Here is a 276,332-nt window from a genome sequence, read left to right on the forward strand (position 1 = left end):
TTCTGTAAATATACATGTATTCTGGATACAAATATTTTATGACATATATTATGAATATTTCCTCCCATTCTCCCAGCCTGTGGCTTGACCTTTCATTTGCTTAATAGTGTCTTTGAAAGAGCAGAAGATTGTAATTTTGATGAGGAACAATTTATCATTTGTTCTTTTATTATTTCTTTTTTTTTGTACTCTAAGAAATCTTTGCCTATCCCAACATAATGAGGACTTTCTTTTAGTTTCTTTTCTATAATCTTTATAATTTTAATTGTTATATTTAGATCTGCATTCCAGTTCAATTTAATTTTTGTATTTATGAGTTAGAAATAAAAATTCATGTTTTTCCAAATGGACATCTAATTGTACCAATACTATTTATGGTAAAGACACTCTTCCCCATTGAATTGCGTTGTCACCTTTGTTGAAAAACAATGGGCCACCTATGTGTGGGTTTAATTTTTGACTTTCTATTTTTTTCTTTTAATGAGAAATACTATACACCTATCGTGTAAATCATTAAACTGTGTTCTATTTAAATTTTTTTTGGCTATTCTAGGTCTTTGCATCATTTCTATATAACTGCAAAACTAGTTTATCAATTTCTAGAAAAGAAAAGCCTTATGGGATTAAGATACATATTCCATTGAATCTACAGAACAATTTGAGCAGAATTGACATCTTAACAGTATTGAGTTTTTGAGTTCATGGACATGCATTAAAATTTTTTTTGAGTCTTCTTTATCTCTTCCCATCAATATCATTTCTAGCATAGAGATCCTGCACATACTTTGTTAAATTTGTTCTTAGGCATGTTCATGGATGCTATCATTAATGGTATTTTTAATTAAAATTTCCAGTTGTCAATTGAACATACGAAAAAATAAAATTGATCTTTGTATCTTGATCTTATATCCTGTAACCTTTTGTTTTTAATGCTTGCTTGTTTGTTTGTTTTTGAGAGAGAGAGAGAGAGAGAGAGAGAGAGAGAGCGAGCATGAGTGAGGGAGGGCGGTGAGAGAGGGAGACACAGAATTTGAAGCAGGCTCCAGGCTCTGAGCCGTCAGCATAAAGCCCGACACGGGGTTCAAACCCACAAACCATGAGATAATGACCTGAGCCCAAGTTGGACACTTAGCCAAGTGAGCCACCCAGGAGCCCCTATTCTGTAACCTTTTTAGTTACTTATACTTAGCAGCTTTTTGTTTTTATAGATTTGTCAACAATTTCTTCACACATGATTACACCTTTTACTCACAAAGACAATTTTGTGTCTTCATTTACAAACCATATTTCTTTTATTTCTTTTTCTTGCCTGATTGAAATGGCTAGGAACACCAGTACAATGTTGAATGGAAGTTGTGAGAGTGGGTATTTTTGCCTTTTTCTTGATCTAGGTTGAAGGCCTTCAATATTTCATCATTATGTATGATATTAGCTCTAGCTTTTTTGTAATTGCCCTTAATCAGGTCGAGGAGGTACTTTCAGAACTTTGAATATGTCATTGCATTATGTATTGGCTTACATTATTTCTGATAGAAGCCACCATATTTTCTTACCTTTGAATCTCTGAATGGGTCTCTATTTTCTTTGTTGCCTTTAAAATTTCTATCTTTACCATCAACTTTCAGTAAATTGATTATGATATGCAGCGCTCACCTTGCTAAACATGGCTTGGGCACAGCAGTTAAACTTTCATCATATTTATCTGTAATATGGGACTCTGCAGATCTTAAAGAATTTTGTAAGGATTAGTTGGGATGACGTATACATAAAAGTGTTCTAAAAACTTTATAATTTACTAAAATGGCTTTCTAATTCAAGAATGCTTTTAGTGAAAATTAAAATAATTTAAATTTGTGGTTTTAGAAACATAGTATTGTTAACAGAATAATGCTTTCTGTTACCTTGTATTAAGTTACAGTTTTATTTTCAAATGAATGGTATTGCAGACACTGATTCAGAATATCGAGGTGAAATGTCCAAAAGCAAACTATTCTTGACTTGTTTTCCAAATCACATTTTATGGTATTTGTGTGCATGTCTATCTATTCATTTTAGTCCAGAATTTCCTTGAGAATGCTCAAATCATTCATGAAAAAAAGCATCATTGTCTTATTTAGCATAAGTCTATATAACTGCCATAATTTTCTCTTCGATGTGTGCATGTGAAACATACACATGTATATGACACACAAATATGGCACTATTGTCAAAAAATACAATGCAATCTTTAAATGAAATGCATCATCTTGCTGATAAGCATTAAACAAACCGATCAGTCTGGCTAAAAGATTAACTTTGTAGATTTCATTATACTTTTAGAAACACTTTCATGTATGCGATCCTATCTATTCCTCAGAACATCTTCATGAACTGGTGGGTGTATGAGTCCTGATTCCACATGAAAACTCCATGCACAGTAATGAAGTCTTTAACATGAAATATTATTTGTCCTAAAAAGGCAATCTAGTGCTCGCTTCGGCAGCACATATACTAAAAAGGCAATCTATTTTTCCAAGATTATGCTTTATATACTTTTTTCATATTTTCAGTTTTTCATATCATTTGAGAATTTCAGATCACTTTGTGTTCCAGGATATATCAAACATTTCATTTGAGTTTTCTGAAAGTTGGCCCATGAAAATGGACTTACCACAATAATGTGATGGACTTACAGGATGCATACTTTGTTGAACTTAAATTCCATTTTTAAAATCTAGTGTTTGGTACCAGATGTGGAGAGTGAATCACCATCTTTTTTTATGAAGAGGGCAAGGTTTAATTAGCCTTTTTCAAAAGACTTATTATACATTTCACCTATAAACTGAGAGAAGAAAATTATGCGTTTTAAAGCAGGATGAAAGTTGAGGTGATACCCACAGCTGCTCTCGTCTCTGGCAAACCATTCTGAGAGGCTCCAGTTTCATTTGGTTCAGATGAAACACATGTTGCTCATTTATTGTACATGTGCTTCAACGTATTTTGACAAATCTGATCTAAAAATGTTACAGATGTTCCTCATTATTCTAATTTGCACTTAGTAACTACCTATAGAACTTGGCTATATACTGGCCGTTTCACAATCTAGGTAGGAGAAAATTTAGCTGTCACTGATATGTGTTTTAATTCAATTTTAGTTACAATTTTGTGATACAGTCAGATATACACATTTAACAGGTGTTCTGTTATACAGCTGTGAACTGTGTACAATTCACAACTGTATACAACTGTGAGTGAAGAGAAAGCTTTGTTTTAACAGGTTTCAAATAATTTCAGGTGGACATGAAATTATTCTGATCTTGTCTTTTAGAAATTTGCTATTCAAAAGGGGCGCTTGGGTGGCTCAGTCAGCTAAGCATCTGACTTCAGCTCAAGTCATGATCTCACAGTTTGTGGGTTCAAGACCAGCATCCGGCTCTGTGCTGATAGCTCAGAGCCTGGAACCTGTTTTGCGTTCTGTGTCTCCCTCTCTCTCTGCCCCTCTCCCATTCATGCTCTGTCTCTCTCAAAAATAAATTTAAAAAACATTAAAAAAAAGAAATCTGATGTTCAGTGTATGGTCTGAGATCAGGCAGCAATATTATAACTTGAATACTTACTAGAAGTGAAGAATCTCAGGTCCTACCCCAGAACTACTGAAATGGAATCTGCATTTTAACACAATCCCCAGGTGATTTATATATACATTAGAGTTTCATAAGCACTGTTTTAGAAGAGACCTAATGTTATAACTCTGTTATAACACACACACATATACATAGTGTGTATGTATGTACACACATACACATATGTTTTGTACACACACATATACATAGACCCATGGGTGAAACCTGAAACTCTTCACTGTACACATCTGTTGTATACAGATATTGTAAAAAGTGGGCTGGCCTGTAGATCAAACTTGTTTATTTTCTTATCATTCAATACATTAAAAAATAATCTCACCAGTACTTTCCACAGGCTGTCTTCCATGTATACAAAAACCCATATCATAAGTACTGGCTCACCACACATTTTCCTTTTTTTTTTTTTTACATTAATTATTTTGAGAGAAGGAGAGAGAGAGAGGGAACATACACAAGCGGGGGAAGGGCAGAGAGAGAGGGAGAGAGAGAATCCCAAGCAGGCTCTATGGCACTGTGAGTGCAGAGCCCTACATGAACCATGAGCTCATGACCTGGGCCAAACTCAAGAGTCCCATGCTTAACCAACTGAACCACCTAGCTTACCCCTCACCACATATTTTCAATGACTGACACATGAAGGAAACAGAAGAACTTGTACTTCAACTTAAATCTTTTAGAATTCTCATCATTTCTTACTGTTTTCTGTAACTTTCTGTAGGATAAACTTGGTTGGAACAGTAGTGAATTGTATTATTTACACTTCTTTGCCATGAAAAAAACAAGAAGCAGGACTGCTTGTAAGATTAAAGAATTTAATTTCTTGGGTAATGAATTTGATTTTAAAATTTCTTGCTATCTATAGATACTGTGGGAAGTGATTATACATTAATTATACTATATCACTATATTGTAGTTATATATAATTCATTATATTATTTAAGGTAATTATCAATTACATCTTAATATGTAATAAAAATAAAATTTTTATATATAAGGACCTCTGAAATCATGTTGCAAAGTAACTCAATTCTTTAAAATTCAATTTTATTGGCTATCATATTTCCTATATGTACATGCCAGCAGAAATAAGCATAATTTCCTATATGTATATGCCGGCAGAAATAAGGTATAATTCTTATCACAGAAGAAATAGAATAATTGATACTATTTTGTTTTATGATCCTTAATTGAAATCTATGACAAAATAATTTCATTATAGTTCAAAACTTTCTTAGCACATTGTCACTAACAGAAGAGAGGCTGTAATATGTTTTTAAAAATCTCTCATTTGCTACAACCTGGTTAATTTCTTTGTTTCCAGTTCCACCAAATACACTCCTCAATAATTTACTTTGGGAAATGAAATAAAGGCCATTTTATATAATCTATTCAGAAGTTTCTGTTGGCATCACAGCAGCACGTCGTTAGGTTACAAGCTTGCCATATATACATCATACATTTCTGCTGAAGAAACCTTTCAAAACTGTTAATATTAGGTTGAATAGATATCTAATGGACAAATATTCTGATATCTTTAACTATGTATTTAACTATACAACATAGTGGTACAGCTTGTCCTGAAAAATGTACGAACGTAGACAGTACAAATGTACTCTACAACTTGACATGAGCAATAGCACTGTTTAATTTTTCTTTTTGTTTTTTTCAAACTAAAGATCACAATGCAACTTAAATAGCCCTCACTGTCCCCAAAGAGCTACTGTGTGTTGCATAAAGGCTAAGTAATCCCTGCAGTGTCAGAGGGTTACCGTTCAGCTGTTCGAGATCATGAGATGATATCTCAGCACTCATAAAACAGAGATTCAAAACACAGGGGTGTACATGGAAGTACAGATCATTATGACAGTCCTGGAAGTCATCCACAAGAAACGTCAACACCCTGGAGGCCAAAATAACACTACTGAATCAACATTTACAACTTTTGTTCAAATTCGATCCAATATGCAGGGAAATTTTACATAGAAAGATCATAATGATAATTTTCCATTTGGCTTATTCCAAAAATGTGGAAGACTTCAAAAATCTCTGGGATATTTTTTCTTAAACATTTTACATGCATATTTATTCTGTACAAAACAAATAATTATCCTCAATTAGCTATTTCCTACAACTATTCATAAAATGTCAATCCATTTAGTAAGGCACAGTAACAGAAACATTGAGATTTCTTTAAGGTTGTACATTTCAATTCAGAAGAGCGAGGGGGAAATTTTGGCCCCTGGGATTTGAAAATATCTTCAGTTGTAATGTTTGGTCTGGATATTTACATGGTGGTTTCTTCCCATTCAAGCTCAACATCACCTATAACATAAAGTAACATGTCACAAGAGATATTTTAACTGAAGCTACCAGTTAAAAATATTTAAGTGCTTCATGGCAAAAATACGAAGAGAGGCTATTATCTTAACTTGGATTAGAGAGAAATAAAAAAAAATTGTTATGTGCATTAGCCAAGCTATTAAAACATTTTCAACATGTGTTTATTATGTAATTAATCTCCTGGTAAACTAGTAAATTGTACAATTTGCCTGGTTACCTTCCATGGCATCCAAAGAGTCCATCTTCTGAAGTGCTGAATAGTTAACAAAACAGATGGGCTGGTTACTTCCTTTACTTGATAAGAGATCCAGAATGCACTGGTATAAAAAGATATACTGTGCCTAGACACCAAAGAAAGAGTGGTTAAATACATGGATACGGAGGAGATTTTTCTTAGAAGGGGAGCTATACCATTACAGTGAAAAGTAATGCTGAATTTAATAAATGGTAAACAGCTAAGCTGGAAGAGCACAGAACTTACCATGTATATAAATGATTTTCTATCATTTCAAACATAAGGTTTTCTAAGTTCCTGTGGCTTCTTGTTTCTTTTTTTTTTTAATACTTATCATTAAACCCCATGCTAATATGTTTCTGCTTGCTGTGATTATTTTAAAAAGTAGCAAATTAGATTATTTAAATCTATTTATGAATTTCCTTTTTCCTCTTAGGTATAAATTAGTAATTTTTTCCTATAAATAGTTTTCTTTTTAGAATGATTAGCATGGTTGTTGGCATGCAGATGCTAAATTTGCTTTCACTATCTGTGAGTGAGCATATCTAAACACCATCAGCACATTTAAAATACATTTAACAATTCTGTTAATCACCTGACACTTGGCCTACTTAATGTCAAGTTTCTGGTCTTTATTTGTAACTATAAGGTAGTTGATCACTGAAATATCCTAACACCCACACTCTGGACAAGGACTCCTAACATTTCCTCTGAATGTTTAGGCTAAATTCAGTACTATCTAGCTTCTTGAAGTTTTTTTTCAATATAATTCAGTAACCTGTTAGCATTTCTGAGTTTGGACTTTCACAAAGATACTTAAGGTCAAGTCATAGAAAATCATCCTCACTTTTACATAGGAAACAACTGCTGTTAAAGGAATATAACAAAATATATATACATATATACACACAGACACACACACACACACACACACACACACACACACATAACTAATTTAATAGAATGTCCTCTATCTATCTATCTTCAGAGGTTATATTCATATCTATTGCTACTGTATATCAAAATCTTTTTGGAATTCCTCCACTGAAACTGTCTTCAGAAACTGTTGGTCATTATTATGAATATCTATTTCTTCATGAATTACAAAATGTTTCCAAACATCTCATCTCATCTCATCTCATCTCATCTCATCTCATCTCATCTCATCTCATCTCATCTCATCTCATCAGAATGTCAGTTCTGTGAGGGCAGGACTCTGTCACACTCATTGCTATATTCCCATTGCCTGTAATTGTGCCTGGCATGTAGCAGTTACGTAACAAATGTTTGTTGACTTAGTACCATTTAATTCTCATTCCTAGCCAACCTTTACCATTCAAGGAACAATTTCATGTGGACAACGTTCAGAAGTCATTAGGGATTAGGTTTTATAAGTGAGTGCACGATCAAGTTGCGTAATTCAGTTTTGGTAAGAAATAAAGTGTTGTTAGAAAGTAATAAAAATTCTGTTGAAATTACTAGTAAATTACTTCTCAAGGTAATTCTAAAAAAGTGTTTTCAAATATACGTCCCACGATGAATAACATTATTGGCAGAAATATACGGACACAATATAGCTTCTCCAAAAATTACAATCTTGGAATTTATGAGTTTTGGTATTTTTTATAAAATCGCATTTGAATTTGAAGTCACATTTGATATGTGAAGCTTCTGACTGTCCCGATCTCATTTTCTCCACTGGAAAGAATGATGTGTGTAAATTCTGCCAGCAGGGCAGGCTGAGCTCCATAGCCAGTACTATATTTTCCAAGATCCCTCTGTCATGGTGTGTTATTGCCAAAGAGGCAGTGATGAGTTCAATTCCAGCTTCTACCTTAGATAATCATGGTATCTTAAGAATTAAACTTTTCTGATGTTTGGCTTCCTCATGTGGAAGATCATAACACCTATGTTGTGATATTTAAAGGATTTAATATATATAAAGTACCTGGCAAAAAACTACATACGACAAATATATGAGTTTTTTTTTTTCTTTTACCCTAAGGCTTCACATCTGTTAATTTCCAGATCTGTTAATTTCCAATGAGCAGGGAAGGGACTCATCCAGATTAACCCTTATTGGAAGTACCGAAAGCATCTCAGCATGTTATCTTATTGCATACTATTCTCTCAGAAAGTTCTTGGGGCTGCTATGAACTATTTTTTGGTAGACAATGAAAGAACTCATAGCTCTCTCCTGGGTCTGGGCCATGCCCCTCTGGGGCCTTTTAGTGGCAAAATATTGCTGAGGTTCCCACCTCCTCACCCCTGCCCATGGCTACTGTAGCATGTGCCAAGACAGCATTCTTTATAGAAATTGGAACTACTCCCGAGTGCAACAGAAGAAAGTAAGAAACCACTCTTGGGCAAGGCAACAGTGGTTTGTAAGGACTGGAGTCAAGAACTGTGGTCATTTTCCTTTTTTATCACCACAGAAAAAAGACAGCAAAGAGCATAACTTTGGGAATGAAGTGAGGTGAAAGAGAGCTTTTGAGAACCAGCTTTTCAGCAAGTAGGGAATCCAGAAGAATTCTGTCAGATATTTACTGCATGCTGGGCATTTACTGCATGTTGGTGCTTTAGATACTTTCTCTTATTTGATACTGACAATAAACTTGTGAAAAGTAAAACATGACTATTTTACAAAAGAGAAATAACTAAAAGAGTTTAATTAAACAAAGTCACAGACCAGCAATTAATTAGCTGAACTGGAATCTTAACTCAATTTTCTGACCTCAAAACTCATGCTCTTTCTATTCCCTTGCCTACCCTGCAACATAGTACTCGGGCTGGTTAAACAAGCATAACATATGAAGCTTATAGCATATACTGAGCACTAAATTGTGTGAAATTATTAACCGGCATTCTTGAACATACACTTTACAAAGTCTGGTGCCACAAAACTTAGAGCAAGTCAAAATGTTTCCAATTTTTATTATCTGAGGATTGACTCTAGATTCTAAAAGGAAACAATATCCCAATCAGCCCCACCCTCTATAATATCCAAAAGAGTCAACCAATCTTGATCATTGCCAAGAACACTGAGTGCTTGTGCACATGTGTACATCCAGGAACATGGGAGGAAAATGTTAGCTTTCTATTTATTCTTATTGTTAACAAAAATAAGAAAGAATTTGGGTTTAAATAATGGTTAATAGTTGGATTTATATTGGACCCCTTATAATTGAGGACACCTAATTTGTGGGCTCACTGCAAAATGAAAATATGAGTTTCCTCCCTCAAAAAATATTAATGATTTTCAAGACAGTGACAGCAAACGCTGCATCAAGTGCCCTTTTGAGCATGAGCCCTGTGAGATTGTGCCTGTCACACCCAGGAAGTCAACCCTGGTCACAAGTTATATTCCGTTTCTGAAGTATCCTAAAGGAAGAGTGATACTTCACTCATTTGTTCCCTTTCAGCATAGAAGAGAATGTACATGGATTACATTACCTAATTTTACCTAACCATCACAAAACTGAAGTGGCTTAGAAAGATTCCTACAAAGAGACTGTGGATTGAAGGCAGTATTTATCATATAAGCCCAAATGAATGACAAGGAAACAGCAAGGCTGAAATTCTTTGTACCTCTAGAATAATCTTATGGTCATTCTAGTCAGTAAAAACAACAGTGTAATGAAATCTGATAAAAAGCTAGATCACTTGTTTAAAAATTATAAATAATTTAGAATATGTATCTAAAATCATGATTGAAATAGAATTACCTAGTGCTAAGTGTATATTTTATCTTTTGAAAATACTTAATGATAATATGAGAGCATCATAATTAGCAAGATTTCAAAATATTAGTTATTTGATCTTTATTACATGTTTTTTATTTCTCATTTTGTATGCTTTATAATTTACATAATTTTTCAATCTACATTTAAAAAATAAATATAGAATTATTGGAGTTGAATGTGCAAATATTTTTCCTGAAAGGGATGTGCAGTCCACAAAGTTTAGATGTCTCTGGTGCAGCCAGCATCTTCCTAAGAACATTAACGTTCCCCTACATGGCATTGTAAGTTCTGGGGTCAAAAAAGGTTCAAGGATTTCATAATCATGTAAGTTTGGAAAAAGATGCCCACAGGGGCTCTACATTTGTAATTGTAATGCAAAGTAGCATAGAGCCTTTAAGAAATTTTAAGATCAGTTTAACTTCTTTTCAAACTTATTAAAGCCAAGAACCTGTTTTCTCACACCTTTAACAACTAGGATGCTATTTGTGTTTTCTAGTAGGTATTGTGGAAAATATGGTTAAGGCAGGCCTGTATATTTACTGTGAAAAAATTTCCATTTGAAGAACATAAAAATACCAATTCATATATACAGACAGAAACATCTTACATGTTACCGATAGACAGACTTGGGCTTGAATTGTGGTTCTGAAACTAATTAATAGTATAACCTTATTATATCATTTAAATTCTTCAAAGGGAACATCTGCTTCCCTACTTATAAAGCAGAGCCAATAACTGCTAGTCTGTTGATTAGTTTTATTGGCACTTCTTTACAAATAAAGGATTAAATGAGATAATACACGTTAAGGATTTAGTATTATACTGTGTGACTTTTTTAATGAAGAAAAAAATATATTTTGTAAATATTTTTGCCTACAAACCAAAACAACAGAACAAAATACTCCAAGATAGTTAGTTGATAGTATGCTATGATGATCATTAGTACTATTATACAATAGGGGTAAATATGGACAAATGAAATACATAAAACCCCATAACAGTATTTTAAACTTTTCCCAAATATAATTTTTAGCATGTTTACAAAAGAATTGATTTGATTCATTTCCTGAGCTTCTCAAATTTGCCAAATGCTAAAGACAGATCAATTTTATTTTCTATATACTTATCAGTATAAACTGATTATTTTCATATCAGTATATATGATATGAATCAGTATATATATATACTGATATATATATATATATGTATATATATATATATATATATATATATATATATATATATCAGTCTAAACAAAATTATTTTCTATATACTTATGTACTTATCAGTATAAACAAGGTAGGAAGGATGACCAGTGAGTAACAGTGCACAGGGGTGACTATGCTGCATGAGCTGCCCTTCCCCAATCCCCTCCCCCCTAGGAAGTTTATAATACAGCAAAAGAGAGCAGAGCGGCTGCTATGCAAATAAGGTTTCAAGTCCATGCCCAACCAGACTGCTGCCACTAATATCCTCCCTGTAGAAATTATAGAGCACTGCACACGGTTTTAGACATCTTACCAGGTTCTGCACCATGCACATTCTTTCACTTCTCAGTTCAGCTACTAATCCATATATATCCACAAAATCATGATCATTTATATGTTGTGTTAAGTGGTCCAGAGCAATAAAAACTCCAGTTCTTCCAACTCCAGCACTGCAGGAAGAGTGAATATTGTTCAGCAAAAGATTGTTCATGTTGATAGTAAAGAAGAAAATGAACTATGATAATAATAAATCCTAAACAGTTCTTTTTCTTATTTGGAAGTAGATTTTCTTTGGAGTGTGTATGGATTTGTATTGTTACCAAGACTAGATAGACCAAGATGATTATCATTAGCACTCTCATCAAATGTTTGTTTTTTTTAAATATGAAATTTATTGTCAAATTGGTTTCCATACAACAGCCAGTGCTCATCCCAACAGGTGCCCTCCTCAATGCCCATCACCCACCCTCCCCTCCCTCCCACCCCCCATCAACCCTCAGTTTGTTCTCAGTTTTTAAGAGTCTCTTATGCTTTGGCTCTCTACCACTCTAACCTCTTTTTATTTTCCTTCCCCTCCTCCATGGGTTTCTGTTACGTTTCTCAGGATCCACATAAGAGTGAAAACATATGGTATCTGTCTTTCTCTGTATGGCTTATTTCACTTAGCATAACACTCTCCAGTTCCATCCATGTTGCTACAAAGGGCCAGATTTCATTCTTTCTCATTGTCAAGTAGTATTCCATTGTATATATAAACCACAACTTCTTTATCCATTCATCAATTGATGGACATTTAGGCTCTTTCCATAATTTGGCTATTGTTGAAAGTGCTGCTATAAACATTGGGGTACAAGTACCCCTATGCATCAGCACTCCTGTACCCCTTGGGTAAATTCCTAGCAGTGCTATTGCTGGGTCATAGGGTAGATCGATTTTTAATTTTCTGAGGAACCTCCACACTGTTTTCCAGAGTGGCTGCACCAGTTTGCATTCCCACCAACAGTGCAAGAGGGTTCCCATTTTGCCACATCCTTGCCAGCATCTATAGTCTCCTGATTTGTTCATTTTAGCCACTCTGACTGGCATGAGGTGATATCTCAGTGTGGTTTTGATTTGTATTTCCCTGATGAGGAGCGATGTTGAGCATGTTTTCATGGGCCTGTTGGCCATCTGGATGTTTTCTTTAGAGAAGTGTCTATTCATGTCTTCTGCCCATTTCTTCATTGGATTATTTGTTTTTTGGGTGTGGAGTTTGGTAAGTTCTTTATAGATTTTGGATACTAGTCCTTTGTCCAATATGTCATTTGCAAATATCTTTTCCCATTCTGTTGGTTGCCTTTTAGTTTGGTTGGTTGTTTCCTTTGCTGTGCAGAAGCTTTTTATCTTCATAAGGTCCCAGTAGTTCATTTTTGCTTTTAATTCCCTTGCCTTTGGGGATGTGTCAAGTAAGAAATTGCTGCAGTTGAGGTCAGAGAGGTCTTTTCCTGCTTTCTCCTCTAGGGTTTTGATGGTTTCCTGTCTCACATTCAGGTCCTTTATCCATTTTGAGTTTATTTTTATGAATAGTGTAAGAAAGTAGTCTAGTGTCATTCTTCTGCATGTTGCTGTCCAGCTCTCCCAGAACCACTTGTTAAAGAGACTTTTTTCCATTGGATATGCTTTCTTGCTTTGTCAAAGATTAGTTGGCCATACTTTTGTGGGTCCAATTCTGGAGTCTCTATTCTATTCCATTCGTCTATGTGTCTGTTTTTGTGCCAATACCATGCTGTCTTGATGATTACAGCTTTGTAGTAGAGGCTAAAGTCTGGGATTGTGATGCCTCCTGCTTTGGTTTTCTTCTTCAATATTACTTTGACTCTTTGGGGCCTTTTGTGGTTCCACACAAATTTTAGGATTGCTTGTTCTAGCTTCGAGAAGAATGCTGGTGCAATTTTGATTGGGATTGCATTGAATGTATAGATAGCTTTGGGTAGTATTGACATTTTAACAATATTTATTCTTCCAACCCATGAGCACGGAATGTTTTTCCATTTCTTTGTTACCTTCTTCAATTTCCTTCATAAGCTTTCTATAGTTTTCAGCATACAGATTTTTACATCTTTGGTTAGGTTTATTTATAGGTATTTTATGCTTCTTGGTGCAATTGTGAATGGGATCAGTTTCGTTTTTTGTCTTTCTGTCACTTCATTATTAGTGTATAAGAATGCAACTGAGTTCTGTACATTAATTTTGTATCCTGCAACTTTGCTGAATTCATGTATCAGTTCTAGCAGACTTTTGGTGAGTCTAACGGGTTTTCCATGTATAGTACCATGTAATCTGTAAGAAGTGAAAGCTTGACTTCATCTTTGTGAATTTTGATGCATTTGATTTCCTTTTGTTGTCTGATTGCTGATGCTAGAACTTCCAACACTATGTTAAACAACAGCAGTGAGAGTGGACATCCCTGTTGTGTTCCTGATCTCAGGGGGAAAGCTCTCAGTTTTTCCCCATTGAGGATGAGATTAGCTGTGGGCTTTTCATAAATGGCTTTTATGATGTTTAAGTATGTTCCTTCTATCCCAACTTTCTTGAGGGTTTTTCTTAAGAAAGGATGCTGAATTTTGTCAAATGCTTTTTCTGCATCAATTCAAGAATCATGTGGTTCTTATCTTTTCTTTTATTAATGTGATGTATCATGTTGATTGATTTGCGAATACTGAAACTAGCCCTTGCAGGTCAGGAATGAATCCCATTGATCATGGTGAATAATTCTTTTTACATGCTGTTGAATTCAGTTTGCTAGTATCTTGTTGAGAATTTTTGCATCCATATTCATCAGGGATATTGGCCTGTAGTTCTTTTTTTTTTTTTTTTTTGCTGGGTCTCTGTCCGGTTTGGGAATCAAAGTAATGTTGGCTTCATAGAATGAGTCTGGAAGTTTTCCTTCCCTTTCTATGTTTTGGAACAGCTTGAGAAGGATAGGTATTATCTCTTCTTTAAATGTCTGGTAGAATTCCCCAGGGAAGCCATCTGGTCCTGGACTCTTATTTGTTGGGAGATTTTTGATAACTGATTCAATTTCTTCTCTGGTTATGGGTCTGCTCATATTTTCTATTTCTTCCTGTTTGAATTTTGGAAGTGTGTGGGTGTTTAGGAATTTGTCCATTTCTTCCAGGTTGTCCAATTTGTTGGCATATAATTTTTCACAGTATTCCCTGATAATTGCATGCATTTCTGAGGGATTGGTTGTAATAATTCCATTTTCATTCATGATTTTATCTATTTGGGTCCTCTCCCTTTTCTTTTTGAGAAGGCTGGCTAGAGGTTTATCAATTTTGTTTATTTTTTAAAAAAACAAACTCTTGGTTTCATTGATCTGCTCGGCTGTTTTTTTAAAAATTCTTTATTGCTTATTTCTGCTCTGATCTTTATTATTTCTCTTCTTCTGCTGGGTTGGGGTGTCTTTGCTGTTCTGCTTCTAATTCCTTTAGGTGTGCTGTTAGATTTTGTATTTGGGATTTTTCTTGTTTCTTGAGATAGGCCTGAATTGCAATGTATTTTCCTCTCAGGACTGTCTTTGCTGCATCCCAAAGTGTTTGGATTGTTGTATTTTCATTTTCATTTGTTTCCATATATTTTTAAATTTCTTCTCTAATTGCCTGGTTGACCTATTCATTCTTTAGTAGGGTGTGCTCTAACCTCCATGCTTTTGGAGGTTTTCTAGACTTATTCCTGTAGTTGATTTCAAGTTTCATAGCATTGTGGTTTGAAAGTGTGCATGGTATGATCTCAATTCTTTTATACTTATTAAGGGCTCTTTTGTGACCCAGTATATGATCTATCTTGGACAATTTTACATGTGCACTTGAGAAAAAAGTATATTCTGTTGCTCTGGGATGCAGAGTTCTAAATATGTGTGTCAAGTCCATCTGATCCAATGTATCATTCAGGGCCCTTGTTTCTTTATTGATTCTGTGTCTAGATGATCTATCCAGTGTTGTAAGTGGAGTATTAAAGTCCCCTGCAATTTCCAAATTCTTATCAATAAGGTTGCCTATGTTTGTGATTGTTTAATATATTTGGGGGCTCCTGTATTCGGTGCCTAGACATATATAATTGTTAGCTCTTCCTGATGGATAGACCCTGTAATTATTATATAATGTCCTTCTTCATCTCTTGTTACAGCCTTTAATTTAAAGTCTAGTTTGTCTGATATAAGTATCGCTACTCCAGCTTTCTTTGACTTCCAGTGGCATGATAGATAGTTCTCCATCCCCTCACTTTCAATCTGAAGGTGTCCTCAGGTCTAAAATGAGTCTCTTGTAGACAGCAAATAGATGGGTCTTGTTTTTTTTAATCCATGCTGATACCCTATGTCTTTTGGTTGGAGCATTTAGTCCATTTACATTCAGTGTTATTATTGAAAGATATGGGTTTAGAGTCATTGTGATATCTGTAGGTTTCATGCTTGTAGTGATGTCTCTGGTACTTTGTGGTCCTTGTAACATTTCACTCATAGAGTCCTCCTTAGGATCTCTTGTAGGGCTGGCTTAGTGATGATGAATTCCTTCAGTTTTTGTTTGTTTGGAAAAACCTTTATCTCTCCTATTCTGAATGACACACTTTCTGGATAAAGGGTTCTTGGCTGCATATTTTTTCTGTTCATCACATTGAAGATTTCCTGCCATTCATTTCTGGCCTGCCCAGTTTCAGTAGATAGGTCTGCTACTACACTTTGTGTCTACCTTTGTATGTTAGGGCCTGTTTATCCCTAGCTGCTTTCAGAATTCTCTCTTTATCCTTGTATTTTGCCAGTTTCACTATGATATGTTGTACAGAAGATGGATTCAAGTTACATCTGAAGGGAGTTCTCTGTACCTCTTGGATTTCAATGCCTGTTTCCTTCCCCATATCAGGGAAGTTCTCAGCTATGATTTGTTCAAGTACACCTTCAGCCCCTTTCTCTCTCTCTTCCTCTTCTGGAATTCCTATAATACAGATATTGTTCCATTTGATTGCAATACTTAGTTCTCTAATTCTCCCCTCATACTCCTGGATTTTTTTCTCTCTTTTTCTCAGCTTCCTCTTTTTCCATAATTTTATCTTCTAATTCAGCTATTGTCTCCTCTGTCTCTTCAATCCATGCTATTTTTTTTAACCAGTTGAACTTTTCCTCTTCTTTCATAATATTTTAAGGGGTATATTCGGAGAAGTATACAGATGATTCGTTTGTTTCAAGTTTTTATTTAAATTGTAGTTAGTTAACATGTAGTGTAATAATGGTTATAGGAGTAGAATTTAGTGATTTAACACTTACATACAACACCCAGTGGTCCTCACAAGTGCCCTCCTTAATCCCCATCACCCATTTAGCCCATCTTCCACTCACCTGCCTTCCATCAACTTTCAGTTTGTTCTCTATAGTTAAGAGTCTCTTATGGTTTGCCTTTTTCTTTATTTTTCCTTCCCCTGTGTTCATCTGTTTTGTTCCTTAAGTTCCACATATGAATGAAATCATATGGTATCTGTCTTTCTCTGAATGACTTATTTCACTTAGCATAATATATTCTAGCTCCGTCCACATCATTGCAAATGGCAAGATTTCATTCCTTTTGATGGCTGAGTAATATTCCATTATATATACATACATATCAAGAAGTTTTTTTTAAAACTGTTGAACATTTTTAACACCAGAAACTTTGTATTGCACATATTTTTGGTTACGAATAGAAATGCTGAATATTAAAAATGCCAACTCTTAGCCCTATAGCATTTACTCTGCTTCTTACTGGCAGTCTCTCATCTGTTCTTTTCACTTTCTTTTCTTAGAATTTTTTTACTTCCTATAGATAATAAAATTGAAAAGCTGTTTCCTTTTAAGAAATTAGCTTAGGGTTGCCTGGGTGGCTCAGTCAGTTAAGCATTTGACTTCAGCTCAGGTCACGATCTTATGGTTTATGAGTTTGAGCCCCACATCAGGTTGTGTGCTGACAGCTCAGAGCCTGGAGCCTGCTTCAGATTCTGGGTCTCCCTCTCTCTCTATACCTCCCCGACTAGTGTTCTGTCTCTCTCTGTCTCTCAAAAATAAATAAATGTAAAAAAAAGTTTTTTTAATTAAAAAAAAGAAATTAGTTTCATACCCACGGACAAGTATGTGCTCCATAGAAATCATGAACTGATAAACTTGACAAGATTTATGCAGAAATTCCCATTAGAAGAAAAAGACTCATAGCTATTTGAATGGTTAACACAGGAAGTAAATATAAAAAAAGAAAAAAAGACACAGGGAAGGCCACCTAGTCTTATAAATGTTACTTTGAACAACATAAAATTGCCATTTTTGTAGGTAAGAAATAACTGAATCTTAGCAATTTCCCATGATTCAGCCATATATGAAATAATGAGCATTACAACATAAATCTAATTATGGTAACACATATATACACATGCCTGAACAGAGTAATTGGTAATTACATTATTCAATATATTTTGAATGTCAGACCCTGTCCAGGCATCTGGGGCGCAGCTATGAACAACAATCCAAAGTCCCTGCACTTGAGGAGCTTATTTTCTAGAGGACAGTGAAGGGCACTACACAAATACTGCCTAGAATGTGCCTGGCGGTAATAAGCGCTATGAAGAAAGAGAAATCAGGTTAAGGAGAAGCTGTCTCTGATTATGTAATATTTGGAAAGAAACTCGCAAAAGGGAGCACACAGTGTGAGAGGAGCACTGCGGCCGGAGGGTGTGTCTGGGGAGGTGTGCGTGGAGCATGTTCTGCATGTTGGAAGAAGAGCAAGGAGCCCAGGGCCGGGGGACTGCCGTGGAGAGGTGAGAGGGGAGAGGCATCAGAGTACTTGCTGCAGGGCCGCAGGTGGAGAGCGAGAGCAAGGGCAGAGTCAGGGATGACTCTGGGTTCTGGCACCATGGGGAGTGGACTTGCAGTTTACCAAGAGAGGACTGAGAAGGTGGAGTGAGGTTGGAAATTGAATCAAGTGTTCTGTTTTGGACACATCAAATTTTCAGTTTTGTGGTCATTCAGGTTGTCACATTAAATTGGCAGTTAAATGTACATCTAAGTTGAGGTGAGAAGCTGGGGTTAGAGATAAAAATTTAGTAGACAGTTTTAAATGATACCAAAGAGAATTATTAATTTGAGCATTCTTTTTTCTGATATTTCATCCATTTCTATTACAAAGGGGGAGACTCTCTCTCTCTTTCTCTCTCTCTCTCTCTCTCTGTCTGTCTTTCTATTGAAGTATAATTGACACACAATGTGACATTAGTTTCAGGTATACAACATAGTGATTTGGTTAAGTCTATAGATTATGCTATGTTCATCACAGTGTAGCTACTATCTGCTCTCTACTCTTTTTTTTTTAATTTTTTAATGTTTATTTTTGAAGGAGAGAGAGAGAGAGAGATATGAGGGGGGAGGTGCAGAGAGAAAGGGAGACACAAAATCCAAAGCAGGCTCTAGGCTTTGAGTTGTCAGCACAGAGCTCGACGTGGGGCTTGAACCTATGGACTGCGAGGTCATGACCTGAGCCAAAGTTGGACACTTAACCGCCTGAGCCCTATGCTCTCTACTCTTTTTGAGGCTATAAGGGATTAGGTACTTTTCTTTTCTAATGGATGTTAGTGTCAGTATATGTGCAAGACACAAAGAAGCTAAAGGCAGCTACTGTTCATTAAAAATTTTAATCATCAATGACCCAGCTTAACAGGAATAGTTGACTTTAGAAGCAAGCTGTTAATCTATTTATATCATACACTATTTTGATGAAAATGTTATGTTTAGGGAGGGGAAATGGAAATAAGACAGTAAAAATGAGGCTTTTAATCTTTGTTCTGTACGCTTTTTAAACCTAAATATTGTTTAGATATTTTGTAATGAGCAAGTATTTATGTATTACCTTTATAATTAAAAAAATGTAAAATATTCCTAGAAAATATATAATCATTTAAATCACATATTGAATTTTCTCCTCTAAATAAAAGTAAAAAACTTGGATGGATTAATATTTTCTTACATCTTTAACCAGACTGATTATAGCATACACCTGTTAGAAAAATTATCAGTTATTGGAAAAATTATAATTAATAATTTATTAATTATTAATGTGATTAAGTACTGTTACCTAATAATTTTATTGGAGTAATAGACATGTAACAAACAATTTACCATTTTAACCATATTTAAGTACACAACTCAGTTGCATGAAACACATTCACAACATTGTGCAACCATCACCACTATCCATTTCCAGAACTTTTTCATCATCCCAAGCAGATGTTCTCATGAAACAACTAACTAAACAACATACGCATTATAACTCCCCATCTCTCTCTCCCTCAAGTCCCTGGTAACCACAATTTTACTTTCTGTCTCTATGAATTTACCTATTCTAGGCGTCTCATGTAAATGGAATCATAAAATAGTGTATTATTATCCACTTTTTCTCTATTTACAAACCAATTGTTGAAGAGACACAAGTTGAGACTTGTTAGAAAGTCTTGTTCTATCATGTTAGAAAACACAAATTAAATCAATCTGTCCAGAAAAACTCTGAATGCTAAAAACCTTGAATTTTATTTCTAAGTATTAAATGCCAATGAAAATGAGGAGACAATTTTCAACTTGCAGTTATATTCTCTTAACCATGTTCAAAAAGCAGCCAAAGAAGGACATGAGAGTAGCTAAAGTTTGTCCAAATTTGTTATAATACTTGGGTTGGTCACCCAATTTAATCTTTATTTTAAAGTTCATTTTCTTTTATTCTTTACAACTCAAATCTAAAAATTCTTTTTACAAAAAATTAAATTATGATAGTAGACTAATGCCAATTGAAATAATAAAGGATCTGATGTTTATTTGTAAAATTCTTAAAATCCTACACACACACACACAAACACACACACACGACACCACACACACACACACACACACACACACACACACATACACACACATCAATGAGGGGCTACAATTAAAAAAAATTTAAAGACTTTCCTTTGAGAGGCATAATCCAGTCAAGACTTCAGGAAAGTTCCCTTATCAATGGTATCATGATAATTGGGTTTAAATGCCATTTCTAGTGTTTCATATAAGGTTCTGAAAATATCTTCCTTACCTGCAGTGAACAATCATAGGTGTTGTGTCATGTGCTCTGCTTGCTCGAACCAACTTTACAAAGTGAACCAGAGAGGCACTGTTTTCAGGGACTCCATGCTCAGGCCAAGCAGTAAAGTTGCACTGTCTCACAGTCATACAATCTCCATGCTAGGCAACATGACAGATTAAAGAAGCACGATACAATTATTAAAGTACCACAATGAAGGTTTAAGGCAGCTTATGTCTTAGCTTTTGAAGGTGATCTTTTAAAAATGACTATTTACCAAATGGAAGAAACTATGTTTTCATGATTTCCTGCAAGACAGGTCTTCTATTATTGCTACAATAAAGCAAATTGCCTTTCAGCATGAATGGCAACAATAAAAAAGCTTACAAACAGAGGATAATATAGAGTGTTTATATTCAAATGTAGTGTAACATTTCGTAGGACAAGAATTGTAGAGTTTAAAACAATTTTGTTCCGGGGCACCTGGGTGGTTTAATTGGTGAAGCATGGTTCAGTCGGTTAAGCATCCGACTTTGGCTCAGGTCATGATCTCACGGTTCGTGAGTTCAAGCCCCATGTCGGGTTCTGTGCTGACAGCTCAGAGCCTGGAGCCTGCTTCAGATTCTGTGTCTCCCTCTCTCTCTCTCGCTCTGAACCTTCCCCACTCACTCTCTGTCTCTGTCTCTCTCCCTCAAGAATAAACATTTACAAATTAAAAAAAAAAACAAAACAATTTTGTTCCAAAATGCAAACACATTCACCTATTATTCAAAACACAGGTAATGAGTGTCTGATAATGTTAGAAAGTATAAATTTCCTTAGATCGTTTTCTGTGTGTATAGGCATTTATACAAACTGGTAAGTGGGATCCCATACTATACCTTATGTGTTGGTTCTGGATTAAATAGAAAATCAAATTATTAAGATGAGGAAAGAGATTACTGATTAAGGAAATTCCTGTTTTAAGTCAAATATTATAGTTTCTTCATCAAATAAAAACCTAATAATCTAGTTATTTCCTTCTTTTTTTCCTTTGTCTACCTAACAATTTGGTGATAATTGGTTAATGTAAACTTTAACCATGAGATTTGGAATTAAACAAAGTGACACAGATATTGAGGTCAGTTACCAACTAAAAACTTTGGTTTAGAAAATACTAGGAAAGCACTGTTGAATGTAGAGGTATTGTTGCAAGGGGCAGTTCTGGGAATTAATTTTACTTCTAGACATTTAGAGACTCATATTTACTATTGTGTTCCCCGCCATTGCCTTTTTTTACCCTTTCAATTTTCAGATCCCTGATGGTCCAATCTATTTGAACATCCTCCATTAGCTTTGTAATCACTATATCTCCAAAGACAGTAACTGGTTTGTTGTCCTCTGGCCAATACTGATGGCATCTGATCTGTATACAGAGAAAATCACCAGTCATAAGAACCACTGTTATATTAGAATATATATCACAGTTATTGCTACTAAGTTAAAACTGCCTCATAGACAGATGTCTAAGTTATTGATGACTCACAGCATTAGCTGAAATTGTCACACATATATTAAGACAATTGTAAGATAACATCTTGTGAAAGATTTTTAAATAACTTACCCGTCCTTTTTCAAAACACTGTGTTAGCATTACTAATGTTTTTGCTCTGGTTTCCCACACCATTCTCCAAAAATCCCCAACTGTTCCTGGTAATGGACCTTGGGTGGCAATAAATTCATTTGGACATAGGTAGCCCTAAAAGGATATAATTACAACATTAAATATATATATATATATATATATATATATATGCAAGACATAAAAATATACTGGTTGTAAAATATATAATAGAATGTTGAATTCACCTACAAATTCACTATCTTGAATGAAGTACCATTAATATTTTGTTCAATTTCTTTACAGTATTAAAAGATGTACATTCTTCCATTGAAATAATATTTATGAGTTCCTACTGTGTGCTAGACACTGTTCTAGGAATTGGGGATTCAAGCCCTGGCAAAGACACTAAAATTCTTCTTCTCATTTATCTTATATTCTAGTTAGGGGGAGATAGACATTAAGTCTATTAATAAGTCCATTAAATAACCAAATTACACAGAATTTTTAAAGTGATAAGTGCTATGAAAGAGGGTTTTCAGAAAATATGGTGTTCAGAAAAGACTCATGGGTAATATCTTAGGGAAAATGTGAAGAAGGAAGGGAGTAAGCTCTGCAGGATTTGGGGGAAGGTATTCCAGGTACGAAGTCAAGTGTGACAGCATTAGAGGAATAATATGTCTAGAATTTAATAGCAAGTGGCTGGAATGGAGTAAATGAGGGAAGACAGTTATAGAAGATGACGTAAGAAAGAACAGGGGAGGGAGGATAAGGGTACTTTACATCCTAGTAGATAATTATAAGACTGGTTTTTACTCTGGATGATACAGAAACCTGATGAAAGGCTTTCAACATACGGTGTTCGAAGCATACACTCTATATGGTTTAGCAGTTTTACTCTGGTTTCTGTAAGAAGACCAGCCTATAGCGGTTAAAAAGTGAAAGGAGGGGGTACCTGGCTGGCTCATTAAACAAGTCTGATTCTTGATTTCGGCTCAGGTCATGATCTCAGTTTGTGGGATGGAGCTCCACATCAGGCTCTGCACTGACAGCATGGAGCCTACTTGGGATTCTCTCTCTCTTTCTCTCTGCCTTCCCCTGCTCGTGTGCTTGCTTACTCTCTTTCCAAATAAATACATACATACATACATACATACATACATACATACATACATACATATGTTTTTAAAAAGGTGAAAGAAGGAGAGTGGTTAGAAGGTTATTGCAACAATCCAACCACAGAGGTGATTTGGCTGGCAGCAATGGGGATGGTGAGAAGTGATAAGATATGGATATATTTTGAAGACAGAGTCAAGAGAATTTGCTGATGGAATGGATATCGGGTATAAGAATTTCAGAGGAAGATGGGGAAGACTTCTGGTTGTAGATTTGAAGGGAAAATTAGGAATTTATAATTGACATATTAAACCTGAAATCCTTGTTAGATATTCAAGTGGGAATATCATGAAGGCAATTGGGTATATGAGTCTGAAATTCAGGAAGACATCCAAACTGGATGCATAATTTGAAAGTAATCATTGCATAGGTCTCAGTTAAAACAGAATAATGGATGAAATCATGAGGAAATGCATTTGGAAAGAAATCATAAATTCAAGAATTGGGCTCTAGATAATTCCATTGTTTGGTGGTGGAGGAGATAACAGAGAACCAATGAGACTGAGAGGAAAGAGTCAAAGTTGTAGATGGAAAATCGAGAGAATGATGTCCTGGATACCCAATGAAGGAAGTGTTTCAAGGATGAGTAATGGTAATTATGGTAATTGAATAATGGTAATCGAATGGTAATCATTCGATTTATAAAATGTTTTTGCCAGTCATTTGCATTTCACTTTTTTTAGGGACTAAATGTCCTTTGGTACTATAGTATTCTATCAAAGTAGGGACAAATCTGTTTCTGATGTTATTACAGTTCATTTTCATCATGGGTTTAATATTTAATTTCTAATTATAGTAAAAATATATCCTTAAGTTAAAGTAATTTCAGGCATCTCAAGTTGACAAGAGAGATAATTGTGAGGTTTTGATGACTTTCTCATGTCCCATTGCATAGTGTTATTATTGTTAGCTCTCTTGAAAATATTTCTAAACTCATTTGTAAAGTTAGTGGCTGTTTATAGGGATGCAGTATCTTTTTTCCTCCCTACCTCTCTCCCACAGTCTATCCACTATCGAAATGTTCCAAGCTCTCTGTGAGTCCTAGCTTCAGGAGCACAATTCCCAAGAACAGCCAAGGGCAGAGGGATAAACACATATTAATCTAGTTACAGACCCTGGCCTGGAGTTTCCCAATCTTAAGGTATTTCCCTCAGACCACCTTCTGGTCTTCCCTTTTCCTTTCCCCAGACTTGGTGTGCTGCTTTTCCATCTGAAGAGTAGTTATTTTGCTTTCTTCCTTACCTCCCTGTACAGTTTTCCTCCCTTTTCCTCTAGCACTCAGAGAGAGAAATAAGAATCCAGTGTCCATTTGTAGATGGCTCCTGTCTTTTGCTTCTGGAAAAGTGTTCATGAACTTTCAGATGGAGGTACCATGGAACAAATTGGGGAGTGGGGGGAAATATCAGATGTATATTTCTGAGAAGTCTTCACTCTTTCTGAGGGAAGACTGCCTGACTTTGGGGATGGTGAAGTAAGGGACACTGATTTAATGAATTTTCTATTTCCATCTGTTCCTGGCATTTCAAGCAAAGATTTACCCGAAAGCTAAGAGCAACAATATACTGCCCACTCCAATTCTGAAATCTTCCTTAATGTAGGGTGCTTTCCATCAGAGCCTGCTTACCATGCAGCTCAGTAATGATTTTGAATATCATTACATGTGGGTCATAGTGACTTTGTTGTAAGATTTATTATATTACAACATCACTTGATTATAGCAGGATATATATATTCAGAATTCTTAGTTTATTGCTCACCCTGCATTATCATTTTCTTATGGCTGTTTCCTGACAACCTATAATATTTAGAAGGGACACTGGGGTTTCATGAATATTCCTTTGTTTATGAAATCTGTGTAGGTTTAGTTATACCTACTAAAACCATCAGTTTCCTTTGTAATCACATTCATGCCCTATACTGTTACCCTCTATCTGGTTGAACATTAGAGGATATGAGCTATTCTTTTGTACGTACTTATTGGGGAATAAAAATTATACAAATCAATACATCACTGAAATAATTATTTGCCTTTGTCCTGTTCTATAGTATCACAAAACACATGATCATTAGCACATTGATTAAAGTTAAATGCATATATGCATCATTCTGTAAATCAAAGTAAAACTTCAGCATGCTATAGAGTTTAGGCTACAATGAAAATTAATAATCACAAGATTTCACCAAAATCTTTAGAGAAGAATTACATTTTCAAGGGAATTAATAATTTCATAAGTGGCTAAAATATTCTTACTGCAACAGAAAATGTGTGTGGCTTTTCAAAATGGATTTAAAATTCTTGCAGAAAAATAGGCTTGATTTAAAGTTTTTGCATAAATATTCAAAAGATCCCTTAACTCCTCTGAACCCTCCCTCACTTCCCCTATTAATAAATCTTAAATTCTCCAATTATTTATTTCTTTCACAATAGGACCCAATATATGACTGTAATTATGGAGTTATAATTAATCAATATAGAACTCAGAATGAATTTTCCCCCCTTAACAGAGGTTTCAAGGCAGGACGGAGCATCACGTAAGCAGAGTTCCAGTGGGACCAAAGGCAATGGCAGGCCTGGGAGTGAAGACCTATGAACAAGAAAATAATAAAAGACTATGGGCAGCAAAAAACAAACAAACCCAGTTAATAAATGGGCAGAATATATGAATAGACACCTTTCCAAAGAAGACATCCGGATGGCTAACAGACAGATGAAAAGATGCTCAAAAATCACACATCATCAGGGAAATACACATCAAAACCACATTGAGATACCACCTCATACTGGTCAGAATGGCTAAACTTAACAACACAAGAAACAACAGATGTTGGCGAGGATGCAGAGAAAGGGGAAACCTCTTGCACTGTTGCTGGGAATGTATACTGGTGCGGCCACTCTGGAGAATAGTATGGAGTTTCCTCAAGAAACTAAAAATAGAACTACCCTACAATCCAGCAATTGCACCAGTAGGTATTTACCCAAAGGATACAAAAATACAGATTAGAAGGGGTAAACCATCTACATATGCATCCCAATGTTTATAGCAGCACTCTCAACAATAGCCAAATTGTGAAAAAAGCCTAAATGTCCATCAACTGATGAATGGATAAAGAAATTGTGGTTTATATACACAATGGAGTACTATGTGGCAATGAGAAAGAATGAAATATGCCCCTTTGTAGCAACGTAGATGGAACTGGAGAGTGTGATGCTAAGTGAAATAAGCCATACAGAGAAAGACAGATACCATATGGTTTCACTCTTATGTGGATCCTGAGAAACTTAACAGAAACCCATGGGGGAGGGGAAGGAAAAAAAAAGAGGTTAGAGTGGGAGAGAGCCAAAGCATAAGAGACTCTTAAAAACTGAGAACAAACTGAGGGTTGATGGGGGGTGGGAGGGAGGGGTGGGTAGGTGATGGGCATTGAAGAGGGCATCTTTTGGGATGAGCACTGGGTGTTGTATGGAAACCAATTTGACAATAAATTTCATATATTAAAAAAAAAAGATGTGGTATATACACACAATGGAATATGACTCAGCCATCAAAAAGAATGAGATCTTGCCATTTGCAACTATTGTAGATGGAGCTAGAGTGTATTATGCTAAGAGAAGTCAGTCAGAGGATGACAATTACCATTAATTTCACTCATATGTGGAATTTAGGAAACAAAACAGATGAACATATGGAAAGGGGGTAGAGAGAATAAAGGGAAATAAACCACAAGAAACTCTTCACAACAGAGAACAAACTGAGGTTTGATGGAGGGAGGTGGGTGGGAAATGGGCTAGATGGGTAATGGGTACTAAGGAGGGCACTTATGATGAGCACCGGGTGTTGTATATAAGTGATGAATCACTGAATTCTACTTCTGAAACCAATATTGCACTGTATGTTAACTAAAATATTAAAAATAATTAAAATTAAAATAAAAAAATAAAGTTAAAAATTAAAAGAAAAGAAAAACAGACTAGGGGCAGTAGAGGAAATCCTCAGGTGACTGTAGGGTCACCATGATAAGGATGGTTAACTTTGCTATATGTTAGAATTAAAGCCAGGGTGTGAAAATATAAGGGAGCATATCTTGTTTCTTAAAAAAAACAACTGTATATTGGAGCTGTTCAGAGATAGAATCATCTGCCTTAGGAGGAAGTAGGTGAATCAATGCTGAGAGAAGCTAATAGGATTTTTAAAGAGACAGTTCCAAGGTGAATGGTTGACTTAAATAAGAACAAGGGCAATTCCTAACTCTGAGATTCCTCAGAGTGGTTGTGTCAACCCAAGTGGAGGTCTTGGGTGCATTTAAAGTTTCCATATACCTATGATAGGGAAGAGCACTGAGAAGTCAAAGAGCCATGGAGAAGGAGAGGAAGCCCTAAAAACACATTGGTTTCATTCAATTTTCAATCCAATGCAGCAAGCTTTTATTATCTATGATGTGCCAGATAGTTCATTAGGCACGCCACAAAATTCATCCCATGTTGGTTCATTTATGTTCTTTTATATTTTTATATTATTTTTATGTTTATTTTTGAGAGAGAGAGAGAGAGAGAGACAGAGTGCAAGCAGGGGAGGGGCAGAGAGAGAGGGAGACATGGAATCCAAAGCAGTCTCTAGTCTCAGACATCAGCACAGAGCCCGACGTAGGGCTGGAACCCACGAACTGTGAGACCATGACCTGAGCTGAAGTTGGACGCTTAACTGACTGAGCCACCAGGTGCCCACCTTTTTTTTTAATGTTTATTTATTTTTGGGAGAGAGAGCATGAGAGAGCGAGCGGAGGAGGGGCAGAGAGAGGGAGAGAGAGAGAATCTCAAGCAGGCCTTGCACTGTCAGTGCAGAACCCAATACAGGGCTTGAACCCACGAACCATGAGATCATAACCTGAGCTGAAATCAACAGTCAGAAGCTTAACTGACTGAGCCACTCAGGTGCCCCTCATTTATGTTCTTTGAGCAGGTACAATGGAGTGCACATTCTCCAGGTAGCTGAGGATAAAAAGTAGAACATGACATCATAGTCCCATTGAAGGACTGAAAACCTAGATGGGAAGAAGACCATGCTATTTTTATATTATATGGACATAACTATCTATTTGACTGATTTTTTCTTTGTAAGAGAGATTGACAGACCTTTTTATGCACAAATAATATACTGACAAATATAAAATAGTGGAAAGGCCTGTGTCACTTACTAGTGACATGATTGTTGGTAAACTGCAATCTCTATTAGGAGCCTCCATTTCCCCATCTATAAAAGGGAGGTACCTAGTGTTGTTGTGAGGGACTGGCACATTAAAATCCATAGAGTTTATAATTAATTTCTTATTTAAAATAGTTGGAAGAGTAATATAATTGAAGTATTTACGTTTTATAAGAATATAAAACAAAAAAATGGTGACTTACAGAAACATAGCTGGCATTAATATAATCTGATCCTGGAATACTAGCATCAGCTATCAGCTTCACTCTGTTATTATTATCTAGAGGAAAATATGAGACATTAATGCTAATTCATTTTTAAAATTGCCACTACTTTCTTTCCTATAAAAATAATACAAAGAAATTCATGACATAACATCGAACATTACAGATAGCCATAAAATTAAAGAAGTTCCCTCTTATCTCATACTTCCACTGCCCAGAGACAATGACTATTAATATGTTCTTGTACATACTTCCAGAATCTTCTGTACATATTCATAAAAAATTAACCACAAATGGAATTATTGTGGTTAAAAACCACAAATTTTCTGCAATTTTTTTTCATTTACCTATGTATGTCTTTCCATATTATCATGGACAAAATGTCTAGCTCATTATTTTAAACATATGGTATTTCACTGATTGGATATATTAATTTAACTCTTATGATGATTTAAATTCATCTCATTTTGTTATTGCAAAATGCCAAATAAATATATTTAAACTATTTGCAGTGTATTTGTAGAATGCATTACCAGCAGTAGAATTCCTAAATCGTATTGTGCATTTCAAATTTTGAAAGATATTGCCAAACTGTTCTCTAATTATATAAGTTAATACTCCAAACAAAAGTGTTTGAACAATTCTGTTTCCTCTTATTTTCACTACCATAAGATATTATTAAACATTTTAATTTATGTATTTTGGTAGATACAAATTTATATCTCATAATATTTATTTCCTTAAATGTGAATGTAATTGATCTGAGGTTATTTGTTTGTGTATTGGCCATTTTAAATAACTTTTTTAACTGACTTTTCATATTATACTATTTTTCTCTTAAAAATATTTTATAATGAAAATATGCTTACATGTATTGAATGAAATTTTCTTCTTGTCATTTATTTTATTCTATCAATCAATGGAGCTGCTAGCTATCTTGCCATACATAAAATTTACATGTTTTTTATAATCAAATTTCTAATTATTTTTCCTCATGGAATTATGGCTTCTTGTGTCATTCATACAAAGGTGTCGGTCACATCAATGTTTTTATTTGTACAAATTCATTCATAATTTCTTCTAGAACTTTAATGGGTTTTTCTGCTTTTGTTTTAACTATTTCAATCTTTGATCCATTGGAATTTATTATTATTTTTTATGGAATGAGCTAAAATATATTTTTTATTGTTTGTTTCTTTGTTGCCATTTGGAACAACAGTCTCAATTTGTTAACATTCCATCATTCCCCCTTACTCAAAATACTACTGTTATTATACACTAGATTTCTCTATGCATTTAGGCCTATTTCTGGACTATTTATTCCTTTCTATTAATTTTTCTGCCTATTCTTTCTTTAATACCAAACTTTTAATGATTATTCTTTAGAATATTTTAAGATCTGGTAAAACTAGATGCCCCTAACCATTATTCTTTTCAAAAAAGGGGTTCAAAATTATTTTTTGTGAGGATATTTACCACGTTGGTATTACAGTCAGAATGTCCAGTGCTAATTTTAACTAGTCATGAAAATGATACAAAATACCATTACTACATCTTTATTTTGAAGTTGTTTTTTTTTTTTTTTTTTTTCCTAATCTCATGAGGAAGACACTTGGTAGTGGAGGAACAATTGGTAAATAGCTTTGGGTTTGAATTCCAAATGAATCATCTGTTATCTACCATATAAATGGACTTGGGTGAATTCCTTAACTTCTCTTCTCCTTCATTACCTAAACTATAATATATAGTTATAATATTTATTTTTAGAATTTTCTTGAGGAAAACTTACACGAAAGCTTCTGAAACTTATAAAGCTGAGTAGAACTTGATACATGCTCTCATGTTCTTAAAGCTTAAACACATGTTACTTGTTAAATGACTATGCTGCATCGTTAGAGTTAAAATGACCTGCCCTATAGGTTTAGAGATGGGGAATGTTTAAGCAAATTTATGCAAATGATTTATGCCTCAAAGACTTTGAATTTGGTGTGCTATAACTATTTTAATGACCTTGTGGCTAGTCCTGTAACTTAGGAAGGGATGCCATCAGGTTTCTATTCACTTGATATGCCTGCTTATAACTATCTGAGTCAACAGCAAGCTAAACTTTTCTTCGTGGTGTTGGAACATTTCTGAAGGTCATAGTGTCCTGTCAAACAGAGATTTGGAAATCTCTTTTGCAAGCATTTGCTGCTAATTCTAGTACCTTAAAGCCCTGTAAGCTAATATCTTCTATAATGCACTGTGATATTTGAAATCCCACTTCCTACATTACTCAGGGGAAACAATGTACTTCACTAAGCTGGCTCAAGCTAAAATTCAGAGTCTATTAAAATGAATTCATTCTCTATGGGAGAAAAAAACGTTTCTTCAGCTTAATGGCTTCTCTGCGAGCACAGCGGGAGAATATATTTAGTTTAAACATCTCATTTCCTTGTACTGTGTGTGTGTGGCAGGGGTACGCTTACCCATAGAGGTGGCTGTGAGTTTATAGCTCGCCTTCTAACCCAGGTTAGGGAACTGTGCTTGTTATGTCCAGACTATAGACCCTAAAGTCCTGTTACTAAAGCTTATTCACGAAGAAAGTTAGTGGCTTTTAAAAATAAGCAATCTATTATTGATTCAACAATCATAAGCACTAACATTGAGAGCATGTTCCAGTACTGTGCAGAGTGGGTTAAATAATTACTCCATTAATCCTCACAGTAAGCTCACGAGGTGGACACCACTGAATGGTACATATAGTCACTAAGGCTGTTAGTAGGTACACAGGATTGCAGCCTAGCAAGTTTCATTGGAGCCCACACATTCTTAGCAGTTTTACTATATGCAGGCAGTAGGTATTCATTGAATTAATTAATTATTCTAATAACATTTTTGAAGAATAGAGAAATCTACCTAATAAAATTATTTCTTATAGGACCTCCAATTCTCTAAGAGGATAGTTAAGAAAAAATTTTCCCCTACAAATCCATGAAAAGATATTGAATGTGGATGTAATACATTATTTGAAAAAGTGCCATAAATTTTTCTGGACTGAAATCAAGAAAGCAGAAAACAATTAGACATTGTCCATTTGCCTCTAGTAAAGGTGAAACATGCATGAAATTCTAATTATGATATTCCAAACATCCTTGATGTGTAATCCTACCATTAACAATTATTTTTTGTCTTAGCCTCAGATTTGAAGAAATGGGGCAATCATACTCCTCAAATCTTCTTGTTGTTTTAAGGTTTTTTATTTACTTCCATTGACCACTCTTATTCTCTTCCTGTCTTATAAGTAATAAAGCTATGTGGTCTGACTTTTATTATAGTGATAATGTGAATCCTGGTAATAATGCACTGGGATCTTAAAAGATTGAAATGTCACATTTAAAAAACATTTTGCTAACATCTCAAATTTCTACATATTTTCAATTAGGTACCCTTTGATCTTTGGAAATAAGTTAGCCATATTTGGTTTACTTATTTTATATATACTGATAGATTAAAAATCACTTCAGCCAAATATATGAATGTAAATAGATATGAAATATTCCATAATAACTGTCTTTCAATTAGATTATAGTATTCATTTTCACTGAAAAGCATTGAATAGGAATGGAGCAAACAAGTATGGAAGAAATATAGAGACAAATATAAAAATATGAGAAATTCCCTATCTCTTAAACTTATAATGCATCTGACCCAGGTTAACTCTCTGAAAGGGAAAACAAAAGGATCCACTGAGAAACACAGACATTTAGAGATGCAATACTAACATTCAGTCATTCCTACAATAGTGTCTGATTTGTCAACTTGCTCCTAAAGTCATTCACGTATTATTTGCTTTGTTCCAGAAAGGATTTTGTGTGATTAAGGCTATTTGCATTTTCATCCTATCCTAATTCTTGGGAATTAGCAGATTCCACTAGATGACTACTTCCTATATCACATTTCCCTAAATTTGTTTACTTCATGCCTCAGTTATCCTCCAGTTCTAGAATATCAGAATTTGGTCCATGTCTTCCTATCAACATCCTTTATTATTTTACACTCTGCGAGTGTATCCTTCTCCACGTCTGTGTCTTCCTAGACAGAAGAGTTCAATTTTTAAGTAAGGATTTTACCAATATAGAACATAGAAAAATATATATATTACTATTATATTATTATATATTATATTTGTATATTGTGTATCATTATAATACATAATATTATATATTATTATATATTAGAATATTTTAAAATTAGGAATATTTAAAAATTCTAGATTTTGAAACAATATTAACAATATTTCAGAACACCACAAATAGCACTTGTTTATTTCATAGTACGAAGTGAATTGTATCAGAATACAGACAGTAGGCACACGTGTTCAAAATATGTAATATCAAACATACAGCTATTATTAACAGAGGAATATAATTATTTTTCCTTTCACATCGCTGCTAATTCTTAAAACAACAATGCAGTTTCTTTCCTCATTGATTGAAAAATGAAGTATGGCTTACTATGGTGAGACACAACCCTGCCTCCTTTGTAAAACCAATCCTGGTAAGCATACGTTTACTCCGATCTTCGGTGAATAGTTTGCAATGCATTTTTTTATATTCCGTAAGAAAGCACTGCCCTGCTTTTAAGGGAAACTAATGCACAAAGTTACATGTTTCTCTTTTCATTTGAGAACTGGATCTGTAGGAAGATGTTAGAGAGGTTCCTTACTTGGGTTAAATTACAAAGCTAAGAAACTATTAGGTCTACAGTTTCTTGCACCTGCATAAGCGAACCTTGTGTGAACAAGCTGAAAATCATGTATGTTAACTTCAATAAATATTAACAAAGCAAAAGAGATACAGTTTGAAAATTACTGCTAATAAAATGCATTATTGTAATCTGATGAATATGTAATATAATAAATTTAAGAAGTAAAAATGCTAAGATGCATTTGGTACTCATTTTAAAACATTTTGCAGGTCAGAACCAGAGGCAGTAAGTGCACATACATGGTTTTATATTTGGAAAGCGGTTTTTTGCTCTGTTCCAAGGCAGATCAGCATCAGTTGAAGAAAGATCCTGAAGAAATTTTGGTAATTCCTGTGGAATGAAGTTATTTCACAGTTTAGATTTATTTCAGAGGAAAACAAGAAATTCTACTTAATAAAAGACTATTCTTCACTCTAAACCCTTTTACTTTTAAATTGAAAACACCTCTCATAACTGCAGAAACAAGATCAAATTAATAGTAATGAACTTATATAAATGTTTACTGAAAATATTCTGAAAAAAATTGGTCTCTTGGACTATTGGTCTTTCTGGGATAATTTCTTTGTATTTTGGGAAGCTCTAAGATGTGGCAACCATGTTAATAATAACCCTGCTCCATACTTCACTAATGGTTTCATCAGGTACACACTGAGTATTATTTAATATTTTAATGTCTACTTAGTAGGGGAAGGGAGTTCAGTGATTTATTTTTTGTTTTCTCTCCTCGGGCAGCGTGATTTCATGCCTATTAATTGGTACAACACTGGTCAGTTTAAGAACATGTCAAAGGTCAATTCCTGTTCTCAGTAGGCATTGTTAAATCGATACTGGAACGCAAAGGTGCGATTAAGAATTATCAGACACAGAGGAAGGGTCAAGGAGATCCATTATTGACATTTTGATAAAAGATCATGATATTATCCACTCATCATTAAAAAAGTTGGTGCCAGAAAACGTGTTCATTATTTTGTTGAGCTGGTGATTTATATTTACAAAGTTCACAGGTTTTCAGTTTAGAAATAAGTCTCAACTTGCCAAATTCCTTAAAAAGTATTAAAATTTGTGTTTTTACAATTTTTTCAACATCATTATAAATAATTTCTTTTAATTAGGTAATTCTCCCTTTCCCACTTATTTTTCCTCAAAAAGAAAATCCGGACAGTCTTTTGCATATGGATATGGGTTAGAGGAAAGAAACAGTGTAAGCATCTGAAATCTCGTGTGTTGGTACAAAAGTCTTAGGGAAAAAAAAATTAGCCAACTAGGGAATCCCAGAACAGCTTCCTTGTGTCAAGGTGTCAGGAGTATATGTCAGTATATTCGTAACAGACAATGAAATAGAGGCAGAAAAAAAGGTGAAATGGAAATCATCTGAAAAGTGGTACTTCTATTCTGTAATTTTTTCACATAGTAGTTTCCACTTATAGATTTAAATGACTGTGGCCTTGATAATTAATACCCAATTACCAGGTTGACTGTTTGGATAGTAATGTTATACTTGGCAGCCTTTTTCTTATCAGGGAACATAGGGCCTCCACCATCCTATTCAGCATTTTCTCTTACTGTTTGCTCTTTTCATTGGGATCCTAGTTGAGTTGGACTGTTTTGCATCCTTAACCCTTCCCCCTTTATCTATCTGTTGGTCTTCTGCTTGTCCTAAAGTTCATCTCAAAGGTCACCTTTTTGTAAAGCCTTTTCTGACTGCTATCCAAATAGAGTCAGTTCTCACTTTTCCCTGCATATTTCTATCATGATACAGTGTATTTTTGTATTTTTTGTGCATGTCTTATCACAGTATGAGCTTCTTTTATGGTAGAAGTCATCATCATAATAGCTAATACTCGTGTCAGCCACGATTCTTAGTGTTACACACATTCAATTATGTTAGCATTCACGACTTAGTTAAATAGTATTATTTTACAAATGAAGATATTGAGGAATAGAGAGTTTAAGTGATTTGCCCAAAGTCACTTGGCTATTGAGTATTGAGTTCATATATACATCAATATGCTAAATACAATGCCTATCATATAGTAGAAGCTTATAAATATTTAATGTATAAGTGAGTATGACCTGATTTATAAAGTTTATCAAATATGCATTTATTTATTAAAATATAATTTTGCTTTGAAAACTTAACACATCATTAGGGGCACCTGGGTGGCTCAGTCGGTTAAGCGTCCGACTTCAGCTCAGGTCACGATCTCACGGTCCGTGAGTTCGAGCCCCGCGTCGGGCTCTGGGCTGATGGCTCAGACCCTGGAGCCTGCTTCCGATTCTGTGTCTCCCTCTCTCTCTGCCCCTCCCCCGTTCATGCTCTGTCTCTCTCTGTCTCAAAAATAAACGTTAAAAAAAATTAAAAAAAAAAAGAAAACTTAACACATCATTAAGATAAAAACAATTTTAAAAAGTTCCTTACATATATAGATATATTTATAAAATGTATAAAGTTTGCCTATATATTTATATAAAAAAACAAGTTCTCAAAACCATGATCTCCAAAAAAGTTGAACTAGAAACTTTCTCAACATAATACATGTGAAAATGTTATTGCTAATAAAACTTTTCATCTACTCAGTCATGCATAATGTAATTATATTCGCTCTTATTCTAGTGAAATTACACTTTTGCTCCTGAAAAATTGAGAGTTCTCGCTGTGTAAATGCTAAGAAAAGTTTTATGGTACCATCGATTTTGTTAAGTCCAGACCAATATTACTTAAGAAGCATAACCAAAGAGCTGTAGGAAATACCATTAATCTTCTCACATTTTGTTATTATTCCCTGAGAGGCTGAAATATTATAATCCTGAATTATTCAAGCCAATTGCTTAATTCTTTGTTTCATAAGTTCACACACTAAAAATTTCATGCAAAAAAAAAAAAAGAAAGTTTTTGGTGACATTTAGAGATCCGTTTTACTTATATAATACAAAATAACCAGCTAAGTTTGGAAAGATGCACACAAGTTTTAAAAAAAGCTTATTTATAGTTCTGATATACACCTTATGCATTATAATTTAAATTTTATAGGTATATAGAATGTTGAAAGCAATAAAATTAATCTTAACTTCTGAATAGTGTCAAAGTGGAATGTTCTTAACTTCACATATTTTCCATAATGTGATATAGTATTTATTTCATAGTAACTTAATAATAGGCCTCATAAAACGCAGGTATTTTTACCTTTTGGATAGTTCTAGAAATAATATGATTTTTATAGTTTCTGGAAACATCACGTTCTCAGGTTCATCCACATCACTAACATAAACTAAGCAGGCAAAAATGGAATTATTTGGTCTCTAAATCTAAAATAATTATTTAAATATTAAAACCACATTTAGAGCATAACCTAAGTCTCACAAAAACCAGTGAATACAGCATTCCAGATTCTCATCCATCTGGATGAAAGAGCAGAGAAGAAATGAGGCCAGGTTGCCATTGCTGGGAAGGTCTGAAGCAGAGCACCTTTTCCTCACACAGTAGGTGAATAATTCCATTCGGGTTGCACCAGAGGCCACCACGTGTAACATTACTATCCAAACAATCAACCTAGTAATTGGGTATTGATTATCAAGGCCACAGTCCTTCATGGCCTTGCTTGCTTAAAATGGACATGAAATGTGACACATGAAACGACTGGAGGTCTGGCAATGTTGTGACAACTGCTAGTAACATACCGAAAATTCTTCTTGAAACTTTAGGTTGTTGTTTGTGCAAAGCCCTTCAACATGTTGCAGGAAGGATTTCTTGCTCACCGGCCTCCAAGCAAAGAAAGGTATAAATATTATCACGTTAGATTGAGTTCTTTCGCTTTAGCATGGCACTGGCTGTACAGTTAATGAGCCACAGAACAACAGACATTTCAAAACCCATAAACCACACAGCCCTTTAAAGTCACTCTGTCATATTTACAAAATTAACTTTTCCACTGTAAGTTTGCTTTCTTTGTCTCCTGGCACAAAATTCTTTCAATTTTCAAGTGACTTTCGATGAATGATTTCATATTTTAACGAAGAAAGTTTTTCAAGTAAATATAAGGGCATAAAGTTATCATTGAATCCTAAAGCACATAATACCTCTTTGTCATACAGAAAACATTTTATACATTACAAGGTTTTAGAAGATATAAAATATTGCAGTGACCTCATTCTCATAATGACATGGTTTTTAAACCCTAAGGAGTTTAAATATCCCCGTATTACTTCCCAAGCTAAAATACAGACATGCAGGCTTCGCCCCAGAGAGAGAGAAAGCATTTCTCCAGTTACCATGCAATTAGTCATGCTTTTATGATTTATATCCAGCTTGGAGGTTTTTCTAGCAAACATACAAGAAAGGAACCACACATTAAGATTCATTGAATCAGTGAATCTAGCATTGATATTCAAAAAGAAGAAAAGATATTTAACAAACTTACTTGATGGATTTTCTATAACTAAGTAACCTGCAACAGAGATTGTGTTAAATGCATTGTAAGTTGAGGGTATAGTTCTTTCTAAAAGACTTCTAGACTAAAATCAGAAAAATATAATAAATCGGTAATGTATGATGTGTTATCCCTTTAACTGATAGGTGATCGTTATTTTAAATTCTATTTCAGTTGTCTAATATTTGGATCTAAATATGGCCAAATAATAACTTAGTTTCTCTCTCAAGCTAAGGCACCCTTTTATGCTGTTAGGCCTTTGGAGTACTGTGTTAAAAACAGGTCTTTTTTTTAATTTTATTTTATATATTGCATAGTATTTAGGGTCTAAGAGAGTTAATGTGGATTAAAAAAAATATTTTCTTTGTCCACAGAGAGTGCTTAACCAGGGAGAGTGGATCTTTGAAAAATGACATCATATTGCTTAAATTTTATTTCATGAGTGAGTTTTGATGAGTATGTAACCATAAAAAATCACAATTCTTTCAGTTACTTTAGACATATCTCCTGTGACACTTCATCGGTCCAATTATTTATACTCTGAAAAAATCTGAAATAATTTTTTGCAGCTAAATAGACTATGCATCACACACAAATTCAGAGATGGGCACATCTTCAATAACACGTTTGTCATGCACAATTAGCACCGCAAAACCACAAAAGGCACAAAGTATAATGAAATAAAATGAATAACATATAACTTTTTCAAAGTTTTAAAATTTAAATATTATCAAGGATGATTTTGCTGTATTCCTTAAATGAAGAATATTTATAAAAGATGTGGTTTTGAGGTAAAGAATAAATGAAAGAAAATAATTAGATTGAAAGATGTAGCATAAAGAATACTATACAAATAGTCTCAAAGGGGTGGGTTCAATGAACAAAAAATGAGTCAAAAAAGTTCAATTTATTACAATATAGGAACTGGTGAAAAATATGGGGGTGCAGGAGCAAGTACTACCAAGAAGAATGAAAGAATTCTTGGCTAATGCTTTAGGTGTCCCCAAGGAGAAGAAGGTATCTCCCAGCTTCTTAGGGTATAACCTCATAGAGCATACCATTATCAAACACAGCATCACAGTGATAAAACAGCAATGTTTGAGCAAAGTCTCCGTGGATGAACTTGTAAGCTTCCCACGATATCCTAGAGTGATTCTAAGAAGGCAACAGAGAAATTTTTAACCAAATGAATATGGAGATGACTGAATGGGCTATTGAATCAGAATCTTTGATTTGGGGTTTAGAAAAGAAAGACAGACTATCTGAATTCGAGGCTCTGGAAATACTTCTGACATAGCAACAGATGCAGTGGGGACTGGGGCAACAATCGATCCCTGTTGGAAATAATTACTCTTCAGCAAAGACCAGTAAGAAAAAAATATAATCATGGGCTAGACCCATACTACCCAAGTTCCCTTAGATGCCTGTTGCCCCGATGCTTTTATGCCACAATATTCCTCAGAAACAGGAAAAGCAAGGGGTTAGGTTAGGCATTCCTGCTTAACTGAGCTTAAGATAGAAATATGAATGAGACATTTGAATTAGCAAGACCAATTTCCCTGCTACCACAGGGAAATGGAAATTCTTGAATTGCATGGAGATTGTTTTCATATCAACTTGTGAATGGTGAGATTCAAACATATTACAACTAATTTAATGACAGGCTCATGGCCCACCTATTTAAGGACAGTCAGACTGCCATCCTATAGTAGGAAGAGTCTCTTTTCCCAGAGAATCCAAAATTATTTGAGGCAATATTGGCAAAATATTTTTACTGAGCCATCTAGAATCTAAAGTAGGGCTAGTTTCTGCACAGCCATCAATAAGGTGTTTGAAGAATCAAAATATGTTCATGAAGTCCTCAAAATACATTAAACATGAATAATCATATTAAAATATAAATGAGCAAGAAATAGTTGAACCACCAATTATTCACATCCTGGCTCTTATTATCATTAATGATTTATATTTTCACTTAGAAATTATAATTAGTTTAATAAAAAGATGTTTCTTTTATCAATTTATTTACAGTGAAGAATACTACAGAAAGTTGCTTTTTTTTACTATTATTTTATCTTGCAATTGAAAGATCTCTGTAAAGATACTAATTTTATTTTTTTAAATTTATTTATATTTATTCATTTTTTAAAGTTTATTTACTTATTTTGAGAGAGAGAGAGAGAGAGAGAGCAGGGGAGGGGCAGAGAGAGAGGGAAAGAGAGAATCCCAAGCAGGCTCCATGCTGTCAGTGCAGAGCCCAACACAGGGCTCGATCTCACAAACCATGAAATCATGACCTGAGCTGAGATCAAGAGTCAGAAGCTTAATTGACAGAGCCATCTAAGCGTCCCTAAAGATATTAATTTTGAACTGTAACTGGCTATTAGATTCAGGTGAATATTTGTGAATTCTTTCCTTACTATAAAATATGATGCCTTTATTGGTTTTAAATATGGGCTCTAACAATTACTAGCTGGGTTACGTTAAGCAAGTTACTTAATCTTTCTGTGCCTCAGTTCCTAATTTGTAAAATAAGGAAAGCATATGTAAATCAACGTCATATATGTAAAATGTTTAGAAATGTGCTTGGCTTTGGAAGCAATACATAAGTATTAGTTACTATCATTAGTATTAGAATTGCTATTTCTACTCTATTTTGTAAAACTCAAGCTCCTCTTACCCATCTGTCCTACAATTCATACTGATATAAAGGAAGAAATTTTTTTGTTTCTAAAAGAATACTTTATCTTAATTTTACTCAAAACTTGGTAGACTAGAATGTGCTAAATTAAGCAGCAAGATTTCCTATTTTATTCTTAATCAAGGTCTCAGCATAAAGAATGATCATAGATAAACAGACTTCAAATCTAAGCCTTGCTTTCTAGTTCTCAATTCAAGATCCCAAATACATCTCTAATAACATAAAGACTGTAATAATTCAGTTTTCACGTTATCATGTGAAAGCATTTCTCATCATGCCCACATTTGTAATGTTCTTCCTTACAACTACCTTTCACATATCCTGTTTGTACTCCACATACTTTCTAGCATCCCTCCCTCTCAGTTTGTACCATTTCAGGTGTTTTACCACAACCATATCCTACTGATTCCTCAACAGCTGATTCAAATGTTAACCCTTCTATGGACCTTACTCTGATCTGTTATAGAGAAAATAACTTCTTTCTATAAAACCAAATTTCTATGGACAGGTCACTAACCACTTGTATTATGGCTGTATAAGTACATGTATTAAGGATATACATGTTGAGGTTCATGTATACTTGAAGGCTGGGGCAGGATTAACACTTGGTTTTGCTATAAATCCCTTGTAACCTTATTCATAGTAGACAATGAATTAATCATCATTAAATATAAAACTGTGGATGCATTCAGACGAGGACACATAGAATGTTAAACATAAATACTCTGATTATTATGAGAGTATCTAAAGTGAATGAATTTTCCACTAAAATAGAAGGCAATTGAGAATTCTCAGAAGTTTTAGCTAAGTATGATCAATAGATGTATGAATAAACACTATATGAGTCTAACCAAAGCCATATTGGATCCCCTAACTAGAAGTTAACAGGAGCTAGATACCTCGTAGGAAATTAGATATATGAATAACAAAATCATCTTGCCTATACAACTAATAAAAAGATACACTTCAAAAAAACAACTAAGAACTATTTTGGCTTTATTTTCCTTTGTATCACTCTCTTTTTCTAAACCTAGTCACTTTATGTAACCTATTCTTTACATTTGTATTTACGTAATATGAGAAACAAGACTTCTAAAGTCTAATTTTTATGTAATTTTCCAGTCTATGCTTATGTTACCAGTATGTGTGACCTGAAATTGAAATACCTATCTGGATGGCTTAAATTGAGAAGACATTTTGGCACACATTACCTGACTATTCAAATAAAAGATTTTTTGTTGTTGTTGTCTATAGTATCCATATCATTGCTTTGATACTTAGCTTCATATTATAAAGGTGCATTTTTTCCGTTAAGAAATCGCTGCATTCTAAATTTTATTATAGGTTTTAAAGTCTGTTTTTATATAGGAAAAAAAATAAATTTGAACAATTTATACTCGGAACTAGAAAAGAAGGTGGAGCATAATACACAAAAGCATTGACTTTTATTGATGAGAAAATTAAATTCTTTTAGGAAAAATTGTTTGTTTAGATAAACATAAAAAATACCTCATAGAAATTAACGTCAGCAATGTTATTTTAGAAGGAGTGTTATTTCCAAATCAAGTGATCTGTGAAGATACTCAAAGAAACTCAAATAGCAAGCTTTTTATTAACATTTTTAAAAACTTAAAGTGTTACATAGGGAGAATTTTAGACTGGTATGGCACACTTATTTTAACCCTTATTTTATTCACTTACAATGGTGAAGATACTGTCAAATTATATTCAGTTCGTTATTATACAAATCAATTTGGGAACTATCCAGATTTCAGTAAGATAACTGACCACTTTCCAACAGGAAGGGCTAAACACTTCTTATTACATGAATCTTAGCTGTCTTAAATCCTATTTCTTTTTTTTGGAAAAGGGTATTATTTCATGTCTGGGCTCATTTTTTAAAAGTCTATCAAAAACTTAAATTCCACTCAGATTACTCTTGATAGATTCAGAGAGGAACCATTTATTTATGTTGGCAGTGGTGATTGAAGACCATATTGTCACAGAGACTCAGCTTTCTCTCAAGGTCAATTAGTTGAAATCTATAGGGAATTAAAATATAGTCCAAATAGAGAGCTATGGATGATAGCCTATAGATGAGCAGCTTAAATCAGCATTACCAGTGGCATAGGACAAATTGAGAAACCTCGTGTTTTCTACTTAGATTAAAAAGAAAAGAACCTCAAATTTTATTGCATTGGTTTAAACTATGTATTTGTCAAACTAACAACATACTTCATATTCAAATAAAATTTTGTTAAGAATCTTTCTGGTAAAATATCTTAATGAACCTTTCCAAGTTTTAGAAAATGTTGAGAGTGAATTTTTAATTTATAAATTTCAATGATATCCTATTACTTATCCACAACATTTACTATAATGATTTCAAAGGTGTCTTAAGTTTTGTCTTTTCCTATTGTTTTTATTTGTTTTAGGCTTTAAAAAGTATTCTTTCAGATCCTTCTTCATTGTTTTATCAAATCACCAACAATTTTTCTTTGGCCCCTAATATAAATTTAAACAATTATCCTAATCAATCCTTGAAAAGTTAAAAATATAACTACCATATGATCTAGCAAGTCTACTTCTAGGAATGTCCAAAGGAGATGAAAACACTAACTCAAAAAGGCATCTGCACCCCTATGTTCATGGCAGCATTACTTATAATAGCCAAGACATGGAAACAACCTAAATGCCCAGCAGAGGGTGAATGGGTGAATGGGTAAAGAAGTTGTGGCATGCATATATATATATATCCATATATATATATATATATATATATATATATATATATATATATCCATAAAAAAGAGGAAATTCTACCATTTGTAATAACATGGATGGGTTGGAAGGCATTATGCTAAGTGAAATAAGTCAGAGAAAGAAAAATAGTATATGATCTCACTTATATGTGGAATCTAAAAAACAAATAAACACGAATCCATAGAGAAAGAGATCAGATTTGTGGTCACCAGGGACACAGGATGGAGGGGAGGGAGAATTGGAGGAAGGTGGTCAAAAGATGCAAACTTCCAGTAATAAGATAAATAAGTACTAGGGACCTAACGTACAACACAATAACTATGGCTAACACTGCTATATGGTATATTTGAAAGCTGTTAAGAAGATAGATCCTAAGAGTTCTCATAACAAGGAGAATATTTTTTTCTTTTTATTGTATTTATATGAAATATATATATACAATTTTATTGTATCTATATGAACAAATATATATATTGTGGTAATTATTTCATAATATCTGCAAATCAAACGACCATGCTGTAGACCTTCAACTTACACAGTGAGCCATGTCCATTATTTCTCAATAAACTTGTAAAAAATGTTAAAAAAAAATATTATCCTAACCAATAGCTGGTACTATACAGCTGACTCTAAAACCTCACCTTATAAGGTAAACATACCACTTGAATAAGTGGTGTAATATAGTTCTTATTTAATTAGAAAAACAATCAGTAAGTGATATCTAAGTACTTTCTCAGTATATTTCCTCATATCTGTAAAGATAAACAGGTTTAATAGGAGCTTAGCTATTTAAAGGGCAGCTCTTTGGAGGCATCCCTTCCTTTTTCATCCCAGTATGTCCAGTGTCTACAACAGTGCCTGGCACTTGATAGGTGCCTGACTGATCCTTCTTTTACTCAAACAAGATAAAATGGACTTCCAAATAGATAAGGAAAAGCAACATTCTTCCTGACATAAAAGAGCTGTGAGAAGATTCCCAAGGAGGCAAGAGGTGTATTTTCATTATTATGAAGTCTTTCGACATTAGTACTTTTGAAAACAAAATTCTTGACAGATGTTTTTTCTTGTCTACCACATATCTTAGATTCTAGCCATGGGCATAAGATTAGCTACCTCGGGCAAGAGGGCAGAAGGAGTAGATAGAGAAGCTGAAGAAATTGCTGACAGCTGTTTGAAGAAGTGGACACAGACTCTCAGTGAGAATTTAATGAAGAGGACACAGATGACATAATATCTAAAAAGAAGCACTTCTAGCCTGAACTATTATCAGCTAGCAAGGCAGGTTAGCACTGAAGTTCTTCAGTTAAGGGTTAGAAGGGAACCACAGAAAACTAAATTTGGAAGAAGACTACATCTACTTTAACAAATATGATTTATGAAGAGGTGTTCTATAAAGGTTCTGATGAATCCAAACTAATTAAGTTTACCTCTATCAAAGTAAGAGCTCTGACTAAGCTGGATACTACTGACTAATTCTAAGAGAGGACATTTGGTTGTGGAGGAGAAACAGTGAGGATTCTATAAAAAATGGAAGTATTCTTCTCTGAGGCATTAATGGCATAGAGCAAAAAAAGTAAAAGAATTCTGTTTAATGATGTCAAAAAAGGATATTTGACAGGGGGCAGGGTTGCTCAACCAGGCCCCTTGTGAGTCTAGAATGCTGGGGGGTCAGCTTTGAGTGCTGGTTGGAGTTGGATATTTTATGTGTGATGTGATCACTTAAACCTTTAGCTCGACAGAATCTTACTTTGACAACTGAATCTGATCATGCAGGTCCTTTGAGGAAAACGTATTTTTATAAAACTATTTTAATTCTGTCAGTGGGAACTTGGCAATTAGTTTATATGAAGTAAAACAAGGTTACCTATGATTCCAAAATGCTGAATATGATTAGAGTAGAAATAGTCCTGGATTCCACTGTTTTAATCATGCTGAGTACTATTCATGATCAATGAGAATGTCAGGAGCCTTGGCCCCATCCAGGCTTGTGGTTCATGGGGACTGATTCCTCTGTAATAGATTTGGGATTTTGAAATCAAATACATTTTTGTTCTTTGCCTCCATTCATATTCTTTGCCTGAACAAACTGGTTATCTCTGGGGCACTCGATCAGTTGCTGGAGTCCCTGGTAATACTGACATTTTGCTATGCTACCCTCAGAATGCATAAAGCAAGTTTTGTGCTAGCCTACAGATGGCATTTCCAAGCATCAGAGGAGTGCCTGAAAGCACGCACAGTTGGCTACCCATTGGTTAGGGCTGAAGTACAGATTCCATGAAATGTGCCACTCTGTGTATGCCCCAGAGGCACAGAATGGAAAATTTCATCGTCTTGGTCTTTACGGATTGCCACCTGCAGTAGTCGAAATGAGCTTGTGTGAAGTGTGGACCCAGACTCCATCTGTCAGATGGAGAACGCAGCTTTGTATCATGGTAATAATAACACAAGATGCATGTGCAGAAATCTAGGTGAAAACCTATTTTACTATCAAAGCTAACACAACATGAGAACACAGCAAATTCTCAGGACATGCACATTACGAGTCAATGTGCTTTTTGATAAGGTTAACTTTACCATATCAATAGCATGCAAATTATAGAGGATATATTGTACTTAGAAAGCATAGGGCTTTTTTTTCCTTTGGCTTTGGAAAAAATAGCACATTAAACAACAAAACGCTCAGTATAATACATTTAAAAATATAGAGCACACCAGCTGACAAGATGAAAACAATCACAACAGAGCTCTGCACCACCATAGTAACTTACTGGATGACAAAAATCTCCTTGCGTCTAAAGAAAAATGAAGAATATCTGGAAGTAAACATTCATTGTTTATTTAGTACACGAACACACTGGATTAGTTTTTGCTGCCACCAGCACATGAGCATTAACTGTCTTGAGCTTCATTCCACTTCAGGACATCTCTTGTCCTGAATTCACATGGTCAGACATTTCTTATCTGGATTCATGTATTTTTGCCATTGTTTGCAAAATGGTTTCAGATAGAAGAAAAATTAATGACCAGAGTCTGTCAAAGAACTGATGGCAATTAAAATGCTAACAATTTTACACAGAGTTTCATATATCAGTCAAATATTATGTACTCTTATTGAAGGACAGTAAGACTCGGACTATTAAAGAATTTTTAGCTTCTGCAAGTTTGAACCTAGACTAAAATGCCATCACTCCTTTGCCCTTTATCACTAACGGACAAATAATTTGAAAGAAGCAGGTCTTCCCTTAGAATCATTTCTCTGCATAGGAAAACTGCTTGAAGAAGGATACCATGGGGCCTTGTTTTTTTAATAGGGGTAATATTGATCTCATCTAGTACGCTTCAGAGTTCACACACACACACACACACACACACACACAGATACAGGTGTACCTTGATAACCTCCAAATCAAACAAACCCAGGCTAGCATCATGGCTCTCTTATTTACTAGATCTATGACTCTGGACAGTTACTTAAATTCTCTAAATATCTTTTGTTTTTCATTTGTAAAATGGGATTAAAAGTACCCACCACAAAGGAAATAGTTAAGTGAGATCATTACACACAGAATTTAACACATAGGAATTGCTCATAAACAGTAGTCATTATTATGTTAGCAAACCCTCTGTGTGAAAGTAGGTTGAAGTGATAATTTGTATAAAGATTGTAAATAACAATAACAATTCCAAATGTATTCTGATGTACAGTTTACAAAGCACATTCATAGAATTCTTTTAAATGGTAAGCTTCCTGAAGACATATACACTTAACAAAAATTCAACGCATACTTTTAAAGTTATGAAGAAAGAAAGATACTCTTAAAGTAGCAATTCAGTTGTTTGCTTTATTTTGTTAGAATTTTAATTCCACTCATGATTGGGCCTTGAGTCTAATTAATGCACCATTACATTCACTCAAGTAAAACAGGCAAGATAATTAATATGGAATGATGCACACAATTGGGGGGGAACAGTTGAGGCTTGGAAGAAATTGAGTGTCAATAAAATACTTGTGAACATTCTGGTGGGTTGTTTAATTTTAAGTGTTATAACCCTCTTGGAAAAGGAGTTTGTATTGCAGTGAAATTAGTTAAAGGAAGTCACAGGACCAGCTGGTCTCTGCAATCTTGAAGATTCAGGTCTGCTTCACCTGAATGTTTGCTGATCTTGCCAATATCTCCTCCAAGAAACTTTTCTCACCTTCACGGGCTAAATGGCTGTGTTTCAAAGGAGCCATCACAAAATGTTTTGTTCATTTGCTTACAAATAACAAACCCTGAGGGTCATTTTCTAATCTGGTAAATATGGAATAGATGAGCCCAAAATATTAGATACTCTTCCTAAGAAATACATCTAGCATCGTCTCAACTTAAATATAAAATGTGCATGAGGAAATGATATAATTATCATTCTAAATAGGAATTTAAAACATGATCTTGGCCTATCCTGAATGTTCTCATGGAGTTACAGAGTACTAAATCATTTAAAAAAATTTTTTTTAACGTTTTTTAACTTATTTTTGAGACAGGGAGAGACAGAGCATGAACAGGGGAGGGTCAGAGAGAGGGAGACACAGAATCGGAAACAGGCTCCAGGCTCTGAGCGGTCAGCACAGAGCCTGACGCGGGGCTCGAACTCACAGACCGCGAGATCATGACCTGAGCCGAAGTCGGCCGCTTAACCGACTGAGCCACCCAGGCGCCCCACTAAATCATTTTTTGAGTTTCATTTTCCTTCACAAAGAAAAAGTATAATGTGCCAGAATTCTTCTTCAGATTCTTTGTGCAACAATGTAGAATATAACCAAATAATGAGAGTTTGCACATACAAAAATTACAGGATGAATCTCAACATGTAAATATATATGCAGGCATGTATCATAAAATAAATACTTTCTTAACTACAAAAAAGTCCTTGACAAGATTTAGTACAAGCATCATAATGATCTTTTGTCAACTAGAAAATCCCTAAAATTAATATTTTGATTAGATATTCTTCTTTTATCATTTCTCTTATGGACATGTCAAGACATATGACACTGAGGAAAACTGCTTGTCCAGCTAGCTAGAAGAGAGTGGGCAGGTTGGAGGGGAAAGACCATGTCTAAGCGAAAAGTAGAAACAGCATATGTTAGCTGGGTAGATTTAAAGGAAATCATCTAAGTTCTTTGCTGCAAATAACACAGACATACGACATAAGTTATTCAACAATTTACAAATGAACTCAAACGCTCTGATTCTTTAGTCTCAGAATATACTGTCTCTTTGGCTCTACTCTCATGACCTGTATGACTTTGAATAGATTTAGATCTTCCAGCACCTCAAAGACAAGTGAAGAGCTTTAGAGCTTCACAGAAGGACGGTCCCTTGTATATGTACACATGACTAATTATGGATTTGTTAGTTACCATTTTTTTAGACTTCATATCTAATGTATTAGTGATCTTATTAAATGAAAAACCTTCAATAAATAGTAAAGCTGGAGACAGATCTCTGTAATGAAGAGTTAATACTCAAACAACTTGCTAGCTATTTTAATAAATTTCTGCAATAAATCAAGCAAAGGATATTATTATGTGCCATTGAAATTACAAATAAGAATGTTTTATAGTCAGTAATGCTAGAATTGTAACAAAAAATGAGAAAGTAAAAAGCACAGAAACTAAAGTTTCCAACTATGCTATTACTGGGGGCAATATATGAATTTTCTATGTGCAAAAGTAAATAAAAATTATTTGAAATATACTTGAAAGACACTTCTACATCAATTTACAAATAAAGCCACATATATGTAAATAAACATGGGAACAGGAAAACAAATAATTAGGAGTCAAGGTTAAGTAAGGCGGCCCCTAATTTATAAAAACCCAATAATAAACTATGCAGTCCTTATCCACCTTTCCCTTTAGCTGCCATGACAAACCCTGTTAAGAAAAAAAAATCCTACAGCGTTTAGATAATAGCTGTGTTCAGAAGTGCAGGAAAGGGCAAGCTGTAAAAACACACAGAGCTTAGGGGATCTAACCTCACCATAGCCTGCCTAGAATGGTAACCTCCTTCATCAAGAATACTTTAATACTGACTGACTTTTTTCACTTTATTATGTCATATCTCCTAAAGATCTACATCCTAAGGACTATTGGGAGATCAATAAAGATTCTTTTAAAAAAAGGCCCTAGAAGTGTTTACTTAGAAGTTCACATTTTATTATGAATAGACTCAACTAAATTGTTTAAACAAGTAAAATTAATTGCACTGAGAGAGTTGATGTTTTATCCCTGGTACTTTTGGGTGTAGAAGAGAATGAGGTCTGTAGAGGGGGCGCAAAAATTTGAGAAAGTGGTACAGAAAGGGAGTTGGGGAAATACTATAGAAATTCAGTTGGCTCCAGAGGGAAAGGAGAAGAAATTTCTTTTTAGCATGAAGGATGACCCTTTTAGCACCGAGATATAGCCTAATACTGGAATGCTCTATTATTACTCCTATGATGTGGCTTAACTTTGGCAGATTACCCTGAGGACCTCTTGATCTTTTATATGTAACATTTCTTATGTGGAAAACTATGTCCTAGGTAATATATAACCATCTTACACATGTTCTTTGGAGCACTATCCATTTTGTTGCATCCATAGATACAACCTTTATTAGAATATAAACAAAGGTAAATACCTAAATATAAAGAAGTGAGTTTTTCTCTTTAACAAATTAGATTTCCTTCTAATTTAGTGATAATACTGAATAGCTTTCATCTTGCAGTATTTGGAAGGGCCCTGCTTATCACATGGCACTTCCCACTATAGCACATATTAGATATTTTTAGACATGCTGGAAATATTCTTTCAAAGTCAATCTATTTGGTAAAGACCGGCTTTGCTAAATGACAACTATAAACAATTCCTTTCTGAGCTCAAAAACTTTGATGACATATTTCAACAGTTAATAATAATTTTTTAAAGTACAGAAGTGTTGTGCATATACTTTGGAACAACTATAATGTGCTTACAAACATCACAAAATATTGGATCTAAACTTGTTATAATAACCTGATGACAGTTTTTATTAAGAATTTGATGAATTATCTTAATAGACACATTTTTCAAATGTGCCAACATTTAGAATATTTTTTAATGATTTTAAAAGGATTTAAAATACTCTAAAATTAAGCACTTTAGTATTTCCAATACATACCGAAGGCACACTTTTCCTTCCAAAGGTAATTTTTACTTTGTATTTAATTTTTAAATACTAAGCGATTTAAAATATAAAGTGTTAATACACAAGTTGGACTTTTAATGTAATTTTACACTAAAAAAAAAGAGCTATGAGAAAGGCTTTTATAAATATGATATAAATAGTATCAAGTAGTTACAAATTTATTTAAAACTGTGATTAAAAATATGGATACCTCCAGAAAACCCATAAAAAGAAATCATATGAAGTAAATTATTAAACATAATTTTAAAGGCTTAATGTGTAAAAATATTTGTTTCAGGACAAAAAAAAAGAAAGAAAAAGAAAGCTTGGTTGAATATTATAGTCCAAGGTTCATATTGAACTCAAAGCATAAGGAAGATTAAGTGATTCTCCGAACACCAGTGAGAAGTGTGCAGAAGATGGAGGTCACCCTTTGAAAGAAGATCTCTATGACCTGTGTAAATAGGAGCCCCACAAACACTTCCAACAAGCATAGGTCAGAATAGGGTCATGGCTCCAGGCCCTCTGAACCACTGTTCGCCAAGAGGAGTGTGCTCACCGCGTTAATCTCTCGCCCTTCAGTTCCAGGTCTGCCACTGTGATGAGCTGATCCAGCTTGAATTTAGTGTCAATAATTTCTGCATCCCGAGGAGAATATGTGCCACCTTCTTTCTGCTTCTGTCGAATTCTAAAGGAAGTATAGTAAAGTCCAAAAAGGAAGTATCATAGAAAGCATATAAACTTAGGTTTTGTTTTCTTTTTAAGATATTAGTCAAATAATTTCTTTGTTGGGGTCATTTCTCTGAATATGTTGCAAATTTATACCTACTCAACTTCTTTTTCTTGCTTTAATTCCATAAACCTATTCTACCATATTCCTTTAACATGTTTCTTTGGTGAAATTTCAAATTTTGATGAGCATTAGTTGATCAAGGCTTTGGTCGTTGGCAAATTAAAATACAGAGCAAATGAAACCAATGCTGTGTGCTTGTTTTTCCTCTCTCTAGCTGTCTCACAGATTTGTCATAAAAAGAAAGTGTGCCAAAGTGGAAATAGCTCATTGCTATCATCACCAATACTAAAAGACAATGTCCCATTGTTTTTATATATGTGAAACATTTCTACATGCAGGAAAATGCATGGAAATATGTTTTGAATTGTCTCATTGGCTTTTTACACAAATATTGCAAAGCATATATTGTTATCTTTACATTTAGAAAACTCAGGTTCAAAAATAAAAGTTACATGAATCTGAGAATCTAATTAAGGCCCTATCATTTTACACCCTTTACATGCTTATCCTTCTTTGACACAGTATGGTGTGTTACTAGTGATACTATTATATCTATCACATTTCAAACATATTTTTATTATGTGTTATGTATTAAGGATGGTATAGAAAGTATAAAATATGGTTCTTATGCTCAAGAACATTATAATTTAGTTGAGAGGCAAGATCTAAGTGTCGAAAAAGCATAAAAAGAAAAAATCCAGATTACAATTCATATGACAACTATTAGTATTGTTAGGAAGTAAAAAAGTGAGATTTGATTTGAAGGCTCCAGAATGAGAAGGAGGAGGAAGCACATTTCTGGTTGATGGAAAAAAAGCAGAGTTCTATAAAAGCCTAAGGAATGTTCTGGTGAGAACAGACCTAGTTGGCCAAAGAGAAGTATGTTGGGAATTTGTAGAGAGTAAGTAAGAGGGGAGTATTTCTTGCCCACATAAGGAGTTCATCCTGGAAGGAAATGAAAAATCAGAGATTTTAGAGCAAGGAAACAATATGAATATGACCAAGGCATGTCCCTGAGGGGTATGCCTTGGTCATATTCATATTGGAAGGAAGATATCTTATACAAATTATATGTCTCTAAAACTAGAATAATGACTTTCTCTCACCATCTTCTGGCTGACTCTGAGAACAGTAGGCAGTGTAAGAAAAAAAAATTTTTTTTCAAGAGTTCTTCAAATTAGCCATCAAAATGATGATTTGACAGGTTCAAGGTGAAACAGATGATGGGCATTCAGAATACAGGACAACATTCTTCAGGTAAAATAAAAACAGGGCCTATTAAGCTACTTAGGAAATTAGTGTCATGGTTATTTTTGCAAATGTAAGGGCCCTTTAACTCAGCAATCTACTTTATGGCTGGATTTTAGGACCATAACTAAGATTTCCCCTGAGGCCCTGCAAATGGCAAGGGAATTAGGAGGCTAATACTGAGAATTTAAAGGGGCCCTTGGAAAATGTAGCACAGACTCACTGGTAAAGTAAACAGGAAAAAGGGGCTCACCATGTAAGGAAGATGGATGTCTTTAAATGTCATGATCTCAAAAGAGATCATGTAAAAATGATCTCTTCTGTATAGTTTAAAAGTTAGATTTGATTAAAATATATTTCATTAAACCTATCATAGTTATAAATTATTTTTAAATATACAAAAATCCTGGCACCTTCTGCTTTTTTTGTTATCGCTTTATTGTCCCTTAGTTTTAAACCTGCCTTTCTTTGCCCTGCTTTGTGATATTGAAGCTAGGCTCCACACCCTAATACATCCCCTTTGCCAGCCGGTGGGATGTTAAGCTTTGTCAATCGAGAATACTAGAGTGACCTTCAAGGCAAGAGGGACAGGGAGATACTTCCCTGGTGCGTTCCAGGTCTGCATTATCATTATTCATTGTGAAAGCCCAGCAGCCCAACTCTATGAGTGCTAGCTGCCTCCTAAGTGCAGACTCTTCCCATTGGCAAATGATTCCAAGTAGCTCAGCCACCACGTCATCCAGTAAGAGTGAGTTGTTTCTACAGACCAATTCCAGCCTGTCTACTCTCTATAAATGATCGTTAGTTTCAATAGGACAGCTCCAGCCCCTCCCTCTGTCATATTTCTCTGCCCACTGATAGGTGATAGGCTGTATGTGCCTGTGGTAGACATTCCATGTCAAACTTTGGACTGAGACTTCTTCTAATTCTTAGTTCTTTTACTGTCCATTTTTCCTCAGCCTTGAGAGAGCAGCTGCTTTGTTGCTATTTCTGGAGCCTTTAGAGTTCTTTTACCCCTTATGATAATTAACTATTTCTACAAGTTAGCAATTTTTTTATTAAATATTCCCCATTCAAGTAACTATTGGGGCTTCTGTCTCCTGATTGGACTATGACTGAATAATGTCCATAAGCATCTTAGGAATGAGAGTACAAATAAATCTTACCTTGCAAATGCAAAAATAGCTGTTCCAAGAAGAATGATTGAAAGGATGCACAAAGTGACTGAAAGAATAATTTCTACAGTTCTTTCTGAAAGTCCTTCACCTGAAGAGCAAGAAGTATAACATTATTATTAATTATAATTATGAAATATTATTTGGGTCTCAAAACACAGAAAGATATTTTCTTGGAATGTTTCTCAAGAATGCTAATAAAGTGTACAACTGTGTTTGTTCCACTTCTCCCAGATCTTCTAAATCTTGGGCTCAGCCCTTGGACCTCTTCTTTTTTCTGTCTAAACTTACCACCTCAGTGAGCCCATTGCTGCCTCATGGTTTTAATTTTCATCTATATGATGATGACTACTTAATTGCTATCTGTTGAACTCCAGACATCAATATGCAATTGCCAATATGCGTCTTTAGAAATGTAATTAAAATTTCAAAATCAATATTCAAAGCTGAACTCCTATAATTCCTTCCTTTCAACTGCAATCTTTCTACCTCTTAGTTGATGGCAACCTCAATGATCTAGTTGCTCAGTCCAAAAACTTTGTAGTTATCCTTGACTCTTCCTCTCATAGAACTTATCCACAATATCTGAGGAAATCTTGTTGCTTGTACCTTCAAAACACATACACTTTTCATTAAAAGAAATAAGGGGCTGGGGTGCTTGGGTGGGTCAGTTGGTTAAGCGTCTAACTTCAGCTCAGGCCATGATCTCATGGTTCGTGAGTTCAAGCCCTGCATCAGGCTCTGTGCTGACAGCTCAGAGCCTGGAGCCTGCTTTAGAGTCTGTGTCTCCCTCTCTTTCTGCCGCTCCCTCCACTCACACTCTGTCTCACTCCATCGAAAAAAAAAAACAACATTAAAAAAAAAGAAACGAGGGGAAGTTGGAGAGGTAGTAATCCCAAAGGGTGGTTAGAAAACAAAAGGAATTTGGGACATCTAGTGGGGCAAGAAAGCTAAGAAGCTATCAAAGGCTAATGGTACGGAAAGAATGAAAGATCATCTTGCATAAGTTCCTACTGGCCAAAGAAGAAACAATTTAAATTTTATAATGAATAAAAGCTGAAATTGGTGGAAATAGATTCAATATATAAAAATCCACAAGTTCTAAAATTATTCAATGAAAGAGAAATAAAAAATATACAAAAATCTTTTAACTTGTAAACACTGGTTATAGCTCGACTACCATTTCCATACTTTAAAAGGAAAAATTAAGCATTTTCCCCCTAACTTTCTCAGATGGACTGTATTTTATGAATTAAAAAAAAAGTTCTAGTTAAGGGAATAAGGCTCCTCTTTACAAGAGAGTTTAGTTTAATAAATGTGGAAGGAATAATATAATTAGAAATTAGTTTTTCAGTCCTAATAAAATAATTGATTCAGGTAACAATCATAAATGTATCCTTAATGAGTAGGAGGAAGTTTGTTAGGGAACTGGATATGAACAGGATGCTGAACTATCATCCTACAGACTATTTGCTAGTTATAACAAAGGGGAAAAATAACTTTTCAATGAAGGATCATGTTGTCACTACAACTAAACTCACTGATCAATTCTAACGTCATTGAAATGAGACAACCAGATATTATACACCTCCTGAAGAGAGGTATTTGAATCTAGGCAGAAACACCTGCAAAATGTCCTTGCCAAAAATGTTAATTGTGAATATTCAAACTTTTAGATTTTATTTCTCATTTATAAGAAAGTAGAGGAAGGAGGAAAAAATTAAATCACACCAAGAGAAAGCAATCAGACAAATTCAGAATATGGGACCTCCTTTAGAGCAATCTATCTGGTTGCCTTAATGTGTCTGTGACATGGGGGAAAAAAGAGGAAGAAGAAAAGAGATTAAGAGACACAACAATAGAAAATAACGTATGGGGGCGCCTGGGTGGCGCAGTCGGTTAAGCGTCCGACTTCAGCCAGGTCACGATCTCGCGGTCCGTGAGTTCGAGCCCCGCGTCAGGCTCTGGGCTGATGGCTCGGAGCCTGGAGCCTGTTTCCGATTCTGTGTCTCCCTCTCTCTCTGCCCCTCTCCCGTTCATGCTCTGTCTCTCTCTGTCCCAAAAATAAATAAAAAACGTTGAAAAAAAAAAATTTAAAAAAAAAAAAAAAAAAAAAAAAAAAAAAAAAGAAAATAACGTATGAACCTCTTTTTGGATCCTGATTCAAACATAGTATGAGAAAAAAATCTGAGGATGATGTGAAAGTGCATATCGTATTATATAATATCAAGGATTTATCATTTTTTATTTAGCTGTGACAATATAGTAGAAATATACTTATTAAGGAAACATAATAAATAGTGGAACATCATGTTTTCTGTAATTTACTTTAAAATACTAAAAATTAAAAAGCAAATGCATAAATAAAACAAATGTGACAAAATGTTAAAAATTATTACATTCAAATAGTGAGTATTTGGGGTTCATTATACTGTTCAAAACTTTGCGTAGCTGTATTCATCTCTCATCCCCTTTGCTGCTTGTATTCTGAGCCAGATCAGCATCTTGTTTTCCATACATTATTGTATAGACACCTAACAAGCCTTCTTGTATCCATCCTTGTTCTCTTCCCATCTATTTTCAATATAGCAGGAATAGTAATCCTCTTAAACATTACCTTTCTACCTAAAATCCTCCTCATCTCTCACAAGGAAAAGCCACAGTCCTTCCAGTGGCCTCTGTGATCTGGTCCTTCCTTCATTAACTCCCTGATTCCCTGTTATCATTCTGACTTCCACTTCCATCTCCACCTTAACTCCACTGAAGCCAAACTGGTCTACTTATTGTTTTTGGAACATACCAGGTCAGAGTACCTGGTATTGGAGGAGTACCTGGTATTTTTGCACCAGCTTACTCCTGTGCTTGGAAAGATATTTCCCTTGCATATCTGAGTACCCATTCATAAGCTTCAGAGGTTTGCTCAAATATCACCATCTCAAAGAAGCCTACACTGACCGCTTCCTTTGTACTGAATGGATATGTCCCCCAAAATTCATATGTTGAAGCCCTAACCTCTCAGTGTGACTGTACTTGGAGTAAGGAAGTAATTAACATTAAATGAGGCCATAAGGGTTGGGCCCTAATCCAATAAACCTAGTGTTCTTATAAGAAAGGACACCAGAAAGCTAGCTCTCTCCCTCTGTGTGCATGTACTGGGGAAAAGCCATATGAAAACAACAAGAAGGAGGCCTCCTGCCAGCCAGGAAGAGAGCTCCCACCACATAACAAATTGATTGGAACTCAGTTCTTAGATTTCTAGCGTCTGTGAGAAAGATTTCTGTTGTTTAAGCCTATGGTATTTTGTTATGGTAGCCTAAGCAGACTAAGACATTATCATATTTAAAATGGAAACTTACAACTTCCTCACTTCAGCCTTTCCCCTTCTATATCCTCTGTACTCTGTTCTACTTTTTCTTTTCTCCATTGCCCTCATCACACTTTAATATATCTTATAATACATTTATTTATTATCCTCATGGTTCATTATCTGTCCATAATGTAAAGTTCCCTAAGGACAGGAGTCTTTGTTTTATTCAAAACTGTATTCCAAGTTCTGAGAATAGTACCAGATAGATAGTAAATGCTCAATAAATACTTGATAAATTTACTTATGAATATAAATATTGGTTTTGAAATAGATACTGAAAATTTTCAGTTTGAAGATCAGCATTGAACAAAATAAGAACATACAAGGTATTTATCATTTACTTTTAAGTAATTATTAATTATAATTATAATCAACTTTAGGTTATATGAGTTATAATTTATAATTTTACTGTAAAAAGTATTAAAGTTAAGTGACAAAATAAAATAGGTTAGCTATCTGTAAGTATGCAAGGATTAGTGTTTCACCTTTTTTCCCTGGACTGGTGCTTATAAAATGTTAACAACAGGAAAGGGTTCCTGTGGCTATTTTGCATGGTAGACTCGAATGAACACTGAATCTTAAAAACAGTTACCAGAGTTTCATGGTCATCTAGCATCTCCAGCTAAGTTTAGGAGACTGTAAAGCAGCATGTAGCTCATAAAGTATTTTAGATACCTCTTTTTAATATATTAACATATGAATGGCTTGTTTTTATGAATTTTCACATTCTGACTCTAATTGAATATGCTTGGGAAAGGAAACATATGAAGATGAACAAAGAATAATCTGTATCAGGTAATACTGAATCACTGGTCCTCAGAACCCAGTGGGGGAAAAAAAATGATTTCATAGACCACAAAGAAGTGTTTGAGATTGGATTACCATTTCAAAGCGCTAGCCAAGTGAAGTGAGGAAATGACATATAATGTATTAATAAACAATATGTAATCCTTTGGGCACACGTATTACAAATGTACTAGTAGGAAAGGACAAAGTGTACCATGGCTGTCCAGTACAAACTCTGATTCACTGCTATGCATATACCTACAGAACATTACTGCACAAAATGAAGGCACGTCTCCAGATTCTTCCACAGAAAATTGAATTCTTCACGTGAAAATATAAACATGATTCTTTTTGTAATAAGCAGAAGTCATTTCCTGACTAGACTTAAAATCCTACAAAAGTCCACTTTAAATTGTTTTATTTGCATAATAAAATGTACTGCTGTAAGCAATCATAATTATAAATCACTATTTTTCGTAAGTATTTTTGATTGAAATTATCATTATTTAAACTCAGCTGATAGATCTGACTTAAGCCAGTTTTATAACTCTAAGAAGAATCTTGAATTACATGAGTTCTAAAGCTCATAGGACATATCTTCCTCTTGATATAGAGGTATGTCATGTGAAAGATCTTAAAATTATTATTAATCTTAAAAGAAAATAAATTCTTAGAACTTAAGTATAAGGATCTCTTCTTCTCTTCTGAACAGTACTAATCATCCAAGATATTCAAGAACTGCACAGACAATGTATTAAAAGTCACTCAATTTCATAATTGAAGAGATGTAAGTTAAAATACCCAAGACATATTATTTTCATGCATAAGTTTGGCAAAATATTAAAAGTAGATAATAAACAGTGGTTTCCAGGGTGTAGAGAAAAGTGATTTATTCCTTGTTTAAAAAAAACAAAAAGAATTTTTGTATCTTTATGTGCAAAAATAAAGCATACTCATGTGTGAATGCTAATCTCAAAAAGCTAACACAAGAAGATGAAAAGAAAACAGCTGGAAGTAATTAAAAATGTTGCAAAGAGAAAATGGTAAGGCAAGGACAGGAAGTCCGTGGGAACAGAAAAAGCTCCAAGAGTAACGCAATTGCAACCCAATTGGACACTTAGAGATTTCCAGACACTGTATACAGCGGTTACAAGCACAGCACTGGCTTGAGTCCAGCTGCCTGGGTCTAAAGGCTGGTGCTGTCATGTCCGACCTCTGTAACCTTGGGCGGGCAAGTTGCTTAAAAACCCATTTTCAGATTTCTTACCAATCAATTGACGATACCTATAAATAGGAAGTTATGTTAATAGTTTTGTGAAGAATATGTGGGGTTATGCATAAAAACCCTCATAAAAGCCTTGGCATATAAATAGACAATTATCTTTATTAATAAACATTTTGTATTCATTCATCCATTCATTCATCTGATTTAATCTTCCAGTTAGCTTATGAGGGAGGTATTATTATTCTCATTTTGGAATGAAGATTTCAGAAGTTAATTTGTTAAGTAACCGACCCAAGTTCACATAAATTTAATATATCCCTATACTGCCCAAAATATGTCTGACTGCAAAGTTTATGAGGTTCAGCACCACATTACCAGTGCCTCGTTAACATCATAAACCTTTCTTCATTCCCCTGGTGTCTTGGGGACAAGTGATCCTTTTGCTGCAAAAAAAAAAAAAAAAACAAAAAAAAAACATAGAGACGCCCTATTTCTGTTTCTAAGTGAGCACATTGGAACTTCTCATTGTTAGCATAGTAATTAAATGAGAAGTATTATGACAAAAGAAAACAATCATAGAGTGCCTTTGCCATGGGGTTTAAGGTTTCATCTTGTTCAGCTTTAATGAAGCCCTGTAAGGTGCAGAAAGGAGTGTCTGCTTTTTAAATCACAGGAATCTTCTATAATTAAACCTTGTAAGCAAAACATTGCCTATGAGCAGTTTCCATAAACTGATGTGCCTAAAGAGGATTTTAAAAAAGAGTTTAAGAAGGATTCTTACGAATTTTGTTAATAAAAATGTTAATGCTCAATGCTGAGTGAAATCAAAATCAAGTAAGTTGTAGGTATTTCTTTAGGATTAAAATAATGGCATATGTCATTTCCCTTGTTTGTTCCTACAGGCCATAAAGATTTCCCTAAGTACAAACTCCTTTTCCACACATTCATCCTTATTCAGCAAAGCCCTGCTTGGCCCCTTCTCATTTGTACTTTTGTTAACCCTTTTCACTAAACTTAAACCTTTTAGTTCATCAGTCTGTGGTGATTCTTTTGCCCCTAATTTTAACTTCCAAATAATTGTATCTCTAAGAGGCACAACCACTATCAAATATGACAGAAATGTTTACTCTGCACTAACTTAAAAAGACAGCCTTGTGAAGGCTTTTAAATCCCGAAGGATTTACTGATAGGTAACTTAGCCTGGAGATCACTGCCTGTGCTATGCTCAATACTGGTGAACAAATGTGTATCCACTGGTAGTTTGATGACCTAGATGGTACCTTCACTTCTTTCACTGAAGTCTGAGATCACATCCACACATAAGTCCTCAGAAGACTTGTTAGGAATGTTGGGAGCCTCTAACCTGTTGTAAATGGTATCATCTATTCCAATCCATGGTATATTTGAGAGAAACAAGGACACAAACATCCTTTGTAATCTTATGATGACGGCAGGGTATTATACCAATGTATTTTACTATTTGCTTGCTCCCATTCTCACAGGCACAAAACTATTCTTGCCATTGACCACTGTAGGAATGGTCAAATTTATTTCCTTTTTGAGTCCTTCTACTATATCTTCCTTGGCAATGTTCTTTTTCCAAAAACTCTTATGACTCCATGGCCTTTTATTAGTGTCAAATCACGGACAAGATCCATTTCCGGAGGGTGCTCTTTGGTGCCTGACCCATCAGGGTTAATCTGATATCCACAGAACCCCAAGATCCAATAGCCAGATAAAATGTGAGGACAGAAACTGATGGTAGTAAATCCATTAACCAGCCAAATGACTGGGCTACTTGTCTAGACATTGAGGAATTCTGCTCTAATGATACACTCCATACTTCAAATCTGAACATCTCCTTTCACCACAACTCAGTGTTGTACTCCTAGTCATCTTCTCCACTCCTGCTTGTTGCTCTTTTGCTAACTATAAATGACTATCTAGATAGTAGAACTCTATGTGTTCAACCCAGAATAAGCATAATATAAAGCCTAATACAAAGCCACTGTTCATCAGAAGAGAGTCCATGGGAGAAACTCTAAGGAGCAGCCTGTCCTTATGTCTCTGGTCTATAAATAATATATGAACTTTGTAAAATTTGAGCATAGATGCATGGAACACCTAATGGTTTTCTACCTTATACGTGCAATCTATGTTTCAGCAGTGCTTCCTTCGCTAACCTTGCCAGGCTCCTGTGCTCTGCCTTCTGTTCCATTTCTTACATTCCCTTTTGACTCCTGCTGTTACCAAGGCACACAAACATTAGCACCTGGATGACTTAGGGAGGAGACAGTCATGATTTCAAAGAACCAGAGAACTGATGGTATATTTCTGCTACCTTTTAGAATTAATGATTTTATTCCACTGCATTGGCTGTGAGAGAAAGGAAGAAAAAGAAGAGCATCACTGAGGAGCACCTTGAGACTACCTGCAGCCAAAGTACTAGATGAGGCCCAGCCTTGGCCAGAGGGAAGCCATTTGGCAGAATGTGAGGAATCGTATCCCTGCACACCATGGTTTCTGAGACTTGACTTTCCCCTTTTTCATTCCGATTACCCTGGATGTCGTAACTTCGTCTCTCAGATAACTGACTGAATGTATCCTCACATCAATAATCTGCATGAAACCAGCCATCTATGAGAGACAAGGTACATGACAAACTACAGAGCAAGGCAATCTCTTTAGTGCTGCTCCTACAAAATGTCATCTCCCTGAGACACATGAGCTATCCGCTTTGTCTATGTCTTTTCTCTTTCATCAGTACACACACCAGGATCCCCATTTGGTGGTGGAAACAGTTTCTGAATGCTATAACCTAACAGAAATTATGCTGATGCCATCAAGACATTTACTTCACTGTGGTGATGACAGGGTGTGATAAATTCACCTCTCCAATGAAGAAATACTCCACACAATTTCAAAACCACAGGCTTGTCAGCCAATTGTAAAATGATTTAATTACTTGGTAAATTAATCAAGCCATTCATTTCATGGAATTAGACAGGATAGCCAAAGAAATTCAAGTCATTCCTCTAAAAACATCTATAGAGCAAACCATGAGCCCCTTCTTTGTATCTTCAAGGTTCAAAATTGCCTTAACTAAGTAGAGGCTGTGGAAGCTGGCATTTTAGACAATTAATGTTCCATAACTGGATAAGAATTTCTAACTGAAAATGATGGGAAAAATCTAACTTCTTCCAGCCACAACTCGCACTGAAATCTGTTGTAGCTCGTATTATGTTATGGATCTGAATGACACACAGCGGTCCACATTCTCAGAGCTTCACACAGAGAAAATAGGGGCTGTGATGTACTTAGAGAAATCCTAAGGAAACAAGATCTCCTAAAAAAGTATATTTTAAAAATCGTTGATTATAACTGATCTGAAACGAAGCTATTAAAATTTTTTTTACTGTGAAATAGTAATATTTTTACATATGCTATTTTATTTAAATCTGAAGGGGGACTATCATCATCATTTTCTAAATAAGGAAACTAAGGTTTATAAAAGTTATTTTCTCAAGTAGCAGAGTCAAGATTTGAATCTAGGTCTAAATCCTGTATTTGTACTGTAATGATTATGGGATCTGTGCTAGAATCCTGGCAGAGTCATTTAATTACGTAATCTGAACTTTGGTTTCCTCATCTATATAATGGAGCTAAAATTAGTACTGAACAGCTTCTCTCAATCTCAGCACTACTGACATTATGCACTAAATAATTCTTTGCTGAAGGGGCTATGCTATGCAATGTAGGATGTTCAGTAGCTTCCCTGGCCTCTGCCCACTAGATGCCAGTAGCTTGGACCCATAATTGTAACCACCAAAAGTGGCTACAGCCATTGCTACACATCCCCTGGAGAATAAAATCACTCTGGTTGAAAACTACTGATGTAAATTAAAAGTCATGAAGAGTCCATCAGTTAGTACACACAAAGAGCCTACAAGATGATAATGGTGAAGAAAGAGGAGGAGAGGAGGTGAGGGGGAGGAGGAGTGGAAGTGGAGGAGGAGGAGGAGGAGGAGGAGGAGGAGGGGAGAAGGAGGAAGAGGAGGAGGAGGAGGAGGAGGAGGAGGAGGCGGCGAATACTTGCATTTGACTAAATTGTACTTATGTTTTATTCAGTCCTGATTACATGGATATAATAGAAAACAACTCATGAAAGACTTGGTTAGAAAGAAAATAAAATTTAAAATGGCTGGTAATTTTCTAGTTTTTAGGATTATTTCAAGAAAATTTCCATAAATCGTTTTCTTTTTTATTAAGTAAAAATGTTTTACATATAAGATTGTATATTAAACAATCAAGTAAATATTTGCTTAGTATAAGGTTAGTATACATCAGCATAGAAACAATACCATATTAAAATCTATGTCCAGATTTGAATAGATGGATCATACATCACTTAAAACAATATCAAAAATGCTATTTTTTCCTTTGAAAGGCTAATTAACCTTGAAGTGAATTTATACTTGAGAACATTAGTCATGGATTAATATATTCACTGATGAATGTTACAACTGTGATTAGCATGTTGAGATTATCAGTGAAATTAAATTACAAAATATATCTTACCTAAAGTCTTAACGGGATCAGAATAATCAGAATCAGTAAATTGTCCCATAACATTGGTGGCTCTAAATTTAAATCTATGAAATAAAAAAAAAAATTAAACCAACAATTTGCATGCTATATGATTTTCTTCTATGAATAATTTAACAAATAGCAATGAAAAATACACATTTTTATTCAAAAGAAAATGTATTTACAAGATGTAAACTTAGAAATCAATTGCCATCAGAGCAATATATCCTTTCTTTATGGGAGATGAATAATTATCCTGCACACGAGAGAATGACTAAAAATTTGGTCAGACTCTTGAGCAGTCCCAGTAGCTTAATCAGATGAAGTAGATTACATCCCTCATAGATTTGTTTAGAATGAATTATTTCATGTCTGTGTGAAAGTGTATTACACAAACATACTTTATAGAGTATAATAACTTATACCTCAACTACCTTTGAAAATACCAGTGAACTAGATTTAGAATGGTCATATAGAATTTATTTTGTTCACATGTTAACAAATTAAGAAAAATGCTTCTTGGGGCGCCTGGGTGGCTCAGTCGGTTGAGCGTCCGACTTCAGCTCAGGTCACGATCTCACGGTCCGTGAGTTCGAGCCCCGCGTTGGGCTCTGGACTGATGGCTCAGAGCCTGGAGCCTGCTTCCGATTCTGTGTCTCCCTCTCTCTCTGCCCCTCCCCCGTTCATGCTCTGTCTCTCTCTGTCTCAAAAATAAATAAACGTAAAAAAAAATTTTTATAAAAAAAAAAAAAAAAAAAAAGAAAAATGCTTCTTAATGCTGTGTGCCCAGCTGTATTTTTACTTTCTATGTTTTTATGACATAAAAAAAAGAAAATGGTACATAACGGGTGGTTCTAACAAATTCAGAGACAACTGAAATTTATCTTACTTAAAAACTATAGATACCCAGGCATTTTAAAATACAAAACAAACTTATGTTAAAGTTTATGTTAAACTTAAAGTTTCACTTTACAATTTAATTTCTACTATTCTCAAATTTTTATGATTTTATTGATTATATGAAAGAGTCTGTGTTGCAAATATGCAAAATAAACAATATTTGCATATTTGCAAATATGCAAAATAAAAAAGATTACATTTTTTAGTATATTGTTTTCATAGCTGTCATATATATGATGGTTAAATTTTAGGTAATAGCCAAAGTAACTGTACTTAATAATAGATGATAGAGCATTCTGTTTGTTCGAATGCCTGACTTTTCTACTTTTCTAATGTTAACTTGACCTAGGATGTTTATAAAGAATTTAATAATGCTTTAACTAGCAGGCAAACATGAAACTAGTTTATGACAAAAAATAATATAGTCAATTTAACAGGAGCCAATGATTAATTTAACAGAGCATTTAATAAATCCAGAATATCAGAAGTGGTTTTTAATACATTAGATTATTATGATCTGCAAAATGATAGATATTAAAGTGATTAAAGATATTAGTGATTAAAGGATTTTAATCACTAATTCAGAGTTTTGATAATACAAAGAGGAGAAATTATTGTTATGACTCCAATAAACTGAAGCTGTCATCAAATGAAAGACTAGGATGGCATTTCTAAAAACCATATATTAGCATGTATTGCAAAATAATGGGTGAAAAGCACAAAATATTATGTTAGTCACATTATCCTCTACAGAAAGAATTAAATTCTCCTACCCATGTTCTCCAATACATGTTTTTCATATTGTCCTTCTGTCACTTACCATATCAACTCATAATTACTCTGAAGCATGCCTACTTTCCCTACAGAACTGTACATTTATGGAATGTAAGGACAATATCTTACCATGTTGATTTTTACCATGTTGATCTTTACCATGTGTTAGGTCATGATACATTATGGATGCCCAGTGCTTACTAGAAAGATCAAAGGACGGGCAGATGGATGAATGAAAGATGTTAATTAGCTTGCTATCATTATGCATAGTCAGCACCAACTATACTTACAAGTATTGCTTTTTTGGTTTCAAAGGTCCATTGCAAATTCTGTCTTCATTGCCAGGAATCATGCATGCATTATCAGCACCTATGATGTAGATTTCTTCATTGCCACTGAATTTTGTCTTTGCTTCTGTACATGGGGGGTTAGGAAAGCCTTCATTTGTAAAGTATGGCCTTGGTTTATTAAAATATGCATCATACCACTTTGTTACATTTCCATCATGCTGAGCTATTTTCAGGAAGAAAGGATAATAATTATAAGTAACAGATGAATGTATTTTGACATTTCTGAAGAACGTTTCTATAATTACATGAGGAAAATCTGGATGCAACATCTGTCACTCTATGAACCACCAGGGATAATTCAGCTGATCTACCTACATAAACAGGAAATCCTATCTTTCCCCATCACAAATGAATCTATAGGCTTGCTGTGGAGGATGACTTCTCAGGTACAGAAAAGAACATCTCTCAGTAAAGGGTAACTCTTCTGTTCATACCTCCAAAGAAGCTATCAAGACTCCATCTTGCCAAATTCAAACAATCCTATCAGTATATGGAAAAAGTAAATCACATATTGTAACTATGCCTTTTCTTATCTTGTTCAAGTACTTTACGCATAAATTAATGGTTAGTATAACTAATGATAATATTAGCAATCTGTTAAGCTCAACAGTTGTGTGGTAATTGGTAGTCAACCTAATATTACTAATTTTGAACTGAAATTTCTTTAGCATTCAACAATTCATACTCCAAAATTTAATGAGACAGATTGACAGTTAATGATACCTCCTGCTTCTGTTACAAGCACTTGCACATTTTTGATAGGTCCATGATCATCATTGTAGTAACATATTGGCATTCTGATTGTAATTGTTGTTGAAGTCACAAGCAATTTTCCTGTGGCATCATAAATAGGGGTTGGTTTGGTTTTCGGTCGTGCTGGAGCTTTAAACAAAGAAGAAATATCACTGCAATTGATTTTTTGTTTCTGAAGAGGAGAAAAAAATTTAAATTCTCATTTCATGCAGGTGATTTACAGATAAAATGATGACAAACACAAATAACAAATGAAACAGAGTTTTGTTTGAATACAACAGATGTTTAGCAATTATTTTCTCCTGATGGTTTAATGATATACTTCAGACTTGCTTGAGATAATGGGACTCGGGTGTGACTTTCAGGAATCTGACTCCTCTTCACATATTAACAAAAATTCAAATTATATATGCTCTCAATCATGTCATTTTTATAATTGGATTAAATCATACTAATATTTTAGTGGGCTCTTCTTTTATTTCCTTTAGCTGATTCATCAATTTCTATTCTAGTCATACCAGCATCTCTCCCAGGTTATCTACGCCAAACATATGGCTGATATCCTCCCATATTTTTCTCCATGTTCACATAACCATATAAAATACATAAAGCCATAGATAATGGATTCTTTATTATATATTATGTATTCTATATTATGTATTATAATCACTCCACATGTTGCTTTTTTCACTTAAATATGTCTTATATAAGTCTTCTCAAGTCACCAAGTATGGAGCTAACTCATTCTTTTTAATGACTATGTTGCATATCATACTGTGACAACATCATATTTATTCAATCATTTATCTAATAACGGGAATTCACTTTTCCTTCAGGTTTTGAACATTGACCAGACTTATATTTAGCCTTATTTACTGATCCTTTTATTTCCATGGAATAGATTTCCAAGAATAGAATTTCTGGAACACAAGATATGAATATTTCTAACTTTAAAAGATATTGCCAGAATAATTCCCAAAAGTGCCATGATAATTTATACTTTATCACCAATGCATACAAATATCTCCCGAATCAGTATTTGTAGGAGCACTTCTTGTTTCATTTCATCTCATAGCTATATGTGTATACCAGCTGTTTGAGCACAGCAAGTTGCTTATTCAAACTTCAATTTCCATATTTATTAATTTTTAAAGCCTCTAAATTATGCCATAAAATTGGCAATATCATTTCCATTTTATTAATGAGGAAATTACCTTATGTCACATGGCTATAAAAGGTAAATATCAAGATTTGAATCAAATCTTTTTGGCTTGATCCTTTACCTCACTCCTCTTAGATATAAAGACTATTATAATATTAGATGTGTAAGAAGTTTATTGGAGGAAATATCCATGGAGAATCAAGGAACAGTAAACAGGAGTAGATGGCAAGGGCCTTTAGACCACAGATCACAGGTCTAGTACCTGCGTATGAGAAGAAGAAATGAAGGGTTCAGCAGCAAGAGCCTCAGGTTTTGGGGTGAGAAACTCTCAGCCAGGCTACTGGGGAGTCCCTAAGAAAAGGTTTCTAGTTAAAGGAATCTGGCATTCGACATGACTATCCAACTTGATGTTATTTGTCAAATGCAAATTCAATGAGACTACTATTTTTTTAACTTTATTTAAATCCAAGTTAGTTAACATATAGTATAATAGTAGTTGCAGGAGTAGAAGTTAGTGATTCATCACTTACATATAACACCCAGTGCTCATTCCAACAAGTGGAGACTGTTATTATTTCATCATTTCATGTCACCGCTACCAACCATGCATATTACTAGGAAAAAATATTTCTCTAGCTCCCCACCATGGCCACCAGTACTCACATATTTTCTTTAGACAACTGATCATGAGTCTATCTGTTCTAAGGAGTGGAAAGTCAGAACTAATCATCCTCACCCCGGGATGAACAAAGCAACAGAGAGAGGAAGTTCTGCTAAAGAATTAATATAATGAGCCTATTGTTACCTGCATACTTACCCGTCTGCTACTGAATAACAAAAAGAAACTAAGATTGTATGACATACTTCTTTTATGAAGTCGTTTTGTAAAATAGCCGAGGTTTTTGAAGACTCTATGTATTAGTACATTCCAAGTATGTAGTATGTCATTAAAAGCAAATCTTAATACTTTTAAATAATATTACAATTATATAAACTACCATTGATTAAAAGATAAAATTTATCAGCTTCATCTTATAGTGAATATTTCTTATTCTTAATAGAACTAGTTTCCAGGAACTGTCCTAAGGGTTTTTCAAAGATTATCTCTTTTAATCTTCACAACGATTTGTGAGGTAGGCCCCAGCATTATCTGCATTTGACAGGCTTGTAGAGGTTAAGACACTTGCCTTAAGTGAAGCAGATATCAAGTGGCCAATCGAGGATTCAGTCTCAGCAGTTCGACCCTAGACTCAGTCTAGCGCTAGAACATTTAATCACTGTGCTCTGGTGTCCTTACCAAAGACTAAGAAAAGTTACTTTTTGCTTCAGAAAGAGAAGCATTCTACTAAAGGTCCATACACTTCAGTTTTTATCTCTCTACAGGTGTTATTACAGATGCTTTGAGAGATGGCATATTTGCACATATGTTTTCAGTCTGGAAGAGAAAGTATCCTGAATGCCTGAATAGCTCTAAAATCCTCTTAACAATCTTTTTTGGCTTTCATGGATTGATTTGTGTGGTGCAGGGAGCCTCCAAATTTTATATTTTCTATAAACAATACCTGTCATAGTAATGAATTGATAGATTTACTTTATAGTCAGAACCATAAAGTTCAATATATGGTAGTTCAGTAAACGCCATTTGATCAACTGAAAATAATTTTACTTTCAAGATAAAGATCAGTCAAGGAATTTAATTAAAACTAGTCAAAGTCTAGTTATGGGTAATTGAACAATGAATTTTCAATAATATTAAGAACATAAACTAACAGAGTATAAAATTTGCCTCAGAAAACATCAAATTTAGAGGGAAAGAAATATAAGATGAATAGCAGGTGGGCACTCTCTTTATTTAAGGTGATAATTTGCATTATTATTTATACATTTTAGGTATAGCTTTAATAAGCAGTGTTTATTACTTAATGTATTCTTATTACTGCATATGCATCATTTACTTAATTTTTAATGTTTATTTATTTATAGTGTGGAGCCTGACACAGGGCTTGATACCACAAACTGTGAGATTGTGACCTGAGCTGAAATCAAGAGTCAGATGCTTAATGGACTGAGCCACCCAGGCACCCACATGTGCATCATTTAAAAGCTTGACTACATTCTTAACACTAATTACAGAATTTAATTATAATTACCATAAGAGACTCTTAAATACAGAGAACAAACTGAGGGCTGCTGGCAAGGTGTTGGGTGGAGGGATGGGCTAAATGGGGGATGGGCATTAGGGAGGGCACTTGTTGGGATGAGCATTGAGTGTTCTGTAAGTGATGAATCACTAAATTCTATTCCTGGATTCATTATTACATTATATGTTAACTAACTTGGATTTAAACTTAAAAAATTATTTTTTAAAAAGAGAACAGTATTTCACAGGAAGACAGCTCATGTATGTACCTTTAATGTCCATGGTTATTCTCATCTGAACATTTGGCCCTGCACCAGCGCTATTGATCGCATAAACCTAAGGGAGAGAACCATCTTGTTACTACTTTTATTATTGTCATATGTAATTTTAAAATGTTTCCATTTTCAAAAACAACTGCATATAGTCTATTAATTATACTTTTCTTGTACTTACTCAAATGAATACAATATGTATAGGAAGAATGTTAATAATAAAGTAGTTCTTAAAACTGATTTTACAGTACTAAGTCCTGGAAACAGAGGCTGAGTGACCTAAACAGCCCTGTCCTAGTGACCAGGAAAGGATGTGGCTTCAATGTGAACCTGTAGGAGGAATAGACACAGAAAAGCCACTATGTCTATACTCCTTCATCTACTCTAACATCTGCTCCTCTCTCTGTAGCTAGGTAACTCTGGCTTCCTTTAAATCCATATTCAAGACCCTCTTTTTTTTCCCTTCTCTGAGATGAAATCCTATTCCTTCAACCTTCTTGTTTTCCTGTATTAAATCATCCCTCTGAAAGTTGGCCTTTATGCCCTTCTTCACCCCTGCCCCAAAGTGTCCGACGCTGTAACCTGCATAATGTAGCATATACACATAAAACATTCTTGTTTGTATAGACAGAGGGTGATTCACACAAATGTGAATCCTTTCAATTAACTTTATTCTTAGGACGCTGTAGATACAGAATTTTCTTTTATTCACTTTATTTTTCTCTATAAAACAAAGACTCTATTCTTGCCCAAGTTCACTGAAAAACACAATTCAGAATATAATATGTTTATTGGAACTTATTAACTTGTTTTCTAAGTTAGTGTCCCCCTTCTACACTAGAGATACTTTGGGAATGTTTTTATTGAATTAAAACCATAATAATGTATACGATGCGGTAGATATGACAAATAAGCCAAGCCTAGACAATGTGGTTAAAAAATATCTAAAGGAGACCTTTATCGAAGTTGTAAATTTAAGAAAAGAAGTATTAAAAATGAAAAGTGATATTATGGTGCACATCATTATTTTTGCTTCTTTATGGCGTAACCCAACATTCAAGTGAGATACTAAATGAAAAGTTGGGCAACACTACTCAAATTGCATTGTACAAAGAAGTCATTTGTAAACCTGTTGAATGAAGAGATGCAGGTTTGATTCACTAGGTCGAGACAGAGGTGTACATTATACATTTCTAATAAATTCCTAGGAGTTGAGGATGCTATAAATTGCATTTTCTGAACAGAGAATTTTTTATTGCTCTTTAAATTATGAATTAATTGTACTTTGTTTCATTTCAATTTTTTTCTCTTATTCACAAAAGGCAAAACTGATGGAGCACTTGCTACTTCCCATAACTATAAATTTAATCCTTACCAAAGCCCTATAAAGAAGTCATCATTCCTATTACTGCTTTTTTCTTTCTTTCTTTTTTTGTTTCAAGTTTTTATTTAAATTCCAGTTAGTTAACACATAGTGTAATATTAGTTTCAAGAGTAGAATTTACTGTTTTCTTTCTTTCTTTCTTTCTTTCTTTCTTTCTTTCTTTCTTTCTTTCTTTCTTTCTTTCTGTCTGTCTGTCTGTCTGTCTTTCTGTCTTTCTGTCTTTCTTTTTTTAGGTAAGAAAACTGAGATACAGAGTTGAAGCAACTGCCCAGAAACAAACCGCAGAATCAGGATATGAACCCAGATCAGTTCATTCTCTTAACCACCCTTCCTCTAACAGATCTTTCACAGTAGTGGTTCATTTAATGGAATATACAACAAGAACCCTAGCAGCACAGTGAGTGAAGGAAGAAATGAAGATATGCAGATATATAGATACAATATATACAGAGAAAAACATACATATGAATATAAATTATTAATAACAGTATTCTGATGATTACACAATAATCATAAACAAGTGGTAGGAAAAGTAGTTTGCTAAGCTACCTGAAGGTTTAGCGTGAACACTATTTTTATTAAAAGATGATATTCAGAACCATATAATTCTATTTGAAAATTTCAAGAGATGCCACAAAAATACATTTTTGAAATAAATTATGTGTATGTGTCTGTTTGTATGTATATAAACATACACCTATATATTCTAAAATGGATAATTTAGAATTAGGATGTAAAATAGCTTTAGTAATTGTTACATGAAATGCACATGAATTTCAAACATGTAGTTACATCTGCCCTTTGCCTTTGAAATTTGCTTTTCTGTTTTCCATTTATAAGCACACATTAACAGCTTCCTTTAGGTAGAATTATCTCTTTGCATATCACTGCTCTCTCACTTTTAACATGCCTTTTCTTTCTCCTTTATTTCTGGATTTCTACTATTGTTGTAGAAACTTTTTTGTTATCTACATGTTTTCACAGTACTTGCTGTATTATAATAGGAAATAAGCAATTTCATTTCTCTGCATATTATTTTCTGTTGGCATGTCTCACACAATCCTACAACAAGATACGAAGAAATCTAGTGTATACAATAAGCTTCAGTATTTTTGAATGGTGAGTTTGTAAACTGACTTTGTAAAATAGGTAAATGATTAAAAGCCATGAATGCTTACACTGATATTGTATGTATGTCCACCTTTTAGTCCTTCTAACATTGCAATGACAGATGTGTCAGTTTTCTGGATAATACTGAGGTTGTGAATCTGGACAGCAGTAGGATCATCTTCCCGGTAAACCAAAGCTTGGTATACTTGGATATTTCCATTGGGTTGAGAAGGAGGAAGAAATGTTAACTGAAATTTTGTAACTTCGTCTGGTATCTTCCAAAATGTCATATTGTTAGGTGGATCGTTGGGGACTAAAATAAAATATTAAGCAGTTAAGTTTTTAAAATTGTGCCCCTCTTTTTAATCTACATATACAAATTATTTGCTTAGATTTCTCTTTATAAACTATGTTACACAAACTTTTAAAACTATATATATTATGGAAACAAGCAAAATGGCTGATACACAGCAGAATCATCAACATCTATAGGTCACAGGAATCATAATGGTGATCCAGTTAGTTGGGTCATGTATTTATTTTGACTTTTACATGTATTTATTTTTATATAGAAGGCATTTATATGACTTTTTGTACCTCTTATTTAAATATAACATAGACTCACAGGAAGTTGCAAAAAATGGGACATATAGTCCCCTGGAACATTCCCCCAGCTTTTTCCAGTGGTGACAACTTACCTAACTGTAGTTTAATATCAAACCTGGATATTGGCATTGGTACAGGACTCTTAATTAGACTACAGATCATATTCAGATTTCACCATTTTTTCATGCTTTCATAAATGTGTGTGCAGTTCTATGCAATTTCATTCCATGTACACATTCCTGCAATCATCACCAGAAATAAGGTACAGAACTATTCCAGCACCATAAAGAAACTTCCCCCTGGTCTCCCTTGTATTTACACTCCATGCATCCCCACAACACTAACCATTGTCCTCCAGGGTTCTGTCCTTTTAAGAAAAATAACAGAATAATGATTGAGGTCCATCAAAGTTGTTGTATGTATCAATGGTTCACTCTTTTTTTTTAATTTTTATTTTTTTATTACTGAGTAGTGTTTCATTTTGTGGATACATCAAAGTTTATTTAATCACAGAAAAACATTTGGGTTGTTTCCAGTTTTTGTTATTACTAATAAACCTGCTATTAACATTCATTTACAGGTGTTTGTGTGAGCATACATTTTTAATTCTCTGTGATAACTGCCCAAGAGTATGATTGCTAGGAAATGTGCTCTAAGTACATGTTTGGTTTTATAAAAAGTGGCCAAACTATTTTTCAGTGTGGCTGTACCCTCTTTCATTCCCAGTCGCAATGAAGGGGAGAACCAGTCTCTTCGCATCTTTGCCAGAATTTGGCACCATCACCCTTTTTTATTTTTATTTTTTTTTTAATTTTTAAATGTGTTATTTATTTTTGAGACAGGAAGAGACAGAGCATGAACAGGGGAGGGTCAGAGAGAGAGAGACACAGAATCTGAAGCAGGCTCCCAGGCTCTGAGGTGTCAGCACAGAGCCCGACGTGGGGCTCGAACCCACCACTGTGAGATCATGACCTGAGCCGAAGTCGGACGCTCAACCCACTGAGCCACCCAGGTGCCCCATCCATCACCCTTTTTTAAATTACTATTTTATCTGTTGTAGTAGATGCACAGTGATAGCTCATTGTGGTCCTAATTTGCATTTCCTTAATAGCTAGTGGTGTTGAAAATCTATCTTATCGTGAGTTTAGTTGCCCACTCTATCTCCTTTGTTGTGAAATGTCTCTTCATGTCTTTTGCCAATTTATAATTGGACCTCTTTTAAGTGTTGAGTTTTGAGAGTTCTTTATATATTTTAGATATTCCATTTTATTTGTGATAAAAATTAGCCTAACATATAGCAGCTAAGTATCAGTAAACTATCATGAAAGAAAATGATACACGTGAAGATAAAATTAACTTATGAATAAAGTAATTAGTTCTTGCTGCATAATTAGTGTGCTTTATACAAGTGACTGATTGCATGAATTATCTACTTTGACCAAATTGAAATGGACATATCTTCCACACTAAGTGAAGGAATTCCTATGAAGAAGGCTGTTAATACTTGACTGTCAATAGTTCAGATGCTTAAGCTTTATTATCTTTATTTATTACTTATCATCTGGCAAATATCTCTATAGATAGTGCCCTGTAGCAGGCAAAAAAACAAGCAAATACATAACAGTGAGGAAAAAAAGAGAAACAAATAAACATGTTATAGTGCCAAATATCACACTTTAAGTGGAAAAATGCATAACTAAAGTAAAAATTAAATCGGCTCAAGACTTATTTTCACATTTGCTTGTATACATTTATATGATATAAAAATATTTTAATAAGAGACTTCTCTAAAAATCAGATCAGTTTTAAGGTTGGATAAGTGAAATAATTCTCTGAATGTTGGAAAGAATTTCTTATTCTCCAAATATCCTTTATTTTACACCTCAAATTCTACTCTTAGAGGTTTAGTAGTAATTTATTAAACTACAAAATTTTTGGGAGAGGTAGCACATTAAGATCTGACAATCAGTGCTTTATGGTATGAGTGGGAATAAATTCAGCAACATCTTTTCTCACAGGTAGGATGAGGGAGAAGTGCAAAAGTATCATAAAAAATAGATATCTGGAATATATGTGGCAGCAAAATGGAAACATGAAATTTTAGGTGCTGAGGATAAGATGTTATCTTTTAACATAGAACCATAATTTTATAGACAATAGAGTATATAACACAATGAAAAGACTAGCTAAAAAACATTTTTTACCTCCTATACTTACCTTATAGATAGCAACAAAAAAACTATAGCAACACATCCCTTCATGTGCTCTTTCCAAAGATATATCTGGTGGCAAAGAACATCAGGAGTCTGAAGGAGGACAGGGCAAGCAAGTTCTGGGAAGCTGACTTTCCACACTTAATTCCTATTGGTTATAATCTTATTCATTCAGACCCTGTTTGGAGGAACTTGAGGAAATCTGTATGATCTGTATGGATTCTGACATTTATTAAATAGGTTATATAATAAAACATGTCATTTGATTAGGTTAAGAAAACAGATATGGTAAGCATGACCTGGATTCTAATTTTGAATTCCAGACACATAATGATAGAGTATTATCACTTTCATGTGCATTTAAGTCATGGACAGAAATAATTAACGGACAGAATTTTACATGAGGCATTAGTGGCCATAGACTGCTGGAAAATAGGCAAGGTAACTCAATTTCTGAAATATTTAGTGTTTAAATAAGTATAAAAAGTAGAATTCAGTACATTATCATGAGCTAATTTGTTTGTATTTCCAAGAACTGATTATTCTCCACAACTCCACTATGCCTAAAAAACGTAAACAGAAAACTTCACTTTTGTCAATTACAGTGGATCACTCAATTTTATATTTTGTATTTCATACACTTTAAAAATTTCTTGTGACACGTATCCTTTTTTAGGGGGTGGTGTGAGAAACTCTAAGAAACACATTTAAATCTGTCCATTTTTAGCAATGATGGAAAACATGCCTCACCTGATTCTAAAGTAGTAACAATCACTTCAGCACTTGACTTTCCTTCTACATATGCAGCACTTATGTTTCCAGTGAATGCTGTGATTACCACAGAATACCTTGTGAATATTTTCAAATCTTTAATTTCTATGGTCTTATTTTCTTCATTTGATTTGATGAAGGAAATATTAAATTCATCACTGTCTACCTATAGGAAAAAATAGCTAGTAATTAAAGGAAGCAGCACCTAAGATCCAAATCACCAAACATAATAATAAAAGCTACATGTGGTATATTTATCTAGCCAAGATTTAAATTATTTTTTCTGGGAAAAATTTAAATTTTTGTCCTGGGAAATCTAAAATACTACTTTAACAGTTTCCTTATAAGCAATTATTTCAACAATTGAAAGTAGAAGGAAAAAAAATCAACCAACCACAAGTAATCAACCCCTCCAGTGAACGAGTAAGTATCATCTTGTGTCAATGAAACTCCACTTTCTACTTTAATGTCTTATAGGAGAAAGAATATAGGCTTTGATAATCAACCATTAAGGGTTTAAATTCCAATTTGGTCACATAATAGTTCCTGTAGCATTTGACAAGTCACTTATGTTGTCTGTGTCTTACTTTCTCTGTATGTAAAATTGGAGTACTAACATCTATTTAAACTGTTTTGTTGAGGTTTAGAAAAATAGATCTGAAGTAGCTGGCGCAGAGATTTTGATATTTCTTTTGACCATGACCTACAAAAAGGAAACACAGGGGTACCTGGGTGGCTCAGGCGGTTAAGCATTCGACTTCAGCTCAGGACATGACCTCCCAGTTTGTGGGTTCGAGTCCCGTGTTGGGCTCTGTGCTGACAGCTCAGAGCCTAGAACCTGCTTCAGATTCTGTGTACACATACACACTTCTTTATCACTTAAAAAATTTTGAGAAATACAACTTCTTTCTGAAATGCACTTTGATATTTTCTGCTCTTTTAAATTTTATTCCAGTTCATTTAAGAAATTTTAGTCATGATGGCAGTTTGAAAAATTCCCATCTAGGACTATGCATGGCACTGGATAAGGACTCAATTAATTGCGGATGTTATAATTATTAGATGTGCAAAAATGAGCACCCTTAGGAGTATTAAATATAGTTGTATAGCGTGCTCAAACATACTATGTCTTTGATGGAGAGTCTGGCCTAGTCACTGCAGGGATTAAACATAGCTAAAATTTTTAGCATTAAAAAGAAGGGCCTTTCAGGGGTGCCTGGGTGGCTCAGTCAGTTAAGTGTCCGAGTTGGGCTCAGGTCATGATCTCACAGTTTGTGAGTTTGAGCCCTGCATTGGGCTCTGTGCTGACAGCTCAGAGCCCGGAGTCTGCTTCAGATTCTGTGTCTCCCTCTCTCTCTGCTCCTCCCCCACTCATGCTCTGTCTCTCTCTGTCTCTCTCTGTCTCTCAAAAATAAATAAATGTTAAAAATTTTTTTAAAAAGGGCCTTTCCTGAAATGAACATCAGAAAATTTGAAATCCTATAATATGTCCTACTCTCAGGTATCTTAATTGAAGCACTTAAAACCAGACTGTACACACTGTTCCCATTACTAGGTTCATTTTCAACTTGACCCTCCTTTGTAACTTTGAAAGGTTTTTGTTCAAAAGATTCTTCAAATGCTCTTTTCTAAGAGATTTTTAACTTAAAGAAGATGTTACTATGAGGGATGTAGAAAAAGGCTAATAAATAATATGTGTATTGCAAAGTCAAATAGATTGTTCCCACCTCAGACAGAGATTTGAAGTAAGATGCCTCACATCTCTAAAGTGGCAGAAAACAAGTCAGCATAGCAATACCATTGATCAAGTGCATGTACTCACTGGTAGAAAGTGTGTATGATTTAGTTAGCTGTCAATATTTAAACATCACATAAAAATCTTTCCTTAAGACTAGGCTTATATTCATGCTGGGTAACAATTATCTAGAGATGACTTATAGTTGACTTCTGTAATGGAACGTAAGTGTCCAATTCATCACTACCTCATCCAGTTGGCTTCATTTTGACTGCTCATTTACGTTGCTTGACTGACCACTATACCTATCTGAACTCTGATTTTATAGAGTTTAGGTGAATTTCTCAAGATTCCATAGTTATTTAGTAGCTGAGATAGGATTTCCTTCCAAGTCTTTCAAGAATGCAGAACTCTCTACTACTACACCGGGCTTGATCATATAAAAGTAAAATTACACTATTCCAATGTCTTCCATTAAAACAGTGGATAACAATATTGAGGTAAAAATATGACATAATATGATTGTGATCTACTGTATCTTAAAAAGATACAGATACAACTTAAAAAGATACAGATACATATCTACTCTATCTTAAATTCACTATCTTTCTTCACTAAACCTACCCTTTGTCATTGTTAATCATTACTTATCCACTTACTTGAGACTGAAACCTCAGACCTTTTTGATTCATTGTTCTCTTTCTATCAATTCCAAGCTCATATTATATTTGATCATCAATTATTATTATGAAATGTGTCCCATCATTTTTGCAGTGTGGCAGTTTTATAAGCAATGTCAGTTATTATTTGGTTCTATTTTCTTTCTTCTTCCTGCCCCATTTGCACCCTTCCCTACCTGCTACACCTCTATTCATTCCACAATCAATTTAACCTGCTCCCGAAGTCTCTTCTGTGTTGTATGACCCTCATAATAAGAACTTTAATTACTTTGCTAGTGTATATTTAGAAAAAAATTACATACTTTATACTCTGTAATTGGAGTGTAACTAGCTGTTAATACTCTGGTGTCTCACACCCTAGTGTGAGCTACTTGAGAGCGGAACTTTATGTTTTGCATCCTTATTTTGATGAAAACAAAACAAAACAAAACAAAAAATGTTTGTTATTTTGAAAAAATAAAGGGAGCAATGAACAAAGGACTATAAAATGCATTAATTTCCAGTAGTATCACCCAAGGTGATATCTGTACCATAAATCTTTAAAATTGTCAATTTTTGCTTAATTTAAGTCTCCTAGGAAAAGGGTCTTATGTCTCTGTGGCTAGTACTTGGCAAAGGTCAGGCTATAGCATAAGTCCTAAATTCAATGATATGTGTTCTTCCCTGGTGTAGAAGCCAATGATTTTTGAAGATAGATAATTATATACCCATGAAATGAGCTGCAGATAAGCTCGAAAAACAGTGACCACATGAAACTTGTTCACTTACACATAATCCAGCACTGAGCACAATGCTGGAATGTTGGATGTATTTAAAAGTATGTGTTGAATGAAAGAAAGAAAGAAGAAACTAAATGCTTAGTTCCAAGAATCCCAGGGAAACTATGAAGTGCCAGGATCTGTTTGAATACTTGCTCTTTTTGACTCAAAAGGTTTAGATGAGCATATATTTCAAGCTGGCAAATTTTATTTGCTACTTGATGGTTTTTCCTTTCTCCTGTCACACCATTATCTGCTGGTTTTAGCCAGGTCTTAACTATTGGAGAATTTATAATTTCTGTGCCTCAATTCCCCTTTATGCAAAATGAAGATAACATATTTACATCAAAATGTTAGCAAAGGAAAGGTAATGCTGTGTAACTGATATAAAAATAAGCAGTTATAACGTTATACATTCTTCTCTCTTTCTCTTGCTCATTTTTCATCTCAATAAGAATGCTAACAGAATGAAGTTATGAATCACTTTTTAAAAAAATGTTTTATTTTCCCTTCCTTTAAGCACAATCAAAAGAGAATTGTTTTCACGAAAAATAGGTATCTTTTATTTGACTGAACACTGTGTTATCATTTTATAATTTGCTTTTAATACATAGTCCCAGAGCATTTGTCGTACATGCTGATTACTTTTGGCTAATTATGAACTAAAAGTCTTCACAAATAATGTTCTACAAAGGAAATCCCTTAAATTTTCTTTTAATCATGACAGGTCTTTTGAGATAGAAGCACTTCCATTTTAGAAATAATATAAAGACATAAGAAAAGTATAAAAGTTAAACAAAAGATAGGTAGAGATAGGCAAGAAAGGGGTAGAATTGCCCATAAGTTACCCGACTTAATGCATTAGATGTCACCAGAAGAGAGGTCATCAGGTCCAGTGAAACCCAAGCAGGATGCTAACACAGTTTTTCCAATCCTCATCCTAGCTAAAACTCTGCATTATTTACATTGTTGATCATCCTATTTTAAGAGAAAGGCTTGACTCTCATTCTTGGGTTTCCTTCTGTCTCGATGGCTACTCTAGTCTGGTGACTTCAGTGCCCTCTTATTTAAACGTTTGTATTCCCCAGATTCGATCTTCAGGTTAGCTGTTACAGAAGAGGTTCTTACTACATGTTCCATATTTAATCTCATCTCTTCCTATCATTTCAACTATCATACCAACACCTCCCAAATCTCCAAATTCAGGTTTCCTCTCCTGAGCTCCAGATTGATATATAATACTGCTAATACTGTCTTCATCTGAAGGTCTCCCAGGCATCTCAAACTTAGGGCATATAATACTGAATTCATTCCTTTCCTCTAAAAATTTCTTTCTCTTCACAGTTTTCCAAATAATATATCTTAAAATCATCTTCAATTATTCTTTTCACTCACCATCCACTGATTTTTTTTGCCAGATCCTGTAGATTTAAATTATTTTTCATTCTGTTGCCTCACTACATTTCCTTTGTCCTTATCTTTTCTTACCCAGTTATTCTAATAGCTTCTTGTCCCCTTGCCTAATTTTGTACTAAGATTGCTCTATCCTCTGCAGTGCAACCATGCTGATCCTATAAAACAGAAATCTATATCCCAACACTGCTTTAATTCCTCAATTGACACTCCACTGGCCTTATCATAAAACCCAAACTCTGTTACATGTTATACAGTCTGCCTCCTGATCTAGCTTCTTTTCTCAGCCCTTTTCTTGAATGCTTTCACCAGGGATTCCTGAACCACTTGCTTTTTCTTGAGTCTTACTTTTCACACTTTTATTACCATTCCTTTTCATGGTCTGCTTCAAGTATTTTTCAAAATTAAGCTCTGATGTTACCTTATTTGGGAGCTATTTCTCTTAATGTCTTCTCTCTTTTTGTATTGTGAGGTGTTTTACACTATATTTAAAAAAATTTTTTTTAATCTTTATTATTTATTTTTGAGAGAGAGAGAGAGAGACAGAGAGTATGAGCAGAGAAGAGGCAGAGAGAGAGGGAGACACAGAATCCGAAGTAGGCTCCAGGCTCTGAGCTGGTAGCACAGAGCCCGATGTGGGGCTCGAACCCACGAACCATGAGATCATGACCTGAGCCAAAGTTGGACACTTAACCGACTGACCCACCCAGACGCCCCTGTATTTTTTTTTAATATGGAAAGCTTCATAAATTTGCATGTCACTCTTGCACAAGGGCCCTGCTAATTTTCTGCATCATTACAATTTTAGTACATACGCTGCCGAAGCAAGTATGTTTTCACTGTATTTTAAACCAATGTATTATTAATTTAATGACTGTTTATATACATCATCTATAGCCAGAGGATAAACATAATGCTAATCATTCTAATCGTACTTTATGTACATTTTTGGATCCTTACTATGTGTCTGACAATGTTTAAAGTTCTTTATGCATATTTTCTAATATAGTCCTGACAAAAATCTTTGTACCCTGGGTACTGTTATTAATCTTTATTTTACAGATGTGTATAGTGAAGAACACACAGGGTGTTTGCCTAGGTATGTGCTTCAGTATGCGTTTAGGGTCTAACAGAGCTAGAATTACAATTCAAATAGCCTGATTCCAAAATGTATATTCCTAATCATTCTCTATACCGCCTTTTGCAGAAGGTAAGACATGCCTTACCGATTTGACATCAATCAGATAGAATGTTGGTCCAGTAATGGTAGCAGGTTCACTCCAGCTGATGTTGATGCTAAAAGGTGATGTTGCTACCACATACACATTTTCAGGAGGACCATCTGGAGCTATAGAAATAGAAAATCAATTACCCTGAGACATTTGAGTTAGTATTCGCTACAATACAATAGAAAAGGCCAGGAAAAAAGGATAGTTTTAATGAATTAATTATACATTATTTTGTAGTTCACAGCATGTTAAAGGCATTGGCAAATTGAAAGAAGTAATTTCTTGCAATATAATTACTATACATAAACTTCCACGTGAGAGACAAATGATCATAAATATATGATTTTTTAACTCAAAACAATACTTTGACATGTAAGTCTTACTATTGCAAAATAAATCTTTTCGAATAAAAGTTATTATTTAAAAATAGATTGCTTAAGAATATCGTTTTAGGAAAACCTGTGGAAACATGTTTGACTACAGAAAAGTGAAACTGGCACAAGGGAATTATATTTAAAATTGGGTTGCTTTTATTGTTTTCACTGAGGGAGAAACATAGGAAATAGGTTATACCAATGATATTATCACAAATGTAAACATTTCCTGCATTCATTATGATTCCAAATTCTTTAATTTGTTCTATTTGTATTACTGTTGCTTTTTTTTTTTAATCATGAGTGCAAAACAAGAGATAATATTTTAAGGTACTGACTACCGAAAACTCTTGTGTAAATTTTCAGTTTGCGAAACCGCTAGGAACTAGGAGGGTTAAGAAGGATTTAAGTCGCACTTGATGGGACATGCGTTGAACTAGGCACACTGTTGTGCGTATCTCTGGCCTCCTATGGCCTCTTGTCAGTTCTTAGGACATTAAATGTTGGGAGATAAGTATTTCACAGTATTTCTGATTTTTAAATCCACAGGAGCAAACATTACTGAACAAATATTATTCCACAGATCCTGAGAAGGTATAAAGAAGAAGTTAAAACATACGTTTCCTCGAGTAACTTGTAAGAGCAAAACTGTGTTATCTTGGTCAAACAACAAAATTTCTGGACCTCAGTTTCCTCCTCAGATGCATATTTCACAGCGTTGTAAAAGAACCATGAATTCAAAATGTGTGAAAGTGGCCAGTTAGTTTACTATTTGGCCCATCATTGTCAATTAGTACAATGTATTATAATAAAGGGCAAGGTTAAGATAAAGACTAATTAGAAATACAAAGAATCGACTATGAGAGGGCAAAGGGTGAAGTGGTGAGTATAGATGGAGGAGGGAGTCTAGGTAAAGTTGCACAGAGGAGATGGGAATTGAATAGGCTTTGAAAGATGAGAAGGATTTCAATAATCAGAGGAGCAGGTTTAGGGGCACTTCTTTGCTAAAAGGATCACAGCCAAAGCCACAAAGACATAAACAGCAGGGTCCACAGACAGATAGAATTTTATCACTGTATAATTGCTTTCCTTGGTAATCTTATGTTTATTATTTTATACATTCAAAATTTATCCTAGGAAGGGGCCACACACTTCATCAGACTGCTGAAGGAATCTATGGTACAAAAAAGATTCAGAATCCCTAAATTCAAGGAATACAGATTATTATAGAGAGACTGGTGTTTGTGGAGCAATATAGCAAGGAACAAACCTCAAGTAGTCCTTTGGGAACTAAGACAGGTTATTAAAATAAATGTGAAGCTCATTCTTTAAATAATAGATTGTCATTGAAAGTTTTGGAAAAAGGAATGATTTTTCTAGTGATTTAGGAAGAAAACTCAGGTAGCTATGAAAAAGGTAAGTGCTCTGAAGCACTGAGCCCAGAGAGGCTATTTCCAAAAAGCCAGATGAGATGGGATGAGATCCTAAATTAGGATAGTGGCACTAGGCATAGATAGGAAGAGATGAATCCTGGAGCTATTTAGAAAATTTAATTTAAAAAAATTTGTTTTAACTTGAGGCTGATTATATGTAGATAAAAACAGACATAGAATATGTAGCAAAAGCTAATTCCCATGTTAATCAGGAGAATGCTCATAGAATTCACACCAACAACATATTCAGGAACAGATAATGGTTTTGGTAGGGACAAGACTATGGAAGGAGATAATAATTTTCTATTTGTACTCATTGAGTCAGACATTCACAAGGACTGAAATGCCTCACTGACGGTTTGAAGGATAAGCCTAGAAGACAGGACCAGGATGGAAAAGTTTTGTTTTGTTTTTTTTACATTTCAGATAATTCCTTACAAATCAGGATAGCATAAACATGGCAAGCCTATCTGGTTCACGTGAGTCATATGCTCTGAAGAGAGCCAAAAGGTGTATTTCAGTATCAGATAGTTATTTAAAATGTTAATAGTAGTGGCAATTCTTTAAACTATGAATGTTTTATTAGCACTTAGAATATACTTCCAAGAGAGATATTATGTGTGGAATTTAGGTACCTGACTCAGCCCATAAAAATATATTTTAGTAGTAGCATTAAAATATTTTAAAACAGTATTCAGAAATAACAACAGAGGAATCTAGCAACCATAGCAAACCTGTATAGGGAAGTTTCTGTGGGAAAATGCCAAACATATTCTTCCTACATGTATCTTTTCAGATCCTTGTGCAACATTGACTCTCTGAACAATGACTCAGAGATCTAGTCCATATGGCCCAAGGAGGCATCCAGGAGAGAGAGTGAAAAGGGGATGCTTCAGGATTCCGAGATGTGATGAGCTGTAAGGCGCTAATAATGATAACAGGATTGGGAACGTGATTTCTCTGGTAACTAATGTGGAGAGATCATGGAATCCCAGCACTAACACACCTGTATATTCTGAGATCTTCAGACTTTATTACTTTTAATTTTATGATCCTAGATTTCTGAAAAGTGCCTCAAATTGTAGCATAATTCATTTAGATAATTACACATAACAAATGAGAGCTGAGAGCTCTCCTGCCACCTGCATAATTGTTTTTGGATGCCCTAACAGAATAACATATTTCATCTTTAAGAGTGGCAACCCTCTTTCTTTTCCAAGCTGGATATTCCTTAGGAATGTTATGCCCACCTTAACAAGTAGCAATGTAACAAACAGCATCCCTGAATCTCTTTATTCACAATGTTAAATGAGGAGTGGATAGGCTTCAGGGCAAGGTATACCATTACTGATCACTACTGCACACTTTCCTCATGGAGAAATCCGCTTTAAAAATGTTAGATGATTTGCAGGTTTTAATGACCTATCCTCTGCTTTTGACTCTGTAAAAGGGGATAAGCTAGAAGTACAAATTTATTAAGACAACCACTAATTAATAATTGTTTTTATTATTTAACATTTATTAATCTTCTTGCACAACCTGCCTTCCAGGTCTGTAAGAAGCATTGTGGAAAGGAGCAATTTACTCACAGCCAACAAATTTAAAGTATACCATTTTAAGAACATATTTTAGGTTCCTTTTCTCTTTATTTATTCCCAAATGTTTTGCTGGCTTTTGGATGAAATGTATACATTCATCCAACTAACAAATATCGATTGAGCACCTTCTGCATGCCAGACACTGGGAAGACACAAAGCCTATAAAAGTGATGGAAGTAATTGTGGACCTATCCATGTAGAGCTTCTAGAATGTAATGGCTATTCTTCACTGAAGAACTATTTATTGAACACCTACTACACGGTGGGCATTTTTGAAGTGCCAGTGATAGAGAAGAAAATCAAGGAGATGAAAATTCATAGAGCCTCTATTTTAGTGGAGGGAGACAAATGATATTTAAGTAAATTATATACCATGCTAAGAAATGATATTCACTATGATAAAAAATGAAGCAGGGTAATAAGAATGGGGATGATGATGGGAGTTACTTTTAAATATGGTGGTCAGGGTATGCCTCTCTAAGCAGGTTAACATTAAAACAAAGATTTGAAGGAGGTAAAGAAGCATGAGAATGTTTGAAGGAAGAGTGTCACAGACAAGAGTATAGCTAATGCTAAGTTGCTGAGGCAGGATTTTGCCTGGTGTGTTCTAGGAATAACAAGGACTCCAGTGATCCTGAAGCCAGGTCAGAATGAGAGTATGAGAGGAAATGGGGACAGGTTTGTGTAGGGCCTTTAAGACCAGTGCTAGGGTCTTTGTAAGAACTGCTATCATGGACAAAAAGACAATGCCATCCTATATTTTCATAGTCTAAAGGAGCCCTATAGATTTTGACACTTGGTATCTAACTCATACCAGAAAGATGGGTCAAATTTAATTAGATCAAAAGAGGAAATATTATCTCCAGAATCGAATTCATATACCTCTATAAAGTATACCAATTCAATGGCTGTCACGACTAACCTTTAAACCAAACTCATTCTAGCAGGCAGGCAAGATGGTACATTATTGTTGCCCAGACATCACACACAGTTTACTGAGGATTTTCTGTGACTATGTGGATAGTAGCTTGTCTTTGGAAATGTTTCCAAGGAAATATGTCTACATCTCCTGTTTTCAGTAGTTTGGATCTTTTGGGTCTCGAGTGAGGACAGATCCAAAATCATTTCCCAAGGGAAACCTTGGCTAGTCTTGCAAGCTACAATGTCTGTAGACCAGCTCAGAAAGCAGTACTGAGGCCTTGCTTCAACTCTTGTCTTCCATAGTAAAATGTCAACCCTGCAATCGTTCCTTAAATACGAGTAATCAAACCCTCATCAGGGAGTGCCTGTTACTCCAAGCAGAGCTGAGAGGAAAATGACATTTAAAGAGCATTCATGGCACACACTAACCACTCACACTACTAAATATTTTAAGTTCTATACACTAATCAATAATTGTCAAAAGGCAAGATATTTAGCCCCTCACTGAGCTGTGCTTTAATGACACTTTTTGAACTTTTCCCAAAGATTTTATTTTTTCTCTTTTTAAAGAAATAATCACTCTAAACAGCATTTGTGTTTACAGTAAATTTGATGAAATTGCCTGTTTTTTGTTATACAAGTGTTTCCAGTTTTGAATCCTGTGTGAAAAATTTCTCTTAGAATGTATTATATCAATTTGTATTCATGAAGGATTAGAATATAATGGGATAAGAACTCCTAAATCTGAACTAAAAAAAAGAATAAATAAAAGTAAACACATACATAACTAAACTGACATAGGAACATACTATATGAATATAATATGTAACTAATTACTTATTTCATCTGTATAAAGCAATTAAAGATACTCATTTAATTCATAGGTAATTTAAGAGAAATAAATAGAAAACCAAATTGCTCGTCTGTTAAAAAACAACATCTAATTATTTTAATAGTGTCTCAAATATTATAGTGTACTTCTAAGCATATAATATTTTGAAATTTCTTTTAGGTAATATTCTTTTGGAAACTGTCAAAATTCCAAAAATACATAATAAAACATAACCAGTATTTTTTTTCTCTTTATTTCAGTGTGAAGTAAACTATTATTAGAGTCACATAAGGGAGAATGCAAAATTACAATTATAAATGTCAACCACAAAAACCAAGGAAGTTTAAATCCTAAAGGCATAGAGAGTTGAAAATATGCCACTTTAAAAGCTTAGCAATGTATAAGCATCTTTGGGAGACTTTGTTTGTCTCTCCATAAACTGTCACATTCTGATTTAGGATTGTTTGTGAAATGAATCTAGTCAGTAATGGGCCAAGATATCACTATACCCTTTCTCTTATAAATCACAGCAATTTACTCAGTAGGAATGATCTATCTTTATTCTCTCATTCCCCATAATCCAATCACTTCCTCTCATAAGCACTTTTCCCCTGGTTTTCACAATAATGCATTTTCTGTAACTAACAACCATAATTTCCTGATTATCATGCTTCTATCCTTGCACAGGAATGTGGGTCTTATGTGGGTCAGGGTCATCTTTCCCATCCATCTGTGTCCCCGTGCTAAGTGTGTCAGCTGAAAGGTGAGTCTGGATAGACCATCATTTTGGCTAGTACATATAAGAGTTTTAATGCCCCTAAGTCTATATGCCAGTTTGATTAAGAACCATATATTTTGGTATGTCTAATACTATTCTTTCAGAATAAGCACATTCAAAAACTTGTTAGAACTTCGCCTTTTGCAGATCCCTGAAAATTTAATGATGAAAAATGTTGTAGAAAATACTGTATAGTTTTTAGTGTGCCATGCTATAGTGACTTTCCTAAAAGAATAAATATAAACAAAAGATTTGACAACTCACAAGACAGAAAATATAGAGCTCTCTACACATGTGATTTAAATTGTATATCATTTAAGTTCAGCTAAAAGTTTATTTTAAGGGCCTACCCTTCAGGGTATTTTGGTTTCAGGATTTGGTACAGTGGATCACCAGATTCCTACCTACCATCATCAATAAATGAGAGACTCCATTCTTCCTCAGCATATACAAGTATTAGCCCCTGGGACTGAGTTCGCTTTGACTTAGCACACTTGGAAAAATTAGCTTTAAGTTTTACATGTCTCTCAGGACTAGAGGAAATCTAATTGGATGGTTTAAGTAGATTCCTTACATTTTAAATAATTCAGCTCATCAAGGGACCTAAAGAAATTTAGCAATTAGATTGACTATATTTATGCAGGCCAAGAGCATCTCAGGGCATATCCTACTGGTTACAATACTACACTAATCAGCTGTCCTTTCTTGGTGTTTAATGTTTCTCTAAACTCTGGTGATCTCATTGTCTCCTATGGGACACTATGACTGGTGTATAAAATATCTCCTACCATTCCACAAGACCTTAATTTTGTTTTATAGTGAGATTTCCCAACAGCAAGATAGCATCACAAAGGCAAATATTATCAGCCTAAGAATCTGTCTAATCAGACTGTTTAATGAATACTGAGAATGATTCATGGATGCCCATAGTATTAGACCTCATTGAATGACCATTTTCTGTGATGTGTAATGAGTAATTTTCTGAGTCATTTCAATCTGGCTTAAGTTGAAAAAAAATACCAAATACATAAAACTCTCACTTCTAATACTAGCCAAACCAGTTAAGAATAAAAGTATTCTAATACTAGTACTATTGCTTTTAGGATCAGAAAATACATCTTTTTCTAGAATAGCATTACGTCTACAAAATAACTTTCTACAACAGTTCTCAAAATATGGTCTCATACAAGCAGCATCAATATTATCTGGGAAGTTGTTAGGAAAGTGCATTCTGCGGTCACACCCCAGACTTCACGGAATCAGAAGGCTGGATAGGGATTAAATTACTGCTTTTGTGATAGTTACAGAAGCAGTGGAGGGTTTGGGATCTTGTGGTGATAGATGTGGAAATATGCATGCAGCCAACACACACTCCCCAAAGTGGTCTCCTCCTACCTTCCATTTATTCTGGAAAAACTATGAAGAGGTTTCTCCCTACTGTCACTCCCTCCCATTTCCAATGTGCCTAGAGTAATAACAGGCCATCGTGTTCCATAAGAACGTAAGAAAACATCATCAGTTCTACAGTAACTTGAAGCTCCGTGAAGGAACTGCTTGGAATAATTCAGATGAGGCTATCACCATGATGGAGGGTTGGGGCCAGGATAAATGTTCCTATTTCATCCTTCCCTTCATTGTATGCAGGTATAATCAGGGTAAAATAACTATCAGGTGTATCAGTAAAGAGACAAACTAAAAGTGTAAAGAAAAGTCCCATCCAATGTGTTTGGGAATAGAAATAGTGCATTATACACTAGAAGCTTGTATAATATCTCCAGGTCTGTTTTAGTCCCAGTTGTCAAAGTTAATAATATCACATAGTGATAATCCTTAAAATTTCTTTTCACTGTCTTAGTGATTTTGCTGAAAAAGACATTGCATTTGCTTATGCAAATGAGATTTCAAAATATTTTTATTTACATTCTGGAAAATTTGCTTAAGGTTTGGCAAACTTTTTTTTGACATTAAATATGGAGTTGGAAGCTTTCGTAAACAGCTTAATTTTGTATGCCTACTATTATTTCCTTTAAATTATGATTTCACCTGAATATCTTTTCTTTGTAATCCTACTTAGCACCCCTCTGCTTCTTTTTTATGGTACTTTCATGTCATCAGGAGGCTTTACCCAAGTCCTAGTTAAGATCTAAGAGCACAGACTCTACCCTAGAAATAACTGAAATTCATGAATGAACCAATGTGTATAAAGTTCTTAGAACAGAACCAGCACAGAACAAACACTTGATAAGCTGTTGTCATTATTCTTAACCACCCAGCCAAGGGCTCTCAATTCAGTTACTGGGCCCAACCAAAAAGTGCCCTAAACTACTAGGTATAGCAACTATATGGTCTTTTCAGATTTGGGAGTTTTCCATAGTCAAATCAGAGTTCTCCCAACTTTCTTAGTAAATGTAGAAGAAAATGAAGCTGAATTTTTGTTGACCCAGGGCCTAGTATTGAGGCAGACCTGAACTGAGCTTAATGACTGAAAATCACAAAGAATTAAGCCTAACTTCATACTTCTTTCTGAACGAAGAGAAAAAAGATTCTCAGGAGAGTCCAAATAAATATAATTCAACATGAGATTTGAAGTTTGAGATGAGAAAGTCAGAGAATTCATTTGAATATTTGAAGGATAAAATACAGCTAGCTATACTTAGGGGAAAGATATTTTTTCTCAATTTTTTCTTGTGGTAATGATTTAAAAAATAACTGATGATCTTTATAAAATCCTTCTATTTTTATTGATTTTGCTTAAAAACAAATTCTATGTAGTTATGTAATGGAATTTCAAAATATTTTTATTTAAACTCTGAAAACTTGCTTAATAACCTACCAAAAGCCCTTCTGAGTTAAATATATAGTGGGATGTTCTATTAAATCCTTTAATTTTATATGCTCACTATTATGACCTTTAAATTATGATTTCACTCAAATATCCTTTCTTTGTAATCATACTTAGCAGCCCAAATTTATATGTTATTCTCCTCTGTTTTCTTCACAGACTATCAATCTCTTATGATCCCACCTTACTATACAAATTCATTAACTTTAGTACCTCAGTTAATTGTTTAGATACTGTTACTGCTTCTAAAATAGGAATGCATTATTTTCCTTTATTGTTTGAAATATTTCTCAATTTATTAAATGCATATTTCTTTCCTACATGCAGTTATCATATTCCCTATATTAATAAAAGTTAAAATAAAAACAGTATCAGCAATATAAAATAGACTAGTTTTGTGAAATAAAAGAAGCTGAACACGTTAAACATGGACAGTAACTGGGAGAATTTTAATTTTGGCTATAACCATGCAAGTATTTGAAAGACAAGTTATAGACCAAAAAAAAATTGAAGTAATTAATATGAACTACTTTGCAATGGAGATTTTGGACATTGAAAAACTTGCACATTAAGTCAAATGTCTTCCTTGAGTCCAAATGCCATATTCATTTAGTGTTAGATACTGAGTAGGCATGGAGGGTAGAAACATATATATATAATATAATCACCTAGTCATCTCTGCTTTTAAGGAGCTCAGAGTTCCACAAAAGAGAGAGAGAAACAATTATGAAGCAATATGTTCAATACTTTAGAAACAATTTTTAGATGTGTGAGTGGAAAGAGGAACTCATAGAAGGCTTTGTAAAAGAGATGTTTGGTGTGAAACCTAAAGAAAAGAAGCTGGTCTCCAAAAAGAAGACAGGATAGTAAGAAAGAATAGCAAAGATTCTGGAGCACAAAAGAGATAGAGCAAGGCATGTATGGCAGAGCATACTAAAAAGTATGATTTTTTTACACAACAGTAAAATAGGAAACTATCAAAGATTTTAAGCAGAGGAATAACATGGTCAGATAGGTATATTCCAAAGCTAGATTCAGGTAAAGGGTAGAGAAAATGGGACCAGAAAGACCATTTAGGTAACTTTTGTAATAATCTAGGAAATGATTTTTTTAAGTTTATTTGTTTACTTTGAGAGAGAGACAGAGGGAGAGAGAGAGAGGGAATCCTAAGCAGGTTCTGCACGGTTAGCACAGAGCCTGATGTGGGGCTCAACCTCATGAACTGTGAGATCATGATCCGAGCCAAAACCAAGAGTTAGACGCTTAACTGACTGAGCCACCCAGGCGTCCCTCTACGAAATGAATTTTAAGGGTTTTGATGTAGAGACTCTTAACAGAGAAAATCACATTTAAGAAATACTCAGGAAGTAAATTCAGTAAGACTCAGGTATGTACTTGGGAGTGAGGGATAGCTAGAAAGAATTAAGAATAATTCCTAGATGACTGGCTTGAACAATTAAGTGAACGATGGTACAATGCACTGAAACAGGGAACACACACGTAGGGAAGGTTTGCAGTGGGGCAGGGGCAATGGTAATAATGGGGTCTGACATGTGTGTGGAAGTAAGCAGTCATACCAGTAACTTCAACATAGGTCTAGAAGAGAGATGTCCTCTTGAACTACACATTTGAGAGTCTCAGGCAACTAACTGAGAAGACTTTCAACAGCATCTAACAATTTCACAGAAGTACAATCATCATGTCTAGAATAAATTATATCCATTTCCTCTAGTGTCAGCAGGTTAGAGCCATTCTAAAAATGCATTGTCACCAAATGGGCTTCTTTATGTCTTGCATTATATTTTCCCATTTATTCTTGGCTAACATCTCTTCTTGCCATTATGTAATTGCTTCTTTATAGAAGGGATAATACCTACCTTTGTTATGATAGCACTTATCACATTATAAGTACATTATACCATTTAGAATAAATTAAGGAAAATAATTGAATGTATATTAACTCAGTAACCATTTCTTATTTTTTAAAATGTTAAGGAGTATTTTGCCCTCTATTTGGTTTTTCTTCTTTTTAGATCATAAAGTTGCATTCCTTGGAAGCCTCTTTGATGAAGCATGTTTTGTTGAATTTTTTTAACCTAACAGATGTTTGTGTAGTTAAAATTCCTCATGAGTATGGTATCCTGTGGTTTTCACAACCTAAGTGTTACCCCAGGAATTTTCCTTTTTTGCTGTCTTCCATTCCTGGTGGTCTATAGGAGATGCACATTATGAGAGTCCCATTTCATTCCATACTAATTTCACACCCACACTCTTTTAAAGTTGTACATTTCCTCAGCATTATAAGTATTTATTGTGCACCATGGAGATATTTAACAGCTTTCCATTCATCCTACATTCCTCCCCCACACACAACTCAAATTGCTTTTGAGTATAAGGGTTAATCAGAAGAAAAAAAAAGATGAGTAAAATTATCTGCAAGAGTTTAATGTTTCAAGTTAAATATTTCTGTCATTTGTAATTTTTATGATTATGTTTGTATCTATACACACTCAGCATGAAGTAGAGAGTTACGGCTATTATACAGATGACTTAAGGAGAAAAGCAATTTGGCTTCAATTATCTAGATCAGAGTATGTGGGAGAAAGAAATATTAGCTTGAGTTGGCTGAATATTGTTTCCTTTATTCACTCTAGTTTACAGTGGTAGATTCAGATTCAGAAAGTAACCCAAGTTACTTCTCACTTTGCTTCCTGGATCTTCAATTTGGGTGCTCTTCTTTATAAGCTTAAAGAGACTTAATATTACATATTTTCTTATTCTATACGCCATTTTGGAACATTTTACATTTATCATTCAGACTGAGTGGTCTAGAGTTATTCAATTTTGAAAAAGTTGATAGCAAACTAGCCATTAATTTCTAGCTCCTTATCAAGAAACTCCAGGTTTTGATATGAGGTTTTATTACTAAGTGCTTGGGTGCAACTTGATGCCATTACAAATGACACATCTGAAATAGTGATTTATACTAATTTATATTGTTGTTTAGTCTTTCTTACAATTGAGAGAAATTACTCATTTTAATCATTTTATCTTCTTATACCCTATTATTAAAGAACGTAACACTTTTTAAAATAATGATATATAATACTAAAATTATTATTTTTTTCCATTCAGGTTACTGTTTATGTTTGCAAAATATCTTTAATGCTTTTCATCTTTAATGTTCAGAATAAATATCTAATCTTTACTTACTTTCTATCTTAAAAAAGCATTACTACTTTTCAGGATTTTTGTTGCTTGACTATTTTATTTTATTTTTACATCACATGTTAGTTCACCATATACATTATCTGGCAATAATACATGTAGTGTCTTTTGTCTTTCACATCAAATGTAATCTCAGATTATGTCTCCTGGGCTTAATAAATAAAATTTTTCTTTTACTGTATAATTATGAAATTCAGATATGCGTGTATATAAATTCAATATATACACACACATTAAAATCAACTAAAATTCCTAGCTTTACCTACTTTCTTATCTCTAAGTATGTATGTATTTCTGTTTTCTAGTTAATTGGATTAGAAGTTATTTCTTTGCAAAATCAACAGTTTCAAAATAATGATATGTTTTAATAAACCAACCCAAATTTGATTGTTCCATATTTTTCTTTATATATAAAATTTAGAAAAAATGTCTTCTTTATTCCTGAGACCAAAAAAGTAACTAATTCTTTCTCATTCTCGTAACTTACCCAATTTCCTATTTGCACACACATATAGATATTCAGATGAAACGCTAGTAAGTTGGAAAATGCCAAGAAAAATCATGTTGTCACAAATTCTGAAATACATAAATCTTTTTACTTTTCTTTCTTTAAATTTTTTTAATGTTTATTTATTTTTGAGAGAGACAGAGGCAGAGACAGAGTGTGAGTGGGAGAGTGGGGGGGGGGTGGCGAGGGAGGCAGGGCCAGCAGAAGGAAAGGGAGACAGAATCCCAAGCAGGCTCCAGGCTCTGAGCAAGCTGTCAACACATAGCCTGCTGTGGGGCTCAAACTCACAAACCACGAGATCATGGCCTGAGCCGAAGTTGGACACTTAACCAACTGAGCCACCCAGGAGCCCCTTTTTACTTTTCTTTCTTAATTACCATGGTAGAAAGGTGATTCTCTATGTATACTCTGGAATTAACATAGGGAAACTCTTTTATTCTATTGATAAACAACAGAGTAGAAAATCAGCTCTCAAGCATAAAGAAAAAGGTTAGAGAGGGAGGGAGCCAAAACATAAGAAACTCTTAAAAACTGAGAACAAACTAAGGGTTCATGGCGGGGTGGGAGGGAGGGGAGGGTGGGTGATGGGTATTGAGGAGGGTACCTGTTAGGATAAGCACTGGGTGTTGTATGAAAACCAATTTGACAATATATTTCATATTAAAAAAAAAAGAGGAAGGGAATAGGAGTAGTATAGAAAACCTACTTATATATTGACAAACGTCTTCATACATAAGTATTCTCTGATGGTGAATTCAAATTGTAGCAATGAGATACTAGATCCAGAGGGAAGAAAAATACCGGATAAAAGATAAATTAGTACTCCACAGAGAGGCACTCTATGGATTAGTCATCAATTAAAGACCTGGAAGCTGGCATGAAGAAAAGCCATGATTACTCTCCACTGCATCAAGAACTAACCAACCAACCAACCAACGAACCACCAATGGCAAAGAAAGTCATCCTGGTAAAACTAGGAAAATAATGCTATTTAAAAAAAAAACAAAAAACCTAACACTGCTTGTGAAAAGTTTGCAATACTTTACCATTATTCTTTCAGACCAAAATGAGCAAAATGTACTAGTAGGAAATTGAAAATGACTAAATGCTAGTAAGTGGGTCATAGATATAAAAAGGGGGTAAGGAGGAGGGGGAACTAGGGTGGAAGTAATGATATTCAAATGGAAAAATTCCTAAATTTTCACATTAAGAATGTGGGATACTTTAAAACCTCAACTTTACCGTTTCATTTACCAGATTCTGAATAAATCATGCTAATCGTTATTCTATGCTAATTGAACATCTAGCCTTATATCTGGAGTGCTTGAGGAGATGATGCATGCGGAGAGCCCACTTGCTGGCTCACCGTAGTGCCCCAAAGCAGGTACTATCTGAGTGAGATGACTGTAAGGAGTAGGATGGGAATCCTCAGTGTTAGCAGATGCACAGGCACACCGTTTATTTTAACCAAAGGCTACAAATTAGCTTCCACGGGACAGATCTGGGCTACTGATGTGCTTAGTTTGAACAACTAAATGCTTTTATATTAAAAAATAATTATCACAAGCAAGAAATGGAATGTTTTCACATTTAAAAAAACCTAAATTTCCCATTTCTCTGAGAACATCAGAAGTCCTGATAGCACGGCCTGCTTATAGGACACTCATCAGACTTTAGACAGCACATTCTCTGTTAATTTGTCACAGCTTCCACCATTCCCAACTGCCTTATAACAGCCTGCTTCAATGACATGATAATATACATGGAGAACCCGATAGACTCCACCAAAAGTCTTCTAGAACTGATACATGAATTCAGCAAAGTCACAGGATACAATATCAATGTACAGAAATAAGTTGCATTCTTATACACTAATAATGAAGCAACAGAAAGACAAATAAAGAAACTGATCCCATTAACAATTGCACCAAGAAGCATAAAATACCTAGGAATAAATCTAACCAAAGATGTACAAGATCTGTATGCTGAAAACTATAGAAAGCTTATGAAGGAAATTGAAGAAGATATAAAGAAATGGAAAAACATTCCGTGCTCATGGGTTGGAAGAATAAATATTGTTAAAATGTCAATACTACCCAAGGCTATCTACATATTCAATGCAATCCCAATCAAAATTGCACCAGCATTCTTCTCGAAACTAGAACAAGCAATCCTAAAATTCATATGGAACCACAAAAGTCCCTGAATAGCCAAAGTAATTTTGAAGAAGAGAACCAAAGCAGGAGGCATCACAATCCCAGACTTTAGCCTCTACTACAAAGCTGTCATCATCAAGATAGCATGGTATTGGCACAAAAACAGACACATAGACCAATGGAATAAAATAGAAACCCCAGAACTAGACCCACAAACGTATGGCCAACTCATCTTTGACAAAGCAGGAAAGAACATTCAATGGAAAAAAAGACAGTCTCTTTAACAAATGGTGCTGGGAGAACTGGACAGCAACATGCAGAAGAATGAAACTAGACCACTTTCTTACACAATTCACAAAAATAAACTCAAAATGGATAAAGGACCTGAATGTGAGATAGGAAACCATCAAAACCTTAGAGGAGAAAGCAGGAAAAGACCTCTCTGACCTCAGCCGCAGCAATCTCTTACTTGACACATCCCCAAAGGCAAGGGGATTAAAGCAAAAATGAACTATTGGGACCTCATCAAGATAAAAAGCTTCTGCACAGCAAAGGAAACAATCAACAAAACTAAAAGGCAACCAACAGAATGGGAAAAGATATTTGCAAATGACATATCGGACAAAGGGCTAGTATCCAAAATCTATAAAGAGCTCACCAAACTCCACACCCAAAAAACAAATAATCCAGTGAAGAAATGGGCAGAAAACATGAATAGACACTTCTCTAAAGAAGACATCCGGATGGCCAAGAGGCACATGAAAAGATGCTCAATGTCGCTCCTCATCAGGGAAATACAAACCAAAACCACACTCAGATATCACCTCACGCCAATCAGAGTGGCCAAAATGAACAAATCAGGAGACTATAGATGCTGGCGAGGATGTGGAGAAATGGGAACCCTCTTGCACTGTTGGTGGGAATGCAAATAGGTGCAGCCACTCTGGAAAACAGTGTGGAGGTTCCTCAAAAAATTAAAAATAGACCTACCCTATAACCCAGCAGTAGCACTGCTAGGAATTTATCCAAGGGATACAGGAGTACTGATGCATAGGGGCACTTGTACCCCAAGATTTATAGCAGCACTCTCAACAATGGCCAAATTGTGGAAAAAGCCTAAATGTCCATCAAATGATGAATGGATAAAGAAATTGTGGTTTATATACACAATGGAGTACTACGTGGCAATGAGAAAGAATGAAATATGGCCTTTTGTAGCAACGTGGATGGAACTGGAGAGTGTGGTGCTAAGTGAAATAAGCCATACAGAGAAAGACAGATACTATATGTTTTCACTCTTACGTGGATCCTGAGAAACTTAACAGAAACCCATGGGGGAGGGGAAGGAAAAAGAAAAGAAGTTAGAGTGGGAGAGAGTCAAAGCATAAGAGACTCTTAAAAACTGAGAACAAACTGAGGGTTATGGGGGGGTGGGAGGGAGGGAAGGGTAGGTGATGGGCACTGAAAAGGGCATCTTTTGGGATGAGCACTGGGTGTTGTATGGAAACCAATTTGACAATAAATTTCATATATTATAAAAAAAATAACAGCCTGCTTCATTCATTATAGTACCCTTTCACTTAACTTCAGTTGCCCTGGGACTTAAACTTTTTTAAAAATTTTTTTAATGTTTATTTATTTTTGAAAGAGAAAGAGAGAGAGAGAGACAGAGACAGAGACAGAATGGTAGCAGGGGAGGGGCAGAGAGAGAGGGAGACATAGAACCTGAAGCAGGCTCCAGGCTCTGAGCTGTCAGCACAGAGCCTGATGTGGGGCTCGAACTCACAAACTGGAGATCATGACCTGAGCTGAAGTCCATCGCCTAACCGACTGAGCCACCCAGTTGCCCTTCTGGGACTTTAAAGTTTATTCATTCATTCAATGTATCATTTTTTAATCAAATCTTCATATGTAATTTTTATTTATTCCTATTGGCTGATGAAACTAAAACTCCTACTTTACCTACTTTCTTATCTCTAAGTATGTATTTCTTTCTGTTTTCTAGTTAATTGGATTAGAATAGTTACTCCTTCTCAAAATCAATAGGTTCAAAATAACCATATTTATTTAATAAACCCAACCCAAATTTGATTGTTCCATAGTTTTCTTCTCTGTGTTATGGCACCATCATGCTCAGTATCACCTGAACTGGAAGACAGTTCATTCTCCCCTACCCACTTTATTAAATGAAGTTTCACTCACTTAGAAAATATTTACAGAGTACCTACTCTTACCAGGAACCATTCTCTAGGCAATAGAAATAGCAATGGTCAAGACAGATTCTAAAAACAAATAAAAATAAAAAAGCTATTGCATAATTATAAATGCTCATTAAGGTAAGATGGCATTCTAAAAAAATACTGCAAGGCTATTTTAAATTGGGTGGTCAGAGAAATCCATTTTGGGCAGGAATCATTTAAGTAGAGGTATACATTATGAAAAGCTGCTCATGTGAAGATGGAAGTAAAAGAGCATTCCAGTCAAAAGGAAGAAGGGGTGCAGAGGCCCAAGTTCTGGGAGTCAAGTGCAATTAAGCAACAGAAAAAGTAAATGGTGGGTATAGTGAGGGGAAAGTAGTTACAGATGAGGTTAGAGGGTTAAGTAAGAGCTAGGTCATGTAGGGCTTTTTTAATCGTGTTAAGAAATTTGAATTTTATTCTAAAGTAATGGAAATTCTTTGAATGGCTTTAAACAAAGAGGTGACATCATCTGATTTAGGTTTAAAAAGATGGGCCTAAAAGCTCAGGAAGTCAGTAAGAGGTCAATGCAGTGGTAGTAGTAACAAGGACAGGACTGGTATTGTAGCAATGCAAATGAAGGGATGTATTTAGATGGCACAGTTGAAATAAATCATTGGCAGAGTTGAGGAGGAACAGAATTCTGCCTAGATTTTCATTTTCTGCAACCAGATGAGTAATGGTGAACTTTACTGAAACAGGGAAGGTTGGAGGATGAAAGGTTTAGTGTTTAGACCACATTAACTTTCAGAGTTATATTTGACACACATGCCCAATGATGTCAATTGACCAGGTACATATACTGATCTGGGTTCTAGGGAGGAGTCAGAGCTGGAAATAGATATTTGAGAATAAGACTTTAAAGCCATAGGACAGGATAAGGTTACTTGAAGATCAGATCTCCTAAGGGTTGTGTATTGAAACAGAAAAAGGTCAAATATAGATATATGGGCTCTCCAACACTTAGAGTTAAAAAAAAGAATGAGCAAAGAAGACTGAAAAGAGTTACCAGCGAAGATAGAAAAACCAGAAGAGAGGATACTATAGAACCCAAGTCAAAGTGCTACAAGGAGCAGAAGCTGGATAATTGTGTTGAAGGCTGAATCACATGGATTCTATCTCAAATGTTGTGTTGCATTAACAAATATTGATTGGAATTTTATGCAAACATTATGCCAGGTACTCCTGGGAAGAGTTAACAAGAGGCACAATCAGGGACCTAAAAATAAAACTTCTAGATCAAAGTTTATTTCTCTATCTATAAAGATCTACAACAGCATCTATTTATCACTGACAATCTGTGTGTGTGTGTGTGTGTGTGTGTGTGTGTGTGTGTGTGTGTGTTTGCACGTGTGTATGTTACTCTACCTATAGGTATCAAAAACTTTTAGGAAAATGTGATTTGGATTTGAAAGGAATCATCTAGTAACAGTCTTGATCAAGAGAGAAGAATGATAACTTAAGGTCCCTATTTGGACGGCTTATGTGGGATGGTGTTGAGATGGGCGACCCGGTCAACTTGAAATTTCCTATGAATATCTTGGGGTGGAAGTGGCATTTCAGATTGTGCAGCCATTCCTGAGCTCTGACTTGCAGGACTTGATTTATAATTTATTTGTTTTTTTATGGAAGACATTACAATTCTATGTAGATAGTGTTCAGGATAAATAATAGACATTTATTTACTTACTAATGGGTAATCATATTATCTAACCAAGTAGAGTAATCAGTTAGTTTTAAAATATAAAACTAAAGTAGCAAGAGCATCTTACCTATACTTTGAGTGATTTCTATGGAAAAGCATGTAAAGAGATTTTTCTTGAATACAAAAGTCCTGAAAGATAGGTAGATGGCAGAATAATTTTGAAAAATTATTATGTGTTTTTTCTTTGTATTTTTTCCTTCCCCATATCTCAAGCTAGGAGTTGCACTCTTGGTATTTCCTTCCTCAGAATTTTATTAGGTAAAAAGCACAAGCTGAAAAGCTGCTTGCTGAGAGATCTGTCTCAGCTATTGCAAGAGTGTGTGTGTGTGTGTGTGTGTGTGTGTGCGCACGCACGTGCGTCTAAAGTCACTGAAAAGGTTGTAAAGTCTGGCTTAAAAGTAGCAAAGCATCTATACATGAAGTGAAAAGGTAGGCATGGACTAAGGGTGCTCAGTGGCAATCAGTATAGCCTAATAATACTACAAGAGAGGCACATAATGCTTTATTGCAAGAGAAGACTCTAGGACCTCGGTACAACTCTGAAAGTCTGAGAAAAGCCCTAACAAATAATGTTTGAAATTGAATTTCCCATTGGGATTCAATTAAATGAAAAACAAATGGTACTATGTGCATTAGTGTATACACTAATTCAGTTATTCTCATGTTCAGCGATTTTATACACAACTGTATTAAGTAGAAATCATTAACAGATATCAATGTGTGTGTATATGTATTTATTTATAAGTGTGTAATACTTATTTCTTTTGCATAGAAGCCATTAAAATTCCATGTAGATAGTGTTCAGGATAAGCACCAGAAATTTATTTAGCTAATTATGATTAATGCTGTCTAAGCAAGTAGGCTAACTAGTTTTAAAAATAAAATTAAAGTTGCAAGAGCAATTATTACATATACTTTGAGTGATTTTTGTGGAAAATCATTCAAAGAGCTTTTTCTTGAATGCAGAAGTATAAATACACATACAAGATAATACTTACGGCCAGGCAGGGTTTGTGTAGATATCCAATTTGAAGCATTGCCATAACCAGCATTGGTGCTGGCAGCCACTTGGAATCTGTACCATCTAAATTTCTTTAATCCATACACTGTCTCTTCAGTTAGGTTAGCTTCATAAAGGTATTGGGTTTTTTGATACTCAACACATTCTTCAGAATCCCATTCTATGCATTTCTGAGCCCGCAACTGAGTGGTGATCTTGTAATTTTGGAAGTAGCCAAGAATAGAGTCAGGTCTCATCCATGTTAATGTTGCACTAGTTGACTGAACATTAGAAAAAGCAATATTTGTGGGTACACTGGGGACTAAAAATTAAGGGAGAAAAATCGAAAACAATTAGAATTACCAAAAATTTTCTAAATGGAAGGAAGAAATGGATTAAAAAATATGTCCCTATTATGCACCTAGTGGCAATCTCTTATTACAACTGCCCTTAGATTAGTATCACCTCATTTAATGAGCAGAACCTTAAGGTGATGCTTCAGAGACCGCTGGTTCAAACGGTAGAGGGCAAAACAACTGTGATCTTATCAATTCCCAATTTTGCTCCCAAATTCACTCATAAGAATCTTATATAAACTTACTTTGGCTTCATATATAAGTACTGGTACAAAAGAAAACTATATGCTCATTTAAACTTACGTACTTCCCTGGGTACGGTCTGAGTTTTAATATTCAGTTCCCAAGAAAAACATACTCATATTTAAATGTCTATATAGACACAATTACATCTTATACATAGTAAATGCTGAATATAAAATAATTCTAAATAAACAATATTAACTTAATTGATTTATTTAATTAGCTGATTTTTATTTTATCTTACATATATCTAAAACTGACAAAATCTTTTCTAGAATATCATCCAGAAGACTAATATTAATACACAGACTAAGGGGCACCTGGGTGGCTCAGTCAGTTGAGCATCAGACTTCTGTTCAGGCCATGATTTCACAGTTCGTGAGTTTGAGCCCCATGTAGGGCTCTGTGGTGGCAGCTCAGAGCTTGGAGCCTGCTTTGGATTCTGTGTCTCCCTCTCTGTCTGACCCTCCCCTACTCGTGTTCTCTCTCTCTCTCTCTCTCAAAAATAAACGTTAAAAAAATTTTAAAAATACACAGACTAAGGTATCTGTATATTACCCACAATCACATAGTCCTACTTGGAGTCACTTAATAGATTTCATATTAACCACTGGTTTGCTATATACATATCATGTGTCAGCCTCTGAGCCTGGTGTTAAGGACTCAATATACATAAGGCTTATGTCTTATTTTCAAGAAATAGCCATTTATTGAATTAGTAATAATACAAGCATGTTATGGTTAGGAATACGAAAGAACAATGCACTACGTGGTATAAGCACTTTCTTCAACCATGCCTTTCCCTGTGTGTGTGTACAAGGGTTTTTGCTTAGAAGGCTGAGATAGAATGATACCAAGTGACTTGTGTGAAAATTATATAATTCACAAAAGCTGTATAACAATAGTCACATTTAAAAATAAGAAAATGATGAGTTAGAAAACCCATTCATTCCTAAACATCATATGTTTTTTTAAGTTTATTTACTTATTTTGAAAGAAAGCAGGGAGAGTGCAAAAATGGGGGAGGGACAGAAAGGGAGAGGGCGAGAGAGAATCCCAACCAGGCTCCACTTTGTCAGTGCAGAGACTGATATGCAGCCAGAACTCAGGAACTGCAAGATCATGACGTGAGCCAAAGTCAGATGCTTAACTGACTGAGCCACCGAGGTGACCCCTAAACATATCATATTAATTCAGGATTCAATAAATATCTAATGAGCACCTAATTTGTGTCAAGTGCTTAACAGCATTTACACAATAAAAGTATAAGTAAATATTGTATATAATATTTTAGATGATGATTGCTGTTATGGGGAGAAATAAGGAAGAAATAGGAAAGAGAGAGAGATGATCTAGGGATATTGACATTTTTAATTGAGTAGTCAGAGAAGACGTGAAGTTCTAATCTAAGCTCTTTAGATTAGAAGGCATGAAGTTCCTGATGAAGGCTTGGGGAAAACCATGGGAATATTTGAAAAAAGGACATTCCCTGCAGGGGAAAATGCATGATTATAGGCACTAAGTTGGAGCTATGCTTGGTATATTTGGAGAATAACAAGGAGGCCAGTGTGGCTAGAAGGAGTTGCAGTCTAAGAGGAAATAATGAAGGCTAGATTGTGTATGACATTGTAGGACATTGTTAATGACTTTCATTTGAGCAGAGGAATGACAGGCTCTAACATGTTTTCATGGAATTGCACCAGTCACTGTGCAGAGCATAGACTGAAGGGAGATAAGGGTGAAAACAGGGAGAGCAATTAGTAGGCTGTTGCAGTGTCAACACAACAGATCATGATGGTCTGACCCAGATTGCAGCAGCAGAAATGAACAGCTTTCAGAGCTGAACATCATTTGAAAGGGAGCTGACAGGATTTGCTGATGCATGACATGTGAGGTGGAAGGGAAAGAGAGTAGAGGAACGCCCTATGGTCTCTGGATTGAGCAAACAGAAAGATGAAGTCATTATTAAGCAAGCTGGAAAGAGTAAGCCTTGGGGAGAGAGATTAAGAATTTATTTTGAGCATGTTAACTTTGAAATGCCTAGCAGATACCCAGAAAGAGATGTCAAATAGTAGATGGATACATTAGTCTGGAGTTCTGTAGAAAGGCCTAGACTCCAGTTAAAAATTTTAATTTCCTCTTAAATTTGTATTGAATTATCTATAGATCTATTGCTTATATATTTGCCTAAATCTGGAAGAGAAGACAAAGTCTAATGCAATGGAAAACAAGAAGTAGATAACTAAAGCCATATGATTAAATTACTCTATTTTCCAATACTAATAGTTATCATTGAATCTTACTGTATTTAATTAAACATTAACCTTCAAAGTAGCATTACAAACAGAATACTTGATATGCTACCTACAACACACCCCTCTTCTATTTTTAGTTATGCAGAAAAGCAACTAGAGAAAAAGTTATTTTTAAGGAAAATATACCTTATAGAGGAATCAGTTTTAGATCTGATTAAAAAATAGAATTTCCAGGGGCACCTGGGTCACTCAGTTGGTTAAGCGTCTGACTTTGGCTCAGGTCATGATCTCATGGTTTGTGGGTTTGAGCCCTCCGTCGGGTTCTGTGCTAACAGCTCAGAGCCTGGAGCCTGCTTCTGATTCTGTGTCTCCCTCTCTCTCTGCCCCTTCCCTGTTTGCTCTCTCTCTCTCCCTCTCTCTCTCAAAAATAAACATTAAAAAAATTTTTTAATTGAATTTCTATAAAAGGTAGAACTTCCATAATTTACTTAAATCTCATAGCCACTAAATTTGAACTCAGACCACCTGAAGAGAAAACAAATTTAGACATATGGGTGATTTGAGGGTTCAGGAAAGTTTTAAGTGAAAAGGTGGCATGTGAGAATTTCACTGATTATAAAGGTAGAGACTTAGAAGAGGGGGTAATGTGATCTAAGTCAAGTTCAACTATAGTTTATAATTCATATTGGCAATTACAAACAGGCTGTACAATAACTGGGGACCATACTGTGTTAGAAGGACTTACAGTTTGTCAGGCAATGGAAAGCTATCAAGGTGTCAGAGTGAGATGTTCAGAAATACATTTTATCAAGTCTTGTCTGGTAATTACACAACAGGAGAAGGGACAAATTTATAGACCACTGGATGTGTTCAGGACAAAGAAGATAGTAGCAATAAGAAATAAATACATTTTCAGATCTATTTTGGTGGTTGAATTCATGGAACAGGCAAATGAATCAAAAGATGACAGGGTTAGAATTTGATGGAAGTTTAGAGATGATCCTGGTCAATTTGGCTTTTTATGTCTGACCTTTAGGTAGGCAGATGTCCCCCAAGATTCCTGCCCCTTGTATACTCCCCTCCGTTCAGTTTTTCAACCAAGCACTGCTATAGGTGCTGATATGGAAAAGTTTTTTCAGCTGTAATTAAGAAACCAAATCAGTTAAGGAATATACTTGTGATAAGCCCTGGGTGTTGTATGGAAATGTTGAATTATTATAGTGTACACCTGAAGCCAGTATTACACTGTTAACTGAAATTTAAATGAAAACTTTTAAAAAATAAAAAATAAACAAAAGAGGCAGAGATTATCCAGTAGACCTGATTTTATAGCATGAGTCCTTTAAAAGCAGAGAGTTTTCTTTGGCTCATTACAGAGGAAGTAACATATTCTAGACAAGAGATATATTCAATGTACAAAAATTTATCCATTGCTGGTTTTGAAGAAGAGGGCCATATGGTAAAGAATCTAGGACTATCTCTAGAAATTAAGAGCAACCTCTTGGCTATGAGCCAGCCAGGAAATGGGAATCTGAGATCTACAACTGTAAGAAACCAAATTCTGCCCCAAACTTGTGAGCTTAGAAGAGGATTGAGCTCCACATGAGAATACAGCTGAATGACACCTTGATTTCAGCTTGTGAATCTCTGGGTAAGGAATCCAGGCATAACATAGCCAAACTTCTGACCAACAGAACTGTGTAATAAGCAATAAGTGTGGTTTTAAACCACTAAATTTGTGGTAACTTGTGACATGACAATAGAATACTAATACAATTTCCTCCTTTAAAATGACCAACTTCTACTTTTCTGGCCTCTGCTTAAATATGTAGAGCAAAAGGAAACTCAAAATCTTGAGGGGCTTCTTTTAAAATTTATTTCCAGATACCTCTATTAGTTTGTCCTTCGTTGGGTTTTTAAAATGTTTTTACTTATTTATTTGAGGAGAAGAGGGGGCAGAAAGAGAGGGAGAGAGAGAATCCTAAGCAGGCTCTGTGCTGCCAGTGCAGAGCCCAATGTGGGGCTTGATCTCATGAACTATGAGATCATGACCTGAGCTGAAACCAAGAGTCAAACATTTAACCTACTGAGTCACCCAGGTGCCCCTGTACCTCATTGTTTTGAACTGATAGTCACCCTCCTATAAATATTAATTCTACTCTGAAAACCCACCTTCTATAGGCCTAATCCTTTTTTATTTTTTTAATTTTTTAAAAAATTTTATTTTAGAGACAAGGAGAGGAACACACACACACACACACACAGAGAGAGAGAGAGAGAGAGAGAGAGAGAGAGAGAGAGAAATGAATTTTAAGCAGGCTTCACACTCAGTGCATAGCCTGATGTGAGACTGGATCCCACAACTCTGGGATCATGATCTAAGCCAAAATCAAGAACCATATGCTCAACCAACTGAGCCACCCAGGTGCCCTCTAATCCTCTTTTCATTGCCACTTCGTTCCAACATGTACACCAAAGATCTAGAAAGGTTTTGATTCTACATTCATATCAATAAAAACGATTAATTACTCCAAAACGTGTATGCTTATTATTTATTATATACACATGCAAATATCAATCTACATACTAGACTGTGTCTCTGAAGGTCTAGAGTAATGCTTGCAACAAAACAGGCACTCAATAAATATTTTTTTAATGTATGAACAAATGAGTAAGAGTAGCAGGAGATTTGATTTAGATAAATGGTCAGGAAAGGCTTTAATTTAATTAGATAACAGAGAAGATGTAGCTTCCTAGGTGAAAACATCAGGATGTGTTAAGATTCTGAGGGAAAAGAGAGTTTTTAGGAACCCTTAAGAAACATATCTGAGTCCACAAGGACATGGATAAAGGTAGGAAGCTGGAGATATAAGCCAGAATCAGATAATGTTGAGCCTTCTGAACTGGATTCAAGATTTTTAGTTTTATCCCTAAGAGCAGTGGGGATACTTGAGAAGTTTAGTGTTGACTTTTCAACTGCATTAAAACCATAGACTCTCTTCTTTCCTGGGAAACAGGGAGTATGATCTACATATTTCCCTCTCTTTTGAGTCCATGATCAATTTCCCTTACCCAGGGTTTACTAAGCAATTAAAGTGGAAAGAAAAAGGGATGCATTAGTTATCCAATGAACTGGAGAAGGCAAGAGTCTACCCTTTTCCTAATTCAACAAAAGGGATGACTAAATGCCCATGGTTCTATGACCAATTTTCCCCCCTCCAATATTCAGATCTTAGGAATGAAGACTCCAATGGCAAAATATGTTACATAGTAAAAATTTTCAGCAGATTAATTCTGGTTCACAGACCTTATGTTTTCCAAATAAATAACACAGAGGAGGAAAAAAGGTCTAAAAGGATAGTAATTTAACTTGATAAGGAAAAAAGAAGAATTTTTTGTAACCTGACTAAAGGAAGAGGAACAACAATTGAGTTGCCCTCCATTTGACAGACACAGTGATGGACCTTCCACAGATACATAGTGTCTGGCACATACTGGGCACTCAATAAGTGTTGACTGTATGCATAAATTATGTTTCATTCAAACAGTCCTTTGGTTTTCACGTGGTGCAAAATTTTACGCACATATCCCAAATAAATTTATTTAGAAAGATAAACCAGAAATAAATCTAAGTTGAAGCCAAATACATAGTATAACTCATAGACAGTTTTTTTTAAAGGCTACCTCAGTGGCACTCATAAATGACCAGCATTTATATGCGGTATCTTCTCTTTTGATGAACTGCGTGTTGAACTAGACTATTTCAAAGCAACTGCCCTATTGAATTACAGATACAAAAAGGATTACACTCATTTTAGCATGGAGAATCGGATTTCCATTCTTTAAGAATGACCAAAAACCTCAATTTTTTTCTATCCACAGATGGTACTAATTTGAACACATCATTCCATGCTTCCTGGAGTAATCACACAGCTTGCTTAGATTTTCTAAACATGACTGAACTGTGATGAAGCGATCAACATTCACTGGCAAGGTATTCCATAAATTACACTTTTATTCATAAATTATTCTTATCTGTGAAGTACTTTCATCATGATTGAAATGAAAGCTATAGAACTATATAAGTGACATTTGTTGTAGGTTGAATACATGTCAGTTGTTACTATTTAGTAGGGTTCCACTTAGAAGATGAAAGTGTGTATAAAGTGTAATTATTCTCTAAACTTCTGAATATCAGTTATGAGCAGTTGCCAACCTCCCATGATAAGATTCTTATGGTAGTCTGTATTGACTTCTCACTGACCTGATTAAGTATACTAACATGAAAGACCAAGTTTCCTTAATTATTTATGACTATATTTTTTATCTTCCACTGCAGAGGTACTTTCTTTTAAGCAAAACAGATGCCTGAAAATTTATATTTATAAATTATATTTATAAAATTTTAAAAAGTATGAACACAATGTTTCCTAGGTTATTAAGAATATTTTTGTCTCTACTAATTTTAAATAATCTACAGTCTTTTTAGAAACACAAAATACTAATATGTGATCTTATACAAATAAAAGTACAGTTTACCAACACTAACTCAGTATGAATCAATATAAAAATAGAAATTCCTACAAAGTTCAGTGCAAAAAATATTTCATCCTACCAGATACAAATTTTGCACTAATTTGAATTTAATCAATAGCAATTACTGAACATTCACACTGAATGGTGTGAGCAAGTTATTAGTCTTAGGGTATAAGTTGTTTTTCATACACATACGAAAAGTAATTTAGCTAACAGAAACCACCACAAATAGGTGATGCCCAAAGGAAAGTTTCAATGGAAGAATATCTAGTGGCTATAATTTGGAGGAACAATTGAGAATCAGTAAATACGTGCTGGAAAAGATGTTTAAACACAATGAGTATGGGAAAGATAGAAGTAGCTACAAATTGTCAAAGTCTAGAAAGTATACTAGACTGGAATAAAGAAAGTTTAAGGAAGTAATAAGAAAAAAAGAGGGGGCCATAAAGTGTTGTGTTATGTTACTGAAAGGCACTGAAAGTTTGAGAGGTGAGTTTAGGTAACTACTGGAGGCACTAGAGAGCAATCAACAGAATGAATTTGTAAAGTCTAAACTTAAGAAAAGCCTGAGCCTCCCCATAGCTAGTTAATAGGAAAAGTTTAATTTGATAGAAAGTGGTTAGATGTTGTATATATACAGTACAATGCAGATTACAATAATAACAAAGAATAATTAGAAACAGAGCTTTTAAAAAAGGCAAAAGAATATCAGCAAAATGTGATTATTTTTTGGGCAGCGAAGAGTACAACATAGAATGAACCCAGGAATCGGGTCAACAGATAAAAAGTACACTGTACCCTTCCTAGAGGGAGGCTATGATTTGGCCCTGTGTTACAGAAAGTAATACAAAGGAAAAACTCAAGATTGTAAATCTCTGTGATTATAAATAAAGAAAAATTAAATGAATAAGAAAATGCAATAACCTGTTACTGAGATGAGAGATATATTTCTCTCTCTCTCAAAAAAAAAAATCAGATAAACAGGTTACAATGTAATTTAATGAACAATATCCTCAACAACATCCTTACATAGTAAATGCCAAGTATCTTTAACTTGGCTCTTTCTTACAATGTCTCTCAATGTGAGTGAGCAGAGTAACTATCAAACATGGTTTGGTAAAACTATTTCTTCAGAGGTTCTAATTATTCAGTTCAGGCACTCTTCTCTCTAGCAGTCTGGCTTACTCCAGAAATAGATTTTGGAGTAGCTGGGCCAGAATTTATCAAAATAAACATGATTTCAGGTGGTGTTACAAAGCTGGGAATATGGACTGACATACTGTTATTAGTGTGCCAAATTAAATCATCTTAACATATTCCATTCACACGAAAAAGAACTGAAGAAGTATCTGTAAACAGGACAAAATTTCCTAAAAATGTTTAAAGTGTCTGTCCTACTGCACATAGAGACAGACAACTGGGGGACCCAAAACTCTATGGACCACAGATATAGTAATAATAGTTTTTAAATCAAGTATTAACTGAATGCACAGCTTACTTATAAAAATATCTCAGTAAAACTTTTGTTTTGCTTTGTTTTTGGAGAATACTGTAAAGAAAATGGGTTATACATGTTCTGCTTGGAGGGAAAATAAGTTGATTTGTTTTATAAAGTCACTAGTTTGACAGCTCTAGATAGCAAGCCATCTCATGAGAATATCAATCAAAAATGACAAATTTGATTTGAAATTATTTATCTGAAGCAGTTCTTAGGGAGTAATTACATAGCAGTTAGTTGTCTATTAAGAACAACTCTATAGCACCTGGAGACTAAACTGAATCATTGACACTAATGAAGAAATGAGACATACTGGTTTGGGGGGATTTGTTTGAGGGATTCGAGTAAATTACATGTTAGTTTCATATCTTGTTAACATGAATAGAGATATCTGGGAGGAGAAGATTGGGTTAGTTAGCTTAAGAGGTCAAGAAAGGCCAATTTGGGATAATTATGCATATATAAGCTTGGAAATCATAAGAGTAAATAAACATTTAAGGGGAGTATTTGTATATATAGTTTCACAACAGCAGATGATGAACTGGGTCTCTGTAAAGTTAGTAGTAAATGGGCAGTCAAATAGAACTGGAAATAAAATCATAAAAAAAAATTAGGTAAGCATAATATCTGGCATATATTGATATTAAGAAATATTTGTTTAACAGGGGCACCTGTGTGGCTTACTCGGTTGAGCATCTGACTTTAGCTCAGGTCATGATCTCACGGTTCCTGAGTTTGAGCCCCACATCGGGCTTGCAGCTGTTAGTGTGGAGTCAGCTTTAGATCCTCTGTCCCCACCTCTCTTAGCCCCTCCCCTGCTTATGCGCTCTCTCTCTCTCTCTCTCTCTCTCTCAAAAATAAAGAAAACATTAGAAAGGAAGTATTTATTTAACAAATAAATGAACAAATGGATGAATGCATGCACAGATTTCAAGAAGGAAGTGTCACCAATTCTGTAACCAGTATTGATTGATGAACAAGTGTCACCAATGCTGATTGTAATGAAATGCTGCTTGAAACAATTCCTGTTTTCTAAAGAGTGTAGTTGCACAGAAAACCTTGATAGATTAAAATATACAAAAGGAATCCTGATCTAAAGTTTGGGGAAAGCTCTACAAAAGAGAAAAAAGAATTTGGAGTTTACAGGGAGGGATTCCATGAGACATGCATACACACACACACACACACACACACACACACACACACACACTGGGTAAGGGTGTGGGGAGAGAATAAAAGGAGATGGAAAGAGAAACAACAAATAGAGGAGAAAGGATCAAAAGATCGAGTGAGACTGGGGATTCTGTGAAATAAAGTAGCCAATAGAAAAGTCCCTGATTGCCAAAATATTTGTAAGAACAAAAATATCTACTATTGTTCCTTTTAGAGTCATGTATATTATTGCAATGTAAACCTCTCTTCTATGTGCTTATCACAAAATATTCAGTAAGGCTATTGTAAATAAAATGTTCAGTGTGACTAGAATTGTCAAAATCATGCGAAAAATAATTTTGCAGAGGCAGTCAAAAATGTATATCAAAATATTTCAGCGCCCAAATATAGTAAGTTTGAGAATCTGTTTTGATGATACAACAGCAGTTTGTATTAGATTAAATCTCCTGCAGATAACAACCATGCACCCTGGATGGAGGAAACAAACAAACAAACAACTTGTGGCTTGAGGTGTCAGAGAATGGAATGTGAGACTGCCAAAGTAGCTGGAAAAGGAGGGAGCCAAAAAGGGGGTAGGCCTAAATTCTGGGTCTAAACTCCTCTGAAATCCTTGGCTACTCTCTTAATCATACATGTATAAGGACAGACTGAGGAACACAGTGGAAAGAAACAGATGGAAAACTGAGTAGAAATTTTAATTGCTTCCCAGTGCAGGGGAGACAGAATTTGGAGATCCAATATTTTTTAATTTTTTTTTAAAGTTTATTTATTTTTGAAGGAGAAAGAGACAGAACATGAGTGGGGGAAGGGCAGAGAAACTGGGAGTTGCAGAATCTGAAGTGGGCTCCAGGCTTCGAGTTAGCAGCACAGAGTCTGACATGGGGCTCCAACTCAGGAGCTGTGAGATCAGGACCTGAGCTAAAGTCGGATGCTTAACTGACCGAGCCCCCCAGCCGCCCTTGGAATTTGGAGTTTCAATCCCACCAAATTAAGGGCTTGGTAAATAGCACAGGCCTCATATTAAAATCCTAAAAGGATCATATATTTACTTTATTCTCTGTTCCAGGATCAAGGAATTTCCTCTGTAGATAATAGAGAAACCAAAACCACATACTCACAAAATCATCATTCAGTAATTTAATAGTCTGTTAGAATAAAGACTAACACCCTTAAGAACAAGATAACAAAATCCAGAGTTTATGCAAAACATCACCAGCAAAGTCTAATATAAATTTAAAAATTACAAGGCAGGCAGGAAAATTACTAGTGACAGGAAAATGTGACTCATAATCAAGAGAAAAAAGTGTTCAACAGAAAAAAAAATCACAGAATACCTCAAGTGTAGGAATTATCAGAAAATAAATTTAAAACTATGTAAATATTTTATTTTACTTAACAGAAAACATGACCATAATTAGAAACCGAATAGGGAATTTCAGCAGAGAAACAGAGATAATGAAACAGAATTAATCAAAATTCTAGAACTTAAAAATACATCTGAAATGAAACATTCATTGGACTTATAACAGCTTAAAGACAGCAGAATATTGTCAATAAACTTGGTGAAACATCAATAGAGCTCAATCTGAAGAACATAGAAAAAAATGAAAAAAATTAATAAAGCCTCAGTCACTTAAAGGATGATGATATCAAGAGGTTATAAATGGAGTCTCAGAATAGGATAGAAGAAGGAAGAAAAATATTTGAAAAAATAATGACCAGAAATTTCTCAAATTTCAGAAAATATTTATCAATACAAAAAATTAAATGAACCCTTAGCAAAAAACAAATGCAACAAAAAGCACATTAGTCATATCACTGACAAACTGCCTTAAAGAAAAGATAAAGAAAAATGTCTTGAGAAGTGCCAGAAAAAGTAACATGTATCACACACCAGAGCTAAGAATATAAATGGCAGCTGACATCTCATCGGAAACAGTAAGTACTAGAAGACAAAGGAATGACATTTTCAAAGTGAAAAATACTGGGGTGTGGAGGGTGGCAGGGAGATGGGGTAATTATCCATCCAGAATTTTATATCCAGAGAAAAACATCCTTCAAAAGTGGAAGCAAAATAAATCTATTTAAAGTAAATAAAATCTGAGAGAATTTGATGCAAGCATACCTGCACAGAAGAAAGTCTTAAGAAAGTTAAAGGCCAATGACACTAGAAGTATGAACCTAGATGAAATGTCACTGAAATAAAGAACACCTGAAACAATAATTATATAGAAAAGATATGTGGTCTTTTCTCAATTCATTTAAATCTCTACTGGCCCTGTAAGAAACATAGTACAATAAACTGTGGTTTACAATGTACATATATGTAAATTATTTAAAGTATATAGATATCAAGTGCATGACATGAATAGCACAAAATATGGCAAAATGCATGGAATTGTATTTTTGCAACTTAATATTTTTTAATGCTTATTATTTTTGAGAGAGAGAGACAGAAAGCAAGCAAGGGAGTGTCAGAGAGAGAGAGGGAGACAGAGACAGAATTGGAAGCAGGCTCTAAGCTCTGAGCTGTCAGCACAGAGCCTGATGCGGGGCTCGAACTCACAGACTGCAAGATCATGATCTGAGCTGAAGCTGGCTGCTTAACCAACTGAGCCACCCAGGTGCCCTGCAACTTCACATTTTTATGTGAAGTTGTACAATATTAAGTAGCTATGACAAACTAAATAATGATATTGTAATCTCCTTGAGCAACCACTAAAAATAAGTATAGCTAAAAATCCAACAGATTAATTAAAGTAGAAAACTAAAACTATTCAATTAACTCAAAGGAAGGCAAGAAAGAGAGAAGAGAGGAACTAAAAAAGAGATAAGACAAGTAGAAAACAAATAGCAAATAGTAGAACTAAATTCAATAAAATTAATAATGACTTTAAGTGCAGATTAGGGGCGTCTTCATGGCTCAGTAGATTGAGCATCAGACTCTTGATTTGGGCTCACGTCATGATCCAGGGCCTGGAATCGAGCCCTGTGTCAGGTTCCATGCTGAACAGGGAGCCTGCTTAAGATTCTCTCTTACTCTCCCTCTGCCCTCTCCCTAGCTCATGCTCTCTCTCTCTCTAAAAATTAAATATATATATATATATATATATATATATATATATATATATATATATATATATGCTTCATTTAAAAAGCAGAGATTGTCAGTCACAATACAAATGAAAGGCCCAATTATATGCTGTCCACAAGAGGCATACTTTGTTGTCACCAGGCACACGTTTAAATATGACACAAATACGGGGCGCCTGGGTGGCGCAGTCGGTTAAGCGTCCGACTTCAGCCAGGTCACGATCTCGCGGTCCGTGAGTTTGAGCCCCGCGTCAGGCTCTGGGCTGATGGCTCGGAGCCTGGAGCCTGTTTCCGATTCTGTGTCTCCCTCTCTCTGCACCTCCCCTGTTCATGCTCTGTCTCTCTCTGTCCCAAAAATAAATAAAAAACGTTGAAAAAAAAATTTAAAAAAAATAAAAAAAAATAAAAAAAAAATAAATATGACACAAATAATTCAAAAGTAAGGATAGAAAAAGATACACAATGCAAACAATAAACTAAAAAGCATGTCTATATTAATATCAAACAAAAGACTTTTATTTTTTATTAAAAATTTCTTTATTTTTTATTTATTTTTGACATAAAGAGAGACAGAGTGCGAGCGGGGTGGAACAGAGGGAGAAGTTGGCACAGAATCCGAAGCAGGCTCCAGGCTCAGAGCTATCAGCACAAACCCCGACACTGGGTTTGAACTCATGAACCACGAGATCATGACCTGACCTGGTTGGATGCCTAACTGACAGGTGCTCCCAAACAAAAGAACTTTTAGGACAAGAAATATTCCCAAAGATAAAAGAGACAGTTGATAATGATTAAGGGTCAGTTAGGAAGTTATAGCAATCATAAATATGTATTTGTTAAGGAAAAAAAACAAACTTTGAAGTACATGAATCAAATACTGACAGAACCGAAAGAAGAAACAGACAAATGTACAATCGTTGTGGGATATGTTAACATTCCCTTCTCAATAATTCATAGAATAAACTGAAAAGTTGTAAGGATCTAGATTTGCAAAACATTAGTGTCAAACACATTCGACTAATACATAGAACATTATAGCCAATAACCGAAGAATATACACTATTTTCAAGTGTGCATGGAAGAATATTCAACAAGTTAAATCATATGCTGAGCCACTGAAAATTTCTCAGCCAGCTTTTAAAAATTAAGTCAAAGATATATTCTCTGACAATGACATAAGTTAAAAATTGATGACATAAGAATATCTAGAAAAGTTACAAATAATCAGAAATGAAACATATTTGTATATAACCATGGCTCAAAGAAGAAATTGCAAAGGAAATTAGAAAATATTTTACCTGAAAGAAAAAAACCAAACATTTTGATATATAATTATCCAGAGGAGATTATACTATAAATGTTTATATATGAAAAGAAGAAATGTTTAAAATCATTATGCCAAGCGAAATAAGCCAGAAACAGAAAGGTAAATACTACATAATGTCACTCACGTGTCGAATCTAAAAAAATCAAACTCATAGAGGGTTTAACATCATTAATCGTCACTGATATGAAAATACAACTTATAATAAGATAGAAAATGTTGACACCAACTGGAATGTCTAAATTAAAAAGACTGTTAACACCAAATTCTGGTGATATTGAGAAATAATTATAACTCTCCTATTTTGCTGTTGGGGTGTATTTAAAATAGTACAACCATTTTAGAAAACTGTCAGTTACTTACACACAAACACATATCTAGACTATGACCCAGGAATTCCACAAAAAAGATTTAAAAAATATATGTATGGCAATTTTATTCAAAATACTTAGTTTAGAAGAAGCTACATGTACACACAGACACACACACACACAAATAATGCAATATTCATAAGATGGGAAATTGCCATAGTAAAAAAGAACAATTACTGAAATTTTCACAATTATGTTGAAAGAAACAGACCAGACATTAAAGAGTACATACAGCCAAGAACAACTTAAACTAACTTTTGCTGATTGAAATCATGACAGTGGTTGCTTTGGAGAGTGGGTATCCAAGGGAATTTTCTGTGGGAGATGGAAATGTTCTATATGTTGTTTAGTGGTGTTACATAAGAGTATGCATTCGTAAAAACTCATTGAATTGTACACTTAGGTTCTGTATATTTCATTGCATATAAAATAATTTTCCATAAGTAAAAAACATTTAAAAAACACAAAAACATGAAAAGAAAAAAGCTTTCTCATAAAAATGCAGCAACAATATTCAAAATAAGTTATATATTTATATAGAAATTTTAAATGCTAGACAAATACTTCCTAACTAATGTTTTACAAATCTAGGTGTTAGTAGAAATGATGAGTTTTATTGTATTTTTGATATATCCATTCTAGAAAAGAAGCCTTACAGATTAGGCCAAGTATGTCAACAACTGTTTTCAACTATCTTTTGGCAATTGGTTAATCTTCATGCAAAGTTCCTAATATACTTCTGAGAATAGCATTCTATCCAGCTTTCACAGAGCATATCTTAAACAGTTAACCATTCTCTGTAAAAACATCCTAAATACAAAGTTAGTTTTAAATCTTAAGTCTAAACTTTAAAAATGTTAGACTTCTATATAACAAATATTAATGTAGTTGTATTTTAAAAATTACAAAAGATCTTGGCTTTTAAAAAATCCTATCTAAAGTAGGCTAATTTAGGGGCGCCTGAATGGTTCAGTCAGTTAAGCATCTGACTTCAGCTCAGGTCATGATCTCACAGCTTGTGGGTTTGAGCCCCACATCAGACTCTGTGCTGACAGCTCAGAGCCTGGATCCTGCTTTAGATTCTGTGTCTCCTTCTCTCTGCTCCTCCCCTGCTCACGCTCTGTGTGTATGTCTCTCTCTCAAAAATAAATTAACATTAAAAAGAATTTTAAGTAGGGTAATTAATTAGTAACAAACCAGAAAATTAGGCTACTGATTTTTAATGTATCTTTTAATTGTATAGATTTCATTATTGTGATCCTTATGGAATACTACTTATTATCTTTCTAACATTGCAAATTGTTTCCAAAGTAATAATTTTTCATAAGGTGTCCAGACACAGAACTGAATGGGTGATTTATTTGAGGTTGCAGTGAATACTAGGTGGTAAAAAATTCAAATTACAATGATAACATTAATATACTAAAAAGCATTATTTCTTTTCTTGAATTTTGAAAGTGTTCAATCATCTAGTGGCTTCTATTTATGTGTGCCTTCTATTTATAAAATAGCTTCCAGACCAAAAGTTATTTTTTCATATGCCATGAAACTTGTAATTGAAATTCACTGAATTGTGATTAACAATAATTTGCACAACCTTCTCTTTGCTCAAAGAATTTTCTTTATATTCATATTGCATTATTTTAAAGTTGAGTTGTTACTAATGAAAATTTGCTGTCATTAAAAGTCCTATATTTTACATTTCAGAGTTTTTACACCATTCCTAAGTGTTTTTCCCTGAAGCTTATAATCTCACAGAAACAACGGTTAAATTCCTGAAGGTTTCAAGTAATACGGTTACTAGAGATAAAGAAAGAAGGCTTTTGCATGCACACACACACACTTTATTTACTTAAAAAGGAAAGTAAAGGAGAATAAGAAAAAAAAATGGAGTGCAATGGGAGAGGAGGTTGATATGCAAAGGCTGTTATGAAAAGTATCAGCTACAGCTGCATAGGACAGGAATGGAAAATAGAGTAATAAGATATGCCCCAGTTCTTAAATAAGTTAATAAAAATGCTGCTTGAAGAACAGCTGTCTTTAGCTGGAGCAGGGATAAAGAAAAGAGTGGATGCCTGGAATATACTTAATGAAAGGTATTAGAGCAACAATGGGGTCAAGGAGAATTAAGCAGAGTAACTCAAATTCATTTTTTACCAATGGAATTACATTTAAAATGACTTTTAAAATTATAATTTACAATCTGACACCTAAGACAATTTCATAATAGCCAACATTACAACTTTGGGACTTATCCAGGATAAAAAATGCAGTACGTACCTAGGAACTCTAAAGATTTCCCAGAATGGCTTCAGTGTTTTACACAGTATTTTTAGTATTATAGTATTTTGGGTATTATAGGTAAGCACATGTTTGATGATAGAAATTTAGTTTTCCTGAAATTCAAATCCATATTTGGACAAAAGTATGTATACAGTTACATCATAAATATATCTGCAAAAATTAATGAGAAAATTAATATAATGGGCCTAAATTTCCCCACTCCATAAAAATTCTACTTAGCTACTGTGAAACAATGGAAGAAAACTATTCTAATTCCAATAAGTGCAAATGATTCGTTGAATTCCTAAGGTAAGGAAAGCATTATAGTATAGTAGGAGGAGTTCTGGATTAGTGGGAGTTCTGCTAAGAATTATTTACAGCTCCCTTAGTAGACACGTAACCTGTGTGCTTCATTTCCCATATCTATCAAATGAGATGACTGAATGAGATTATCTCTGAGAGCCAATGAAAATATAAAATTATATAATTCTAAATTTTAAAAGCACAAGAAATAAATTTGTTTATTATAGTCTTCCCAGTAGTCCCTAGCAATCTACTTCATATGTATTAAATAACTTCATCTTAAATAGATGAATAAAAGGGGTACCATGCATGATATTAAGTATCATGTTCAGAATTTTAAAAAAGCATCTTTTTTGCAGCATTTTTGCTACATAACTAATAGGCCATAAGGCAATTCTGCCATAGAAGATAAAATCATGAAAAATAAAAGAGGGACATTTAGTAAAAAGGATGTAATGAAACATTAAAAATGAATGACAAAATTTGAAAGACTTTATTGCAAATACTAAATATTTGAATACATTCAAAATGTATGGTGTAGATTCATGGCAATACTGCCCAAATAACTGATTTTATTTTTTGGATTATACCTAAACACTTGTCATCAAAGTTTTTCATTCATAGTGTCACACATTTTTTTTTTTTGCTTATTGATTCATTTTCTTGTTCAGCATCTCATTTTCCCCCTTTTTTGCTACAATTTCTTCCTTCATTAAAAGATGTTTTAGTTTCCAAATACTGGGATGCATGTTTGTGAGCTTTGTATTGCATTGTGAAAGCCTTCCACACTGTTGTTTGTTCTTGGCATTTTGTCACATGCCCACTGATGTTCCAAAGTTCTATGGGAATGTGGATTCAAAACTCCTTGCCACTGTATGGACCATTATGGGAGCTGGCTAAGATTTATATAATATAAAAATGGGAGAACTGTATCAATAGAAAAATGAAACCAAACAGTCAACCAGCTGATGAAACCAACCAACTGTCAAACCAAACTGTCAACTGGTTATTTTTATTTTTTTCAGCAAAACTGCCTTACAGGGTAAAACACTGTGGTGAAAATGCCCACAGTAAAGATTCTTAATTAGAACCATTAAATGTATCCCCATGTATGAACTTTTGCTTTGAAGAAGGTGGAAGAGATGTTTTAATCCTACTCCTTCCACTAAATGCAATTAAAACCATGGACATTAAATATAATGCAAGCATAAGAAGACTCTGAAAGATGGAGAGAAGGCAGAGCAACTAGGGAAATCAGGACCCAAGAAACAATACAGTGGTGAGTTCTCTGGATTTTCTTTTTGCCTCATATATGCCAGAAGGCAGCAATCTGGACATGTCAAGTAGCTCAGGCCAAAAAGCCCTAGTAAAAGCATGCTGTCTCTAGTCAAAAAACAGTGTAGCCTTGGGGCACCTGGGTGGCCCAGCTGGTTAAGTGTCTGACTTTGACTGAGGTCATGATCTCATGGTTCGTGAGTTTGAGCCCCACTTGGGCCTCTGTGCTGACATCGCAGAGCCCGGAGCCTGCTTCAAGTTCTGTGTCCCCCTCTCTCTTTGCCCCTCCCCTGCTCACAATCTGTCTCTCTGTCTCTCTGTCACAGAAATGAATAAACATTAAAAATATAGTGTAACCTAGAAAGACAAACTTTTAGAGAAGAACTGCTCTACCCAAAAACCACAGAAGAAAACTGTGGTCCCATTCCCTCCCATGACAGGAAAGGTCAAATGGGTAACCTAGTCTTCTGTCCTCATTAGGCAGAAATGAGGCACCTCAACCATCTTTGATAGGGTGAGGTCGGAGAAAGCAAAATAAGGAGCTAGAACTTCTACCCTTTCCAGAAGTCACAAGTCTCCTTCACCATGTCAGTGGAGAACCATGTGGAGAGCAGTAATGAGGAACTCCTACCCTCCTGAGCTAGGTCCAAGAGGTCTCCTCAATGGAGGAGTCAGCAGAGGGTGAAGGGGGAACTTGGATTCCTACCCCCACCTGCCAGTAATGGAGAGTGCCCTTCCTTTCCCTACCAGAGTGGGTTAAAGGAAATCATTACAAATTTAATGTCCTTAATAGTTATAGGGATATTCACATTATTTATTCCACATTAGGTGAGCTGTGGTAGTTATGCTTTTTAACGAATGAGTTTGTTTCATCCAAGGTGTAAAAATGTTGTGTGTAAAGCTGTTGGTATCATTTCCTTATTATCCTTTTGATGTTGGGAGTGTCTGAAGTGGTTTCATTCCTAAATATTGGTAATTTGTGTCGTTTGTCAGGCTTATCAATTTTAACTTTTCAAAGATCCAGCTCTTTATTTCACTGATTTTTCCTACTGTTTTACTGTTTTTGATTTCACTGATTTCTGCTCTTATTTTTATCATTCTCTTTCTTCTTTCAGCATGCTTTTTCATTTTCTAGGCTGTAGTGGAGGGGAGGGTGACGTTAGATTATTGATCTGAGATGTTCCTTCTTTTCCAATGTATGTATTTAATGCTACACATTTCCCTCTCTTCACTGCTTTAACTGTGTCCCACACATTTTGACATACTGTATTTTCATTTCATATCAATTTAATATATTTTAGTTTACAATATTTCTTTATTTCTCTTGAGACTTCCTTTTTGACAAATGGTAATCAGAAGTACCACTTTCTGCAACTGGTTTGATATCACATTTCAGCTCCAATTTTGCATTCTGAAAGCACTTAAACATAACTTTAAATCTCCCCAAATAGAGATCTCCAGGCCCAGAGAGTTTCACTGGAGAACTCTACCAAATGTTTAAAGAAGAATTAGTACCAATTTTACACAATCTCTTCCAGAAATTAGAAGAGATTCATATGATGAAACTAGTGTTACTCTGATACTGAAACTACACAAGTTAGAACCACCCCCACCCAAAACCACAGACCAACATCTCTCATGAATATAGAAGCAAAAAGCCTTAACAAAATACTAACACATAGAAATCAGTAATACATAAAAAGTAATACACCATGATTAAGTGAGGTTGATTCCAAAGACCAAAGCTTGTTCAATTTAGAAAATCAGTCAATATAATCCATCATATTAACACACTAAAGAAGAAAACCACATGAACATATCAATAAAAATGACAAAATTATAGAAAATGGAGAATAAATTAGTGGTTGTTAGAGGGTTAAAATGAGGGGGAGGAGGAAGAAGGGTGGTTAAGATTTGGGCGAGGCTGCATAAAGGTAATAAAAGGGATTATTTTCATGAAAATATTCTCTATTTTGATTGCATTCACATAAATATGGTGGTTGTGATAATATACCGTAGTTTAAAAGACATTACCTTTGGGGTAAACTGCATAAATGGAACACAAGATTTCTCTAAATTACTTTCTATAACTGTATGTGAATCTACAGTTATCTCAAAATAAAAATTTAATTAAAAAATATACTCCAAAAGACACACCTTTCTTAGATATTTTACCATATAATTGTCTAGAAATAATTTTGTAACTGTAAGTTTCTACTTATGGTTCCCAAAGTATGCATATTGAATGTCTACTATGTGCTTAGCACTCTTCTAGGACTGAAGATTGATTGATTAGTTGATTCATCCAATGTTTCATAATATATTTATTGTGTTTCACTGTATTTCAGACACATTTCTGGGCAGTTTTTAATTTATTTTTTATTTCTGAGAGACAGAGAGAGACAGAGTGTGAGAAGGGGAAGGGCAGAGAGAAAGGGAGACACAGAATACAAAAGCAGACTCCAGGCTGTCAGCACTGAGCCCAATGCGGGGCTCAAACCCAAGAACCACCTTGAGATCATGACCTGAGCCGAAGTTGGATGTTTAACTGACTGAGCCACCCAGGCGCCCCTCTGGGCATTTCTTTGTTAACTACACAAAGAAAAATTCCTAATCTCATGGAACATGCATTGTAATGAGGACAGATCCATAGACAATGCTACATACAATACAGAAAAGTAAAGCAGATAAAGAGGATGCAAAATTCTAGCAGAAAGGAGGTTCAATTATAAATAAGTCAGATCCTCTTTAAAGAGGTGGCATTTGAGGGTAAATTTCAAAAAACAAAGGAGGAGACATACATAACTAAGGGAAGAGAATGGTGGGTTAAAAAGGACCCTATGGGCCATTAAGATGACTGTGGATCTTATTCTTTGTGACTCAGAAGGCTCTGTAACTATGTAATAAACAAATACTTCTTCTAAAAATTACTACAGTCTTTTAGGACAATGGTCAAAAAACAATCACTATTTTTAGAGTTACTTATGTTGCTTCCTATTTTAAAGTTAGCAGAGTTCTCCAGGCGCCTGGGTGCCTCAGTCAGTTAAGCATCCAACTTCAGCTCAGGTCATGATCTCACAGTCCCTGAGTTCAAGCCCCACAGCAGGCTCTATGCTGACAGCTTAGGCCTGGAGCCTGCTTTAAATTCTGTGTCTCCCTCTCTCTCTGCCCCTCCCCTTCTCTCTCTCTGTCTCAAAAATAAATAAAAACATTAAAAAAATTAAAGTTAGCAGAGTTCTCATTTTTCCATGATATTATATTCAAGCCTCTGCTACAAATATGCAAAACCAAGAGCAAAGTAAGGCTAAGTTATTCAACCTCCCCGCTACACTCTTTCCAATATTAGTGCCCCCTCACTCTATCAGGCTTTCACCTCAGCCTGACCTCTTATATCCCATTACTTTATTCCACTGTGTGTTTTCTCTTGGTGTATTTTGGAATTCGCATTTACTTCCCTCTCTCTATTAATCTCAGTATTCCCATGAATAGTGATTGTGCCACAGGCTGGTTAATCATGAGTACCTTAGCATACCCATAATCTTCAATTCCCCCTACCCTTCATATAGCTCAAATAAAATGAAGAATGTTCTTTGACATGTGCTATGACATTTTCTCATAGCACACTGAAGAACAACAAAAAAAGAATATTTCAAAAACTTGGCTATTTTATTGATCTATATCAGACAATCTAAGTAAACACTGGTGTAACTGTCTATGAAATTCAAAGTTCAAGACCATATCATAATTTCCCGCTAGGTTACTGAGTCTATGCTTTTCCTATAAAGAAATTCTGAAGCTACAAATAAGCAACATCCAATTCATATTCCATTTCTTCAACATAGCTTTCAATATTGTCCTGAATTCCTATTTGATTCAATCTTCAATCCACATAATTGACTAACGTATTAATATTGTTGTGTATTTAATTGCTTTATATGTATTGGGTATGTCTTTACATTAATGGTGGAGTTATTTGGATGCACACAGCAGAGATCATTGATGCTATTTGGGATTCAAACTTGGTTCTTGAACCCCAAACATGAGCCTGTGCATAGTAATAAGCATTAAATAAGTATGTATGGGTCAAATTTCCACACTACAAGTGTAAAAGATACTTCTCACCTGATGTTCACTCTTAAGAAAAGCATTATATTTAATACTTGAGTCTACGTGAGAGATATTTTGTAAAACACTTGAATTTCAATTAGAGTAGCAATGCTAATAGCTATTTCTTTCTGATCTGTGACAGGCAACTATAATGGCTTTTACACTTTCAGCAATTACTTACTGGTAAGTAGAATGTGTCAATTCACTTGCTTAAGAACAAACAGGATCATGCAATTTTCCTACATGCTTGACTTCTCATCTCAACTGAGGAGATGGATAAGGAGAGCAAAGTCAGTGGGATGCAGACAAAGGAAAAAGGGAACTTTTGAATTAATGCATTAATTTGCAACCCTGAGGAATACTTTTACCACTCATATTCAGTCTAATAAATGCTATTTGAGAATGGTGTGCATTCCTAAAAATGATATAAATGTTTTATTTTTTCAAAAAGCTGGTAAATGGAGATCAAATTTAGTCATAATCACAGTTTGCCTGGTCTCTGCAGTGCTCAGAGAGGTCCACAAAATAGGGATTCAACTAAAATGCATAACAGATAAATTTCTTAAATAATTCTTAGAGGAACAGTGGTCAGGGCTGTGAAGAAGATGATTGAAAGTTAACATACATAAATGTAAAAAATATATATTTATATATATAATATGTTTACATATTATAATATTTATATAATATATTACACACATATTATATATTAAATATATATAAATATATGCCTATTGATAGCTTGCCATATGTTTTTTTTTTCAAATAACCAAGAGTAGAAGAAAAATGAAAAACAGGGAAATTGAACACATTCAATAATGTTGCACCATATTAATAAATTTGCTACCTCAGTGGACTTGCAGTGGGTCGCTACCGGTGCCTGATACCTCCTGTTGGACAAAAACTAATGAAAAAATCATATTTTACTTTCCCTCAATTAAGTTTTAGGCATCCAATAGATATAGCTTATTTTTCTCTTCTGATTCTAAATTAGTGAACTTGGAAGAGCTTTGAATAAATACAAACTGTAAAATTATCTTCCAGAAAAAAAGTTTTAAAAACTCAATATTGGGGCGCCTGGGTGGCGCAGTCAGTTAAGCGTCCGACTTCAGCCAGGTCACGATCTCACGGTCCGTGAGTTCGAGACCCGCGTCGGGCTCTGGGCTGATGGCTCGGAGCCTGGAGCCTGTTTCCGATTCTGTGTCTCCCTCTCTCTCTGCCCCTCCCCCGTTCATGCTCTGTCTCTCTCTGTCCCAAAAAAAAACCAAAAACAAACAAAAAAAACCCCCAAAAAAAACAACTCAATATTAAATCACCACATTTACTAAGATTTAAAAATAATATGGATAAGTGCATGCATTTTGAGCTAATATGAGATTCTAGGAGTTCAATATTGTGCGCACATGAACTTGCAATAATATCTTTACTGGTACATATGATATATTTTGACATAAAATGTGGTTAAAAGCACCAAGTTTGGGGGCCTGCATCTACATTTGCCCTATTCCAACATGTTTGACTGCGACAATGGAACCACCTTAGAGACCAAACACTAATCTCCTCATAAATTCAATCATTATGATGCATGTTTAACTGTGCCCAGATATGACCAAGTTTACACTGAGAAAAATACCCAATAATCCCTGGAAGGAATGTTAAGGTCAGACACCAGGCAGTAAGAGAGTGAGCCAAATTTGATTTTACTTTACATCAAAAATAAGTACAGAATCAGTGACTCAGAGCTGACTATACACCGTGACTAATCTTAGACCACTATAAATTAGAATTGTGCAACAGCTATAAAACTGTTTCCATTCTGAACAATGAATCTCCAGTTCTTACTAATGTCTCATCAACAAACAATTCATGCAGACCCAGATAAAAGCATTTACCTAACAAATATTATAGTCAGAAATATAATTACATCCTAGACCTGAAACTTAATTTTAAAAATGAAAAATTATTTAAGAAATTTTGAAGTACCAGTTAATGCTTATGTTTCATATGGCTGTCCTTAATTAAAAACACTTTTACATTTGCATGGGAGAAAATATCTATAATTTTGCCTGATAGAAATGTGGGAAATCATATTTTGCAATGGAATAAAAACCCTTATGGAAAATTATAAATTTCACAAGAAAAGAATTCATTTCTTTCTTCTACAAACATGTGAGTGCCTGTAATTCCCAGGGTATCTGCTAGGAACTGTGAGTAAAACAGTGATAAATAAGACAAAGGCCCCGCAAGCAAAAAGTTTACAAAGGAATAGAGCGTGTCTCCAATTTCAGCACTGTTTTCCTCACATATCTTGTTTACATACAGATTTTTTGTGAGTCTTACTTTCCAAATTCTGATTTCATAGGTCTGGAGTAGGGCCTTAGGGATATATATTCTGATGCAGGGAGTTAGAAGTCTAATGTCTGAGAAGCATTTGTCCTCAGTACTAAGGGAGTACATAGCACAATATGTATGCCTAATATCAGCCTAATTCATTGATTTAGATTCCCTTCAACTTTTACTCATGTGGTCTTTTAACCCTGAGGTAAGATCCAATTCAAATCCTTAAATAAATATTTACTTTTACAAAGACCTGTACTTTAAGTTCAGATAGCTCTATATCAAACGCATATTACTACTTTGATTACGTGTCTCAGTTCTACTAACTGAACTTCTGCTTTGTTCCTGTGATGAAGCAGTCATCTTGAATGTCCGTGGACTCAATTAATGAGTCTTCTGTCTTGTCTTCAGAGTCTTTTGAACCTCTCATTCATCTCAAAATTATTGTCCTTTTTTTTTTTCCAGTTCTCTAAGACTCTGCTCCTGTCCAATAATCAAGATCATTTTACCTGATGCTAAACAACCTGATGCAGACCATCTGCCTGGATTTGAACATATTTCCTTCTGCCAGATTTTGCAGAGCAATGGTCTGCTACCCACCTACTGGGGAAATACCTATCACTCCTTTTGGACCTCTTTGACACTGCCTGTCCTGGCTGCGACATATCACCAGCAATCAGAGTTCATGGGTAACCTACTCAAGCACTTCCCATAACTTGCAGAGCATCAGATTACCTAGAGAGATGACTGAAAGTACAGGTTTGGGCATCACCTCTTTAGGCTATGAATCAGCAAGTCTGGGATGAAGTCCAGGAATCTGTGGCTTTAAAGGTTGACATGTCATTGAAGAATTTCACACACACACACACACACACACACACACACACACACACACACTTAAATTGGGCTTTTAAGAATGAATACAATTCTGTGTGACATACAAAAGGAAAAGGACAATATAACTACAGGAAGTAAAGCAATTTGATGGTGAGAAAGTGTTGAGTATGTTTAAAATAGAAAATCTAATCAATTATTAGCCCATAGCAAGTAGCAAGTGCTTAATAAATGTTCTTTTAATTGAATACATGAAATCTAACGTACTGAAAAAAACCCAAAATTTGGCTAGAGGCATAGGGTAGATGAGGAAATGTAGTAGAGGGACATAAGAATGAAAACATAGACAGAAGCCAGATTCTAACTGGTGATAAATTCTGGGATGCATTTTCTAGACAAGAATAAGTAAAACATTTGGAGTATTCTGAGCCATATCCTATACCTTGTGCTTTTCATTCTTATCTCTATGTTTCAAATACCTGAATCTGCATGTCTCACTTTTACCCTCAGATAATGAACTTCAACCGCCAACACATAAATGCTCTAAACTGTGTATTAGAAACAATTCAAAGAAAGTAAGTGTGTACGCAGAAAAGACTGATGGGCAGACTGGATGAGCATGGGTGGTAAGGCTACTTTAGGATATTTTTACAGGAAGCAACAAGAGGCTGATGTAAAATGGGGCAGTCACGTTGGAGAAGAAAGAACAAATTGGAGAGCCATGGCAGAGACTGAAATTGATAAGATCTAATCATATGCAGGAAAAATGGGAGAAAGTTCACATAAAAATATGAAGCTTGGTGTCCAAAGGATTACAAAGTACAGGCATAGAAAAGGGGAAGAGAAGAATTCATGTAGCATAAATTCCATTTTGCAGATATTGGGGTTGATACACCAACCAGTTCCTCGGCTAAAATTTTTGAACAATTTGCGGGGTGGGGGGGTTATGGAAAGAAAGAGAATGAAATTCAGGAGAAAGTAGATTGAACTGATGGAGTAATGTTCTAGAGGAGATATGATACTGAAACAAAAAAATAAGCAGCTACTTTCCTGAAAAGGAGGCAATGACATCCCTGAGAGAGGATATCTTGAGAGCATAAATAAAATATGAGTAAATATGAAGGAGGGCAAGTCAGTATCATTGATATTATTAAGAAAATCACATCAAATATAGATGACAGTGTGGGCAGATTATGTTCAGAATGAGAGCAGAATTCTCCTATGGAAAATCGATAGAGTGTAAACAAACAAATTGATATAGAAGATTATGGGGTAGCTAGGAGAGTTAGAGAAGGTGAAGTTATAGCTGGAAAAGGTAAACCACTTCTGTTTTGTATAGCACTATTTATCAGCCAACATCTGGTGAAAACAGTGGAATCCCCTCAGAATGGGAAAAACCCCTAGAAGATGAATCACAATGGCATGGTTTGAGATATAAGGAGCAAAAGATAGGTGTTGCTGAGAAGCATCTATTCCAGCTGAACAAGAACACTGATGTCTCACGAAGTGTTGCACTGGAAGGATGATAAGGAAAAAATGTTGATGAGGATGTGGAAACCAGGGAGAAGGTACACCATGTCTTGAAATTCTGTGGTTTACTACCTCAAGGATAGAGGAGTGGAGTAAAATTGGGTGATGCTGATTTCAAAAGGAGGAAAGAATTAGAAGATGTTTCCAAAATAATGGATCTGGATGTGCCAGAAGTAAACAATTATGCCCACAGTCCCTATAAGGGAGGACTTCCAGGGAAGTAGTACTATCAGGAAGGAATCAGACTTACATTGATATGAGCAGGTACAATATTGGAAAAGGTAGAAGGAGAAAGGAAATTATACGGTAGGTCAGACCACTGTTAGGGAAGGCAAGCGTTTTCTTCTTTGTAGACTAGACTTAGTGACCAGATATTTTCATTCAAATACTATACAAGACAAGGGCTGATGTATAGGAAAAGAAATCGATGAAAGAGAGTTTGACACTGCAGCTCTGGAATTCAGGAAAGCATCTAGAGTTCCATAAAATCAATTAAATAAAAAAGAGATAAATATCAAAATATTTACATGTTCACTCCATATTTTAATTTATGATAAAGAATAATTCAGTAAGTTCATAGTTTGGATAATAAGACATAGATATGTGTGGAAACACAGTAGAGCAGATTTTCTCTCCTTTTCCCCTTTTTAGTCTTCCCATGTTGTGGAGAGGGATCAATATACTACATAACCAGTATTCAGTAACATATGTCATAAAAATGTATGTGTTACATTTCAAAATATTTCTTTCATATCTTTAGATAAATGTGCTATAAAGACAAATATATGAATTCATTCATAGGTGGAATTTAAGAAATAAAGCAGATGAACATAAGGGAAAAAAAGAGAGAGAGAGGCAAACCATAAAACAGATTCTTCACTGTACAGAAGAAACTGAGGATTACTGGAGGGGAGGTGGGTAGGGTGATATGTGAAATAGGTGATGGGGATTATGGACGGCACTTGTTGTGATGAACACCGGGTATTGTATATGAGTGATGAATCATTAAATTCGACTCCTGAAACTAATATGACACTGTATATTAACTAAGTGGAACTTAAATAAAAATTTGGAAGAATAAAAAGATTACAAATGCTATTGACAAATGTATGACACAATCCACAAGTAGTTACTTGTTTCAGGTTGGTTTCCTCTTTTAGGTAAATTACCTGTTTCAGATTAGTTACCTGCTTCAGGGAGTGTGCTGATGTTGCATGTTTTCTCATCACCTTCACCTGCTGAAGTTGAAGCTCTTATTTTAAAGATATATGAGGTATTGGCAAGAAGTTTCATGAAAGTATACATATCATCTTGGGGAGAGACTTTTGTAGAATTCCTTTCAACTGTTATCATATAATGTATAATTATTCCATTTGCCTTCTTGGGTGGATCCCATTTCACTACAGCTGACTGCCAGCTAGTTGCCATACATTGTACATTCTGTACGACATCTGGAACTTTAAAGATAAACAAATGCCAGAAGTTAAAATTCACACATATGTAGTAGGTAAATGATTTTATTACATGATTTCTAGATAAAATCATGTTTAATAGGGGTGCCTGAGTGGCTCAGTCGGTTAAGCGTCGACTTCAGTTCAGGTCATGATCTTGGGTCTTGTGGGTTTGAGCCCTACATCGGGCTCTGTGCTGACAGCTCAGAGCCTAGAGCCTGTTTTGGATTCTGTGTCTCCTTCTCTCTTTGCCCCCCACCTCCCCACTCACACTGTCTCTCTCTCTCTCTTTCTCTCTCTCTCAAAAATAAATAAACATTAAAAAAATATTTTAAATCATGTTTAGTAGAGACCAAATAAAAATTTAACGTATCAACCTTGCAATGTGTGCTCAAAAAGTTCTTAACATAGGCTAAATCAAGTGTCAGTTGGCCCAGGTTCTATGCTATTATGTGAATCCTTAAAATACTGAGTCAGCCACTGAATATTCCTAGGTCCAAGTAGCAATCACATCCTCAAATACTGAGAAGCAACTAACTGTATAGCCTCAAGCTCAGGCGGTGCCTGGAGCCTGCTTTCTTTATATCGTACTGGAAAGGAGTGGTCTTAGCAATACATTTATATGGAATCTTTTCATGCAAAACATAGATATAGGCGCTTCCATGATGTGGCACATCTGGGCCAAACAGTACTAGGAGACATGCAACCAATGTAGGGGTTCTGTTTTTACAATTGGTAGGCTTTGGAAGAATTGTGAAGATCTGATCCCTCAATACCTTTTTAAAAATCAGTGGAGGGAACATTTAAATCAGTCCCAGTTTTTTAATTCAGTCCTAGTTTTTTTGTTTTTGTTTTTCTAGAACTTCCCTGAATTTACTTGCAAGTAACCCAAGTTCTCAGAGGGTAGACCTGGTTGAAGGGCAGTTCCCCAACCCACCAAAGTGACTACAGATTGGAGAGACCAGCTACTTCCCATGGAAAGTAATTATTTAATGTCCTCAAATGATAGCATAGCTTGTCTTATTATAGGGTAGACAGGATGCTACAAGAAAAATTCGTATATAGTCAATTTGTGGATTACAAACAAGTAGTGAAACAACTTGCTGTCCTTATGCAAAACATAGTTATTTAAAGAATACTCAAGTTCAAGTTATCTTTGATTTGCTTACAGTTCTCTCTTCTGACCTAAATTTATCTTTACTAATTCTTCTTCCTCTGTAAAATAGAGGCATCAGAATGAAAGGAGAACACTTAGGGAATGGATGTGTGGCATTTAAAATTTTTGAAAAGACAATTTCTCAGCTGATCCAGGGTTCTATTAAATATTATTCTTTGCTTATTTTCAAAAAACATATAATAATATTTTCATAAAATAACTTTGCTGAAGTTTAGTTTATAAACTTGGGTTTTGTGACTATTTCACTGACTCTGTGAATCTAAAAACAATTAATTAAACAGCTGATATTTAACACTAAAAGTTGAAAATTGTCTTTTATTTAACCAATCAAGGCATGTGCAATAATTTTATTTTGATAAAAATATTTATTGGTTTACTGTCTATAAGATTAACCTTAATTTTTACTAAACTGATACATATATAGTTAAAATAGTTTTTTCTTTATATGTTTAGCATTTGTATATAATACATAAATTATCAGTTATAATATATATTTCCTACAGTTATGTCCACCCTACACTAGACATCAGAAGTTGATGTTCTAATTCGGTTTCTTTACTAACTTTCTCAGATCTTTTAATCTCAACTTCCTGAATAATGGTTTCTTCATATGTAATATGAGAATAGGGGCAACAGTAATATTTTTTTGAGTACTAAATGTGTGTCTGACACTCTAATAAGTGCTTTATGTGGATCTTTTCAAATATTTTCCACAACAACCTTATAGGTGGCTACTGCTAATATGTGTTTCTTTTCACACATAGAGGCTCTGAGGAGTAATGAGCCTTTGCAAGGTTATACAGCTAGTAGGTCACAGAGCTTGGATTCAAATCCAGACACTCTGACTTCAAAGCAAGCACTTCTATCCACGATAAATACTATTTTATTGGCTTGTCTTATAGGCATGCTATGAAAAAAGTATCAGGTATTCATAAATGCAAAAATGATTAATTTATCAGTGAGTGCTTTCCAATTTCAACTTAGAGATTCACTAAAAGAAGAGGTACAGAGAAAAATTAACTGGAGCAGGATCTTAAGCTCATTCAATAATACTTGATGAAAAAAGTGAGGAAGAGGTGCCTCTAAACATATAGTCCGGTTGAGAAAAGGAAAAATGCATTTCTAAGCCACCCATTATATAGGTCATAAATGAAAACTATCTAGCACATAAACAAAGGTGAGCTATGGCATGTATGTGACATGTGGGTAAGTTTAATTAGACCAGTGGTATTTCATAGTCTTCATAATCCCCTTCACATGTTACAAATGGACTATGGGAAAGTAGAAGCTTACATAGTGACCAGTGGTCTTCACATGTTACATCTTCTTTAAAAAATCATCGATATCGTTTCGTGGAAATATAAACCAACCTGTTAAAAGTGAATACTGGTTCATTTCTCCTCCTACCCCCCATCCCAGCTGTCTCAGTTGATACTAAGAATTTTAAAAACAAAACAAAGAGCAAAGGGAAATAAAAAAGGGAGAGAGAGGCAAACCAAGAAACAGACTGTTAGCCATAGAGAACAAACTGATGGTTACCAGAGGAGAGGTAGGTGGAGGCATGGGCAAATAGGTGATGGGGATTAAGGAGGGTGCTTGTGATGAACACCAGGTGTTGCATGTAAGTGATAAATCACTGTGTTATACACCTGAAACTAGTATTACACTGTATGTTAACTAACTGGAATTTAACTTTTTTATAAAAAACAGAATTAGGTAATTTTCCACAGATATCTAGAAACCTACTTTGTTCCTAAACTAGTCCTTTATTTCAGCTTCTTCAGTTCAAAAGGAAAAACCACATGTAAATATATATATTTGATTGCAGACAAGATGCAGCCTAGTCTTAAAGCACTGAAATTCAACTTCCATTTGAATGCACTATTAATGGTACTTTCATATAAACTGAAAGGATGGGGAAAGTGTTAAATACAAAGTGAAACATTTTAGGATCAAAAAACTGTATCTCACCTGATTCTTGAGTTGTGAATTTTACTACATTACTATATTGATTGCCATTTCCGACTTTCGTAAAGGCAGATATGCTAATAGAATAGGTGCTGACTGGTTCCAGCCCCACAAGCTGGGCTTCAGTTTGAACACCTGAAATATTCTGAAAACCAGAAAAAAATTCTTTGTCATGATGCATCACCAAAAATTTGTAACTGAAAGAAATACTTTATTACATTGAAGTTATGCCTTCTATGTTTAATTTAGGATTTAATAAGCATGGGCATTTTCAATGAAAATAAAACAAATACTAACCTCTTTTTTTTATGCACTCAGGTCATGATACAGGATGAACTGGGCACCCTCTCAGCCCTGAAGAATCCCAAAATGGCCATTTAAAAAAAATTTTTTTTATGCTAGGGTATTTTGTTTTCATTTTGTCTCCTGACACTTGCTTGGAATTAAATACTCATTACTTCCTTTAAATTCTCAAAAATTGAAGTCTCCAATTTAAATCAAACTTATGGGTGGTCAGCAATAGATTTTTCTTGAATTCATCTAGAGTCGTTTTTTAATACCAGTAACATTCTGTGTAAATTAATTTATTCATCAGCTACTTTATGCTAGGCATTGGGAATACAACAGTTAAAAAAAATCTCTACTCTCATGAAGCTTAAATTATGAGTTTTCCCAGACAACTCCTAAATTCATAATTTTACCCAATCTCTTAGGAAAATGAAAAAAAAGGAACAAAACAGTTATCACAACTGCTCAAGGAAGGATATGTGTTCTCATAGAAATATTTACCATTAAGTATAAAGTCTTCATTCAAAGATAATTGTCATAACTGAGAGATCAGTTAAGACTAATCTGTTATCTTTACAGAAACAGAAGACAATGTCTCCTATAATGGTGTAATTTTAAAAATACTCCATTTAATGGACCCAAAATATAAACTACTTTGACTTATTTATTAAACATTTCAGTAACAGAAATTTAGCAAGAATGCTAACTCACAAGGCACTTACATTTTAATCATATTTTAAATTAAATCAAATTTTAAATTAATATCCCAAGTTATTGACATACTTTAGGGACTCATTGTATTACACTCTATCCTTTCATTCTTTCATGCTTACTATTTATAAAGCATACTGTTAGATAACCAGAAGGTTATAAAGATACATATATAAGATACATATGGTCACTGTCATCAAGGAACTTTTATATTAATCAAAGAAATCTACAAACAAATGTTGACTGAGAAGAAATTAGAACAATGCAGGTAAATTTTGACTTGGATTAGGAAAGGTCTGTACCCAGAGAAATGACTGAACCCAAGATTATAACAAAACATGTGAGAGCAGCTCACTGGACAGTGACCAGATTTACATCAGAGTAAAATGTAAGAGGGAGACATGAATGAGGAATATTTCCAAACATATTTTAGCAAAACTTTTTACTGAATAAACAATTTGTTTCTATATTTGTGAGTGACCCAAGTTACCAGTAGACCTGGATCTAACTGATTCCGTGGGAACTCACTGGATTGACTACAATGGCAGGAATCTTTGGAATGGTTCTGGAATTATTCTGTCTCCACAAACCCACATATAATTTGAAAGAATAAAAAGAAAAAGAAGAAAATAATAGAAACCGATAGGAAATAGAGACAAAGACGTAAGGAAAATAGGACAATACACTCAGGAAGAAAGCTAAACAGAGGGACGAAAGCAAACAAACTAGATGTTAGGAAAGGAAAACAGGTGGCATGAAGTATATTCAAAGGAATTTAAAAGAAAATAAGACTACGAAAATCAACGGAGGACAAAACAGGTGTAAAAAGGAGTAACTAAAAGTAGTAAATTTTCAAGAAAAACTATTCCTTCTACCCAAAAGTAATATATTTAATACTTTATGGTATAAAGATTATATGTTTGCTACTAGAAACATTTTAATGGTAGCATTTCCACTGAAATATTAGGAAGCCTAAAAATCATAACTTATTCTCATATTCAGGTAAAGGTATACTGTCCTTTCATACTTAGTGCTATGACAATGCTGGATGCAGTTTTCAAACCTTTTCTTAAATGATGTACAATAACACAACAATAGCTAACACATATATCATGTGCTGAAGATTATTCTAAATGCTTGATATAGATTTGCCCTTACAATTCTCACTTTTTAATGTATGCATCCTTATAACTCCAATTTTGCACTTGAAGAAACCAAGTCAGAAGAGGTTAAGTAGCTGCCTTAATGCCACACATTAAGTCTCAAAAAAAATGTCATTGCAGTAAAAAATGATTGCTTTTTCCTTTCTGATATTCATTTCCCAGTGACCCATACAGACAAAGCAAATAAAAAATGAGAAAATGTTAAGATTAGACCAGGATAGATAGTAGGGGCCTAGAGACTTAGCATTATTAGAATTTCACACTTTTGGGGAACAGATTCCACATTTATGGAGTACTACAATTCAAATTCTACTCAGCCTGTCAGATTTTAAAGTAATATCTTGATTTCCAGAAAGAAAGTCATTGTTCGTTATGACATAATCTTAACCATTGCTTTTGATTTTTACTATTCACTTTGCAAGCTACACATGCTGTAAAAATAATTTACCATCAGCAATAAATTGTAATGCATATAATATTGGGACAATGTTTACTGCAGATTTTTTTCACTCTTCTTGTTGTAACTAAATAAGAGCATCCCAGTACTTCATCGCCTTTGGAGAAAAAAATAAAAACACTTTCTTAAATAAATGCTAGTTATATAACATATTTTGGCAATTAAATGCTAGAAATCACACAAGTATATTTGAGATCCTTTGTTATATCTGTAATTTGGGTATTTTTCATTGATTCTAGAACCTAAAAATGGAGAAGGGAAAGAGTATTCAGTGTTGTAAACTAATTGGCATTGAAAGGAAAAAAAATAATGATATACCTTAAAAGCCCAATCAATGTGGGATTATATTCTATCAGGGAAGATTACCAGAAGCCCAGTAGAAATACTTTTCTTAAAAGGTTAAAAACACTCACTTGGTATCTTTTTAACAACAAATAGAAATATATTGCATTTAAGATAATAACAGTTTTTAAATAGTCTGAAAAAATTTACTATATACTTTCCAGCATTAATACAATAATGCAATTATTTCTTAACTTGCAAATATCTAGAAGTCGTAAAGTCTAAGTAAACTGCTCTACAAATTATTCAGCTGTCATATCTGACAAATGTCTTCTGTGTTTTCCATAAACATCCTTAAATTGTAGGGAAAAAAAGATTATTTAAAAAGATGGTCCTTGGGGCGCCTGGGTGGCGCAGTTGGTTAAGCGTCTGACTTCAGCCAGGTCACGATCTCACGGTCCGTGAGTTCGAGCCCCGCGTCAGGCTCTGGGCTGATGGCTCGGAGCCTGGAGCCTGTTTCCGATTCTGTGTCTCCCTCTCTCTCTGCCCCTCCCCCGTTCATGCTCTGTCTCTCTCTGTCCCAAAAATAAATAAAAAACGTTGAAAAAAAAATTAATAAAAAAATATAAAAAATAAAAAGATGGTCCTTGTTTAATTTAAAGCAGTCCATTTTCCTCTGCATGTCAAATGATTTTAATTCAATTTCTGAATTTTTAAATTAACATGTACTGTTATAATCAACCTACCTTATAAAATATAGTATCAGTTTCATGCTCATGAATTTTTAAGCTATATATTTTAACAATACCGCCTGGAACAGGACTTGGACTCCATTTCAGCCATACCAAGTCTGAAGTGTAGTTGATTAAAGTCAAATTTTGAGGAGGTGCTAAAGGCACTGCAGGAAAACACATTATAAAACTTATATTCATAAAATTTTTAGTAAATGATATTTAGTAAAAATATCATTGTGACTCTAGCTTCTTGCAGGCACTATTAAGAAAGATTCCTAAAATGATCATATTTCAGAAATAAATAGCATCGGTAACTATGTTTTTATACTTGGAACTCAGTAGTTCCAAACTAATTTTAAACAAGCACTTTGTTCTAAGGCTTGAATTAAAAAAAAATGTTCAGCAAAGTAGATGAATAGTTGTAAGCCTGTTACAAATAGAAAACTGAATATCTTTTCATTTTCCATGCTGTTCCTTAAAAAGAGAGAGCAAGGCTGCAACAGTGAAATCATTTCAAGAGTTATGGATTCAGGCTTACCTGACTCATCTGTGTAAAAGAAAAGAGTACTGGAAGGACCAAGTCCTTTTATAGTTCTTGCGGCAGCAAAAAAACTATATAATGTAAATGGTGAAAGTTCTTCCAGTATTAGATAGTTATCAGAAGTAATGAAAGAATAATTTTCATTTGGTCCTTGTAAAGTTAAATCATAACTTATTATTGCACCATTTGGTTTTACTGGGGGATCCCATGATAAGAGAACTGAGGTAGAGGAAAGGTTTTTAAAAGTGTTGATTATTGGTGAAGTTTCTGGGACTATAAAAGAAAAAAAGAATATTAAATGAAAAGTGAATTAGCATTAAAAAGAAGAGGCTTTAATAATAGTGGGACATAATTTCATTAACAGATAATTATTTTAATTTTAAAAAACAGAGCTTGTTATGTTTATTGAAAGGCTAACTACCTGAGAACAGTCTCTATATAGTTATAAAAATAATGTTTTCTATCAGAAAGCTATGTAAAGAAGAGAACACCACAATCTGCTTAATAGGCAATAAAAGGGTCCAGCCTACCATCTTCTTCAGTTTTGATGTGTAGCTGGGCAGTATAGGTATCAGAGAATCCCTTTTCTGTTGATGGAGTGATTTTTAATATATAATCAGTATATTTTTCCAGATTATCAAAATATATACTTCTCTCATATGTCACAAGAAGTGGTCTCACGTGGCGAGGAGTCTGCTGTAAGCTCAGAGAAACATAGTAGAAGACTAGACCATTTGGATGAGATGGTGGGCTCCAGCTTACATTTATTGCAGTTGATGAAATGGACTCGTAAGTTAGGTTTCCAACAAACCCTTCGGGTACTATGGTAGGTAATGTGCAAAATATAAAAATTATCAGTCACCCTATATAAAATTTAGGTAAATTCACAAGCTGAGGATAACTGTTGAAATGGCATCTATTACATCATTAGCTCTTACATTGTTTAAATGCAGATGTAGTAAATATCACCTATTACAAAATATTATTACAAAATAATTATATTAAAAATGATTCAAAATACAAACTCTGTCATCTTTAATATGTGTTAGAATTGCTTTATATGATATTCTCTTTTCTTTCCTACAACATGGTGATTATCCGTGTACACATACATGTATGTCTGTGTATGTATACTCAGATATTTAAATATTTTGATCATTTATATTATCTAAACAATATTTTCAGTTTCTTTCTTCTAAAGATTATCATTACTGTATATATATCAGATCTAGGACCTCTCACCTGGAACAGTGCACAATAAGTGTTTATTATTCATGGTGCTACAACAGTCACTGATAACATTTATAGATTGCTGAAAATATGGGGAGATATCCGCATTTAAAGAATGCCTGAAATGATATTGACTACATACTGCACTAAAATACTTTGTTAAAGATTCTGCAAGCACATATTTTCATGTATTTTATCATCTTACCCTGTTGATCAATGTGTAAACTATTTAAAAGATTGTTCAACAACAAAAGCATTCACTCATACTTATCGTGTCTGTCGATTTGCAATCTTCAGACAATAAACACAGAATCTTATTCTCAGCAGTTTAGGTCAATACCATTTCTCAATAAAAGACTAGTCCTTAAGAAATAAATGGACTCCAGAAACAACCACAAGAAGAAATAGGCAATGATTTATGGATCATTGTATTCTTGAAGCTGAAACCTAAAACATCAAATGCCTCAATCATTATAGTTTTCTGAATACTCAGCACAAACAGGATACTGCTGAAACTGCATACAAGAAACTTCTAGAGTTAAAAAAGTAAAGATATTACGAGTATATTAGTCAAAAACATAATAAGAACAAAGATGCTGTATGGAGTCCTGTGTGGATTCAAAGGCTGAAATGGAAAGAAGTTGCTAGATTAAAACAAAAAAAGGTGTTAGATTAAAGCAAATGGACAAGCACCCATCGACGTATGCAACAGAATTTTTCATGCTTACAACTGGATGGCTGTGACATCTTTTGAAGCAATAAAAGTGACAGAAAGTTCATGAATGGTAGCAGTTTCCATAAATAGAAAAGGCTGTTATTATTATAATAGTTTTACAGCTATATTAAATGCATTTCCAAACTTCTATAATGACTAGTTAAATGTGCCTAAATAAATCACAGAATTTACTAGTAATATATACAAATAGAAAAAGGTTCTAAAATAAAGTGTTAAATTAAACCTTTTAAAAATTAATAAATGCTTTTTGTTTACATACTGTCTTGATCTGTGTATACTTGAACTATGTCACTGCTTTTATTCCCATTTCCAACTGAGGTACTTGCTGTTACCCAAAATGTATAGTAGCTGAATATTGCCAGTTTATCTATTACTGCAGATATGGTCATATTGTCAAAGTCATTGGTTACTTCATGGAGTGTAAAATTCTGAAAAATAAACATATTGTTTTAATTGTTCAGAATGTAGTTTTAGTATACATAATTTCAAGTAATTTCAAAATAATTATTATCCATGAATTGGCCATCCTTATTATTTTAAAATGTTAATTTTTGAAAAAAATCAATGTAAATTGATTAGTGCAATAATTAAACTGGAAATATGTTTGTACTAAAAGAGGAATAGATGGTATTGTTTTTATCATAAAATTAACATACAGAATAGGAAAGAGCAGAAACTTCCAGCTTATGGAGAAGGTCCAGTAGCCAACTGAAAGCGCTCCAAGGTGCTGAGCAGTGTCAGTTTTCATTATAAAACTTTCAAGTAGTTTTCAAAACATTGACCCTATATTTTATGAATATTATAAAAACTTTGATTTTTTTCTTCCTATGAATGATGAAGAAATTATTAAAGTGTTCACCACTTTCTCTGAACTCAAATGGTTATTATTCATCTTTAATGGGGCTTTTTTTTTTCTACAATCATGGGGAGAAATGGGAAGTCAGCTAGATGCATTTTCTTTATTAAATGCAGAGTAAGAGCAATTTAAAAAAATTTTGCCTGATTCCTAGTTATATTTGTCCTAAGGCATTTATTGATGATTAGGGAATTTATTTATGCAATCATTTTCTTTCTGATCATATTTTAAATACAAAACACATAGCAAACAAAACTAGTAATAAAATAAAGGAAAATATACTTAAAATTATGTAAGCAATTAGTATGAATAAACCGATACTAATAGTATGGATGTCCATATTATTAATTTAATAATATAATAATGCTCATCTACACCAAGAAAGCTCAATCATTCCAAAACATACAAAAGTTTTAAGCATCCTATAAACGTAACTTCAATTCTAGCAGAGTAGCCCTCAATAAACCATCTAAACTCAAAGATTCTCTTTCCTCAACTATAAAATGGGAGTAATTATTTCTACTTCACAGAGAGATTTTAAGGATTAGATGATATGAAACACATAAAACAATATCATATCTAGCACACAAATAAAAAACAATAAATGGTAATTAGTTCATTTAAATGAAAAACTTAGGGTAATTAATTTGACTAAAGTTTACAGTTAGGATGGTTCTATAATGCATCAAAAAATTAAATTCAGCAAAGTTTTGTGGTTCTTTTGCCAGTATTTGGTGGAGAGGAGGGGAAGAATGAGTGTAATAAAAGATCTCCCTCAGTTTTGTGGCTGCTTATTCAGGAACAGATAAGTTAAAACAATGTAACAATGTCACACAAAATATGATTTGCAAACTTGAATTATCTTTCAACACATCTATCTTACACAGGGAAAAATTGTTTTACATAAAGTATCTCTTAAAATATTAGCATAATTAATTATTTAGCCATTTAAAAAGAAGGAAATCCTGCCATTTGTGACGAGGATGAACCTTGAGGTCATAATGCTGACAGAAATATGTCTGACAGAGAAAGACAAATACCATATGATCCCACTTATATGTGGAATCTAAAACACACATAAACCCCAAAACCTGAACTCACAGATACAAAGAACAGATTTGTGTTTGCCAGAGGTGCAGGGTGAGAGGGGGTGGGCAAAATGGGTGAAGGTGATCAAAAGGTATAGACCTCCAGTTATAAAATAAGTAAGTCATGAGGATGTAATGAAAAAATATACTAATGTAGCTTTTTGGTATAAATTTTATTTTTTCTTTGTTATTGAATTTATTCTGATTACCTATCACCTTGATGACTATTTAGAAATGAATTATTTTGAATCACCCAGTAGCCATTCCTGATGAGTGTGTGACTTAGCATCATAGACATGTACCAAATTTGGAATTAGATCAATTATCCAGATGATTATTTCAGTCATTTATTTATTTTTGGAAAAAAAATTTCTTTCAGCTCAAATTATCTAATTAAGACTTGCTACTCTGTATATATAAATGCAGTCAGAAGTTATTTAGTAAAAGCTTTCAAATTTGATTAATCAACCAGTATTCATTAGCATTTTTTAAATATAATAAGACACCATGTCAGGTACAGGAGGAGATATGACATAAGTGGGTAAAAATGAAAATGTAGAAGAATTAATACACTATACTAAACACAATGTGCAACAATTGAAGGAAGAACAATGGTAGCAGAGAGATTAAATTCCCCAAAGGTCAGAAGAAGGAAAAATCACTTTCCCACAAACTCAAATGCTCCAAAATTATAACTAAGTATCAAAAATAATGTTGGTATGTTCTTTCAACTAAAAATATTTATTGAGCATTGAACCTATGTATGATATAGTACCAGAGGACTTCGGGGGATGGAATGATAAGTGTCACGTGATCCTTTTCTTCAAATTATTTGCTATAGCATAGGTTGCTAGGACAAGTAAGCAGATACCAAGAATGGTTAGCAAAATGTGATATACCATGCATGAGGTATTCAACAAAGTTCTGTGCGAAAGAGAAGGAAGAGAAGGAGGAAGAAAAAAGCTACACACTTATTCTGCTATATAATGTTCATTTTGAGGGTTTATTCCACTCTTCCAACCCAAAATAGAAAATCAGTTAGCAAAGATGCTGTATTTAACATTAACTTGAGGAATAAATTAAAGCACAGATGAACTTCACGCAATATGAGAAGTATCTTCACATCATTAGCCTGTGCTCTCTAGCAGCTGTCACACATAAAAGCATTCTTAAGATTATTTAATAAAAGATTACGTTTTCTAAGTTATATGAATTGTAAATAGGTTTGAAACCATAGTTAGATGTTTATACTTCATTATTTAAGTGTGGAAAAAGAGAACCAAAATAGAATTGTGTATATAGGTTATAAAGTAAATTGTACCCAGGCAAAAACCTTTGCTAAGATTCAGATACAGACACCACCCCTTTGCAGTATTTTTGTTAAATGTGTGAAAGAAGAAATCTGCATTTTGAATGGCCTCCATGACATAATGACACATTTTTAAATTTGTAAACAACACTGTGGTAAAAAAAAATTACAATAAATTGCATACAAATCTTTTCTCAAAATAGAGCAGAACAAAAAGGAATAGCAAAAGTTGCTTAATGTACACAGAAAGGGAAAAAAAGGATCCTCCTTTCTCCTTCTGCTCCTAAGGCATTGTTATAAAAATATACATCTATAACTACATATATATCTATATCTTCATGTCTTGTATAAGGTAGTTTTTCTTTTGGCATTAAGTTTTAAGTAGTCACACTTATTCAAGCCCATCCTTAGAGGGTCTTGAGCAGAATGTAAAAACTAAACCAACGATGACTTTCTCTTACCCACTGCTCAGTAGTCCTGAGACTACTGGCAAAATTCTGCTCTGACCCCATTCATCAGCCTAAGCTGCAGCATAGATACAGTAAAGCAAATAATTCAATACAGTGATGCTTTATTTCCTGAGATTGTTGATCCCAAGAACTAACTCCCATGGCTATATTAATGTCGTCAGTCACAAATAGAGCTGGACAGCCCAAAATTACTAAGACTTGTCCCTATTCTTCAGCTGCTTAAAAAGATACAAAGAAGTAAGAATGGACAGTGTTATAATCAACAGGCAGTCAACAGTTTCTATTAAGGTATGTGTTCTGTATATTGTAGCCTTTCTTCAAAATTAGCTGTTTCCAAATTATATTCCAAATCTCTCCATTCCTGATTCAATCATAACCATTCCAATTTTATCATTTTCATATGTTAGAATTCTGTTAAATATTTAGTTTGGATAAATAAAGGATTTCTATTGAGTAAACTGAAAATATTTCTCTAAACAAAATGCATTTTAGCTATTTTCATAACCATCATTATTCACATCAGAAAGTGCCCATCTGCAAACTGTATGACCCTAAAACCCTGCATACCTCAAGTGAAATAACCACATTCCTAGTGATTTTATTACATGTGATACTAAATAACAACAACAAAATCCCTTCAGCTAGCAGTTAAAAATTGTTAAAATTGAAGAAAAATATGCAAACACATCCAAACATTAAAACTATTTATATTGTATGCAAACAAAAGGGAAATTTTTTTAGCTGAGAAATGAGGGTAAATTAAATCATCAACTCTTTAGAGAACACTTCTTGAAGAAGTGGAATTGAGGACCATATTTATACACAGAATTTTAAATAGGTCACATCTTCATTGTTTATAATATGTTTGAAGCTGACATGGAAATGTGTGCATATGCACAGATAGGTTAAAATGTATCTGACATTTCCCCACCATATTTTTTCAGTTTCAATGAAAGTTTTATGAAATGTCTATTCATAATTATCAGTGTAAGAGAAATGGTTTTTCTACCATGCCAAGTCTGTATCATCATCAATAAAACTGAAGGATGTAAATAAAGAACTAACTAGAAGAAAACTCAAGTCTTACCTGCACAAAAGTACCTGAAGTATTTCTGTAATAAACAGAATAATATTGAATAATCCCATTAGGTTTTGAAGGAGGCATCCAAAAGAGCATTATTGATGAAGAACTGAGATTTGCATAACGAACATCTTTGGGAGGATCACTTGGTGCTATAAAACAAACAATTGAACAAAAAACTGCACCTGTGGCTCTAAAGAATGTCTGCAATGTTCTAAATTTTACCTGTCTTTGATAAGCAATAACCACTGTTTTTCAAAAGAAAACTTAAATTAGGTATAACATCTAATGAGAGGTCAGAATTGAAATCCACAAGGCTCATTGGGCCAACTCTCTAATACCGTATCACAGCAAAATCCAAGCAGAGGACAGATAGATTTCTTACTAAAGAAAGTAAAACACTATCCCACTTCTAAAACATGCCACTGCCCTGTATTGGAAAACAACCTTGTAACAAGTTTCCAATATAAAACACATAATATGAAATTCTTATTTAACTTAGAATCTTGAAATCGAATAATAGAGAACAAAGACAGTGAGATGACTTAATGCATGTTATTTTGTTTCATTTAACAAATACATAAAATACTAAGTGTCAAGTTCTATACCTAGTGTATTTACAAATATAAACTCATTTAATCCTCATAAGGACCCTGTTAAGTAGGTAATGTATTGTTTCCATAATATAGATAGGAAACTGAGGCACAGAGAAATTATTTTCCCAGCATCACACAGCTAGGAAGTGACCAAAAAGCAATTTCGCTTCCAACATGATGACAGATATTAGGCTTAGTAATACATTTTGATATTTAATACTTTTTTTTTTTTTTGCATAGGATATTTTTTTACTTGGCCTACATCCAAAAGAACTCACCTCCTTCGGGTGTTCGAAAGTTAATGATACTGCTTCTCATTTTCCCATCACCAAACCTTGTGCTAGCTGTTACATAAGCACTATATTCAACATTATAGTCCAAATCTGAAAACTCTAATGATGTTTCAGTTACATTAATAGTTTTTAATGATGACCTATCCCTGTGAGGAAAAAAAGATCTGTATAATTGACTATTAAATTAAACATTACATACACATTTTGAGCACAAGTATATTAAAAATAAGCAACATTAATGCACACAAATGTATTAATCCAGACTAATAGGATAAAGACACCACTTATCCTGAAATGCTAAAAAGGGTGAAATTAAGAATAATTCAATAAATAATTTTTTTTGTTTTCAAGTATACTGAGTAATTCAGTCAAGTGTTAATAAGTTGTTCATATTAGAAGTTACTTGGACTGATTTTAATAGATCTCTAGGAATACTGTGTGGTCCAACTAATTACAGCACTCCTTTTCATACCCATGTTTTACTTGTTCAAATATATGTTCTTTTTAAGTGTTGGTGACATCTTATATATACCCTTTATTTGTCAAACAAATTCATTTTTCATACATCGTACAAAAGTAATATTTACCTCAGAGAAATTCAAAGAGTAAATATCTAAATAGTAGTATATAAAATAGCAAACCTGTGTGTTATTCTTTACTAATTATAGTAATTAATTACCCTTTATTAATTTCTAAATTAATTATGTATTATGTATGAAATTATGTAGTAACTGGAAACAAATTGAAAATGATCTATGTATAACATACAGAAAAGGAAAAGGTAGAGCTCACATCTCTCATCCAGTTAAAATCTGAAAAGTATTTAAAATGTCATTCCAGAAAACACAAAAAAATGTTGATTATTAAAATCTCTTCAGGTCGCCTGGGTGGCTCAGTTGGTTGAGTGTCCGACTTTGGCTCAGGTCATGATCTCACAGCTCATGAGTTCGAGCCCCACGTCAGGCTCTGGGCTGACAGCTCAGAGCCTGGAGCCTGCTTCAGATTCTGTGTCTCCTGTCTCTCTGCCCCTAACCCACTCGCATTCTGTCTCTGTCTCTCTCAAAAATAAGTAAACATTAAAAAAAAAATCAAAAAAAAAATCTTCAAGTAAATACTAAAATCTCAAGGAGGGAAAAAAGGCTTAATGACAAAATGTTGCTAGGTAATATGATACTGCAATTATTTTATTTCAGTCACGCTCGTATAGTTTCTATAGTTTTGAATTAAGTATAGGTTAGAATCTAAATTAAAGAATGAATATGTACATAGTGGTACTGAAAACTGCATTTAAAAAAATTAGATTTTAAGACCAATAAAGTTAATTGTGAAAGAATTTAAGGGAATATGATCAACATTACAGCCAAAGTGTATCAATCTCATGCAATCCTATTTTTTCCTTCTTTAGTATCACATGGCACCCAAGAACTAAATGGGTATTTCCTTTGAATATAAGATGCTCTTTCTTTGCCATTGAAATATTGGAATTCTTAAATCATTAAGAGGAATAATAGATTATAAGTGAACTAAGGGTATCCACAAAGACACATACATTTCAGCCATGGTTTAACGATTACAAAAGTGTCAATTCACTCCAAATATAGGTATGGTTATCTGAAAAGTAGTCAGAAAGGTTACCATAGTGAGAAAAATATGAATTCAGAATCTGTGACTGTAGACCAACAGGATTAGCAAGGCTATTCAGCAATTTGAAACAGTTTCTTCAGATAGCTTCTCTCAGAAGCAGTAGAGACTTCACTGAGACCCAGGAGGGGGCTTTTAGAACTTAAGGCTGTGGCTGTTAGTCTCAGAGAAAGACGCTTTGTCATAGAAACTTTACCCAATTCTTTACCCCTGTCATTGGTCACAGGTCATTAGAACACTGCAATATGGTTAATCCAATTCAGATCTCTAAAACTGTGAAATTAGCTAAAGTGATCTAATTGCACCATATCTATTTTTAAAATTCCTTTTCAAGCATATTTTTCAATGCTATCTGCTGCCTTGCATCACTACCTTCTTGCCCTGACTGCAGATAAGGGTCTGCCTACAATAAGAAAAACCCTGATTACATTCCATAGATAATTTAGAATCAAGGCAATTACCTGGAAAAGGCAGATCAAAAGCAAATTTTGTCTCACATACCCAGGTATTTCAGTAAGAAGATAGTCTTTGTAAACTGTCTGAATAACAAAGTCAATAATCCACCTCTGCATGTACAGATATAGTTTCTACACCTACCCTGGTTTACCTCAAGACAAAATAGTACTAATAAAATTTTCAGATACCGATAATGTTCTTGTCTGTTTGGGGCTTGTTTTTCTTTTGTAGTCTAGGATTGTCGCTATTTTACGACTAAGGTAAAAAAAAAAAAATCTGAGCATACATAAACGTCAACTGAAATTTCATTTCTGATCCAAGTTCATAACATAACTTAGATAAGAGATAGTTTGCTACGTAACTGAGAACTAGGAAGGGGAAAGAGAGAGAGGTGTTGCTGTCTCTAAGGATCTGACTCCCTCTTCCTTGCTCTTATGCAGTTGCCAGATTGAAGGAAAGACTAAATCTTCAGAGAACAGCGAACAGCCATCTCTGTGAGCAACCCTGCAGCTCTGATGAGTCACTCCCTCCATGCATGAGAAGGCCTACGTTTGACACTGCTATAATCTTGGTTTTAACTGGTGTAGTTTAAAGATCTGTTTTGTCCGTATTACTTTGAAATACTATAATAGGGATATTATATGTTCCATTAGAGTGTTTTATTTCCATTTATAAAAGTGTATGTTCTTCTATATCTTGACCTTGTTTTGCTTTACTTATGTGATAACAATGATCTACATTATTTTTTTGTAATTGCCTAATTTGGATGTATCATAGTTATTCAGCCATTCTGCTGTAAAATTAACACTTAGGTTGCTTCCCACCCCTCTTTTAGTTACTAACTGTGACACAGCAATCATTCTTATACAAATATCTTTTCATAATGGTCCTTGGATTTCTGTAGGTTAAATTCCCAGTGGTGTAATTATTACATCAAATGGGTTCATTTTTTTTAATTTTAATGATTACTGTTCTAAAAGTTGTTTCTGTTCCAAATTATAAATTATTATAATTTAGAACCACAACAATGTGTGAGAGCACACCTTTGGCAAACTCTCATTACTAGTCTGGATATTAATCTTAATTACTGCAAACTTGACTCAAAAAACATTTTTAATCTGCAAATCCCTAACCATTTGTGAGACAGAATATCTTTTATATGTATATTGGTCATTTGTGGCCCTTTTTTGCATAACTTACGCATTTTCTTTTCTATATTTTATTGTAGTGTCTTAAATGGAGAATATATATTAGAGGAGAAAGGCACTATTCTTTTCAAAAAAGTTTTTAATATTTATTTAGTTTTGAGAGAGAAAGAGTGTGAGCAGAGGAGGGGCTAAGGGAGAAGAGGACACAGAATCCGAAGCAGGCTTCAGGCTCTGAGGTGTCAGCACAGACCCTGATGCTGGGCTCAAACTCATGAACTGCAAGATTATGACCTGAGCCAAAGTTGAACGCTCAACCAACTGAGCCACCCAGGTGCCCCTGGAAAGGCACTGTCCTTTTAGATAGTGCTCCAAACAAAGAAGCACAGATACCTTCCTAGCCCCTCTCAATTTAGAGATGATATGTATGCAATCAATATCCAACAAAATTTATTGAGTATCTACTTTATGCAGGAACTATGTTAGACACAAATATGAGTAAGATTTAGCCCCTATCCTCAAAACAGACAAAATAGTAAGTAATTATAAAACCTTTCATTAATAAAAATGGGATCCCTTTAATGACAATGACAACACCATCTCCACCCTGCCCCACCAGTGGCTAACAGCAAAGAAAAAGAGATGAGCAAAAAAATTAAGCCAGTAAAATTTGATTTTTGGTAACATCTAGAAAAGGAGAATACAACATATCTCCCAAAGGTGCAGGAAATTGTTGACCAGAAAGCTAGTTTGTAAGGTTTGAGAGCAGAATAGGGAGTTGAGTGAGGTGGGGGGAAAAGAAAGGAAGCCTCCCTGACAACATAGGTCTAAATCTTACATATTCAAAATTATAAACTGTGTATAAATGGAAGGAATATAAATGTTAACAATACTTATACTCTAAAATAGATAACTTTCAACAACAGGCAAACCTCCTAGCCAGGGTCAATTTTCAAACTGAGGAAAAAACTTGAGGGGAGTTCTCAGTGCATTCATTTTACTGATTTAATACTAGAAATTTATTAGAACATTTTTCTAGCTAGAATTTTTTTAAAGCTTGAAAAAAATGATAAACCAAAAAAAAAAAAAAAACCCAAAAAACCCAAAACCAAAACCAGAAAACCCCAGACTCATAACTATAGACAATAAATTGATGGTCACCAGAGGGAAGGCAAGTGGAGATATAGGTTAAAAAAAAAAAAAAAAAAAAAAAAAGTGAAGGGGATTAAGAGTACATTTATCATGATGAGCACTGAATCATGTATAGAATTGTTGAATCACTATGTTGTGCAACTGAAACTAAAAACACTGTATGCTATCTACACTAGAAATAAAATAAAATTTGAAAAAAGAAACTTCTTAGAACATTTTAAAAGCTTTCTTGAATTTGAGAAATCGAAATTAGTTGAATGACCTTGAAACAACTCTGAATAAATGTAGGATACAGTTTTTCTGTGTACACTCACTGGTAACAACAAGAAAATGTCTTGGGATGGGATTCATAGGGTCTTTAAAATGAAGTTATTTCCTAAGTAATTTATGATTTTTTTCTATCAAAAGACAGACCACATTGTGACATCTAGGGCATGAAGGAAATTCTAGAGTATAAAAGCAGTTTCTCTGGTCTCATTTAGCACTTTCTTTAGTCATCTCTTATCACATCAAGTTCACACTAAGCAGCAACTGCTAAGAAGGAATCTTGAAGGAATCTTGAATACCAAACCACCTGGGAAGACTGAAACCAATTCCCCTGTTTCCCTAAGTGTGAACATAAAAGGTTTTCTACACAAGATTTGAGACCCTCTGAAAGGTCAGGGTCTTAATTCTAATCTTCATCATTTGATATTTTGTTCCATGTGGGTAATCTAACCTGATGACACATCCTTGTTCATTCCTATGTATTTATATTCAAAGTTATAATATGCCATTATCTAGATATTCTAGATTAATCATTTCACTCATTAAATAACACTTACAAAAATAAGTTCAAAATCCACTTACTTGACTCTCTCAAATATTCTCTTCCTCATACGAACAAGTAATTTTCACTAATTTTCTCACTATAAGGAAACCACTCTTCTATGTTGCACCTTACTCTAGAACAGTACCTCTGCATAGCTGAGTAGTACCAACAGATTAGCAATTATGTGTTAAATAACCCCAAACTAGCAAAGCATCATATTCTATGATGCTAAAGCTTTTCCAGAGTTTCAGAGAAAGTCAGAGTCAAAGTAGGGTATTTATTTGTTGTTGCTGTTGTTCTCATTGTCATTTGGTTGGCTTATTGATTTGCTTTGATTTTGTCTTGTTTGCCTTTAGCAGAAAAGACACATTTATAAGATAAAAGGAAAAAGCCATTAAAGAGAATGAGGTTGAAGCTGTGGAACTATTTATAAACCATGATCTTGGAGAAGACACAAGGAATTAAGGTCCAGAAGACAGGAGGAGGAATTGTGCTTGAGCTGAAGGAGAAAGATCTCATTCCTTGAGAGTGGATGCAATTCCTCAGGCCATAATAAGAAATTTGGATTTTATTCTAAGAGGTGTGGAAAGTCCTTGGGAGTATTTTCTCCAGCAGTATGATCTTTGGGTACGTGGTTAAAATATAACTTTAAAATCCCTTTCAATATTGAGATACATATTCTCTCCATAAATAGACATATTCAAGATACAGGGTGATCTTGCTGTTGTCCACACAAGCTTCTTCCCGTTAACCATATCTAGTGAAATTATTTGAGCTCCTACATCCAGTTACACCCTGGACTTTTCAGCTATGTGTCAATAAATTTTCATTTTTGCCTAAGCTAATTTAGGTTGAGTTTAGTCACTTGAAACTAAGACTCTTAACTAATACCTTGTCCCATTCTTCCAGCAATTTCTCACATGCCTTGATCCTGAGTATTTCCACCATCTGCATCACTTCTTGAACAAGCTCTACTTTGTCCATATACTACTTAAACTGCAGAGATCAGTAATCCAAATGGTTTACACATGAAACAATATACTTATTTTATCACAATGAATATAGTTCATCAACTAATGCACACCAATAAGAAGATAGTGATTTTTTTGGTAGAAATTACCCATATGAGTTAATGCACTAAGCTTAATTTTTTATAACCCCATAAGTGTTTATCACAAGTATTTTTACCAAACTAAGATTTCCCTAATCCTGTAAGTACACAGCTGAGTATTTAGAACAAATGCCAATTATAACACTTATTCCTAGTGATTTGAGAAAAGCATGATTTGGGAATAAGACAGACCTATGTATGAATTCTGATTGTCATCTTCTAGCTCTGTAAATTTAAGTAACCCTTTACCTCAAAAGTCAGTTTCTGTACCTACAAAATGGGGACAATATTCCCCTTATGGTATTGCTATGAAAAATAAATAAGTAAAAAACCAAAAATATTTGTCCCAAAATGCTAACTTCTACACTATCCCTTTTGAGCCCTTTTGTCTAGCTCTCCAAGATGTTTCGTTCCCCAAATCTCTAATGCAAGCAAATCACAATTTCTCCCAGATGTGTACATATCACAAGAGTGATTAAAAGACCCCTAAACTGAGGGTGTAAGAACTCAAGATCCACACAAGCAAAATCAATGACTAAGAAGATTGGATTTGAAATAGGGTGTGGTGGGAACTGTAGTAAATTGCCAAGCAAACACTCCATCTAAAGACACCTTCTATTCCACTCCAGCTGATTTTCATCATGGGCAATATGGCAAACTATCCTGATTTCTATAAGAAACAAAGGAATCTGAAGTTTCATTAGGTATCTATTAATTTTGAAATGCTGGCAGAATTCTATTCAAAATTTATTAATTTATTAACTTTATAGTATAATAAAGTTATGTGAATGTGGCTTCTCTCTTAAAATATCTAATTGTACTGTACTCACCCTTATTTTTGTGATGATGTGAGATGATAAGACACCTACGGGATGGGATGAAGTGAAGTGAATGATGTAGGCATTGTGTTGTACCATTAGGCTATTACTGACCTCATGATCTGTCAGGAAGATCATCTACTTCCAGGCCACAGTTGACTGTGGATAAGTGACATTGCAGAAAGCAAAACCACAGGTAAGGGGAGACTACTGTACTGTTTCCACTGAGATGATCTCCTTGTTTATCAACCTATCTTTACAACCTTCCCATTCTGATTATTGATCTCTCTTGTATTCTCAAGCAGGTCATTTAAGTAGGGTAAAAATATTTTAGAAAACAGGAAAAAACAGAACTTAGCAAACTTTTAGCATATAGAAGGCTATTTCCAAAGGTAAGGTTTTATGATATGGGGGAAATTATTCGACCAATGACATCTAACAAAACGCTGCATTAGAATTGTTGTGACCTCCTAATATATTATTTAGAAAGTATTTTTAGAATTATTTCATACACATATTTTATCCCCAATTAGTCTACAGTGATTTTAAAATTATATATGTATTTTTATCTCCCCACAGAGTTTAATAAACATCTGTCAGGCTGACTGACTCAGAATTACTTCTCAGAATTACTACGAAGAAAACGAAAAACATTTAAAAGCCAAGATTTGTGTATAAGCTAGAATTTACAGCATTACTTTCACTCCAGTCTTTTAGCTATACCTGATAAGGCATTCACATAGAAGCTTTATAAACAAAAAAAGAAAACTATTGTTAAATTTTACTAACTATATGGAAGAAAAATTATTAAACAAATCCAGGCTGAACTCAACTACAGATGGTTCCCAACTCATAACATTTCCATTTAGGATGTTTTCCATTTTGTGATAGTTTAAGAGCAATACACATTCAGCAGAAAGTGTACTTGAAATTTTAAATCTTGATCTTTTCTCAGGCTAGCCATAGGCAGTATGATCCTCTTTCATGCTGCTGGGCAGAGACAGCAAGCCACAGTTCCTCGTCAGCTCCATGAATACAAGGACCAACAACCAAGGCACTTACAACCATTCTGCACCCACACCACCATTCTTTTTCCGTTAAGTATTCAAGAAATTACATGATATATTCAACATTTACTAGAAAGTAGGCCTGTGTTAGATGATTATGCCCAACTGTAGGCCAATGTAAGTGTTCTAAACACATTTAAGGTGGGCTGGGCTGAGCTGTGATGTTCTGCAGGTTACGTGTACTAAGTGCATTTTTGACTTCATGATATTTTCAATTTACAATGAGTTTATCAGGATATAACCCTACTGCAAGGGAAGGAAGGTCTATGTAAAGTAAATAAATAAACTTTGTATCAGTTTGCTACAATATTACACCTCAGTCCAAAGTGTATTAAAAGAATAAGATAACTGCTCTAACAGGAACTCATTTATTTAATGGTGGTTGCTCTAGCAATGCAAAGATTGTTTATCACTTAAATACAAATAAGCATAATTTATCAATGTAACTGACGGAAAAAATGCTACTTTACCATCTGGATAAATGATAAAAGTTATTTCATAAAACAGACTTTAAAAGGAAATGTCATTTTAAAGCAGATTTCTGAGCACAGCATCTAGAAATCAAATGTTACTCACACAGTAGTGGTTATAAAATGCCTGCACATTAACCTTCACCTTGTAGAGCTATTTTGTAAAGAATATTCATGAAAAAGAGAGAAGTCACTCAGTATAATAAAATAAAATTGGCAGTCTGTATTTTGTAGATATACTGAAAATAGCAAACATCCAAAGATGTTTTTATTTTTTTTTAGTGTTTATTTATTTATTTGGTGGGGGGGGGGGGGGCGGAGAGTGAGCATGAGTGGAGGGAAGGGCATAGAGAGAGGGAGAGAAAGAGAATCCCAAGCAGGCTCCACACTGTCAGCACAGAGCTCGATATGGGGCTCGAACTCACAAACTGTGAGATCATGACCAGACCTGAAATAGTCAAACACTTAACCGACTAAGCCACCAAGGTGCCCCTAAATAAAGATGTTGCTTTCAAAAGAGTTTGGTAATTACTAGAAAGCCGAAATAATGGAAACTGAGAAGAGAAAAATGTGAACCCCTGAAATAGGAACTTTGCTAATAATGATACCACCATTTATACAGTATTTTAAGAGAATCACGCAGATAATTGAATGGCAGGGCCAGAATCCAAACCCATGTCTCTAAAAGCATTCCAAGTCCCAGTTTAACAACAACAAAAAAATGTAACATTAAAAGCTTCTATAAGGAGTTCTTCCTATATCCTTTGAAATCTAATCTCTGAAACTTCTAGGTTTCTAGAGTTAATATATTAAGAATTTATTCCTCTGATTTCAAATTATTAAATATCTTTGAAGTTTTACTAAATTTACACATCTTCAAAAAAATCTTTATTCTAGCACTTAAAAATATTCACATATTCATTCCAACAGCTTTATCAGGCTTGGCCGCCCAATAAGTTACATACACACTCAGGCACTTGGAAGGCCACCCAACGGCCCTTTAACTGACCAAGGCAGGGCAAAGTGGCCACTTTCCCACAATTGGACTCCAAGTTCATTTTTCACAAGGACACTTTCCTCAAAATAGGCTGTGGGCAGTTGCAGTTGAACCTTGCCTCTGGATTATGAAACCAGTGAGGTTATCATGATTCTCATGCCTACTTTGATTTCAGAGTGTCTTATTTTTTTTTTTTTTTAATTTTTTTTTTTTTTCAACGTTTTTATTTATTTTTGGGACAGAGAGAGACAGAGCATGAACGGGGGAGGGGCAGAGAGAGAGGGAGACACAGAATCGGAAACAGGCTCCAGGCTCCGAGCCATCAGCCCAGAGCCCGACGCGGGGCTCGAACTCACGGACCGCGAGATCGTGACCTGGCTGAAGTCGGACGCTTAACCGACTGCGCCACCCAGGCGCCCCCAGAGTGTCTTATTTTTTGAAGTAGAACTTTGTGAATGGAGAGGCTAAGGTACTGCCTTCCCAGTGTGTATGTATGTATGTGTATGTGTGTGTGTGTGTTCCCTGCTGTGAACCAGGGAGTGTGCAGTATTTTTAGAGTCAGCCTATGGCTAGGAATATACTTCAACTGTCTTAAAATGAGGTCCCTGGCTCCCTCTAGTACAAAGTCAGGGGATTTGGATTCAACCTGCAATATTCTATTGTAGATCTCTTGGTATGTGCTTGCCTCAAAAGGAGGCATCCCAACTAAAAATTCATAGCAAAGAACTCCAAGGCTCCGGAGATCCACCTTATCATTGCGCATTCTTCCTTCCAACATTTCAGAAGCAGGTAGTCAAGGATACTACACAGTGTGGTTCCCTTGGAGAATGTGGCATGTACTGACCACCCTAATTCTGCAGTCTTAAACAATCCAGCTGATTGTAGGAGCAGGTTCTCTGGCTTAATGTCTCTATGAATAACTCTCTTTGAATGACAGTAAGCAGGGCTTGCTCCTTCTCAGGATGAAGAGAAACATGACAAGCCTCTTAGGAACTCTTTGTCTTCAGTATGCCACCATCAGCAAGATCTAAGAGCTCCTGTAGCAGATCATCCAATGCTAGGGAAGGGTGTAGTGGTCACTTTTGCAATCCTGCCCCCTGAAGATTGGTAAGAGCATCTAGCTCCCTACAGGTTGAGACAGACATGCTAAAAGAGCTAGGACACTAGAAGAATCCTGAGTTTGGGTCAAGGATAAAACAGAAAATAAGAACCTTGAAACTAGAAGCTATGACTGCAGGTGGGCAGCAGCATGATTCCTACACAGCCAGGTGAGATGAGTCATATAATATAACAGACTTGAGATTCCCTGACCCCACTTTCAGTAGGCTTCCCTTTCGCACCTAGAATCCATCTTAGGAAGTAAGACAGAAAGGGGATACCCTCGAAAGAGCAGAGAAATAGCACCACTGGGGAGCTGAACTTACACAGCACAATCACTGTAGAGAAGAACAAGATTGTCCCTACAATGTGGGTCAGAAACCCCAGCCAGTAACATCTTGATTCTCACTTTTATTAGTTTGTTTCACTTTCATTTTTATCTAACTCGGTAAAATGGTGTCAAAAATCTCAGTCATCATCCTTGATTCAAAAATCTAAAAGTCATCATTGATTCATCTCTCTCTCTCTTTTTTATCCCCACAGCCAATGTATCACCAAGTTCTGTCTGTCAACCCTCCCTTCTAAATGTAGAAGAAAACTACCCACTTCTCTCCTCCATGGGCAGTATCATCTATTGCCCAGACTACCGGAACAGTCTCCTACAGTATCCTTGCTAACCGCCTCCGTCTAAATTTCTTTCTCCTTAAGTATCCAAAGTGCTTAAATTTCTTCAGTAACTCTAATTACAGTTAAAATGAAAAATCAGATCCTTATTGTGGCTTGTGATCTTTGTTTGCCTTACTCCTCAGTATTAGTGTATCTACCCTTCAGCAACACTGACCTCTCTGGTCTTCAAAATGACAAATTATGTTCCTTCACAGAGTCTATGCAGCTGATGTTCTTTCTTCTTGGAAAATTCTAGCTTACAGATCTTTACATGACAAAAAGCTCTTTCTTGTCATCAGGATTGTAACTCCATATCACTCTTTCAGAAAGGATTTCCCCAAGCATCCCATCAAAAGTAGCCCTCTTTTCCCCCAACTTTCCCTCATCTGTTTCTTTATGGGATATAGCCCAGCTATCCCTTCAGAATGTAAGCTCCTTGAAAGCAGGAGTCTTATGTGTGTCTTGTTCACTGGTATACAGGCACTTTGTCAATTTTGTTGAATGAAGTAATGAAAAATGGATAAACAAATGAACTGGGCCACAGAGGAAAATGCTTACCTTCTTTTCATTGCTTCTTTCTCACTGACATTTCTCAAGTCACTCTCAATTTTGCCACCACTAGGCAAAAGGACTAGGAATCAGGTAATGGAAAAAAAAAAAACAAAAAACAAACAAACAAACAAAAAAACCCCAGGAAGTATAGCCCCAATGAGCAATATGCAAAGGGTGTAAAGAGCGATTAGGGAAAGAAAAATCTTAATTTAAGAAAGAGAAGAGTAGCCTTCCTCAAATATCAGAACCTCTCAGTGCTGGACTTTCGAGTCAGGAACATAAATGTTAAGTAAGACATGCCCATGTCCTATAAAGTATTGTGTAAATTGTATTTTCTGAGTTGAAATATTTAAAATCCACTAGGAAATATATAACTGGCAAATCTTTCTAAGAGGACTTAAAAGAGATCAAAGTGAGGACTTCTAACTACTGAGTTTTCATGAAGCAGTACAGCCATGTTGTTAATTGACATGAGATGTGCTATGGGATTTCATCTTTTTCACAACTGACAAATAAATTGGCAATCAGTGTAAAGGTGGTCAGAAAAAAAAATAGATACACTACTTAAATTTCATGGGAAAATGGACCTTAAATGACAGATTTATGAATAAATATCTTTTAGTTAAACTTTAGTTGAAATTAATCTGCTCAAAGAAACCTGAAAAGACGGTGACATAGAGAGTTTTTGTGTAAAACTCTGAGTTTAAAATTATATGCATGTATTCACATAAGTTGATAAGTCAGTGGCTTTTAAGAGAAGTGTGATATAATTATGCATAATATATACTTTTTGTGTACAAAAATTATATTATTTGACTATGCTTGGACTTCTACATAATATGGGAAAAACTTGTTTCTTAAAAAAAAAAGCATATTAACCAGCCTATTAATAATCAGGTTCCTAATGTAGCATCACATTCTGAAATAAAAAAACTACATTCCTATTATGTTACAGATTAATACTTGTTCTCAGAACTATTTCCAAAAGAGAAAAAAATTCTTACCAGACATAAACTGTGTAATAGAGGATAATTCCATTTGGCTCCAGGGGTGGTTGCCATGACAACTTCACCGTGACACCAGACAACTGTTTTACAGAGAAGCCTTGAGGGGGAGAATCGGGAGCTGAAAAGTTAGGGTAAGGATAATACATTTTATTAAACATATATAAGAGAAGGCTAAAATAGCAATGCACAAAATGTTCACTATAAACATTCTGGTCAATGAATCAGGTGCAGTGCCTTTCCCCACGAGCATGGGAGACTAATTGTTTACTTTCAAAATGAGATGATAAAAAGAGATTTTGCATGGTGGTGTTAGAACATCTGTTTCTGTGATTCAATGGAAAAAAATATTTCATGAGAAAAAAGAACAAGGGGTATGTCACAGTGATTCACCTACTGTTCAAGTACATCTTGGTAAATTATCATCCTCTAGTAAAAATAAAACTACTGGGGTGAATAAATATAATATGTAGTAAAAGTGTTCCTCAAACAATAAAAAGAAGTGGAAAAAAAATCACACATTCAAGAAGTGGTAAAGTGATAAGCATAACACTGGGAGAGCAGTTAAAATGACTGACCTCACAAATAAAAACTACATTCCTCAATTTCAGTTTGTCACTAAACTGTAAAATAGTATCAAAATCTGTTCACTGAGTCTCCAAAATTGAATGGTGACAAAGAAAAGCAAAACAGCACATAAATAATATGGACAGGTTAGGGTCTACTTCTAATTCCACCAGAAGAGTGGAAGGATCTAAATACCTGAGCCATTTTGCACTAAATAAGCTCTACAAAAATTACTACAACCTAGTTAGCTAAGTTTATATTTACATTAGATAAGACATATAGAATGGCATTTCTCAGCTCCTGTGTAACACTACAGTAATGTCTTAGAGCATTAATATACAATTTTGCAATAGAAGGGTATACATTACTAAAATTTTTATCATTGTTATAGTTATATGGAAAGTAAACTCATAGGTAGCTGATAGAAGTTTTAAGAATTTGTTCAGATCTTTGAACAATGTTAATTTATAGATTAGCACATGTGCAGATCACTTTTTCCAACAATTTAAAGAAAATGCCACCTGAATTATTTTAAATTCTTTTTTTATTTTCTGAATAATCTCAACCAGAGTTGTATGTGTACATATGCATGTGTAATGTGTATGTATGCTTTTGCTATTTTAGTAACAACGATTTTCCAACACAAAAAATTACTGCGCAGAGAAAAGGTTTATGAGATGAATTCTAAGGAATAATGGTGACAGCTGTATTCATATTTTTATTTGTTATTCTCACTAGCACTACAATAAAAATGCTATCAAATATTGATTATCACAAGAATCCGTATATCACTTGGAGATGTCTAGTTCCCAAGATATGAATTACTTCTGAGAACTCTTTCATTTGTCAAAACAAAAGCCTATGATATTTTCCCTAACATCTTTGTAAAACTTAACCTTTGTTTATTGTTGGAAAAAAGGATTTCAATCAAAAATAGCACTGATAGAATATAATCTGTTGTAACTAAGTATTTCTACTCTATAATATGCTTTAAGACTGTTATGTCAAATATCAGATCATTCTAAGTGTTTTATTTTTAATTTCAGTATATCCTTGGGTATTTTCCTTTTTACGTGAAACATTTTATTGCTAACTAAATATAATTAACATGTCTATCTAAACAAAATACTATATATCTACTATAGCAAGCTAAGTTTTAATCATTTTGGCATTTGTATTCTGAAACACAATCTAAAAAATAATGAAATTGGTGCAGGGGATTAAGAGGTACAAACTTTTAGTCATAAAGTAAATTAAAAAAAAATTATTTTAAAGAAAGAGGAAAATTAGAATATATAAATGCAATGATATCTTTTGCAATCTGTCCAATTCATCATAACAAAGCATATGAGAATAGGTGAGATGGGTATGCATAAGACTCTTTCTCCTCCTGGTATGGTCTTTCCTAACTCTCATCTTCCCTCAGGTCACATCTTAGACTTAACTTCCTCATCTACACTTCTTCTACCTCAGTAACTAACATGCCTCTTATTGTCCTGAGGAGTAATTTGGGGGAAATATTAAAGTTATAAAAACTATTTGTCTATACACTTATTGAATTTAGAACTCTGCCACTGAGCTGCAAGTTTCATGAGGACAACGAGCACCTAATACCCAAAATACAAAGCATCTCAGTCTTTTATCCATTCTTGATTTGTCATAATTTTTCAATAAAGGGGTCCTATTCTTCACCCCATTCATTAGTAATTATATCAGTGACTTGACCAGACACTTAGATGCTAAGTTCACTATGGTGATTTGCCATGGTAACTTTAACAGTCCAGGTAATTCAGATGCACTGTAGAGTTTGAAACAATTGATTTAAGTGGTAAAAAGCTCTGTCTTCTTGGAATATATGTTCACTACTGGTTTAGATTCCTTCATATAAGATCTCGAATTCTTACCATCAGGACTATTTCATTAAATTAGGGGGTGGGGAAGTGGGTACTATGTCCAGAAGGGCATTGCATAAATTATCTAGTACATCTTTCTTAGGCATTGTCTAAGATGGAAATAAAGAGCTAACCCCCACTCTGTTCTAGCCTTTAACAATTGTCCCATTGGAAAGGATGTTTTATTAGTTAATTTTCACTTTATTTCAGCACAAAGAACTGAATTATGACAAAAATTAAAAGTTGGACAGGTGAACTTTGATGGAGGAATAAGCATAATAAGTAGAGGTAATGACTAGGGAAGACCAACCCATGAGAGGACTTAGAACCTGGGACAAATCAGAGCAGCCCACTTGGACACTGATGAAATAATTTCGTAGAGAGAAAAATAGGGAAGGACCTCAATTGGGAGAAGAAGGCTCCAAAGACTATTACTTTGAATAAAATAAGAACAATGCAAGAAAAGTCTTCCTTCTGCTAGACACATATAACGTACATATTGTCCTGGTGTATGACTAGAAACATGCACAGAATGCAACTGAACTTCAAGATGGAAAAACTTGAAAGAGAGGGGGCCCAAATAAAGATATCCTGCAAACACTTATGATACACCCAGGCCCAACTCTCATGGCAATAGGACTTCCTTTTGTAGAAATAAAAATAAAAATAACAGTGTCAAATATATACAATGTATAAAACATAAAATGCAAATCCAAATCCCAAATATATTCCTCAAAAGTAATTTTCTTAGCGTGATATATGCCTAGAACTTGGTGGGGTACCAGTGTAAAGTGGTCTCAGTAGTAAAGTTGATTTTATTCAGGTTTAGGAAAAGATATGTTTAAATATTCAATATTTAATAAGGCTATTAACATTCAGGAATGGCATCTTGGAAAATTACATACAGAAACCTAAAAACTGGCCTGAACTCATTATCAAGCTAGTTCTAATACAGTAAAAAAAAAAAAAAAAAGGGGGGGGGGGAGGTTGCAGGTTGACATAACAGAATCTACTACAAAACTGATGTAAATGTCTATTCTTATGAACATTAAAGTTGAAAAACACAGCCATAACATACATTAGTTTATATTCAAACCATTCAAACTGAAATTTTAGCCTTAAAAACTGCCATGAAAAAATATTACTGATTTTTTACAGAGCACAGATGACTTGAGCATCAAAGAAGAACATTTTATACCTGATTTTATTGAACATAAGGCTGACTTTGCTAGCTTCTTTTACTCTGTGACAGTGAAATTTCTGTATAATGCTGACATGCACATAACTGATACCCAAATCTAAGAGAATTTTCACATTATATCTTCATTTTATGTACATGTTTTTTTTTTGAAATGTGATGGATTCAAAACATATCAGGATCCGCTACTGTACTTACCATCCTCTTCAGTCAGTATACTTATGGGTGCGCTCCGAACTCCTTCACCCCTGAGTGTACTAGCAGACACCTCAATCTTGTATTGGGTATATTTCTTCAGTCCTAAAAAGAAATAACATAGCTAAGTTAAGACTTATAAAATATCCTTTAATAATAGGCAGGAAGGAAACTATGAAATGACTCTTAATCTTCCAAAAGTAAAAATTAAATGAAAATGTACTTCTTTCAAATAGTCCTATTACAAAGACAAAATGGTATAGGATAAGGTCACAAAGGATTGACTTTGAGTATTCTTTCATGTGACTGTAATAAACTCCTAGTTTATTTAACCAAAAAGCCAGTATTGTCATACTCTGTACAAAATGAATCCTACTTACCACTTATAATATAAAAGCAAGCTAATATTTTATAACCACATTGTCAGTACAAATATAAATGTACAACATTAAATATTATTTTTACCTTTAATGCTTTGGGTCAAAGAGGTTGTATTTATAGCTCTTTCTTCATTTCCACTACTTTTCCTGATGTAAATTGTATATTTTTGTATGATTCCATTAGGACTACTTGGGGGAAGGAACGATAGCTCAATCTCTCCAGAAGATATATTTTTGTAGGTAACATTTTCTGGTGCACTATCGGGCACTGGGAAAAAACAAAAATATAAATGCATAAAATAATTCCATCCTAAAAATATATTCTTAAAAAAATCTATTTTGCTGAAGTTTTTAGAAATTTTTTTTAATGCTTATTTATTTTTTGACAGAGAGAGACAGAGCATGAGTGGGGGAGGGACAGAGAGAGAGGGAGACACAGAATCTGAAGCAGGCTCCAGGCTCTGAGATGTCAGCACAGAGCCCAACACGGGGCTCGAACCCCAGACCGTGAGATCATGACCTGAGCTGAAGTCAGACACTCAACAGACTGAGCCACCCAGGCACCCCATTTTGCTGAAGTTTTGATCCAAGTACACTAGAATATGTTTATAAGAACATTCACTAGAGTGTAATTGTAATAAACATCCTAAATGGAATAAGATACACATAGCTTATACACTTAAAACTGTATAGAAAAAATTTTATCTCAAAAGAAATTCATACTATGATTCTACAAAATAATGCTTATAGATGATATTTTTATTAAAATATTTGAGATGGTATTAAGCTATTGCTGAGGATCATACAGATGGAAAAAAAAATTGAAAAACACCTAAAAGTCAATTCTGCCTTTCATTAATAATAATAATATATAAAACATTAATAATTAGTTTTGTGTATAACGTATGACAAGGCAAGGAATCCTTCCTAAGTATAATGTTGCACATTATGATCTGTCAGGAAAACAGTCTCCTAAGGATATAGGATATCGTTAAATAAAATACTAGTTTGATGTATCTACTAACGTTCTTATTGTATTGAATTCAATGGTCACAAAAAGTTTCTCCACATATGTTCAAACACTAATACTACATGTGGGATTCTGATTCTGGTAAATATTGAAATAGATACCCTACACTGAATGACTATATTAATTAAAACAATTAAAACCCTTCATAAAATTAAAACAAACTTTTCTTTAAAGAAATTGAAGAGTTGACAACAAAACTGGAAATCTGTGGTGGCCAAAAAGCAAAAGCAAAAAAAAAAAAAAAAAATTAAATTACACACACACAAAAACACAGTAAAAACAGGTATTGTGAAATGGAAGCTGGTACTAATGCCAGCTTTGTCTTGAAGGGTACTGGTCAATCCTGGTGAGGTTGAGTTTTTGCAAAACAGCTATGCGGAGTGCCAGATAAAGAACCGAAAGACTTGGGCCAACAGAAGAGTAAGGGATATCCCTGCATAATAAGCTGGAAAGCCAAAAGAATGCAACTTCAACCATGTTAGTGGACAATTCCAGGGGGTACCTTGAATTCTTCTGCAGAGTACCACAGAATTCAGTGTGAGTGGTAGCTGCTGTTCTTGTGCAATATGGTATGTTCACCCACAGGGAAAGGGGAGTGAGAAGTAAACCCACCATGCAAAAGAGGACAGAGGAGAATTTTTTTTCTCGCTGCTCTCTGGATAAAGATGCAAAAAAGAAAAAAAAATTATGCAGTTTTGGAAGTGCATGCCTATTCCTATGAGTCTATGTGGCTCAAATCCATGCTACCTAGATAGCCTGAAAAAACGTTCACTTCAGAATTTAAATGAAAATGAATCTGTAATCCTGAGTTGCTATTATTCAAAAGCCACTAGCAGAAGCAAACATAAATCCTCTCCGAAGGAACTCAACTTCAACTCAGGCCACATAAATTTACCACAGATAAATTTCAAGGAAAATGTGCTGACTGATAGCAAATCAGGCACCAATAAAGACAGCAAAGAAAACAGAAAAACAAAAACAAAAACCCCTGTCTCTCTCTGTCTCTCTCTCTCTCTCTCTCTCTCTCTCTCTCTCTCTCTCTTTCTCTCTCTCTCACACACACACACACACACACACACACACACACACACACACAGAGACTTCAAAAGACTTCAGATATTGAAATTACCAAAGAATAAATATATGAATGCCTAATGTATTTCAAGAGATAAAACAGATTTGAAAATATGAGCAAAGAATTATTCTTTAGATAATAATAAATGATGCATATAGCCAAGCAGATTTGAAAGAGAACCAGACAGGCCTTCTACAATAGAAAAACAAAATAACTGAAATTAAAATTACTTTAATGTATAAAAGAGCATATTAGATAGAGATGGAGAGAAATTTAGTGAAAAGAATGACAGTATTGAAAAATTATCAACAATGGAGCTCAGAGGAAAAAAATACAGAAAATGCAAAGAGCAGATAAGAGACATGAAGCATATACTGAAGGAGCTTAAGATAGATAACAGAAAGAAGGAGGAAGAAGAAATATTTCAAAGGATAATGGCTGAAATTCTGAAAAATGTTGAAAGATATCAAAGTTCAGGACAAGGAATCTCAATAAGCTCCAAGCAGGAAAATATTTTTAAACAATCATATTTAGACACATCATTGTAAAAGTACAAATAACAAAGAAAAGAAGATCTTAACAGCACCAGAAACAAAACAAAACAAAACAAAACAGATCATCTACATAGGAATGACAATTAGACTGACAATTGACCTCAACTGAAAAATGAGAATTCTATCCCCAGAAAAATTAACAAGAGCAGATAAAAACATATTCCGACGAACAAAACCAGAAAATCCTCAATGAATGAAGTTATAAACAATGCATTTTAGGCAGAAAAATATTTACTGGAGATGAAAAACCACAGTTGCAAAGATAATGGTTTAAAAATTGCCTGCATGGGAACAATAACAGTAATGACTAGTTTGAGGGGTTAAACAACATAAACTAACGACATAAACATTATTGCCATTATAAAGTCCTATTATAAGAATATTTCCTTTCAGGGGCGCTTGGGTGGCTTGGTTGGTTAACTGTCATACTTTGGCTCAGGCCATGATCTCATGGTCGTGGGTTTGAGTCCTGCACTGGGCTATCTGCTGCCAGCACAAAACCCACTTTGGATCCTCTGTTCCCCCCCTCCGCCCCTCCCCAACTCATTCTCTCTCTCTCTCTCTCTCTATCTCTCTCTCTCTCTCTCTCTCTCTCTCTCTCTTTCTCTCTCTCAAAGTAAATAAACTTTAAAAAAGAGTATTCATTTCAAAAGAAAGAATTGAACCTATATATTGGCACTCAATATATAATAGATATTAAAGTTGCTACTAGTAAATTTAATGAAGCAGAAAAACAAAATTCAAAAGCCTTGAAAATGTGGATGCAAAACCACTTGTCCCCATATGTTACCTGTTATGAAGTGTATTTCATCTAAGGCACACTTAATAGGAAAAACTGATGGAAGAATATTGATATTTCTAAAACTTTGGGAAGAATTGTAATTTAATACATAGTTTAATGTAGCAATATAATTCTGCACAATATAATGTTTTTGCATACATTCAAAATTTCTAGTTACCTTCTCAAGCCAACCCATTACATTGAGAAAAATTCTCAAAAACTACTCTGAATGCTTTCTCAACCTTCTGGCTCTAAGAGAAATATTGGACCTTCTGAGAACATTATATTTTACCACTCTTGGGTAACAGGTAATCATTGTTTTTCTCCTACAACCCCTATAACCATAGAACCTGGGAGTTGAGTAGCTGTATTTATTGCCCATCTTTGCCATATCCAGATCATTTCTCCTTCCTTCTTCCTGAAGAACTCTTGTGCTACCCCTCCTTAAGACAGTCATCTAGTGATACCATGCCACTTCTTCAAACATCTTAAAATTTTAATCACCTAAGAGGGGAGGAGGGGAGAAGGAGGGGTTAAATAGGTGATGGGGATTAAGGAGTGCACCTGTCATGATGAGCACTGGGTGATATATGGAATTGTTGAATCACCATATTGTACATGTGAAACTAATATAACACTTAATGTTAACTAAGTAGAATTAAAATGAAATCTTAAAAAAAAAAAAACAAGAAGAAAAATTTATCACCTAGATGACTGGACTGACTTTCTACCAGTCTTAAAAGATGTCAACATCAATGTAAATGATCTTTCCAATTCTCTGGACTCTGTATTCCTTGATCTCCATAATTCCAATTTTTCCTCCACCTCACTTTAACCACTAGCTTTTATGGCAATACCTGAGATCTTGTTATTACCAGTATTCCTTTCTTTGGCAACAGTTTATTGTATTGGCACTCCAAAAATTCTTTGTATTGATACTCCAAAAATTCTTTAACCCTCATCCAATCTTCATGGTTCATCATCTCCCTTATGTCCTCATCTCCCTACTTACTTGGGCCAGAATCCATTGCCTGCCAATAAAACCAGTCCCTAGCAATCTCCATCAACTCCTTTTTCCATCTTGCTTTCCAGCAAAATTCCAATTCAGGTTAAACCAATTTCATTGCTAGTTCCAGATCTGCAGCGAACAGCTGAAAATGTCTGAACAAAACAAAACTCCAGCTAACAAGCCTTATTTAAATTTAAACCTCAAATTTCAAATGAATCTTTTCCACTGCCCAGCAGCCTCTATTTTACTTTAGTCAGTTCAGTCTCCCCTTCTGTTACGTATGTTTTTCACCATCTTTTCTGTCCACCATCATCCAATATCACTCCCCGTCTTATTCAAAGCCAATAAACTTGCTTCTCACTTCATTGAGAAAATAATAACACTCAGAAAAAAACTACATTATCTTCTTACCACCAATTTCCCTTTAACTGCCTTCTCTACTTAACTCCCTTCAAAGTCCTAGCCCTGCATTTCTTCTTTATTTAAATTCCAGTTTGTTAACATACAGTGTAATATTAGTTTCAGGAGTAGAATTTAGCGATTCATCACTTACATACAACACCCAGTGTCTTCCTTAATACCCAACACCCATTTATACCATCCCCCTCCCATCTCCCCTGCAGTAACCTTTGTTCTCTATAATTAAGTTTGTTCTTAATTAATAGAGAGCAGTTTGTTCTCTATAATTAAGTCTGTTTCCTGGTTTGCCCTGTCCCATGTTCATTTGTTTTGTTTCTTTAATTCCACATATGACTAAAATCATATGGCATTTATCTTTCTCTGACTTATTTCATTTAGCATAATACTCTCTAGCTCCATCCATGTCATTGCAAATGGCAAGATTTCACTCTTTTTGATGCCTGAGTAATAGTCCATTGTATATATACCACTTCTTTATCCATTCATCAGTCAGTGGATATTTGCTTGGCCCTCCACTTCTGTGGTAGATTCTATTCTATCTAGTCTGAGACTTTAGAACTGAAGTTATTCCCCCTCTGTCATGTTAATGATTTTTCTCTCTGTGTTGAATTATTCCTATATTGTAAATATGTGAAAACACACACATTATATCACAGCAAAAGAAAAAAAAAGACTATTGATTCTCTTTGTCCTTTCAACTATTGCTCCATTTTGGCCTGTATGTCGTATCAAAATTCCTCAAAATCTGCCTTTACTCATTTTCTCCACTTTTAATGTATCATTCTGTCTTAATCTCACTTTAGTTAGGCATTTTCCCCCATTTTTTCCATGAAACCCACTATCATGAAGTCATCAGTGATCTCCATATTGCCATACCACTAATTAATTATGTGCCCTCCTCTTCACTCTGACCAGAATTGGACCTAAAAAATAAATTCCTTCTACTTGAAAATATTTATTCACTTGCCTTACATAATCTTCTCTGCTTTTCCTCTTACCTCACCACTGCTCACTTCTGCTTAGTCCTTGACTAAGTCCTCTCGACTTCCCAAAGTCTATAGGTGTATAGGACATAGGTGTATAGGTGTAGTCTATAGGTGTATAGGACAAGTCTATAGGACATAGGTGTGTGTCTTCTTTCCATCTCTATCTACACTCCCTCTGATGTGACTTTATCTCATCCCTTGACTTTGAATACCAGAGATATGGTAATTCATTCAAATTGAATATTCAACTCTGGATTCTTCCTGTGAGTTTCAAACTTACATATCCAATTGCCTTAATGACAGGTACTCAGATATTTAAAACATGGTCAAAACAAAACTGAATTTCCTCCAAACTGACCTTTTCTCCAGGCTTCCCTGTCTCAGTAAATGGTACCAATATAATAGGGAAAGAATAGGATAAAATAGGCAGAAAGGGAAAGATTAGGACCTGAGGCCCCTGGGTGGGGAAAAGCACATACAATGGAACAATGCTGGGAATGCCTTACCACAGCAAACCCCCTAGGGCATAAGGTTCCTCTTAAGAATGTAACAGACACCACCTACTACCCTGCAGGTTTCTCTCAGGAATCTGATAAAAGACCTGACTAAAAATAAATAGTAGACCATAAAAATCTATGACCCAAAGGAATGGTATAGCCATAGACCACCCCCCTCATACAATGGAAATGAGCCAATCAGGAATGGACAACCCAGCACCTAGAACTATCAAGCCAGTAAGGGTGGAGCCTGAGCAGGTACGAGGGGGAAGGGTGGGGGCAGGAGGGTGGTGACCAGAACCTTATAAAACAAGGACCCTTGCCTATAGTCAGGGACATTCACTTTCGAATGTCCCCTCTCAGTAAAGACAGCTTCCATACTATTCTTTCTTTCTAATCTTATACTCTATTAAACTTTTGCTGGCTGCTCATTTTGTGTCCACCTCTTCATTCTTCGAAGCCATGAGACAACAAATCGCAGGTATTGTGCTAATACTGCAACGCCACCATTCACCCAGATATTCCAACCAAACACCTAGTAATTAAGCGTGATTTTTTTCCTTCACTCCCAAATCCAACATAGTCAGGAATGATCTTCCAAAAACTGCAAATCATATCATGTTCTTGTCATAATTCTTCAATAGCTACCCATTACAATTAAACTCCAAACCTCTTAGAATGACACCCAAAAATCTGCACAGTCCACCTTTGTCAGGTTGTCTCTCCTCATCTGCTAATTCTCTCCGCATAACTCAGATTACTCCAAGGAAAGAAAGGCTCTGCTCTTCCTCAACCACATACAGTATCTTTCTACTTTAGGAACTTCAGGCTATTGCTATTCTCCTTCTGAAGCATTTTTCTTCCTTAATCTCATCTAGTTTACTCCTACAGATTGTTAATGTCTCCAGGCAAATACAGTTTCTTCAGACAGGACTTCTCTCAGTTCTCTACCTCAAATAGCCTGCTTACTAACCAATACTAATCAATACTAATCAGCCTGCTTAATTCTCTCTTCTTTCCCTGATTTTCTTTTCTTCCTAGAATACACTGGTACCAAAATCATATATAGCATTTGTTTACTGTAAAACTTCTAGAATGTTAAGTTCCAAGAAAGTAGGGATTTTCTCTTACTCACTGCTGCATCTACAATGCATATGATATGGAAACCACAAAAACCTGTTCAGGGAATAAATAAATATGTTCAACTGGACATAAAACATATTTAAAAACAAGAGAGAAATTCAAAGCTAAGCAAAACAAGTAAGATTGAAGTGAATAGCTCTTAATTGCAAGAAAAAAAGGATTTAGTAATGCTACGCTTGAACTTAATAACTCAGTATAACTTTTGATTTTGAAAAATTCTCATTGGAATTTGCTAAGTTGTCCCTCTGGATTTGCACGCCTATCACCAGTAGTCAGAATATAAATATGCATCCCTGACCTCAGGCTGATATCCTTTGCATTTTTATTCATTTATCCTTAGGGGATAACCAGTGCTGGGTTCAGGGGAAATAAAGAAGACAGACTTGACGACTTACTGATTTGGGAGAGTAATGATGCACTTAGAGTTTTCCGAACTAGCACAGTGTGTCCAATTGGAGAAGTATTGTGTAAAATAGATAATTCATGAATAAAAAGTAATTGTTACAAACAGTTGGAATAAGCTAAATCTATTTAAAAAATAAAAATAAGAAACAAGTTTGTTCACAATGATCTGAAAAGAAGAAGTGGGAAGTTACCTTGAGTGTGCCTAAAAATTGTTGTTTGGCATACACAGTTTTAATATTATGTAGAAAAATTTTAAATGCTATTCATTATAGAGTCCTATACAAAATTTTGATCAACATATAAGTTACTACCCATTAGTGGTCATTACCCCAAATCAGACATATTCAAGGTATTTTGTTAAAGGCTTAGTATAAAGTTATATCTTAAAAAGGAAAGAGAATACACAGAGAACCTCAAAAGGTAATTTGTATGAGAACTTAAAGTTCTTTATGTGATTATTGAACTCTGTAAAAAAGCATGAATTGATTTCATTTGTTTGTCAACTGCACATACTTAACACACACACACATACACAAACACTCATGAGATCAAACGTATCGAGCTTTTCTGCTTGAACACAAGGGTATTTTACTTCTAGGCATTAGTAAACTCTGATTCCCCAATCAAGAGAAATATGTGAACAAATTATTTATTTATTTTACCCAGCAGCATTAACACATTGCTAACTACATCCCTCAATTTCTCATGAAACAATATTGAAAAGAGAGTTCCTGTTTTTTTATACCAGTAGAGGAAGAATTTATTTAATAAGAATAGGAAGCCTTGGTAACAGATAGACAGTTGTTCTTGAATACATCTTGCTTCAAATGACACGTTGAGACTACTCAAAATTTTAGCTTCCTCTTTTGCAAAAAGAGCTAAAACTGGTGTAGCAAACATACTATAGAAAAAGTCACTAATGTAGACTTCATTGTCCACCATTTCCATCTAGATGAAGAATGCGAAGACATCGAGAGTATCCTAACTCAGATCAGAGAGCTAGAAATTAGAAGCGTGGACATTGAACATTATGCCCTATTATTAGACCTGTTTTGCTTCTGAAGAGTCTAGTATCAAAATGACCTTTTACTCACCCAAATGGGTGAGTTAGTGAGCCATGGTGTAAGTTATTTCCTTCTTTATTTTTCTCCTTCACTCTGGAGGCTTGAAATGATCAGCAAGCTTACCTCCAAGTCCCAACATTACTTCTCATCTACTCTGATTTTTGAGTCATTTCACTCAAGTATTTCTAGGTCTCCACATCTATGTATCTAGGGTTCTATGTATTTTTCTAAGATACATTCTAAAACTAATATTCTCACTTTTAACTACATGTCAAGTTAAATTCTTACATTCACTTAAGGTTTATTATCCCTGCCTTTGAATTAAGATCAGACAACAGAAAATAAAATGAAAGTTAAATTAATTTTCCAATACTAAGTAAAAGATTGAATGCATGTAATAATTAGCAAACAACAACAAAAGATTATTGTATAGATAATCATTAAGATAAGATGTTCTTGATGCTGTGACCATTTAAGTAGTGAAGTATCTGATAAGCATTCGTGCATATAGTGATTGTTTAATATCATAACAGTAACTTTGAAACTTACTTTCCTTCCTCGTCTTATGCAGAGCCCAAGCAGCAAAATACTACTGCCAACAGTTAACAGAGAGACCCTAGATATATTCTATAATTTAGCAACTTTATCAAGGCTTCTAAAACAGATTGTACCGTGAAAGGAAATAGGTCACCAGCTGGGTGACCTTAAGCAATTAAATATCCACCAATTAATTTTAACTTTAGGAGGTCAGAAATTCATTTTCCTTTACAGTGCTATATTCCCAGTAGGGCTTGGCATATTACAAATATTTACTGAAGGGATGAACCCTTCAGACCTGTTTTTCGTTAGGCAATGAAGATAATAATATCTTAACGCTTTATTATAGAATTAAAAAGGTACATTTCATGAAAGCCAAAGGCAGAGCCCAGTGCACTTTGCAGGTGTCTAAAATATGCTTGTTTCTTTCCTTGACTCAGTGTAAACTATAAAGCTAGATCAGGTAAAGAGGAGATTTTTTTTCTTAAAAAAATACTTACTTTAGGTACAATATCTTTAATAAAAGCAATGAAACATGCCCATATACAGTTTAACATCAATTAGATTTCACCTTCAGGGATAACTCTTAAAGCTATAAAATGTTCCTTTCATTACTCTTTCATTTCTGCAATTATAACTATTGTCATTCTCTATGGGCTCTTTTGTGTCATCTCATTTTATTAATTTCAGTGACCAGTCTCAAGAAGGTGCTCGTGGTCAAAGATAAGTTGCTTTACTAGGTACCTAGATCCTCAAGGTTAGAGACGGGGCTGCACATATAGCATCTGGATGAACCATGTGAAATTGCTGATATTTGGCCATTTATGACCAATAGGAATAGTAATTTTACACGGTTCAATGAGTAACTATTCAATAAATATTTAATTTTTTAAAAGTAGGAACAAAACAGTAACTTTGCATTTAGTTATTAATTCTCAGCATAAATTACAGAGTTGGCTTAAGAGTGATGCGCCAATTATACAATTATAAACATAAAATAAACAAAAAACCAAGCCAATATATGATTTTAAACATAAAATAAACAATAAACTAAGATCAGGCAAAATAGCAAATATGCTATTTGTACTTACATCACGGAAACTGAAACACAAGTGCATAATTCCCTGCTTCCATGATTTCCTTTAGAAGGGATACTCCCTCCCCTCAGCCCAGAGACTTTGATAACATCCATTCTACCCTACTCTTTAAGATCCAGGTCAAATGCTACCTCCTGCACAAGGCTTAACCAGGCATGAGCTTTCTGGCTCCCACTCTGCATCTCTTTCTATATATATACCTCATTGGCGCAGAGGAATCTATTCTTATGAGTGTGTCTCTGCTTTTACCTAATTTGAAAGCATGTGGTTATTCAACTCCAATTTTACAGGTTCATTGAAAGAATCTTTGGTTTCTCAAGGTCTTTCATTCGAAAAACTCACTGGTACTATTTTGGAGTTCCTGTATATGTAAATTAGACTTTAAAATTTTACACAGTAAGCCTTTTCCCATACCTCACCAGAAAACAACAACAACAACAACAACAACAACAACAACAACAACAACAACAACAAAACAGATAAATTTCTGGGTTATACAAAAAGAATAGGAAATTTTACATTATTTAAAATATAAACAATATGACAATTGTCAGCCATGTTTCTTTCATTACTATGTATTATTAAACAACAAACAAAAAACTTACCAGTCTCAGAAGTCCTTACAGAGAGGAAAGAAGACAACTGATTGCCATGACCAAATCTGGTATATGACCTGACAGAGATGTTATAGAGGGTGTAAGGCTTTAAGTCCTTTAGAATTATGTTTGTGGTTGAGGTGTTCTTCATAAACAAGGTATCCCTATTTTTATAGAGCACTTCATAAGCAACAATAATCCCATTAGGTTTCTCAGGAGGTGACCACTTCAAATTTATTTCACTTGCAGTAACATCAATAACTTTAACATCTTGAGGTGATGATTCTGGTTCTGGAGGATGAAAACAAAATTTTAAATACATGTATTCTTTCATGCTTATTGCTTCAGACACTAAAGACAGACAGTAGATGTCAGTAAGCATGCAAAACCACTAGTCACTTTTTATTAAAATTGCACCTGAAATTCTTACCATCTTCTGGAGTTCTCACAAAGATGTCATTTTCTTCAGACAAAGAACTTTCTCCAACATGGGTTGAGGCAGCCACTCTCATTTTATATTTTGTGTATTTCTTTAACCCTATAATGACAACAGGTAATTTGTTCAAAGATTGTGAAATAAAATTCTTATTTTAGGGCCATCTGACATAGGACTAGTGAAAATAATTTATTTGGGAGACTGGCTCTCCAAGTCACTTTCCTTATAATCCCATTCTCCCCAAATTCCTTGGGCTTGAGGGTATTTCCACGTTGGTGGTATTTTAGTTCTTTCCTCAATATTAGGGCAATGATCTGAAGCTGAACAATTATTTTTGGCACATTGCAAGGACTGTGTTGACTTGGCACAAACACTATGTCAGGTGAGTTCCTTCAGGTGAGTTCATTCATTCAAGCTCGTAACACTTCATTTCGATGTAACAGATATAAAGTTCCCTGTGTTTAAAAAAATTTTTTAACGTTTATTTATTTTTGAGACAGAAAGAGACAGAGCATGAACAGGGGAGGGGCAGAGAGAGAGGGAGACACAGAATCTGAAACAGGCTCTAGGCTCTGAGCTGTCAGCACAAAGCCCGACGTGGGGCTTGAACTCACAGACCGTGAGATCATGACCTGAGCCAAAGTCAGACGCTCAACCGACCAAGCCACCCAGGCGCCTCTAAAGTTCCCTGTGTTAAACATATACCTATGATACTTGTAACCTGATGATGTCATTTCTTTTCAGATAAATATAGATAAAAAAAACCATCTAATCAAGTTACTCATGCACGTATTTTTCAAGATATCCACGGCAGCACAGCACAACGAAGTCTGAAATGATGCAGCACGTGTCCGGCAGTGTTCAAGGCAGAAAGATGCATATTTTCATCAGAACAGGAATGTTTTAAAAAAGATTGTTCTACCTGTTATGAGAAAGCTGTTTTCTGTAGTGGTCATCTGGAATGCTCTGTTTGTATCCAGTTCCATTGCATAAATTGTATAATGGGTTATTTTTCCATTGGGGTATTCTGGAGGATCCCAATATAACAAAATAGATGAAGAACTAATATTTTTATAGTTTATAATTTGAATGGAGCTTGGCACTTGTAAAGAAGAATGAACAATTAATGTGAATGAAAGAAAAAAAAGTATTATAATGTGTAAGAGCAATATTTGTAGGTAATTATTTCAAAGGAAATACATTCTTACCTTGCTCATGTGTCCTAACATTAAGAACCGTTGGTGGTCCTTCTCCCATGATGGTGAAAGCAGATACACTAATCATGTGCTCAGTGAAAGGTACAAGTCTTCTGATAACATAAGACAGCTGCTCAGCAGAAACGTCAGTGATATACAGATTCCTTGCAGTTCCTATTTGAAATCAGTTTAAAAAAATTATGATCAAAATTATGTTTCCTCACAGAGTGAAATCTTAAACTTGATTTCACATTCGCCATTAATTTCTTTGTGTACTCCTTTAAATGAAATAATAAAAATATGTATAAATAATAAACATGCATAATTAATAATAAATACATCCTGGAATATGAGATTAATGAGAAAACAAAACCTTCTCAAAGGGACGAGCTAGGAATTTTATTAAATGAAAGACTAGGTAATATAACGAATTAAAATGTTATAAGCCAATGCTATGTAGCAAGTGAATGTTATAGAAATGAGACTTTTATTTGGAATTAAAGATCTCCATACCTTTATTAAAGCCCATGGAGCTTTAAAGCAAGCATGCTTGGGTAACTGACACATAAATATGTCTGAATAAGGATTTCAAGTAATGCTATTTTTTTAATTAAGAATATATGCTTCCAACAATGTTAAATAAAAATTAGGCCAAACAAGGTACTCAAGGAAACGTCTGTATCAGAAATTGTAGGCTTCTTAATTTTTAGTGTTGCTCATCTTTGCACAGGAAAAAAATCGATCAGTGAATGAAAAAACACATATTGAATGTAATGTGATATAGTTGACTATTCCATCAACAAAATAACACCTCTAATTTGGAATGAAACAACAACTAAACAGAAAAAAAGGCAATGAGAAAAATGTTCTTCTAACTTAGCATGTTAGGGTGACCAGAGAGTCATTCAGATCTGTGTTGTGTAACCAAATATTTTTAATTTCCTATTTATGACATTCTTCTTTTAGAAACAGTAAGATCCATTGACCCTGACAAGCAAGTGTATATACTAATGACATCACCACGTCACTGGGGTCACCTACACCTGTTTATCACCCCATGCACTAGGTTGTAACTTTCTGACCTATTTACCTTTAGTGACATTTGAAAACCTATTAGTCAAAAGCTGCAGAGAGTGTGAGGCCTGTAAATGATTTGAAGATATGTTAATCCCTCCCCATCACACCTGCTTTGGCAACTGTAATAACTGATTGTCTATGCAGCTTGGCCAAAGACTCTAGGGTGCTACTTTCTCTAGGAGGAAGGTCAAATGGGTTAGGAGGGGCCAGCTCCTGCCTGTGTGGCATATCCATTTGCTGCATGAGGTTATCCAACAGTTGAAGAAGAAAAAAATCTGACTCTAGTCCGTGAACCATTAATAATTTGGTTGAACTCTAAGCTAAGGTTCATATCTGTGCTAGCTAGTACTGGGGCGTTGAAAATGCTTCAACGAACATAAAAATTGTACCTACCAACTGTCGAATGCTGGTCTTCAGCTCTGTTCCTCACAGGAAAGTTATGTGGATGACTGTTATATATAGCTGAAGCAAGCGAGTACAGGTCTGAAGATATCTCTGCTGAACCCTCAAATAATTCTGCCATTGACTCTACTATGTTCACAGTTTCTGGAGCCATGGGATCATTTATATACTGTAATTAAAGACAGACATTTACAATGACCATTTGTAACAGCTACACTTAATAGCTGTTGTTAAGCTACACTTAAATACTTCACTCAAGTATTTAGTTAAAGAAAACTAGTAACTTTGGAATCACGCTTTGCAAAAAGATAATATTATTTCCATGACTACTGTCTCCATTACATTCCCAGATTTCATTCTAAAGCTACTAAATTCCTGCATCATTTTGACACATTCTCATCACTCCATTATCTTAAGAGATCAATGCCATATTTTTGAATGAAGGAGATACTTGTTTCTGATTGGAGTTAGTTACTTTATTATAAAATTAGACATCCTTATACAAAGGTTTCATAACTAGACTATTTTAAAACTATCCACCCTCAAAACTAAGTGTTTTAGGCATACTGCCTTATTAAAATATGTTTTGGTTCTGTGTGTTCTCATTTGTATATGAGGTATAAGAGGCCTGCATGCCTGCTTGATACATCAATAATGGTAATTTATCTATAATCAGTTGAAGTTATAGACAAGAACAGAACTGCACGGTAATAGCTTTTAAACAGCCTTTCCAAGGCTCTCGGCCTAACGAATATTTTAAGTACCCGCAATTGCTCCTGGATCCCATAATGTACTTCACACATGTCAAGTTCACCAAAGTAACAGACACTGAAGTGAAAATATCAGGGCACATTACAGATAGATACAGTAGGAGTTTCTATTTGGATAGCAAGGTGACTCTCTCCCTTCGCCTTCCCAACACAGCATAACTAATTGAGGAAAGGGTATTTGGTCCAAATAGAATTAGGTATTTTGTGTAGTTTTTCAACTTTGAAAATAAGAGTAAACATTAATCGAAGTAAATGTTGCCTTAAGAAACTTAACAACCAAATGAAATGTGTAGACTCTGGATTCTAATTCGTATATATACATATATACATAAATACATATATACGTATATATACATACCAACATAGGCTTTGAAGACAATCAGGGAAATTTGAATATGTTCTAGATATTAGATGATACCAAGATATATTAGTAATTCTGATAGTTGTGAGGATGGAATCACTGTATGAACCAAAATGTCCATGACTTTTAGAGATTTGTTCTTAGTTAGGCATGGAGGAACAAAATGAAGTCTGGAATTTATCTTAAAATATATCCAAGCAACAGCAACAATAGGAAACAGGTGGCACAAGAATGGCAGGAAGTTAATTACTGAATCCAGGTGATGGGCAAATAGGGGGTTACTACATTCTCTACTCATATCTGTTCAAAATTTTCCAAGATAAAATCATTTTGAAAAAATAGAAAACACTGCAAGAACTACCCGCTTTTGGTCTATTCCCTTTCAAGTTCTGCTTCAAAGCTAACCTCAAAAACCCATTTTGAAAAAAAAGAAAATTATTTTATTCTTTCCCAACTCCATGCTCTTGTACCCTCAAAATTTATAATACATATAAAGGTTTTATTTATGTCTAACTTTTGGTAAACCTGTCTGTTAATTATCTTACTTTTTTGGGGGGGTATCTTTATCCTAGAGCCAAAAACAGGGTTTTTACTTCTAAATAACATTAATATTTAGTATTTAAAAAAAGTAAGAGGTGCTCAGGAAAATCTCAAGAAGGCAAGGAACTTTTAGGCAGTTTGTGTAATCATCTACAAAGACAGGCCGTTTAAATATAACTTTTCTGAGAGATAAAAGAATGGAGAAAAGATCTAAGGAAAGCTAGTTCTCCAAATGATATTTATAAAATAAAATTATCTAAATTTTGTTACATCCTTAGCCAGAAAAATATTGTGATGAAAAGCAGGGGGACACCGATAGGATCTATTCTAAAAATGTTGTGATAAAGAACTCTGGATAGGGAACTCTATACTGGACAAGTTAAAGGTCTTCTATCTTCCAACGGCTCACTTCAGCTCTGCCTCCACAGGGAAATCAGCAAGGGCATGAATCACAAACACATAATTCAGAGATGCTCTGGTATTCCAGTCAATAGTTTATGCCTGAACCACACAGCTGTTTCCACTATCAATCAGTCACTCTTTGAGAATCTATTGTATACAAAGTACTACAGAAGGTACAATGAGGTAGTACAAACAATTTTCCCGTGAGCTATAATTTTGCACTCAATCTCCCAATATTTTATACTCCATGTCAGATAAATTATTGAAAGTTAAGCCATAGCATCCCATCAATTAGCTAAGTTAATCATCTCTGTTGACAAATGCCATTTCAATGTAAGAGCTGACCTCAATAATTCTATCTGAATTTCTCCCAAATTCTGGTATTTTGGAAAGTCCCTTCCTAACTAGGGCAATGATTTGAACATCAGTTTTGTAACAACCCAGAATGTTATTAGTTACCACTGAGAGGGCCATGCCATGAATATTTCTCACACTTCGCCTCTTTAAAAAGGCATTTGATATTGGGTTTTACAAAGGATGAAAAAAATATTTTATGGGCAAAAATTATGGGAAAGAACTAGAACTTAAGAAAGTAATTGGAAGGGGCTGAAGTGGAGATGAGGGAAATGGAAGGGAAAAGAGGCCCACTGCAACTCCGAAAGGTTTTAGACTCATTGAGTTAGTCCAGGGCTCTCAACCTCAGCACTACTGACAGTCTGTGTTAAATAATTTTTTTTGTTGTTGTAGGAAGTTTAGCCGCATCCTTGGTCCCCACCCACTGGAAGCATCTCCCCAATTGTGACAAAGAAAAACGTCCCCAGGAGTTGCCAACTGGATAGCAAAAATCTCCCCTGGTTGAGCACAACAGTTAGGGAATGTCACAGTTCATCAACATGAAAGGCCTCTCATATGCTACCCAGGAATCCTTGGAATTTATGTGAAAGAAGTAGAAGTTCTTTGGAGTTAAATTCCTAATCCATCTGTATAAACCAACCTGATTCTACATGTAATAACCTTCATTACAGCTAATGTGATTTTATTTTTTTAATCTCTATTATATCTATCAATTTAGACTCACTAAAAGTTTACTGGATTGAATTAATGAAATGTTTGACTTATTCTTAAGAAATGCTTCTATATTTTATTATAGACTATAACATGATTTATGCTATCTGTTATTAAGCTGTGGCAAAAAGAAAAGTTTGCAATTAGCATGTGTTTGGAAATCTAATGGGTATTTTATGTTATTTGGGCGACAAATTCTTAAAGCTTAATTCTGTTTCTGTTCCTAATGGTCAACAAAGTAAACTTTATCTCAAGCATTCCTAAACTACTCTTGAGTCCTGTCAGCTTCATTCCACAGCAATTGATAAAGCATTCAGCTGGCTTTCTTCTCAGGTTCACGAATGACAAATATTGATATAATTGTGAAACACATCAGATGAACAGATGTATCTGTATGAATCTCAGAAATTTGTAACACTAGGCAGTAAGATGGTGTCTTTGGGGAAAAAATGCCCCAGGATTATACCAGAAGAACAAGTACAGGATGAGATCTGAGTGTGAAATTCAACTTAAGAGTAGTCCATGGAGAGATGACTTTAGGGTTTTACAGACTTCAGTCTAAGTGGAATGAGCCTTACAAAGAAATTAATTTTATTCTTTGCATTGATATAAGTGGGAAATGAACATTAAAGAAGAAAATAGCTCTTCTCAATTTGGATCTAATCAAATTACATATGGAATACTGTGTTCAGCTGATTAAGAGACTCATTGACAAACTGGAAAATATACACAGGAGACTAATCAATAATATGAAGGATCTAGAAATCATAGCTGATGAGAAACTGAGGACGTTAATCCTTAGGGAAAGCATGGCCATCATCTTCAAATGATAAAAAATGAAATCATTGTATATAGCTGTTACTACTACAAACACTAACATTGAAAACTATTATGTGTCAAATACAGTGCTAAGTAGTTTCACCCATGTGATATCACTTCATTATAGCCCAAAGAGTTAGGTATCAAGAACTCCAGGGGTGCCTGGGTGGCTCAGTCGGTTAAGCGTCTGACTTCGGCTCAGGTCATGATCTCGCAGTCTGTGAGTTCGAGCCCCGTGTCGGGCACTGTGCTGACAGCTCAGTGCCTGGGGCTTGCTTCAGATTCTGTGTCTCCCTCTCTCTCTGCCCCTTCCCTGCTCATGCTCTGTCTCTCTCTGTCTCACAAATAAGTAAAAACTTTTAAAAATTAAAAAAAAAACCCTCCATTTTACAGTCACCTGTTCAAGTTCACAACACTAGTCACAACAGAGGTAGGATTGAAACACATTTCCCTGGTTCCAAATTCCAAGCTCAAAGGCACTATAATCTACCATGTGGGTCTAGAGAGGAGACATGGGACAAACTGGTAAACATTAGAAGACAAGTAGTTCCGTTCAAACCAGGTAAAGAATAGGGTAGTTTCTTATTCATCTGTTTATCTTCTGACCTAACAGACTGCCGGGAACTGTATAATTACTTAATAAATACATGCCTGAGAGGCCATAAAGAAGAATATTTTAAAGTGCATAGAAGAGGAGTTGATTCTGTGATAGCAAGTACCTTATTATCAGAGTTCATCAAATATTTTAGCAGAGGCTGGATTCCCAATGATTTATTAGGTATGTTATACATGAGATTCATACATAAATTTGGAAGTTTAAATAAAAGTCTTCAAACACTGAGATTAAATTTTCTAGTATATTTTTCAAGTATTTGCTTAAATATTGAAAGTAAAATTTTATACTTGTTTCAGCATGTTTCAATAACCGCTATTTATTAAGAAACAAACCATTAGAGGACACTGGAAAAATAATTTCAATAAGGGTAATGAGATCAGATGAAGCCTAGCATAAGATGATTATAAGTTAATACTTCTTGAGTTTCATCATCATGATATACACAATATACATCATGATATACACATGGTGTTTACCTCTACAATCACTAAATAATATTCTTATACTGCTCTGTTAAGACTCAATTATTTCAGATAGTATCTATTGACTTTCTGCTATGATACTGAGGAGTTAGATTTCTTAAATAGATATATACTTTCCCCATCTGTTCTCAAGTCTTATTTGGTTATGTCTCTAATTTAAGTAATATATTTAAATCTGGAAGGATTATTCTAATAGATTTGTGAAATATAAAATAGTTGGCTGGGAGACTGTGGTGGACAGTCTCTCAGGTGGTCCCCCTATTATTCCTACCTCCTGCTATTCATGCATTTGTATAATCCCCTCCTGTTGCAAGGGAAGGATGATTTTCATCTAACCAATGGAATAAGGCAAAGGTGAGAGGATAGCATTCCCATGATTATATTACACTATATAGATTCTGCTTGCTGGCATAATGAAGTAGATGGCCATGTTGTGACAATCCTTGTGGCAAAACTGTGGGAGGCCTCTACAAGCTGGAACTAAGTCTAGTCTCCAGTCAAAGAGCCAACAAGAAGCTGAGGCCCTCAGTTCTGCAGTCACAAGGAAATTAAATCTGCTGAAACTCTGCATGAGCCTGGAAATGGCTTCTTCCCAGTCAAGCCACCAGATGAAAACACAGCACAATCAGCCCTTGATTGCAGCATTATGAGACCCTAAGTAGAGAATCCATCTAAGCTGTTTGGCTTTTTGACCCACAGAAGCCATGAGATAATAAATAAATTAGTTGTCTTAAGTTTATAGCAAATTGTTACACAACAATTACATTTGTGGCAAATTGTTATACAACAATGGAAAACTAATGTAGTAAGGTAACAACAGTCCAGGCAAGAAAGTATGCAATCCTGAGCTGGGGTGGAGACACAGTAATGAAATACGATATACGAAGGTCACCCTTTGGAGGTAATAATAACTGGTTTAACATTGAATGACTATTGAATGCTAAGTATAACCAAAGTCAGAGGTAGTCCCCTGGTTTTGAGTCTTTATGACAGAGAGGAGGATGGTGCCATGATCTGAAAAGAGAAATATCGGGCACGTAAAAGGCCTCCTAAATGCTTAGACAATGACCTTCAGGTCAGAGATCTGTGGTGTAATCCAAGGGGTAAATAATCCTAAGCCTAGTTGTCTGCTATCTAGGTTTCAAATTAGTCTCTCTCCAGGACTTGTTCTTGATAACTGAAACTATTAATTGCCTGGACAGACTTTCTTCTTAGGTGTCTTGTGAAAACATTCATAGATCTCCATCACTGTCCCAGGATCTCTGTCTAGTATCTGTTCCTCACCTCAGCTTTGTCTCCTCCTTCTGATCATGAACCAGGCCACCATCCCCAAAAGGATTTTTGTTTTGTTTTGTTTTTATGAGGGGTAAATGAGTTTAGATGTGATAAACTCTGACAGAACCTCCCTAGAAATGGCTATAATTATGAATATAGTGTCAGAGAAAGATCAGAGTAGAAAGCAAAGCAAAGGAATAGTGCAGGTGGGAAGCTGTGATTAAAATTGTGAGATCATCAAAAGGTGTAATGAGGGACACCTGGGTGGCTGAGCTGGTTGAGCATCTGACTCTTAATTTCAGATCACGTCATGATCTCACAGCACATGAGATCAAGTCCCACGTGGAGCTCTGCACTGACAGCACAAAGCCTGCTTGGAATTCTTTCCCTCTGTCTCTCTCTCTGCCCTTCCTCACCACCCCTTTCTCAAAATAAATAAATGAACTTTAAAAAAATGTGTAATGAGATGGCTGAAAACAGAACTGTCTGGAATATCTTTATAATGAAGGAGTTAAAAAATTATAGGAGAACTAGCTTTTTCATTTTTTTTTCATTAAACAAGACCAAAGTTTTACAAAGTTACAGCATATGAAATTGGAGGAAGCATGAGGGAGAAAAAAGTAAAAAGCTGGAGACTGGGAGGACAGAAAGATGGATTTTGGAGGAGACAAGGAAGATGGGGACACTTAAAAATATACAACCACCTCATTTGACACTTAGATGTCACTGGTGAGTTCTAACAAGATTTCAGGGATTTAAGAGAATTCTTGTGAAAGGGTGTGGAGGCCATACTTTGAAAAGTCAGAGTGAATGAAAGGAAAGAGTCCTTATCCTGTATCAAGGTCAAGAAAAAAGGATAATAAATGAACACATTAAACCAGAGATGGCATCTATTATCTCCTTTACTTCTCACCCTGTAAGGTGGGTGTATAAGCCCTGCTTTTAAAATGAGGGCACCACATCTCCAAAATTTGACTTGTCCAAGGTTATAGAGTTAGAAAAGGGGAGAGCCAGGACTAGGACCCAAGTCAGTTGGGATTTAGAGCCTCTGCTACATCAACTTCCTGAAAGATGAACCCAAACAACTGTCACATGGGAGAGCCAAAATACCAATAATGGTCCTGATCTAATAAAGAAAGATGCCATCATAGAAATAAGGAGAAGTGTTATGTTGCCTTTCATTGAGAGAGGATAAGGAAGCTAATAATGAATGTCAAACGGGGTGAAAGTTTCAATGCCATCGTTAATAATCACAACAGGTCACAATTATGTAGCATAGCACTTACCATATGCCAGGTATAGTTCTACCTCTTTTGTGCACATTAACCTACTAAGTAATTACTAATACCTTTGTCATAGGGACTCTTATAATCTCTATCTTTGAGAAGAACAAACTGTACAGATCAGAAGGGTCAGGCCAACTTTCCTAAGGTTAAACTAGCCATGATGGCAAAACAAAGGTTTAAACCCAAGCATTCTGTCTCCTAGGTCCATGCTCTCAATCTCTCTACTGTGGAGCCCATTAAGTGACCAGGATATAAACCCAGATTTATATGACCCCAAAGCTCATGTCCTTTTCCGTATATCACAGGGATTACAAGCTATGTCAACAGAGACAGAATCACAAAGAAGCCTTTCTAGAACGTCTTAGCTTCAAGAGAAAAACATGTGTGGCTGGCTATTCAACAGATGTCATTAACAGAAGTGGGAGACCTGTCACCCAGTCCCAAAACAGCTAACTATCTAATTTAAGACTATCTTAGCAGGAGCAAAGGTTTAAACTTTTGCCCTTCGTCTGAGTTGTCAACTAGAGTATTAAAGAAAGTATAACTCACATCTTTTGCACACAGAAAAGGAGTAAACATAGGATTGAATTTTAATCCTCGGCTGGAGATGGTGAACAATTTGGAGCAATAAATCCTGGGCAGCCAGAGAGCATTGAGAACATAGTAACATCAATTTTCAAGTAGGTACGAGAAGTGGAAGAAGGCTGAGACTAGAAATAGAGTGGACAATATGTATGGGGAAAAATAATAGCACAGAAAAAATAGCTAGAAAAAAAACAGTGATTCTGGACCAAAACAGTAGAGGCCAACTGCTGAATAGCCATCAGGTAGTGTCTGCAAGGCCCAGTGATTGCTGCACTCATTGGTACTAAGTACCTTTATTTTTGTACCCATACCTGGATGTGACTAATCTATAGGCTTAAACCTACAGGTGAATAGCTGGCTGGGTAAGGTAAATAAAGACAGGTAAGGGAAACCAGTGAGGCCTGTACTTCTAACCAAAAAAAAAAGGGTGGGGGGAATAAGACTTCCATTGTGAATAGTGGCAAACACATTGTCCTCTTATTTTATGTCTATGAATGATTTAATCTCCTTTATTTAGTCATTTACTTTCTTTAATTAAACATACTCTGTTTGGTTCTTTTTTTTTTAATTTTTTACATTTGTTTATTTGAGAGAGAGAGAGAGTGTGTGTGAGCAGGGGAGGGGCAGAGAGAGAGGGAGACACAGAATCCAAAGCAGGCTCCAGTCTCCGAGCTGTCAGCATAGAGCCCAACGTGGGGCTCGAACTCACATACTGTGAGTTCATGACCGGAAGTCTGATGCTTAACTGACTGAGCCACCCTGGTGACCCTGAGAAAATAAGCTTCCAATGACTGAACAGGACAAGTCGTTTGTCAACAACAACTGCTAAATTACTGTGCCTTTCACTGGCAACCATTTCAAATTGCCAGCATAGCCTGGAAGGAGTGTTTAAATCATAACAGGAGTTTCTAAACAATTAGTTAACTGAATTACCATAATAATATTCACTTATGGAAGCTCCTTTAGTCCTGCTTAATTGCTCAGTTAACATTTTATATGCTGAAAAAGAATAATAGCATTTAACTAATAATATATATTCTAAAAGGAAATATGGCCTCGCTAGATTATCAACATAGCCCAAATTTACTTCACTTTGTAACCATGATGCTTATCAAATATTTTATGTTTGAATGCTGGAAACGTTTCCAAATTATGAGGGCTAGAACCAAAAGAAAGGGATCACTAAGAGGTGACATGAAAGTGCAATACCTCATCTTTTCCCGTGAGCAAAGTATTTTCCAAAATTACTCCTGTCTCTGAAACTAACACTTTGATTCGGTATTGGTTAATGACTCCATTTGGTTGTCGTGGTCTCTTCCAAGTAATTCTTATTTGTGTAGCTTCTACTTCTGCAACTTGTAAATCAAATATTGCACCTGGAACTAAAAAAATGAATAAAGAGGGAAACAGTTTAAAGTATATTATTAAATTTTAAAAATTCCTTAAGTTCTTAGCTCAAAATTTAAGATTCACAAGAAAGTCTATTAGAAAATAGACTAAAACAATTTACTATTTATTAACAATTGAATATGTGTAAGATTCTTTAAAGACACAGGTAAAGTTGAATTTCTACATTTTGTTCTCAAAAATGTGTATAAAAATAGGATAACGTGGAACAATTTCCTCAAATTAAAATGTCATAATATTTGTTTGAAACATATTAATTAATAAAATAACTTCCCAAAGAAAGCTGTTTATGGATGATTAATGCACAGTAGAAACCTTGAAGGCTTTATAAAGATTATAATAACATATTGAAAAATAATATCCATAAGACTCTGAATGCAATGATATGTAGTGGGTAAATTCAGTTAGGTTGCCTTTTAACTTTTTACATGAGGTTGTTTGAAGAGTTGTTTGATTTTGGTCTGCTGGCTTTACAAATGATTTATGTGAGTTTCTAATTTTGGACTCCCTCACTCTTGCAGCAATTAAAAAAAAAAAAAACAGAAACAAACTAATAACTGGTTAAAATAAAGCACCAAGTACTTAAATTCTAGTTAGAAAGTGACCAAAAGTGCCATCCAGTAAACTCCCCAGTGCCACAGGAGTAACAGATCAAGGATAAAGATGCCCTTGGCTTTTGTCTACTTTTTGTTTATGGCTCCTTGTGTGATTATGAATAGCTAATTAACTCTTCCCCTAAGTTTGCTGATCTATAAAGTGACCTATAAATATAATATGGGGGGCGCCTGGGTGGCGCAGTCGGTTAAGCGTCCGACTTCAGCCAGGTCACGATCTCGCGGTCCGTGAGTTCGAGCCCCGCGTCAGGCTCTGGGCTGATGGCTCGGAGCCTGGAGCCTGTTTCCGATTCTGTGTCTCCCTCTCTCTCTGCCCCTCCCCCGTTCATGCTCTGTCTCTCTCTGTCCCAAAAATAAATAAAAAAAAAAAAAAAACGTTGAAAAAAAAAAATATAATATGGAACCTTGAATGAAAGGAATGTAAGGAACCTTGAATGAAATTTTCAGGAAAGAAAATAATATACCCCTTATGATCAATGTGGTAAAACATTGAATTCATTTCCCTAAGCTGTTTCACATTAGTATAGTTTTAGCAAATACCATTTAGAACAGAGGCACATTAGGGGTATAATATAAATAGAGAATGACCTTTTTTCCCTTTTAAGATAACAAAAAGGAACTGAAAATTAATGTCACAGCTCCCACAAATATTATTTAAAACTAGTGAATGTAATTATGTTTTACATTAACCATATAAGAAATGTATGGAGTTTTCATTCCATAGGCTTTTTATCCTTTGTCTCTATAAAGTAATCATTAAAAAAACCTAGACATTGTACTAATGTAAATATTTCTAAATGTTTATAATGGTTAATGGCTAGATGGATGAGTGAGTCATTCTTGCCTAAGAGCATATTATTTGATTATTGCAACCAAGATTTTCATGTTCAGCCTGGTAGTAAAACTTGTGCTCAGAAAACTGGGAGATAAACATGAAATGGATACAACTGTATTATGCTATTTTTTTTTTGTTTTTTTTTAAGTTTATTTATTTATTTTGAGAGAGCCAGAGACAGCACGAGCAGGGGAGGGGCAGAGAGAGAATCCCAAGCAGGCTCCATGCTGCCAGTGCAGAGCCCAATTCAGGGCTCAAACCCACAAAGCTGCAAGATCATGACCTGAGCTGAAACCAAGAGTCGGACACTTAACTAACTGAGCCATCTAGAATTTGCTAATTCTTTGAATCCCCTTTTCCAAAAACATTTCAGTATATCTATATATAGAACGATAACTGTTTAGACTGATCTCTCCCCACAAAATTTCTAATCTGAAGGCAATACAGTTTGACCTTTCAAGGGTAGAGAAAGAGTTCTAGACTAGGACCCCATAATCACTGATTCACTCCATCATTCAACAGACTGAGCCCTCATCTTTTGGTCACTGTTCTAGGCACTTGAGGATAGAGAGAGAAATAAGATAGATAAAACCTTTTGCACAAGTCACCTCTTTCAAAAATTTCTTTTCATTAACGTATATCGTCCCTAGAGCTTATGTTTCTATCATATTTACCAATACACATTTTTTCAAAGACAGATAAACTTTCATGTATATGATGATTAATATACAAATATATATTATTTATATATAAATATTTCAATGTATATAAAAATATACATATTTATTATATATAATATATAAATAATATAGTATGTAATCAAATGGAAGAATAGTAGCGGTTTCTTTATCTTCTAATTTATGATATTTTTCAATATAACTTAATAAGTATTGCCCAATGACACTAATGTCTAAAATTACAATTCAAGTAAAGATTAAGTGGTTCTATATTACCTTAAAAATGTACCAAAACATGTATAAGAACAACTGTAAAGCTATCTTTCTTTTTTCAATGAAAGAAGAAAAAGCTTGGGGGATAAAGGAAATGGAGTAGGCAACAGTATATCTTGTCCTTAGAAAGATACTTGATCTGTTACACCACAAATTCTTATGGGGAAACTAGAGAAGTATGGATTAGATCAAACTCCATTACTATTGATACCAAATTAACTAAAGAAAATCAAATACAGAAGGCAATTATTCGTGGTTCAGCATCAATTCTGAGGTGCTGTCCACAGGGATTACCTAAGAATCGTTCTCAAGTCAATACATATATAAATTTTATTAATAAATGAGAAACACAGTAGACGTGTGAAGGGTAAATAATATTCCAAATGACTTGAAGTTTTCAAATGAAAAACTATTAGAAAAAATAAAATGGAGACAAATGGCACTGGGGCAAAGAAAATACATTAAAATAAATCTTGCCATTATCTAGCAAATTAATTACATTTTATTAAAGTTAGTAAGTTTAAAATTTTTTTTAAATGTTTTTATTTATTTTTGAGACAGAGAGAGACAGAGCATAAGCAGGGAAGGGGCAGAGAGAGGGGGAGACACAGAATCTGAAGCGGGCTCCAGGCTCTGAGCTGCCAGCACAGAGCCCAATGCGGGGCTCAAACTCACAGAGTGTGAGATCACGACCTGAGATGAAGTCAGACGCTCAACTGACTGAGCCACCCAGGAGCCCCTATAAAGTTAATAAGTTTAATAACTTATTAATAACTTTAATAATCTATTAATAACTTTAATAAGTTAAATTAATTAAATTAGAAAAATACCTATTGACAAATAATAGTCATTGAGAACACTGAAAAGTTGACTCTCTCAGTGATTTCCCTACTAAAGATGGTACCATTTGCAGAAAGTAGCAAGTTGAAGGACAGAAGTCTTCCCTTTCATAAGTCTATTTATGGAAGAATAAATACAGATTTCAATACTCTGTTTGCATTTAAAAAATTATATTAACCTTCTTATGAGATATTTAATACTGGTGACAGAAAGTTATTAGGGGATATTGAAGCAACAAAGTTTTACTTAAGATTTGTTTAACCCTCATGGAAATGATAAGAAAATGCTGGTGCCTATGTTATATTCAATAGCACTGTCTCATTAGGGATAGGCAACTCCACACTTTTTAACATTACTATATAATTATTGTATAATTTTTAAATTTTAATTTTTTTTCCAAAACCATCTTTTCATGCCTATGTAGAAATCTGTTCGGTAAAATATTAAGGGTTATGTAAGAATCTTATGAAATGTATAGGAATACTGCTATAATAACATGATACTAAATTGCTTTGATGATCAAAGTACACTATGACCATAACATTCTCAACGTGAACAAAATCAGTCCCATATTACTGAAATACCATATATCATTATCTATAAGATGTCAATTCAACATTTTTCTATGAATATCTAGAGATATGTTAGAACCCTATTGCTTTAAGAGAAATTAATTTAAAAATTGTTGTTAATAAATTTTTAAATAGACTATAGTCTACTTTTAAATATATAGAAGAAAATAAATTGGTAGGCTTAATTAGAATACAAAGAATCCGGGGCGCCTGGGTGGCGCAGTCGGTTAAGCGTCCGACTTCAGCCAGGTCACGATCTCACGGTCCGTGAGTTCGAGCCCCGCGTCAGGCTCTGGGCTGATGGCTCAGAGCCTGGAGCCTGTTTCCGATTCTGTGTCTCCCTCTCTCTCTGTCCCTCCCCCGTTCATGCTCTGTCTCTCTCTGTCCCAAAAATAAATAAACGTTGAAAAAAAAAATTAAAAAAAAAAAAAAAAAGAATACAAAGAATCCTACTTTAATTAATAAAAAAAAAAAAAGGGATTCTTGGGTGGCTCACTCAGTTAAGCATCTGACGTCGGCTCAGGTCATGATCTCGCAGTTTGTGGGTTCGACCCCCCCATGTCAAGCTCTGTGCTGACAACTCAGAGCCTGGAGCCTGCTTTGGATTCTGACTCCCTCTCTCTCTCTCTGCCCCTGCCCCACTCACGTTCTGTCTGTCTGTCTCTCTCTCTCAAAAATAAATAAGCATTAAAAAAATTAAAATAAAATTGGTATAAAATTAAAATTTCAATTTTAACTGAAAGTATGTCGTTCTAGTGAGTTATTAGACTGTTATCATATAGTTTAGATTCCTTTATTACAAATTTTTAATTAGCAGGACCAGGATTCATTAGTGGTGTTGTCAGAAGTAGAAAGCGACATCTACTGCATTTGCTAGAGCATTCCATTGAAGTCCTTCTGAAGACTGAACTATCTTTAAGAGAACTCCACAGAGGAAAGTTAGCATGCAGAGGTAAGGCCATGCCATTTCTGCCCTCAGTGGAACACACCTGTTGCCTATGGACGCTCCTGAAAGCCACCTGTATATGGTCAGGAAAGTAGGAAGATAAAAAACTCAGGATAAATTGTTTATTAAACATACACAAATGGGCCCTTTGTTCAAAACAATTTTGTGTAAAAAATAAGCCATGTGAAATACACCAAACAGTGTCCTTAAAATTTCATTTTTTTCTTAATAAAAATGCAGAAATAAGGAAAAGGAGATGAACTGTTTAAATGATGCCCAAAATAAACAGCATGATATCATATGTGGCAATCTATTACCAATTCCCCTGTTTCTGTCAAATGCTATAGGCCAAGAAAGATGACAATAAAACAATAATCTTAAATTGTGGATTCAGTTTAGGAGCACCTACACTGGCTTGATTTGAAGGAAGACAAAAATTCTGAATTTATTTAACTGCATAACAAAAGAATAAAAGTTAGTTGGTCAATTAAGTTGATGGAGGAAATGCTATTAAAAATAAACTCAAGGACTCTAGTCTGATGAGGCCCAGGTCACTATGCTGGTTTTGCTACCTATTCATAAAGCTTTCTGACTTTCTAAGAAATGCTTAAGAGCACTTATTAGATGAACATAAGGAGAGATTTAAGGTCTAATGGAAAAGACATAAACATTGCTAAGAATTTCTGACAGAAATACAATCGAAAAATGTTAAGAGGAAAAAAATGAGAAAATTTTGCTTATAAATATGGATCGACTTTATGTATTGAAATCATATACACATAAACATTTTCATTTGAAATTGAAATAAAACATAATTTTACGTTCTTTCAAACAGCAAAATATTACCAATGGTTAATTGTTCTTTGAAGGGGAGAATAACAAAATTCCCTAATAGTTGCTGCCCTCTAATGGTCAAATACTTGAGTGATTTATCTGATGAATGTATGCCCAATCTTTAGTTGTAGGTGTATGTATGCACTTGCACACGTGTGTATTTAATTTACAAGTTACTGTATGTTACACACACAAAAAAATATGGAACCTATTTATTTATTTATTCATTCATTTATTTGTTTGTTTATTTTTGAGAGAGAGAGAGAGAGAGAGGGTGGGAGGGAATGCGAGCAGGGGAGGGGCGGAGAGCGAGGGCGCAACACAGAACCTGAAGTAGGCTGCAGGCTCTTAGCTGTCAGCACAGAGCCCAATACAGGACTCAAACTCACAAACCGTGAGATCATGGCCTGAGCTGAATTCAGACAGTCAATCCACTAAGCCATGAGGTGCCCCTGAAACCTTTTTAAAGTATTAGTATACTCGCAAAAAAAAAAAAAAAAAAAATGTGTTCTTCTCAATAATTGCAATCCCTAAGTAAAAATGAAGACATTTAGCAAGTTTGATGGCGGTCAGAAAAATATGTTGTGGGATAATGGGGTAACATTTTTGAAACACTATAGTTCATCCCAAACTGCGATGTTTAATACATACAAATAAAAAACCTTCGTTAGGAGAACTACTGTTTTAATAATTTCAGGATGCACTGTTAAATTTGTAGTATGCACCCTTGATGAATCCTCACTTGCTTAGAATACCCTTTTGATTATAAACATATTTTGTTAGAGGCACTAGGGATATATGGATTCCTCTACATATTATTCTGTGAGAAAAATCTATTCTACATTGAATAATGTGAGTCCAACAATGTCTTTGTTAAATGTTAAATGTTAATGTTTTTGTTTACTTTGACTTATTGAGGTTTTGCCAATCTTCACTGTGAGTCTCAAACAGACTGACACTACATATAATGCGCTGTCTTGTTTGATCTCTGTTCCTCTATGAAGCATGCTGTGGGTTTAATGTTCTAAGGAACACATGCACAGAATGCATTTGGTAGTTATCTGACAAGAAAATAACATGAATTAAGTAAATATAAACCAAACAGCTTCTAATACAATGTTTAATCAATGCAATAAAAACACAAGCAGGGTACAATATCTCATGAACACACTACAGAAGATGTTCTTACCTTCTGGAGGAGTGAATACTGAAATATTTGATTTGGGTCCGATTCCTGCACTGGTTTCAGCTGCAACATATACATCGTATACTGTAAATGGTGTTAGGTTAGTGAATGCAAATTTAAGGTCTTTCGTGCTATTATCCAAAATTCGACCTGCAAAAAGCAAAAGATACTGTGGATTATTTTCTCATAAAGCATTTAATCATTCTCACATTTAAGTAGAGAGCCAAATATAGCAATTAACGTTTGTTACTACAATTTAAAACATTATAGTCACAATTATTACAATTTTCAAACATTTACCTTAGTAGTGCATTGATATCAGGTTAATTAAAACAATGGAAAGAACATGAAAATCTTCCAGTATTCAAAATAACCTTCATTAAATCATAAAGCCCTATCCAACTACCATGTTATTTTTTGACATTTTTGAAAGGAAAACATTAGTTACTGCCAAAATTAAAATAGCCACAGTATTTTATACATAAATTTAGTCAATTAAAATGCTAAACATTCTAACTATCTTCTTTAATATTTAGAAAATATTTCTAGTTTAGCTTCTGAGAAAAACTCCTTAAATAGTACATCATCAAAATTATTTTAACCTTCAATTTCACCTCTGAATAATTCTTTCATCTCTTGCTCTAGCTGAAACCAGGCTCTCTCCTAAGAACACGGCTTCTGTTCCTTTAGCCACCCCACCTGATGGTCTAACTTTTTCCATGGTCATCAAGTGACTATGCCTTCAGGTATGATGTTTTCTCTACTCCTCATAGCCTTGTCTCAGACCAAGAGAGCTCCCTCCTTACAAAAGCTCACAGCTTTAAACCTAATGTCATCAATGGCATCCACCACCCCTCATTGTTGCAGTGACCTTCTAAGCCCAGAGTCACTCCCCTCATTCTGGATGGTTTAGCGCCTGTTTCGATGTCACTGTCTTCAGTGCAACCATCTTAATTTGTGGTGATTTCAGTATTCCTACAGACAATCCTTAAGACACTCCCAGCTCTCTTCAAATAATCGTGTCCTCCACCCTATCTCAGCCACTCCCAAGGCCATCACTATTACCAGGAACCCTGAATCTTCCATGATCTCAATTTCATGCAACTCTTTCTGACCATTCTTTCTTATCTCCTGTTCATTTATTCTAGAACCCAAAGCAACAAGTCTTCAAGTTTACTGGGACTTCCAATCCATTGATCTTTTGACCTATTTTATTCTTTTTGGTTTGGTTCTTCACCACTAGGTTTCCACTCTTTATCCATTCTCAATGACATTGTTGATTATAATCACTGCCTTTACATAAACCTTCAATTCCCTTGCCCTTTTCTTGTTGAAGGGAGCTGGAAAAAAAACACAAATCCACTCTGACTGATATCATTTTATCACTACCACACCTCGAATGAGCCCTAAATTGTACCTAGCCCTCTACTAAACTTCCATGCTCAATCAGTCTCTACTCTTTTAAGTTTTCTTTCATAGAACTCAGATTAGGAAAGAATTTTAGAGTTTACTTAATTTACTTCTAGCAATACCTTATCTGAACACCTCAAATTATCTGACAAGGGGATTCCAGGTCCTGATTATTCACAAAGATGGAGAACTTGCTACATTAAGTAGTTGCCTATATTATTTTTAGAGAACTCCAATTATTAGATATGCATTCCTTGTTCTAAGAAGAAATCTGATTTAATATAATGAAGTCTATTGTTCTTCATAAATGTATTTGCAATTAGAGTAAGTGAAGGTCCTCCTGTTCAAACATTTGAAGACATGATGTCCTCCAACAATTCTCTACTTAGGATTTATCTCATTCTTTCAGCTTCTCCTCATGAAATATAGAATATGGACAATGTTTCTGATTTTAAACAAAAACTTCAAAGAACCTCATCTTCCTTATTCCTTTTTTATTGTTTGCTTCAATTGTAGGATCTTATAAAAAGAGTGTGATACTTTTAAGGAGCTTGATAATGCTAACATATTTTACATAATTCTTACTCCAAAAGGCAAACACAAAACTGATTGAGACTTACCTGATGGTCCATATAATTCAACTCTGTAACTAAATTTCCCTGTTATTACACTTGGTGGGTCCCATGAAATTGAAAAGGACTTCCCTGTAATGTTGCCTGTTACACAGTTTTGTGGTGGTCCTTCAGGAACTAAAATGGTTATAGAAAAAAAAAATTAACAAATAATAAATGAGAATTTTATTAAAAACACATCATAAAACACAAAGTCAGAAAGAAAATAAAATATCACACTGAGCAAAGGGTTTTTTAATTTAAAAAAAAAAAGGGAAACTGAATTAATTGAAGACTTTAAACAAGACAAGCTGGCTCATCAGATGGACTACTTATTTGCAACATAAACTAGTTTGATTTAAATGCTGTATATGATTGCACAGGGTGTTTCATTCCAACATTGTTCCCTGCAGTTACATTGTCCTGATACATACTTATATATTGAATTCAACCAGGCCTGGGCATAGGCCTTGAAAAGCACTCTCCCTCTGGTGGACACAGGTAGAAGGATCAGGGAATTAACTGGACCTACAGAATCTTATTGGCAAAGGTCTTTACCTTCTGTATTAATACGTGTATTTGGTTCTGAGGGGAAATTTATAACCTATAGTTAAAAGATTCTAATGTAACATGGGTAACATATAAAAAATAACGACATTTAAAAAGTCTATCTTTCATAGATGTGTTTCTACATATTGCATTTTGATTGAAATGAAATATTCCAAGTATTTTTCTCAAGCCAAGGTTCTTGTCTACTAAATCTCACTGTGCGTTACCTCACGAAATTATTTTTTTTTAGCTGTATAAAAAGAAGTACGGATGGAGGAAATGGTAAGATTCAAAGATGATTATTTAAATCAAGAAAAAAATTTCAAACTTCATTTCATGAAATGATAAAAGCTGACAGCTATGTCATCAGAAAAAAAAAATACTGTGCTTTAGTGAAATTACCCTACCAGTAATAATTTCCAGTAACCTAAAAAATTATCAGTCACAAGTGAACAAGTCTGACACTACAAGTTTAGTAGGGTATCATGTCAGTAACTACATAAATTTACATATATATAATACTATAATCCCATAATTAAACACACAAATAACCATAGCTAGAAAAGTGTACTTTTCAAAATTAGTAGTAATAATATCTAATTGTACTCATCGAATCCTAACACCACCACCAAAAGGAAGTTGCTATTGCTGTCTCCATTTTTCACATAGGGAGGAAACTCCAGTGCAAAGTAGACATAAGTAGGTGTATTTTTTACATACTATTTTTGTCTGATACTGAAATGTGAATCACGTGATATTTCTGCCACTACAGATGTTAATTCCACATTTGATTTTAGCAGTCTCAGTGAGAGGAGGGTAGAGATGATTGCAGGAGATGTAAAAGGGCAGAGATGATTATGAAAAATTGTTGAGATCACATAGATAAAAACTTATCTTAGGATCATGGTTATTAGCTTAAGAATCCTTTGGGTCAAATCTCCTTTTTCATTTTAGATGCTTATGTTAATATTATAAAAGAGTACTATAATTGGTATGCCCATTTTCTGTTATTGGTGGGAAAAGTTACCGAAAGGGAAGGAAGTTTTAATAAAAAACATCTACATGAAAAAAATGAAAGATTACTCTCTAAGTAGTTTAACTCTTTTTTTCTACATACACAAAAAATGAAATCATACCTGATTCCGGTGTTCTGACAATGGTACTATCAATATAACCTGCTTCCGTTGTAACAGCAGAAACTTCAAAAAGATATGTTGTATAAGGTCTCAAATGTGTCACTACAAAACTTATAGGCTCTTTCCACACAGAGCTTATCTTACTCCTTGCCAACGTGCTCAAAGAATATGTGGTACGTGACGGAGGTGTAATTCTACCAAGGGTTGGAGAAGGGCTGGTGGTACTCCATAAAAAAGATTCATTATTCTCCTAGTGAATAAATAAATAGCATTGGGAAAATAATTGGTATCTCAAGGTGAACATGATAAGTGTAATCATTTCTTTTTCTTTTATATAATAAATATTGTTCTTAAATGTATGTGTATGATTCATTAAGATTTTAACAGATTGTTATCTATTCAAGTTATGGACAAATTTGCTAGATTTTAACTTTACCCATCTATATCTACAGTTTTAGAACAGAATATATTTATTGTATTCTTTGTACCTTAATATTTCTTATGAATAGGGTTTCAAAAGGCTTAGAATAAAGGTAAAGCTATAACAAAATTATTAGTAAGAATTTTTAAAATTCATGTTAGGGGTGCCTGGGTGGCTCAGTTGGTTAAGCATCTGACTCTTGATTCCGGCTCAGGTCATGATCTCACGGTTTGTGGGTTTGAGCACCACATCAGGCTCTGCACTGACAGTGCGGAGCCTACTTGGATTGTTTCTTTCCCTCTCTCACTGTCTCCCCCCACACCGCTGCAAAGTAAATAAATAAACATTTTTAAAAAATTAAAAGGAGGTTTTGAGACTTCTATAACTTAAAGTATTCAAAACAAAATAATTTTGTTTATCAATAATACCACAAAGATCACCAAAATTATCTTTGGAAAAGCATGACACGGTATTCCCAGCGAATTCCCATAAATGACTAGAGTAATAACAAATTCTTTGCCAAAGATATGCACAACCAAAACAATCTACTTCCACAAACATAATTTTGCTGCCTTCTGCTCCCCTCCTGTCACATGGAAATATCTTTTTTTCAGCGATATCTTATACTTTGCTCTTTCAGGTCTTTATAAAATATCCTCCACCCAAAATAGCCCCCTCACACAATCTCTCATGTCCTTATTCCAAAGCCAAGCCAAGGTCCATTCACAAATGCAGCTCCTTTTAAGAAGTCTCTCCAGAGATCCCTGTGAGATTTTTATATTTTTTGAATTCTCAAACCCTTCACTTATTCTACCTTGAATACAGCCAATTGTGTATAACATGATACTATAACCTAATACTATAAGTAATCAAGCAGCTAATAAGCACAGTGGCTTAAAAATTTTTTTTCAAATGCTGGAAACTTCAAGTTATAATTTCACCTAGAATTTTTGAGACATAGAAAGTGTTCATAACACTTACATTGCATTCTGGCAATTTCCCAGTCAAAATGTCTTCTACTCTGATGGAGACATCTTTCACTACTATCCCACTTCTGGCATGCTTGACACTAATCTTGAAGCTGGTAATTTTGCCATTTGGTTGCCGAGGTAAATACCAAATCAGGTTTACTGCAGAATAGTTAAAGGCCTCAACTGTGAGATTCACTACTTTTCCTGGAGCTGGGGAAGTGAGAGGGTTTGAAAGAAGGGGAAAAAACACTGTTATAAACCTTAGAATGGCATTCATATAATATTGGGATGTTACACTTCTCACACTATGTAAAATTAAATATTCTATGTTAGAAAAAAACTCTACTTGGAGTAAGACTTTTAGAAATATATTTAATTAATTTTGCCCGGAATTTGAGCCCACAGATTTGTATTTAAGACAAAATAAGCTTTATTTTAGGATTATTTGGCAAATGGATCCATTGATGAACTATTTCAAGCAAATCTGAAAAATATCCAATCAACAGTTATTTGTGAATATGCAAACAAATTTGAATAATGAATCTCCTCCTGAAATATTTTGGAATTGTGTAGTTTCCTTAGATAATGAAGAAATGGCAAACTGAAACAATTAGCCAGCCATGTAAACCAAAAAGCACATTTCCAGAATGTATGTAAATATCTAGTGCCTAACATAAAGTGGACACCACCCAACTGGTTGTGCTTATTATGTTTTGAGTTTTATACACCCTCAAAATAAACTTTCATCAGAATTCGTGACCAAATAATTCTTAATAATTATTGATAAACTGCAATAACAAGCTATATGCCATTTTACCTGGTGTGAGACAAACATGAAACCAGAATGAAGTAAAATTATGCACATTAATTTCAAGGTAAGTTATGCAAAACTGACAATGTAAATAATCAAGATCCTTTATAATATAGAACAAACACGACAAATCACTATTAAGAGGAATAAAAACAAAACAGGATGCTCACGATAAAACACTATAAGTGATAACAATGCCTAGTATTAAGATATAGAGTTTAGGGGCGCCTGGGTGGCGCAGTCGGTTAAGCGGCCGACTTCAGCCAGGTCACGATCTCGCGGTCTGTGAGTTCGAGCCCCGCGTCAGGCTCTGGGCTGATGGCTCGGAGCCTGGAGCCTGTTTCCGATTCTGTCTCCCTCTCTCTCTCTGCCCCTCCCCCGTTCATGCTCTGTCTCTGTCTGTCCCAAAAATAAATAAAAAACATTAAAAAAAAAAATTAAAAAAAAAAAAAAAAAAAGATATAGAGTTTAAATGCACATTATAAAGAAGAATGCCAGAATATGAATTGTAAATAAAAGTCATATAAATTAAATAAGGAAGTTAGGTCCTAGGAAAGAGAGCTGTTATAAATTATGTTAAAGCATAGAAACTAGGAAACTCAAGGTCAGCTCAATTTTAATGGAAAAAAATAAACCAGTTTGGAGGGGTAATTAATCACTAATAATGGATGGAATGATTGATGGAAATTTTTTTCTCCATGGAAAACTCATCAATGGAATTAAAGCTTAGAAAGGACATTGAAAATATAACTCTCTGACACTAAAGATCAAACCACTTGAATTTCTTTTGGATGGATAAAATGTAATAAAGCAAAAGGAAAAGGGTTGTTAAAAATATGAGGCTATAAAATTATGAGTTAAAACTTTTATCATGATTTTTTAAAAAAACTGAATGTATTTGACATATAACTATATAAATTTAAGGTGTGCATTGTGTGAATTTTATATATATCCATATTGTATTATGATTGTTGTTGTAGTCATATTTAACATAACATCTATCATGTTACATAATTATAATATCACACTGTACTATTCATTATATTGTGCATGAGATTTCTATGGCTTACTTATTACTTGAGGCAAGTTTGTATCCTTGAACAACATCAGTCTTATTCCCCTACCCCTTATCCCCTGGTGACCACCGTTTCACTCTTAATGCATCCTAATTACCTTTTAAAATTTCTGATATGTGTAAACTATACACATGGTTAGAATTATGTCTGATATGTATATGTATATATATATATATATATATATATATATATATATATGTATGATATGTGTGTGTATATATATATATATGTGTGTGTGTGTATATATATATATGTATATATATAAAAGGCAAATTGCAAACAAGCTACACATTTTTAAATGAACCTCAACAACAGATACAAGGAACTACTCAAGTATAGAGAAAATTGAATTTATAAGGTAACCAAACATTTATTAAATGCATGATTTTAAGATATTTTAAAAGTGATCAAAAGTATTAAACAGATGGGAAATAATTAAATACGGTAAACAACACTTTGTGAAAAAATGGTAATTTGATTAACTTGCTTTAATAATTTTTTTCCCAAATTTTTCTGCTTGTGCTTTCCTTTGGTGACTTCATGATGTCTGAAGAATAATCCTGGCTCTTTTCTGTAGTTGGAAGGTCTTTCTCTATTTTAAATAATCTAGCTTCTACTTCTGGAATTTTAGTACCAAAATCCAATTATTTCTCAATTTTCATAGAGTGAATTTATCCATTTTGATTCAAGTCAAGATTCAATATTGTAGTATCAAAACTTTTTGTTTTATAAATAAATCATTTCATCTTTCAGATAAGTGTTCTCCAACACTTTGAGGACATAGCTAGCCTAATGAGATGCATAAATTTTCTAGTATGTGTAAGTGTCTACAACTTTCCAAAGCATACACCATACAAAGCTTGCATTTATTGAGCCAGAAAGAAACTTCACAAATCCAATATAGAGACTTCTAAAAATATTACCTGCATTTCTAAGGATCCATCAAGTTGAAAATAGAAGTGCAAGAGGTATTTCTATTATCTTAAAGCCAAAATAAATTCTATGTTTACCAGAAATGATACTGATGGGAAGTTAAGAAGCTGAGTTTTTTCCACTTGTGGATGGAATATTAACCCAGTAAGGTATAACAAGTTAGCCTGTATAGTCTTCTGAAGAGTATTTTTATTCATGGGGAAGAAATTACTTCTGATTTAACAATAATAAATGCAGTTTATTTATTTCATAGAACTATTCTTTAAAGTTGGGTTATATATAGTATAAATAATAAAAAGGAGTTGGAGAATACTGATATAATGAAATTTAGATTTACATTACATTATTACATCTTTAACATTTAAAAAAAAAAAAAGGATAGATAGGAGCAAGAGAAATTATGTAATTATCCAATTTGCCCAAAAACTCACAACAAATGATCAACAGTGAGACTCCCAAGACAAAATTATTTTCATATATCATTCAAAAGTTTTTCATAATTAGAAAGAATATTGTAATACATATTTTAATGAATAACCATCCAATAAGACTCTAAAAGTAATTGAATGGCCATACTATTGAAAATTTTATGGATTTTAACACTATATTTAGTTTATATCCTTATTTATTTCAAATGACAAAAACTCATAATTAAGCTAATTTGGGAATAAATGATTTAGGAAAATTACCACTTTCTGCCGTCTGGAAAAGAAATGGGTCACTAAACACTCCAATGCCAGCGCTGTTTTCAGCAGCAACCTAAAACAGACCAATAGAATTGTGTTCAAACTTTTTACTCTCTAATTAAACAGAATCTGAAATAATAAAATTTTGACTTGTTGATAAGTTAAACGATAGACACTTTTCCCTTAATTCTTGAAATACTCTTAAAGTAGATAGCACACATGGAACTAATCCATATTTTCATTTTCCCTAAGGGTATATTTGCAGCATAGTTTGATTCAACACATTTCTCAAATTTCTAATGGAAAAATTAATAGTCAAGTTTTGTAGTCAATTAGTAGTGATAATAACAACAGATACTACTTGTGGGAAACTTCTATGTACCAGGAAATTTCCTAGAAATTTTACACATCTCATTTTATCCACATAATCAAAACATAAGGTATTCCTATCAGCATGTTATAGATGAGGAAACTGATTGAGAGAGGTCACGTAACTTGTGCAAGTCATATAGGAATAAGTGATAGAACCAGAATTCCATTGAAATCATGCTTATTTCTAAAGCTCAACCACTTTTTATTATATTAACATTGACTATTTCTGTAACAAATACGAAACCATATACACGGTATCTGGCTTGAGAATTTACAATATAACCAGTCAAATATATACTCAAGAAAATTTTACAAACAAGTCTAATCAGTGATAGTAAGTATTTTGAATTTAAAAGATGGAAAAATTCTTTTGACTCAGATAGTCTAGTCAAAGAGACTAGAATAGGCACAGTAAATGTCATTACTGAGATCAAAACTCTTATGTTATTCCAAATGCCATAAGTGGAGTCTGAAAACCTTGGTTTATATTGAATTTCACCTGGGGTGCCTGGGTAGCTTAGCTGGTTCAGTGTCTAACTCTTGATTTTAGCTCAGGTCATGATCTCATAGTTCTTGAGATCCAAGCCCCGTCTGGGGCTCTGTGCTGACAGCATGAAGCCTACTTGGGATTCTCCCCTTCTCTCTGTAACCCTTGCCTCTCAAAATAAATCAAGTTAAAAAAAATTTTTTTTAATATATTGAATTCCACCAATTACCAAATGAGTAGCTATAGGCAATTTACTTAGTACTGCTCTAAATCCCATTTTCCTTCTCTTTAAAATGGGGATAACAATATATCTATGTCATAGGATTTTTCCAAGGACTATATGAAATAACACATGTAAAGTACTTAATAGGATTTTCCCAAAATCACATAGATTTGATACCTACATTTGAGTATATCAAATGGACTGCACCAAATACCCTTTGGAATTCTGCAATGGCTAACATTTATTCGAACAGCGTAAAGGTCACAACAATGATTTATAAAGTGTGGAAAGAACAGAAGAATAAGGGCTTCCCAGTAGACCTGAAGTAAGAGAATTCAAAGGAATAAAAATTCAAATTCCATAAAAACAGATCTAAGCAGAACTAGGTTAGCTAAATTACCTTTCTGTCTGCAATAGCTTCTTATATCACATTAAAATGTAATCTATACCGATTACCTTCAATAGTGTATTTTAACATATAAGCTAATCTGAATAAATGCTTGTTGATAGAAATTATGTGTACTATGCCATTCTCAGATGCCAGTAGAAAAGGTTTCCTAGTCTTTACCCATGGTTCTGCAATGAAATAGCCAAGTCATGAGTCTTTGACCTTGACCTCTGCATCAGTAAGTTTCCTTTTAACTATTCTCATATAGAGGATCCCTACTATTGGGATGCTTTCCAATTCTTACTGTGTGCTTTGATTCCACAAATAGGCATGCTTCCAATAAGGAAACCACCGCCCCCAGGCAAATTCTCTTTCCCATCATTTCTTACCATCCAGAAAGCCATCTCAGTTATGTCTTTTCACATATTTATACAGCTTTTATAGATTTTTTCTCTACATCCCATTATCTTCAAAGCTCAAAGAACATATTGATGTTATGTTGAAAATAGGATCAAAAAGGTATCTGTATCTTTTCCTATACTATGGAAATATGACAAATGTATCTTAATTGTAAGTATTTTCATATGGCCTAACTAATTTAGGATTGCTTTTTATAATTTCTCCTTTAATTTCTTTATTTAATTTTTTAAAAATGTTTATTTATTTTTGAGAGAGAGAGAGAGAGACAGACAGAGCAGGGAAGGGGCAGAGAGAGAAGGAGACACAGAATCTGAAGCAGGCTCCAGGCTCAGAGCTGTCAGCACAGAGTCCGACATGGGGCTCAAACTCACAAACTGTTAGATCATGACCTGAGCCAAAGTCAAATGCTCAACCAACTGAGCCCCCTAGGTGCACCTTCTCTACTTAATTTCTAAATAACATGTTGTTTAATTCTGCATATTAAACATTGTAAAGAACTAAAAGTTTTTCTAAAGACACAGTAAATTTTCAGGAAATATTTATTGAATGGAACAGAATTGAATTCACTGTTGTCTGAGAAATTGGCTCAATAGAAACTTTCAAATTTGCTAAGAGAAACGTAAATCCAACAAAATGAAGAGAAAAATAACAAATCTAACTTTACATTTAATGAAAAAATAGACTATTTTTCCTATAAAGCCTGTTATTCAATTTAAACTTGATTTATTCATTTAAAAAGTCACTAAGCTAAATGGTTTTAAAATAAATAAATAATATAAATACACCTGAAAATGAAAAGAGATTACAACATTTGTTCAGTTAAGAGCCCAGATGGGCACTGAGGTCATGACTCAAATGTTCATTCTTCAGTCACTTGGCTGTGTTCAGCTGCAAAGTCTTGACCAGGTGGGACAAAGTTCCTTCACTTTTAAAATGAAATATTTTTTAATTTTTTAAAAAAAATTAATATTTATTTATACTTGAGAGAGAGAGAAAGAAAGAGGGGGGAGGGCAGAGAGAGATGGAGACAGAATCCAAAGCAGGCATCAGGCTCTGAACTGTCAGCACAGAATCCAATGTGGGGCTCAAACCCACGAGCAATGAGATCGTGACCTGAGCTGAAGTCAGAGGCTTAACCAACTGAGCCACCCAAGAGCCCCCAAATGAATGAAATATTTTAATAGTAAATAATTATTAAAAAAATATTACCTTGATTTCATACGTTGTTCCAGGATTAAGATTAGTAAGAAGAACTTCCAGACTGTCCGGCTTCGTTCTAACTTGTGTATATTCTGTTTGCATCCATGGACAAACTTCCTTATATTTCACAATGTAAGATATGATTCTTCCATTTGGGTTAGGTGGTGTATTCCAAGACAGAAGAATCCCAGCAGATCCAACTCTTTCTCCTGCTAGGAAGACTGGAGGCCCTGGTTCTATTAAAACATATATATATGTTGTTAAAAAGACAAACAACTATTGTATTTTCATAACCATAAGGAAGAAAGTATTTACAGATGTGGACTTTTGAAGTTCCCAAAGACTAATGGCCTCTCAAATGTGAGTTTGACCTCCCTAGAGCTTTGCTACCAAAAGAAAAAAAAAAAGGTTAAATGCGTTGGGGGATACCCAAAACATTCTTTTGTAAGAATGTAAAAAATGGAATGCTACTACATATTACAGGCCAAATACACTTTTGATGCCAGATCATTTTAAAAAGAAACTTATCTGTGCAAAGCTTACACACAAAACTAAGAAAACAGGAATGCAGTCTTACAAACTGAATAATTCTTCTGAGCAAGTGTAGTGAGTTTATTTTCATGGCTCTGCATCATTTAAATATTACTATTAACAGTCTCTGTGATCCATTTCACAAACAAGTATAATTATCATTATCATTACTCTCTGAAAGTCAAGAAAGCTAAAGAACTGGTAGAACACAGGTCTTAAACGGATCACTTTCTTAAGTTTCCATTTTGCGTTAATTACTAACCTGTTGTCATGCATATAATGCACATATTGCTAATGTAAGTATTTCCATCCAACAGATTTATACTAGCTGCAAATATTTCATAAAAACACTTCATAAAAAAAGAAAATACATACTCACTTGTTACATTCGTTGTCACTGTTCTACTAACAGGAGAGCTGTATGTTGTAGCAGAAATTGAAGAGATGGTCACATCGTACCTAGTGCCAGGAACAGCGTTGGAAACATCAACCTACAACACCAAAAACAAATAACTGCCTTAAAACTCTTTCTGGAAAACAAGAAAGCTAAAACAATAAATCTATCGCAACTACAACAAAAATAAACATCTCACTCTATAACTCTGCTGTGTTTAAAACATTCCAAATTCCATATTATTGTAAAATATAAATCTGTTCTACCACATAACTATTTACCAATAACATATAATAAAAACTTACAAAACATACTGTGTTATCAAGAACTAAATCAGTATTTCAATCTATCTAGTTTGTTGTCACAAGAAACAACTATTTAAGAATCTTAAGAAATCTACAGTCCATTGCTTAACCCTGGTTTTTAGAAGTATATTAAAATACCTGTGTCTCTGAAGTTCCAATAAAAAGTAAAAGAAAAATGATTATAAAATCCATCATTATTACATTTTTCAGGCAGTGGAATCACATTGATGGCTCTAGAGAGAAATGTTGCCTGCATTAATGATTTAAAGACAGATCCTCCTGGCAAGTACACAATTAATGAGCCTGGATTACTCAATAGCTCTGCCCTTTCTTTGTTAAACTATTCATGAACCCTTGGATGGCTGGCTGTAGGTTCAGGGTAAGACTGAAGAAAAAAACGCATAGACGTTGCTAAGGTAACAATCCACCGATGCTGAAACTTAAACTCATCAATTCAGCATCAGTGTTTTTGTCTTCATTTTGTGCTTTTAAAAACTCTCAAAGGAGTAAGTTTTCATGGTGTATGAGTTTCATAAAGAACTTTCCTATTAGGACCAAATATAAATACAAGTTGGCTCAGCAAGTACGATAATGAAACCTATACCTGATACTCTCCACCTCCAAGATCTTTGATAGTAACAAAGCCAGTGTCAGGAACAAGATCCACATGAAACCTTTCCACATGGCCAGAGGGCAGGCTCCAGTACAGAGAAAAGGAATGTGCAGAAATATTGAAGGCTTTAAGTTTCTCAGGTCTTTCTGGTTCTGATATTGAAAAATAGAGGTTTGAAATAGCATTATTCTCTTAAATATTCAAAGATAAAATGAAAATCAATAGCCTGTAAGATTTCAACATAACCACACTGTCAGAAAGCACTGAGCCCTTTAAATTATCTCTAGTCACACGTAGGTGTTAGGCATCTAAATCTTTAATAGTAACTAGTTTCTAAGTATAATTATCAGAAGTAATATATCAATTTATGTATGTTTCTAGGATATATCTTACCTATTAAAATCTGTTAGTTGTCCAAATTGTTTGTTAAAGCTTATGCTTTAATTGAAAACTTGAATCATTTAAAGAAACTTATTTAAATCCAAATTATTGATTCAATTACCTGGATGTTTTAACAAGCAGAAGATAATTGGGAAAAAATGTAGCTAAAATCTGCCAATGTTTTTAAAGAGTGAGCATTTCTGATGAATATTTAGCTACGTGTTTCCTTAAAAGAAAAGCTGTTTTCTTATAGGAAGTAAACAATAAGTATTAACTGTCCTAGCCACTTCAACCATATTTTTCTACCTTTGCTTCCACTGTTTCCGGAGTTATATTTATGCTGCCTGTACCTCCTTGAAGGGAGTTTTCTGCATAAAGTTCTTCTGATTGGTTGCCAATGAGTCAGATACTCACTCTGCCTTATCTTTAGTGCAGATTCCCGACAAACAATATAGGGGAGGAAAAGAGATTATGAAGCCAAGCATGTGAAAAACATACCTGATACAGTCCCAATCTAATACCATTTCCAAAAGAAAGGAGTCTGAAATTAATCACTGAACTCCACTTAACCATTTTAAAGCCCACCTATCAGAGATACTTTAAAATGGATATAAAAAAATGAAACATACATTTCATAACAAAACTGATAGGGCACATTGCATAATATAGTAACCTTAAGAGGTCAATTTCTCACATTTGGGCAGGTGAGAGAGATACTTTTAGAAAAGTCTTTTTTTTTTCTTTTTCTTTATCTTCTTTGAAAAGTTGCTTTAATGCTTATAATGTTTCCGTAGTAACTGATCCTGGTATTGGTCAATTAATTTCTACTATGACATTTTTAAAGATACAACAAACATTCTTTTGGCATCATCACCAAATCGTCCATGTAGGCAGAACTGTAGTTTTATAATAACTCTTTAGAAATATCGTAAACCCAAGGTAAAAGATCAGAGGAATACCCAGTTTGTGTGAGTAGAATTCCTTTGTTGTGCATAGCTGTTGGCATTTTTCCTGGATCTTTCTGCACACAGATCTATGCCCTCTGTATTCCCAAGCTTGAGAGAAAAGAGCTTGGTTCTTCTCACATTAAAACAGACAAAAGTCTAACATGCAAAAGTCCAACTAATTACTACTCACACTACTGATTTTACGTAAGGGCTAATATTATTTCCTCAAGGATCCTGGAAAGTAACTAATACCCATGAAATTTTAGGCAAGAAAGAAGAAAAAAGACCTGGGATGAAATTTTGGAAGAAAAAAAAAAAAAAAGACAAGACAGGAGAAGCGAAGTTCTGCCTACCCAGATGGTGGTGAGATAGGATGCAGTTTCCTAGACTGTGGTTTAAGATTACACACTGAAGGACTCTTGGCTAAGCGTGTCTCATCAAGACAAGGAAGAATGTATTTGTCTGGTAATCTGCCAATCTGATCAAGAGGGAAGGCCTGCAAGCTTCAGGACAGTTTGGTAAAGACTTTTCAACATAGAGTGGATAGAAGCCCTGGAAATGGACAGAACTTAGTGTAACTGACAAAAGCAGCCTGAATTTCTGGTATCAGGTAAGAAAGAGGAAGTCTAATGATCATACAGACCATAATAAAGATGTTAGTTTTTTTTTCCCCCTAAAGGCAATGGAAAACTGGAGAATTTTAAGAGGAAAAAATGTGACTTTTTAAAAAAATTATTATTTTAAAAGATTACTTTGAAATGGTATGTGAATGGCATAATATCTGGAGAGAAGCCAAAATGGTAATGGGAGGTCAATTAGGATAGTGTGGTAATCTGGACAGAAAGAAGGGAACCTTGCCCTCAGAAAAAGGTAATGGAGATGGCCCAATGCTTAAGCCATTGTAGAAGAGTGCAGATTCTTCGATATAAGCTGGAAAATTCAATTAACTGAAAGTAAACACCATAATAAATATATAATTTATACCTCATGGAATATAATCTCTCAAAAGGTGGGAAAATATGAAGCAAAAATATTACTCTCAGCCTAATTGTTTGCTACTAACCAATTAAAATCAAACTGTGAGATGGATGTGATTGGAGAATATCACATTGTGTCAATTTAATTAGGGATAGCAAATAATTCTAGGCTTAGTTACATATTTTTTTAGACCAGAATTTCCCAAGTTAATCCTCAGAATCCTAAATCCTTAGAGTTTAATACATGTTCTGTGATTAAACCACTTTGCCAATCACTTCTTTTCTAAGTTAAATAGCTTTCATTATTGCAGGATACCTCAGAGACTTAAATATGCTTAACTATCTTGTGATTCCATAAAGCAGCATTGTCCAAAAAAATTAAAAATGTAAAAGAAATATGTAAAATTAATTCAATAATACATTTTATTTAACCCAATACATCAAACACATCATTTCACATATAGTCAATATAAAATTATTAATGAGTTAGTTCCCTGTTTTGCATACTAAGTCCTTGAAATCCTATGTCTTTCACACTTATAGCACTTAAGGGGAATTTGGACTAGCCAGACCTTAAAGCTCAACAGTCATATATTGCTAATCCCTACATATTGGACAGTATAGCTTTAAAGAATCTCTCAACTTTTCCTCTTGACATTTTAGTAAATTTACTGAAAGTGTATTTTGAGAATTTGAGAGAAAACAGAAATATAATCTCATGATTGGTGTCTATAAAGAAAAAGCCCAAAAGACCTAGAAAGACTTCAAAAAGAAAATGCTGACACAAACTATGATACATTAACCTTTAAGAAAGAAAGTAAGAAGAGATTCAAAATGGAAGAGAAAGTTACATAGGGAACTCAGTAGATTCTGACTCAAAAGAGCATACATACACAAAGTGAGACCAAAGTGTTATATACCTTGGAAAATCCATAGGAGTTGCACATACTTATCCAAACAGTGCCAAGAAAATCAAAAGCCAGCTACTTTAAAATGAAATAGGAAGATTACCCAAGGGATAGAGGCGTGCTGATGCATAGGGGCACCTGTACCCCAATGTTTATAGCAGCACTCTCAACAATAGCCATATTATGGAAAGAGCCTAAATGTCCATCAACTGATGAATGAATAAAGAAATTGTGGTTTATATACACAATGGAGTACTACGTGGCAATGAGAAAGAATGAAATATGACCTTTTGTAGCAACGTGGATGGAACTGAAGAGTGTTATGCTAGGTGAAATAAGTCATATGGAGAAAGACAGATACCATATGTTTTCACTCTTAGCTGTATCCTGAGAAACTTAACAGAAGACCATGGGGGGAGCGGAAGGGGAAAAAAAAGTTAGGGAGGGAGGCAAACCATAAGAGACTCTTAAAAACTGAGAATAAACTGAGGGTTGATGGGGGATGGGAGGGAAGGGAAAGTGGGTGATGGGCATTGAGGAGGGCACCTGTTGGGATGAGCACTGGGTGTTGTATGGAAACCAATTTGACAATAAATTTCATATGAAAAAAATAAAAAATAATAAAAAGTTTCATTACTATTATTATTGACTTTTATTTATACTTCACTGTTTATACCAACACTGTTTGCAATAAGCTTTGCAGGTCACATTTAAATCCTTCTGTGACTAGATCTTAGGCTGGGCAGAATGTATACTATGACTGAGGGCATACTCATGTATAAGACATGCAAAATTATAACTAACTCTTACCGAGTTTATGATACACTCTGCACTGTGATAAGCACCTTCACACACTGTTCTATGTAACAGTCATAATTTATAAGCAAACACTATTATTATTGCCATTTAAAAATGAGAAAACTAAGAAACAAAGAATTTAGGTGATTTCACCAAGGTCTCAAAGATAACAGGTGAACGGCAGAGCCAGGATTTAGACCTAGAAGCAACAGCTTCAAAACTCAAGGTTCAATGATAAGTACACTGCTCTAACCTATACAAAGTGGCTTACAAATAAGAGCAGATCAAGAAATCCTAAATAAATCTATCAAAATCTTATAGAGGATTCAAGCAATAGGGTGATCCATAGTTTTATTTTTAAGTCTAATACAATTATCTGAAATGGCCCCCAGGTTAAAGGGACTCCAACTAAGTATGCCGTGTGTCAAGGCAACACATATTTACCAAGTGCCTATAGCTTCCTCTTATTTCAGAAATGGGCTAGGTAAAAACTATTAATAAAATAAACATCCTCTAAACTGAGAATAAACTGAGGGTTGATAGGGGGTGGGAGAGAGGGGAAAGTGGGTGATGGGCATTGAGGAGGGTACCTGTTGGGATGAGCACTGGGTGTCGTATGGAAACCAATTTGACAATAAATTTCATATAAAAAAATAAACAAAATAAACATCCTCTAATAAGTCAGCACCACATTAGGTGCCACAGGAGTCTAAAAAATAATCATATTTCAATACAGGCACTGGTAATAGGCCCTGTAACTGGATTACTGGGTTTAAACCCTTGCTCTGTCACCTAAATAAGACTTCAGGCAAAATCCTTAACCCCTCTGTACCTCACTGGCCTTGTCAATTTAGGGATAATAATACTGCTACTCCACACATTGTTGTGAGAATAAAATAAGTTAATATATGTAACGTGCTTGGAAGAGTGGCCTGAACATAGTAAAAGCTTGGCAAATGTAAGCTGTGATTAGTAGTAATTGTTATTACTGCTATCTTTCTGTGTAAACCCTGGTCATCTCTTAGTAAAACCATCGTGTTCTCTCTTTTTTCATTCCTTAGTTTTAGCACTCTTAATCTCAACAGTGCTTTGCACAAAATGGGGCCCCCCAGCATTGTTCCATTATCACCACTCTCTTTATAAAAAGTAGGGTAGCAGAATCTTTTGTGCCTCAGAGATCCCCATCAGGAAACCCAGATTACCACCCTTCTCTATCTCCTCGTATCAACCTACCTCCCAAATCACTGCTATCCTCTCACAGTGACTTCCATTGCCCACCTCTCAAAACCATCTCCTAAACCACACTGTACAACCAGAAAAACAGATTCCTACTATTTCATAAAGTGCTCTCTTCTTTAGTTAAAATGACTGCTGATAGTCTATATCTTTCATGAAACTTCCCTGATACTGACATGACTTTGGTCACTACTTTTTCCTCAGAGCAAATTCTAGGTAAGCAAGCTCTGTCACACTCACTGCACAATCTCCTTTACCTTTCCATCAGGAAAATATTTTCTCAATCTTTGCTCAGTGGTCTATTTGATCTTTCCATCCAACCACATATGTTGGTGCTTACCATAGACCACTTGTGATTTTGCCAACTTCTGGCAATTTCTGGACTTCTGGGGATTTCTGGAAATGAAATTTGATCATCATGACTAAGAAGATCCTACTAGTATATAGTGGGTAGATGTCAGGGATGCCGCTAAACACCCTACAATGCGTGGGACAGATAAACACCCTACAATGTGCAGGACAGATTCCTACAAGAGAGAATTGCCCAGCCCAAAATGTCACTAGTGCCAAGTTTTAGAAACTCTGCTACAGACTAAAATGTCGAGTGGGTCCAGTTTTAATGTGTTTGATTATATACTTTGCCTATCATGACACCCTGAAGAAAAAGACATTGAATACATGATCTAACATACGTGCTTTTTAAGAAATAGTAAAGATGTATAGCATCCATATCTAAACAATATTTAAAATGTACAAAGTATAATTCAGTGTATAAGAGCCACAAGGAATCTCAGAGATCATCTACTACAAATTACACTGACACATAAAGGCCAAAGATATTAGGTAACTTGACCGATATTAGTTAAGTGTCAAATTCAGGAGTAAAGCTGGTGTATGAATTCCAAACTCACTGCTTGTTTTGTACTGTCACATACATATCACACTTAGGAAAATAATAATGTATATAGTCTGTAAGAATAATGATGCTCCAAGGTGCCCACATGCTAAACCCTGTAACCTGTTAATATGTTATGTTACATGGCAAAAAGGACTTTACATAGAAATAAGATTATGAACCTAGAATCAACCTAGATTATCCAGGTAGGATAAACACACAAGCCCTTATAAGTGAAAGAGAGAATAGTCACATGTGACAGGAAAAAAATAAGAGTTGAAGAATGAGTGCAATTCAACCTTCCTTTTTGGCTTTGAAGATGAGGAAGAGGATCACAAGCCAAGGACTGAAGCATCCTCTAGAGCTGGGATCAATTCTCAGCTGACAGCCAGCAAGGAAATGACTACCTCAGTCCTACAACCACAAGGAATTGAATTCTGCAAACAACCTAAATGAGCAAAGAATTGAGTTTTCCCCCTGGAACATGTAAAAAGGAACACAGCCCTCTGAATACCTTGGATTCTAGACTGTAAGATCCGTGTTGGGCGTATTACCTACAGAATTACAACACAATTGTTTTTTTGTTGTTTAAGCCACTGAACTTAGGGCAATGTATCACAACAGCGATTAGAAGCAAATACTATGTGTAACAGCCACATAACAAATGTCCATAGACTGAGTTATCATCATATGTCTGTTTTGGATCATGCTGAATCCACAGCCTTAAAGACTACTTAAGAGTAATCTTCTGAGTTATTGCTGTGATGACGTTCCCTTTTCAAAATTTAAAGTATTGATAGGTTTCACAGCTTTGTTTGCATTTTAAAATGATGCCTTAAATTATTCAGAATAGGATTTTTTTCTTCTCATATAAAAAAAATCAAAACCTTACAATACTGAATTTCTTTTTTTTTTTTTAACGTTTTATTTTTATTTTTGAGACAGAAAGAGAGAGAGACAGAGCATGAACGGGGGAGGGGCAAAGAGAGAGGGAGACACAGAATCGGAAGCAGGCTCCAGGCTCTGAGCCCAGAGCCCGACGTGGGGCTCAAACTCACGGACAGCGAGATCGTGACCTGAGCTGAAGTCGGACGCTTAACCGACTGAGCCACCCAGGCGCCCCAACAATACTGAATTTCTTATAGTTCCTCAAATACACCATTATTTATATACACCTCTGTGATTTTGCAGAGGCCACTCCCTCTCTCTGTGAGTCCTCTTTTTCTTACACCTCACATGCTCTCAAGTCTGATTAAGAAACTCCTTATCCTTTACAGTCATTACCAGGCTCAAAGAACCTTCTCCATCCATGCCATGGAGCTCATCATTCGCTTTTCTGTGCAACCAGAATAAGTTTGAACTTATTTCCATTGCTTCACTTATTAATTTAGCTTATACTATATGTGCTTCTATACTTCCATTCCTTCTACTCTCTGTACATCCTAAGACTATGCTTTTTTATGTGCATAGCCCATAGTAGGACACAAAAGACAATGAACAAGTTTTTAAGAGAATGGATAATCCTCAAATCATCCACCTAATTTCACTAACTGGACCTCTATTTTATGTGACTCTAGTGTAATATTAGCTACATTTCATGAGGACTAGCTATACGTCAGATACAATTTTATCCAATTTGCATTTTATATATGTCAAAAATCCAAAGAATATCCCAATAAATTGAATTTTTTACCCTTATTTTATAAACTTTAAATTTTCAAACATCAAAAAAATGCATTGAAGTTTTATCTTGAACAGTGTAATATGCAACACAAATGTGAATTTTTTTAATATCAAAAAGAATTTGTATACCTGCAACAACTCTGATAAATGTGCCAGATCCTTCAACATTGTCTCTCACTCTATGTACCGTGATGTTATATATTCCACCAGGAGACAGATCTGTAACTGTGTGCTCTGTAATAACTCCCCAAATAAGATATTCTTCTGCAAATGTTCTGTTTGATATATAAATCTTGTAATGAGTGAAGTTGGTCTCTGTTGGATTCCACATTAAATGTGCAGAAGTAGTATTCACGGCTTTTAATGTTAAGCCACATATCTTAGATGGTTCTATTGAAAAGGTAAATTGTATGTAAATTAAAATTGCACATATATATGTAAAAAAGCAAACACGAATAATATAATTTAATCATCTATGTGATAATCCTTAAATTTATTCATGTATAACACCCTCCACGTTCAGCTCTGCAAACAGAGAAATAGGACATTATATATATGAGTTTTAACTTAAGTGGCACATTAATATCCTCTTTAGTTCCCAAATGTCTTTCCTTAATCGACCATAAATCACTCCAACAGTCATTCCTATAGAATTGTGGGTACCTCCTGAGGAATTTCTCTCTCCTTCCCTCTCTGCCCCTCCCCTGCTCCTACATGCTTGTAACAAGAAGTATCCTTCTACAATGTAATCATGGGTTTGTTAGCAGTTAACTAGATGCAGTTAGCTAGATGTTGAATAAAAATGAAATAGAACACATAAGTTAGCGAGTGAATGAGGGCCAGAAGCAAAGACACTTTCAAATGTGGTTCTTCTGGTTACACCAAAGTTTTTAGCATTCCTATATTACTGCATTTTTAATACATTCTTCGATGGAAGTAATGTTTCTTGCACTACCATTTGGTCTCCACTGAGAGGGGATCCTGCAGACCTCACAAACTTTCATAAGAATTATTGGTAAGATACTATTACTCCATTCCACCCAAAACATTATGAAACTGATTTATAGTAAATTTACAAACATCAGGGAACAGAAGAAAAAAGTTTTCTGCTTATCAAACCACTTCCTCAGTAGAAAATGAATTGTGTTTATATGATTATGTCATACTACAGTATACGTGTGTGTGTATATATATGCATATATGTGTGTATATATGTGCATATGTGTGTATATATGTGCATATTTATGCACACATATACATAAATGTATATTCATATATGTGACATACAATACATACACACACTTATATATATGTATATATGTTGGCTTCAGATTATTAAAAAAAACACCTCTAAGTAGTTCCCAATACATTTAGGCATACAAAGATTTTTTTTTTAGTTCATGTATTTTTTGAGAATTCTCTTAATCATATTTTTATAGATATAATCATTATTATCAGGCTTAATGGGTTTTTTAAGTTTAGGCTCGATCCCTGAACTGTGAGACCATGGCCTGAGCTGAAATCAAGAGTCAGATGCTTAACTGACTGAGTCACCTAACTGAGTCACCAAGGCACCCACAGGCTTTGTTTTAAAAGAGCTTTATCATGCCATTTGTAGCAATGTGGATGGAACTGGAAGGTATTATGCTGAGTGAAATGTCAGTCAGAGAAGGACAGATACCATGTTTTCATTCATAGGTGGATCTTGAGAAACTTAACAGAAGACCATGGAGGAAGGGAAGGGGAAAAAATTGTTACAGAGAGGGAGGGAGGCGAACCATGAGACTCTTAAATACAGAGAACAAACTGAGGGTGAATGGGGGGCTGGGGTAGAGAAGAAAATGGGTGATGGTCATTGAGGAGGGCACTTGTGGGATGAGCACTGGATGTTGTATGTAAGCAATGAACCACAGGAATCTACCCCAAACCCAAGAGCACACCTTACACACTATATGTGAGCCAATTTGACAATAAATTATATTTTTAAAAAGGCTTTAAAAAATAAATAAAAAATAAAATAGCTTTATTATGTTAAGCTAAAATAAGTTCTCATAAAACAATAAAGAATTTATGATATAATCTTACTTGTAGCCACTTTCTCCATTACAGATACACTGTAATCTCTGCCTTTAACTGTCTTTACCTCGAACATGTAGTCCACACCTGGAGTCAAATTCTTTACTTTGGCTTTGTTGCCATAAACAATTATTTTAAATATCTTTTCCTTTCTAGAAGTCATACAATAGGATATCTGGACAAAGAGAGAGAAAAATTTAATTGCTTAAAAAGAATTGTCTAGAAAGAATTTACTTAGCACCAACTCTGTACCAGTCTAATTCACATACATTCATTAATACAGCAAGGAAGGGTTGTGATTCTCCCTGTCTTCACTAAGGAGTAATTTGGGACTAGCTGATGATGAATAACTTAGGGAAGTTGACTCACATAGTAGTATGCATAGTGGATAGACTCGGAAGTTTCTCTACTAAAATGCCAATAGTCTCAAACTATTTTTAAGTTTCATTTCATTTAAATGAAATTTAAAATATTTCATTTTAAATTTAATTATTTTCAATATTTTTCAATAATTTTAATTTTTTCAATTGAAAATTTTTCAATTTTTTCAATAATTTTCAATTATTTTTAATTTTCAATTTAAATATATATATATATACACACACATCCATATGTACACATATGTATATAAATTAAATATTTAAAATACATATTTTTGACATGTGTGTATATATATATATGCATATATTCTGCTTATATGTGGATATGTGTATAATAGATGTACTGCATAATGAATTGGACTTTTCGTATTGGTCACCTGAAAACAAAAAAAAAATCATGTAAAATTACATATACACTCCCCCAACTCCATGTAAGCAGAAGACTGGAAGAGGAGAAAGCAGGAATCATTGGAGTCCCAAGTTTCTGGCCTAGTGGAGAATACCATGGCTTTTCCCTGACTGCCCAAGGTATGGTAATAGGGTGCTTCTGCCCACATTCCACACTGCAGATAAATGAGAGACCAACATGTATGACTACCATAAATTGAGGGTGCCTACTAGAAAGAACAATACCCCTTGGACGGACATGTACTTAGACAGCAGACTTCCTACTCATGTACCTGATAAGAGAAAAAGGAAGTTAGAAAGAAAGAACATCGCCAAAAAAAAAAAAAAAGGAAAAAAAAAAAGAGCTGTGGAGTAATCTGTATATCCACTCTTTGTCGGGGCAATCCATGAGTCAAGTACAAACCATGAGGAGTAGTCAGTCTTAAATCATCTTACCAGGACCCCATCCAAGAAGGCTGACCTTTGTGCAGAGACCCTGACAGCAAAAAGCAATGGGATATAATAGCATAGAAAAAGGCAAGCCAGAACTGGGTCCATCACATCAAGGAAATGGACAATGAGGACAACCCCCAGAGCCTTCCAGAGAACTCACACATGTGCCTCAGGAGAGAGCCAGTTAAACAGATTGGGGGACTGTTAAACAAACTGGAAGCCATTCAATGTTAGTTAGGAGAGTAAAAAAAAAAAAAAAAAAATCAGCAAGAGAGAGAACAAAAACAGACACTTGGAAGGCAGAACTCACTCCAATTCTTTTGTTAGATGAATGCATGATAAATGTCATGCTCCTTGCCAGCCCATCTTTCATCATAACCTAAGCCTATCAATTATTCATAAAAGCTCTGAGAATTATCATTGCCTTTAGAAATTTTCAGTGGAATAACCTGATAGTTCTAATACCTTGGAGAGTTCTTTATTCATTAAAAACTATTTACAACAATCTTTACTCTTCTTCAGTCTATATTTCATGTTTGTAAAACAGAAAGAAGGATATATCTAAATGAAAATAATGACATTAATTTTATAAATTATTTAAACTTTATTATGCTTTAGAAAATAATTGTCATGTGGTAGGAATCAGAGAAATAAATTTCCTAGGTAGATATGTTTATCACTGCCTTGTGGGAAGAGTGTTTTGTTACGGAAGAAGATAATCATGAGGTCTAGAAGCATTTCATTGTTTATTGATTTATAAGGTGTCACTGAAAATTACTTTGGTTGTCTGGCATATGGAAAGGCAGGAAGAGTGAGGAGAATGCTGAGGACTTCTGATATGAAAAAGGATGGTAAGAGAAAGTATCTTGTAATAGAATATAATCATAATGGAGTGCTAGATTTGAATACACAAAGAGTTATAGTAAGACATTAAAGAAGGGGTAGAAGGAAATTGTCTGTAGTGATCTAATGTAAAATCTTAAAGTCCAATTTGAAGGACAGAGGTTTGTTTGTTTCCCAAAGTATGTGGACTACATGTCCAAAAGAAACCAATTGAAGAAAAAGCAATTTTTGCTTTATTTATACTTTTAAAGCATAGTTTGAAGACCTGGGATGATTAATTTTAAATGATTAGGAAAATGATCCCAATTATGCAAGTACCCTGTGCAAAGCAAACGGGATACTGTTGCTTAATTCATTAAAATTTAACAAATAATCTCATTGGTTGAGAAAGACTAGGATAACCATTAGTGATACAATACGGTTGGTAAAAATAATCTGAATCCTAAATATTAACATGATTTCTTAGAATAAGTTTCACTCATTAGTAGACATACAATTTACAGTCCCCAGGGGAAAAAAGTGGTCATGCAAAAATAGGAAAAGGTAATTGTAGGGCTATATATTTCATCTGGCAACAAATAATTTTATGGCCTCAGTTAACCCCAAATAAAGATCATTCCTTTTGGCATTTGTCTTGAGAAATGAGAAATAGGACAGACAGACAAGAGTTAAAAAATGTGAATGTCTTACAATTAACATAAATGCTTAGAATTTTCATTAGAGAATACCTACACAGAATACAGAACTGAATCGAATCATTCCAGAGACGATAGAATTTTTAATGAATGATTTATTAGGAGGCCCCTATTATTGAATGACATTTAGAAATAACAAATAGAATGCTAACTCCTGACTTTGTGACCTTGCTAGTGTAGCATAACTTATCTTCTTTTCCATAAGTATGAATCCTACTAAAAGTGTATCTCAAGTTCCACCCTTTTCTGATACTATACTCAGTATTGATATCATCCTCCATAATTACCCCAAACATATATGGAAAAACACTGTAATGTAAGGTTTTATTTATTTATCAAATATTTACTAAGCTTCAAATTCAGGGCAAGCATTAGTATAGGTACTAGATACATAGTGATAAAGAAGACAGAAAAGGCATCTGATTGTAGGGAAATTTCTTTCTTTCTTTCTTTCTTTCTTTCTTTCTTTCTTTCTTTCTTTCTTTCTTTCTTTCTTTCTTTCTTTCTTTTTTTAATGTTTATTTCTTTTTGAGAGAGAGAAACACACACACACAGAGCGGGAGCATGGGAGGAGCAGAGAGAGGGAGACACAGAATCTGAAGCAGGCTCCAGGCTCTGAGCTGTCAGCACAGAGCCCATGCGGGGTTCGAACCCACGAACCATGAGATCATGACCTGAGCCAAAGTCGGACACTTAACCAACTGAGCCACCCAGGTGCTCCAGGGAAATTACTTTCTATTGGTAGCATCTAACAACAAGAAACTCAGTTAATAAATGAATGAGATAACTCAGATACATTGAATTGGGATTGAATCAAAAGAGCAGTTTTATTTAGATTACATAATCAGAGAAGGAGATGAGAAGATAATATTTGAACTGACAATTCCTTAACAGGAAAAAGTCAACCAAAACTGAAGGCAAGATCCCAAAATAAATGTCAAAAGCAAAAACCTTGTAATGCGAATTTTGGCATGCTAATGGAACAGAAAGAGAGCTGAATATGGTTGTAACATAGTAACTAAGCAGACAGGATAGTTAGATGAAGGTCCAACCAGATGAGGTCTTGGAGATCATGGCAAGGAGTTTAGATTCTATTCAAAGGGCAGTGGAAATCTACTGGAGGATGTTAAACTAATGAGAGACACAATGTTTTTAACAGCTCTCTTTTTCTCTCTCTGGCTGTTATGTGGAAAGTGGATTGGAAGGAAATGAAGAATGGAAACAGCCCAGTTAGGAGGTGAGAAGCTACCATCTTTCACCTAGGCTGCTGGTCTTGGTAAGAAATGGTAGCGTCTAAGACAAGAGAGGTACGGTGCGATGGAGAGAAATGGACACATTGAGAACCTATTTTAGAGGTATAAGTAGTAGAACTAGCAGATGGATTGAGGGAAGAGGGAATGGGAAGAATCAAAGGTAACTGGGCAAGTGATTTCAGGACAGTGTCCTTTCCAGAGATGGGAGAGACTGAAAGGAGCAGGGATGGGATCACAAAGGGAAGGTAGAACCTTGTAAGCCATGGTAGGAGTCTTTAAACACAAAAATAATATATATTTTACTTCTAAGAAAGAACATTCTGATTGTTGTGTGGCAAGAAAGGTGTTAAAAAGAGATTCACATTAACATTAAGCTTCCTTGATTGTGAAATGTGAACTAAGACAATTTAAAAAAAGAAAATAAAAAATAGTAATTCAATTATTCACTCATCAAAATATTTATTGACCCCCTACTATATGTCAGATACTGTTCTCAGTAATGGTACCAAATGGTGACCAAAACAGACAAAAGACCTGCTCCTGTAATTTGTATGTTGGAGCATTTTCCAAACATATCTCATTAAATTCCTTCAACAGTTCTATAGAATAATAATAATCTTCACTGATAGATGAGGAATTAAGACCAAAGAGTATAAAAACTAGCCAGGATCTAACAGTAGAAGTGAAGTTGGGATTTAAAGCAAGAAATTCCAGGGCCTTGATTTTTCCATTAACCATAATGCCTACCATCCCTTGTAAAATCACAGAAAAACTAACCATAGGCGTATAAAACAAAGTTGCATCAGCCCAGTATTAAGCCCATGCTTATATGGGCAATTAATCCATGACAAAGGAGGCAAGAACATACAATGGAGAAGACAGTCTCTTTAATAAATGGTGCTGGGAGAACTTGCAAACTATGCAAAAAAAATGAAAAAAAAAGAAAAAAGAAAAAGAACTGGGCCACTTTCTTATACCATACACAAAAATAAAATCAACATGGATTAAAAATCTAAATATGCAAACCGAAACCATAAAATTCCTAGAAGAAAACAGGTAGTAATTTCTTTGACATCAGCCGGAGAAACATTTTTCTAGATATATCTCCTCAGGCAAGGAAAACAAAAGCAAAAATAAACTACTGGGACTATAACAAAATATCTCAAAGCATTGTTGATTTCTCCTTTGATTTCTTCATTTACCCATTGATTGTTCAGAAGCATGTTGTTTAATCTCTACATATTTGTGACTTTTCCAGTTTTCCTCTTATAATTGATTTATAGTTTCATACCATTGTGGTCAGAAAAGATGCTTGATGTGATTTCAGTCTTCCTTAATGTATTGAGATTTATTTTGTGGCCAACATGTGATCTATCCTGGAGAATGTTCCATGTTTACTTGAGATGAATGTGTATTCTACTGTTTTTGTTTTTGCTTTTTTTTTTTTTTAACGTTTATTCATTTTTTGATAGAGAGAGAGAGAGAGACAAAGTGTGAGTGGGGGAGGGCAGAGAAAGAGGGAGACAGAATCCAAAGCAAGCTCCAGGCTCTGAACTGACAGCACAGAGCCTGACATGGGGGCTGGAACTCACGGACCTTGAGATCATGACCTGAGCTGAAGTCTGACACTTAACCAGCTGAGCCATCCAGGCGCCCCTATTCTACTGTTTTTGAATGGAATACTGCATATACATCTATTAAGTCCATTGGGTCCAATGTGTCATTTAAGGCTGATGTTTCTTTACTGATTTTCTGTCTGGATAATTTACCCATTGATGTAAGTGGGATATTAAAGTTTCCTACTATTATTATATTGATGTCTATTTCTCCCTTTAGGTCCATTAATATTTGCTTTATATATTTAAATGATTCTATGTTGGGTCCATAAACACATGCAAATGTTATACCCTTTTGTTGGATTGATCCTTTACCAGTATGTAATAATCTTCTTTAACTATTATTATAGCCTTTGTTTTAAAGTCTATTTTGTCTGACATAAATATAACCATCTCAGCTTTCTTTTGGTTTCCATTTTCATGGAACATCTTTTTCTTTCCTTCCACTTTCAGTCTGTGTGTGTCCTTACAAATGAAGTGAATCTCTTGTAGGCAGCATATAGATGAGTCTTCTTTTTTATCCATTCAGTCATTTCTTGTTTTTTGTTTGAAGAATTTAGGCCATTCACAATAATTATTATTTATTTATTTATTTATTTAATTTACTTATTTATGTATTTATGTATTTATTTTTTATGTACTCTCTATACCCATACGTGGGGCTCCAACACATGACCCCAAGATCAAGAGTCACATGCTCTTCTCACTTAGGCAGCCAGGCACACCTCACAGTAATTATTGATAGGTATTTATTGTTTGGCATTTTGATAAGCATTTTTCTGGGTGGTTTTTAGTTCCTCTCTGTTTCTTTCTTCTTCACTTGCTTTCTTCCCTTGCAGTTTGTTGACTTTCTTTAGTGTTATACTTAGATTCCTTTCTCATTATCTTTTTTTTAACTTTTTTTAAATGTTTATTTATTTTTGAGGGAGAGGGAGAAAGAGAGAGAGAGAGAGGAAGCATGTGCACACAAGTGGGGGAGGGGCAGAGAGAGAGGGAGACACAGAATCCTAAGTAGGCTCCAGGCTCAGAGCTGACAGCACAGAGGCCAATGAGGGGATTGAACTCACAAACCATAAGATCATAACCTGAGCTGAAGTCAGACACTTAACTGACTGAGCCATCCATGCAGGCACCCCATATTCCTTTCTCATTATCTTTTGTGTATCTACTATAGGTTTTTACTTCATGGTTACTGTGAGGCTCACAGAAAGCAATCTATATATCATCTATTTTAAGTTGATAGCAACTTAAGTTCAAATGGATTATAAAACTCTATAGTTTTACTCTTCTCTCCCACATTTTATGTTTTTGTTGTCACTTTTCACATCATTTTTGGTGTTGTTTACCCCTTAACAAATTATTGTAGTTATAGTTATTTTTACTACTTTGGTTTAGCCTTCATACTAGTTTTATAAGTGATTAATCCACTGTTTTTATTATATATTTACCTTTACCAATGAGATTTATACTTTCATATATTTTCTTGTTCCTAATAAATGCCCTTTAAGATCAAAGTCCCTTTAACATTTCTTGTAAGTCCATTTTAGTAATGATGAACTCCTTTAGCTTTTGCTTGTCTGTAAAACTCTATCTTTCTTTTAATTCTGAATAATAATTTTGCTGGGTAGATTTTTCTTGGTTGGAAGTTTTTTTATTTCAACACCGAATATATTGTGTATTTCCCTTCTGGCCTCCATTCTTCTTCCAAAAGCAGGAGTTTTCTGCTTAAAAATCTGCCCAAAGTCTTAAAGGGTTTCCTCTGTACATAACAAGATGATGCTCTTCTCTAGCTGCTTTTAAAATTCTCTCTTTAACTTTCGATATTTTAATTGTAATGTGTCATGGTGTGGATTTCTTTGGGTTTAACTTACTTGAAACTTTCTGGACTTCCTGCATCTGGATGTCTGTTTCCCTCTATAGGTTAAGGAAGTTTTCAGCATTGTTTCTTTAAATACATCTTCTGCCCCTTTCTTTCTCTCTTCTTCTCGGATCCCTGTAATGTGAATATTATTCCACCTGATGTTTTCTTTTAAGTTCCTTTATCTTCCTTTTTCAAAATTATTTTTTCTTTTGCTGCTCTGTTTGAGTGAGTTCCACTGTCCTGTCTTCTAGATCATTGATCTTTTCTTCTGCTTCATCTAGTCCACTGTTGAATCCCTCTAGTGTTTTGTTTTGTTTTGTTTTTTAGCTCAGCTACTATATTCTTCAGCTCTGTGAGTTGGTTTGCTACTCTCTTATATTTTCTGTCTCCTTATTGAAGTTCTCACTGTGTTCATCCATTCTTCTTCCAAATTTGGTGACCATTTTGTTGACTATTATTTTTAACTTTTATCAGGTAAATTACTTATCTCCATTTCATTATGGTCTTTTTCTGAGGTTTAATCTTGTTCTTTCATTTAAAACAGATTTCTTTGTTCTCTCATCTTGCTGGTCTTTATGTGTTTGTGTCCATGTTATTAGGTAAAATATTTACCTCTCCCAGTCTTGAAGGAGAGGCCTCATGTAGGAGATAAACCTTATTGTCCAACTATGCCCTAGCTCTTGGGTATCTTTCAAACCTTTATGACTGTCCAAGAAGCCTGATTACTCTTGATAGATGCCAGTTGAAGAGGATATGCCAAGACCTGCTAGTGTTCCAGAGGGAGAGATCTCACTCATCACCCAGTTTCAGACTGATAGGAAGGCAGACCCCCAAGGAGCATCTTTTAATGTATGCAAATATATACAGTCCTGTGGGATCACAATCATAAGTCATGCTGACCTCCAGACCAGGTGATCTGGGAAATATCCCCTGACTCACAGTTGTAGAAATCAGGGATCCAGATGAGTGTAAAAGCCCATTTCTGTGAGGTACCAGCAAGCTCAGTGAGGCCAAGGGAAAGGACAAAGATGGTGGTCCCCAGCATATGTTCTCTGAGAGCACATCCGTAGCCTTTATATGTGTGGCAAACCTGAGGTGTGCCCATCAGGATGAAGGTCCAGGACAAGTAAATAGGCCTTTTTCATAGCAAGACTGGAAGTGTGTTTTACTCTGCTATCTGTGAAGTGTCCTGGGGGTTGGGAGTGGGGGCTTCTAAAACTGTCTTTCTAATTGTTACCATCCCATGAAAACCAGGAACTCAACCCTCCCAGCCCTTGCCACCAGAACCAGATCCCCAAGGAGCATTCCCTGTGTAGGAGAATTCCCTATGGCTTTAGCAAAGCAGAAGGCAAATGTAGGGCTGGGGATGCCTACTGGTTTTACCAGGGACTACAAGTGCCCACCAGTGCTAGCAAGGTAGAGAAAAGCACAAAAATGGCTCCTGCCAGGACCTCTGTCATTAGACAGGCCACTTCCCAACACGCCACTTCCACTCCACTAGAAACTTTAAGATAAGCAAATGAATCTCGTTCACATATAGGCTAGATGCTTTTCAAACTGCTGCTTTGAAAAGGAGAGTGAATCTGTGTGCAATCCCTTAAAGTAGTATCTCAATACTTTACAATCTCATTGGTTTTCAAAGCCACATGTTTTGGGGGCTCATCTCTCTGCTGCAGATCTTAGGGGCTGGGGTGCCTGATGTGGGGTATGAAACCTTTGTTTCTCAGGGAGAAGTTCCAGATTTGTGATATCCCTCCCTATTGTGGGTTGCTATGTGAGGGATGGGGTTTTTGGCAAGACTGAATCTCAGCCTCTCCTACCCATCTCAATATGGTCCCCCTTTTTTGTGAGAGAGATTGAGACAGAGCATGAGTGGGGTAAGGGCAGAGAGAGAGGAAGACACACAGAATCCAAAGCAGGCTCCAGGCTCTGAACTGTCAGCACAGAGCCCGACACAGGGCTCAAATCCACGAACCATGAGATCATGACCCGATCTGTGTCGGATACTTTACTGAGTGAGCCACCCAGATGCCCCTTTTATTGTCTGTTTGAAAGGAGCTGTTCATCTAGTATTCAGGTCTTTTTCAGAGGGAATTATTCCATATGTGGCTGTGGGTTCAATGTGTCTGTAGGAGGAAGTAAGTTCAGAATCTTTTTTTGCTGCCATCCTAGACTGCCCCTTACTTGTTTCTTTTTACTTTTTTAATGTTTCTATTAGACAATTTAAAATTGCACACAAGGCTCTCATTTATGGCTTCCATTATATTTCTATTGGACAAAGCTGGTCTACAACATCACTCCGAGTTCATAAAAGACAGTTGAAAGGTGTAAGAAAGGAAATGGCAAACTTCCATTGATGTTCTATATCAACTATTTGATTTTTTCTAAGTTCACATTGAATTCTTTTAGGTCTTAAATGTGTGAGCCAATGTTTACTTTCATGCTTGGAATAGATTATACCTTCAGTTCCATTACAGTTATGAGATTCTTTTAAAGCATATAAATCTTTTTGCACTCCCAGTGCTCATGAAAAGAAAGCCAGCAATCTAACAGTTTCAGAGGATTACTCACTAGAACAAATATTTGGTGTTCAAATGAATTTCACAGTTCATCCATACTAATAAATGTTCTTTATATTTTGAATGCTCCAAATGCTGGGCAAAACAAAGCAAGGATTTCTGTTTTATAAAGGAACTCCTATTACAAAATTTATTACCAGAATATTTTGCATAAGTATATCACTATGAGCTTAATTCTTCTGAAAAAAGATAGAATTGATTGAAGTTGATGTCTACTAATATCATGAGAAATAGAAGATACTAGTTTTCTTATGTTCTCCATGACATAGACCTTGCAATGACCTTGCATGCCATGCAGACTCCATCATTAGTAGAGAACTATTAGATGGCTTAGTTTTCTGAGAACCCGTTAAGAGCCAACTGGAATTTATATTGCAGCAACAGAATTGACAATACCTGGTGACTGAGACTGAAGATTTCATTTAAGATAGCTCACTTTAAAATTTGCCTTGGTTTGGGCACCTGGGTGGCTCATTCGGTTAAGTGTCTAACTCTGGATCTCAGATCAAGTCTTGATCTGTGGGTTGTGAGCTCAAGCCCCATGTTGGGCTCCCTGCTGGGTGTGGAGCCAACTTAAAAAAAATTTTTTCCCTTGGTTAATCAGTCAGACCTTTAACACATACTGCCCTTTCCTTTTAGTTTTAGAGGATTTAGACTTGATATTACCTTCCCCCCCAAGCTTTTTTGAACTGTTGTTCCAGTCATTATCTTTCTCATATCTGCAGTTCTTCTAGAATGTAAGCACCATAAAGACAGGAATCTGTTGTTAAAAAAAATAGTTGTTTTTTTCAATGTTGACTTTTGGATTTGTTGAATGATTGAAATTGTTATTGTTCCAGGAATCTTTCCACTCAGCCTGAAGGCATGCACTACACTCCTATCCTTTAAAACAAAACAAAACAAAACAAAACAGGGGCACCCAGGTAGCTTAGTCGGTTGAGTGTCCAACTTTGGCTCAGGTCATGATCTCATGGTTGGTGGGCTCAAGCCCGCATCAGGCTCTGTGCTGATAGCTCAGAGCCTTGCAACCTGCTTCAGATTCTGTCTCTGGCTCTCTCTGCCCCTCCCCTGCTTGTGCTCTGTCTCTAAAATAAATAAACATTAAAAAAATTAACAAACAAAAAAAAACCACAACTCTCTTTTACTTTACTTCTAATCTTAAACTATAATTAATGAAAGTATTATAATATACAGAGTCTAACTCCATTTCCTTTTTTTTTTAAATTCCATTTCTTGTTTGACTACTGACAACTTTTAGATCCCTATCCCTCTTCCCAACCTACCCTACATCTCAGCCTCCAAGATAAGAAAGCCTTAGATTCTTTTGCCTCTGAGGGCAGAAAACTTTCCACCTTCACAGCTTCTAGTCCCTTCAGGAAGCTCCTGCCCCAGCTCTACCCTCTAAGCACAATAAAAAAATGAAAACCAACCCCTCCTCCTTTCTATTTGCTCCTGTCCTCATATGACCCCTGTGAACCTATTCCATCCTGGGATTCCTCAATTTGTTATGAATACTAATGAGTGCTTTTGTGTCATATGCTTTGGCATCCAAAGAAATTCCTGGTGGTAATCATGTCTGCTTCTAAGCAGACATCAAAATAAGTGGTAAACACATAAAACTAATGTAATGTTATATGTCAACCATACTCAAATAAAAAAACTTTTTTTAAAACAAGAATATTGTACAAAGGATATGACAAAGACATGAACATAAAGTTAGGTGAATCACAGAAGAGAATAAATAATTATTTTTAGAAATAGCTGGGGAAGCCATCCCCCAAAATATGGTGAGAGTAAAGAATACATCAATAAACATATCAGAAAGAAAAAAAACTTATAGGGATGAGTCTCGAGCGGTGTGTACTATCAAGGAAAGAAAGAGTAAAATGCTAGTGTATTTACAATATAAGCCTGGAATTTAAGATGAGTATAAGGGAAGGGATGGTTCAACAGATTTAGAAGGACTGTTCCAGGTGTCAGCTTGTTCCTTGGAACAAAAGGGAGCCAACAATGATAGTAAGAGCCTGAAACAAGGCAAAGTAGATGGAAACAGAAAAGAATTTTCACAGTAATTCTAAGTTGGAATCATCAGGATTCAGTAAACAAGTACATAAGGAGCTGAAAGAAAAAGGAGTCAAGGATGACACTAAAATTTCCAATAAGGGAGGCTGATAAATTTCTAATAAGGGAGGCTGATAAATTCAAAGGAGCTTTCATACAGGGAATGATATCTGAGCAGGGTCTCAAAGAATTGTCAAAGAAAATTGGGAGAGAATATATTCCAAAGAACATGACCAAAGAATAGAATCAGGAAAACACAAAATATGTGGATAATGGTAGGCAATACAATTCTGCTGAAATATGCAATCTAGAGAAAATAGATTAGACAGGTTGTTAAAGTCTGACTCTGAAGACCATACTAAGTCGTGTGTACATTAGATAAATGGTGGAGAACCACTAAAAGACTCTATATTTTATACAAGTCTTAAAGATAGATTTACAGGGCGCCTAGGTGGCTCAGTCAGTTGAGCGTCCCAACTTCGGCTCAGGTCATGATCTCGCGGTGAGTTCGAGCCCTGCATCGGGCTCTGTGCTGACAGGCTGGAGCCTGGAGCCTGCTTCCCATTCTGTGTCTCCCTCTCCCTCTGCCCCTCCCCCGCTCATGCTCTGTCTCTCTCTCTGTCAAAAATAAATAAACATTTTAAAAAAATTAAAGATAGATTTATAACATTACTTCTTTATCTTTAGCCCAGATACTATAAATAAATGTGGCTTCTTTTTATGTCTGTCATATAGTAACTATTATTTTCTTTCCCTTATTGATCTTAATTGTTAAAAAATTCATACTCAAGCATAAAACCCAGATGTACTGATCTGTTCATATCAAGTATCCAGTAGTTTTATTGCTCTGGTTCCTTTTAGATTGCACTGAGTTGAGAAATTATCACATTTTATAGTATATTATTTTTTACTTACAGGAAACATTTTTTTGTTGTATCTGCCCAAATACTAATGATTCTTTTTATAACCCCTATCCCCCATAGACCTGTGGCCACCATTTTTTTTACATGATTTGGGACCTACAAGCACAGTTAACTGGAACCGTTCGAGGTATCTAATCCAATTTGGAATAATCACAGTCCTTCCCATGGGAATTTAAGGGGAGTCTGTCTCTCTGTAGCTGATAATGCACCATTTGTACTTGGAAGTGTACACAGCATTCTTTCACTCACCACACAGATTGCTTAGCAAAGAAAATCGGTCATCAGAAAAAGTGATATAAGGCAGATGAGCAGAAGTTGACAGAAAAGAAAATAATCCCTGGATTCTCCACAGCCTTAAAATATCTGATTGTAGGCCTTCCTAACACCCAGTTATATCCCTTTCCTTGGTCCCCATGAGGCTCTCTTGTATTAATACATTTTCGTCTCTATTGCATAAACTATTTCAGGTTGTTTTCTGTTATTTGTAACTCAAACTGCCACTTCCTACCACTAAGAAAGTATGGAAAAGTTGTTGGCCCCATAGAATGCAAAGCAACAGTACTGTCCCTGGAAGTTGACTTGGCAAACCGTACAATGTAGGATGCAGGGTGAATACATTTCCCCATGTGATGCCAAGTTACATTGTTAGCAACAAAACACAAGCAAAACATACATATTTAGTACAAATAATAACAGACCCAGTTGAAAAGTGGCTGCTCCGTATATCTTAACTCTCCTACTCCCTCGGCTAGAAGTCTCCACTCAACTAAATCTCTAGGATAAGGTTGAAAGGGAGCCCATAGCACATCACCCAGTTTAAACAGCTAAGATCTTTGTTGTGGCCAGTGCTGTCACAGAAGCTTTACCCTCCAGCACCACTGTTCCTTCATTCACTGTCCTTTCATCTCTGAAAACCAAACTCTTTTAAAGTATCAACTTTGATTCATATTTGACCACTTCCCATGATAACCTTGTACTTTTAAAGCAGTAAATAGAAAAGATTACTTTGGAGGAAAATCTTGCATGAAAAATAGAATAGTTTTTAAAACCATTAATGTAAAAGAAAGAACAAAAACAGAGTGAAATAAAGACCCTACTAAACATCAAGGTTGTATGATAGCAGCACTGTTCTTTACCTGAAACTTTTCAAAGCCTCCTTGTGGAAGTTTCCAAGACAAATATATTGTGTTCTCTTCCTGCCCCCAAATCAGCAAATCAGATGGTGGGTCTGGATCTAGGGCAATGAAACAAGACACTGGAATTGTATCATTTTTTTTAATTAAAAAAAATTTTAACTTTTTTTAAAGTTTATTTTTGAGAGGGGGTGGGGGAGGGAGGGGCAGAGAGAGAGGGAATACAAAATCTGAAGCAGGCTCCAAGCTCTGATCTGTCAGCACAGAGCCCAATGTGGGGCTTGAACCCACAAAACGTGAGATCCTGACCTGAGTCGAAGTTGGACGCTTAACCAACTGAGCCACCCAGGAGTCCCTAATATTTTAAATACGATTTTAGAGTGAGAGAGAGAGCGTGCAAGCAGAGGAGAGGGGCAGGGGAGAGAGAGAGAGAATCTGAAGCATGCTCCACACTCAGGTGGAGCCCAAAGCAGGGCTTGATCCTACAACCCTGGGATCATGACCTGAGCCAAAATTAAGAGTTGGATGCTCAACACCTAGGTGCCACCCCCCTTTTATTTTATTTGAGAGAGAGAGAGGAGAGGGGGTAGGTAGGGAGCAGAGGGAGACAGAGAATAAAATACTGAAATGATCTTTAAAAAACAAAACAAAACAACAAAACCTTGACTGTCACACTATGGAAGAGTCCTAGGATACACAGAGAGAGACACTAAGCACTGGAATGATATCTTAAAACAAACGAATACACAAAATAACCTTGACTGTCCCACTATGGAAGAGACTTGAATACAGGGGTTTTTCCAGTCTGTTTTAGTACCGTGTGATCTTGTGCAAGAAATCTATCCTGAATCTGTCTCCCCAACTCTGCAACGGAAGGGAAAAAAACAATTTTCTAGAAAGCCTCTTCCCACAATAAAATTATGTAAAATATGGATTTTAACATTTCTTTTTTCTCATAGCAAAATTCAGTATGAACTTAATTCAAATTGGGATTTTTAACTTACAATTTTATGCACTGCATAGAGTAGGAGATCTATCACCCCTGCCTTAAGTTCACAAACTCCTTTTCCCTTTAAACATTATAACTGAGAAGGTTCTTGAAGCTTATTCTTCAAATTGGTAACATGACTCTATTTCTAATTCCTATTAAATATTGTCATGTTCATTGCTTTTTTTAACTGAGAGAAATATTAATATTTTTTGGAATAGTTTCATCTCTAAAATTCAAATTTTGCATGAGATTTTATTTGTCCCTACTTACATATTGATTTAAGTTTATTAGAATTCAGCTCAATGGTACACTTAAATCTGAGTCACTGATTCACTATCCTTTTTTATTCTGTTTTTCTGTAATGCATATTCCCTTCTAACTGGAATTAATTTATTATGCTTCCAAATTCCCATAATATATTTTAGCTTTATTTTATACACTTATTACTATTCCATCTACTTCCAAATGGAGTTGAGGTGGCTTATAAAAAAGGCAGGTACAGAAAGATAAAAAATTATTAATATAACAGTAAAAGACAAAAGTCAAATAGTAAAGTCAGAGAGATGGGGAAAATTACTAAGTCACCAGCCTTGTCTTAGAAAACACAGCCAAAGCAACATCATGAAATATGAAGGTATTATTAAACCCAGAGTAGAAATGAAGATCTTGAGGTCCAAACAGAATCAGAATTTGTACAAAGTCACAGAGCCAAGAAATACAAGAGTCCTGCAGATGACATAGTGGCCTTTCTACTGAAGCACAGTGGTTACAAAGGACAGGATTTCATCTCAAGGAAACACAGGTTCAAATCTCTGTCATCTTGTATAAGATATAATTTCTACTGAAATTCTCTTAGCCTCAGTTTCCTCATTTATAAAAAATACAAACATATGCATCACATTATGATTGACAGAATAAAAGAAGTCACTCAGAATTAAGGGATATATAGCATACCTAACAAAGTACCTGATAAACAACAAGCACTCAATTTGATGATGACAACCATGATGGTGATGGTGACCATGATAATGGCACAGCCCAAGTCATAGCAGCAAGGAAACTTTCACTGATATAAAATTTTTAAATAAAGTTAAAAAAAAATTAGCCATTTCTCATCTGTTTCTCATCTATTTCTGATGTTTCTTAGGATGGTCTTTATGAGAGGCAGCAATGTCATATCAGTTTTAGAGTTAGATAACTGGGTTAAATATCTCACCTTTAGTAATGAACATCTCTGAGCCTTAACCTACATTTGAGGTTACCTGGGTAGATTCAGTATGGTGACTTAAGCAAATAACATCATGTTGGTGTATTGTAAGTGCTCAAATGTTTTAGTGTATTTTCCAGGAATTTATTTGACTATCACTCATTTTCCAGTGCTTTCTCCTCCTCCATATCGCAGATTCTGAGGTTAAGCCTCCTCTCACACTGACAGAGCACTGGTACTTTATTAAATACAGGTGCATGTGCCGGGGCCACACAAGTGAAAGGAATCTTTGGAACACTGCACATGCTCAGAAGAGGCAAACTGAACCCCAAAATGCAATTAAAGACACAGTGCCATTTAGGGGCGCCTGGGTGGCGCAGTCGGTTAAGCGTCCGACTTCAGCCAGGTCACGATCTCGCGGTCCGTGAGTTCGAGCCCCGCGTCAGGCTCTGGGCTGATGGCTCGGAGCCTGTTTCCGATTCTGCGTCTCCCTCTCTCTCTGCCCCTCCCCCGTTCATGCTCTGTCTCTCTCTGTCCCAAAAATAAATAAAAAACGTTGAAAAAAAAAAATTAAAAAAAAAAAAAAGACACAGTGCCATTTATTTTTTCATATTAAAAGTTTTGTTTTGTTTTTCATAAAATGTTAAATACTCAAAATATTAGAAAAATATTGAGTATTTCATGACAATAATATCTTGAGGTTTAGAGTACTTTTCACTTGCAGAGAGAGCTTTGTGTTTGGATTTTATCAATAAGATTTTGCACCCAGGCAGGAATAATTATTCTCATTTTATAAGTGAAAACTTAATAGTTTTGCCCAAGGTCACATAATTAATAAGTGATAGTGGCAGGAATACAACTCAGGCATTTTCCAAGTTAAGTGCCGTGTTCTCTTCTCTTCAAGCATGCCATAAACCACTTCCATTTTCATTCATTTTTAATTAGATATTGGCTTTAAACACAACCATTTCCATTATTTTTTGCCCATGAAAAGTCAATTAAATATAAAATAAACTTACAAGTGCTAACAATGAGGACAGTGGGATGGCTTCTTTTCAGTCCCTTGGTAGTTATAACACTAATTAAAAAGTCAGTCCCTGAAGAAAGGCTATTAAATGTGAATGTCCTGCACATTAAAAAAAAATCACGTATTAAAACATTTAGCTCAGAAACATTTGGAAAACTCCCATCTTCTCACCCTGTCTACAGAGAGAATTTTACATATAAGTCTTGTGGTGTTTTTATTGTCTATCACAGAAACAATCTGCTATGCTTCATAAGCATAAATAGTTAATTAGAAATCATAGCCTCTTACACAGAGAAATTCACTTAAGTCAAAAAGTGTGTATTATACATACAAGCATGAGATATCCTGTATTAATTTATTATTATTTGCAAAACAGATTTGTCACTGTATCTCATTTTCTAATCACATCGTAGCCAAAAAAGTTGTCTTACAAATTTTCTAATTTCTGTTTATATTAAGCCAGTAGTATAGCATTTGGAAAATATATATAAAATGTTAATCTCGTGGTCCATGTAACTTGACACAATTTCTTTTCAGGATTTTCATACCTTTTTGTGGAAGGCAGGGTTTCCTCTCTCATTAAGATTCCGCTGGATATTGAAATAATGTATCCGTCCAGAAGACTTCTAGCTGTAGGCCAGCTAACAGTTATTGCATTGGAGTTTCTACTATGGTTCATAAATTCAACTGCACTTGGGGCTATATCATTAAAACATACACATAAAATAACATTTTCTACCGCACAAAGCACCTGGTCTAAAATAGCCCTGAAACACCCTCAAGATTTGTTTCACTTTCTGCAAACTCTGAGGGTAACCAAAACATTCCTTTTATTCTTCCTGATAGATGATAAGTTAAAAGTCAAAAAAAGAGAAAAAAAAAAAAAACCAGCAAGAATAATTTTAAACTTTAAAGTGGAACCAATATATATTATTGTAGTACTATAATCAGTATTTCCCTCGCCTCAAAAATGTAGGGAGATATTGTATCTTGGTCTTGTACGACTGAAAAAGAACAGAATATGCCACCCCAAAAAATGCCTCTTTGGCATAAGGATGATTTTGAGTTGGTTATTCTTAAAAGAAACAGCAGACACACGAGAAACTCTGAAAACTGAGTTAAAAGTTATCCTTTGTAAGAGACTCTTAAATTTACAAGGAAAATCTCCATTCGTAAGGGTGTCTCCCTCCCTACACTAGGAGAAGTCTGACTAAATCTCTAGAAATTCTTGCCAATGGAGAAGGCAGACCTAAATCTGCATAACCACTTTACACTTGTTTACTAGGGTTTCCTAGTAGCCTCCAGTAACTGGCTCCCTCGTCCAGCCTCAACATTTTCTTTTGTTTTTAGCTGGAGATGGTATTTAAGGTGGTGGCTTAAGCCATTTCAGGGAGTTACTCAGATTCCCTGGGTCTCTCCCACGTATGCATGAAGTATATATATATATGTTTATTTCTCTCCTGTTAATCTGTCTTACACGGGTTGGTGGGGGGGGGGGGTGGTCCTCAGTAAAGGACCTAGAAGGATGGAGAGAACATTATTTTTCCTCCCAACACCACCAATCTGCGAAATATTTAATGATTTTTAGGACTCATTCCAATTAAATACCAAATACTGACAAAGTTAATCAGCAGAAATGTTAATTGCAATCTAAATGTGAAATACTCCCTTCTTTCCTAGGGAGAAAAGTTAAATGAAATAGTATATAATATGTATTTTGTTTTGTCTCTAAAATTCTTCCATGTAGGGGCGCCTGGGTGGCGCAGTCGGTTAAGCGTCCGACTTCAGCCAGGTCACGATCTCGCGGTCCGTGAGTTCGAGCCCCGCGTCGGGCTCTGGGCTGATGGCTCAGAGCCTGGAGCCTGTTTCCGATTCTGTGTCTCCCTCTCTCTCTGCCCCTCCCCCGTTCATGCTCTGTCTCTCTCTGTCCCAAAAATAAATAAAAAACGTTGAAAAAAATAAAAAATAAAAAAAATAAAATTCTTCCATGTAAAAGAAAAGAACAAAATTGTCAAGAATATTCTCTCCCAATTCCATTCTTTGTTTTTATAGTAAAAGAATACAAGCTATGGCCAGTTCCTAAATACACAAATCAATAAACCACTGTCAAGAATCATTAACATAGTTATTATAGAATAATTGAAAATTTTACTTCATTCAGATATGAAAATGTATACATTTTGCATACATCCTTCCCAATCATCCCTTATTTCATATGACAAGCATGGAATAAATCACCATCTGCCGTTGGGAGTAAGTTGCTAACACTGGGGAAATGTCACTTCATTGTCTGCTTGACTGAACAATGAGGAAATTAAATCACAAATGGAAAATCTGGCCAGACCCCAGACAATTAGCTACTCTACTGCCTGGCAATACATTTACAAAAGAGGTTTTTCTGACCCATATTAGGGGAAACCGAAAAAGAGACAAGAGAGGACACTGCCTGCCCATAAAGAAAATCTGGGAATAACAAACTATTGACAATCTTCCCTAAAGAATGAAATAAATATTTGAACATTGATTCAATGTTGAATTGAACACTGAATAATACCTCAAGGGCTTACACAGGCTGTACCTGTCTGTATTTCTTTTACGTTAGGAGCACTGTCTTTAAAACCTTCTTTTTCAGTGCAAATTGAAAAAGTATACACTGTCGCAGGATCCAGGTTAGAGAATGTTGCTGCTTCTTGAACTACCTTCTGGACCTATCAATCCAAAAGAATAAATTAGCAACTGTTCATTTAAAAAATGTTCCACAATTCAACACAACCAAATAAGCATGGGGGTTATTTAGTTTCACTACTATCTAACATAAGAATGCAGTAATATTGGACTCAGCATGAAAGATTCAAGTTTAATGCTTCCGAGAGCCGCTTCTAACGTACCATGAAAGCAGCAGTACAGTTCATGCATGTGATTTCATAATGCTGAAAATTCCCATCAGCTCGATTCCAGAGAATTTCTATGGAAGAGTCTGTCACTTTGCCCTCATGGATATTTGATGGTGCTTCCAGACCTACCCAAAACACACAACACATTTAAATTCTTCTATGTTTTCTAACTGGGTTTTTCTTTTTAATTTATCCCTTTAAAGGAGGAAAAAAACACAAGGTGAGAAAAGAACAGTAAAGTTTATTAATCAACTATCTTTATATCCTAAATTAAAACAGTTGTTTACACATAACACAACAGTTTATCAAATATAATAATCAGTTGCAATACTCAGAGTTATGGTAAACACCATAGCAAGCAGCTAATTTTGACTTTGCAGCAAAAACTACAATAGCAGCAAATTCCCAGGAGCAAACGTACAATACTTAAAAGAAAAAAAAAAGAGATTTAAGCTTTCTGAAACTATTATCATAAACTAAAAAGTCAACATAGAGAAAAATATGAAGTCCAGATGAAAGGGTAAAAGAATCCTCTTTGTATCAAATATTAGCTGAAGCTAAAACCGAATTTTATCTTATGAGCCTTAATTGTTATGTTTTCATGCTAAAGATCCCATTCAGCATAAAGAAAAAGAAATTATTTCAGAAAACCTAGAAAAATTGCAGCTTTATACTACTATCTTATATACTGATATATTTTGCCAATTATATCACAATATTGATATATGTAGATGATCAAGTACTAATTACTTTTAAAAACAAGAACTGTCAAATAGAACGCTGCTCATAATGATTTATAATATAAATAAGGAAGAGGCAGAGTTTAGAGATATAATAAATACATAAAAATTGCAAGTAAAAACAAAATATAAACATATACTGAGCTGATTATAAATATGTTAAGGTTCTATTACAACAACGTGATTAGTGGTACCAGTTTGGGAGTATTTTATGAAAAGGTGAGTTTAAACAGTAATAGAAATTTTACAACTCGGGAGGAAGAAGACACATGGTGGTATAATAATATATGTGAAGATTTATAGACAAGGAAGAGCAAAACATAAAGAACCTGGACATGTTTATAGTCAGAATTATAACATTTTCAGGACTACATATTATTTTTGTATGGCATTTATTACTCTGTGCCATTCATTTCTATATATACGAGGTCAATATCTTAGATAAATGTCATGTATCCCAAATGCTCAAAATGAATTATTTGTAGAATACATGAGTGATTTAAAGAAAAAACAAATCAAAATTGATATGAAATTCAAAATGTAAGTTCTGGTATGAACAAATATAATATGTACTAATTTTAAATATTCAAAGAAGGAAAACATACGCCAGTTCTTTCCAGACAAAGGCAGCATGGGGAGAGCAAACACATGCTAAGATTATGTGCTTTGAGAGATACTATTAAGTGTCTCTAGACTCAAAAAATATAACCCAGTTCTCATCTGCCTAAAATTATTCACATTCTTCACTCTTGAGATAAGTCATTGAAAGTTATGATTAAGATTCAAGTATGTTTTCTTCTTAATGGATAGATTTAAAAAACTCATGACTTCTCAATTTTACATAAAGTTAGCTCTATCTGTATACTAGAACAATGAAAGATTAGGTTCAGTAGTAAGGTATTTGTAATTATTTTTAAAAGATCTTTGAAAACAACTGCATTAAAGTGAATGTAGCCTACTAATATAAAATGGGACACAAAGTCAAAATTAAAAAAAAAAAAAAAAAAAAACCTTATGTAAGTCCCAAAATACTTACATGTTTTTACTGCAGGCACATAGTACATATTACTTAGTTTAGTACCACTGATGATGGAAACAAAGAAATTATATTCTGTGCCTGGCGTTAAATTGCCAACAGTTATTTTATTGTCATGTTTCAAAGGCCTGGTAACATTTGGTCCTCCTTCAATTACAATATGTATGCCATCAAACACTCCAGTATCAGGCATTTGAACAAATAAGATTACAGAGGTACTATGACTTTCATATGGGATGACAATTTGGACTGGTTTGGGCTCTGAAAGATAAAAAGAGAGATTTATAATTAGTGTTTTGTTTTGTTTTTTTAATTTCAAGTACATTTCTCTATTTTGTCTGCTATGTTCTAGAATATGTGAAAACACTAAATGCCTGTGCTAAGTCATGTTTACTATGTCAGTAAATAAGGTGGACACTAAGACAGATTGTATGTACATATATATTGGAAGTACTGATTAACTTTAATTTTTTGATTCTCAATTATAGTCTCAAAAACATAGGAATCTAAAATTTTCCAATTTGTTTTACCTTTTTATCTATTTATTAAGCAAAGGCTTTTGAAAACCTATATACTAGGAGGAGTGCTTAAATAAAGTAAATAAGGCCAGGTTCCTTCTTTCGAAGAGTTCCCAGTCTCAATAAAGAGATACACAAATCACCAACTAGAATCCCAAATGGATAGAGCTGAGTTGGTAAAGTAAACAAAAAGCTATTGAGAATAGGGGAAGAAAAGAATTCTAGGGGATATCACTGGGGAAGGCTTCCAGAGTCTATGATTTTTTTATCTGAATCTTAAAGAATAGTACAAGTTTACCAGAAAGAGTATGTGGTAGAGACAGATGATTAAGAAGGGAATTCCAGACAAAGAGGAAACCATGAGTGAGGCATAGAAACCAAAAAAGGGCATCATCATCATCATGTATTCAGCCAAGTTCTTTCACCTTTTTACTAGCAGGGCAAGTTACTAGTCACTAATCTTTGGCAGCTAGTTGTTAGTCTTTGGCAAGTTGTGCCTTGGTTTCCCTTTCCCTAACATGGGAAAGAAAAGACTAGTATCTACTTTGCAAGGTCCTCGTGATGATTCCATGAGAGATTGTATTTATACACAAAGGGTTTAGTTCCAGGCACATGGCAGGTGCTCAGGTGTTTCAAGCCTGGAGTGTGTGTGAGGAACAGGGAATGGAAGACCAGGCATGGAAGGCCACCTCTGACGCTGGACGCTGTCTGCGAGAGGCCTTGCATGCCATGCTGTGAAGGTCAGATTTTACCCTGTAGGCACAGGGATTTTGAGCAGACATTTCATTTCATTTTTAGGAACACAGACCTGGCAAGAGTTTAGAGGAAAGATTTGCTTACATCTCACACTCTCATTGACCTCTATGTAAGAGCTTTCTTGTACTGTAATCTTCTACTGTGCCATTTAGAGCAGATTTGAAATTTTAGATGATTTCTATTCACATTATTTCTTCCTCAGGTCAATTTTAATATCAAATCTATTTGTAGATTATTGAAATACTACCCAGTATAACCTTAGATCTGTCCTTTCAAGTAGATATCTTCTTCTAAGATATACATTCTGAAGTATATTTTTTCTTTCAGAGAATAATTAAGCAGTCTTTCCTTTTCAGTTTTGTGACATCTGATTAGATGCAACTGAACTTGTTCTAAATCATTGATACTGTATTTGATAATATGATTCTGCCAATTTACCCAAAGCCAGTACTGTATAAATGGATTGTAACACATACCTATTATTAACATTCTACAATATAAAAACTGTACATTATTTCCATCAATTCATTCATTTGTAATATATAACTTTCTTGCCTTTATCATTTTTCATAGTTATGAAGAAATGTTCAACATATCACCCATAACAAATATCATATGGTATACTACTGTGTTTCAAAGCACTTTTACCATGTTTTTCCTTTTCCAGTTATCTTTTCTTTTTCTGTCATCACTAATGTTTTTTATGGGTTTCCTCTATAAATTCTTTACAGCTCTCTTCAGTTAAAAAGCTCTACACTAAGCATGGTTTTTCAAAGGCTACTATGACATCCCATAAGTATCATACTCATCTGGACGTTTGGACAATGACCTGAAAGCTTCTGAATATACCTTGAGCAGAAATTAAACATCTGGAGATTGGAAATGAGTGGCCAGCATAGTCATGGAAACAGTGCACTCCCATGTTCCTGGGTGCTGAAGGTATTTTCTAAGCAGAGACAATGCTTTAAATAGGCATTGTCTAATTCAGTTTCCAAAAGTGTATGGAGTCTGTGACATTCTCTATAGTGGGTAAATATGGGGTTTTCCATCAGTTCCACTTGTTCAGGGAAATGAGACCAATGGCATCAATATATGCCACATTAAAACAGATGAACACAAAGGCTGGAAAGGTATAGAACAGGACAAAGTTCTTTCTCTTCAAATATCTATCCTGAATCTCTGGAAACTCAAGTGAGAGGTTTCACATAAAAAAAAATAAATGAAATATTTATGAATAATGAGTAAAGACTGTGACCTTTATCCCTACCCATTTTCCTGAAAGAGCTTTTTCAAAAGAAGTGGTAGCATTGAGGGCTGTATGAGGTTTTTTCAATATAAGATAAACACAAGGCCAAAAATTCAAAGGCTTTTATTATAGGCAAGGGACAATGAGGTCTCAGAGTTTCCCAGTCTATCTTGAAATTGATTCTTCTATACTGAGAGGAAAAAAAGGAAACTCAAACACCAGCTCTTCTTCCCTCAAGAAAACTTGAGTACAGTTAATTCTGCCAACAAAGAGAAACTGCAGAGATAACCGAAAGGACTTTCCTGTGGTTGAAATACCAGGAATGGTCATCACTCCTCAAAGTCACTAGTCCAATTCTATTGAGAAATAAAAATTATAACCTCAAACACTCTCACAGTGCTTGCTTGGTGTCTGAACCCTTAAATTATATTAATTTCACATGTAGATAAGATTATTATCATTCCCATTTTAGAGAGAGGGAAACTGATGGCCATTAAAGGTTGTGTGACTTCCTAATGGATGTAAGCTGATAATCATGGAGCTGGAATTCCAACCCAGGCAATCTAGTTCGATGGTCTGCACTCATAAGCACCGCCTTCACCCAAAGGTCATATATTACAGTTCAAGTGTGGCACAATAATAACTGGAAATCGAGTTTTGCTAGTTATTTTTAGGATAATTTAGAGAGATGGATAGATATGTTTCAAAGGGAAAAGGGATATCAATGAACATGTAAATTTTTTTTCTTCTACATGTCTACAAAATGTCATTAAAAGGTAAATGTCCTATTGTGCTTGACTGTCTCAATGTGTATGGAAAAGAAATAGGATGTGGTAAATAATAGTTATCAACAAACAATGCAGGGAAAGAATTTCTATGTTTGCACATTGGGATAGGTTAATATTTGTTTCATCATCTGAGACAAGTAAAAATGATGAATGATAAATAATCTGATGATGCTAATAGTGCTTACCAAGGTTAATAAATGACTAGAAAAGCCTATGGAATTATAAGAAATAGTGAAATGCTTGAAGGAACTAAAGATAATTCACCAGAAAGGAAGACTCTATATACACTAGGAACACCTAATGGCTATTTCCAAGCAACTGATGTCCTTTCATGGGAATTAGGGAGTAGTTTGCTCTGGAAACTCTGGAAAACAGACATGGCCTTCTAATAGAGGAAAATTACAGGGATTTATTACAAAATGATCAGAGGCACGATGCTAGCAATTGCCTATCAGGTGAGGCATTGGTAAGATGATCTCTGTCCTAACTTCAAATCCTCAAATTCTGTACTTTTTCCTGGGATGTATATATGTTAATCATGTTTCAGCATCCATGTAGAAGAGCAGTTTTGCAAAGAAGTGTTTGAATTAAACAGAGTCAAGAACTGTGCTTAGACATGGAGATATAAAGCTGAGTAAAAATTTTAAAAAGCTCATTATATCTAGAAATGGAGATAAAATTTTTATATTTGAGATGGAAGAGGGATTGAAATATGCCAAGTTCCATGGAGTCAAAGAAAAATAGGATTTTAGAGCTGGAAGTTGATTTAAAAATGTATTCAATAATCTAAATTTTTAGAGAGAAAACTTAGCACCTAGATGATGTGGGGGCACTCTAACCTCATACTGCTAATAATTGGTTACAGTTTATTTCCTATCTATGCATTTTAATTTCCATACTTCCATTCTGCTGATAAAATTTTAGGGGTTGATGGGCATGAAATAATTTTTTTAGCAATATCTCTTTTTCATGTGTTTTCTTTTAATTTTTTCCTATGATAATTATCTTCAGGTATGTTTCCTTAGAAATTTAAATATGAAAGTTATATACAAATTTAGTTTTAGTCTTTGGAGGACAAAATGGGAAGATTCTACATTGACTGAGTGTACATACATACTGCTCAAACATAATTTTTTGGACCAATTCATTTTTTCCATCAGCCTGCCTTATTATTAGCCAAAAAGTTCTGTGAGGTCCAATATTCATTCCTTCCTCATAGTTACCTCTATTTACTCAAATCAGTCAAGTCAAAACCCAAAGTGTCTCCCTTCCTTTATACTCCTCACATGCACTCTATCACCAGCTCAGACTTCCTACTTCCGTAATATAAAATATATCTATTACTTTATCTGCACTTTCCCTTTCTTGTCCACCATAATCTTTTGCCTAAATTCCACAAAACTCTTACCCAGCTGCCCTACTTCCATCCCTGCCACTTTAAAAATCATTCTTTGCACAGAGTCAGAGGGAAATTTTTGTAACATAGGTCACATCATCAACTTGCCTGCATAAAAACTCTCAATGGCTTCCCACTGCCCTCAAAACAAACTCAAAAGCACAGCCTAGGGGTGCCTGGGTGGCTCACTGGGTTAAGCATCTGACTTCAGCTCAGGTCATGATCTCCCTGATGGTGAGTTTGAGCCCCATGGTAGGCTCTGTGCTGACAACTGAGCCTGGAGCCTGATTCAATTCTGTGTCTCCCTCTCTCTCTCAGCCCCGCCCCCACTCACCCTCATTCTCTCTCTCTCAAAAGTAAACATTAAAAAAATAAATTAAAAGAAAAAAAGGCATAGCCTACAAGTTCTATGTGATCTAACCCCTGCATACTTCTCCAATATCACTTCTTATTCCCCTTCTCCCTCTTCATTAGACACCATGTAGCAGGCCTTTTTGTTCTCAGATATACCAAGCTTTTTCCTGTTTTTTGGGCTTTGTGCCTTTATGCTAGGTGTTCAGGCCTAAAGTACCCTTTCTCCATCTTATTACACTCTGGCTCCTTCTCATCCATTAGGCCTCCATTCAAATACAGCTCCCATTACAGTCTATCTACACTAGAACCATCCACCCCTCTTCAGTTACTCTCTATCACATCACTCTGCTTTTTTTCCCTCCTAATGTTTATCACAATTTATAAATATCCATAAATATGATTTATTTATTTCCCATTTCTTTTCATTCTCCCTCCTTAACAGATTTTTCAATGATTATCTATTGAGTGAATTAATCGTATTTGAGAAAGAACATAGATTTCTGTCATTGGTTTGGTCCTAAACCTATAAATACTGTCAATATTTTATGTCAGTGTTCTACAACAGCAGGCCTTTGTTGATTCAATAATAATTACAAACATTTATATAGCTATATGTTTATATAGCCTATAGCTATAGGCACTGTTCTAAGTCCTTCCCTTTATTAAATCAGCTAGTCTCAGGAAAACCCATAAAATACAGACTATTATTTTCTTCCTCTTTACAAATGTAGAGAGAAACTAAGGCATAAATAGGTTGAGTACATTGCCCAGGGTCACTCAAATAGTTCAACCCAGATAAACCGAGGTAGTGTGGCTTTAGGGTCAAGTTCTTAGTCATAGACAATGCTGCCTTTATTTAAGCATTAAGCATTTTCAGGAGAAAAGAAATACAAACTGCTCCAGGTCCTGAGGCTACCATCAGACAAACACGCCTACAATCTATTTACAAGGGTAAAACCTGCCACCAGAAGGATGTGTAGGGGAATATTTTACAATACTCCCAAATCAGCAAATATCTGTTATGAATGAAAAATATTTGATTCTCACTTAGAGTTTGTTGAATAGTTACCAGCTCACTCAAGTTCCCATTCATCATTGTTGCCATTCCAATGTCATATGTCATTCCAGGGGTTAAATTATCAATCTTGAATCTATTAGCATCTTTTACAAAAAGCTTCCTGGCTTCTCTTGCATCTGATATGGGTTTGATTTGAATGTAGACCTCATGGCCATCTTGTGGGAGTTCCCAGTGAAGAATTATACTGTCCTCTCCCACATCTTCAGGTTTAGCATGAACTTTCTGAGGAGGATTAATACCTTAGAGAAACAGATAAATAGATACACTTATCTTAGTTTATTGTTAACATTACTCTTGCTGTTGTAAAAATGTCTTAACCCAATATTAGTTAATGGTTAAAGTAAATTTAGCAAATCCCTATATCACTGTCTTGAAACTCAATTTTAGAGAAAAATGTGTCTTGTTATTAGTATGCAAGATTTGTCAATAAGATTAAGCACATTATACATCAAGGGAAACTAAAAAGTATCTAGCAAATTCTTCAGATTTTAAGGGTGCCATCAGAGTAATGTTCCCATTGCCAAAATTATTCATTTTTTCATCAAATGTGCATAGGCACCCATCTCAGCATGTAGAGTACATCAACAAAAAACAAAGGTCACTGCCTTATGGAGTTCATATTCTAATGGGCGGAAAATAGACAGTAAACAATCATATACCAAAGTGTATATTATATAGTACATTAGATATGATAGTGCTAAGGTAAAAAAGAAAAAGTAAGGTAAGGTTAGCGAGAACAGGAGTGTAGTGGCTGTAGGGAGGAAGTTGTGGTATTAAATAGGGAATCCAGGGCAGGTGTCTTTGAAAAGATAAGATTTTGGGGTGCCTGGGTGGCTCAGTCAGTTAAGTGTCCAACTTCGGTTCAGGTCATGATCTCACTGCTAGTGAGTTCAAGCCCCACATTGGGTTCTGTACTGACAGCTCAGAGCCTGGAGCCTGCTTCAGATTCTGTGTCTCCCTCTCTCTCTGCCCCTCCCCTGTTTGTGCTCTGTCTCTCTCTCTCTCTCTCAAAAATAAACATTAAAAAATTAAAAAAGAAAAGATGAGATTTTCAGCACAGCGGGTGAAGGAGGTTAACAAAGTTAGCCATGCCATATCTGAAAGAAGAGTTTTCCAAGGGGCACCTGGGTAGCTCAGTTGGTTAAGCCTCCCACTTCAGCTCAGGTCATGATCTCACGGTTTGTGAGTTCAAGCCCTGCATCGGGCTCTATGCTGACAGCTCAGAGCCTGAAGCCTGCTTTGGATTCTGTGTCCCCCCACTCTCTGCCCCTCCCCTGCCTGCACTCTGTCTCTCTCTCTCAAAAATAAATAAACATAAAAACAAATTTTTTTATAAAAAATAAAAAAAAGAGTTTTCCAGGAAGGAAAAAAAAAAGCAAAAACAAAAACAAAAAAACAGAAGGCTTCACAGGCTTTCACTTTGAACAAAGCAGGTAGCAACTACAGTGATATACAGAAGCATGATCTCTCCTAAATTTTAAAGAATCACTTGGGCTATTATGTTAATAATAGAGAGGGTCAATGGTAGAAACAGAGAAGCAAGCCAGTACTCTTGGCAGAGAGGGTGGCAAGGATGACCACAGGCCTAAGGGAAGCAGTGGCAAGTATTGGAATTCTAGATTTATTGCAAAGATGAAAACAACTGGTTATCCTGACAGATTGGGTGTAGGCTGTAAGAAAAACAGAAGAGTCAGTGATACCTTCAACGTTTTTGACCTAAACAACTGGATGAAAGAAATGGCCATGAATTGACCTGAGAGGACTATAGGCAGATTTGGATGGAAACATCTGTAATTCCATTCCATTCCATTTTGGACATGTTGAATTTAAGATGTCTATCAGAGATCTAAATGAGATATATTACTGAATAAACATATTTAGGTCTGAAGTTCAGAAGAAAGGCCTGGGGCTAAAGATACAAACTTGGGAGTCATTAACATATAGATGCTTTTAGCTTGGCACTGGTATTTATCACAAAAATGGCTAGAATTTTATATTACTCCTCTAATTTCTGAAAGGTATGGCACTCATTTGGAAATAGAAAGGACAGTATCAGGTTGTGCCTGCCATTCTTGTAGAATGTCATCAGATATTCTATCATAATAACTGACAAAAATACTTTGGCTTCCTCCTTACACAATTTATTTATCAAGCCTTGTGATTTTTAATACAATTCTCTAGAAATAGTAATTCCCTCCTTTTGGTCTTGTTTGTTCTGCATTATATTCTTCCCTAAATTTTAATAGTTCATCAACACAAAGGTCAATCATGTCCAAGAATAATTATGTAATTTTAAACTGTTCGGTAGTTCAAATAATATTTAAGGAATTCTCTATGATTTTCATAATTACTTTGTTCCCAGAAACTATAATTGGATTTTTTATTTGAGCTTCATTTCTTTATCAACACAATAAAACACCACATTTTAAGTATCAGAGAATGCTACAATAATCCAATTAGAAAAACTTCCCCCTAGAATCCAGGGTGAAACAACTTCAGAACTTTTTTCTTGTATAATTACAAAACTTAAAATACTTCCTTCAGTGGAGGACTGAGATGAAATCTACTGCATTTCATTACATAAGCAGAGATTGAGGAAATGATGAGATTTGGTGAATCTGCGATTCCCCTGTATTTACTGACAGAATTTTCTTGCATCCATGTGCATTTTTATGGGAGAGGGTCTGTTAATTTTTCCATGTCCTCAAAAGTCTCCATGACCCCCCAAAAGCTGAATTTTACTGAATAAAATATACTCCTTCATACGTATGAAGGTTCTTCATGTTCCGTGCCTAGCTTACATTTTCTAGACTCTCCACATGCCCCCTGTACTCCAGCCTTGCCAAACAACGTATAATTTGCTAATGTTCTAATGCCATTCCTTTCTAAAAGCCTTATCTGGCTTTCCCAGGTATGGCTAGATAGATTCCTCTTCTTTAGTCCTCTCTGCCTGTGCACTTGCTATCTGCCCTGCTTGCAGCATCCTCTTGACAACCCCCACCCCCCCTCCCCGCTAACTCCTACTCTTCCTCACAACACAGCACATGACTCTGCCAGAAGAACTTCTGGGTGAATTGATCCATCTCTATGCTCCCATAGTACCCGGAGCATAACCCCTGTAGTAGCAACTATAATACAGCATCAGCACTGTTTCTCAATTTATTTGTCTTATTCTATTAGCATGTAAGCCGTTTGAAGGCAGAGGTCAGGTTTTACTCCTCTTTGCATCTCTAGTACCTGTTGTGGTTCCTGATTCTAAAAATTAATTTGAGTGAATAATGAACGAAAAAAGAATATTGCCTCAACCTTAGGAGAGTAAAAGAGCACTGGAATACCAATACCTACATTTGCACTGCTGTGTCACGTCAGCTTACAGTTAATATGCACAGCAAATAACCCCAAAATTAAAAGTGCAGACACATGTACCTTTCTCTTGTTCCTCTATTAAATAGGTACATGCCATGGGAGATTTTAATTTAGGTTCGAAATTAATGATCTGTGAGAAATCCTCCTAGTCTCCCTGTCAGTTAAATTTGGAAGCACTTTGGGGTGCCTGTGGGGCTCAGTTGGTTAAGCGTCCAACTTCTGCTCAGGTCATGATCTCACAGTTCATGGGTTAGAGATGTGTGTGGGGCTCCGTGCTGACAGCTCAGAGCCTGAAGCCTGCTTCAGATTCTGTGTCTCCCTGTCTCTCTGCTCCTCTCCCACTCCCACTCTGTCTATCTCTCTCTTTCAAAAATAAATGAATATTTAAAAAATGGAAGCATTTTGGAGTGCCTGGGTGGCTCAGTCAGTTGAGCATCTGACTCTTGATTTTGGCTCAGCTCATGATCCCAGGGTCATGGGGGCAAGCCCTGCATAGGGCTCCATGCTGAGTGTGGAGCCCAGTTAAGTTTCTCTAGGTCTCTCTCCCTCTCCCCTCCCTCCCACTTTCAGGCACTTCTCCCTCCAAAAATCAACTAAAAATAAATGTTTTTGTCCTCCCTTAAAAAAATGGAAGCATTTTACAGAGAAGAGATCTATCATTACCAGAGGGGATTGGGGCTGGAGAGTGGGCAAAAGGGGTGAAGGGAGTCATTTGTAACATGATGAATGGTAACTAGAACTTTGAGGGTGGTTACTTTGTACTGTATACAGATGTTGAATTATAATGCTTTACACCTGAAACTTACATGATAAAAAAAAAGAAAAAAGAAAAAGAAAAAGAAAGCATCTCTGTAAGTGTAAAAGATTCAACCAAGCATTTATCCATTGAAGGGTGCTTTGTCTGAGCTCAGCGAAGAAAAAAACATCAGCTCTCTACCATCCGCTTGGAAAAATGCTTTTGCTTAGGATTTACAACATTGAATACATGTATTTAAGTATTTGCATTTAGTAAGCATTAAGTAGTATCTTTTGTTCTTATTTTCAAAGTATCCCAAGTATTCCCAGTGAGCATGAGAAGGTTAATTAACTATGGCTATGCATGTTTTGCATTCCTGCTACCTCAGCTCTAGTGTACATTTTAGCTGCTGTGATTTTATTGGGAATTTCAGCCAAAGAACTTTGCATATAGGCGTGTTAAATACACACACACAAACAAAACAATTACACCCACAGGGATATTCTCCAAAACCTACTTAGTTATGAATTGTTTCATACAATAGTATTTATCTTAAAAAAAGTTGACTTATACTTAAGGGGGTAAATATATTGCTTAATTAAAAGATAGATTACGTTAATGATCATGTTCTAGACAAGAATTCAAAACTGCCATGTGGAGGTGAATTACTAGAAATACATTGGCCAAAAGTCCTGGGATGAGACTGCCCCCTAGAGGTCAATTCATCACACTGTGTGAGAAAAGAAGAATCAAGTAAAACTACATTTGCAGACCTATTTATCGGATATAGTGTTATTAAAGAGAACTGGATGAACTAATCTTCATGTTTAATGATAATTTCTTTTCCAGACAAGGCTATTATAATAAATATGTCTTCTGGGAACTCTGGTAGGAACAATGCAGATGCTTAAAGAGTTCATATAAATCTAAATGAACTTAGTATTTAGAATCTATGCTTAATTTTGATTCAACACTCAAATGTTTAACTGTGAGTATTCATATCAATGAAGGATCAGTATAATTTCAGCAAATATGAATTTCAAAATATGAAGTGTATACATATATATATACATATACATGTGTATATATATATATTTTTTTTTTAAGGCAAAATTAGTCAGTGCTTACCTGTCACAGCTGAAATAGGTCTCTCAGAGCAGCTTAGAGTTCCTCTTTCTGCTACACTGAATAGATATATCAGATACTGATGGAAAGGTTTGAGATCTCCAATTCTCATTGATGTGTTGAGTTTTTCAATAAACACCTCTTCGGATTTATTGTTTTCAACATCCAAAATCGTCACAAGATAATGGTGAAAAGATACAAGATCTGGGGGATTCCAGTGTAAAAATATTTCTGTTGGAGTCACATGAATAACTGTGACATTTTGAGCTGATAATGGGCCTAGGAGATTTTAAAAAATCAGAAAAAAATACATCATATTAGTGATATGGTTTGTCAGAGTAATCTCTCACCTCTCACTACTTCCCTACTACTCTAGTCTAGAGAGAAAAGGAAAACTGGATTTGAGTCCTGGCTTTTCCAATGCAAGTCTCTACTCCCTGAGTAAATTATTTACTGTCTCAGAGCCTCCATTTTCTTGACTGTAAATGGGAATTATAGTAGTAGCTGTCTTGTAAAATTATTATGAAGATTAAATAAGGAATGTAGAGCAGTTGGCAAAATGTTTAACACATGCAACTGGTTCAACCATTATTTTTATTACAAACACTACCAAAATGGCATTTCTAGCATTCCATGATCACATCTTATGTGTCTTTTAACTCTTCTGTCTTGTCAAACTAAACAGCAGGGACTTCATTCTATGTGTTCTTCATTCCCATCATCACTAGAACTCAGACATTCATCCTCTTACAGAAATATTTCCCCACTCCAAACCATTTCACCCAGTGCCAGGCAACAGTTTTCCTAATTAATCCTTCCAGATTAATTTTCTTTAAAAAGCACCTTGTGCATATCAGCTTCAAACTCGTATGCACCCCATCTTCCCAACATGCACGCACATGCGTGCGCGCGCGCACGTGCGCACACACACGTACACACGTTCTTCTTGATTCTTACTTTAGAAATAATAGCTGAAGACTTTAAATGACACCATCTGGGTTCCTGTATGGTTTAACAAAGCATGTTCCTCTGGTCAGTTTACTTAACCTTTCTGAAGCTCAGTTTTCTCATTTCTACATAGCTACTCCAGGGTTGAGGTATGACCTTTGAGAGATTATGCACTAAAAGTGTTTTGTAAAAGGTATAGCAAGTCTTAGAAACTATAGTCTTAACAGATTTCCAATGCTTTTAAAAAATTTTTTAACGTTTATTTATTTTTGAGAGAGAGAGAGAGAACATGAGAAGGGGAGAGGCAGAGAGGGTGGGAGACACGGAATCCAAAGCAGGCTCCAGGCTCTCAGCTGTCTGCACAGAGCCTGACACAGGGCTCAAACTCACAGACCGCAAGACCATGACCTGAGCTGAAGTCAGACACTTAACCAACTAAGCCACCCAGGCGCCGCACCCTCCCCCTCTTTTTTTAATTAAAATTTTTTTTTTCTTTTTGGATTTCCAATGCTTCTGAGGTCAAGTCCAATCATCTGAGACTAACACTACCAGCCCTCCCAAATCTGGTACCACTTTCGACACAAACTGATTTACCCTGATGCCTGAGAAAATCTTCTCCAATCACACTACATACACTATTCTTTTCCCACAAACTCATATCTCCACACTTTTGCTCACAAGGTGCTTTTCTTCCTTCAAGTTTGAATCTAAGTCTCTTATTTCCTTGTGCCTTCCTGTTACCCATCTTCTGCATTCTAGAAAGCATTTCTTAAATGTCCCACTGACTAGGAATTAGGCCATTATATTTTGCAACAGTTTGCTACCATTTGCTTGCTTTTACTTTTACACCTTACAAATTCTCTTCATTGTAATAAGCCTCCCCAAATCCAGAATGCATACCTGTTTATCTCCTGCTCTTAGCACATATCAAAATGTAAGTTCCACAAAAATGTATTAATTATCCACTGTGGGCTGGGCACCAGTCTAATTGGTGCTATAAGACAAACAGATATAGTTCCTGCCCTTATGCGTTTATAGTTGAATAGAAAAACCAAAGATATAAATACATTCATTGTAATTTAAAATGGCTAAAGATATAGGTATGCCCAGAATGTTATGAGAAAATACCAGACCTTCAGGAAATATCTGCTAATTATAATATTCAATATTTGAAAAATCATACTTTCAGATGTTTTGTGACTTACGTGTTTCAACAACGAATACTGAAGTTAACATAGTTTTTGCCTCCCATTCATTTATTGCAAAGAGTAAAAATCTGTAAACATGGCCAGGACACAATTGGGTAATTGTTTTTTCTGTAGCATTTGGGGATATGCTGTCAAAATGTTGCTCTTCTGTATAATCTAAATAATATTTAATAATAATTTTATACCCCAGTTTTAGCCACTTATCCAAATTATTCCAACCATTCGAATTATGCCAACCAAATACAACTTCAGTTGTTCCGATATCCTTTATATAGATTGAAAGGTTTTCCTGCAGAGAAAGTGCTGAAAAAAATAGGAGCATTATTTGTAACTAGAAATCATAATTCTATCTTTAAAATAATAAAAGGGAGATACACGATATGAGAATATCAATAAAAATAATTACACTCATATTTGCAAATATATGGCAGTGGAACATAACAGAAAAATCTTGTAAAGAAATAGTTTGATCCAGTTGCATTTTGCTGTAAAATGTAGCAATCTGTTTCATTCTTGGGTAGCAGTGGAAAAGAAAAGATTTCATTTTTCTTAAGGCCAAAAGATGATCCATCTATCCATGTGAGATGACCTTCTTTCTGAAATAAGATATACAAATTAATAAGCCAATTTGAAGGAAAAGTGTCATATCTTCAAATACTTCTCCTTTGTGAGTTATTCTGAGCTAGAGACAGAGTTCACTTTTATTCATTCATTAGCCATATGTCTTCAGGCAAACTGCTGAATTTCACATTACACCTTTATTTTCTCATCCAAAAAAAGTGGGTATCATAATATTACTTGCATCTTAAGTTATCCGAGGATTAAAGAGGCAGTGCATGTGAAGGGACAGACCGTTATTCATTAGCTGTTAGTTACTTTACTTCAAGTCATCACATAAGTCACATGTGTCGGTGGAGGTTGCCGACACCTTTCTGCTAAGGGATGTCACTGGTGACCATCACTGACCTCAATTCTCACATATAAGAGATGTTAATACGTTCCAATTCCACCTAACAGAATGGAGGAATACTGTTTCCTTGAAAAAATTATTTTTCAATAAATTTTTCAATAAAAAAATTTATTTCAATGCTTCATTGAATATATAGCACAGCAGTTTTGAAAACAGTCAGAGGCTCAGAGGCAGTATGCTTCAGAGGTTAGGGCACAGTGTTGGTCAGACTGACACAGATTCAAAGCCTGGCACGGCCATTTGTCAGCAATGTGACCAGGATTCTTCTGAACTCCATTTTCCTTACCTATAAAGGAGAATGATAGTGCCTACCTCATAAAGTTGTTGTGAGGACAAAATAAGAGTTACCAATATAAACTTTCTAGATTGGAATTTAGAACTATTAGCCTTTATATTCCTGTGAAATGCCAGCCTCTAACTGGAAGCTGGGAACGCGATGAACAAGACACAGTCTTTATCCTCCACGTCCAGTAACAAATTCACACTTATTCAGCATGAGTGGATGGGGAGATTAATTTCTCTACCTGTCACAGGCTTATAACCCTGCAGGTGACTTTGATGGTTAACCTCAAGAGACCAGCTTGATGCAGAGGTTAAAATATAATGGTTAAGAGCAGACTCTGATGCATTCCACATGGGCAAGTTAACCTCCCTGGGCACCAGTTTCCTCACATGTCATACAAGAAAAGCATATAGCATGGTACTTAGCACTTTGGAGACATTATATGACTCAGCTATTAGTATAAAGGAAGTTCTTCTTTTTTTTTTTATTTTTTTTTATTTTTTTTATTTTTGAGACAGAGAGAGACAGAGCATGAACGGGGGAGGGGCAGAGAGAGAGGGAGACACAGAATCGGAAACAGGCTCCAGGCTCCGAGCCGTCAGCCCAGAGCCCGACGCGGGGCTCGAACTCACGGACCGCGAGATCGTGACCTGGCTGAAGTCGGACGCTTAACCGACTGCGCCACCCAGGCGCCCCAGGAAGTTCTTCTTAATAGTTACCTTGATGTTTCATTTACCTCCTAAATTATTTTTAAGTATCGTAAAAGCAGTGACTGTCTTAGACCCCTTTGAATACACAGTGACCATGACGGTGCCTTGGGAATCCTCACTTTGGTATCATGACCATATGACCTGGACCTTATAACAGAAACCAGTAACCAGAACTACTAGAAGAGTACATTCTAATTTAACAGTTTATAACAATCATGCTAACAGCAGGAAACAACTATATGTACACTAACTGGTCTGCTTGAAAAGAGACTGGCATGCTGGGAGGCAGGCTTGCAAGATGTCAGAGATGAACTGCAGTTTGAGGAATCTCTATTAGAGCTTCATCCACTGTCCATGAAAAGATAAAGGAGGCTCAAAAAGAGAAAGATGAAAATGTAATTAAAGACTGTCAATAGCTTTCCCCAAGCTTATGCCAAGTTTCACAGAAAAATTGGTATCAAACTGATAGGATTTGCTTTGGGTCACTACATGCCAGGCTATGCCATGGGGAACAGATTTATTTTTGAATGGCAGGAAATTTTTTAAAAAATGGATCATCAAGAAGAAAATACAGACTAGACAGAAGTGTGCTAGGTCTTGGATTTTCCCACACAAAGCTGACAAAAATGAAATTTCATGAGATAGTCCATAGTGATAACGTTTGAGAAAATGTCACACCTTCCTTATCTCACCAGTATTGAGTAAAATCTTCAGATCTTTCCACATCTCTTTTAGTAAAATTAAATTTCATAAACCTGCATGTTGTAAGTAAAAGAAATAAAATGAACAAATCTTCCATATTTTCAGGTTCACATTACTGTATTGTTCATGGAGGTGATAAATAGAGGAAGTGGAGCAGGTTGGTGAGGAGATGACATGACGGTCTGGGAATTGTTAAAGTGTCTGTGGAAAATTCCAGAAGCAATAATCAGAAGAAAATTAGATAAATGTCTGGAGCTCATAAGAGACAAGTGGGCTGGGTAAATATTTAAGAACAATTGGGCTAGGTGGTAAATAACTGAAGAAACGGATGAAATCACCAACATTTAAGACAGGTCTAGGGAAGACCAAAATTAAAGCAACCCTACATAAAGAAATAGATGCCTACAAAAGAGATTGAAGGGGGTGGGAAGAGACAAATAGGCAGAGAACATTAGATTTTTATGGTGATGAAAATATTCTGCATAATACCATAATTACTGTCTATTATTATACATTTATCCAAACCCATAGGATGTATAGCACCAAGAGCGAACCCTAATGTCAACTATGAACTTTGGGTGATTATGATGTGCCAGTGCAGGTTCCTCAGTTGTAATAACTGTACCACTCTGGTAGGGGATGCTTATGATGGGGGAGGCTATGTATATGTGGAGACAGGCGGTACGTGGGAAATCTCTGCACGTTCCCCTCAATTTTGTTATGAACCTAAATTGCTCTAAAGAGAGGCAGAGGTGGGGGAGGATAGGCAGGGAGGGAGAGACAGAAAGATTGACACAGAGAAACAAAAAGAAAACAGGGTCTGGCTTACAAGAAGTACTCAGTATTTATTGAATGGGGAAGGAAGGAAGGAAGGAAGGAAGGAAGGAAGGAAGGAAGGAACAGTGGGAGGGAGAGACTGAGGGGGGGGGGTAAGTTTTATCATTTTATGCATTTCTTTACATATACTTACCTTCAAATCATTAAGACCAGTCCATATTATTATTTGATTTTTTGACCTGAGGAGTGAAAATATAAAGTTTTTTTCCTCTTCATTTTTTATATCCACAAGGTGTGCAGAACTTAAGGATAACTTACAATGTTGCTCAGCTATATCCCACGGCATACTCTCTTTGCTAATTTTATAACAGCTATTTTTTAATGCTACCCATCCTCGTGAACATGAACCTACCAAAAGAAAAATGTTTTGTGAAAGATGAATTCAGGAATATAACATTTCATAATTACATTTCTTAACATTATGGTAGTTAATCATGAAAACCTCATAGTATTAATGGTGCACTTTTCCCTATATTTTTCCCAAATGAGCAAAAGTGCTAAAGTTGCTATTAGTCAAGTAGTAAATGAATTACTACCAATTAAAATAGTTTTTAAGTAGTTGTAAGAATTAATTATGCAAAATTATTGTCAAATTATAACTTAATTAAAACAAAAACCACAGATTTTTTTTTAGTCACTTTAGGTTGCCCTTCCTTTCCCTTCCTCTTATGAAGACTTTTTAAGTTTATTTCAGGTTTATTTTTATTTTCAATAACTATATATAATACTGGCTAAGAACTGTTCTCTCTGCCACTGCTACTTGGCTTCAAATGGGTTCACCTTTCAAAAAACACTTAAGGGGCGCCTGGGTGGCGCAGTCGGTTAAGCGTCCGACTTCAGCCAGGTCACGATCTCGCGGTCCGTGAGTTCGAGCCCCGCGTCAGGCTCTGGGCCGATGGCTCGGAGCCTGGAGCCTGTTTCCGATTCTGTGTCTCCCTCTCTCTCTGCCCCTCCCCTGTTCATGCTCTGTCTCTCTCTGTCCCAAAAATAAATAAAAAAAAAAACGTTGAAAAAAAAAAACAAAAAACAAAAAAAACACTTAAGTCTTTTTCTCTAAGATTGCACACCATAGAAACACAGGAAAATATCAACCTGTTGAGAGTATATATTATACTTTAACTCTTGTTGGTATTTTATCAATGTTGAAATTAGGAAGATGTGTGAAGGATGTTTTGAAGAAACTGTTGTCTTGTTTTTTTTATAGAAGGAGGATGGGAAGAGGCGATGCTTAATTACCTTACTATCTTTTCCTTACTACTCACATGTTTCTCTACTTCGCTTGTGAACATATATTGTGGTTCAAGTTTATTCCTATAGAAGGTATTAAAATAGGACTCTTAGCCCATCACAGAGAGTGTATCACCCTGATTAGCTGTCTCTGACTCTCTCCTCTTTTCTTAAATCTTTTCCCACCATGTAGAGGAAGGAAATGGATCTGAGAAGCCATAAAAAATTAAATACATTCCCCTTCCCTTGCAGTATTGCAAATTTTGGTCAGGTCTGATGTGGGATGAATAATGGAGAAGTCTCAAATAGGATGAAAGATTGATATTTTTATGTTGGATTTTAATAGACTGGTTAATACCAGAGACTATTTATAGATACTTTAGTCACTTATAAAGCTACCAATGATTGCCAGAGTTAAGGAAAACAGAACCTATTTGGTTCAGTTTTTTAAAAGTGGTGGAAGGAAAATAAAGTTGGCTCTTAACTTAAGCTTGCTAAATCCAGCTTGTTCAATAAATCAGTCAAATGTCAGGATGATACAGTTAGATAAAAAGGGACTATGTTAGTTCATTTGCTAGCAGTTTACAGTGGCTAATATTAGGCTGAACACTTTTGAAAAGAACAATACATCTACCAAGTTATCTACAAGATATATATTAATAATGAACCAAATATCGATAATACCTGTTTCTACTTGAACATCCAGTCTCTGAAATACATTTATAAAATCCAAATGCAATTGTTTAAATTCAAATTTAAAAGCATATAAGGTTGCAGGTTTTAAATTAGCCCACTCATAAGCTGTAATATTATTTTCCATAATTTGTGTAGAATTACTGAGAGATATTGACACTAAAATGTCACTGGAAGACAGCACACTCCAGTTAAAGGAAACACTCGTGCTTGTTGCTTTTGTTTTAATATTGCTAGTTGAGAAACCACCTAAAAAATCAAGGACCATAATTAGTTGGATTCAAATAAAACTGAATGAAACACAAGATACCGAAGTATATTACAAAAGAATCACCATGAGAGGAAAGCATATTATCTACTATAAAATATTTTCTAGACTCTATGGGAGTTTCTTGTACTCTACCTAAAATGAATGACTTAGATTACAAATCTGCATTATAATATTGTAGATAATATGGATTACATGTAACATCTCTACTATGCCTATCTATTCATATTAGTACACATCAAGTGTCAAAAATGAAAATCTTATTCTTACTTTAGTTTACAATTTCCTTTAAATATTGAAATTTACATTATGTTAAAAAACAAAACACTACATGATGATGCAATTTTGGACTATCATATACCTGTTAATCACTGTAAAATTCAGATTATCTGGTAATAAAATTGTTTCCCTTTTATAATTAGGCAATATAGATGAACAAAAAATACAAATTACTTACGGGTTTCAAATGACTTTTCACTTAAAATTTGTCCATATTTTACAGACTGTAGAATGATGTGATAGTCTTCATTTTCCTCTAATATTACTGACTTTGAAAGTTTTTGCAGGTCTGCAGGAACGCTTTTGACATTCTGTAAATAATTAGATTCATCTGCTTGTGAAGTATTTGTTAACTGTCTCAGGTACATTCATTAAAAGACTGACTTTTGTACATTTCCTTTATAAGAGGCAATTTTTCATACAGAATGTAAACATATACAGAAAATACTTATTTTTACATAAATTATATTTTATTTATTTAAAAAAATTTTTTATTTATCTATTTTGAGAGAGAGAGAGATAGAGAGTGAGTGGGGGAGGGACAGAGAGGGAGAGAGAATCCCAAGCAGGCCTGGCACCATCAGCACAGAGCCCGATGTGGGGCTCAAACCCATGAACCATGAGAAGATTTAAATAATTACTCTCTGTATAGTACATAATATAGTGTATACAGGATATAAACTCTCTGTATAGTATATATAGTATATAGTATAGTTAAAAAATCATTCCTATGAAAAAGTTGAGTGTTAATTTGATCACTTACTGAAGATATTTCAAAAAATGCTAACATTTCATACATTAATAAAATAAAAGTAAAAAATCTCAATTAACTGCATAGCAAAAGAAAAGTTCAACAAAATAAAAAAAAAACTATGGAATGTGAGAAAATATTTGCAAACCACAAATCTATAGTGGATTAATATCCAAAGTACATAAGGAACTCATACAACTCAATGACAAAAAGCAAACAAACAACAACAAATAAATAATCCAGTTAAAACAGGCAAAAGATCTGAACAGACATTTTTCCAAAGAAGATATTCAAATGTCCAATAGGTATATGAAATGGTACTCAACATCACTAGCCATTAGAAAAATGCAAATCAAAACCACAATGTCAGAATGGCACCCGTCAGAATAGCTATCAGCAAAAAGAAGAGACAATAAATGCTATATAAGCATATGAAGAAAATGGAACCCCTGTGGACTACTGGTGAGAATACAAATTTGTGCAGCTACTGTGGAAAACAGTATGGAAGGTGCTCAAAAAATTAAAAATAAAACTACCATATGACCCAGCAATTCCACTTCTGGGAAGGACACAAGATTACCATCCCAAAGAGATATTGGCACCCCCATGTTCACTACAGCATTATTTACAATAGCTAAGATACAGAAAACAACCGAAGTGTCCACTGATAGATGAATGGATAAATAAAATCTGGTACACACACACGCACACACACACGTGCGCGCGGGAATATTATTCAGCTATAAAAAAGTAGGAAATCCTGCCATTTGCAAAAACATGGATGGACCTTGAGGGCATTACACTAAGTGAAATCATTCAGACACAGTAAAACAAATACTGATCTCACTTATATGTGGAATTTTAAAAAAACCAAACATACGAATGGATCAGATTGGTGTTTGCCAGAGGCAGGGGTGGGAGGAATACTGGGTGAAGATAGTCAAAAGATACAAACTTCCAACTGTAAGATAAAATTTCTGGGGTATAATGTACAACAGGATGATAATAGGTAACAATATTGTTGTGTACTTGAAAGTTGCAAACAGTTCTCATCACAAGGAAAAACATTTGTAATTATGTGAGATAATGGATGTCAGCTAAACTTATTGTAGTAATCATTTTGCAATATGTACATATATCAAATCATTATGTTGTATACCTTAAACTTACACAATGTTACATGTCAATTATTATCTCAATAAAACTAGGGGAAAAAAATCTCAGTAACTATTAAATTCCTATTATGATGCAACATTTAGTCACAACAAATTTACACTATGCTGACTTTTTATCAGAGTCAAGAAAAAGATGCCTTACTTTTTCAGCAAAATTATTAACAAGTTGATATTTTAAAAAATAAAATTCAGGACTTCCTCCCTTAGGAAATTCATCCCATTCAATAACAACTGTTGTTGTTCGATTATTCATTGGCATATAACAGAAACAAACGATCTGAAATGGGAAAGAAAAGTAACTGTAAAAATAAAATAAAAATACATTCTTGGTTACTACTATTATTTTATTAGCAAACTTACAAAAATTAAGCCTAAACTATGCCAAATTATAATTGAAAACTATTTTAACAATATCAATTTCTACACACGAATTAGGTAATATCCATTGGATACCCTATTTGTAAACGTAATTTTGAAAGTAACTTACGAAAGGTAAGTAAAATGAGGGCAAAGACATTTAAGATCCATCTTTCTCAAAGTAGGAAACACCATGTTCCTGGAGTCAGGGAGAACAAAGAGACCCAAAGTCACAGGAAAAACACAGCACACCCTCCTGGTTTGTCAACTGTGTACCTTGATGATAATGGCTAAAAAATTAAAATATTTCACAGACATTCTTGGTAACACACTTGCAGTAAAAATGAGTAGAGTGCAAAATGTTTGGCTGAGCTATTTTAGAGACTCAGTTCATTCATACCATGAAGAAAATGTTAGCAACTGAGATAAAACAGCTAGACTGCAGGATCAGAGCCCTTTTATATTCCCTAGACGACAAGTAAAGAAGACTTCAGCTCTCAAAAGAATGGTATACTTACAAAATTCCTAACAAAAACAACCTTAAAATGCCTCACTATATCATGAATTTTACCAAATTCTGATCTCTCTCTCTCTCTCTCCATTGATTACTCCCAATTTGTAAGCAGTGAAAACAGATGCCACCTATCTGCACAGATTTGTGGAACATCTAGCAGAGAAAATTTGTCTAAGGTACCAACTCTAATGTTTTGTGTTATTTCTCTTCAACATACCCCTCATTTTCTAAAACAAACTCAGTGCAACAGTATCCTGTCCATTACCTAATTATTCAAAACAAAACACATTCAAAGATGTCTTACCTTAACAACATATTGTAACCAGAGCAATAGAATAATTGATTTCTCCATCTGGAAAATAAAGTATATTCAACATGTATTTTTTTTTAGCATCAAAACTAAACTATTCAGTCTTTGGATGTGTGTCTGTCACTCTAATGTCGTATCTTTTGAAGTTAGACTGTTCATCCAACTGAATGTTAAGGCATTAACAAGTAAGTGCTGCATAATATCCTCCACCTAAAAAAACTGGAAACACCAGTACTTTCCAACAAATAACAAAATAATTTGCTTCTAGAAGCTGCTATAATTAAACACAATGGAGGTGTTAGAAGTAAAATGATTTATCAGGCAATTATATAAAATTGCACCGCATTGTGTAAAACTTTCATCTTAATCCATAGAAATCTAGAACAACTACATATTGCCACTTTCTTGGAAGTAATTCCTCACACTCTAAAATAACACCATCGTTATGAAAAATATTTCAAAACTATTGACGAAATGGGAAAAACACGCAAGTCTTTTCAACTCAATTTATTTTTAAATACATTTATCTAAAAGCTTGTGCAACTTTTCCTAGGAATCTAGACTCCCTAGGCAACTGAGAACTTTATATTCAACTTAAGATCTAAAGAAAAAAATTAACACACCTAGTATTTAAAATACATCTATTTCGAAAACTGAAAAATATCACTTAAACAGGTCCCTATGATCAATTCTAAAGCCCACTGCAAAGCAAGTTTCTTCCTGCAAAATCCTCTTTAGTTCCTATCAAGGTGTTCACCTCAGATAAAATTCAACCCAGTTAAAAAGAAATACGTAATAATCCAATCCAGACGCCTCCACAAAACTGCCAGGTTTTAACCTTGTTCATTTTTCTCAACAATCTGATGTAACTGTTCTATCACGGGGTTACAGTATTAATCCCCGCCCCCTCCTCCAACTCTTCAGCGTAAACTAGAGTTTCCAAGGCTTTGTGCTCCAGCAAGAAAGCCAAAGTGGAAAGACCGCTCCCGGCTGCCTGTTCAAGTGCAAATCCCGGCTCAAATTCAATTCCGTGAGTCTGCGCCCCGTGGCGCGCTGGTTTAAAAAGAGCCCGCGGAGCCGACTCTGGGCCGCGGGAGAGCCGAACAGTATTTAAAGGAAAGGACCCGGGTTTTAACAATGGTTAAATTGGTGGGGACAGGAGGAGAGAGCAAACACCTGAAGTCGAGGCGCCAGAGCTGGCCGGCGCCCACGCAGCCCGCCCCGCCCCGCCGCGCGCGCTTCGCCAGGTTCGCGCGCCGGCGCCAGTCGGGCAGGCGCAGAGGTGGCGCGCGAGCCCGCGACCGCAGCCCACCTGGCGGCGGCGCTCCCAGCTTCCTCCCGGCTCTTGCTCAGCGAGCGCTCGCTCTGCTCGCGCTTTTCCAGCCGCCGCGGCTCGCCGCTCCCGCGGATTTCGTGCAGCCCGCGTGCCCAGTCCCTAGGTTGAGTTAATTAAGAGAAGGTCTCCATGGAAACGGTGAGCGGCGGGAAGCCAGAGAAGTGGGAGGCGAGTCCCGCTACATTGGCGCGTGGAGGAGAGAATTCCACTCTGCCTGGAAGAAGGGAGGGAAGGGGAGGCGGTGAAGGAGGACGCGACGGGGAAACATGGGCCTCATGAAAAAGAAACAGAAGCCGACCAGGTTGTGAACAGCCCTGAATGGACACAGTTTTGAGTTAATTTCTTGTTTTTTTTTTTAATTTTTTAATGTTTATTTATTTTTGAGAGAGAGAGAGAGAGAGAGAGACAGACTGCGAGCAAGGGAGGGGCAGAGAGAGAGGGAGACCTAGAATGCGAAGCAGGCTCCAGGTTCCGAGCTGTCAGCACAGCTAGAGTGGCTCACAGAACTCAGGAAACCAGTTTACTTACTAGATTACCAGTTTATTATAAAAGGATGGAACGCAGGAACAGCCACGTGGAAGAGATGCAAGGGCAAGGTATGTGGGAAGAGACTTGGAGCTTCCACACCCTCTCCTCGATCTCCCCAAATCTCCATGTGTTCACCATCCCCGAAGCTCCCCATCCTTTTTGTTTGTTTTATGGAGGCTTCATTACATAGGCACTGCTGATTAAATCATGGGCCATTGGGTATTGATTCAACCTCCAGCCCTCCTCCCCTTCCTGGAGGTAGTGGGACTGAAAGTTCCAACTCTCTGATCATATGGTTGGCCCACTGGCAACCAGCCCCCATTCTTGGTATTTGTACAAAAGTCACCTCATTAAAATAGCAAAAGACACCTTTTTGGTTCCCATCACTTAGGAAATTCCAAGGGAAACAGGGATGAAGGCCAAATATTTTTATTATAAACCACAGCATCACATCTAGATACCTGGCATCCCTTCAGTCTTTATCAGATTAATCTAGAACAGGTCTCCTTCTCTCTAGTTTTTCCTCTATTTTAATCTCTTTTCAACTGTCTTCAGATGAATCTTCCTAGAATTCAGTTCTGGTAATGTTACTTTCCTACTCCCAGTGTCTTCAATGGCTCCTCAGCCTCTCTGATTCCTTACTGTGCCCATTGACAGCCTCCAGAAATATTTCAGTTTACTTCATACATTTTCAGTTACCATTTTCCCCTGTAATACTTTCCTCTTATTTCACCTTCTTCATGAAACTTTTCCTGGTTTCCTAACAAGTGATCTATCCCCCTCCTCCATGCTTCTGTGGCATTTAGTGCCTCTAATGCATGGCTCATTGAATTCTATTTTTTATATAATTTATGTGAACATCTTAGTATCTCTATCAGACTGTAATCTCCATGGGGGTACGTCCTTTGATTTTCATATTACTCACAAGCCAATTGTGATACATTACATAGTGAGCACTCAACAAATATTTTCCGAATAAATACTTCCTGAAGGAATATTATAAAACTGTCATCTCCCTTTTCTAGGTTTGGAACTTGCCTCATTGTAAATATTTTTAAATGTTGTTGAAACAGCAAATATAAGTTTTAAGGTGAGTCGTGTCACTCTAGAAAAACTAATGCATGGCTTACAGGGTTCCTCTAACTTGGTTCTGCTTTGAATCTGAAGAGTCTCTTTCTGAATTGTCTGTGATGTATGTGAGAATCTTTCTTTTCTAATGATTTACTCTTTAGACTGGCAAGATTGGTCACATTCCAGATTGTGGAAAAGTATACTGTTTTGAGGTTAAAATGGAAAAGTGCTTAAAAATTAAAGACCAACACAAAAACATTCTTCCTTAAATCTTCTAACCTAGATAGATTAGATGTACTGTTTTTGTCTTCCCTTGTCTCCTGTCCCCTGTTCTTACAGGTCTTTTTAAATGTCCTCTTTCCAAGGGGATATTTTACTCTAAATTTTCTCACAAAAAGAACACTTTTATAAGCTGACATGTAATCAAAGTGAGCCAGATTTCTATCACTATTTAAAGGAAAGCCATTGTTGCTATAGATTTTCTAAGCTTTATTTTGCTGGCATGAGTTACAAGAGAAAGAAAATAAAAGATGGATTAGCAGCATGTTTTTCATCTGTATTTATTTCTTAAATGTGATGCCAAAAAGTTTGGTGTTTTAGTTCTGTAACTAGGATTGGCCTTTTTCTACAATGCAAAATTTCCTACCAATTTGTGGTATTATCTTTTTAGCATATTTATTTATACAAATGAAAAGTGGTTATTGCAACAGATCTTTTGTGGAATGATTTAATCATCTGGATTAATCCAAATAAATTTGCTTAGAGTGAAAATGGTATGTTTAATAAAGTGTTATTGGCTGTATTTCAGAATCCAAGATTAAAACTTGGGTTTATCTCTATTTATTGATGTGAACTAAAATACAAATGTCATATGGAGAATTGAGACCAAACAAAAAGGATCTTCATCTCTGGAGTGGGGTGGTTGTGAAATAATTTGAGGTCTGGTCCATTATGTTTATGACTTTCCTGCTAGATTTGTTAACAAGTATGCCAGGATGGGTGGGAATTTATTTCTAAATGAGATTATCAGTACATTTAACATGTCTAATGACTTCAGTGCAGTAAATTTTTACTGAGACACTTTGATGAAGAAACTATCTTAGCTGGAGGGACAGGAAAGGCAAGACAAGGAAACCCTGACTTATTTACTACAAGGGCTTTATATCCAGCGGGAAAGATCCACTATCTTTATACCCTGAAAAATGAGAGAAAAAAGTTAAAGACCAACATAAAAACATCCGTCCTTAAATCTTCTAACCCAGATGAATTACTGGTACTGTTTTGGTCTCTCCTTAGAGGAGAGCAGAGGATAAGGGAGCTCTCTGTGAGCTCATAGAGGTGGCCAATGACCCTGGCCGGTCCAGGCACAATACTCTAACCTTTACTGTCTGCACAATTCTCGGTTGACACCTGAGATTTCCACCCCTGGAATTCACACCCTGTATAATCCGCACCCCCACCCCTGAGGTGGACCTGTAAAAATGACGAGATCATCACTTCCATGATTATGTTATTTGTACAAGACTTCACTGTACCAGAACAAAAGAGACTTTCTCCTGCTGACTTTGAAGAAGTAAGTTGTCATGATGTGAGAGGGCCAGGTGGTTAGAACATGAGCCTTGCCTCCTGGGGGCTGAAGAGTGTGCCCCAGCCTACAGCCAGCCAGAACACAGGGATCTCAGTCCTACAATCACAAGGAACTTAAATGTGCCAGTAACTTGAATGAGCCTGGAAAAAGAGGACCCACAGCTTCAGATGAGATCACAGTCCCAACTAACAACTTGACTTCAACCTGGTGAGAACCTGAGCAGAGCCCAGACTCCTGATTCACAGAAACCATCGGATAATAAATGTTTGGATTCAAGACATGAAATTTGTGGTACTTTGTTTCACAGCAATAGAAAACTAATACTTGCCCAACAGTTAATATGATTGCAAGCTTGGGCAGTCATTGGGCAGAAGTTTCTAACTAGAGCTCAGGGAAAAGATGGCCTGTCCTCTTTGTTGGAAAACATATTAAAGGTAGTTTCATCAAAGCTGCTGTGTTCATATATACAAAGTTGCAGTGGCCAAAGTTGGCACATGGGATCCTGGGAATGCAATAGAAGAAAATGAAGTTGGCAGAGAAAGAGATAAATGCATTTAAGTCCTGGCATTTCATTCATTCCTGCCCATCTCAAACTTGGTTATCTCAAATTTTTAAATTCTGTGCAAGATATTCTTTGCAGAGTCACCCATCCTTCCCAGGATTAGTAAGTAACATCATTGGGAATTGATCCCAGACATCCTAGTTCCAGAGGCTGTTTTCCTAACCATTAATCACATAAAGAGCTATAGAATATCCTTACCCATTGATTAAATAATTAATTTCATCTTATTTGATACAAGTTATAGCAACTGCAGATTGAGGAAATGAACATAACTACAAAAAGTATAGGTATTCAGGTACTGCTTTTAGCACAAGGTCTAATATATTTATATCCTATAGACTTTGTCTAAAGCTAAATAAATGTTGATTTTAATCTATGCTGTTCAACATTACATACATTTGGTTAAGCATGTGTTATCCTAATAGTAGAGTCATTTTATTTTCTCAAGACTCCTTTGCAAAAATTTGTAGACCTGTTGTATAATGTTGATATTTGAATCTCAGAGTTTGTACTGTTCTAAAATATAAAAACAAAACAAAATTCATGAACTAAAATTGTATAAGAGAACAAAACTGATTTCAGAAGAAAATATGTTGTTTATTCTAGATAAAATCTACCAGGAAAGAGAAGGGAGTGAGCTTATCTCTCTCTCATATCCTGTTCCTTGACTCAGAGTTTGGGGATCTTGTACATCAGAAACTGGTTGGCAACCACATGGTTACAAAACGGAGTCTTTTGAAAGTAGCTAAATTTTCTCCAATTCCAACTATATTTCTGGTCTTTCTGCATCTACTGAGAGATAGGAGCTCCCAGAAAACAATAGATTTTAGCAGTACTCTTCTATATTTTATGAGTGGTCATTATGAGACAAACATTATAGATGAGGAGAGTGTCAAGGAAAAAAAATGAACAACAAAAACAGTAGTTGTGAACAAAGACAATTGTAGTTTTTCATGAATTTTGACAATTCGGGGTATCAGAGAAGCATGAAAGGATGTAGAGGAATCTGTTACCTTTGTAGTTGAGAAAAATTAGGGTGTGCTTGGCAGAATATGGAAAGTAAAATAGAAATCGACTTTGTCATCCTGCCCTGTAGCTGGAAATATGAGAGTAAAATTCTTACCATTCCTCAACTTGTAAGGGCAACTCATATAATCTAATCATCAATGAACAGCAAAATGACATGAAAATAAGCCATGAGATGTATGAAAAAATAGTGTAAAGCAAAGTAAGGAGATTATCATCCTAAAAATTGAGGGGAAGGAGAGATTAGTTACTGTAAGCACTTTGATGCAGAATTCAGGGGAAAAAATCATGAAATTTTTTGTTTTCCTCTGAAGTATGCAAAATACATGAATTCCATAAAACTGTAGAAAAATATTAAGTCTGGTAATAAATAGAAAACAGCCTATAGTTTTGAAAAATTATATAAAAAGGGAATCAAATAGGAAATAAATACAAGGAAACTATAGAATTACAGTCTGTACTGATGGAAGTAGAGCAAATATGGATAATTATTATGGAATAAAAACTTAATATACAATTATACAGAGCAAAAACACAAATGGATGAAGACCTAGGACAGAAAATGTCGTTAAGTATGAAAGAAAAACAATGTACACACAATTAATATTTCTGAATGTAAAACCATATTAAAATAAAAGCATATCAAATAAAAATGTACTAGTAATAGAATAAATACCTCTTATATATTTAGAAAAAAGATGATGTGAAGATTGGAAGATCCAAAAGAATAGCAATAAATAGAGAACTGTACCTATACACATTTTCACAATATTATTGAATTCAAAACTTGGAGGAAAATTATAATTAAGCAATCATTCAAATGAAAAAGAAAAGAAATATACCTATAATGGAACTAAAACGGAAACCAGACTTTTATTTTGCAGCACTACATGTCCAAACACAATGAAGCAATGTCTACAGTTTTGAAAGCAAACTATGACTTCAAATTTTTATAATCAGCTTATATGTACCAAGTCCTCTTTATGTGTTTAACTCTCTAGTAAGTACTTTACATGCATTCATTCTGTTAGCTTCACACTAACCCTATGAGAAGTTTGAAAACTATGAAAAGCAAAATTAAGTTTACTTAGATTCACACAGAAAAGGATAGTATTGGGATATGAACTTATAACTATTTCATCTGAGAGCCTACCTTAGCTATCGTGCTACACTGTGAGTAAAGCCTCAGAAAATACACAATCCATATATATACCTTTCTGGAAAAAAAATACTTGAAGACATAATCAAGCAACCAAGAAACAAAGCAAACATAAGAATTCAATAATGGAGATATTAGTACTGGCGGCAAGGATTATAGTTAATGCATATATGGAACTTAAATTGGGTTGCAAAACTGAATTTATTTTTGTGTGTGCATTTATGTGCATGTATATATAACTTAGAATATATAGACAGACAAAATTTAATTTTGACACAAATATGAGAAGGCAAAAAACTTAAATTCCATACTCTTTAGTAAACAAATATAATTTAAAAAAATATTATCCATCTCAAAGTTTCTGTAATCTATTTTCTGGTAATAGATAACATTTTTGCTAATAGAATTTCGACTTTAACCAGAACTTCGGTCTTTCTAGTTAGCAGTTGTTAGTGAAACAACTCTGAAAAGCCAGTGTTTTTTCACCAAAGAGGTAGTGTAGGGGCAAGATTTCAAGTCACTATGGCCATTTATAAGACATTATTAGAAGAAAAAAAAAAAAAAGAATGCTAAGGCTAAGAACAAGATTGGTTGCTGACTTTGGTGCAAATTAGTATAAGCTGCCTCCTCATGGTAGATATATTAGGAAAAGACACAATGCCTGGTGGATAAATTAGAAAATACCTCAGGAGTTATTAGAAACAGCTCCTCCCTCTGGGGAGATGCAGTCCCAAATGGGTGTTTGGCTTGGCAAGAGGCCAGTGTCTTCATGCGAATAAAAAATTCCTTCCTCTGGATAAAAACAGCTTCTTTCAGGGTACATGACCTGGCTTGAGGAGGCTGAGTCACATTTCAGTACTCCCTGGTGCCTTAGATGAGCACTTTGATACGGAAACCAGACTGCTGGACCATCCACAGTGACTTTGGGAATCTTAGCACAAATGTGAATCCTAATTCACCTGGGCTACAGGCCCTCTGGTAAGAGTCATAATTTTTGTGTATCTTGAAATCTTCTGAATCTATGTGTTGTGGCCACAAATGTTCTCAATAGATTCATTTTAAGAATTTGTTGAGATATCTTGATTTCAATACTGTTATTTTCTATGTAATGTGAACATTAACCTTGAAAAGTTGTGTGATAATTAATTGCCTAGAAAAAGCTCAGAATACTTTTAACTCCTATTAGGAATCTTTATTCTCTTTTAGACATTAGAGCCTCAAGGTACTGTGCCTCTTCTCCTTTTCAGCGTAATTGAATGGAATATATTAGTAATTTATTCATTTTCATCTCTTAAAGCTAACATGAATAAGAGGTTTTGTTTCACCACTAATTTAATTTTTTAAAGTTTACTTACTTATTTCGAGAAAAAGAGAGCACAAGTGGGGGAGGGGCAGAGAGCGAGAGAGAGAGAGAGAGAGAGAGAGAGAGAGAGAATCCCAAGCAGGCTCTACACTATCAGCCCAAAGCTCGAACTCACAAACCATGGGATCATGACCTGAGTCAGAGTTGGACTCTTAACTGACTGAGCCACCCAGGCACCCCTGATAATTTGTTTTCAAAAAACAGAACCAAAAGTCCCAGGATATGTTAGCTAGAATATTTAAAGGTGGAGACAGGTGAATTAAAGTTTATAAAATCATTTCTCCTGAAAAGGCTTTGTGTAAAATTACCACTAAGAAAATGGACAAAGGAAAAATAGACAAGAGATAAAATGAGTACATAAAAAGGTTTGAGTTCAGTGGCACAGTCAGACATGTATTCTATTGTGAGCTGAGCTTTTATTATATCAATAAAGATTTTTGTCTACTACTACCTAGTGTTAATGATGACAAACAGATAAAAGAAACAAACTTATAAACTTCCTGGGGAAGAAAAAGGTTGATCAGCAGTTGTGGAAGACAAATTAGGCAATACAGATAGAAATTCCTCAGCATGTCGGTGCCATTTGATCCTTCAATTCCACTTCATGCATAAGGATTTATAATAGGGAAAATGAGAAGCAAACTTAATATGCATTAATAGACTGGTTAAATAAATTGTGATATTCACTTAATAAAATACTATAGGGCATATAAAATTTCTACTGCAGAAAAGCTTTTTAGAACGTAAACATTCTTAAATTTAAAATTTAAAATATATACTCAATTAAATCCCAGATTAAAAAAAGGCACGGAGAAAAGCAAAAATAAAATGACGATACAAGTTTTATTTATTTATTTATTTAGAGAGGACTATAGTGTAAAGGGGGGAGGGTCAGAAAGAGGGAGAGGGTGAATCCCAAGCAGGTTCTCAGCTGTCAGTGCAGAGCCGGATGCAGGGCTCCAACCCATGAACCATGAGATCATGTCAGGAGCCAAAATCAAGAGTTGGATGCCTAAGCGACTGAGCCACCCAGGCGCCCAGAAAATAGAAATTATTTAGGTGGATGTTTTGTATTCTTTCTGTCCTACAAACTGCCTGAATTTGTTTTTTACTCTTCTCCCTTCCAACAGGACATACTAAACAGCTAAGCCTTATTGATTTAATAAGATAAGAATAATAATAAGATAAGAATAGCATTTTGGGGGCACCTGGGTGGCTCGGTTGAGCGGCCGACTTCAGCTCAGATCGTGATCTCACCGGTCCGTGAGTTCGAGCCCGTGTTGGGCTCTGTGCTGTCAGCTCGGAGTCTGGAGCCTGCTTTGGATTCTGTGTCTCCCTCACCCACTCATTCTCTCTCTCTCTCTCTCTCTCTCTCTCTCAAAAATAAACATTAAAAACATAGCATTTTGTAGTTTTTTTAAAAAATATTTTTAATGTTTATTTATTTTTGAGACAGAGACAGAGCGTGAGCAGGGGAGGGGCAGAGAGACAGGGAGACACAGAATCCGAAGCTTGTTCCAGGCTCCGAGCTGGTAGCACAGAGTCCGATGTAGGGCTGGAACCCACGAACTGTGAGATCATGACCTGAGCCGAAGTCGGACGCTTAACCGACTTAGCCACCCAGGCACCCCAGCATTTTGTAGTTTTAATGTAAATTTCTTACAGGAGATAGGTACATGTGTTCAAGTATATGCATACACAACACACACACACAAACTCTCGCACACACACATTAAATTTGTTATTTACTGAGGTGGGGAAGACTCTGCAAGGAACTATTTAAGGGGACATGAGGCAAGAGAGAAACAAAAGTAAATACAGGTCAATTTATTAGAGAGTGGGCCACAGCTCTCATAAAACGTAGACATATATGGAAAGGTCAAAAGGAAACACTACATCTTGGAATGGTCCGTGATGATGAGGAGTGACAGCAATTTACCTGCTGGCTCCTGAGCCTATCATTGTTCAGAGTTCACCTCACAGGATATTTATTTGTCCTTTATTCCAGGTTGCATTACGCAATTTATCAGGGTAGTCAAGGGGGCATGGTGCTTCTTCCAGGCTCAGAAGTAGTAGGAAAAGCGAGTGCCTACGGCAGGAATGGGAAAGAAATGGCGTCCTTCTTCCCCAGAAGAACACCAAGACGCTGATCAGTCCAAGGCAAGGAAGCCAATCGCCAATGCGCTGTGCTGTTCCTGCTCAGCTGTTTCAGGCTTCCTGTGTAAAGAACTACCATGAAGATGGAAGCAATCCAGTACCACCAGCTGCAGAAACAGAAGTAGGTGTCTGAGTGAATCTGAGCACTAGTACATCAAGAGGGGTGTTTATATTGAGTCGAATCTATCACCCATTAATCACCTTTCAACCTACTTGTTAAGGTCTGAGTTTTTGTGTCCCCTTACCCCAAATTCATATGCTGAAATCCTAACCTCCTATATGATGGTGTTAGGAAGTGGGCCCTTTGGGAGGGGAGTAGAACATGAAGTGGAGCTCTCATGAATGGGATTAGTGCCCTTATAGATGAGACCCCATAGAGCTCCCTGGACCCTTTTGCACATGAGGGGACAGCAAGAGGACTGCTGGCACCTTGATCTTGGATTTTCCAGCCTCTAGAACTATAAGAAATGTTTGTGGTTTATAAGCTGCCCAGACTAAAAAATAAAAGTATAATTAAACTTTTAATTTGTTACCATTTGGTAGGTGAAAAAATGCTTTTTGGTGTGAATTGAACATGAGATGCTTTTATGAAAAGTATGCTCGACTCTTTTTTCAGTGTCCTCAAATATGATTTCTTTTTCTCGGTACGAGTCATTGGCCCATTTTCTATTAGGTTGTTCATACTTTCCTTTTGTGATTTTTTTATGAACTCTTCATAAGAAGACTAGACTTTATCAGAGATTCATTGTAAATATTGTGCTTTGGTTTTACATTATTCTTTTGACTTTGACATTTTTTGGTCTTGCAGAATTTGTTGTCAGTTTTCTTGTTAAATTTATCAATCTTTTCTTTTGGGCTTCTGGATATTTAGTCAGAATTAGAATGACTCTCCCCACTCTGAGGTTCTGATGAATTTCTCCCGTATTTTCTTTTTTTAAAATTTTTTTTTTCAACATTTATTTATTTTTGGGACAGAGAGAGACAGAGCATGAACAGGGGAGGGGCAGAGAGAGAGGGAGACACAGAATCGGAAACAGGCTCCAGGCTCTGAGCCATCAACCCAGAGCCTGACGCGGGGCTCGAACCCACGGACCGCGAGATCGTGACCTGGCTGAAGTCGGACGCCCAACCAACTGCGCCACCCAGGTGCCCCTCCCGTATTTTCTTTTGGAAGTTCTACTCCCCCTCCCCTTTTTTAAAATTTATTTTTAAATTTACATCCAAGTTAGTTAGCATATTGTGCAACAATGATTTCAGGATTTAAGATTCCTTAATGCCCCTTACCCATTTAGCCCATCCCCCCTCCCACAATCCCTCCAGTAACCCTCTGTTTGTTTTCCATGTTTAAGAGTCTCTTATGTTTTGTCCCCCTCCCTGTTTTTATAATATTTTTGCTTTTCTTCCCTTATGTTCATCTGTTTTGCATCTTGAAGTCCTCATATGAGTGAAGTCATATAATATTTGTCTTTCTCTAATTTTGCTTAGCATAATACCCTCTAGTTCCATCCACGTAGTTGCAAATGGCAAGATTTCATTCTTTTTGATTGCTGAGTAATACTCTATTGTATATGTATACCACATCTTCTTTATCTGTTCATCCATCGATGGACATTTGGGCTCTTTCCATACTTTGCTTATTGTTGATAGTGCTGCTATAAACTTTGGGCTGCATGTGCCCCTTCAAAACAACATACCTGTATCCCTTGGATAAATACCTAGTAGTGCAATTGCTGGGTTGCAGGGTAGTTCTAATTTTTAATTTTTTGAGTAACCTCCATACTTTTCCAGAGTGACTCCACCAGTTTACATTCCCACCGGGAGCACAAAAGAGATCCTCTTTCTCCACATCCTTGCCAACATCTGTCGTTGCCTGAGTTGTTAGTGTTAGCTATTCTGACAGGTATGAGATGGTATCTCATTGTGGTTTTGATTTGTATTTCCCTGATGATGAGTGATGTCGGGCATTTTTTCATGTGTTGGTTAGTCATCTGGATGTCTTCTTTGGAGAAGTATCTATTCGTGTCTTTTGCCCATTTCTTCACTGGATTATTTGGTTTTTGGCTGTTGAGTTTGATAAATTCTCTATACATTTTGGATACTAACCCTTTATCTGATACGTCATTTGCAAATATCTTCTGCCATTCTGTCGGTTGCCTTTTAGTTTTGCTGACTGTTTCCTTCACTGTGCAGAGCTTTTTATTTTGATGATGTCCCAACAGTTCATTTCTGCTTTTGTTTCCCTTACCTAAAGAGACATCTTGAGTAAGAAGTTACTGCGGCCAAGATCAAAGAGGTTTTTTGCCTGCTTTCTCCTCTAGGATTTTGACGGCTTCCTGTCTTACATTGAGGTCTTTCATCCATTTTATTTTTGTGTCTGATGTAAGAAAGTGGTCCAGTTTCATTCTTCTTCATGTTGCTGTCCAGTTTTCTCAGCACCACTTACTGAAGAGACTGTCTTTATTCCATTGGATATTCTTTCCTGCTTTGTCAAAGATTAGTTGGCCATATATTTGTGGGTCCATTTCTGGGTTCTCTATTCTGTTCCATTGATCCGAGTGTCTGTTTTTGTGCCAGAACCATACTGTCTTGATGATTACAGCTTTGTAGTATAGCTTGAGGTCTGGGATTGTGATGCCTCCTGCTTTGGTTTTATTTTTCAAGATTGCTTTGGCTATTCAAGGTCTTTTCTGGTTCCATACAAATTTTAGGATTATTTGTTCTAGCTCTGTGAAGAATGCTGGTGTTATTTTGATTGGGATTGCATTGAATATGTAGAATGCTTTGGGTAATACTGACTTTTTAGCAATATTTTTTCTTCCTATCCAGGAGCATGGAATATTTTTCAATTTTTTGTGTCTTCAATTTCTTTCATAAGCTTTCTAAAGTTTTCAGTGTATACATTTTTTACCACTTTGGTTAGATTTATTCCTAGTCATTTTATGGTTTTTGGTCCAACTGTAAATGGGATCGATTCCTTGATTTCTCTTTCTCTTGCTTCATTATGGTGTATAGGGATGCAACCAATTTGTGTGCATTGATTTTGTATCCTGCAACTTTGCTGAATTCATGGATCAGTTCTAGCAGTTTTTTGGTGGAATCTTTTGGGTTTATAGAGTATCATGTCATCTGTGAAGAGTGAAAGTTTGACCTCCTCCTGGCTGATTTGGATGCCTTTTATTTCTTTGTGTTGTCTGATTGCTAGGCTAAGACTTCCAACACTATGTTGAATAACAGTGGCTAGAGTGGACATCCCTGTCTTGTTCCTTACCTTAGGGGGAAAGCTCTCAGTCGTTCCCCATTGAGGATGATATTAGCATTGGGTCTTTCATATATGGCTCTTATGATCTCAAGTTATGATCCTTCTATCCCTACTTTCTTGAGGGTTTTTATCAAGAAAGGATGCTGTCTTTTGTCAAATGCTTTCTCTGCATCTGTTGAGAGGATCATGTGGTTCTTGTCCTTTCTTTTATTGATGTGATGAATCACATTGATTGTTTTGCATCTACCCCCCCTTTTTTGAACATTGAAATCTGAGTCATGTAGAATTTATCCTAGTGTCCATGGACCTCTCTCTCTGTCCAAGTTATTATCTAGTTGTCCCAACACCATTTATAGAAAGTCCATTTGTACCTCTCTGATGATTTGAGGACCACCAATATCCTATACTACATTGGGCTGTCCTTCTTGACCCTTCCATAGGTACGTTTATTTAACTAATGCCTACTTTCTCACTAGACTTCAAATTACATGAGGGTCAGCACTGTGTCTGCTTTGTTTTGCCTGTGTCCTCAGAGCTTTTACAGTACCTGGTACATAGCAGGTACTCGATAAGGATTTGTTGTGTCTCAGAATGTTTATGATGTTCTAGGACAATGTTTCAGTTTTCCCCACAGATAGATTTAAACAAGACTAAGTATTTTAATTTAATAACAAATATTTTACAAAGCCTGAAAACAAAGAAATAT

General features: G+C 35.0%; 3 protein-coding genes and 1 non-coding gene across 5 annotated transcripts; all 4 read right to left on the reverse strand.

The window, feature by feature from the left end:
- Window positions 1-4,646: 4,646 nt before the first annotated feature.
- Window positions 4,647-207,956, reverse strand: PTPRQ (protein tyrosine phosphatase receptor type Q). Its single transcript, XM_058682209.1, has 46 exons — window positions 207,905-207,956; window positions 206,994-207,154; window positions 206,070-206,181; window positions 205,169-205,395; window positions 202,073-202,142; window positions 198,574-198,773; window positions 197,172-197,421; window positions 195,496-195,624; window positions 193,469-193,615; window positions 186,491-186,663; window positions 177,072-177,249; window positions 175,614-175,775; window positions 175,328-175,507; window positions 174,400-174,507; window positions 173,979-174,260; window positions 162,861-163,043; window positions 162,399-162,500; window positions 158,544-158,664; window positions 145,541-145,701; window positions 144,673-144,818; window positions 140,122-140,290; window positions 138,427-138,717; window positions 137,894-138,169; window positions 137,368-137,519; window positions 133,724-133,865; window positions 130,312-130,581; window positions 101,605-101,928; window positions 81,992-82,113; window positions 76,159-76,345; window positions 72,658-72,902; window positions 70,093-70,159; window positions 66,492-66,650; window positions 65,709-65,931; window positions 63,736-63,809; window positions 53,771-53,870; window positions 51,123-51,251; window positions 37,901-37,927; window positions 37,161-37,242; window positions 33,722-33,812; window positions 28,713-28,789; window positions 22,136-22,270; window positions 21,812-21,937; window positions 20,545-20,693; window positions 11,463-11,598; window positions 6,181-6,304; window positions 4,647-5,945 (listed from the first exon to the last, which is right to left on the reverse strand). Exons 1-46 carry the CDS (start codon window positions 207,954-207,956, stop codon window positions 5,908-5,910), a joined length of 7,059 nt encoding a protein of 2,352 aa, XP_058538192.1. The 3' UTR covers window positions 4,647-5,907.
- LOC131484165 (U6 spliceosomal RNA) lies at window positions 81,493-81,595 on the reverse strand. Its single transcript, XR_009248074.1, has one exon. It is a non-coding gene; the product is annotated as a U6 spliceosomal RNA (small nuclear RNA).
- A 26,222-nt stretch (window positions 207,957-234,178) lies between the features above and the next one.
- LOC131483963 (tenascin-R-like) lies at window positions 234,179-239,237 on the reverse strand. Its single transcript, XM_058682280.1, has 5 exons — window positions 238,983-239,237; window positions 237,201-237,331; window positions 236,891-237,020; window positions 234,861-235,011; window positions 234,179-234,411 (listed from the first exon to the last, which is right to left on the reverse strand). The coding sequence occupies exons 1-5, from the start codon at window positions 239,173-239,175 to the stop codon at window positions 234,240-234,242; spliced, it is 777 nt and encodes a 258-aa protein (XP_058538263.1). The 5' UTR covers window positions 239,176-239,237; the 3' UTR covers window positions 234,179-234,239.
- A 5,856-nt stretch (window positions 239,238-245,093) lies between these two features.
- On the reverse strand, window positions 245,094-262,732 carry LOC131519163 (low affinity immunoglobulin epsilon Fc receptor-like). Of its 2 annotated transcripts, XR_009265503.1 has the most exons (9): window positions 261,572-262,732; window positions 260,539-260,673; window positions 258,649-258,781; window positions 257,915-258,172; window positions 256,262-256,351; window positions 256,137-256,182; window positions 252,499-253,097; window positions 250,349-250,624; window positions 245,094-245,357 (listed from the first exon to the last, which is right to left on the reverse strand). XR_009265503.1 is itself a non-coding variant. In XM_058741922.1 (8 exons), exons 1-6 carry the CDS (start codon window positions 261,617-261,619, stop codon window positions 252,891-252,893), a joined length of 996 nt encoding a protein of 331 aa, XP_058597905.1. In that variant the 5' UTR covers window positions 261,620-262,732; the 3' UTR covers window positions 245,094-245,357; window positions 250,349-250,624; window positions 252,499-252,890. The 2 variants fall into 2 exon arrangements, 1 of the variants encoding a protein (XP_058597905.1); XM_058741922.1 differs by having other exon boundaries at window positions 256,137-256,351.
- Between the last annotated feature and the right edge of the window lie 13,600 nt (window positions 262,733-276,332).

Source organism: Neofelis nebulosa, chromosome 8 (assembly GCF_028018385.1).
Source record: "Neofelis nebulosa isolate mNeoNeb1 chromosome 8, mNeoNeb1.pri, whole genome shotgun sequence".
In the NCBI taxonomy this organism is placed as follows: Eukaryota; Metazoa; Chordata; class Mammalia; order Carnivora; family Felidae; genus Neofelis; species Neofelis nebulosa.

Coding starts and splice junctions, on each gene's coding strand:
- LOC131519163 (XM_058741922.1), bottom strand. CDS start 261,619: ATGGAGAAATCAATTATTCTATTGCTCTGGTTACAATATGTTGTTAAG. Junction 260,674..261,571: donor GGTTACAATATGTTGTTAAG/GTAAGACATCTT, acceptor TTCCCATTTCAG/ATCGTTTGTTTCTGTTATAT. Junction 256,352..257,914: donor GGATGTTCAAGTAGAAACAG/GTATTATCGATA, acceptor TTCTTTTGGTAG/GTTCATGTTCACGAGGATGG.
- PTPRQ (XM_058682209.1), bottom strand. CDS start 207,956: ATGGTTAAGTGGAGTTCAGTGATTAATTTCAGACTCCTTTCTTTTGGA. Junction 53,871..63,735: donor TGATCCCGTTAAGACTTTAG/GTAAGATATATT, acceptor CTTGCTCTTCAG/GTGAAGGACTTTCAGAAAGA. Junction 20,694..21,811: donor GGGATCTGAAAATTGAAAGG/GTAAAAAAAGGC, acceptor CATGTTGCCTAG/CATGGAGATTGTATGACTGT.
- LOC131483963 (XM_058682280.1), bottom strand. CDS start 239,175: ATGCCTGATACTGGAGTGTTTGATGGCATACATATTGTAATTGAAGGA. Junction 237,332..238,982: donor TGTGCCTGCAGTAAAAACAT/GTAAGTATTTTG, acceptor TGTTTTGGGTAG/GTCTGGAAGCACCATCAAAT. Junction 235,012..236,890: donor CGTAAAAGAAATACAGACAG/GTACAGCCTGTG, acceptor TTAATGATATAG/CCCCAAGTGCAGTTGAATTT.